Source organism: Sebastes fasciatus, chromosome 13 (assembly GCF_043250625.1).
Source record: "Sebastes fasciatus isolate fSebFas1 chromosome 13, fSebFas1.pri, whole genome shotgun sequence".
NCBI lineage: Eukaryota > Metazoa > Chordata > Actinopteri > Perciformes > Sebastidae > Sebastes > Sebastes fasciatus.
In genome coordinates this window covers 16079973-16368330 of record NC_133807.1, presented here as the reverse complement: position 1 = coordinate 16368330, position 288358 = coordinate 16079973, and the positions used below count along the sequence as shown (strand labels likewise).

Genomic DNA, 288358 nt, shown 5'->3' with positions numbered 1-288358 from the left:
ACTTATTTTTGCAACTAGAGGAGTCGCCCCCTGCAGGATATTAGAAAGAATGTAAGTCAGTGAGTAACTATGGTAACGGAGTGTGTTCAGAGTAACGTCCTCTCAACAGTTGGTTTTTAGAGTTAGCTGTGCTGAAATGAAAGACATGCCTTGTTGTAATCAAAGATAGAAGTAGTTTGTCCCTACTTTCCTGTAACTTCTACAATATTAGTATTTACTTGTGTTCATAAAAGAACATGGAAGAAAATCTGTATACTGGTATCTTGCAGGACATTTGCCTTCCTCAGAGGCCATCCTTACCGTAATAACATTACTTTAGGTGGCTGGCGTTACCACCGTTTTGCACTCCACTATTTCTTTCTCACAAATTTCTGACTTCATAATCTTGCAGGTGCTTTTCTTCTCGGAAAGTTCCAACTTTAATTTCCGAAATTTTGAGTTTTTTATCATATTACCCCCCTCCCCTGGCTTTGAAATATTTTTTTTCACCTACATGGCCCTAATACACCGCTGTACGCCGTCGTACCAATGTCTGTGGAAGAGTTTCTATTTAATTTCACATGGATTTAATCATTTGACAATAAATAGTTCACCAACTGCTCTGTGCAAAGTGAAAGCGGATATAATGTTTGCTAATTAACTTTGTGATGAATGGTTATTCCAAAAAGCTAATTTAGTTTGATTTTATTTTTAAATTGGGCTCATGTTATTTGAACAGAGTCAGGAATTTATCGAAAAGCAACTCAACCTGGAGCAGTTGAGCTATTGAAATTGCATTAGCTTAATTTGCCTCTTCTTTATTTGAATTAGGTCGTCAGTGTTTCCTGACACTGTGATTTACTCGACAAACAGCAGTTTCAGTCTCAGCATGTGTAAACAAACACCTTTCTCTTCTTCTCTCTAAACTGCTCCTTTGAGGTTTCTGCTAAATTAAATATGTGTCTGCTGTTCTGAAGAACTTGCCGACTTTAAGTGGAAAAACTGTGGTGAGGACTGAAGTGGTGAAAATGCATAATGAATAAATCATAGACAAAATAATCATGCGATTTGTTCAATAAAAAACCTACACATTCATCACCTACATGCAGCAGCCCTAAAGTAAGTAATTAGTGTTTGTTTCTAAATGTCAAATGGGCCTATTACAGCTAGTCGCTGCTGGAGAAGTCATTATTTGGAGGACCTTGCAGAGCAATTAGCTCCTCAGAATTTAGTTACTTACTCTTCAGCATACTTGTGGATTAAAAACACAGCATCAGTGCACTTCATCTTCTCTGCTCTTGGTGTGGAAGTCAATGGCGAGATAGATAAGATAAAAACAGTGTAAAAGCACTTAACAAACTTTATGGATACAAGAATAACGATTGAGTTTGAAACAAGCAGCACATTTGAACCATAAGAGTCTGTGCTCCAGCCCTGCTGTAAGATCTTGTATAAAGAAAAGTTAAATTACATACATTTAGAAATGAGTATGTGGTAGAAGTGGCCCATTAAAGCATATGAACATAACTATTCAGACCCCTTCACTTATGTTGCACCCTTGTGCTAAAAAAATTTAAATCCATTTTTCCCCTTACTGATCTACACTCAATGCCCCATAAAGACAAGGCCAAAACAGGATTTTAGAAATATTTGCAAATTTATTAAAAAGAAAAAAACTGGATTATCACATTGACAGAAGCATTCAGACCCTTTGAGCTCAGGTGTCTCCAATTTCTTTGATCATCTTGAGAGGTTCACCGTGATTGGAGTCCACTTGTAGTCAGTTCAGTTGATTGACTTTGGAAAGGCCCACATGTCTATATAAGGTCTCACAGTGGAAGCGACAGCCTGCAGCGCTCACAGACAAAGCCAGGACTGCACTCCTCTCACTATGAAACTTCTCTGCTGGCTACCCACACTAGTTAACGGTCAAGTGCCGTTTTATGTGATGGCCAAGGTTAGCTAGTCCAACCAAATCACGTTTGATTAGATACGTTTATGTAACTGCCCCTGAGTTCAAGATGAGCCATCAGAAATATTTTGGTGTTTTACCGGAAGAGAAAGGAGAGGGATTTAGATATATAAATATGCAAAAATGATTCCACTTTGATAAAAAATAACACCCTGAAGAGGTCAACACTTGAGCAACACATGTAGTGTGAATAACACTTTTATTGTGAGGCCAGTGTGTTTTGGCTTGTGGCCCTAATCGGGGTCATCATAAAACACAGAACATTTAAAATAGGATGAGCATGAGAGAAAAACATTTTTAAAAGTTTTAAAAGCTAATGTGGCTTCCTGCCAATCATGATCTTAAAACATAGACTGTATATAAGAAGTGGACGTAGTCGCCGTGATGTCACTCATTGGTTTGTGGATTGCTATTTTGAAGCCTCAACTTCAGCATTTCGGCCGTCGCCGTCTTGTTTTTTTTTGCAACCAGATGTGACACGAGACGTGGCTAAGCACAACTGATACGATTTTCTTAGGTGACCAAAAATTTTACAATTAACTTTCATGAATTGAAAACACACTGAGAACTGAGTCTGTTGGTGCTTTTGGCATGCACCTTAAGATCCACTTTTATTCTCTGGCTTTTAATTGTGTTTAACAATTTTTTTCCGTCTTTATCTCTTTCCCTGTGTTTACATTATTTTTTAAACTTTGAATCTTGTTTTATTTCCACATCTATGCACATGTGTCTCTATGCTTGCATGTGTATGCACATATTATGTCTGTCCTTGTGAAGCACTTTGGTGCAAAACCTGTGGAGTAAACTTACACTTAAATGCTGTGTGGACTCATTGAATGTGTCTAAAAGCATACAAGTGAAGACAAAGAGAACCTGCAGTGAGAAACATAAAAGAACTTAAAGGTGCCCTGCGGAGGTTTTGACCAATGCTTTAATTATTTCACAAGTGGGTCCCCATTTTCTGTATTTTGCACACACCAATGCAAATGGTGACCTAATACTCATTCCTGCCAATGGTTTCCCACTATTCCACTCATCTACAGGTGGTGAAAACGTGCTGAGAAATGCAAGAATGTGTCCGCAAAGGAAGTGAAAAACAAGCAACTAAACATGGATGTAAACAATGCATGCAGAATTCAAACTTTAAACTGTCGTTGTAGCATGACATTGTGTGTAAAAAGAACTCGGAGGACGTATTTTGACAATTTGTTGTATTTTCTAAACCTGAATAAGTTGCCTCTCAGTGTCTCCCATCTCTCTTAACCAATCGCTCTGATGGCCTTCTGTGCCTGATTGGTATTCACCGGCAGTGCAGTCGGCGGCTTTCATTTCGTGTAAGTTCTGCTCTGCACCCCCTGATTCAAATGACTTTCAATCTCTTTGTTCTGGGCAGCGGTCCAGGCCAGAGGGCCAGAGAATGATGCATTGAGGTGGTTTATTAATGTGATATGCTGCACAACCACCGACGACGACATTCATATTTCTGCCCTGCCACCTCTGAGCCGATCGGCCAGAAGTACAAGATCACCCCAAGGTACTGCTTATGTCAGACCGCGCTGGTTCCTCCATAAATGCCACCAAATCATCTAGTGAAACACCATACATCACATCAAGGCCTGGGTTCTTGCCATAATTCTCACTCACTGTGATAGAAAGTCACTAATTGAAGCGTTTTTCGTTCGTCAAACGGATGATGACAATAGGAAGGTTCGGGGAACCTCATATGTCCAAAATGTCACATGGAAGAAGGCATGTTTGAAATTCACCCCATTGTTTAATAAGGCAGATGAACAGGATGTCAAACGACCCACTGCTTATTAAAGAAGTGTTACAGAAGAAAAATAACAAGCAGCGCGCTCGTTCTGAAGTAAGGGAAACTCTAATAAATGCAGAAACTCTGCACACTGGGTATACTAATACTATCGTTGAAAAACATCTTGTTAATGGCGGGTGTGAGTGGGAGAGCAACAAGCACAGGTGTTATCAATACTGTTCATTGTCAAACACATGCGTCATATTTATATTTATACAACTAGATCAAACGAAGAAGGCTGCCATAATGATCGGGCACGGACCAGATCCAGTTACTCTAAATTACTCTAAATAAGTTATTTATGTGGCCCCAAAATCACAATTTGTGTCTAAGGGTGTTCAGGATATAGATGCCCTCTGTCCTTTGACCCTTGATTTATATGAAGAAAAGCACCACAAAAAATGGGAGAATCTCAGCAAGAGCAACAGAGGAGGGATCCATCGTCCAGGACAGACATGACAATATGTACACATACAGTGTAGTCCAAACTAACAATGGTAAAATGACAAAATAATGAAGTAAATAGTAGGTCTGTCCTCGACTAAAGACATTCTTAGTTGACTAACGCTCATAAGATTTTGTTGACTTAACGATTAATTGATTTAATGGCGTTTCTCCACAAAGAATCAAACAAAAGCACCACTTTAAATCTTGTGTTTACCAGAGATGTGCTCAGAAGATTCTTGGAAATGAGTCATTCAACATTAAAAAAAGCATAAAAAATGACTAATCGACTAAAAAGTAAACTAATCCGTTAAGAGGGCACAGCCCTATTAAATAGAGAAACCTATAAATAATATGGATCCAGGAAGACATTATCAGTAAGCATTGATAGGACCTGGAACATAAAAACCTCTGTGCTATGAAGGCCTGGAAAGACAACACGTCCTCATCCCAACTCGCTTTGTCAAACCCCTTGGGGTCACTTTAGGATTAGGCAACAAAACCACTATACAGTAGTGGGAAAGAACTACATGGTTGGGCTTAAAACTACTATGTTTGTACGATGAAAATGACACTGAACGTTGTGAACATGTGCTCGTGACGCAGGGGACATAAACAGCGGTCTCCTGGATGAAAGCCTTGTGTTTGTTGGACCCATCCACCTCCCCTTCAACCCGCCCGGTGTGTCTCTTATTGCTCTTTAAACTATATCAATCACACTCTCGGTGCACTTTATTGGAGCATTTACTGTTGTTGTGGATGGGTTTAGATTAGAGTTAATAGAAAACCCACGACGCGTTTCATACCGGCACTAAAGGGTGCCGTGTGCGGCAGTACCGAACGCCAGTACCGGCCATGACAAAGCCTCCTTATTTAACACCCTGGGAATGACAACGATGCTTTCTTTTTAAAGGCCTATTCATACTTTCCATGTCGGCCAGGGTCTGCTTTGGTCTGTGTGACATAAATGTTGCCGTCTGCCCGTGTCTGCACGGACACTATGTGGACCTCCACGAGCAACCCAAAATTTGTGAACGCGCAGACTGTACGCATAGCAAGTGCGCTGACTGCACATGCTCTAGTTTGGTTCCACACTCCAGTTCAGTCTTCTAGCCGGTTTGCCAAGAAAAAGAGGTAGAAGATAAAGTGGATGCTTGTTTTTGAAGGGCGAGAAGCTCTTCCATTTCACACATTTATATAATTCATCTTAAAATGAATTTAAAATGACAGCCAATGGCATTGAATTCCTGGCAAACAATGTTATGGAGCATTACCGCTACCAACTGGAATGACTTGTGGATCGGGAAATGCAGGTGCGTGAAACGTCAGACCGACGCAGCCCCTCAATTGTTTTATGAATGAAACCGTGCGGCGTCCGCGTGACCAGTACAAGTCCACAGCTGTCTGAGGACACGTAACGTATGTCCGAGGCTTAACCCTAACCATGATCTTTCCTCAACTTTAATTAAGTTTTAGCTTAGTTTAAGCTTCAGTTATCTAAACGGCAAATCAGAAAATAGTCATATGAATAATTTTGTAAAAGTCAAATGTGTTTTGGAAGGCACTGACAAACATGTAGCCCTACTGATGGGGGTACTTGATTTGAAAAATTGGTCATAGGTGTCATTTTGAATGACAATGACAGATGACGTGTTTTGACTGTCGCAAGAGAATAATAAAAACTTGAGAAAAAATAGACATATTTGCAGTACAAACATTGTTTCCTTCTTCCGTTATGACCCCTCATAATTATCCACCTAACCCCAGAAAGGGACTCCTTGCTGTAAAGTGCTGAGGTACATAGTTAAATGGCACAATGTGTTGCCATCAGATTGCTGAAACTTGAACAGCAACTTCTCCTGAAAGGTGTCTCACAGTTGGATCAGTCTGCTGGTTTGTGCCAGTTTCGACATCAGGAGACATGAGGAGGTGGTTAACAGCAGCAGCGGAGGCCATTAGTGGGCTGTAGATGTTCAATTAGCAGAGAGATTCACACAGGTGCTGCTGATCACGATGTCCAAGGTGGAACGAGGTCCAGGGCATCTGTCGACTCCAGCAGCCTCTGCCAGGGAAGCTGCGTGTGGACATCTGTTCATCACGGAGCTCCAAATGAACAATATCTCCTTCCCACTTAACACGAACGGCGGGCACTCGGAGCGCTCCTCCTGACGCTGCCTCTAATCACTGTGACTCAATGTTTTATTATCTGCCATGTTTCTCTTTTCTAGCTGCACATCTGCAGCCCCACACACACACACCCACACCAATGACACCAGAATGAAGGCACCAGGCAGTGCAACCCCCAGATAGAACTGGGCTAGAGTACAGTATGTGGCTGCGAGTGTGATCCTCAGCGGAGGAAACCTAGATACACCAGTGATAACCTGTATATCAAGCTCTCAATCTGCCATGCGCTGAAGGGGGGAAAATAAATAGCCTTCATCTCAGTGAAAGTGTGCTCTCCTAGTCTGCAAAGTGGTAAATCTTGCCCATTGTGAAAGTGGGACACTCTGAAGCACAGAGGGAAAAGAGACGACGATGGCGACAAGGGCACTGGAGCAGGACCACTGCGAGGGAGGAGAGAGAGAGAGAGAGAGAGAGAGGTTCCCTCCCTGCGTACCTACCATTACGTGTCACTTACATTATCTGTATTATTCACATTCTCCCCTGGGACATCCCGCTTGGACGACCTTCCCCTCGCGATGCCGCGCTGAGATTACATGTTGACAAAGCAATCAATGAGAACTGGCCCAAATCTGCAAATGTCATTTGTGTCCTCTCAGAGTTGGAGGTTTTCTCTTCGTGCCCTCATCCTGAAAGGAGCCGGTCATCCAGACCGATTCAGAAGTGTCCCATAATTATAGACTTGTCAGTACTGATTTTCATCAACAACTGTGCATGTGATGATCCGGCAGGAATGTTAATGAGTCCTCAATTGGAGTTAATCAGCTGCAGGCGCCGCAGTGGCCGCCTCAGCATTCCCCCATGGTCCTCTGCGCGGCTGTCAAATGTACACTCCAGCGCCGGGCTTTCGGTGATGGGGCCAGTGGACGATAAGACGCTACACGACACGACTTCCCTGTTCTGTGGTCTACCCCTGGGTTTCATAAAAAAGAAAGTGCTTCCACAGCAAAACCTTTTTATTTTTTAGTCAAAGTTTATGTCCACTCGCCTCGCTACTCTTGACTCGGCGTACAATCCCTTCACTTAATTAGGAGAGCTATTTCTTCTTCAGACAGGCCTCCCAGAGGGTCACGGATTCAAAGAAATTCTTCAGCTAATGGGAGCTGGTGAGCACTTTGTTCATTTTAATGCGCCTCGGCTGGGAAATCTTTTGACACTTGGTGAAGGGGGCTCTCTAACAGAAAGGTCTGAGAATGTGAAAAGTCCACGGCACAGCATGGCAATGTAACCGAAACAGTCAACCTTAAAAGTCACTCCTTTCTGCAGGACAGTATGTTACCGTAATTAATTATGTGTGTGCGTGTGCATTTGTGTGTGTGTGTGTGTGTGGTGAAAGAAGCTCAGCTGTAAATGTCATGTGATTATGGCGTCGGAGACGTCTGACTCCGGAGATGGTGCAGAGGTGACCGGGAGTTTAGTCTCTCCATGACTCCTCTCTTGTTCTTTTATTCTTTTATTGCACTGATTAATTAACCTCTGAATCATCTACTGAAACACAGCGGTGGAAGGTAGATCATTTAATTTAATAAAGTGCCCAAGTCAAGACAAATTTATTTTTATAAACCCCAAATCACAAAATTGCCTCAAATGGCTTTACAAGTACATCGTAGACACCCTCTCTCCTTAGACCCCTTGATATAGTGACATGTAATGGTGGAATGTAACTAAGTACATTTACTCAAGTACTGTACTTAAGTACAATTTTGAGGTACTGTTACTTGATTTGAGTATTTTCATTTTATGCTACTTACTACTTCCACTACATCTCAAGGGTAAACATTTTTACTTTTTACTCCACTACATTTATTTGGCAACTTTAGTTACAAGTTACTTTGCAGATTTAGATTATTAATACAAAATAATCACATTAAGGAGATGAACACATTAATGCATCAATAATTATAATCCAATAATATAATATATATTATTCTGAAATGGGCCATTTTGCATGAGTTCTTTTACTTTTAGTACTTTAATTATATTTTGATACTTGTAATTTTACATGAGTACAATTTTAAATGCAGTTACTTGTAACTGAGTATTTTTACATTTTAGTATTGCTACTTTCACTTAAGATCTGAGTACTTCTTCCACCACTGATGACATTACAATATGGAGAAACAGAATGACCAAATTAGGTAAATAAGTAATACTTAAATACAGGTATTTGTACTCTGTTGTTCTCTCTCTTTTAACTCTGTTTTTGGTCTCCACCACCTCCTTTGGGAAATATCTGTCTCTTTAGCTGCTGAATGCTCCACTATGTTCACCAGCTAGTCTCTAACTGTGTCTGTCTGCTGTTTGCTGCTGAGCAGGTAGAGTACGGTGGCTTTTTAAGGGTTTTTACACTAAAAACAGCTCTCTGCTGCGGCTGGAAACAACGCTACTGAGAGCAGTGAGAGTGAACCAGAACAGTAAAGCTACGCGCCGAAAAACCAAAACAATGGGCTGAAAGAAGCTGAGAAGAACTTCAGAGTTAGGTGATTATTATATGTGGGTTTGTCACTATGATCAACCCCTTTCACGTCATTGAATCCATTATTAATATACAAAATATTGATTAGTGCAGCTTTAAGTGAAATTTTAAATGCACAGTATTACCTGCAACATAGTATTTTCACATAGTATTTATATTTGACTTGAGTAAAAGATCCATTCCTACTATCTTTGCATTACATGAACAACTAAATGAACGTGACCTCATTGGGAACCTCTTCCAGGTGCCAGTGTGAGTGCCAGCATGATGCAGTATAAAACCCAGTTTAACACAGCGCCTCTTTAACCTGCCCCGACCTGTATATTTGTGAGAGCCATCAAAATACCCAACTCAATTCACCTCCTCTCATCACAGCCTGACAGACATAAACAAGTTTGTGGCATTTAAAACAGAAACATCACAGAGTCACAAATCAGCTTGCCTGTGTTTGACATTAATCAGTGAAGCAATTTAATTACCTTGTGGAAACGTACAGACTCAAACACAGCCCGCTCCTTGTCTAATCATAAAGCTAAAAAACTGCTTCTCTGCTCTCTTGGTTGTAGAAATTCCTTTGAAAATCTTAACTCGGTTTAATCATCAGGCTCAGCCGTTGTTCCACTAATGACTAGCACAGTGTGTGTTTGACGCGGCGGCACCGGATCGGCAGCAGCTGACTGCACACGGAGCCCCTATGCCAGCGGTACTGACAGTGAATTCTAAGTAGGACACCAGGGCTGCAAGAACAAGCTCCTCAAAGCTAGTGGAGCTGCTTTTTTTTTTTTTTTGGTTTAACTTCTTCTGCCGGCTCAGAGCGGGGATGAAGGGAGGGCAAGCAATGAATCACAATCCACAGTTTGTCCTTCACCTAATTTCTCCCCACCACTGATGTGTGATTTAACCTGTTGCACACACACATACACACACATCCTCAAGGATATAAAATGTGTGCACTGTGCTTTTTCTGCTGGAGGTTTATTGTTGAAGTGCACATTATTTTTTTACACATTAGAAGAATAATGAAAAGAAAATCCAGAGCAGCTTTACAGGCTTCCTACTGTAGATTCCCAGCGGGGGTTTCTGTCTGCAGTGGATTTTAAAGGGTTGGTTCACCCACATTACAACAAAGAAAACACTTTGCTTCTACTTCTCTCATAATGGTATCTAGCAATGCAGACAGTTTTGCTTTTATTCTCTCACACAACTCGTGCAGTATAATCCAAGTCTCATTTCTCCAGTTGTATGCTCACTGCTGTCGCCTCACAGCAAGAGGGTCGTAGGTTCAAATCTGGTTTGGGGGCCCTTCTGTGTGAAGTTTGCATGTTCTCCCCGTGTTAGCGTAGGTTTTCTATAGTTTCCTCCCACAGTCCAAAGACATGCAGGTTAGGTTAATTGTTGACTCTGATTTGCCCGTATAGGTGTGAATGTGAGCGTGAATGGTTGTCTGTCTCTATGTGTCAGCCCTGTGACAGTGTGACGACCTGTCCAGGGTGTACCCCGCCTTCACCTAATGTCAGCTAGTATCGGCTCCAGCCTCCCCGCGACCCCAAATGGGATAAGCGGTTACAGATAATGAATGAATGGATGCTCACTGCTACCCAAACGCATGCATCTTCACTAAAACCTTACTATTTAAAGCACTTTGGAAGAGTAGCCCGCCTGCGCAAGTGTAAGATTGTTTTTGCGTAATTGTTTTAAATAGTAAGGTTTTAGCAAAGATGCACGCACTACAGACGTTTTTATGTACACAGGCTTGTACCTTCAACTCAGTATACTAGCCTACTGTGTATTTATACTGAGATACATTAGTTTCATGCTAATTCAAGCCACAGAAGTGCTACAATTGTGAATTACATAGCATTAATAGGACTTTTACTGCCACGAGGGAAGCTCTATACTGTGTAACTCTTCTTGGTTTGTAGACGTGGGTTGTAGCAGCAGTCACATTGAGAGGATCTGGTTCAAAATTGATGACATTGTCAATAATGTTCTTTTAGAGTCTAAAGCTCAGGCACAGCGGATCTGTCTTTAAAAGCACAATATGAGATTTTATGCCGCTATGAGTCCCTAAATCAGAAGTATAACAACAGACGCATGGTGATGTGGTGAAGCAGCGTGGGATCATGGGAGTTGTTGTCTTCATGTCAGTCATCTTCTCCCAGTTAGGAATCCTTTAGTGTTCATTGTTCAGGAGGGATTTTACCTCAGAGGTCTACTCCTCTCCAAAACAGACAGACTGATTAAACCTGGTAAAAACACTGAATAAAGCAGTATTTTCACTGATAACTTCAGATCCAGAAAGCCGATGACTAAAATCCTTCATCCGGTTAAAATATAGAGTTAAAAACCACCTAAAAAGTGTATTTAAATGTATAAAACTGGATAAAAAGTCAATTTATGACAGACAACTACAACCCTGACGCAGGCTCAAAGAGGATATGACAGCCATTGACAGGCGACCAAATGAAACGCACCGTTACTTTGATTTTACCTTGATTTCTCAGGTTTAATGGGATAATGTCAGTATACAACTCAACAAAATATATAACAGTCTAGTCATTTTTAGACATTGTAATGCAAAAATGTTACATATGATACCTTTAAGGAGATAAGATGACTGAACTGACTGAAACCACTGTGAGTATTTCTGGATTTTGGGATATTGGTTCAACTTCTAGCATGGTTAAAAAGCATTTATTTAAGGTGAGATAAATTAATCTTGGATCAACAGCTCCACCAGCTAATACTATATTGTGATGATTTTATCAAATGAGGTGAAGAAACAACTTTTCCCTTAAATAATAAGGCTTTTGTCTGTCACCTGTGAGAGCAGTTCTATGTTACAGAAAAAGTGGGCAGGTCTGGTGTGTGAATATAAGTAAGTACACGTAGAAAAGAGAGTGGCTTTATCGTCATTTTCCACATTTGCACTTTCTATGGCTGAAAGCTCCGCCAGTTGGCAGCTGTCCCTTTCAGCCTCAGACATAATCATCCCCGGCTGAATTTGAGGCCTCAATCAAAGAGCCTCATGCACGTCGTGCGCCGTCAGAGGAGCACTATACGAGACAGATCTACATGAAACACCTGGGGACAGTCATTACAGCCCCGCCGCCTATCAGACGCCGAATCCAAGAAATACCCCCAAGAGGAGAGAGTGGCCCCGCTCGAGGCTCCGCTGAGGCTGCAGATTGCAGGAAGAAGGGACGATGGCAGACGGGAGTGATTGATGGTTTCTTGATTTTTTTTCTATTGTCTGTGTTGAATTTTTGGGGAAGAGACAGAATCTTCACTTTGTTCACAGCAAAATAACGCACTTTCAAGGGGAACTCCACCGATTTTACACTTCAAAGTATGTTCACAGGTGTTGGGGAGTACTTCTGCATATGTGGGCAAAAGTTGCCGGTTGTTGCTCCAGAGGGAGCTACACATAATCTGATAATTGTGTCACTTGAGTCAGCATTTGCTCAAGACTACAAGTTTGTTCTGCACAAGGTAAATGAAATCATTCAAAACAGGCCTTTCAAAGTTAACGTGATAATAACGTGTTCGTTAATAATAAAATTTGTTTCAACGCCACTCATTTCATTAAAGCATTTTATGCAAGTTGCTAGAGTGAAGATACTGGTATATGAAACTAGAAAGGAATCCATTGGTACCAACCATGTCATACTAGCTTGTCTCGAAGGAGGCTATATAACGCTCAAAGGGATCCTTTGACCTCTGACCTCAAGCTATGTGAATGAAAATGGGTCCCACAAGTCTCCCCTTTACAGACATGCCCACTTTATGATAATCACATGCAGTTTGGGGCAAGTCATAGTCAAGTCAGCACACTGACACACTGACAGCTGTTGTTACCTGTTGGGCTGCAGTTTGCCATGTTATGATTTGAGCATATTTTGTATGCTAAATGCAGTACCTGTGAGGGTCTCTGGACAATATCTGTCATTGTTTTGTGTTGTTAATTGATTTACAGTAATAAATATTTACATACATTTACATAAAGCATCATATTTGCCCATTGCCATATTATTAAGAGTATTAAATACTTGACAAATCTCCCTTTAAGGTACATTTTGAACAGATACAAAAATTGTGATTTATCGCGATTAACTATGGACAATCATGCGATAAATCGTGATTAAATATTTTTATCGATTGAAAGCCCTATTCAAAACACAAACTACTTGTGTTCATATGCCTATATTGCTTAATGCGACACTAATTACATTCATGGTATCGCCTAATGCTACTTAGATGTTTTGGCTGACTGCCGCATAATATTCTCAATATGATGAAAAACATTCAAGTCCTTCTAACATTTGATCATCTGGTCAGTTATAGTTGGCTTATGTAGTCTATGTAAACTTGGCACCATAAACAGAGGTTGCATACTCTTCGAAACGAGCCACAATTTAACCATAGGCGTGCAAACGTGCACATGCGTCATACTGTAGGTGCGCTACCATGTGATATTTCACTGTTGTCAGCGTTGCATTTTGTGATTTTTATCCCATTGTATTACTTTTAAATACATCGTCTCGTGGATTTATCTCTCCTATGATATCAGCATAATGTTATAAAGCTGTCAGTCATGTCCAGAGGATCCTCCAGTTAATGGAGGAGAGGTGTGTTTGCCAGCTGGCTGTCACAGGTGCCACTTAAGTAGTCAAAGCTCGGAAATATGTCGAAGACATCTACTGACAGATTGTTTTTTGTGAGTTTTTGCAGTCTCTGATGCCTCACTGAAGCCTAATGCAGCCACCTTAAATTTCTTATTTGGGTCAAATTGACCTAATAATTTGTCATATTTAAAATCTCGATCTCCCTTGGAAATTAAGACGAGAGATGGTTTTAAAAATCAACTAGACTGTGTCCTGCCTTTCCATTACAACCACTCCAACATGTGCCCATTAGAGCTGATAAAGTTGTTGGTGTCCCTGCAGCCGGAGTGAGCCAGCAGGAGGAAGTTGGTTTTTCCACCTGACAGTCACCTGAATGAGTGTGTATCCTGATAAACACTGAGGTTAGGCTGAGTTACAGCAGTAGGGTTAAATAAGACGTTTCCTTCTAGTCTGAAATCAAAGCGGGGAAACACAGTCTGACTTTCAATTAACATTCTCGTGCCCTCCCTATCACTCCACATTTGCATCACGGTGCTCACCTCGCCGGCGCCGGCCGCACACATATACTTGTTTACGAGGAAGGAAATTGGCAACTGAAGTGTGACTTGACTTTGCGGAGGACATCCTGTTGGGGGAATGATCAACATACCGTATCAGCCATCACTCCAAAAAAACAACCTCCACCTGCTCCCCACTGAGGCCTGGGGCATGGCAGATGTCACAGCCGACAGAGAGGGTTCACTCAGGGGTTAAAATGAAGAGAAGGACTCTGGGAACACGGTCACATATGTTGCTGAAAGTACGCTCTGAGATTACACGACAGTTTGAGTTTTAGTGTCGGGTCAGTGTGCCCAAAATAAGAGCAGTGTGACTAAAATCATCTGTGTCTGTATTTTTATTTAGCTCAAGCTGAACTGAATGGCCTCTAAACTAAAAGATCCGAAAGCCTTTAGGTCTGGAACAAATTATTATTTTCATTATCCATTAATCTGACAATTATTTTCTCAATTTATTGATTAAAATGTCAGAAAATACCAAGTATTCAAATCCAAATCCAAGGATTTTGGTTCTACTCTGCTTCTGAACAACATACTCTACAACCTACCTTTTTGATCAGATTCAAAATCTCATCATGGACCAAAAGTGTTGGCTAGTTTCACTTTGACCTGATGGTGGCATTTGTCATCACATCAGGGCAGCACCAAAATCAGTAGGAATCATCCTTTGGGGACCATGAATTTCCAAAGCAAATTTCACGGCAATGTTCCTTGTAGTTGACAAGATATTGGTGCTCTGGACAGACTGACCAACCAACATCACCAACCTTATCGTCATTGATTTATTGAGTTCACTTTAGTCATTAATTACACTTAAAAGAGTATTTTCCCCCGCTCCTCTCCACCCGACTGGCAGGTTGAGACTCGTGTCATTAAGATTAACAAACCATCCCAGCTAATACTAACCTCCTACTGCGAGATTACACACAGAATGCCAAAGGTACACTCCCTGGTTTTGTTATAGCACCTCATAGTGCACACAGATTTCCTTCCAGCTCACCGTTGATGTTTTAAAACTCATCATAGGTTGAATTTGGGGAAGACTATAACTAAATCTGCAGGTGAGTCTGTAAAGTGTCTCTGCCTAAAAAAAGTTATCTCCCAAAGACACGGGGGGAATGTGGTTCCAATTTTCTAGTCTGATTTTTGTTAAGGTTCAAAACAAACCATCAATTTCGGGAAAAATTGCGTCATAGCGTTTCATTTCTTGGCTGCAGAGACATATAGATGATTACAAAACAAAGTCCTATGTCAGAGCCCTGCAAGGCATTAAAGGTAGTAATTACCAAACTGAGGGAAAACAACTGGATAACCTAATTGTCTATTGATCCTGTATGTTCTGCTGTGAACAGATTTAGCATCGCCAGGGGCACAATGTGCAATAGGACCAGCTAGCAGTCTGTGGTTACATGCAGTAAACGCAATATCATATTTGCTGTGTGTCTCAGTCGCACTGAATCCAAATAAATCCGCTGAAAAAACTCCCAATAAAATGGTCTCGTCTGTCCCTCGCTTTCACATAATGAGCTGTGTTTTCCCTCCAAATACAGATGCAACACACTCTAGTATCAGCAGGACTTTGATGTGATGGCCGTAATTTCAAAAAGAACATTCTTCTTTTTCTGGTTTTCAGAAGATGAAACATAAGCCCGGCTATTTATGCTCCATTATTTAATGATGCATGAGACTCGTCCAGAAGAAACAACATTTGTCTTGGCTGCAACCGTCTTTCAGTATCCGCTATTGATCTAAATCCTCGTCCCAGCCTTTGGAGGAGATCGGTGTATACTTACCAAACAGGCTGGCTTTGTTTACAAATCAGATTGATCACTGGGTTTCTTTTTCTGCTCCGAACAGAAGGCAGCCTCTGAATGTGAAACACTGAGGGAAGACACGTAGCTCAGCAATATTTGCCCCTTTTTTCCTGACCTAAACAGGAGCCGGTGACGCAGATTGATTTTGTTTTGTTGTGAGTCTGCGTGATAAGCAGAGGGAAAATAATGAGCATTGTCTCATTAATGGATAGAGAATGCATTATGGGTCATACATTTCAAATGAATTATGCATAAGGAATAAACAGCCACTGTGGCAGCTGGCTATATATCATCAGAGAGGCCAAATAATTTCGTAGCGAATGTTTGATCGCGTCTTTCTGCACCTGAATGATACTTAGTGACACTTCATTGGAAATGCATTGCTGCAAAGTGTGAAGGTGGACTTGTTTGCCTTGTATTGGAGTGTAGAAGGCCTCCTGTAATGAGCAAACATTTTGTCACCACAATATTACAACTGTTTCCATAACAACCTATAACAGCGGAGGATTGCCTTTTACAGCTTCAATCATTATTCAACCCCTTTCTTCTCCTTTCCTTTTAATAAAAGCACTACAGTGTCTTTCATCGCCTGTAAAAGAGGTTTTTGATGTAGTGACATATTTAACATAAAGAGAGATTAGAAGATTTGAAGCCAGTGATTAATATTTATTTTTTTATCATGCCATTCATGTGGATTAAAACTCAAAAAGACATGCCGGCACCGCCCACCACTGTGACTGCAAGATGTAAAAGTCGCCCAGCAGCTATGGTGCAATGTGAAATGGAAAGTTACTTTCTGCTGAGCGGAGGATTAGGGTCTAAAGCAGATACAATTTTTCCATTGGAGGGCAAAAACTGAAACGTAATGGTGGGCCAGGGGCCAAAAGCGAACACCTATTGTATTTTATTGTATTGTTCAGATGCAAAATGGTACTGGGATCCCAAGTTCCCCTAATTGAAATGCCTTCTGTCTGTGTGCCACTCCATTTTTTCTTACTTCACTTCCTCCCAGTGTGTGCAAAGTATTGTGCCTTTTAAAGGACTAGTTCACCCCAAAACAATATAAATTGTATATAGTTCTCACCTCCCTAGACTCTCTATGGCCCCTGAGAAAGTTTGGCGAATGGCGTTAAGGAGTTACCTTGCACGGCAGCTGGATTCACATGATGTTACAAGATCACAAAAGAGTCACGGGATCACATATCACACGAAAATCCATCTTGTCAGGCTTCAGGTGATGTGTTTGTGTCCAGAAAGCCAGATCACAGACCAACCAACATCCTGTGAGGAGCTACTGGCAGCTACGGGCATGGTTTAGGTGTGTGACGTGACTTGGAGAGCTGGCGACTCTTCGTTCTAAACAACAATGGCGGCTGCTGAAGAGGATAGCGTAGCTGCTATAGCATCAGTTATAGCAGAACTGGAGAGGATTTCTTCATTGAAAGAAGAGTAAAGAATGGCACTGAAGGCTCTTCTTGATGGAAAAGATGTTTTTCGCTCCTCTACTTACTCTGCAAGAGTTTGATTGACAGATGGTTCATCCAATAGCCTGCCAAGTATTTTTTTAAAGTGCCTGCCCGTTTCCAAATGATTTCAATGACGGCTTCTCAGATGGTTCTGTGTAACAATCCGTCTGGTGGGTCAGGTTAGTTAAGGAGAGCGGAGCATCCAAAATATTAAACAAACAAAAGACAGTAAAAAAAATTTATAAAACGTCTGAAAAAACGTTATGAAAATTCCTGTACAGCATTATCCAAGTGTCTTGTATCCATCTGTGGGCTCATAGAAATTCAAACACAATTTGTGATAAAATATTGCTTTAAAAAAAAAAGCATTTCCCATGATAAAATTGTTTTTCATGCATGAGCACAACAAATTCCTTCATGGTAGGATAATACAAAATGCTCTGTTGAATGGAAAACAACATACTAAGAATTAAGTCCTACTATTTTGGGCAGAGTTGCCGACTTTAAGGCTTTTGTTTGCTTTCAGAATCTTACACCAAACATGAGGGAACTACAACGCCACTCCTTGATGATAAATATGATGCGTAGGTTTATGTACAGTAGCCTTCCTCTGTGCGCTGAACAATAGGGCCTATATGAACGTCAGGCCTTATCTCCACATTTCAGCTCACAAACATTACAGAGAGAACAAAAGCTATGGCTTTAATTGGCAGAAGCACACACAAACAGACAATTAAGAATTGATGCTAGATTGAAAAACACTGGGTGATAAAAAACAAATTAAAAAAAAAGTAATCTTCCATTAAGTGTGAATATTCTCCTTACAATTTGCCAGTTTGACCAAAGTGTTGGATGGTCAGACTGTCTATTCATTGGCCCTAGTGGGACATGCTGTGAAATATTAATGCTATACCTGCAATTAATATGCAGAAAAAGTTTCTCTTGTAAGGATTACAAGGAAGGAGTTCATCAAACAATACACTTGTTTCTGTCGGTCCAATAAAGGTTCACCCAGCTGCTCCAAACTATCTGGGCCTTTTACTGCTCAGTTAATTACCTTTCCTTGCACACAAAAAAAGACCATAATAGTCTGTGAAGCACCAGTGGCTGGGTTAAAGTCCATTTCTGAATGTGCCGAGGCTCAAACTGAGAGAAGCCTTCACAGGTTCTTATTGTGACGAGCTTTTGGTTTTATCTATATACTGAACACGGAGACAAAAGGACTGTCACAACTTTAACTAAGGGGGGTTTCAAATAAAACATATCTTGGTTTTCCTGTAGCAGCTGTTTCCTTGACACCTACTTGACCCAAATAAGATAAAGGGGACTGTTGAATAATAATTACTTCTTTTGGTTTTAGTCAATGCATTTAAATAGTAACTGAAATGCCCTTTTGCCAAGCAGTTTGGTGCAGACGTTCATGATCTCCAGAGGATGAATTTGAATTAGGGCTGTCAAAGTTAACGCAATATTAACGCGTTAATGCAAAGTTTTAAAGCTATAGTGAAGGTTCTGGCTTAATATAAAACTAGACAAAACCTAAAAAATCCATTGATACCAACCATGTCATAATGGCTTGTTGCGAAGGAGGTTAAATAACACTCCAAACTTATGCTAAATTTTGGCGAGGAAAAACTGGCATGGCCATTTTAAAAGGGGTCCCTTGATCGCTGATCTCAAGATATGTGAATGAAAATGGGTTCTATGGGTACCCACGAGTCTACCCTTTACAGACATGCCCACTTTATGATACTTTATAATAAATATATAAATATACTTTTGCATAAAGCAGCATATTTACCCACTCTCATGTTGATAAGAGTATTAAATACTGAAAAGAAAGAGGAAAGTCAAACTTAACTTGGTCAGTTAAACACGAACACATAACATAATTTAAGGGTGTAAAATGGGACACATAACGTCACTGTAACTCTTCATAATGTCACATATGGTTCCATACTAGATATTTTATCTTCCACAAAAGCAGAACTGGGTATGATGGCCAGCAGAAAACTGCAGCACTGCAGGAGATAATAACAAACTTAATGTGACACAATGTGATACAGACACATTGGAATGCAATATTCATACAAGCTGTAACTTAGATTGTGAAGCATAATCTCATCATCCCTGCAGAATTATAAAACTGTCATCCACTGATTATTTTTCAGACAGACAGTAGGTGAGTGTGTTGGTGCAGAGAGTGAGTTTCAGAGAGAAGCTCTTCAGCTCGCCAGGAGGAACGATGCTCATCACTGCTGGCCACACTTCTGCTTTCTGGACCAGAGAGCTTTAGTCCATCAAATCCTGTTTACAAGACATTTGAAGGACAGAGATAAGGGTTTACTCTTCTAGCCAAAAGAAGAAAAAGTGCTCTTAGGTGGATTTAAAAACGCTGAAAGTGTAACAAAATGAAATGTTTTATCATGGTTCCTGAGAACTTGTCAGAGACGCACAGCGTCGCCATATGAGCGATAATGGTGTAGGCTGTGATGTTGAGGAACGTGACTCGCGAGCACGGCTGTCGTTCTGTCATCCTCCACTCGACGCTCATTTGAAGAGAATTTGCATGAGAGATAACTAAACTGTAACCTGACCTGTCAGATGGTTTGTTTCCACAGAACCATCTGAGAAGCCATCATTGGAAACTGTTTGGATAAGGGCTGGCACTTTCAAAAAAATTCTTGACAGGTGATTGGATGAAGCATCTGTCAATCAAACTCTTGACGAAGCCAGTCGGGAGAAGAGCGAAAACATCAAGGAAAGCCTCCAGTGCCGTTCTTTGCTCTTCTTTCAAAGAAGAAATGCTCTCCAGTTCTGATATAACAACACTTTTGCATCCCCAACTCACATACTGACGCTTTGTCAGATCCCTCGGCGACACTTTTTCCATTGCAGTAAATATGTACTTAATGTTGTGAATTGAACAAAACCACTTAGTTAGGTTCAGGAAAAAAACAACATGGTTGGGCTTACAATTGCTATGTTTGTGAAGTGAAAATGTGACCTGATGTTGTGAGCAAGGGGCACGAACAAACAGCTGTTTGTAAAATGAGAGTGAAACGTAACACACAGGACATGAATGGCAGTCTCCTGAATGAAAGCCTCGAGTGTTTACTGTTGCCACAGATGGATTTCCATTGTAGTTAATGGAACGCCTGGTGCATCTCATACCACCGCAAACGGGTGCGTGGTGCGGAGGTATTGAACGCTGACTGTTCTGTGACAAAGCGTCAGTATTTGACACCCTGGGAATAAGAAAGGGCTGGATATAACTGATGCTATTGCAGCTACGCTTACCTCTTCAGGAGCCACCATTGAATGAACGAACAGTCTCAGACACACCAAAGCCAGGCCTGTAGCTGCCAGGAGCTCCTCACAGGACGCTGCTTGGTCCGTGATCTGGCTTGCCGGACACAAAGGCGTTACTTGAAGCCTGACGAGATAACATTTTCGTGTGATATCTCATCCTGTGATTTTCGCATGATCTTGTGATATCGCGAGAATCCAGCTGTCGTGCAAGATAAATTAAACTGCTGCATTTGGGTAGATTTTTAAAAGTCAAAAAGTTGTTTTAACACGTGTTTTGTAAAATTACACATTTGCGCCTATTTGTTCTCGTGGTTATGACTCGATAATTTTCCTCAAAACATGATCATTTTAAGCTTCTGGTACCATAGTTTCCCATCTGGCAACACTGGAGACGCATGTGCAGTTCATGTATGGCAACTATCTCAGAACCAAGGAGCACCACAGTTGTATGTATACTGCTGTATGTGTTCAAGTGTATCCCAGTTGTGCAGATGTCAATGTAAACATATCATCCTCACCGTCTTCCACTGACTGCATGAACCCCTTTCTGTGATATATTTTTTTTCTTGTTCCTGATGCCCGGAGATTGAGCGCTGATTGCCTGTCCCCTGCTGTCCTGCAGCATGGGAGTGATCTGCAGGCGTGAGGACAGCAGGCCATTATTCAGTCTTTAGATGTGCTGCTTCTTATCAGCGTGCAGGGTTGACTGAGGCAGCTGCTCTTGTCAACATGCCAGCACCCGAACGTCCTCCAGGGGGGACAGGGTTTGACGGGACCGCTCGACAAACCCCTCCAAAAAAAAAAAAAAGAAATACACAAACACACAATAACTCCCAGACGGCAAGTGTCGTCCTCTTGAAAGTGCACACATGTAACCCCCCCACCACCACCACCACCTCCCTCCACCCAACATCATCTCTCATCTCTCGCTCTCAGTGGGGGCCGATGTCAGCGTGGAGGGCGTGGAGGAGGTGTTTGACAGGTGACGGCTGCAGAATGAGGGTGACAATCTTTAGTCACTTCAAATAGAGAGAAGATGACTATCTAAAATGAAAACGCTTCCCGCCGTGTTTTCCCTTTCTGGTCATTTGCCAGGTTTGGATTAAAAAGATATGGGCTGTGATTCCAGAGGGTGTATTTACCCGCAGTGATTTACTCTGTCTGTTGTGATGTCCCGATGTCGCTTCTTAGTTTAAACCAACAACAGCAATCAAATAAGTTCTTATCAAGTGTGATAATAGTGAACGACCCAACAAGGTCAGGGCGTGGAAACCTGCATTCAACCCAAGAGAAAATGGAAGAACAAGAAGTGGAAACAATAATAGAAGTCAAGGTTTTATTGTCTCTCCATAGGGCTTCCTCTTTGCAGGTTGTTGTCTTCTCATATCGCCAAAGTTTTGCCGGAAGCAACATATTTAGGGATGTATTGGTGCAACAACAATTGTTGGGAACATACTCAACCTGTGGATCAATACAGAGAAGTGGATTGTGTTGCAGGAGCTTTTTGTTTTGTTTGTTTCTATGAACATTTTAACATGATTTTTTTTCTGTGTCTCTGGATCACCTTTGGAATCCTTTGGAACTGCTGACTACAGCTGCCGTCCTCCACAAAGGACGAGGTTATTAACATATAAATATAAACATTTCAGAGGATTCAAAGGGTGGGATTTCAGTGGAGTATTCCTTTAACAGCAATCTAACCTACAATATATGGATGTTTTTGGCGTCCACATCCTCTGATTGTGGAGCAAGATGACAAATCAGGTATTGGTGTTATTGTTGTTATTGGTATTACCATAATGTCATCATCATCATCATCATCATCATTATTAATATTATTATTCATTATATATATATATTTATATAAATTATATATATATATATAATATATTACTCATTTATTTTTATTTTTTTCTCTTGTTCCCCCTCTAAATATGTGTGTGTATGTTCACACACACACACACACACATTTGTCTTTCACTTTATAATATCTTTTGTTTTTTTAATATTTTTAATATTTCTGTTCTTTTGTAATCATTTTATCACACAATAATAAAAAAAAATAACAAAATAACTGTGATTTTCTTCAAAACTCTCCTCTGTCCACTAGTTGTGGAGAGACAGAGGGACGGACCAATATAGCTGATGTCCATCATCACTCTGGACTGAAGGCTAACGGGAGGTCAAGAAGAATTATCTTCCAATTTCTAGGTGGAAATCATTCTGGGAAAAAAAGATGAGGTCTGAAAGCGTCACCTGAGATCTCCTGACTGCAACAAAAACTTTTAATCACCTGCTTTCCACCACAGAGTTCTCATTGAAACGACTTCCAGATGATTTCCACATATTTAGCAAACTGGAAAAGACTAAACCAGCAGGCAGTTGTTCATAATGAATGTGATGATGATTGCAGATTAAGATTGAAAGACTCCACATTTGTTACTTAAATGTTCCAGTTATTTCTATGTATGCCAGCAGGTAACAAATGATATTCTGAATCTACCAACTGAGATTTTGCCTCATCCTTGTGATAAAATCAGCCTCTGAAATGTGTGTTCCAGGGAGAGAAATCGTAAGCAGCAAGAGACTATTTAGCCAAATATGACTTCCATCTTCCATCCACGACTTTCTAAATTTACTGTGTTTATAAAATCCTGTGGGTGAATTAAAGCTGCTGATAGCGAGGGGCACGCACACGCATCCGAGACTAAATTTCACATTTGGGATGTTTAATTAGCTTCATTCTCCTGCAATTAAGTCTTTTTCAGGGTAACGTGTTTTTTTTAATTGGCCCACTGTCAAACAAGAACTGTCATGTGAGGGGTTTTTCTACAGTTCAGGGATTTTAAAAACTGGAATCTGATGAAAATATCTTCTGGCTGGCTTGTATCTCATTTTAATAAAATATAAATAAACACCATGAAACCAACTGCATCAGTTTAACCCTGCAGGTGTAGTTTTACTTACTGCACTATAATCCCTCCATCACCTCCTGTTTTCTTTCTGTGGATTAATGTACTGTGGTCACATATTTATACAAACCTCAGTGTTTACTATTATGTTATGTTTTATAAGACAATTGGATAAAGAGGACAGTCTCTTATATGATATTAATGCATCAAACTTGTGCTGTAAAGTCTCAGAAAATCAGTGATATATAGCGTACCATAAAACGTTGCATAAAATAGCAGGTGTGTTAAACTCTGAGGCATTCACACTGTTTTGTGGTTTGTGAAAATCTCAACTGTGGCTTCTCATTTTCTTTTTCTCTCCTTTGGCAGGAGATCATAAATAAGGCAAGTCTGTGACACGCAGAGAAATGTAGGAAGTCAGAGATAAGCAGCAGAAACGGGTGAATGGTCTGAAATCCCTGCGAGAACACAGAGTGTCTGCTTCGTGAAGATGATGATGATGTTACTCAGGCGTTTATCACAGAGGTCTGTGGGACATTTCATCAAGGAAATAGATGGAAGAATCTCAGAGGAATAAAAGCTCTCAGTTGTTGGTCCCAAATACTTGTCTTTAACATTTCCTTGTTTACACAAATAGAGCTTGCTCCCCTTTTCCTCATCCTTCTCATTTTTTTCTCTCACACACAGCCAACATTTTAGCTTTGAATCAATTATGATGATGCAAGTTTTCCACCAGCATTGAAAACCTGAATTCACTGTCAGAAATCAAATTATTTCTGCTGCAACACCGCATGAAAACTGGATATTAATGTTTGTTTTTTTTACATCAGTTTCCAACGGTGTTCCATCCATTCATCATGTATAACAGTCTATCCTTGTGCTGGAGAGAAATATTCTGCTTCAATCCATAGTTGTTGGTTATTTGCAGTCAAAAACTGTTTATTCTCCTGCATTAACCTGGGGGATATTAACGGGGCGGTCTAAACAGCAAACAGCACCAAGAACAACAAGAAATCTGTAGTGGTGTTACGTGCTGTGCCGAGGCTTCGGAGCGTGTCGAGTAATCCAGGACGTTTTGTTGGGAGTGCATATCGAGGCTTGTATCGTTTTAGACCAATGACATCATTGAAGCCGAAACACAGTTGAGAAATTATACTATCATTTCCCTATAGTTACACAATAATTTGATAATTGATTAATTGGTTTGAGTCATTTTTCAAGAAAAAAAAAGTCAAAACTTTCTGAATTCCAGCTTCTTAAATGTGAATATGTATGGTTCCTTTACTCCTCTAAGACAGTAAACTGAATATATTTGAGTTGTGGACACTGATCCACAATTTTTCACCAAACAACTAATCGATTCATCGCCAAAATAATCGCCAATGAAAATAATCGAGATTATTTTTATGACCGTGCTCCACATGTAATCTGGGCTTTAATTATATTCAATGTGTTTAATATGTCTAGGCCTCTACATCTTTATATGTTTCAAAGGCTATGCAAAGCTGTCAGAGAATATGAAATATGTTGCTGTGGACATAAAAGCTTTGAGGAAAAAAAAACAAAAAAACATTTGTTATTATTTGATATAAGCAAAAGTTTTATGTTTTTTTTAAAAATTACGATTACTTGATTAATCGTTAATGTTACCAATGATCGACTAAAGGTACAGTGTGTAGGATTTGGTGACATCTATTGGTGTGGTAGCAGATTGCAACCAACTGAGCACCCCTCCACTCACTCCACTCCCTTTGCAAGACTGCCACGGTACCACAGTTTTGCACTCTGCAGTTTCACAAGCAATTTCACAGTTTCACAATTTCACAGTTTAATTTTTTTCCCCAGGTAAATCAGCTTGTAAAATGCACTAATACTAATAATCCAGAGTTATTTCCTTCCTCCGTTCATGTGAATGAGCCCCAGTCCAAGGCTGGACCGAGGGGTGGGAGGCGAGTCAATGTGCCATTATATTGCAAACACACAAATTGAATTCTCTAAAATCTATGAACTTCTTCCAGTCTGATATTAGTACGTCAGTATCAGAATATAAAACATTTATGATTAAGTCGGTACATTTTAACCTGTCCCTGGGAGACAAAGTAGTGCAGAGAACCTCCAGCCTCATCTGTCTGAAGTGCTTTAACAGAAACACCTTCGTCATCCTGAACCTTCACTCTCATCCACACATCATCAAATCGACTGCAGAGGCTCACTCTTAGTGGTTTTGACATTGTAATTTAAAACTTTTTGATATATGTATATGCTACTGTATGAGGGCGATTGTTTTTGATGACTCGCTGGGGATGTGGATGGAAACTTTTCTGAAACAATTGTAGAGTTTTCAATCAGCTTCCAGGGTGTAATAACTATAGTAGTATAATTTACTGTCCCCAGTCTAGATTAAATGTTGATCTTATATTAGGATTTGAATCCTATTTTTCCACTTGACTGCCTTTTTTCACTATTATATTGTGTATGACTTTATTACTTTGATTGATTTTGTATCTTTGGAATTCTTTGACTTTGTCCCTTGATAATATTTAGCATTTGTTGCTTTTGTGATACATTTCCTACGTATACAATATTTGTTTGCACAGTGCTGATTGTATTTTGCTTGGAGATCTGGTCCTGCAGCTGAGTCAGTGCGATACCTTGGTACCTGATGAAACATTATACTATTTAGGTGCTTAGGTACTTTGTCGACTAATTGATTAGTTGATTTAATCGACAGATCTGTGAAACTGAGTTTCTCCACAAACAAGCACACAAAAGCACCACTTTAAATCTTGTTTTTACCAGAGATGTGCTCATAAGTTTCTTGGAAATAAGTCATTCAGCATGGGAAAAACATAAAAAATGACTAATCAACTAAAGAAATCTTAGTCAATAAAAACAAAACGACCGTTTCGTCAACTAATCGACTACCTTCGAGCCCTACCTTCTAGTTTATATTATTTCCATTTTAACTTGTAATGTTGTAATTGTCTGATTTTACTTCATTGCAGTCCTGAAATGTTGTTTTATTCCTGTTTCAACCATGTAAAGCACGTTATCATTTTGTTTTGAAAGATGCTATATAAATTCAGTTTTTCTTATGATTATTTGGGTTTTAAAAAATTGTGACTAAATTTAAGTGACCAAAAGATAAATCAAATCATTTCGAAAATAATCTGCAGATAATCTGATAATGATTTATTTTATTTTATTGCTGCCCTAATTAGAAGACTAATACTAAAATTGGTATTTTTGAAGCATCTCATTGTTAATATTTCATGCTGGTAGATGAAATCTGACACAAACACAAAGAAAGATGGTTATGGTATAGATGGTTAGCGGTTTTGAAAAGCAGGGTGACTCAACTCATTTATTCAATTCATCATCTATTTTCATCTACTAAATGGTCAGGAAAAATATTGAAATACAAAAATGTTGTGCAATTAAAACATAGTGGCATGTTTCCAGGATGTACAGAGAAAAAAAAGCATAAAAATGACTAAAGAAATCTCAGCCCACTAAGAGAAAAAATGCAAGAGGGGGCAACCCTAGTATTTTTTTAAACATGTAATAAATTAAAAACCTTTAAAAGGAACCAATCTACGGTATTGCTTTTCAATGGGAAGCAGAAATCACTGAGTGTGTCTGCGAGGCAAAACAATATACATTTTTAATAGAAATTGAGTCCAGTAAAGACTGACTTTAGTTGTTTATTCAGCCGTGGTTAAGTGAATTGACAAAAGGTCAAAATTATTGGATAAAATCTTGATACAAACTGATTATTTTTTTGCATAAAACTATAACTTGTACAAAATAAATGGTTAACATAGACTTTTCTTTCCACTCCACCTACTTCAGCTTTAATCAATACTCATGTGACGTCAAACATTTTCATTTCGCTCTATGCATTACGGTCCTCTCCATCAGTGTATTTCACTGTGTTGACATGAATATTTACACACACTGAGGGTTGCATCGATCCTTTTTTTCCTCCAGCATTAGTCACCGCCAGCTCCTCTTAAGGTGACCGTGCAGAGTGCTTATGAACCATGTCATTCACCAGCTGCCCCCGTGTCATACATTCCTTTAGTCTGACACAAGTCAGGGCTTAAAATGGCAAGTACTCTTGTCAGAAAATCCAATCTAAAATTAAGCCCTGTTCAATCATACATAAGCCAAATTTCAAAGGAAGGCAGTTGAATAATGGAAGAAGATTTCCCCATGCAAGCTATTGTGTTTTACATCTGAGTTAACCCAGAAGCCATCTTTACTCCAACACTGTTCTATATACTGCAGCCTGCTGGAACATATAACTGTGTCTCTCCTTCATCCCAACATCGGTTTGTCAATTCACACAAACATGCTGCAGCTCAACAGCATTTCAAACAATCATTTACACTACAAGGGGGAGTGCTGGGGGCTGTTATTCCTCTTCTTTCTTTGCATTTTCACTTTTCCCATGACGGAGGAAGAAATATAACACTTAGGATGTCAATAATTCTTTACAGAACATTTTAAAAGGTATGTGTGTAGGGAGCAGTGTGCACAAGGGGGCTTTGAAAATCCTTTTCTCTCCTCTAAAAATACATTTTCCAAACCAAAGAGGGCTACATGAGGTATTAAAATATGCTTACATCGTATTGCAAGTCTCCCCTTCATGTCAAAAGCTGTAATGAACTGGCCGCACGGAGACTCAGACTTCAGTCAAATTAAATAAACATCAAACCGGCAATGTACAATCCTGACGAGCTTGATTAGACCCTCGATATGATAGAAAATTGTTTTTTTTTCCCTCATTGGGTTTGATCCTGAAACAAAAGCGCAACAAAAGTAACTTTATTAAAACACAAGTTATTTTATCTGTTCTATCAGTTCTGATAACGTGGCTTGTCTGAATGTACGTTTGTGCGCAATTGGACTTGTTTTCATGTATGTTGCAGCTTTTTGAAATCCCAGAAATTATGTTTGTGAGTAAGAATAAATACAAACATTCCTTTACAAATACTGACGCTTTGTCACGGCCGGCGACGTTCGATTATGTAGAAGATGCATGCATTCCATTAACTACAATGTAAACCCATCCGCATCAATATTAAACACTCAGAGGAAGTGTGCCGTGAGGGGAGGTGGATGAGTCCAATAACACAAGGCTTTCATCCAGGAGACCGCTGTTTGTGTCTCCTGTGCGTTAAGTTTCACTTTCACTTCACTATCAGCCGTTCTAGTTACGAAATTGAATCTATTTGATTCGTGTACATAGACACAAATTTCCCTTTTTTTCTTGACGCTCAGCCCGACTTTCAACAACGTATTTTTTATATGAATGCCCAGCAACACGTGACACACGTGTCAATTTCCGCTCCAGTCTTTTCAAAATAAAAGTACCTAGTTAGCTTCGGGAAAATATCGTGGTTTTGGTTAAAATAACTCCGGAAGTGCTGTAACTTAAGTACGAAAGTTACGTGACAAACAAATCAACTTGACTTCTGGTTTCACACGGGACACAAATACCAATCTCCTGGACGAAAATCCAGTATTTTTTTACCTTTCCGACCTTTTCTCCATGCGGCGTTTGCTGCTCTCTATATTTTCCCGTTCAAAATTACATCGATTACAAACAAATTGATTTCATGCTGACCATCACGGAAAAAAAATTTAAATTCTTGTACAAGAATCAATACATTAAATGTTGTGATTATTTCACGAACTGCTGTGCAACCGGGCTGCTTCATAACATCAAGTCACATTTTCACTGTAAAAACGTAGTAATTTTAAGCCCAACCATGTTGTTTTTTATCCTAAACCTAACTAAGTGGTTTTGTCGCCTAATCCTAATCAAGTATTATTAATTCACAACATTAAGTACGTGTTTAGTGCGACCGAAAAGTGACGACGATGGGTCTAACAAAGCCTCAGTATGTGACGTGTTGGTGCAACAGTGAGGCTCATTGATATGTTTTTAATGGAGCTCTATGGCACAGAAGAAGAAGATATATCAGGCTTTGATACACACACAATACTTGTAAGTGGATACATTCATTGTTGGTTTTGATCTTTTTACGGAATCTGTTAACAATAACAAAAAAATATAGAATTAAGTCAGCAAACAAAATTACCTTTTAAAGAAGTTAAAAGGTGCTTTAAGAGGGTGCAAGTTTATTTGGGTTGTGCAAGATGCCAGAAACTGTTCTGGTAAACACCCCTCACACACACACACACACATACACATACACACATCCAATGTACAGCAGGACACGTCTCTGGCTCTCCGGCTGGCGCTCTGACAGCAGCATCTGCGGGAATGTGAGCGCTGCAGTTGATGACACTCTGCTCTGAACTGTCACGGGAGCAGATGGTTTATCAATTCAAAGCAAAAGAGGGAAAAATAGAGAATCACGCTTCAGAAAAAGCAAACAAACAAACCACCGAGCGATCAAAGTATCACCGGCCTTTGGATCCCTTTCCTCTTTTTAAAAAATGCATGAAAGGAAGACGATGCTGTTGAAGTTTATACATACAGCAGTCTGGGAATCGCACTTGGAAAGGGAACCATGTGTAGAGGGCAAATGTTTTATTCTCTTTCAGATTGATATGGTTGAAATATTGCAATCCAGGCTATCTAGAGAGACACACTTTAGCTTTTTTGTATGCCGCATGGTGTTAGAAAGAGCAGTAATGGATGAGATATTGAACAATAAAATCCATATCGACTTTGCTGGGGATTTAATGGGATAAAATAACAAGCCTTGTCAATGTAAAAACACACAAATGAGTCCAAGTTAAGTGCTGAGTTCGAAAGTTGAGTTTGTTATATAGATGAGTTTCTCCCTGTGGATCAATGTTCAAAGGTTTAAACACCAACGACGGTGAAAGTATTCTGCCGGTCTGAATCTCGAGGCGGAACCGAAATGATAAATTCATTTCATGTGCCTCAATTTGCATCCTGAGTAATGAGTTTACAATCAGTCGGATCTAATGTGATATGTCTCTCATGGCGATGCAGATTTTCACGGCAAATTGAGTTTTCCACAAACTGCCAAAGAGACCGTGCGAAGACGGGAACGGGCCAATCTCGCTTTCAGAAATAATCTCTCACATTTCACATTTCACCCTGTGATTTGTGGAGGCCTGAGTTTATCAGTCAGGTACTAACAAGCGCAGCTAAAGTCCTTCTTAAAGGTCAGCCATCCATTGAGAGGTGTGGACTTTCTGAATAATTCATCTTCACTGTTATCCTTTGGAAATTGAGAGCAGCAAATCAATTCCACATGCATGGCGCCACTGTCCATATTTACCGCCTCCGCATCTTAGGCAACATTTACTCTCTAATTAGTAGATAATCAACAAGTATAATGGATTTTACAAGGTGGAGGAGTGTAGTGCGGCGGCAGAGCGAGAGTTTCTCAAGATAAATGGTCTCCAGGTGGTGAAGATACTTTTGATTCTAAGCAGTCTGTTTATGATAGCGTATATGACGTTGGCAACAAGGTCAAAGTCAGTGTAAACATGCCTGAACAGCTCTGTTCCTACACTACAAGGTGAAATGGTACCAAGCAGAGCTGTGTTTGAGTCTTTCGGGGATTTAGAGGTAAATCTTTCAGGTCTCAGAAGGTTGACTGTATCAGTGGTGCAGCAATTGTTTAGCTGGATTTCAACATTTTCCTTTCAAGGCTGCTTTTGCTCTGCAGATCCATCCTCCACGTACAACACCAACCATATCGAAGAATAACAACATCAATATTGGACAATGTTTGTTCTGTCCAAGTTTTTACAAATGTTCCTGCAGTATCTGCACATGAAACACGAGTATAGAACCCGTGAGAACTACGCTATTACACAGCCTCCGGGCCAAGACTTCCTTTTCCGTGCACTGCTCGTTGTTTATAGTCTGATTAGTAACTTGAGGTGCGAGACTGGAGTTTGGATTTGAGAGACGACGTGTACAACTGGATCGTTTCACAAGTAGCCAGTTTACAAGCTTATTTAAAGCAATAAAAAGCTAAATCATCATCAGACAATAGCCGTTGGGTTCCGCCCCTTTTGCTCTCCACATGGACGTGACTGGTCAATACTACTCAGTAAATGGAAACCAGAACACTTCTGATACCAAAATCTTGTCCCGTTGTCTACAGATTCTGCATATGTATCTGTTTATGGAGATTACGGTATAGTTAACGTTAGAGACAGATTTCGTCATCATAGGGTGTACGTGTAGGCTCTGTGCAGACGTCCACGTACTACCAATTTGTTGTGGCAGTAGATCACGCGGCCACCACGCTGCAAGTGGTAGCGTAGTGATCTACTGCTTCAAGCAGACGGTACAAACTACGCATCCGTGTTGTCCACGGTATGACAAAGGATTTATTGGTCATCTTAAACTTCGGTTATTACATTTCCGCAATGACGGTTGCATGGACAGGAGCTGACGTTGAATCGCGGTGAAGAAACTTTTGGATATTTTATACTCAGGTTTTAGGGTTTAGAGGTTTCTCCTTTCGGCAAACGGACATTCTCAAAGCTCCTCAAAGTTCTAGATTTTCTCCGCACATCCGCGTCTGCGTGGTTAGAAAAATTTGGATGTGCGTGGACGGGCGAATACCTGCTGCCCCCGTGAAGGGCCGTGTCTGATGGTGTGACGTCACTTTGGCCATGCGGACACTCACGACCCTCACTGATGCGACATGCATAAATCACGCTTTATATTGTTTCTAAATTGGAATTACTCTCACTTAAATTCATTGTTTGCTCTTGTACATTTTTCTTCTTACAGCTCTTGCAAAGACTGACCTCCATCTGAGGAGGTTTCTCCTCGCGATGGCAATGTCAGTCTGTCATCTCTATGAGCCTACCTACCGATCATATGTCTAATAACTAAACAGGTGTCTGTGCACCAAACACCAAACTGTTGTGTCGAGCACTTGATCTGATTCTCTTTATATATTCCTCAGCAAGCACTCCACCACAGGCTGAATTATTGAAAATAATGGACCTGTTTCCAGCATGTTGCACTATTGTTTCTTCTTCTTCTTTTGTTCTGAAACAACATTTGTATGGGAATGTACTTCTAGCGGAGTTATTGAACCGGAGGCAGGCTTTCTGTTTACCTCCAAGTACAAGTAAACATTACTTATTTAAAGATGGTTCCCCTGAGACACACACCAGATAGAAGGATGGTAGAGAGAGCTTGTAAATAACGTAAAGAGAGAGAGAGAGAGAGAGGTGCATCTTTGAACACATGAGTGTAAATACATGCAGAACAGACAGTGAACAAAAGTACTATTCATACAGAGTAAATACTGTGATGAATGGGGATTCATTCACATTATCAGTGCTTTTAAAAGACACAAAACCTGCAGTGAAGAAGAAGACTGCCAGCTGGTAAACATTGATGTGCTTTGCAAAATGAGGAAGTAAATGCATTCACCATGTTTGTTCGAGCTCAAAGAGACACACGATGTGTGACGTGATTAACACTGAATGAAATGTACCTTTTGTTTAGGGCACTTTTCACCTACTGAGAACCCAATAATGGAAATGTGATGATTTTTGTTTTTATGAAATCAAGATTTCAACTACACATATTGGTGGCTACGATGGAAAGTAAGCCAGTTGTTAGCCATGTCCCCCTCACCTTCAGTTATTACCTCAAAGTAATTATGCTTTACAAGCAGTAGCAAATCATTTGTGGACTTTTGTTGTCTCTCAAGCTACAAGCTCCACCTTCTCTGTGGAGGTTGTTGTGGCTTTATGCAGCTTGAGAGAAAGACTGCAGACCCTACTCAGGACTGAAGAAACATGTCTATAACACTTCACTTTACAGGTCCGCAAACGTCATGGTAATTAGGTGATAATTAGCAAGTAACCTATTTGAAATTTCTTTGAAATTACTGCCAAATTACCCCAATATTTACCTCAAAATGACTTTATTATAAACATTATTTAATAATCATATGCTAAACTAGCATATAATGGTTAAAATAGGGCCCTTAGGCTTGAAAAGCGGCTCTGCGCTTCTCTTCATAAGTTATTTGCTAATTATTATCTATTTATCAGCAGACATGGAAATAAAGCATATCAATTAACTTTGTATTCTTTTGCTGGAAATGTATTAAATAAATTACCAGCTGTTGGTAAATGGCGGAATATAATTATTAAACTGCAGCCTTTTTACTTCAAAGGGTCAGTTCAACAAAATATATTAACTTTAAAAGTCATAATTAAATAAACGTACATTGTTTCTTTATTTATGGTGTACTACGCTGTATTTCTTATTCATTTTATCTTTGTCTGGGCAAGTGTTGATGTTACTCTGCACATGCTCCAACCATCACCCCTCCATATAGATTCTAACATTTCCATTGTCAGCATTGTAAGTCAATAGAACATGAGCTCTGTTTGCTTATTAATATCCTATTTTTCGTTGCTGTATTTTATGACTATTTGTAGCTGAAGTGACCCATTTTCCTCCCAGCGATCATTAAAATTCATTAAACTTTCATCTGATCTGCCTCTAATTTAAGACACATGTGACAAATCACCTACCAGTGCTGCCATATAGGCGTCACTACATCCTCTCGAGACGTATGAAAATCTGCTTTTTGAAAACCCAGTTCTTCCATAGCAACCAGGCAGCCCGGCAGAGCCAATCACATCCCAGCCATCATCTTTTGGCCCTTGTGGGTGGCATTTTAAAGAGCCTGTCGTCACGGTGGAGGGAGAGGGATAATGGTGGGAGAGCACTCCTCCGTCGTGGCCTATGGCGAACGGAGCCGTGATGTACAGAGGAGTGTGAGCTCCCTGGTTACCTTGGGATGTCCTTGAAAAGACCGTTGATGTCATTTCCCGCCCACACAACATCAGTTCCCTTTAGCCTTCCTAGCCTTCATTCTTCCTGCAGAAATACACAGCAGCAAATGCACACAATGAACCCCCACACAGAGTGTACGAATACATCCTGTTGTTGAGGTTTTATACTGTGTCAAACCTACAAATACAAATCCTGAATTAAAATAATCAACAATAAAGAGTTTGTTGATGTATTCAGTTTTATCTGTCTGTCAGTTTGAAAGTAAAAAACCTGTCTGGTGTCATACAATGTTCGTATAGCTACGAAAAGTAATGCACTGTAATTCGTATATATCCCACAATATCAATTTGTGTGTAATTCATGTAATTGTGAACCAGGAAGTATAAATAGTGTCAAACGCCGTGTAGGGAGGAGGTCGGGATGGATGGAGACGGCTGTTCGTGTCCTGTGAGAAGTCAACGTTGATTTATTTGTCACGCAAGTTACGTACTTAAGTAACGGCACTTCCCGAATTATTCTAAGCCAAACCATGATCTTTTCCTAAACCTAACTAGTTGTGTTGCCTAATCCTAACCAAGTCGATCTTTTCCTAAAGCTAACGAAGAAGTTTTATTGCCTAAACCTAAGGAAGGAAGTTTTTCCTGTGAAGTAGGAAGTTTATTTTGAAAAGACTGTATGCATGTAACGAGCAGAAATTGACACGTGTTGCTGGACATTCGTAGGAAAACAAAACAAAAATGGAGGATTAACTTTTTCGTAAGATATCAAACGAACCGTTGTATGAGGAAATATTTAAAAAAAATACTTATATTTTAATGAAATTTTGTGGAAAGTCGGGCTATACAGGCCACAGAGGAACTGAAGTCTTTGGGGCAGATAAACATTTAAAATCTTTACTAAATGTGACTATTTGTCCTACAACTGGTTGCAAAACTATTCCATATAAAATCTATTCAATATAATTGATATAATAACCGCTGAAATTTTTGAACACATTGTGTTACTGAACTTAAATGACACTTTCATAAATCAAAATCAATTTCTGATTCTGCAAAATGTGACGGCATTAAGTGCTACTACAGCAACAAGATTTAAATAAAACTCTAATATTCTCAGACAGGAGTAAATAGTGTATATAGATGATAATATGCAAATGTTTTTAACATCTATCTATCTTTGAGTTAAAAGAAAGTAAAGTTTTTGGTATATCGCTCCTACGCTTCGATGGTGATGGCAAGAGTAGGACGCATGCCAGTATCTTTACTAAAGTGAATTAGTGATGAATCACCCTCATGCATGAATCATACATCAATAATGGCCTAATTTTATGAATCATCCATGATGATGAAGATATAGAAAAGTAGGAATGTGGAGCAAAAATAGCATATTTTCAGTATTTTATAGATCCCCAAAAATTTAACAAATCATGTTTTCAGGGGAGCTCATGAATTATTAAGAGGAACCAACCTCCCCTGTAGTCTACACACCCTGCATAAGTGTACACAGTAGAGTGTGCAGTGAACGCTGCCTTTTCCACGGAAATACAAACATAAGGACGTACAGATTACCAGGTTCAACTGCTTTATCTTTTGTTTTATGACAATGATTGTGACCCTATTTCCAAACACAATATCATCCCTGCTCTGATGACAGATATGATAACATGAAGTGTTTACAGTGTAGTGCGAGTATCACAAGGAAATACATGAACCCTAAAGAAATTAGGAACGTTATAAAAGAAAAGACGGAGCAAAGATTATGTATGTGCAATGCAGGAAGTAAATGTGTGAATAGGGAACAATAGACATGAAAAATGTAGCTGTGAGAATCATGAGAATGCAAAACAGTTAGAGAGTTAACTGGGAATTGTAAAGGTAAAGCTAGAGGGAAGATACTGGTATCATACCAACCATGTCATGCTAGCTTGTCGTGAAATAACCCGCCAAAATTAGGTGAGGAAAGTCCCTTGACCTCTGACCTCAAGATATGTGAATGAAAATAGGTTCTACCCACGAGTCTCCCCTTTACAGACATGCCCACTTTATGATAATTGCATGCAGTTTTAGTCAAGTCAGCACACTGACACACTGACAGCTGTTGTTGCCTGTTGGGCTGCAGTTTGCCATGTTATGATTTGAGCATATTCTTTATGCTAAATGCAGTACCTGTGAGGGTTTATGGACAATATTTGTCATTGTTTTGTGTTCTTAATTGATTTCCAATAATAAATATATTCATACATTTACATAAAGCAAGCATATTAGCCCACTCCCATGTTGAACAGAGTATTAAATACTTGACAAATCTCCCTTTAAGGTACATTTTGAACAGATACAAAATGTGTGATTATTTTGCGATTAATCACAATTCACTATGGACGATCATGCGATTAAATGTATTAATCGATTGACAGCCCTAATAAATATACGTAGGTACAGCTTGCTGAGATACATTATGGCTATATGTTTACAAAAATGACTAAATAAGTACAGATGTGTAGTGCTCCTGGAATTCATGCAATAGTATATATCGTAGCACATCATCAAGGCAATGAATTCATACATCATTGTATTATGTTAATAACTCTGTGGACAAATGTCAAAAGGTTTGAGATCAGTTTGTGTTGCTGAGTTATCCATGAACATTTTATTCTTAGGATGTAATTAATCCCAGAATAAATACTTTTTTTATTTAAACTGACTGTACGAGGACCATGCTGTGTAACCAGATCACAAAATGAAGGATAATTGATTAAACCAGTTTCCTTTCACCTCTGCTGATTGTGCCATTTACTTCTAAAGCAAATCACCAATCAGACGGTGTGATGTGGGTGTCGTGTTGCTTGAACTGATCACTTTGGTGTTTATTTTTCCTTCAGACTTTGAGCTTTATTTATCGTTATGCTGTCAGTTGAATTTTTTTTTTTCATGCAGTCTGGCATGTTTCCATATAATTAATTGCTTTACAACCACTGAGAGTTGAACGACGTCCGCTGGCAGCGGTTACTCTGCACAGTTATAGCAGAACTCCACTACAGTCCCTTCTTGTCCTCCTCTTCTTGTTCCCTCTTCCTCTGACAGCTCGCCTGATGAAGTTAACCTGAGAATCTAGGTAATAAATCAAGGCACCTTGGTTGTCCACTTGATAACACCTCATACTCAGCAATTATCTGCTGAATCAGATTGGTCACCGCAAGTCTAGGGAGCCATAAATCTGCGGCACCTTCTGATCCCTCCGATATATCCGAGGGAAATGAGCACGGCGACGAAGCTGCTGACTTGTCACTGTTTTTTTTTCTCCCTCGGGAGGGAACAAAGAGAGGTTAGAGAGAGCGGGAAATGTATGGAAATCATGTGAAATGTTAGACAGGGTAAACACGATGCACTAGGCTGCTGAATATGTTCTAAAATGAACAGATTAGAAAAGAAGCTCATTTTATGTCATCAGCCACAGTGGGAATTAAGCTTGATGACCTCCGAGAAACGCCTTTTGACACCTTCAGCAGCCTTAATTGAAACCAATTCCACTGCGACGCCGCTCACAATGGCAAATTGGTTTCACTTAGGAGCGCTGACAATTGTACCAAGGTGTTAACTGGGATGATATCTTTTACAAGTTGCTGGTGGAGTCAAATAATAGACCAAAACTAAAAAAAAATATCAGTTTCAGCGGGACAATCAAGCAGTTCTTCATCACAGCGACAGCTCGACCACGCTCTTTCATCCCCACCACGCCTGACTCATAACCTTCATTTGAATTGCAACTCACGGTGCGATTCATAGCCTTTAAGTATCAGTCCAGCGCGGGCAGACTGGAGTTGTTTTTTCTACTCGGTGACAAAGCACTCCCAGGCCCACCTCCTCTATTTCACCGCTGCATGCTTCAGCGGTGCAGTTAGAGGTGATAAATGATTTATTTTCCTCAGTGTTCACCACAGTTGCTCAACTTTGCCCGAGCTGTTTCCACTCATAACACTGTATGATTTATGTGGGAACATTCAATTCTCTAACTTTTCTTTAATGCTCTGCTGCGCGGACCGCAGTGGATGATACGATATAAATCCACGACTTCAGCTGCAACGAAACAAGGCAACAGTGAAATATATCGCACCTCCTGAATAATGCAACAACCCCTCTGGGGTCAATCTGACGAGCACTGCACCTTGATTTCAGATGGAGCCGCGCTGCATCCATCACGACAATCAGTTTGATTATTGAGGTATTAGGTTGCCATGGGGAGACGGATCGTTTCGCAACATTTCGGCAAAATTGGATGAGTGGATTGGGCTACGTTGTTATGACAAATCAAAGAATTAACAAGCAAAAAGTGTGGTGTGGATGATTAGAGTAATTTAGAAAATGGCAGAACAGCGAGGTGACGGGTTCACCACTAATCTACCAACAAAGGATTAATGCCATCTGCTGTATTTGCTTCACCTGTGGATTTTTTTTCAACCCAACCACCTCAGCTGAACTAGGGACAACAGACAATAATAATATGTGCAAACTTTCAGTTCGGTTCGTCAAGGGAGCGACCATTTATTCCAAATGGCAGAAAAGGCTCTGTTCTTTGATGGAGCTCTCCAATGTTTCCAAGCAGCAACGAGGATTATGCTGAAAAATCCCCAAACACACACAATATGCACACAGTGTATATCTCCAAGTACGTCAGTTCCGACCTGGCATTAGAATGCGTCTCCAGTGACCACTTGTGATGGGATCTCACTTCTCCGCTCTAGATGCAAATAAACCAACACATTCTCATCCCAACTTGTCACATACTGACGCTTTGTCAGACCCCTCGGCGTCACTTTTTGGATGCAGTAAACACATGGTTAACGTCGTGAATTGATAACACAGTCTCACGGCAGTTCGTGAAATAGTCACGAAATTGAATCTATGTGATTCGTGTACATAGACACGAATTTCCTTTTTTTTCGTGACGCTCAGCATGACTTTCAACAACATATTTTTCATGTTTTTTCCTATGAATATCCAGCAACACGTGGCACACGTGTCAATTTCCGCTCCAGTCTTTTCAAAATAAAACTACTTAGTTAGGTTTAGGTAAAGATCCTGTTTTGGGTTAAAATAACTCCGGAAGTGGCGTAACTTAAGTGCTGAAGTTACGTGACAAATAAATCAACTTTGACCTCTGGTTTTACACGGGACATGAACAGCGGCGTTTGCCGCTCTTTCTACTTCCCGGTTCACAATTACATAGATTACATACGATTTGAGTTCGTGCTGACCATCAGGAAAAAAATGTGACATTCTTGTCTATGTACATGAATCAATACATTAAATTTTCTGACTATTTCACGAACTGCTGTGCAACTGGGCTGAAATTAAACAAAAATACTTGCTTAGTTTTGGCAAGAAAGGGCTTAAAATTACTATGTTTTTACAGTGAAAATGTGACTGGTCTTTTGCTCTTTAAACTAGTGTTTAATATTGACATGGATGGGTTTACGTTGTAGTGTTTCATAGCGGTGTTAAATGTTGCCTTGTTCGTCCATATCGAACATTGACGGCCGTAACAAAGCGTCAGTATTTTACGCCCTGGGAATGAGAACGGGCTGGATAAACACATCAACAACATAATTTCTGTTAGCAAAGATTTTATTTGTTGTTTTTAACCAGGGAGACAGCAATACACTTTCCATGCCTGGTCTGCAGGAAATGAATAGAAGAAGAAATCAGAACAATACAGAGGCTATTTCTTGGTGTGTTCTTGGCAAACCAAATCGCCCAAGATGTTTCATAATCTTTCTATGGCCTTTTTTTAAATTTGTGTATAAAGCCATCGAACACTGAGTAGGTCCATCGAGCAGGCGGTCTACAATGTTATTTGGAAAACATTGAGAATTGCAGGGCTTGTGTTACATTCTCTTGAGTTTGCTCGTGCAATTGGTCTAAATCTGCAGCTAGACATATTTCAGTGTGGGCCGAATGTGTATTATGACCCTAGTCACATGTGAAACCAGTTGAAACCTTGCATTTATACACAACAAATTAATAATCAAGCACATTCTTTTGACCCAATTTGTAATAATGAGTCGATCAATTGTGCTGGAAACCGCTTTTCATGCAACAGTGAGATGCGTAGTAGTCCACGTTTTGTCTGTGTTCCAGTCTGGAGTCCATTAAACTGGTGTGCAGCTGAGACAAAGCAGCAGTCACCTCCGAGCGTTCCTCCTCCGTGTCAGCAGCACTCCCAACCAGACAGGACATCCTGCTGGAAGTTTCATCTTCCTCTCTGCGATACAGATTCTCTCTGATGCAGTCGGCGGCTCTTCGTCTCATTCCTGTGTTTTCGTCTGGACGGCTCAGATCTCGTTGCTGTCAGCATTGATGTTCTCTTTGGCCAGTCCGTCTCCTTATTATGCATGACCCTCCTCCCTGTTTGTCTGCACCTGCCCTTGCATCCTGCCCTCCGCTGTCAGTCACACAGGATAATCATATTCACACAGTGGAAATCACATTACATATTAACTGCCACTGTGGAAGGGTTCAGGGCAGCGGCTGGACGAGCCTAATGAATGCCTAACCATCAGAATGACAGTAATAATGGCATGAAAGGAGCGTCCCAAAATATCCCCAGCTCTCCTCCACCCGTCCTCCTCCTCCTCTTCCTGCTCCTCCTCTGGGCGACAGGTAACACACACTCATCTGTCTCACTGTCCCACAAGTAAACAGTCACAATAGTCACTGCAGAGTTGTTTCCACCGCTGATATGATGCTTATAATGCTGCAGATTGACCTTCACGATGAGAAGTCCTTTAACCTGATACGATTCCAGTTGATACAGCTTAAGGCAAGTTATATTTAGGACATTTTAAGAAGTTTTTTAAAACCACTCGGAATGAATTTAAAGGAGCAGTGTGTAGGATCTGGTGGTATCTAACGGTGAGGTTGTAGATTACAACTTCTCCCGTGTGCCAAGCGTGTTGGAGAGCAACGGTGGCCAACGGAAAAAATTAATGGCACTCTCTAGAGTCAGTTGTTGTAAGAGTAGCGTATAGGTCATTTTGAGTAAAGCCAGTGCCCAGAGTGTGTGTGTGTGTACGTGGGAAGTGAGTGGTGAAGCAAGAGAGAGAGAGCGGCAGCGACGGGAGCGAGTAATGTTATCGACTCCGGCCCAAGCCGTTCTGAGCTACTGTATAAACATGGGCGGACACCGTGGAGAGGACCAGCTCCCTATGTAGATATGAAGGACTCATTCTAAGGTAATGAAAACACAACAATTCTTATTTTCAGGTGATTATACACAAAAAAAAACACTCATTAGGGCTATCAATCGATTAAATATTTAATCGTGATTAATCGCATGATTGTCCGTAGTAAATCGCGATCGATTGCAAATTAATCGCACATTTTTTATCTTTTCAAAATGTACCTTAAAGGGAGATTTGTCAAGTATTTCATACTCTTATCAACATGGGATTGGACAAATATGCTGCTTTATGCAAATGTATTTATACATTTTGTCCCAAAGTTTCGAGACACTGGAACCGTCGCTTGCTCTCTCTCGCTTGACCACACTCGCTACACTCACAGTGTTCCACTGTCTTGATTCCCGTCGTGCAGAGTTTAATAAAGCCTTGTACATTGACATGAACCAGTTTCAGCCAGGCTGCGAAATCTTGGTTAAATTGCCAATTTTGTTGAATTTGCACTTCCCCATGTCGTCCAGGGTAGAGTGACAGCTAGCCAGCAGACAGTGGATCCTGAATAGGACATTGTGTTCCTCCAGTTTGCACTATTTTTAAACAATGTAATGTCCCAATTCCATTTAAACATAATTTTAAGATGTGGTGCATGCACAACCTAAAAATATATTTAATTTTCATTTTAAATGCTTGTTTTGATTGTGCTGTTGATTTATACTATTGTTTCACAACGTAGTGTATAAAGGAAATGGGGGAGATCTCAGAAAACAAAAAGAAAACATTTTGCTTTCCCATTGTGACATTTATTTTGCAGGTCACAATCTGTTTGTACTAACAGGAGATGATGCATGCACTGACAAGCATCAAACGGTATTAGCTTCATACTGTAAACTGTTTGGATTTGGGACACAGCATCTAACATCTAACACTGCTGGTCTGCTTCGACGCCTGTTAACTCCTGTTTCCTGGATTTTAACTGCTAATGTGAAAGCACCTTTATCAACAAGTCCTCGTACCTAAACAACAAAATAGGTCATTTGTGCCTTTAAAAAATACACGTCATATGAGCGTCATCTGATCTGCCACCTTTAAGGTGACGTGGTGTTTACTATATGAGGTGACTAAACAGCTTGGTTGAGGTGAGGAAATACTGTCATTGTTGACATTGAGCCGCGGTGACCTCCATCAAAGTCGTGCGCTTTGGTGGCCCGACCATCCAACCCGACCTCTTCCTCCCTGGAGATGTTTTTGCAATGGTATGACATCATTTGACTTCTGCCCTTGCTGCATAGAGAGGACAGCTGTTACACTCGCGACTGCAAGAGGTCACTTGTCAGGGAAACGTAGAAAACTGTATCGCCTTTATGAAGTATTTTGTCAGAAACTTCTATCGAATGAAAATTGCTGAATCCAACAGTGTTTAATACTGACATCTTAAAAGTCGTTGCTGGATTTTGGTCGAAAACCAAAGTGTCACTAGGGTGCAGATCCGTTAAGTCAAAAGGTCTTGGGTGTGTGCAGACGTGACGAGCGGAGGGACGTCTGAAGTGTGATGGGGGTCAACGTGATAACTAAAGCAAAGCTCACATCACCCAGACGACTTAAAGCAGAGTGAATATTCATTAAATTCTCCACAATAAGAGAGAATTTAATCTGCCAATTTAATTATGAGGCCGGCGCTCAGGAAGGCTCTGGTCTAGATTCTGTATCCCCGGGAGATTCGCCCTCTATCCCCGACTCCCACGATGAGACAGAGAGAGAAAGAGAGATAGAGAAAGAGAGAGCAGCCATTTGACCAGCTACGAAGGGAGACCTGGCCACGCTGCACATACCGGAGGAAGAATAATGAGTGAAGGATGAGAGGAGAAGGAATGCAGCTCCGCAGCAGCGTGACCATTACTCCTCTGCATGGCCTATTATAGAGAGAAAACAAGCAATATCCCCACACCACAAATTAGGACACCAGAGAAACGGGGAGTTATTGAGGATGGGAAATGATATTCCTGCGCGGGATGCAGTGTCAGTAATAGCTTTCAAATAGACTTTTTACAACACGGTTTCCCAGCTCCTCTCGACTTCTTGCTCTATAATATGGAGTGAGTGTTTGTACAATGAGAGGCGAGGCTGGCTCTGCAGCAGGCCAAAAGGGACTGAAGTACAGAGCCGTCTCTGATTTGAGAATATGTAAACACATGTAGCGGCAGCAGACTGCCGTGTTAAGTCTCCTGCAAATAAACGCAACGTAAGTACAAGAAGAAGCAATTTCACGACTTAGTGAAGTTCTTTAAATGCATCTTTAGCATAAAGTCCATAAGCTGAGCGGTATGATGATACAGTATTATGCATATTAGACTGCTCCGGGTTGTGACCACAGTGCGAGACACAAAAGTTACTGTGAGGAAACATAAAAGTAGTTCAGCAGAAAAGAAATCCCAGCGTGACCCTTCAGGGGCTCCGTAGGGATCAGATAAACGCTACAACAGCTCGGTCTCTATGATTAAATGTGTTGGAAACCGCTGGAGCTGCTTTTCTCTCTGTCTCAAGTGACGGGAGGACGACGGCTAATTTCAGTGTTTAGCTTTAGCTGTCATTATCACTGCAGACAGACCCTGCAGAGGACTGACGTAGGAGTAAAAAGATTGCAAATGCATATATACCTTTTCAACATCTGGCTAGAATGAGTCTCAAACAAGGAATCTGATTTCAGTCCAGCTCTAATGCTTCTTGGATGTATTAACACTGAGTTTTATTGGGATCGGGTGCACCCAAATCACATGAAGCCTAAATGAAGCCTCTGCAGGCAGCGCGGAACAGTTTGATATAAAGACACTGTGTCGCAGCATCACGTCACTGCATCTATTATGATCTTTTTGAATGACTTTTTAGTGTCTGATATGTACTGGGTCAGACTGCTGAACATATTGAGTGCTTGTGAATCCCTGGGTCGTGTCGAGAAGGGAACCTGCAAATTAGGGAAACTCTCGTGAGATGGTTATGGTTAGGCATTGACCTTGAATAGTTTTGGTTCGGATAGGTCGTCGAGCAGCGAGTCTCACGAGAGTTTTTGCACATTTAAGGTCAGATTTTGCAACTTGCGGGTTACCTTCTAGACACGACCGAACCCCTGACTTTTCCCACTCTTTCACTCGCTGTTATAGGGTACTGCTCACGCTGCCTGCTACGGCGATGGCAGCACTAGCTGTCGAGTGTCATGGAGAAACTGACGCCATATTTTGCAGTAAAGTATCAAAACTCTAAAGGTTTGATACATATACATGTGTCAACTCGAAGTAACCCATTCTGGGAAAAGAGTCGGTCTGCACATCACTAGCATCCAGCCCTCAAATCCTTAGTAGGAGTACTGTATAAAGCCTGAAATCTCTGTCTGTCTGTCCTTTGCATATACTTTGGCATATACACTACACTACATCTATACACTTGGTGGGTGTATTGCTGGGCACCCAAGGGAGTGCAGTGTTGAATTTGGTGCAATAAGGAAACGTGACGTGTTCAATAGCCTGAAGGGGGCGGGGCTTCAGGGCTCCGCGGACGGATTCGTGGATCGATAGCAGACTGTAACGTGAAAGTGAAACACGGGACACGAGCAGCGGCCTTCTGGATGAAAGCCTTGTGTTTGTTGGACTCATCCACCTCTTCTCCCACCCGTCCTTAGTGTGTCTTTTCCCTCTTTAAACTACGTCACCACAGCGCTTTTCTACGAGCGTTTCCTGTTGCCGTGGATGGGTTTACATTGTAGTTAATGGAATGCCCGATGCATCTCATATTGGATTTGACGCCCAGGGAATGACAACGGACTGCTGGGCCCAGTCAGTACAAATTCATGCTGTGCAGCCAAACTTTGTTCAAACACACAGAACTACATGTTAAATTCTCGTGGAGATCTCAAAGTTTCCAATGATTGATGGAATGGTGCAGCCATGAAAACAGTCCAAAAGTACATTTCGGTTTAAATATTTTTCCACATGTATCTTCACCTCCAGACCAAACGTATCTTAGTGCCACATAACTAACTGCATGGGGGTGCTTTTCCCCTTCTTTCTTCCTCTTCTGTTTGAACTCAGCTGCAATTTATCTTGAATGTGTCTGTCATATTCAGCCTCCAGTGCACATCCAGGCTTCCTGTGCTTTGAGACAGTTCTGTGATTACTCTGGACAGGCAATACTCGCCGTGTGCCGAGCTGCTGATTGTGAGAGGCGAGAAGAAGACATTTGCAGCTGAGGTGATTTACTTCAGTTGTCTGAGGATTTCTGTGGAAGTTGTTCTCTCACTCTCTCATCCTGATTTAAGCGCTCTGCAGGAGCCCAATCAGTGATTATAATCAAGGGCCCTATACAGCAAAACACATGGCATTATATTGTATACACACTGTCATTACACCTACAGCATCAAGCTGTGGAGATGTGATGCTCATTGCATTCCAGCAAACTTTGTTCTTATAGTCTCACCGCTCGTGCGGCGAAACAAGTTTGACTCCAGAGGCAAGTTGCATCGAGTAAATGTATTTATAGACCACATTTAAAATGACCAAAGCCAATCATGTTTTGCGTCTTTTCGCACGACAAGCGCACTCACATCCATCGTGGAGCACATATAACGTTTTTTCAGGCACATCCGTGGCGACTTTTTTGAATGCAGCAAGCACACCAACAGTCATGTGACAAGAATCAACCAATCGGCTCCACAGGACTTGCTTCACCCTCTCCGTCCAAGGATGCCACAACATCCGGTTGAAAGGTCAGACAAACCGAAGATGGATGAGCAGCTGATTATACTTGTTCAGGGATACCAGTAGCTGTACCACCTGTCAAGTTCTTCATATTTTGACACCAACAGAAGGAACAACGCCTGGAGATACATCAGCTCAGAACTCGGGATAACTGTTGATACGCTGTTTTTACATTAACGTTACTAGTTGCTTTGTCACAGCAGGCGTGACAGGTGCGCAACCTCAAAAGCACCTTGAATAAAAGGATGAAAGCAGTGTTTTCCACACATTTTTAGATCCCAAAGAGTCAAAATGCTCTGTGAGGCTGTTCTTAGGCACAGTGGTGCTTTAGTTAAATGCTAACATCAGCACGCTAAAATGCAGGTGCAACCATTTTCACCATCTCAGTTCAACGTTAAAGTCAAGCTTTGAAGCAAATAATAGTTTAAGTCATTTATTGAGCAGAAATGCCAGACATCTCTGATTCCAGCTTCTAAAATACTGCTTTTCTCTAAATTCAATATACTGTGTGGGCTATTGGTCAGACAAAACAAGAAAGTTGAAAATGTCACCTTGGGCTCTGGGCTCTACTGATGGATCAATAAAATACATAATCAAGACATTAATTGGTGGTAAAACCCACTGAAAATAAGCGATAGACTCTTTTCCCATTGCCAGTCAACGTATCCTCATACAATAGTTTGTGTGATCATCTTACGAAAAGTTGTTCCATATTTTTTGTGCATTTTTCCTACGAATCTCCAGCATCAATTTCTGCTCCAGTCTTTTTAAAACAAACTTTCATCTTCATTAGCTTTAGGCAACAAAACCACTTAGTTAGGTTTAGGCAAGATTGTAGTTAAGTTACGCCACATCGGAAGTGCCGTGATTTAAGTACGGAAGTTACGTGACAAATAAATCAACGTTGACTTCTGGTTTCACACGGGACACCAACATCGGTCTCCTGGGGGAAAGTCCTGTGTTTTTTGACCCACCCATCCACTCCGACCTCCTCCCTACGCTGCGTTTGCAGCTGTTTATATGTCCTCGTTCACAATTACGTGGATTACATACGAATTGATTACGTGGGATATATACAAATTACAGTGCATTTACTTTTCGGAAATGTAGCTACGTCAGTGTTTGAGACCTGCCTCTGCCAGTGGCCTTTCGTTTTTTTTTCCTGCTGTGTCACATTTGGCGTTACAAACGTGACAGAAAACAAGGTTAGTAAACAGTGAAAATGTAATGGTCTGTTACTTATTCCGTCTCTCTTCAAACTCGGTGCTGGTTAATTTGGAGAGATGTTCGACCGCTGCTTGGAAGGAGACGAATGGAATTTCAACACGCATCATAGCATCACGCCGGAAAAGGGGCGAAAATTAGCGCGTCAACCCGGGTGTCATGTTTCCATCACTGATCGGAGCTGGAGCTGATAAATACCCGTGACTACTGCAGAGTCATTTGTCCGGGAATGAATGCAGATTGTAACCCACTGAAGAGCCAGATGTTAGTGGGTGTTAGTGGGTTTAATGTCCAGTGGGAAAGGCACTCTAGTTTGGTTTAAACCAGGACCCACATTTAGTTGTAATTCCATGCAAACTTGTTGTGCAAAAGCATCAAAATCAATGATGAATAACTTGTCGAAATAAATGATTTAATCTTCTTCTTTCAGTGTGAGTGGCTGGAGCATTAAGAGATTCAGAACGTGTCTATTTCAGCTCATTTTCAGTCTTTACCAAACCTAAGCAGGGCAGCAGAGGAGCTAACGAGAGAAAAGGAGTTCAGATCCCTCGACGCTAATGCTTCAAACTCTGAGCTAATCAGCATTAAAACAGCACCACTACTGTTGTGTCTCCAAGCTACTGTCTCATGATGTATTTTTTTTCCTGTTGTCGGTGGAAGGTTTAGACTACAGTCCAGTTTACTGCTGTGACTTCACATTTAAAGATCTTATCCAGGGTTACTCACACAGTTGTATAAATAGAACAACTGCAGCTATGTAGGCCTACTGGAGGGAAATTAATGTGTGCACTCGGACAAGCTCAGGTCCCCCAGGTCTCCCTCCACACTGTGGAAATCACCAGAGATGAGTCATAATAAAAGAAACTATATCAGTTCTACAGTTGTTCGGATTTCATGCTGATTAGAGAAGCCAACAGGATGACCAACAGGGATTACACAGGTAAATCTCTCCCTGCTGTTTGTCTAACTCAGTTTTTAACAGCAGGAGACGGATTTGTGTTGCAGCTGCAAACAACGTACCAAAAGAAGATCAGCAGAGCGACGAACGACTGATCATTTCTCTCTCTCTTCTCCGCCCAGTGTCCATCTCATCTCCCTTTTCTGCTTTTATTCTGTTTGGCGAATGTGTGATGCATCGCTTCAGGGGCAGCGAGGCCAACAACAACAACATCTTGGAGTGTAGCAGCATCGAGGGTCTACGATTTGATTTGGATTGTGAGGCAATGAGGCAAAACGATCATATTTACTCTGCGGGCGGTGCATGGAGGAAACGGGAGGATTTTAATCAAATGCAATGAAACTGTGTTTTTTATAGCCTCTGGTCAGGAAAGAACAAATATTTAGAGAAGTGAAATACAACCAACTTACTGTATGGAATATCAATACTCTGTATTCTGCATAAACCTGCTCCTTCCGTACATAAGACTAAAAAGTCAAATTTTTGTTGTTTTGACCACTGATCCAATTTCATTAAAGGAACAGTGTAGAACATTTCAAATGGAATATAATATCCATAACTATGTTTTCTTTGGTGTATAATCACCTGAAACTAAGAATTGTTGTGTTTTCGTTAGCTTACAGTGAGCCCTTCATATCTACAAAGGGAGTAGGTCCTCTTCACGGAGTCCACCATGTTGCTCCACCATGTTTCTACAGTAGCCCAGAATGGACAAACCAAACACTGGCTTTAGAGAGAGCCTTTCACATTTTTACGTTACCTGAAGGCCAACATAGTTCTCCAATATGCTTGTGAAACTGTGGTAACGTGAGCCAGATAGCAAAATCGTGGTACTGCCAGCCGCCGTCTGAGTTCCGTTGCTCCTAAAGTAGTGTTATTACGGTAAGGATGACCTCTGAGCGAGGCCAACGGCGTTACCACGGTTTTGAAAAGGGAGGAGAGAGCAGATGGTTACAGTTGGTTTCAATCTGCAACCACACCACTAGATGTCACCAAACCCTACACACTGTCCCTTTAAAATAGACTTTGAATATAATTCCAAAAGTCGAATTATACTAAAAGCTGAGCTGTTGATTTTATCTCCGACTGATGATAAAAACTGACATTTCTGGGAAAAAAACAATCCCATTTTCCCAGCACACTGAATAGATCTGTCTACCAGATATCCAAAGACCACTTGAATACCTCAAATATGTAATCATAATTGGTGATTTTGTTTTCAGGTGTCAAAGGTGGTGTACTTATTATAATAATGGCAACTGACTTTGCATTTACACCTGGTATTGCTAAAGATTCCTGTCATCTCGATCTTGCCCTACACAATGTATTATTTTGTGTCTGGCTTTTGAACGGGCAGCTTGAAAAGCAGGAGGAGGCAGCTGATCTTTAACTTGATCTGAACTCAGATTTAGGAAACATTATTGTTGAAAAGTTGAAACACCCTGTGTTGAAACAACAAGTGACATGACTGACATAATACAAGAAGCAGTCAACTCTGTATTAGTAAATAATGGACTATATGAACAACAACAACAAAAAAACTCTAGCCAATCATAATGACATTTTCAACATGTCCAACTTCAAAATTCAATCAGGCTACATGTCAGGAAAACAAATGTTTTTCACCGCCAACAAAAATAAAACTTTTTCTTTTTTATCTACCTTTAACAAGTTTATTTGAGATGAGATGGAGTTGATGAAAGTCCATCCATCCATCCATCTTCAACCGCTTATCCGGGATCGGGTCGCGGGGGCAACAGCTCCAGCAGGGGACCCCAAACTTCCCTTTCCCGGGCCACATTAACCAGCTCTGACTGGGGGATCCCGAGGCGTTCCCAGGCCAGAGTAGAGATATAATCTCTCCATCTAGTCCTGGGTCTTCCCCGTGGTCTCCTCCCAGCTGGTCGTGCCTGGAACACCTCCCAAGGGAGGCGCCCAGGAGGCATCCTTGCTAGATGCCCGAACCACCTCAACTGGCTCCTTTCGACGCAAAGGAGCAAGGACTCTACTCCGAGTCCCTCACGGATGACTGAGCTTCTTACCCTATCTCTAAGGGAGACGCCAGCCACCCTCCTGAGGAAACCCATTTCGGCCGCTTGCACCCGCGACCTCGTTCTTTCGGTCATGACCCAACCCTCATGACCATAGGTGAGAGTAGGAACGAAGATTGAACGGTAGATCGAGAGCTTTGCCTTCCGGCTCAGCTCTCTTTTCGTCACAACGGTGCGGTAAAGCGAATGCAATACCGCCCCTGCTGCTCCGATTCTCCGACCAATCTCACGTTCCATTGTCCCCTCACTCGCGAACAAGACCCCGAGATACTTAAACTCCTTCACTTGGGGTAAGGACTCATTCCCTACCCGGAGTAGGCAAACCACCGGTTTCCTGCTGAGAACCATGGCCTCAGATTTAGAGGTGCTGATTCTCATCCCGACTGCGTCACACTCGGCTGCGAACCGATCCAGTGAGTGCTGGAGGTCGCAGACCGATGATGCCAACAGGACCACATCATCTGCAAAAAGCAGCGATGAGATCCTCAGCACACCGATCTGCAAACCCTCCTCCACCCGACTACGCCTCGATATCCTGTCCATGAATATCACGAACAGGATTGGTGACAAAGCGCAGCCCTGGCGGAGGCCAACCCCCACCGGAAACGAGTCCGACTTATTGCCGAGGATCCGAACACAGCTCTCGCTTTGGGCGTACAGGGATTGGATGGCCCTGAGAAGTGCCCCCCTCACCCCATACTCCCGCAGCACCCCCCACAGTATCTCCCGGGGGACCCGGTCATATGCCTTCTCCAAGTCCACAAAACACATGTAGACTGGATGGGCATACTCCCAGGCCCCCTCCAGGATCCTTGCGAGAGTGAAAAGCTGGTCCGTTGTTCCACGGCCAGGACGGAATCCGCATTGTTCCTCTTCGATCTGAGGTTCGACTATCGGCCGAACCCTCCTTTCCAGCACCTTGGAGTAGACTTTACCAGGGAGGCTGAGCAGTGTGATACCCCTGTAATTGGCACACACTCTCTGGTCCCCCTTTTTGAAAAGGGGAACCACCACCCCGGTCTGCCACTCCTTAGGCACTGTCACCGACTTCCACGCGGTGTTGAAGAGACGTGTCATCCAAGACAGCCCCTCCCCACCCAGAGCCTTCAGCATTTCTGGGCGGATCTCATCAACCCCCGGGGCTTTGCCACTGTGGAGTTGTTTGACTACCTCAGTGACTTCCACCAGGGTAATTGATGATGGTCCCCCATCAGCTTCCAGCTCTGCCTCTACCATAGAGGGCGTATTGGTCGGATTCAGAAGTTCCTCAAAGTGCTCCTTCCACTGCCCGATTACCTCCTCAGTTGAGGTCAACAGTGTCCCATCCTTACTGTACACAGCTTGGATGGTTCCCCGTTTCCCCCTCCTAAGGTGCCGGATGGTTTTCCAGAAGCACTTTGGTGCCGACCGAAAGTCCTTCTCCATGGCTGCTCCGAACTCCTCCCACACCCGCTGCTTTGCCTCCGTCACGGCAGTGGCTGCTGCTCTTCGGGCCCGTCGGTACCCTGCAACTGCCTCCGGAGACCTCCGAGATAACATATCCCGGAAGGCCTCCTTCTTCAGTCGGACGGCTTCCCTGACCACCGGTGTCCACCACGGTGTTCGAGGATTGCCGCCCCTTGAGGCACCTAAGACCTTAAAACCACAGCTCACCGCCGCAGCTTCAGCAATGGAAGCTTTGAACATCGTCCACTCGGGTTCAATGTTCAATCAGTTGACAGCTCCGCCCCTCTCTTCACCCGAGTGTCCAAAACATGCGGCCTCAGATCAGATGATACGATTACAAAATCGATCATCGACCTTCGGCCTAGGGTGCTCTGGTACCACGTACACTTATGAGCATCCTTATGTTCGAACATGGTGTTCGTTATGGACAATCCATGACTAGCACAGAAGTCCAACAACAAACGACCACTCGGGTTTAGATCAGGGAGGCCGTTCCTCCCAATCACGCCACTCCAGGTGTCTCCATCGTTGCCCACGTGCGCGTTGAAGTCTCCCAGGAGAACTATGGAGTCCCCTACTGGAGCCCCATACAGGACTCCATTCAGGGTCTCCAAGAAGGCCGAATACTCCGAACTGCTGTTTGGTGCATACGCACAAACAACAGTCAGAGTTTTCCCCCCCATAACCCGAAGGCGTAGGGAGGCGACCCTCTCGTCCACCGGGGTAAACTCCAACGTAGCGGCACTCAGCCGGGGATTTGTGAGTATCCCCACACCCGCCCGGCGCCTCACACCATGGGCAACTCCAGAGAAGAATAGAGTCCAACCCCTATCCAAGAGTACGGTTCCAGAACCGAGGCTGTGCGTAGAGGTAAGCCCTACCAGATCCAACTGGTAGCGCTCCACCTCCCGCACAAGCTCCGGCTCCTTCCCCCACAGAGAGGTGACGTTCCACGTCCCCAGAGCCAGCCTCTGCCGCCCGGGTCCAGTCCGTCGAGGTCCCTGGCCTTCACTGCCACCCGTGTGGCAGCGCACCCGACCCAAGCGGTTCTTCCTGCAGGTGGTGAGCCCACAGGATGGAGAGGAGGGGGTGCCACGTTCCTTTTTCGGGGTATCCCCGGCCGGGCTCCGTGGCAAGCCCGGCCACCAGACGCTCGTTGACGGGCCCTCCGTCTGGGCCTGGCTCCAGACGTGGGCCCCGGGCTTCCTCCGGGCCGGGTAACTCCTCCTCTGCCTCGTGTCGTCATTGGGTTTTTTGTGAACCATTCTTAGTCCGGCCCCTCACCTAAGACCAATTTGCCATGGGAGACCCTACCAGGAGCACGAGGCTCCAGACAACACAGCCCTCAGGGTCATAGGGACACACAAACCTCTCCACCACGTTAAGGTGATGGTTCCCGGAGATTTGAGTATACGGATGTTTTTTGTCTAAAGCTCCAGCACCTCAGCTACAATATGTCTGACACAGGTGTTTTTAGTTTTTTTATTTAACCACATGTTCTTTGTGGAGGAGAACATCAGCAAATACAGCAACAACCCAGACAGGACATGATTCACAGATGTAAGCAGATGTTGGGCAGTGATTTCAATCCAATTCAAAATACCTTATTCATCCCTCAAGGGGGGAATTTGAGGCAAGCGAGAAGTACACATAGCCATTTCATTTACACACAGAAAACAAAAGACCATCTAAAAAAACACTAATGTGGCAATGACAGAGTTTTTTGCTTCTTTGAGGACTTGTTCAGTATTAGGAATTAGTTAATACGTGATGATAACATCCTGTTCTCACTCCCAACTTGTCAAATACCGACGCTTGGTCAGTGGCCCTCAGCGTCTGATACTGACGTACCGACGCACCCTTTAGCGTCTGTATGAGGCGCACCAGGCTTTCAACTAACTCCAATGTAAACCCATCCGCATCATTATTAGACGCTCAGAGCAACTGACACAGTAGTGAAAGTCCGACGGGACAAATAAACACAGACTTTCACCCAGGAGATTGCTGTTCGGGTCCCATGTCAAAAAGTCAACGTTGAGTTTTTTTACCTTAGTTTTGTTACGTAACTTACATACTGAAGTACGCCAGTTACATAACAAACATACTTATTTTTACCAGATCTTTCCATAAACCTAACAAAGTAGTTTTGTTGCGTAAGAAAACCTTAAAAAACTAAGTAAACCCACGTTGGAAGGTTTTTGTTAAAAGACACTTCATGTAACGAGGAGAAACTGTACATACAGGGGTGGCACAAGTTTATTTTGAAAAGACACTAACGAGCGGAAAGTGACACGCCAACACGTTATCATCCCAACTCGTCACATACCGCCCCTCGGCGTCACTTAAGGTTTAGGCAACAAAACCACTATAGTTAGGTTTAGGAAAAAACGACATGGTTGAGCTTTAAACTACTACGTTTGTACAGTGAAAACGAATGTTGTGAACACGGGACATGAACGAACAGCTGATTGTAACGTGAAAGTGAAACTTAACGCAGGGGACACGAACAGCGGTCTACTGGATGAAAGCCTTGTGTTTGTTGGACCCATCCACCCCCCCTGCCACCCAATGTGTTTCTTTTTACTCTTTAAACTATGTCCCCACATTTCCGATGCACTTCCTCTGAGCGTTTACTGTTGCCGCAGATGGACCGCGGCAGTAAGACACGCCCACAGCCGTGACAAAGCTTCGGTATTTGACACCCTGGGAATGAGAACAGGCTGGACACACCTGTCCAAAACTGATGCTAGAGGGGTACCTATAGAGGGTCATAGTTTGAAGTGTAGGGCCACTGACCAAGCGACGGTGTTTGGCGAGTTGTAAGTGAGAACGTGTTGCCTCTACAGGCATGGGTTAAAGATGGGTTTGCTGTGTGAGCAGAACCGTAACATATGGCATACTCCTGCAGGTACACATTCGCCTGCATCCCGTTTACTATACACTGAGCGTACATTTCCAAGGAAACCCGGTGGCAGGTGTTTCTTTCTGGTGGTGTTTTTCAGCTGCTGTGTTTACTGCACTCAGCATATTTCCTCAGAGTCTCTTTGACGGTATATATTCTAGTCTGTGTAGGTTGTCTCCTGCTCCGCTGTGTTGCAAACTGAGAGTAAAGTTAATATAGGTAGCTTTGTTCCATGGTTCTGGCCATTTTCCCATCCAAACAGCGAAGACAAGTGCAAACAAGCAGTTTGTCTCTGGGCTTAAACAAAACTATACTCAGGTCAAAGAAGATGTGAAAAAGCTGCAAAAAGCTGCATAAAACAACAGCTTGTTTGCTCCCACTGGTCGCTACAGAAGCAGCGCCGTCCTCCGAGCTTTCAGGACTGGTATCTCTTTATATGCCTGAAAATAGTTTGAGGAGGAGAAAATGTTTTACAGGTTTTACTTCTAGGAAGAGAGAGAAGAGCCTGAGTCATCAAATTGCGGCTGCAGCAAATATTTTTTTCAATAATGTGACATGAGATTAAATGTGCTCCTCTGTCTGTATTCAGAAAATTGGGATGGTTTGTCTAAATCCTTTAAAGCTCAGAGTCTCTTACAACCACAGTTTCTGAGCTCTACATAATCTTGCAGTTGTGGTTCTTGTGCTGCATTTGAACAACTTGAGCAGCTGACCTAGAAAGACGCTAAAACCTGGAGGTTTCTTCAGATTTTTCTGATCTGGTGCAGTCGGATGTTGTCAATCACACAAACCAGTCATGGCAGTGTTGCTACTGCTGTGTTTACAATGAAACATGAACTCTCAGTAAGCAACTAACAACGTAATGGTGGTATAAGTGAACACCTTCATGCATCGATGATTTATATGCAAATCAAGGTGACCTCTGCTCCTTATTTTGAGTTTTATCCCATCTCCAGTAGGAAATGGCGTCCTGAGAAGCAGGAGTAAATTTGATTCTCTTTCATATGTTGCACAATAATCCCTCACAGAAAAATAAATTCACTTTGAAGACCACATATCCATCAAATATTAAGATAGATTCTCTCATGAATAAGAGCTTGAAAGGCAAACTGGCAAAGACAACAACACCATTTGTTCTGTGTCTTGTGAGAACAGACAATCCAGTTATTTCTGCTGAATTCACCTTTTAAAAAAAGGGATATTTTTTGTCCCTTACTTTAAATCTTTAAGTCTCCGCACCTATTTTCACTTATTTTTCTTTTCAGGATTGTGTGGGAGTTTACACAGATTGTCTCCCTTCTTTTCTTCTCTCTGCTTTTTTATTCTACTCGTGTCAAAAATGGTTTTGCTAATCTGATAGATGGAAACATTCGTACACCAACAAATAGGCCTGTTTGGGAAGCCAGCATTACAGATGTGACACAGGAAAAAAATGAATGAATGACTGAAGGTTACGGTACCAGATTGACCCTCTCAACATCGAATTGCATACAAGAATAAAGTGCTGAATTTTATTAATTACAAGCTCAATAGCACTAATATAAATAAATAAATCACTGATATAAATGAAATATGGATAGTTACGTAGCCTACAATTCAACAACCTCATGTGAACAACATAGCCGACACTGTCATCACAAACAGACACAGAGCACAGGCAGCACCTTTAGGGTTTATCCTTTTTGCTCAAGGGCACTTCTTGGATAGGTGTAATACCCAGCCTCCCTCCAGCTACAAGCCCACATCTGGAATACAGCTGCCAGTCAGAGCCAGGGACCAATCAGTCCTTCTTCAGCCCATCCTGCACCACCAGGAGGATTAGAGCCGAATCAACAAATGTATAATTAAAGAGCCCAGAGGTGTTCATGTATAATGATGTAAAGCATACACACACTATAGTGTACTTACACATTCAAAAATCCCCTCTGAATAAAAGCTGCCGTGTGTCGCTCTGCTGCAGTAAAAGTTTTTGCAACATATAGTCAATTTAAAAACCAAGGACACAGCCAGGGATTTATGGAAAGGCTGAGATTGTATCACCGCACTGTACGATGATAATAAGCCTCCACCAATTCATCACCACAGCCGGGAAAGACCTTACCTCAGCTAAAGTCTCCTCAATAGAAAACATACATTTCTGATTCTTGCTCTTGATAAATGAAAACTTCCCCGGCTCAGAAAACACTCGGCTTCCCCCGTGGATTTGTGTCTCTTTTCAGAAACATTTGACTGAGTTCATTCATTTGTACTGTAAACTGACATTTCTCATTCAGCAAGACACAAACAGCAACCTATGCTAAAAAAAAAAACGAGATGTGAATGCTGTTATCAGGGATTTGTCTTCATGTCAACGCGGTTCTGCTAAAAGAAGGGGGTTGAAAAGTTGTCTGTCCCCACTTTAAAGAGTCTTTAAAAGGTCTGTAGTTTAATCCTACACAAAGAATTGCAGCTGATAAATTGTTTTTTTATTAAAAAGTAGATCAAAAAAAGTATTTTACAAAGTAAAGAACCTTCTCGAACACATTATTAGGCTCTTTATGTCATATCTTCTTCAAAATATGGCTAAATACTCAGTCCTCAGTATCTAATATTTACCATTTACCAATGTTGATCATAAGTGAATCATGGGCCAGTTAGAAGAAAATGAAAAACATGAAAAATATGTTTTCAAAGCGTTTTTTTAAACCCTTTCATGCTTCAGTTTTCACACTTGTCATGTGAAAACATTGATACATTAAATCCCTGTAGTAATCTCTTTTTGTCTGACAACAAAACCGAATCACAGCCTTTATTGTGAAACGGTGTGTCGGATCAGATTTGCAAAAAGCACTCCAAACAGCTCCGCAATGAAACATATAATAAATGTGTGAATATTGAGGACATTTTTTGGCATATCTGTTCTTTAATGTCCTGTCGGAGGAACGGGGACAAGGTCTTTATTATCTTCTTAAATCAACCTCTCACACTGTTAAAGAAGATAAGGCAAATCCATCTTTGTCTGCCTACCTTCCCCCGAGGGGGATGTGTTTATCTCCTCACTGCATCTCCGCACAGAAACCACAGCGGAGCGTGATTATCCTTTTCTTTTTCTGCTCAGCAGTAAAGAAGTGTTGTCACCCCCTTTTTGCTCACTTCACTGCTGATTAGCATTTGTGGAAGAGTTCTTCCTTCTGGAGAGAAGAAGTCGAAGATCACAGCCCTCTTGTTTCCGAAAGGTGGGAATGTTACTCTAACTTATAGCACAAGGACGCAGTGTGATGAAGCGTGGGTTTTCCTTCTTATCACAGGTGTGAAGTAGCATCAAGAGGCGAGGGAGGGGAGCCTTCCTCTGAAGCATGAATGCAGCAGGACTGCAGGGAAATCAAAGCTGCGGAGGTGGAAGCTGAAGGCTAGTGGGCTCGAAAACGCTGAGATTTGATACGAAGAGATGTGAAGTGTTGGAATAACTGAGCTCCTTAACAATGTGCAGAAGGAAGGGTGTGTTACATGAGCACGATGGCACCATAGATGTATATATACCTAGATACCACATTGGCCGCTTCAGCCCGTTTAGCACATTTCTCAACCTATATCAATGAGTAGTTTTTATATTCAAGGATTTATGATCTATGTGGAGTAGGAAAAGAAAGTTTGTGTTCAGTTACTTAAAATCTCGATACTTGGCTATAATCGCTGCTAGACACTCAAATGAGTGTATATCAACGTACATAGCTTAACATTACATGAACTGAATCACTTACGTGGTGGAAAATAATTCATTTTGCATATTAAGTATACAGACGGACAGCAGAGAAGTATATTATACTAGCAGTATACTACTACCCTGGTTTGAGACGTTTCTGTGGATGTTTTAATACATGATGAATGATCACATTTCATGAAGTCAGGCAAAAACCTTACATCTCCAATTCTACGGAATTTAATAATTGAAAGATTACAGGCTCGTCTGTGGACTAAAATAAATGTGTAACCCCTGATACAACACCCTTTATAATGCCACAAATGCAGCATCATCCAACTAAAGCAAAGAAGGTTTTCCTACTTCCAGCTCGTCAGCTTTAAAGGCTGAATTATGTTGAATTTGCTAAAAGAAACGGTCTGATGTGTCATGTGAAACACATCTTAAACTATAGTTGAAGTTACTCTTTGATGACGTAGTCCGAAGTAAACAAGGTTCATTTCAAGCACCTGTAGTCCTCGTTAGTGAGAGCTCATATATCAGTGGACTGAGGCTGAAACAGTGAAACCAGACAGTAAAGAAAGACTCATTTAATTTGCACGTGTGAAACTTATGATTTTATCATAATGAATGAGTGGGTTGAAGCTTTGTGTTGCTGTGGTGGGAGATGCCTTCATGTCTCTAGTGACACACCTGCTAACAAGCGTCTCTACATGCTCCTCACTGTTTACCATAAGGGATGTTTTCATGTGTAGTTTCTTTGGTAAAATGGCCCCGACGACATTTTTACAGTCGTCTCTTTCTGCTGATTCTCGTCTCAGTTTTCCCTGTTGATCTGTTCAACTGATCACCAACAGCAGATTTAGTTTATTTTAATAATACAATGGAAAAGAAAGAGAAAATACCTCCCAAATGTCTCATTGTTGTTGTTAAGAACCCAAAACTCAGGTGTTTCCTAATGAGAACAACAGAAAACAATTCAGCTATTTATCAAGTTAATAACGCACAATGACAGAGCAGACACTATTAAGAACACATTGATAAATTTGTCTGAGTGTGCAGTTAGGTAAACATTTATGGCCAAAACTCTCACTTAAAAAGTTTCCCAGTCATGGTGGGAGATAGGTGGGGATCTTAAGCTTGGTGACATGTAATTACCTGCATGTGATCTTCCAGTCATGTTTCTTTTTGTTTATATTTGGCGTCGTGCACCTGGAATGCTTGGAAACCAGAGGAAATCTCAAATGGGAAAAATCCGACCTCCTAGTTGTCTGGAATACAGCAATACTTTTCAATGACGTAGTCCTGACTAAACAAGATTAATTCCAACCACCCGTTAGTCCTCGTTAGTGAGAGTTTGTGGGCAGTATGCTGCTCGAAGAAACTGAAACAAAAGACAGAAAATCTGTAATTTCTTGAAATAACAAAAGTAAAACCAGAAAATCATCTTAATTTTTTTTTTTTTAGTCGTCTCAGAACTCAATAAGCATTACTTGTCTGGTTGTTGGTCTTGAATAAAATGATGCAAATAATCCAGGTGTTTCCTTAATCTGAATTTAAATCAGCCTCACTGTGGGTTTAATTTAAGCCGTCGTTTCACAAAGATTTGACTATAACTTAGACCTAAGTAATAGTGATAGATGTCTAATTCATTCATTCATTCATTGCACAAAGCTTTGACTATCTTAATAAGGACTAATTTGCTATGATTTCTGGGTAAATTAAAACTAAAAAGCATGGCTGACTGAGAAACTGCTGAGTGTACCTGGGGGTAGGGTGGCTAACGTTTCTGGTCTAAAACAAGTCTTTATTTTTGTGAAAGTGTCAAACTTGCATTAGACTAAATTACTAAAAATTAAAACTGGCCTGTATAGACAAGTCTAAAAGATCTTTGTACAATCTTTGTGTTACTTTAGGAAATCTGTTCTTAATTCATGACCAGGATAAATGTGGTAAACCTTTTCCACCTGTCTCAGTCACCTGACTCCCTCATACACCTGCTCACCTGTTCCTCATTCTCTAATTACTCCTCAGAGTATTTATACCAGCTCATCTCCACCTGCTCTCTTTTGTTTGCCGGAACTTACTGGCTGTGACAAAAAACGATTCTACCAACACGTATTGTGTTGTTTATTTGACTCAATCCCACATATATAAATAATACACTGTCCTGCTGCCTCAAATACTCACTAGAGCACCACATGTGGATTAATCTGCTGCTGAAAATAGTCCCCAACAAATGCACTAATTCCTCCTGTTTGAAAAACTACATTGACCAGCTGTTTTAGGAAATTACTGAGCCTTTTTAAAAACAATTAAACTTTATTTTGGTGAGACAGTTTCAGCAGTTTTTCAGCGCAACCATTGAGTTTATAGAGCTGAGAGACCGGCAGGGTGGAGAACATATTGAGAGACAAACTAACACATTGTTGTCTTCTCTTGGAATTTATTGACTTAAAGAAAAACTATGGAATAACACCTGTCTCAAATTAATCAACTCCTTCTTCACGACAGACATCTTGTCTTGTCATAGCAGGAACAGTACAGGCGGAACTGATAATATTTCCATTTAGCTGTGCCAGAAAGCCAGCATGCACAAAAACGGGACCTTATCTCCAAACGGACTTCAGCCATCATGATTGTAATTAATTCCACCTGTGCTTTTCCTGCTGCGAGAGTCAACATGTCTTTTGTTGTGCAGCCGTAGCCTCTGTTTTCTCTCCGTTGTTCCTTCAGGATGGACAAGACTGACATCTCCTCTGTTCAGAGAGCAGATTGACTGAATGTTTTTTAATCTACCATTGTTCTGCTCCTGTCTGATTTCAGTTCACTCACACACACGTCCACAATGCTCCAGCTAATTGCTGCACGCCAGCAGGCAGTCAGGTGTTGGCAGCTGTGTGCAGCGATGTCTTCATCCAGGGTTTACAAAGCACAGCAAGATTTGCAACAAAATGCATCTTCGTACATCGTTTGTGTTACATTCACCCGTAGTTTCTATAGGCTGTAACAAAAGCTATAGTTGAGTTGTTCCACCACAGCGGTCGACTCGTGTTTCCTCCAGTTCATCTCAAAAGCCAGCAGGGTGTGAAGACGTTGTCACACATGAAGCTCCAACCTTCACACATTACTCTCATCCTCTTGATTCCTCACTGATTCTCCAGCATGGACACTTTCTCTCTGGGCTTAATGCACATTTCTTGTCTTGCTGTCTCTGTCTTCTATGTTCTCCTGACAACTTTACCCCAGTTACTGCTCGTCTTTACCAGTGTGCGTTGTTGTTAGAGTTGATTCTCAGGATCAGAATGTGTGTGTGCTCTGTCTTTACTATGCAATTAAAAGTTTGACATGTACAGTTCGTATGATCAACGGTGTTTCTGAACAGCTGGAGGTTTGACCCCTTGTTAGGTGCAGGTGGGTTGTATAGGATTGGAAGGGAGAGATGACTGAAGCATAAGTTAAGATATAAAATGAAAATAAAGCACAATCTTTAATGTTAACTATACCATAATCTCCATAAACAGAGATTCATATGCAGAATCTGTAGGCTACGGGATAAGATTTTGGTATCAGAAGTGTTCTGGGTTCTGTTTGTAGTCCGATATTGACCAATCACGTCCATGTGGAGAGCAAAAGAGGGGGAACGCATTGGCTGAATGCAATCTGGGAACCAGCAGACTATCGTTTGATGATGATGTAGCTTTTTATTGGTTTAAAATTAGCTTGTAAACTGGCTACTTGTGAAATGATCCAGTCGTACCCGTCTTCTCTCAACTCCAACTCCAGTCTTGGGTCTCAAGTTGCTCATCGGACTGTGAACAATGAGCAAAGGAAGTCTTGGACCGGATATCAGCTGGCTACACCGGAAGCCCAGAAATATAGCCCCTTGCCACCAGAGGCTTATCTGTCATCAGACCGATAAACAAACATTTGGAACAGTTTTCAGGTTATTAAAAAAATCCATAATACATATACATGAATACATAATATGCTACGACAGCAACAAATGAGGTTTGTTCAGTTGGGCTGCAAGGGGCACCTTAAGTGACAAATAAATGCCTAGAAGTTTATTCAATGGGATTAAAATGATTGTTTGAGTTACTGAGCACCATTTCAGATTCTTATCAACAGATTCAGGGGCATAATTGAAAGGGAAATGTGGAAATCAATAACTGCTGAGTTGCTGCAAAAACAAAGACATTATAGGAATGAGTCACCGTGGGCTGATTCAGGCTTATTTCACAACACATTTAATTAATTAGTACACGACTGACTGATTGGCTGCAGCAGGAAGTCAATTAATTCACAGACATCGATGCAGGATGCTCATTAATGTACCAATGTTTCAATAAATACAATATAGAAAGAGCAGAGAGATTATTTCCTATGTATGTATGATTTTGTTGTTTGTTTTCAGTTAGAGCACCTAAAAACAGAATGAAAAGGTAACATGTGACTTCAATGGATGATATCAGGAACCACTAAAATAAAAGTTTGACTTAACGAGGGATGTAAAATATAATGATCACTTAGTATATGCTGTTAATGATTCCTGTCCCGACAGAAGAGGCCTCTTCTCTTCCATCTGCAGGGGACAAGTGGTCGCTGATGGTTCTGCAATTATGCTGAAGGAGTCAAAAGTATGTTGTTCAAATTAAAAGTTCCCATGCTGTTTTTGTATCATATAGGACACTTGAAACATAAAGCAGTACCTTGCCTTCCGGTCACCTCTGTGGAAATGTACCAACTTGTTCTCTTCCCAACTCGTCACATACCACCGCTTTGTAGTGTCCCTTGACATTAGGTTAGAAAAGAACTACATGGTTGTGCTTAAAACTACTACGTTTCTACAGAGAAAATGACACCGAACGTTGTGAACACAGGACATGAATAGCGGTCTCCTGGATGAAAGCCTTTTGTTTGTTGGAGCCATGTGTGCCTTTACGCTCTTAAACCCTCTGAGAGCTGCCGACCGACTTTACTGTCTTTCAGAGGCTGTAGCAGGTTCAGGAAGGATGGAAAGGAAAGAGGCCAAATAGCGCTCCAAACTTGTGCTAAATTTTGGCCAGGAAAAAACTGTGGTCCATAAACAGTCTTGGAATTACACAAATTGGGTGTCACTGTAAAGCTGAGACTCTGAGGATCCAATGAGCCCAACTGTATTCCTGTGTGATGACGTTAGTCCCCATAGTAGCCATTTCATTGTAGTAAAAGCATTTTTGAAACTTGACCTCACTGTATAAAATGACCTATGGTGACCTCTAGGATAATCACAGCCTCATGAAACTTTACAGCCACAAACTAAAGACCTTCATTCAGAGGATGGATGACTTTCCTAGGTAGATTGACAATAAGGGGGTTTCTGAGCAGTTTCCTGAACAGAATTGTTCGCCATCCAAACGCCGAAAAATGCAATTTTTGCTGAAATCTCCAAATGTCAAAAGTTTTTGATACCAAATCAAACCCCCTTAAAAAGACAAAAATGGGTCTATTGTGGGTCTCAGAGGGTTAAACTACGTCACCACACTCACAGCGCACTTTCTCGGAGCATTTGCTGTTGCTGCGGATGGGTTTACATTGTAGTTAATGGAAAGCCTGGTACTTTTCATACCGACGCTAAAGGGTGTCTTGTGCGGCGGCATCTTAGCGCCGACGGTCGTGACAAAGCCTCGGTATTGACGCCCTGGGAATGAGAACGGGCTGGATGTACAGCATGAAGTTGTTACATCTTCATCTTTGTAATTTTCCATCTGTATTCCCCACAGAATAAACCACAAACCACATCTGTGTCAGTCACAAACACGAAACTGTGAGATTCTGGAGCAGCAGCTACGATGTTTTCATTAATGAACAAAGTGTCTAAAAATGAGAAGCTTGACCCAAAAAGAAGCTGCTTTATAATCCTCAGCGTGAGTGATATTCTGAGGAGAATCCACACATCACATACAAACTCTCATGGGAGCTTTATTTTTAAGAAGTGAAGAATAATGCATGTCTAGCATCTTTTTACTGTCTCACTTCCTTAATCCTCAGCGAGTCTTTATCCGGATGTCAAAACAACAAACAAACAAGAAAAATCAATGTTAGTTTATCCAGCTCGCCGTGTAGAAACAAAGATTCTCAATGCTGCCTCCTCTTCTTTCTGTCTCCAGCAGGTGTGATTTGTGCTTGTGAATATCAGAACAGCTGATTGTTTTCTTTCCTCAGGCAGGGGAGGATCTTTACTTTATTCACATGGAGGGCCAGGTGAGTGCCTGTCAGTGCTTTCTGAGCCTCCTGAGGTTTCTCTTCAGACAGTGTGTTAATGGCGAGCAGCCATGCTGGGGGGGGTAGAGAGGCCAACCCGGGCTGAACTACATGGAATATTAATGCCTTGTGTCGCACCGCCTCTTCTTTCCTTGAAGCTGCTTTAGAAAAAGACAGCCATTGTCACAGTATTCTGAGAGTTATTAAAGGTTTGACTTTGGATGTTTGACGTCAGTTTCGTAGCAGATGGATAAAGGCGTCTGGATGAAGATCCAGATGTGAGGTGGCAGCTGACGGACAGGAGTCCCGGTCAGATCTCCTGCCCACAATTACCGACCTGTCCGTGTGACAGTGCTGCCGGCAAGGACTGTGACCTCCAATCTGAGAGGCTCAGGGCCCCGGTGCCTCCCTTTCTTATTTATTTATTTATTTCTACACAAGTCCCCTCAGATTACCTCACACTTTGATTCCTGCCAGAGCAGAACGGGGCTGCTGCTCTCTGAATCAGCAGCCAGGCAGAAAATGTGAGGAGAGGCGAGCGGGGCTGCATAATTGACTTTGGATTGAAGCGGAGGATTCAGGTGGAGGAGGTGTATCTGATCGGTCTGTCTCCCTTTATTCCACACCTGATAAACAGTGACAAACATGAATAACGCAGCTGCCACTTAGTTTGATGATGTTATAATTTATCCGCAGTTATTTTTGGGTAGTCGGTCTCAGGACTTAGACGGTGGATCCAAAGATGGCAGCAAAGTTTTCTTTTTTTTTTAATAGCCTTAATTTAAAAAAAGAATCCCTGGAGGAGCTAACCCATATTCACAAATATCTGCAATAGAAGAAACAATACAAAGTAGAAAAGATAATTCACCATCACGGGGCCGATTCACCCATATTACACAAAGTCATCACATCTAGTGATGTCCAGGTTTTGCAGTATCTGCCTCCACCCATTTCAATATACATTTAATTGGTGGGGCCGCAGAGGTGTTGGGCTACATGTACAAGCTAATCTTCAAACTACACTTAAAGCAGAAGTAGGCGATATTGGAGCATATATGATTAAAAAAAGTTATTTTTATAAAACGGTCGCTATATCGTGGCAGTAGTAAAACAGATAACCTGAAAAAAATCATGTGCCTCTGTGTCCTCCGGTGCTCCTAACAGCATCTGCAAGATTTCACTTACCGGAGGAAAACAAGCAGTCAGAGCTGATCTGAGGTCTGCTGTCCATCTGCTGTCTATGAGAGCCGTCTGTCAATCACTCGCGAACTCCGACCAAATGGTCAAACTAGGCCAAATATGAATCAATATTATGTTACGTTAATGCCTATTTCTCGCCTCAAATGTTTTCAGAATCATCTTGTAGTGCACAGTTTAGCTGTAAAATGAGAAAGTTTGTGACGCCGCCGTCATTATGAAATCTGTTGAAGGAACGCCAAGTACCGGTCACATGACTGGAGCACAGCCAATAGGATCATCTCTCAATGAAATGACCTGTGATTAATCAAAGTCTCCCGTCAGGGGCTAGATTTTCTAAAGCCTGTAAACAGAGCCATGAGGAGGTGCAGAAGTCTAGTGATCTCTCAGAACACTTGAATTACAAGATGATGAAAGGTTATTATGGATTTTTTGCCCAATGATGCCAAAAATGTACTGCCTACTGCCACTTTAATCAACATTGTTACTGACTGAATCAATAGCTTTTAGCAGTGGAGCTCAGCTGTGATATAGAGATATAGAGACCGTCAAATCCACAGAAACAATCATGATGTAACAACAGGTGGTTGATGAGCCATTAAACTTATGACATTAACAGGAGCAGGGCCACGCCTCTAATCACCTGTGAAGCCTACTTTTACCTGATCAACACATCCTGACCTGTTTTTTTTGGGGGGGGAGGTGGATGGGTCCAACAACACAAGGCTTTCATCCAGGAGACCACTGTTTGTGTCCCGTGCGTTACCATTCACTTTCACATTTCACCTCTTCACTCTACAAACGCAGTCATTTTAAGCCCAAACATGTTGTTTTTTTCCTAAACCTATCTAAGTGGTTTTTGAGTCAGTGGAATTACAGTTGAGTTCGACCAAAGCACACTTGGTGATTGTTGGAAAGAGCAACGACGACGGTTTAGGTGAGTTTTATCTTGTTTCTGTCCAGTTTGAATGAAGTGTTTTACGATGCTCCGCTTCATACAGCTGATCTCAACATAAACAAAACTACACGTGGATGATGGCGCAAGCTGAACGGAGAGGGGGGGGCGGAGATCTGCGCTCTTTGAGTGCCATTCTAGTTTGATTTATTGATCAAAATGTAACAATGCTTATGTAAAAATCTAATAAAATACAAAAAAAATAATCTTAACATCTGAGTCAAACAGTTAAATTGTGACAAACTCTCCATCACAATTCACAGATCCACATCTATAGGTTCAACTTTCACTCAACACTTTCAGTTTTACCTCCAAAATAAAGCGGTCTGAAGTCTGACTGCTTGTGTTTCTTGTCACGTTAGTTTTATCGAGGCCACCATATTATTCCCAGAACTCAGCAATTACTTTGGTGGGTACAATGTTAGCATAACTAATAGAAATGATGGCCCAAAACTACAACGAATAAAGCCCTACATTACAGTATAATAAACCTGGATTATGCTTCAAGTCTTTGCATGCTTGACCCCAAAAATCCAATCAGTCAGACAGACCGGTGAGTTGTGCTCTCAAATACGAAGCCTCAGGTGGTTTTCTAAATTCTAGCATGATGAATACATTTGAATAGTGCCGTTTGCGGTGGTCCTTTGCTGGTTAAGTGATGATTAGCTATCAATCCACCATTCTGACTCCGCAAACCTATTTCTGCCCCCTTCCTGCTTATCATTCATGCCTCCTCTGTGCAGAAGAGAGGCGGCCTCGGTGGCAGCAAAGGCCCCTAAATGGACTCCAATGCATCTTCATCTCACTGCTTCACACTCCAGAAAATAGGCTAATCGTCGCCCCACCGCTCAACCCACTAATCTCCAAAAACTCACATTTACTGCAGAATTCTGGCACCTGTCTTATCTGGGGAGAGAGAGAGAGAGGGGGATCCTCTCAGTGTAGAAGTTACCTTTGGCCTTGAATTTAGAGTAGAACCGGCGTTAGTGCAAGAGAAGTGCTGGGAAACAACAAGGCAGAGGTGAGTGTTTTCTCCGAGGGCTGCTTCTTCTTCTCTAATTGAAAGGTCAGACCCCGAAATCAAAGTTCATTCCCGCCTACAGACACATACTGTACGTGTCATATGTCAAAAATAAAAAGGCTACATAAACCAGCCACGTGTAAGATGCTCTAACAATCCCCGTACTGAGCGACTGAGCCAATATCTTCAATATCTCCTAATAGTTTTAACAGTTACACCCACCTGACCCCGCTAATGGCTCAAACCCTCATTGTCGCTGTGAACAGAGGAGATTCCTGCAGCCACCGCTCCCTCAAGTGGCAATAAGAAGTCACTCCTCATGAGCAATATTACCATGTTGGCTCATTTTCTTTTTCCTTTTAGGCCGAGCTGGTTGACGGGAGCTCTGGTGGCTCACTGAAGCCCCCATGTGGCCTGAATCAATGGTGTCACTGACTGACTGAGGTCTCCGGTCTCGACTGCAGCTCAGAGATAAGAAATGATCCATTACATGAATGAACACACATTCTGGAAAAGCCCAGTAAGGGGTCAAACTAAAAAAAATCACGTTTCACTGCAACACCAGCAGTTTAGATATTAGGAGCTTTTGTTTGAAATAAATATGCCATTTTCTTCCTTTGTATAAATGTGAAAGAAACTTTACTTGAGGAGCAGCTAATTTCAACAAAAAAGAAATGAGTGTTTAAGAGCAACATGAACAAACATATAGGATTACAAATAGAGATGTGAGGCTGATATTTATTGTCATAATCACCAATAAACTACCAGCCAGTGCTGTAGTCAAGACCACTTAAACCGAGACCAAGTCATCAAGTCAAGTCAAACTTCATTTATATACAGTAGCTCGTTTAAAAACTAGGGATGCACCGATACCGATAGTGGATCGGATATCGGGCCGATACTGACTCAAATAGCTGGATCAGGTATCAGTGACAATAGGTCCGATCTATTCAATTTAGTTCTACGTTTATATTCCATATACATTATATACTGGGATTTGAATTCCTGTTTGAGTTTTGACAATTTTTTTGCAAGACTTTGAGGGGTTGAGAGTGAGTCAAGACCGAACCGGTGTGAGTCCCACACTGCAAATCATAGGAGCCAAACCAAATGAAGATTCCTCTTCATTCACCTCTTTTATCAACATATATATACAACAATTAACAGCTAGTGATATCCCCTTGTGGTCTTGACCGGTGACCTTGAACTTTCTGCCTACTGATCTCAGACACAGAGTCTCTAGCTTCTTTTAAATCTCGTCTTTCTTTCAGAAATGTTTGATGTACATTTATATTTATACAGTTTTTATTCCAGTTTATCTGATCTTATTAATGTTATTGTCTTTACTTCTTCTGTGCTCAAGTCCTCAGGCCTTAATCTCATTTTATCTGCCTTGTTTGATTTTCTTTTCTTTTGTGAAGCACTTTGCAACATTCAGTAAAGTGCTATAAATAACGTTTATTATTATTATTATCATTATAAGGCAGAGTAAAAATGAGGTTGATTCCAAGACAAGACCTTCAAAAGGTGTTCTTGAGACGGGTCTGGAGTACTACAACCCTGCTACCAGCTATGATACTGTAGGTCTATACTGTACAGGACACATCTCCCATCAACCTGAGTCAGCAGGAACACCTGAACCCCCCCTGCTGTGAGCGAGAGTGGAACTATATGGAAAGATAAAGGATCTTCAGAGTTATTACAGTCCATCCTAGACAATAAACTTTTAAACTTTTGAGAGTAACACTGACATGGTGCACAGGAAAAGCCAGCAGCGTCTCTTTTTTTGGTCTCAGGAAAAGTCTCTTAGTTTGACAGGACCCTGATGTTTTATCCATCTTTTATTGAGTCCCTGCTCTCTTTTATCTGCTGCTATCAATCTCTAACACAAAAATGTACTCAATAAGAGCAAAATAACCGGCACTGTACGGGAAACTCTGCAGGATCTTTACAACAAATTGATTTATAAGAAAGCCATCCTGTCTGACAGTTTCAGATCTGGATCCCTCTTCCGTCTTCCACCATCGCTAAAACCAATAAATTCATTAAAAAAACTCTCCTTTATACCCTCTGTCATCTCCCTCCTAAACTCTAGAGGAAAAGGTGTTTTATTTATTGTTTTTATCAGGGCTGTCAATCGATGAAAATATTCAATCACGATTAATCACATGATTCTCCATAGTTAATCACAATTAATCGCATATTTTTTATCTGTTCAAAATGTACCTTAAAGGGAGATATGTCAAGTATTTAATACTCTTATCAACATGGGAGTAGGCAAATATGCTGCCTTATGCAAATGTATGTATATATTTATTATTGGAAATCAATTAACAACACAAAACAATGACACATATTGTCCAGAAACCCTCACAGGTACTGCATTTAACATAATAAATATGCTCAAATCATAACATGGCAAACTGCAGCCCAACAGGCAACAACAGCTGTCAGTGTGTCAGTGTGCTGACTTGACTATGACTTGCCCCAAACTGCATGTGATTATCATAAAGTGGACATGTCTGTAAAGGGGAGACTCGTGGGTACCCATAGAACCCATTTTCAATCACATATATTGGGGTCAGAGGTCAAGGAACCCCTTTGAAAATGGCCATGACAGTTTTTCCTCACTAAAATCTAGCGTAAGTTTGGAGCATTATTTAGCCTCCTTCACGACAAGCTAGAATGAATGGTTGGTACCAATGGATTCATTAGGTTTTATAGTTTCATATGATACCATTATCTTCAATCTAGCTACAACCTAAAAATTACCCTAGTCCTAGTTTTCATATATTTTTAATTCAGTATTTTTACTGCGTATGTTTTTTTGGCGTTGTATTTAAATGTATCCTGAGGGGGGCAAGTCTGGACCAAACTTTATGGAAATCTGTCCAATAGTAGATCACCTTGTCTTGTAGAGCTACTCAACTATTAAAATAATCACCAATTATTTTGATAATCAATAATCAGTTTGAGTAATTTTTAAGAATAAAAGTCTAAATCCTCTGATTCCAGCTTCTTAAATGTGAATATTTTCTGGTTTCTTTACTCTATGATAATAAACTGAATATCTTTGAGTTGTGGACAAGACATTTGAGGACGGCATCTTGGGCTTTGGGAAACACTGATCCACATTTTTCACCATTTTCTGACATTTTATAGACCAAACAACTAATCGATCAATCAAGGAAATAATCAACAATGAAAATAACCGTTAGTTGCAGCCCTAATGTCTTAAAAATATTTATTACACGGCTGTGTTGAATACTCGATTCTGATTGGTCAATCACGGCATTCTGTAATTTCTTTATAACAGACCGTTGCTATGTATAACAGACCGTTGCTATGCGCGCAGTTCTGATGTCGGACTCTGGCGGACCGGTTTTGTGTCAAAATATTGATTTCTTCAGTAAGTAGCCGTGTAATAAGCGGGATAATGTACAGCTAGCAGGTTATTGTTGTGAAAGAATAGAAGACGTCTGGGGTTCTTTCACAATAATGACCGGCTCGCTGTTCATTATCCCTTACTTAAATCTATTAAAATAATTAATGGTGTTAAATAAAATCAGAATTTAAAATCCATTCAATTAAAAATATGTGGAACATGACAGCTGGTGTTGATAGAGCTTTATGTGTTTATGAAAAATGTTGTGAACCACTGATTCGCACGTCTAGTGACTGATCTGTAAACTACAGACTGTGTGGCATCACTTTATTCTGTTTAATGAAAAAGCAAAACGGAGATTCACAGCTCATCTTTGCACACTGCGATGCAGGAAATATACATTGCCGTTTCTTCAATGAAACCACACGAGCCAAATAAAAATCTCTAACTCATTTAAATAAAAACAACTCAGGATGCTCGCAGTTAAAGTCTGTTTGTTTGTCAGTCAGGCTTCAGCTGGTTTTCAGCCTCTTCGTCTCCACATCGTGCGTCTTCGCCTCCTCCTGGTCTCTTTTGGCTGCTCGGCCCATGTCGGGCGTCGTCTGCTCGCTGTTCAGCTCAGAGCTGCTTCCTCTCGGATTCCTCAGCTCTCTCCTCTCCCGTCTCTCCTCCATCTCGCCGATCTCCTCGGCGAAGAGGGTTTTAAGTGCGGGAATGAGCCTGGGGAGGATTTTAAAGTCCCCAAAGCGAATCTGAGCAGAGAGGAAATGGAGAAAATGGTCAACCAACTTATTTTTTATAACTCCTAAAAAGAGTGAAGCTCATAAATACTGTCTTGCAACTAACATGTGTTCAGCCTTTCATTTAAAAAGGAAGGAATCTTTATGTACTTCTGGAATCAGCAACTAAACCAATATAAAGCTGTTCATGCAGACGTACTGCCTGCAGTCTCATATTAACACTCTTCTTGTCTGAGTTTCTTTCAAAGTGAGGCTCAAAACTTTTCTGGTTGCCACTTCCTTTTATTAAATCATATTTAGACTTATAGTTTTCATTAATTTCCACCTGCCTCGGTAGAACAGTTAATTCATGCCCCCTGCTGGCCATTTCTCGTCCCTTATCTCCTCCTAACTTCAACTCAGGATTGTTTCGTCAAATTAAAGTACTGTATATTCTTTTGGATGATTTGCATTGTACAGTACGCTAGTTTATTCTTACATAAATACATTTACAGATCAGAAATCTGAATATTGGATAAAGCCTGGTTCAAAATTCTGGTTTAATTTTGTTGACACATTCAAATCAAAGTTACAGAAGATATCTGTTTTTATCACTCCCATAATTCAAAAAACAGACATAAAAAAAAAACATTTTGTCATGTTTTTAAGAATAAAATGTGAAATAAATTAAGCTATGAATGATATATGAAAAAACTCCTCTGTAAAAACCTTAAAAATATAGACGGGAATGAAACGGCCTTTAAAGATATGTAGGTGAATAGGGTAAAAAGAAAATGTTAATTAATAGATATCACCATGAAACTTCCCCAGTTGATTACGAACTTAATTATTTTCAGAGGTTTTATATTTAAATATGCAAATGAGGTATTATCTAATGCTAACTTTAGATGAATTTAGGAGAAATCTACAGACACAAAAAGACAAAGTAGTAAAATAAACGCCTAAATGTGTATTTTGGATATTTTCTTTCCACTAGTCTAAAAGAAGAAGTGTTATGGAAGCCCATAATCTCAAAAATGACCAGAGCATGATATGTTGATTTAAATTCACTATCATTTACACTTGGCAAGTTTCCAGATTCAGATCAGGAATTATTTGATTAAAGAATCAGTGAAAGAAGAATAATAATCTCACCATCTGAAAGCAACTTTTGATATTTCACAGTTTGATACTGGTGCCACACTCACATTACATTCTCTAATAAAAGCCATGTAGATAAATCTAAAGTAGAACCACTGAAAAACTTTGTTCAAATGCATTCAGATGCAATCGTATAGGAGCAGAAAAAGAAGTTAATTCAATGCAGCAGCAGATAGCTGTCAAGTTCCGGTGATATACATCGAATCAGCGGCGGTGAAGATAACATCGTTGTTCTACAGATACTTACTCTCATGTGGTCGAATGATATCCCCACTCTGTCGGTGAAGTCTTCACTGAAGAGAGGGATCTTGGCGTAACGCTGGCTGAAGTGGTTCAGCATGATGAAGTCGGCGTTCATCCTCATGCCGATACCGATGGCCTGGGAGGTCGTGCTGTCAGAAAAAACATGAAGCATAAAGTCAGAGATTCACTGCTTTCTCTCTGAAGAGGGAAACATTTGTTTTCTATGGACATAAAAGATGTTTTTTGTGAAGACAGACTCTCACTCTGTCACCATAAAAAAGGTGCAAAAATCAATGTCAATATCTGTGGAGAGTAAAGAAATTTAACAATGCACTCAGAAATAAGTGCAACTTCAAAGTGCATTTCTTTTCGTTGTCTGATAGAACTTTAACTGCCACCTTTTTTACTTTTATTAATTTTCATAAACTGCATTAAAGCAGTTTGTTTTATTTTTCCCCCACCTATGTCTTTTCTCTACCGCTTCCTCCTCCAGCCCGTCTTCCAGCGTGGCCTCGTGGATCAGTAAGGTTGCATTCTTCCCTGCAAACCAAAAAGAAAAAAAGTGGAATCAGAGGCCTGAAGCACTTCCAGCCTCTTCCCTTCCCACAGGAAATCAATCAGGTAGTCGGCGTAATCAAGAACCGCCACGCCCTGTTTGTCCGCTGAGCCGAGCCATCTATAATGAACAGGCGTGGGATACTCTCGCTGTCTCTGGGAGGCTCTGCTTGGACAGAATCCAGTCAAGCAATTTAAGAAGAGCCAATGAAGTGTGATCCCTCAGGAACCTTTAGAAAGAGGCTGCCAGCTACGAGAGTGATCGAGAGCATTAAGAACACAGCTGATACATTATTCAGATACAGTTAGATGACCTTATATGAAGCTCTGAGAGCGTACGCTCAATTTGCTCTTACATACAGTACGTCCTTGTAGACACACTTGTTAATCACACTGAATGGTACCATACTGTACTAACCAGTGTTCACGAACGCATCGCAGGGCATGGTGTCGCCAGAGAACGCCAGCTTCCAGCCGGACTGGTGAGTGATGCTGCAGGCGTAGGCGTTCTTACAGTGACGCACCATGCATGTCTGGAACTGAGACACAAACAAAAATAATAAGTATATTTAAAAAAACAAACAAATGTGAAGCCATTATTAATATTAGGGCTGTCAAACTTAATGTGATAATAACATGTTAACGCAAATTGTGATTTTTAGGTTGTAGCGGGCTCAGTTTTAAAGCTAGAGTGAAGATTGCTTGACGAGAAGGAGGCTTAATAACTCTACTGTAAAAACTTACTCTAAATTGTGGGAGGAAAAACTGGCATGGCCATTTTCAAAAGGGTCCCTTGACCTCTGACCTCAAGATATGTGAATGAAAATGGGCTCTATGGGTACCCACGACTCTCCCCTTTACAGATATGTCCACTTTATGATAATCACATGCAGTTTGGGGAAAGTCATAGTCAAGTCAACACACTGACACACTGACAGCTGTTATTGTCTGTTGGGCTTGCCATGTGATGATTTGAGCATATTTGTTATGCTAAATGCAGTACCTGTGAAGGTTTCTGAACAATATTCGTCATTGTTTTGTGTTGTTAATTGATTTCCATTAACAAATATATAAATACATTTGCATAAAGCAGCATATTTGCCCACTCCCATCTTGATAAGAATATTAAATACTTGACAAATCTCCCTTTAGGGTACATTTTGAACAGATAAAAAATAATTTGCGATTAAGCACGATTTACTATTTTAATTGAATGACAGCCCTAATTAATATTGAAGGATGTGATATTAAAACACCTTTTCCAGATCATTCTTCTTCAGCAGCGCTTGGATGAAGGACTTTGTCCTCTGCTTGGGCTCCTCAGCACCGTCAACCAGGACTTTGTTAGGGATGAGGCTGAAACACAAAACCCATGATATTAAACACATCGAGCCACAAAAATAAAAAAAATATACAGCCACGTTAGCGACCCAGTGAGTCTGTAATGCTCACGACTAACTTAGCTATTAAAAGGAAAAAATGGTGTTGGCTCAATTAAAGGATTTATCTCCGTACTAGGGGTGGGCGATATGGCCCTAAACTCATATCACGATATTTCAGGGTACTTCTGCGATGATAATATTCTTGACGATATGACAAAATACGGAAAATATATTTTATTATTAATTGCAACAAAATAAGCATGAACGCCTTCAAGTATTTAGTGAGTTGTTTGTTTTATAGGAGGTGCAGGGAGGAGAGTTGGTTGGTGTCGAAAGCTGCCTCCAGATCAGCTAATAGCAGAATTTAATAGCCATGTTTCCACCAGTAGAGGGCACTCGCTATGCATATTTATAACACAATATGTAGAATTGAAATAATTTGCACTTATGGATGTGAATCCATCAACATGTTTTTGGGGTTTAGTTACTTTTTAAGACGTCTCTATGTTCACATACTTGATATGGTTGAGGATCTCCTCGCAGTAATCGTGGTACTGGCTGAGCCAAGTCATGATCTGGGACGGAGCCACCAAGGAGATGGGGCTGAATGGCTTCCCTAACGTTGTCTAATGAGACACAAAACATTTACGAATAATTATGAGTCATTTTCAAACATTAAATGACCAAAAAGGAAACAATCTTTTCCTTTCCATACCAGCGCTCTTTCCCTCTGATACAGCAACATCAGCAGCCCCTAAGACAAAACAGAGGAGGTTATTCTGAAGCAGCTCACTTTACACTGAAAATTATTTCATGTATTAAACCACAACATGGCTCTCATGAACAACTGCTTACTGTGTGGTGGTCAGCGTGCATGTGAGAGATGAAGACAGTGGAGATCTTGGACAGAGCGTCGTCCACGGCGTCCCCGTAGTGTCTGCAGAGCTGACCGAAGGTTCCTTCTCCACAGTCCAACAGCATCGACTGACTCGGGCTACATGCAGACAAACGGAGGACGGACATCATTACTGGACAAAGGCTTCATTCACCAACTGTGAATAAGAATTGCTTTTTTCTTAAAACCCACACAGAGATTCTGACGTTCACCATTGTTTCCTGTTGAGGGATTTGTTCTTGGGTCAGAAAAGAATCTACACACACTCAAGAGCAGATTTAAGCACATTTGAGCGCTGACATAATTTGCAAAATAACTAGTTATTGCATTTTCTTCAATTTAAAGTTGTATAATATAGGATTTAAATTAATTAATATTTCTATCAATTATATTTTTCTAATAATTTCATTTTATACAAAGCATTATGGTCTTTTAAAATAAATAAATATTAGCACTTCAACACCGAACGAGTAATAGTATCCCATGCATCTTTTTTTATTATTTTATATCCATTACTGACACTACTAAATGTGACCGCTCGTTTGGCATTCACTTCCTGCAGAAGTACCTCCACTTCTTAACTAATGAAGGTTTTGTAACGTTTAGGAGTCCGACAGTGCTCCACCCTCTTTAGACTTTTATTTTGGGCATTCTTATTCTCTCAACTTTCCTTTCCAATTTCTGTGTGCACACGGCCCTGCAGTCTCATGCACCTTTATGTAGACTGGCAGGGTGATTAGGGTTAGGATCAACTAGCACACACTTTCAGCTCACAAGGACAATGGGATTCATCATTATAAGAACACAGGTACGAACAATTCTGTGGTTTAAGAACACGACATGAATCAGACGTTGACTTTTCTTACGGACCTTTCTCAAGAATAAATTTAAGAAAAAAACTTTTTTTTGACCGAAGTATTTCCAGGTGCAGTCCAACTTTATACACATCTCTATAGTATAACCTGAGATCCGTACCTCATATTAACTAAAGTGCCACTGACGTTTCTGATCTTCATTGGAAGAGCTGATCCGGTTCCCAAGAAAACCACCTCTGGGTGTTTTTCTCCGTTCCCTGCAGTGGAAAAGAGAACCGTATTTCTACAATGACTTCTTTCACATCACTGAAGGACCATCCACTTAAAAGTAAGAAACATTTTGTTGGGCTATAAACGATAAAAAAACATCCCTCTGGGGTTTAGAGGGGAGAAACTCACCAGAAAGCTCTGCAGCAGCGTCAGTGGAGCAAATCTTCCTGCACTCTTCCAGAAAGTTTGGGACCTCAGACGCCTCTTTCACAAACTCCTCTGTGTTGCAGGAGGGGATGGCATCTCTAACGAAGGAGATACAGAGTCAAGAAGACACACACCACTGCCTGCAACAACACTGGCGGGGGGATTCTTTTCGCATCTGACCTTGATGCGCCTCTACAGAACTTGACAGAAAACGGCGAAGAAAAAAACACTGACACTTGTAAGACGAGGTTGAAAAAGAAGAAAGAAGAAGCGGGCAGGCCGAGTGCAATGGTCCATTCCAGATTGTTTTCTGTGACAAGGCAGCGCTCCGAGCTGCAGAGTAATGTCGGCTAAATTGGGGGGATTGAAGGACAGACTAACCTTTGCCACTCCATTACGGGTCTGAGCTGGAACTTGAGCAGACACTCGGCTCTGACGTTGGGGACGTGCAGGGCAGCCTGAGCCTCCTGGGAATAAAGAAACAAGCTTTTACGGCCCACACTTGATTTATCACTTTGTGAACTCTGCTTTAAAAGCCATTGTTACTAAGAGCCACTGCAGTCAATACTGTCATAAAAAAAACAGTACATAAAAACATAATGGAGCAAATGTGAATGATTATAAAATAACTCATAGTATAATATATGATATTATGTGCGTAAAATGACAGCAGATTTTGCTGAGGATATAAGCTACATACCAAAAATGTGAAATAAATGATCACTGCGATTAACTCTACTGATTATTTGCCAAATAATGTCATGATAAAATGTTAGGAAATTGTGACAAATGCCCGTTAGAGTCCATGTTGACGTTTACAAATATCTTGTTTTTGGTTAACCAACAGTCCAAAACCCAAAGACATTTATTAATAGAGCTGCAACAATTAATCTACTAATTGATTAGTCGATTGACAGAAAAACAATCGCCAACTATTTTGATAATCTATCAATCGTTAAAGTCATTTTTCACGCAAAAATGGCAGAAAATGCTGTTTTCAGCCTCTATGGAGTTTTCCTGCTATTTCATATTAAACTGAATAATCTTTGGACAAAACAAGACATTGAAAGACATCACCTTGGACACTTCTCACTATTTACCTTGGACATTTTCTAGACCAAACAACTAATCTATTAATCTAGAAAATAATTGGCAATTGATAATTAATCAATAATGAAAACAATCATTAGTTGCAGCCTTATTTCTTTACAAAAGGTATGAAACAGAAAAAAAGCAGTAAATCCAAACAATGGAGAAGCTGAATGTTGTTAAATGACAAACAATCGAGGATGATAATTGTTGTCAATTGACGAATCAAATAATTGACAATGAGTTTCAGCTTTAAGAATTAGAAACTTATCCCTAATTGTGCAGTACATAAAGAATGAGGTGGACATAATAGGAAGAAATCTGCAGAGAATTTACAGTTTATGTCCCCTAGAGCAGTGTTTGGTTCATAAACCTTTCTTTTCTATCATTTAGTAAAATGACTAAGTGACATATTTTATGGATATTTCATATTATATTCAATGCATAACAATAACAGTACAAAACAACTGATAAACTGCACAATTAACCCAAATAGTGAACACAATAACTACAGGAAGTTTGTGTAAAACGAGCGATTTGGATGAATTTGGAGCAGATTATTTCCTGTGATTATTAGAGATTTGAATTAAAGAGATGAGTTTTCCGGTTATTTTAGGAACTTTTAACACAATTATCTGTCTATTATATTATGTATTGTTTTTATTTTTAACAATCATACAGGCTTAATAGGCTTCTTTTTTGAATAATTCTGTGTTATTTTCTCCCCGACGATTGGCCATTGTTTTATTAGCTCTTTGGTTGTTTTAACTGAGTACTTTTCTAATGCAGGACGAGGCTGTTTAGCAGAAGGAAGGCTCTTGTGTTCAGGCCTTCACCGTGCCCTTATCCTGTTTATATCTTAAATAATCATCCAAACTTTAAAAATAACTATTTCATTTAGTTTTCATCACAGAAATGAATGAAATGCTGAGATATAGGCCAACTGTTGTCTTACACCCCTTAAAATCAAAAAACCCTGTCGACCCCCCGTGAAGCTTTGGCGACCCCTAGTGGGGGTCAGAAACAGTGATTTAATTTTAACCTGTACAAACAGACTCCTCACCTTTTTAAATATATTGAATTTACAGAAATAAAAAATGGTTTTGTGGTACCTTTGTTGTGTAAGACTTGAGTTGTGGGAAGATGTTTGGGTGAATCATGTTCAGCTGAGCTTGAATCTTGTGACTTCTGACGTTGTGGACCGTAGAGACTTGTTCATTCAGGATCAGGTGTTCTGTTGTGGACGGAAACCTGCAGAAACACACAGAAAACTCTCAGCTTAACTGAATGTTAAAAAAAGCAGGAATCTCTATGGATTCTGGTTTCAAAAGTGAGAGAAAACAAACCTCTCCATCCATTTTTTGTATTGATCGGATGTCAGAACAGCCTCTGGAGTCATGTGGACCACTAGCGCAGCAGAGTCCTCTGTCCCTCCTGTCTGGTATCTACAGGGGACGATACACGCAATTTAAATACCGTATGTTTTATTTCAGATAAATAAACAAGTATTAATGAGTTCTTAAAATGTACATCACAGATAATCAAACCTTCTCAGCTGCCGATTGGTGCAAATAGCGTCGACAAAGTCCTCAGACGGACACTCGACGATAATAAAGACTGGTCCTGGGTCAGTGGGAGTACAAACCTGCTCCGGCCGGATCTATAAGACAGAGAGAAATCCAGTTCAGAGCTGCAGCCTGATAAAAGGAGGTTCATATCAAGAAGAGGCGTCTTTATACGGCACCTCTTTGCCTTCGTATGTGACACTTCTCCCGTCCTTCAAAGCGCCGATGAGTGGACCGATGGCTGCTGTGCCTCTGTGGGAAAAAGGTTTCATGATTAGAGTTTCTGAACTGCAGCTTTATAACAAGATATTTAAAATGATGAAACTAATTAATGTAGTGCTGAAAGAAGCACATGCTGGTTCCAGCTTCTCCCATGTAAGATTATCCTGCTTTTTCTGTTTTATCTCATTGTAAATTTTATATTTTCGGGGTTTTAATCCGTCACTTTGGGCTCTGGGATTTCACCTTGGGCTGAAGAAGTTTATTTTAAAATGATGAACGTGTCTTCCTACATCAAAGGTTTAACTTAGATTTGAATATTTGTACTTTCTATAACTCTCAGACATTGAAAACATTGAACATATTTTTTTCTCTTGTAGATAAACTTTTGGGATGCTTTTCAATATTGGATAAATTATAATGATCAAATCATTCCGAATAGAACATTTGAAAATATAAAGTTTGGTCTCCAACTGGAGGACAAGAAAACAGAGTTTGGGAATAATAACTTAATTATTTTGGCAAAATATTTTCTTAATAACAATTCCTATATTTGTTACATATCTAAACAAGATAATACTATACAAGAAATATGAAATGTTTAAAAATTCAAAGAGCCCTATATCTTTATAAATAAAATAAATATAAATATAATAAGATATAAATATCTATGTACATTTATTCCTGATTGACTACTTGTTTTTGACCACTTGTTTTTTTTTTCATTATTATTTATTTTTGTCTTGTAATTTCCTTTTTATTATTGTTGTTATTGTTATCGCTCGCTCGGTTGTTCTATTATTGTGAACTGTATTCTATTGAATATGACATGTGCCTCTTTGAAAAAAATATTAGTAAAAACTCTGGGCTCTGGGACATTGTGATTTTATGAACTAATTGATAAATCAGTTAAACAAACAAAGTGATAACCAATACCCAAGTTTCAGTTACATGGTGAGAACATAAGGCAATAATAATAATAATATACAATAAAGAATACTATAATATAACTAAACTATAATAATAATAACAAAACTAATACAACTAACAATAACTAGACATTGTGCACAGCTGTATGAATCAGAGTCAGTTCAAGGGCTTTGCATTGACAGTTTGAGTCAATCAATGAAATCAGTGAAAATGCACCATGTCAGATTGTATATTATCCTTTCTAACAGAACAACTGGCCCATTTGTATTAAAACTCCACTCACACAGGCAAACCGAGCTCCTTGGCTTGAGCCACTAAGAAGTTCCCTTTCTTTGGGTGAAGCTGTAAAAGTAAAGAAGAAGATGTCAGACACAAAGTTCCTTCATGGTGAACATCACATACAGGATGACAACATGTCTACAGTCTCCTACCTTACATATGAAGGAAACCACCAGAGAGGTATCTCTAGTTGCTGTTCGTCTCTCGCCTACAAGATATTAAAAACAAACATCACTCGTTGTGTCACTGAAAACACATCGATATCTGAATGCAGTCCCTTCATTTCCACTCTGCATTGCATTGCGGGACACTCAACATTTAAGTGATTTTAGACTTATCATTTAGACCTCAGTTTGACTTTTTCTTTTTAGCAACTATTGGATGGAAATTTGGTTCAAACGTTCATGTTTCCCCTCAGGATGAATTGTTATAACTTTGAAGGTTGAAAATGATTCTGTGAACTCTTCAAACTACCAGATCATTTTCACAAAACCGTGATTAAGACCAAGCTTCAGGATTTGTCCTGGACTCACCTGGACTGCCTGGATCGTCTCTCCTGGGAGAGGGAGGACTACGAGAGGGGCTACTGTTCCTGCCCGATCTGGGGGAGAGCTTTCTGCTGTCTCCCCTCAACTGGGCTGTGAGTGAAAACACAAAAAGAGTCAGCTGTCAACCAAAAACACTGGAAGAAGTCTAAGTGAAAATCAAGAGCATGAATATTTGAACTCACCAAATATTGGCACTTGATAAACTGTCATGGTATTGTCTGTGTACGTCTCTTCAGTGTACGGTCGAACCGCTAGGAGTACATGACACAGTAAAACGTCACACAATGCTGATATCACACAGAAATAATAACGCTAATTCAGTTCAGTACATTCAACGTACACAGCTTGATCTCTTCCAGTGGTCCAGAAAATGACTTGATGGCGTTCAGATAATTCTCCTTTGATTAAAAAAGGGCAGAGAAGAAGAAGAAGAAGAGACAGTAGATGTGAAGTGAATACATTCTGCAGACATTCAAACAGTGAAGACTGTATGATTGAGACTCTCACCAGCTGCGGAGGTCCAGAGAGGACACACTCTGGGACACCAGTGTCCTTCAACGTTAATATCATCCCTGCAGAGGAAACAACACAAGACAATGCTCAAACACTCTTGAGGGAAATATCTGCCTCTTTAGCTGCTAAATGCTCCACTGTGTTCACCAGCTAGTCTCAAACTGTGTCTGTTTGCTTTTGAGCAGGTAGAGTACGATGGCTTTTAGAGCTTTGTTGCTGAAAACAGCTGCCTGCTACGGCCGAAAAAACAACGATATGAGAGCGCTGAGAGTGAACCAGAACAGTAAAGGTGTGTGTCAGACAGCTAAACACTGAATCTCCGTAGAGCCGAGGGGAGCTGCAGTTCCCAGGTTATCACTGACCTGATAAACCTCCCACATTCTCCCAGCTCAGTCTGGTCAGGAAGATGTTGTCCAATCGAGCAGCTTTCAGTCTTGTCAGAGGAAAACACAAGAATATGAATTATCTCAGTCATCAGAATAACTACGATGATAAAACAACACGTGTTCAAACCAGCTTACTTGTGTTCCTGCATGAGTCTCTGTGTTCCTTCACCACAGTTGAACAGGTATCTGCAGCAAAGAGGAGGGAAGTTATAGTCAGGGCTGTGAACAAACAACTATGTGACAATACTGCTGTTGGATAACATGTGGTGTCATTCTGGTCCTTTGTAGGCTGCATGATATCTTCAGGTTTAGTTATAATATTATGTCTATGTTTAATAGACATAATAATAAATGGTCAGGTTGGAAAGAAGTCTCCAAACTACAGCTGCTTTGAGGGCCCAAACATTCATATCTGTGTTGTTGCATATAATGTAACTGTGCCTACACTGGGTAGATAATGTGAAAACTCTAAACTAAATTGTTTATAACTTTTTAATTTGGCTAAACCTCATTTAACTGAGAACACCTGACATCATCTTGAAGACACAAAGGTTTAACTCCATCAATTTACTACTGAGCAGTTGTTCAGTGTCTCTCTGAAAATGAGCCATGATGAGGTGCAGAAGTCGAGTTTTCTCTCCCAACACTTTAATTACAATATGCTGAAAGGTTATTATGGGATTTTTGCCCAATGATGCCAAACAATATACTGCCTACTTAAGCTTTAAGAGACCACATCTTACTATATTGTTAATGTTCTAATAATGGTGCCACTTTATGCCATCCTTTCTTTAAAAGACAGTACTTTAATGTCCCCTGCAACACTTTGTACCTCAAATACTTGTGTCACATGTGATTTTCAAAGTAAAAGCCTGAGCTACTGAAACTCATTACATAATATTATATTATTAATAATGGTGCCACTTTATGCCATCCTTTCTTTAAAAGACAGAACTTTTGCAACACTTTGTACCTCAAATAGTTGTGTAACATGTGATTTTAGGAGGTGTACACAGCCCTTTTTTTCAAAAATAAAAGCCTGTGAGCTACTGAAACTCATCACATATTTGTGTACTGAATATATACATGTATTTATACCATACCTGTTGTACTCTGAGAAGACATAGAGTGACGCAGCGTTGTCTCTGCTGCCAGCACCGACCACCTGCAGGTACACAGTGGACGGTCCGTGGACGTCCCGTTTGTTTCTGCTCTCTTTGGTCTTCACCCTCCGCAGAGGCTCCTTATGTTTAGCTTTCCTCAACCCCAGCTGCTGCCTCATCTCCGGGTTATTAGTAGTATTAGTAGCCATAGTTCGGAAAAACTGGGAAACAGTCCGGTGGAGAGGATAATCACAGCTTGTTGTGAGAGCCGCAGGAGCAGCAGAGAGAGATCTGCCTTTAATAACCAGCAGGGTGAAGGACCTGAGCTTCAAATGGACCCTATTCATACTAAAATACGCCACTATAATTACAATAACCAGCGCCGATTAATCAGTTAAAGCTCGTTTATACATTTCCACACGCTTTTTTAAAAGAATGAATTACCTAAAAGTAGCTGGAGTGTACATTCAGCAGGACTTTAGAGGTTGAGGTTGACACATGTGACACTTCTATTCCGGCATCTAATGATGACGTCGACGAACACTCGTCTCTCATTGGTGGGTAGAACTATTTAAGAGGTCTGTGGACCAATCACAGCGGCGCTTTGAGAGAGGGAGGCGGGGATAGAACTACCTCTACTAAGCCTGGGTACAGATTGTGCTGTTATCAGCAAGTCTTTTTCCTATCTTCTACAGGGAATTTATGTCTATGCATCAATAAAATATAATTAATTTCATAATTTTTTTTATAATAAAAGTTGAAATTAAATGAAAAAATTTATTTTCAAACCTTTTTGATTTACATCCCCGGTCAGAGTGTGCATCTATTTAAAGAGACTGTTTGTAACTTTTTACATGTATAAATCTACCGGGTCGGTTTCCCATGCGCGCTCGCACGCATATGCGAGTGGCTACGCTGTTCAGACTCCAACACAAACTACACGGGAGCACCAAAACCTCAAAGTTATATCTAGTGAAGCCCGTCTTGCAAAACAGTGTGGGCCGCGGTCGTAGTACGCAGGGGAGACCGTAGCTTTGGTCTCCAGGGCCGGAGTCTCTGCTGTACTCTGCTCCTCTGCCTGCTTGCCTTCACTCACACACCGCGCTCGTTCTCGCTCCACCTCACGTTCATGTGCGCACACTACACACTGCAGAAGAGTTAGTAGCTCTGAGAATATCTAGTGAATGTACAGTGGACGTTTGTGCAGAAATAACTGCTGCAGCTCCTCCAGACCAACAGAGGTTCTCCGTGTGTTGTGAAGTGACGGGGCTCCGCAGCAAGAAACGTTTTCGTCTCCGACCACGGCTGGAGGGAGACACCGGTACTCGGTCGGAGACGATAACGTTTCCTTTCCTGCTTCAGCCCCCGAGGCTGAAGCAGGAAAGCCATCACTAGGGTCAGCATTGATTCATGGAGAGACCTCCGTCTGGTCAGCTAACATTACTGCCAAGCAGGTGAAATATAGAGTGATATTGTGGTTTTAGCTGACGTGTGTCGCCTCACTGTTTTGAGCGATGCTCGTTCAGGTATATGTAGAGCGAGCAAGCGCGAGCCCGACGCTGACTTTCGTTACAAACAGTCCCTTTAACAATATATGCAAAAATATGAATATATTTTTTATTATTATTTTATAACAAAATACAGTTATCTTTTCTTCCTGTGAAACAAAATATGACGTCGGCTTGCGTAAGCCAATAATATACTAATATGACATCCATCCTTTGGGAGTTTGCTATGTTAAATGTGTGGATTACCTCAGTTAAGGTGGAAGAAGTACTCAGGTATTGTACTTAAGTAAAAGTAGCAATAATACAGTGTAAACAGTAGTCCTCAATTCAAACTCTTACTTAAGTAAAAGTTTAAAAGTATTACCATCAAAATATACATAAAGTACCAAAAGTAAAAGTACTCATTATTCAGAATAATATGTATTATTGGATTATAAAAATGTATGCATTATTATATTCATCACTTTAATGTTGCAGCTGATAAAGGTGGAGCTAATTTGAATCACTTCATATCACGCTGGGTAGCTTAATCTATAATAATAAATCATCATTTATTAGTTTTATTTTGTATTAATAATCTGAATCTACAAAGGTGTATTTAAGGTGCAATGAGCCACGTGACAATAATGTAAGTGTCCACATACTTTTGGCCTAGTACACACTTCTTTATCCCTCTGGCTGTGTAGTAACACACTGAGTCATCAGAAATTTAGTCAAATGCTTTGTCATACAGCAGCCCAGAGTTTATCAAATTAATAAGACTGAATATGTATTTTTTTCTTTACTTATTGTTCTAGATGGAATAACCAGATGTGCATCAGGACCACACGCAGCATCAGATTAAGAATACACAGATATAAAAACCCCAATATACTTATGTTCAACCCATCCAAAGAAAAGAGAAGACACATTTCCTTTCTCCCTCTTTATTCATATATCAGCATATAGTCCACTGCACAGTGAGGACAGCAGCCACTCAGACTGGACTGCAGGTCTAACATGATTCTGACCACCGACACGTTTTAACTGCTTTATACCCAGAGAAGCAAAGTTCCATTAAGATACCAAACACAATGCTTTCAGTTACGTACATGGAAGAGGTGGGACAATTCACAAAGAGCATGATTCCAGTATGTTGAAGAATCTCCAAATCAAATACTCCACATGATTTTGGTTCTATAAATACAAGTTATTTTTTTTTTTTTTTTCTTAAATCACTGTACTAACCACTGAGATGTGTCCTCATTAAGATGAGTCAAGACCATATGATTTGATTGCTTCAGCTGCTATTATACTTACATGACGTCGTGCGTCTGTGTGTGTGTGTTTTGTGAACAAGAGAGAAACAGAAGTGTTGATATATTATACAGACATGACTGAAATGAACACCACTTTTATTGCAGATGGTGTTTTTTTTTTTCTTTTTAGGCTTTACAATTCTCTTTTTTTAACACTGCAATAAGGGGACCAAGCAAATTTACACAAGGATTTCTTTTGTTTACTTTGTTGTCTTTTTTTTTCTTTATGCATTTATTGTTGCAGACTGGTGTATATTTAATGGATGTATTCCTGTCTTGTCCCGCTATCAGTCCATATACATCGGTGAGCTGGGAGACGCCGGCATCTGATCCATGAGCCTGCACACGTAACTAGCGACATCGACTGAGCGCTCCTCGTACATCTGAATGAACGGATCTTTCTGGAGTGGACAAAAGAAAAAAGTCGAGTTATACGTCAATACAAACGTGTACGTTCACTAAAAGTGCTTGTTTTTGCCGCTTACAGGCTCAGATTGTTATTATAAGTGTCTGACAACTTTATGAAAAAGGACCCTCAAGAGAAATAAAACCTTTTTCTTATCTTTCTCCTGATCCGGTCTGTTTGTTATTGTGTCCTTGTCCCGCTCAAGGAGAAGCTTCGTTGTGAAATCTGAATATCTGTATACTCTGGCTCAAGTAAATACGGGTGGCCATCGAATTCAAAGACCTCATCCTCATTGCGAAAATCATCTAAATATTCAGCCATGACACTGAAAGTCTTTTAGATAACACTAAGCTACGCTTTCTGTACTCCAACACAACAAACTCTCACGTTTCCACCATGGGTGTGTTCCACTACTCCACCGTTGTCTTCCGGCAACACGTCACCTCGCCGGATTTCAGAACGAGACTTCTCCTTGAGAAGGACTCTTTCCATAATGTCAGACACTTATAATAACAATCAGAGCCTTCCATGGCAAAAACAAGCACTTTTAGTGGATGTCTACAGAGCTCCCTCTCAATACTAGACCAATTTCAGAAATTGTGGTCCCGATTAGTCCCTTAGACACAGGCTGAAAAATACCAAAGTTTAAAACATTTAAAGCCTTCATTTGGTACTTTATGAGTGTAAACAGAGTGGCCAGTAGCCTTCATGATGAACTCACCAGTAGCTCTTTGTACTTTGGCCTTTTGGACTCGTCCTTTGTAAGGCTTGAGAAAGGATGAAAAGTAAAGTGTTAAAAGGAGATGGATGCAGTTCAACCATTTTTCCACCAGGGGGACAGAAGAGCAAGCAGCATCTGAACACCTCTACTACAGCCAACTACTAACAGGTTTGATTTCAAGACATTAGAGCATCCTAAACATTTAACACCGTCTTTTTCCATTTTTTATAACTGTAACATATTGCTGATGCGTTCCCAGCAGTGTTTCCTTACCACACGTTGACAAAGGAGATGAATTTGGGAGAGAAGCGCCTCTCCTCCGAGTTGCTGAGCTGCGGCGGGTCTCCTCTCACCACCTGGGTCAACTGGTCAAACACACTGTTCCACTTTGGGTAGGGGAACCTCCCAGTGGCCAGCTCATACTGAAACACAGACGAGAACAGGATCAGGGCAAACTGGTGTTTTAAAACTACAAATCAGGTGTGAAATAACATCAGAAGGAAATAAATACACCTTTTCCAAAGTCAAATTCAAGCACCTTTCAAGGTGCATTTTCAAGCTTTTCCAGCACCTTACAGCTGTGGTAAATGACATACAGTGCATACTGTATAGAAAGTACACTGATTATTTCACTTCTTCATCTCATCTTATTGTGCTATAAACAACCAAAATTATGTTTCGTGACAAATTAAAAGGAAAACACGACAACGTTTTATGTTTCAAAAGGAGTCGGCGGTTTGTAAGTAGACTTGGCATCCTATAATAACCTGACAGAGCCAGTAGAAAACAATCAATCACTAGACAAATAACTGAAAATGTGCAGTGGGTAGGCAGTCAATCAGCTTCTTGAGCCTTTTTCAATAAACTCGCTAGAAAATATTGTGCAAATCAGAACAAATCAACTGCAGTTGACGTAGTAAGAGCCCTTCATCTCCTTTCAGCAGTGTTTTGCAGTAGAGGAAATAAAGACCACCTCCACTAACATCATAAAAGAATAATATAAAAACATTAACCTTCTGGGGAAAAAGAGCAGAGCTGCTATTTCTCACAGTTAATGCATAAATTATTCATTCATCACTGAATGTGTAGTGTCCCACTTTCATGGGAGAAACTGTGTGATGTCCAACTGTATTTATTAAAGCATACACGATGGGTACAAAAATCACATACTATGAAATGTAAATACTGAATAATAGGACTTCGATGCTTTTTATTAACTTGGTATAATTTCTATTATGTGTGAGACTCACCAGTGTGATCCCCAAACTCCAGACGTCTGAGCGGACGTCGTAGCCTTGCCTGGACGCGCTGGGGTCTATTCGCTCTGGCTGAGAATCAAACAGGAAACAGATTCAAATTTGACTTTAGTAAAGATAGCTTTTTTACATATCTTGAAAACCCATGTGTGCTTTCTGGTGACCAGGATGATACAGTTTGTGCAGGAAAGAGAAGAAATTTCAGGAAATATATTACCACCAAAATGTTTTTGTGGCAAAAAGATGCTTTAAATCAAGTCAGGAAAGTACATTATTACTGAAATGGAGCTTCAGAAAGCGCTTCCGTTTCAGTTTTTCAGTTAAACTTTGTGCTCTACTGATACACACATTAGTGGGATAAGACGAGAACAATTGAAAAATATGCTCACAAGAACATTTGATACCAAGAAAGTAGAAGTAATATTTGAATGAATAGGCCTATAAATCTCCAGTCACTCTACATCACATTATGACTCATCTAAAATGTCACATAAACATCGACCGTCAAACACCCACAGTGAGCACACACAGGACCCCCACTGACTGACTTTTACACCCCTGCACAACTGTACACTTTAAAAACAGCCACTTTAATAACATATTTTTATATATTCTTATATTGTTTCATATTTTATTGTGAATTTTAACTTTATTTTATATTACCTCTTTATACTTTTGCACTGTTTATAGTTATGCACCAAGTCAAATTCTTCATATGAGCAAACGTAATTGGCAATAAACCGTTTCCGATTCTGATTTACTAACTATTTTACTGTCGTACACAATAACATTACTGCAGGACTTATAAACCAGAGTATTATAGATGTAATAAATAAGGATAATGATTAATGAGATTGCCGTGCTTCGGCTCCAGTCTTGAAGGGCTGCTATAAGTTTTACTAACCACCAGATGTCACTGTGCGTGTTGAAATCTTCTCAGCATTAAAACAGAAAGAAAGCTCCTCAAGGCTTCATCTGCCATCACTAGAATACTCTTTAACACTTTACACAGTACAAAGCTGCATGTGAACAACTTGTGTGAATCTTTCACGATCTCACAATTCAATTCAGAATCGATTCTATATTCAGTACATGGTGGTGCTGATTTCAGGATCTCCTCCAGTCCGCTGCGCGCTAATAAAGGCGATGTGTGTGTATAAGATTATGGAGTTTATATATTTGAAAAGGTTTTATCAACTAATTGCGATAATGTAAACACACAAAGGCATTTATTCATGCTAAACCTGCACAAATAAACACTTTTTACTAAAAAGTGTTTTGTATTTCTCAGTGACTTCAAGAATAACAACTTTAAATTATATAAAAAATAAAAATGTTACATGGATAAAATTGTACTCAATAACACTGTAAATCTGGTGTTTTGTGTGAGTTTTAAACAAGTAAGACAATAATGCTTGAAACAACTTTGACTTGGTGCGTAGGATTACTGTCCATCAGTGGCAATATCTAGGTTCTCAATTTTTAGAAGCTGTGAATCGATTCAGAATTAAAGCTGCAACTATTAATTGATTAGTTGTCAACTATTTAATTAATCGCGAACTATTTTGATAATCGATTAATCGGTTTGAGTAATTTTTTAAGAAAAAACAAATCAAAATTCTCTGATTGCAGCTTCTTAAATGTGAATATTTTCTGGTTTCTTTACTCCTCTGTGACAGTAAACTGAATATCTCTGAGTTGTGAACAAAACAAGACATTTGACGATTTGGGAAACACTAGTCGACATTTTTCACCATTGACATTTTATAGACCAAACAACTAATCGATTAATCAAGAAAATAATGGACAGATTAATCGACAATGAAAATAATTGTTAGTCTTAGCCCTATTCAGAATCTTAGAAGATAAGAATCTTGATTCTTACACTAACTGATTTTACTACTTATCATGCATAAGAGGAGTTTTATGATGTGAAAAGTGTTTAATTATAAAGCCCATGTGGGAACCTAAAATGTTTTTTTTTAGTTCCAGACTGGTTAATAAGAAGAAAACAGGTGTTCGTGCCCAAACTGGGTCAAAACAAAGCCACTGCTCGACAAACTCGCCCCTGAGAATACCAAGACAGCTCATCACCTCTGGACATGTTTTCACCTGCACAACAAGATGCCATCAGCTCTCCAGCTCATACATGAGCAGCATGATCCCTCAATGCTGCATCACAAGATCACTTCTATCATTCACAACCTTCCCCTCCTGTTCAAACCACAGAGAAGACGTTGTGATGAAGTGTGTCCGAGCCTCTGCTGTGCAGAGAGGAGGAAGCACCTCGCTGGCCCATTTACAGGCCTGATTTAGATGCTGATGTCACCCAGCAGAGTGGGACAGTCTGTGCTGCTGCAGCAACGATGGGTTTTATTATGGAGCAGCAGCTGAGTGCTGCAGAGAGCCCGCGCACATCTGCCAAGTACACTGCAAGTGTTTAGTCTCCACGAGCAAATACATTAGAGAGGAAACATTTAATCATCAATTAATATATTTGTAAGTTCCAGCTTCTCCAATGTGAGGATTTCTGTCTCTTATCATTACAAACTGAATTTTTTTTTTTTTTTTTTAATGCTGTTAAAACTAAATAATCACCTAGAAGGTGACGCTTTGGGTTCTGGATGCTCTGATGAGCATTTGTCTTCATTTTATAGACTAAATAATAAATTTTTTACTCAAAATAATGAAAATAATTCTTAGTTGCAGCCCTAAACTGCCAAATATTATCATAACCATGACTAGAGCTGCAACGATTAGTTGACTAGTCGATTGACAGAAAAATAATCCCCAACTATTTTGATAATGGAATAATTGCTCGAGCAATATTTCATGCAAAAATGTCAGAAAATGCTGTTTTCAGCCTCTCAAATATGGAGATTTCCTGCTCTTCTCTGTTTTATATCATATTAAAGTGCAAATCTTTCGGTTTTGGACAGAACAAGACATTTTAAAAGACATCATCATGGACTTTGAGACTCTAAACGTTTAATCGATTTATCTAGAAAATAGTCGGTAGATTAATCGATAGTGAAATGAATCGTTGGTTGAAGCCCTTATAGCCAAATATCATCATAACCATGACCACCAAGAGTTGTGAATAAAAGCTACTGATTCTGTAAAATCTAAATTCCTCATGCATCCAACTAAGGCTGTCCTCGACCAAAGAAATCCTTAGTCGACTAACACTCATACGATTTTGTCGTCTGATCGATTAGTTGATTTAATCGATAGATTTGTGAAACTGAGTTTCTCCACAAAGAATCACACAAAAGTACCACTTTAAATCTTGTGTTTACCAGAGATGTGCTCATAAGTTTCTTAGAAATAAGTCATTCAGCATGAAAAAAGCATAAAAAGCGACTGATCGAGTAAAGAAATCTTAGTCGACTAAGACAAAAATGACCAATTAGTTGACTAATCGATGACGAGGGAGCAGCCCTACTTCCAACACGTGAATGTTGCCCGAGGTAAAGAGCACGTCGTCTACGTTCGTAGCCACATATCCAAACAATAAGTCAGGCTCCCCCAGCTCTTCTGAGGTCAGTTTTTCTACGTCATTAAACCTGCTGCAACCAGCAGCGCCGTGATCGAACACCTGGAGAGAAACAAGAAACTGGAGCTGAGATTCCTGCAGTCTGAGCTCACAGCTGTGGGAAGCTCCACGTCATGAATGAAGCTCCTGGCCTCGGCCTTTCACTGGCCAGTGTGTGTGTGTGTGTGTTTGTGTGTGTGTGAGGTGGTGTCGCTGGGTCGTGATAGTGCCTAACCAAATTTAGAATGGAAACTGCTGTGGAGAGACCGGGAGGGGGCTGAGAGGAGGAAGGGGGGATGTAACCCCACGACAGAAAATAACCTGGAGTGATGACGCCACGCTGAGATCACCTCACTGAACCGCCAGACATTTGCTGCTCTTCAATTATGCACTCGTGTATTTACACACAACAAACACACACAGAGGATGCTCACCAAAAACATGGTCTCATTAACAAGCAGTAGAGATTAGTGAGAACAAAACGATCATTTAATTAGCATTCAGCTTCTAAAATGTAAAGATTTGCTGCTTTCCATCATTTTAAATAATTGTAATTGAATATCTTTGGATGTTAGTCAAAACAGGAAATTGTGATGACATTTAATCAACTAATTTATTGATACTTGTCTTTTTATTAAAGGGGGAACATTCCTAAAATGTCAAAGAAAATAACCCTGATGATGTCAGAGTGATGTCATCAGGGTTATGTCACTTCAGGCTTGGACATTTCCAATTTCTTTTAAACAGAAAACCTGAGTTATAAACTTACATTACTCATTACGTACTATATATTTAATTTATTATTGAGGTTTATATTTTAGCCCTATATTTTAACTTGCACTATTTTACGTCTTAGATTCTCATTTTGATTTAACTTGTGTTATTTTCCTGTTTTATACGCATATTTAATGAGCCGAGTGGACTTGATGTCCCTTTTCTAACAGGTCTTAGTCAAGGATGACTCATCAGGATCTATCTATCAAAATATAACTGCTGTCTGGTGTCAGCAGACGAGTCAGACGCCCTGATTCATATCCCTATCCTATTTGTTGCAGAAGGAACATTTAAGAGAGTCTCACTGTCCCTTTGCACTACGAGATCTTTAAGATCAGTTCCACAATTGAGTTTTTTTGTTTTCGTTTTAGTCCTGTTGGTGTAAACACAAAGTCTTACAATCTACCACACACTTTTTGATTGATTTCAGCATCTCAGCTCTTATCTCTCATGACGTCCACTACACCAACAGCTCGGTGTTACTTACTGCCATGTACGGTCTGCAGCCGGCATCTCTGGTTTTGGCGATGGAGTCCACCAGCTGACCGCTGATGCCAAAGTCACACAGCTTTATGTTGCCGTTCCTGTCCAGGAGGATGTTTGACGGCTTAATGTCTGATGGGAGGGTGAAGGGAAACGGGTGGTTACACAGACGCCCCCAGAAGGTTGTACATAATTAGGATGATAAGATTAAGCATCGTCTTACCTCTGTGTATTATTTTCAAGTTTTCTTTTAAGTGGTTAAGTGCCTTCACAGTCTGCAAAACACAGAGATGGTTTAGCAGCAGGAGTCGAAAATTAGGCTTTGTTATTTTTGTAAAGTGGGACGCAAGAACTTACAGCTAATGTTATTTTCCCTAATATTTCCTCTGGAATCACGTCGTCTAATGAGCAGTATACAAATTTGTAAAATTTGTCTAACGAGGTAGCCATAAGTTCCATACAAATCCAACAGTCGCCCTGAAACACAAAGAAGTCAATCATGAGTTAAGAGAAATTAAAATATATCCATTTATTCCTGAGAATACTGAATGTGAGTGAATGTCACCTCTCTGAACAGAGCACCATAAAACTGCACGATGTAAGGACAGTCACTACTCCTCATGACCACGTCCAGGTCCATCAGCAGCTGCTTCTGCTCCTTCTCATCAACCGTTGACCGAATTCTCTGCGAAACGAATACACAGTACAATCAAACACATGAAATCTGCACCTGGATGTCTACATATCACAAAAAGGTAAATCACCTTGACCGCCATGATCTGGTTACTCGGCTTGTGCACCATCTTGTTGACGGAGCCGTAGGCCCCTCGGCCGATCTCGCCCAGATCCTTGAGATCCTCGGCGGTGAAATCCCAGTGCTGCTCCGGGGAGATCTTCAACTTCCCTGATGACTCGATACTGTGTGTTCGCAGCCTCTCTCTGCCACAAACCACAAGTGAGTGTAAAGTGACACAGACTAAATGTAGTAACCCTGGATTTATCTGACAACAGACGAAGGTTTTTTACTCACATGTGCGGGTTTTGAAAGGGCGGCCCGGCCGTGTTCAGTGTGAATCTAGTCGTGGGTTTGATCGGAGGGTTGGCAAAGTTCAGCTTCAGAGCTTTGCGTTTACCTGAACGGGAGAAAAGAAGAAACGGTAACGTGATAAGATCTTAAAGGAAGCAGCACATGTTGAGGATTGAGACCAAAAGCAAACTCGGCCCACGTGAAAGGTCAGAATGTTAAACACAAACCATAAAATGAGATAACAGAGGGAGTGAGGAGACGAGAAATAAAGTCATACAAATTTACTCAAATCCTTTGAGTCATGCTTTCCATAAAACAAGTGGCAACTTCTGCATCACCATATATGGATATTTTACTACATTAATTCCAAATTGGTTGTCATAGTTCCAAGAATATACTCACCTATGAGCCTGGGATAAATCTGGTGATTTCTTTATGTTTTACTATTGTTAACAAATCCCATAAAAAGACCAAAACCAACCCTGAAGGTAAAGCTGCAACGACTAATCGATTAGTTGTCAAATATTAAATTAATCGCAAACCATTTTGATGATTAATTAGAGTATTTTCTTTCTTTTAAGAGAAAAAAAGTCAAAATTCTCTGATTCCAGCTTCTTAAATGTGAATATTTTCTGGTTTCTTTACTCCTCTACGACAGTAAACTGAATATCTTTGAGTTGTGAATATCTTTTGAGTCCAGTGACACCTCACTGTGTCACTGGGTGACACGTTCCTTCATCACCATGAACACACACTGTAGTTTATTATGGCTCAATCCAACATACACCGTCCTGCTGCCACTAATACTCACTAGAGCACCACATGTGGATTAATCCGCTGCTGAAAATAGTCACCAACAAATGCACTATTTCCTCCTGTTTGATTCCTAAAAATAGTCTCAGTAATTTCCTAAAACAGCTGTTCACTGTAGTTTTGTTATCAAATTATAAATTTGTGGGGTGTTTTTTATTTTATTTCAGTCGGTTTTCAACTTTTATAACCCAAATACACATATAAAAGATATTAAAAACAATAAGTAATTACTTTTTAATAGTGACAAACCAAAGCAACTTTATGTTGACTGAAAAGGTGTAGGCTTATTACACTTAACCTTTTTATATTCATTATTTTGTACACTTCTCATGACATTTATACACTGAAAATGAAAGAAACAAAATATACATATATTAAATATACCCCAAAAGTCCCAAACAAAAGTTCATATACACATTAGTGTTCATACCTGTTTCACATTTGATAATCATCTTATTTTTAAATATTTTCTAAATCAATTTAGTGTATTTCACATTTTCATTGTCCAAACTATTCCACAAATGAATAATAATACATTTAGATTTATGTCTTCAGTAGGAACCGGTGGGTCACAGAGAGACAAACACATCAGTAGTTTTGGTCTTTTTATGGGATTTATAAGAAAAATGTAGAATAACACCTCTAACATGTATTGCTACTATACTTTATATTACTCACCATTTCTAGAATTAAAATCTGCTGTTCTTTACTTTTTTAATACTTACTATATAACCTGCTCTCTGATTTGCAATATGATGATTATGACAGTTCATCTCAGTGTATAAGTTGTCAAATCGCCCAAACCTGTCTTATACTGGTGTCACCTGTTCAGCAGCATCCTAATTCAGCTCATCATCAGTGTGCCGCTCTAAAGATTTCAGTACAACTAAAATAAAACCAGTTTCTTACAGTCATATATCTGAATATTTGATGCAGAAACAGAAACGTTACGTAGCATGCTGCCAAAATCCCAAACACCCACATTCACAGAGCACACACACCAACCCACACAAGGACATAACATAAAGAGAAAACACTAATATGTGACATGCTCCTCAAGGCCAACTGCTTTGATTTCACCTTGAATCGTAGGACAGCGCTCCACGCTCGCTCCACCCAAAATACCACAAGCCTGAATTCCAATCAGCACGAATGCGAAAACATCACTTGAAACTGTGGAGTGTGTGTACCTTGTCTCGACAAGCAAGTGCTATGCTGAGGTGCACCCATGCCAATAAAAAAAAAAAAAAAAAAAAAAGACAAACCGGTTGAAGGTAATGTGACAACACCACAGGCACTACTTTTGCTTGTTAGTTGCACTCTGAAAACCAGTGAGGTAGAGCTTCCATTATAGGAATTAATTGGGGGATTTTATTAATTAATTAATGAGAACAGGGTGTTTCTTTAGTTGGGAGGACTCTTCTATCACACTGAGGAAGGACAGACGGGTGAATTCAGTTCAGAGGATCTTTAAATATCAATGGAAGCTCTGAATTTTAGGCTTGTGCCGATGAGAACAAATACAACTTACCTGCTATTGTTTTTGACAAGAAGTTGCTTAATCAGCAGGACACTAAACTGCACTTTTTAGGCAGCATATTAAAGGATAACTGCAGTATTTTTCAAACTGTTTCAACCATGTGTCTAACTGACTAATAGGGACAACAATTTCTGAAATCGGTCCAGTATTGAGGGATAACGCTGTAACCGGCAGCGGCTAAACGAGCTGCGAGGGCAAGTGAGCAGCGTCAATGTCATTAAAGGTGTTTGTTCCTACCACTGGCAGGCTCGGATTGTTATTCTGACAACATTAGGGAAAGGACCCTAAAGAGATATACTGAAATTGGTCGAGTATTGAGGGAGAGCGCTGTAGACGGTAGCTTCACAGGCTGCAACATGGTGCGATTGGGGCAAGCTGGCATAAATCCACACTGCTACGTTTTCGACGATCTCGGTCCAGAGCTTGTTAGGGCCGTTTCAGAATTAATCTCCGTTCATATACTACCACCATGACTATTCACATAAACTGGGCGTGCGCATGCCGGTGTAAACAGGAAGCAGCGCTGGACACGGGAATTGATGCAAAGCGTGCAAATATTAGTTTGCCTCTTGTGCATGGAGGCAATAGTAGCATTTTAAAATGCAGAATTGAACTGCACAACAGCTGCTAGCATAGACAACAAGGTCAGCAACGCTTCCTTATCCATGTTGAAACTAACCGCTGGTGGTTAAAGGTTTATGTAATAGGGTCGTGACGAATCAGGTAAGGACACGTCATGGCAGATAAGACCCAATCAAGAAGCGAATGTGAGTGTCTGCGTCATCGTTTTCAAAAGGTCTGTCCAGTTCAGACTAAATCGCAACTCCGGAGTTTTAAAATAATTAAAACGCCCTTGGCAGCTTAGCAGCTGCTGGTTGCAGCACTCGCCCTCTATACTGGATCAATTTCAGAAATTGCTGTCCCCATTAGTCAGTTAGACATGTAGAAATAGGGTCCAGGTTGAAAAATGCTGAAGTTACCCTTTAATTCTGCAGTAGGTAGTTGATGTGAAAAACATATTGATGTATTAAACCTCTTTGTAAAACTAATTAAAAAATCCATAAATGCAGGTGTGCGACAAGCTGCAGCTTTATCCCGTTATCATTGAAAGCACTGATCTATTAGCTACCGGCACAAGCCTACTTGAACCCATCAGAAGTCTTGACTTGGATTAGTTGAGAACAGCAGGACAGACTCCCCCATACCAGACTGTCAGGCGGAAACAAAGGGATGAGAACTGTTGGTGCTGAAGCAAAAGAGGTTTGGCTTACTTGGGGGAGCTCCAGACAGGTTTATCTGAAACCCTAGAGGTGAGAAGACAGCTTTTATTTTCTTCATATTTCACCTTCACTTTGCCAGCTTGTTAGCTGCTTTGTTAGTTAGACCTAATGTTACCGCCCTCTTCCAAAAATCACCTCCTGCTGCAATAAAAAAAAAAAGGCGTCCGTTTCACCCAACAAACAGGAATCCTGCAGTTTCAGGGTCGACAAATAATCACAGAAATTGGCCTTGCTTTGCTAACATGTCAAGCATATCTATCACAGGTCAAATGCATCATCTGGAATGCATTAGCATGCATTTATGAAACAACTACGAGCACTTGGTGAGGTATGTTGTGTGTCAGTCAGAGTAACAGCAAATGAGGGCAAAAATGAACTGCAGATGAAACAAAAAATAAAAAGGATCTAAAAGTGAGTTATGAATTACCATCATGAAAAAACACATTACAGTTTATTAAACATTTTCTTGGGACAGCTCACCATCATTCAGCATCATGTCAGGAGTTAGGAATCATTAGTTAGCAGCAGTAAGGTAAAAGGCGAAATGTGGTCAGGGAAATGTGAATAAAAGCACAGGATTACACAACAGGGCTAAGTACCAGATACCTGATAAACTGTGATTATAGAATCAAATACATCAAAGCCTATACTGTTAGGATTAATTAAAGTAGCGTCTCCTTCTTTATAAAGAGGGGATATCAAATAAATCAACATGCAGCTCAGTTATAAGTCTAATTGTATTGATTAATTAAACCATCAGGTGAAAGTTAAATCAAGAAACAAATCAACCAAAGTGCTACTATATAAATTATATTTAACATCAACATTCAGGACTGAACTAGTAGCTACAAACTTGATCAGATCTGTGGTTATTGTTTTCATGTATTTTGCTTGCATCATCTTGTATTAAGACTGAGCACTTTAATTGGATTACTACTCAAACTGCTTATTCTGCTCTATGAAGTCAATGGAGTGTGTAGCTACCTGTTTCACTCTGACATCTCCAGCAGGTGTTGGACTCTGAAAGTTAAAATGAGACATTGTTTTATAGAGAAATACAGCATTGTAAAGAGCATTTGGTTCAGTTGTGTATAGGGAATGAAGAGACTGGTTTAGATATTTCTGTAGACAAGCCCTTTAAAAGCAGAGCAGCTTCAGGTTTCACTGAAGCATATACATGTACTCAGTGCATGATAATGTTGTAAAAGAATGGATGGAAGCACATTCAACTTTACAATCAATTCAATTTGGTTTTCCATATTGCCATCTACATACATCCAACTTAACATGACATTGCATAATTTCTTAAATGATGAGGCTATTTCGATAAATTCGGCATATTTAACACTAACATAGGTTGTCATTTCCAAAGAAGTGCAATGCACTGTATTTGTGTGGAAGACACATGAAGCCTAATTTAGGGATAACATACGTCATTCAAGATTTAAGAGTTGCCATTTGCACCTAAAATAAGTCCATTGGAATTCTGAGCAGTTAACACCGAGTCAGCTTTCAGAAAAGATAAAATGTAGAAAAGGGCACAAGGTAATTACAGTACAAAATGAGTAGCACATTCAACTCAACACAATAAATAAATGAATTATTAAAATATAAAACGCCCTCAGTGTAGTAAATAAATAAACTAAACTACCCTCTGCATAGGAACAATACTATGATAATGAATGTCAAGGGAGCTGCAATTCAAATGCATGATGACACACTGATTACATATATGCCGAATTGTACAACTTTACTGTTTGTAAGATTTAGAAAAGAAAAAAATCACAATTGGCTTTTATAACATATGTAGATATAGTCGCGAATTTATAATTGTCCATTTTGTAAACGGAGTTTGGTAGAGATTTTCGAGCAGAATATATAATGTGACTGCAAAAATGTCAAAAATGGTTTAAAAAGGATGTTAAATGCATTTCATATGGAATAAGAAAATAATGCATTTGAAGCCTATATTTAGGAATAACATACGTCATGAATGTCAAGGGAGATGCAATTCAAATGCATGATGACACACTGATTATATATATGCCGAATTGTACAACTTTACTGTTTGTATGATTTAAAATAGGACAAAATTACAATTTGCTTCTATAACATATGTAGATGTAGTCGTGAATTTATAATTGTACATTTTTTGAATGGAGTCTGGCGAGATTTTTTGCAAAATGTCAAAAATGGTAACAAGGATGTTAAATGCATTTCATATGGAATAAGAAAATAAATCCTATTAATGACAATCAGTGCTTTTTCTCTTAGGTAAAATGCTGGTATAATATGTTTTTCAGTCAATGATGACACACTGATTACATATATGCCGAATTGTACAACTTTACTGTTAAATGTCAAAATGGTAACAAAGATGCATTTCATATGGAAAAAGAAAATAATGCATGTTCCTATTAATACCAATCAGTGCTTTTTCTCTAAGGTAAAATGCTGGTATAATCTGTTTTCCAGTGCTGGGAGTAGCCTGAGCCTCCCACGGCTAGCCCTGCTAACATTAACCTTCACTGCAGCAGAATGAGAAGCACATCTCTTTCTCTTCACTCACCCTGCATGCTGCTCATCGTAGTGATGTGCTGAGTCTGGGTCTGGTGGTGGAGGTGTGGTGCAGATCCTGCGTTGTTGCTGCTGCTGCTGCTGCTGCTGTTGTGGCTGCTCGATGTTGTTGAGTTGTTAGGGCTGTGAGTCGCCATTGTTGTGTGTTTGAATTCCATCAGCAGCAACCGGAGCTGCAATGCAGATAGATAGAAACACGGAGAGAGCAGCTTCACCCTTCACTCCCTGCTGCCACGGCAACTACTGACTCACTGACGGGGACTTCAGGGCGGAAAACACGACGGTAGATTAGTTTAAAATACGTTAAATTACTCAGGTTTTAAACGTTAAGAGCGTTAAATGTAGTAAGGGTTAACAAAAACACAAACAGCCAGCTAGGCTAGGCTAACTAAGCTGTGCTAGCAGGACTAGCCGAGAAGCTTTAAGACCCGCAATCAGCTGACCAAGTGACACTGACATGTCAACACCCACAGCGGCTCCACAGCTAACCACAAGCTAACAGCAGGTAGCCAGGACGAAGCAGGATGTGACGTTGGATTTGTTTCAAAATAAAAGGGCAAGTCAAGGCAGCTTTATTTGTAGAGCACATTTCAGCAATTTAAAGTGCATTACATAAACATTCAAGAGCATTGCGACAGCGTGCAAAAGAACATTAAGACATAATCAAAACAGTTATAAAAACATTAAAGATGAGAAAATAAAAACAATAGTAGATAGTAGAAAAGACTCAAGATTTAACAATTTATACATTCTAAAGCTGAACCAGGTTGATGACAAACATCAAGAGTGAGTGGAAAATTCACAAGTGAGAAAGCCCCGTTGTTTTTCAGGACATCTGTGATGGAGACAATTGGGCCTTCCTCATGGAGTGTAGGGCTTTCTCTCTCATGTGCTTCTCCAGGTCATCTAAGCTGTCATCTACTTCACTGTCTGATTCCTAAACGAAAAACAGCATGAAACACACGCCTCTCAACTTGCCACCTTTCTTGACTCTCCATCCTCCATAGATAGATAGTAACTTTATTGATCCCGAGGGAAATTCAAGTTTCCAGCATCACAGTTCCATAATGCAAAACATGTTAGTAAAAAGGTAGTCAAATAATTAATTTAAATGACCTTATATACTGCTGTGTATAATCATATATATTATTTTTTGATTATATTTTGTATTAACTATCTGAATCTGCAAAGTAACTAATGTAAGGAAGTAAATAGTACAATATTTCCCTCTGAAATGTAAGGCAAGGCAAGGCAAGGCAGCTTTATTTGTAGAGCACATTTCAACAACAGGGCAATTTAAAGTGCTTTACATAAACATTCAAGAGCATTGCGACAAAGTGCAAAAGAACATTAAGGCAAGGCAGCTTTATTTGTAGAGCACATTTCAACAACAGGGCAATTCAAAGTGCTTTACAGAAACATTCAAGAACATTGCGACAAAATGCAAAAGAACATTAAGAAATAATTAAAACAGTTATAAAAACATTAAAACATTAAAACATTAAAGATTAGAAAATAAAAACAAGCTAAAAATAAAAGCTAGGATAGAAGCTAAAATTGCATAAAACTCAAAAGAGTAAAAGTTATAGTGCAGTGTCAGAATAAAAGGCACCCGCAAACAGGAACGTTTTAAGCTTTGTTTTAAAAGAAGTGAGAGTTGGAGCGGTCCTGCAGGTTTCTGGGAGCTTGTTCCAGATATTTGGTGCATAAAAACTGAATGCTGCTTCTGCATGTTTAGTTCTGACTCTGGGGACACTAAGCAGACCTGATCCAGATGACCTGAGAGGTCTGGATGGTTCATAACACAGCAGAAGATCAGAAATGTATTTTGGCCCTAAACCATTTAGTGCTTTGTAAACCAGCAGCAGTATTTTGAAATCAATTCTCTGAGAGACAGGCAGCCAGTGTAGAGACTTCAGAACTGGACTGATGTGATCCACTTTCTTGGTCTTAGTGAGGACTGTAGCAGCAGCGTTCTGAATCAGCTGCAGCTGTCTGATCGATTTTTTAAGACATAATTAAAACAGTTATAAAAACATTAAAGATTAGAAAATAAAAACAAGCTAAAAATAAAGATAGATAGATAGATAGTTACTTTATTGATCCCGAGGGAAATTCAAGTTTCCAGCATCACAGTTCCATAATGCAAAACATGTTAGTAAAAAGGTAGTAAAATAATTAATTAATTTAAATGACCTTATATACTGCTGTGTATAATCATATATATTATTTTTTGATTATGTTTTGTATTAACTATCTGAATCTGCAAAGTAACTACTAACTAATGTAGGGAGGGAAATAGTACAATATTTCCCTCTGAAATGTAAGGCAAGGCAAGGCAGCTTTATTTGTTGGATGATGGCTAAGCGGTCATCCATGATGGAGAATGACTCCCACCCCATGCAGGACACCATCTCAGCACTGGAGAGCTCCTTCAGCGACAGGCTGCTCCACCCAAAGTGTGTGAAGGAGCACTATCGAAGGTCCTTCCTTCCTGCAGCTGTCAGACTCCACAACCAGCACTGCTCCCAGTAGACCACATACACACCAAAAACTGACATTAACCTGATATTTTCAGGTGGAATTTCATTTTATTCTCACTGTGCAATATCATTTTCCACTTGTGCAATTTTGTTAATAGTCTGTTTATTGACAATACTGTATATACTGCTCCTATTTTTATACTTCCTTCTATTTAAATGGTTCATATTTTGTTACACTTTGTTTAGCTCTTTTTTTTTTACTGTGTTAGCTGATGCATCTTGTTTTTTGCACTATCCCCTTTGCTGCTGTACACTGCAAATGTCCCCACTGCGGGACTAATACAGGACTATCTTATCTTATCTTATCTTATCTTATCTTATCTTATCTTATCTTATACTGCTGTGTATAATCATATATATTATTTGTTGATTATATTTTGGATTAACTATCTGAATCTGCAAAGTAACTACTAACTAATGTTGTCAAATAAATGTAGGGAAGTAAATAGTACAATATTTCCCTCTGAAATGTAGTCGAGTAGAAGTATTAAGTAGCATGAAATGGAAGTACTCGAGCATAGTACAAGTACCTCAAAATTGTACTTATAGTAGCCTACTTGAGTAAATGTACTTTGTTTCATTCCACCACTGATCATATTTACTACACAAAGGCAATTCAAAGTGCTTTACATATTTAAAGCAAGATAAAAGAGCACACATTGCATTAGATAAAAACAAATAAAAGCATAAGTTAAAAGAAAAAAATTAAAAGGATACTAAAAACAATCAAAAGACAGTAAAGTGCAGCATTTGATCAATTAAAAAAAGCGTCTGAGAACAGTTTGGTCTTGAGTCTAGATTTTAAAGTGGCCACTGTTGGTGCATCTTTGATCTCATCTGGAAGTTTGTTCCACAGTTGAGCAGCGCAGCAGCTAAAAAAAATTAATAAAGAAGAAGGGAAAAAAATATAATAAAAAAAAACATTTCTCACGTTTAGGACTATAATGATTGTCCGATAACCATTTTTATTACAAGCCATGAACAAAACTTTAATTGACAGTTAATAATGATTTTATTTTGTAGGGGAATATCGGAAATCAAGTGTCTGTCTTGTGGGTACCTTGACGTCACTGCGGTCTTGGATCATGTATGCTCGATTTGCTGTACGGGACATCCAGGCCAGAAAACCATCCAAGATTTAATCCAACGTAGTTAAATAAAACAGACCGGTAGGGGTCTTTTTGTCATATGAGAAGATACTTATGTTAGAGGACATATAAAAACACAATATTACGACTATAGGACTGTATCCCTGGGTGTAGTACTGACAGTTATACAACCTATAATTACACAAATAAAAGAACATCCACCTAAAATGATCGTCTGTGGGCTTTTACTGTAGATCACGTATACAAGGAGGTGTATGGTGTCATATTTTGCTTATTTGGGAGTTATAGACATTAAACAATTTGTGAATTGTGGTTAAATGTCTAAGCATGCAGGTAAACACGCAGAAGTCGAGATAATATCAAACGAACCCCTCACAGTGTTATCACACCAGAAGGACTGGGTCAGCGCGTTTGATTTCTAATACCTTTACATCCCGTAGGCCCGGGCGGGGAAGTGAAAGGTTACAAACAACAATGGTGGAAGTTTCATGTCTTTCTGTCATTTGGAGAGTCTGCAACTTTTGCATGTGTTTATTCTTCTCTCTTGCAACATATGTACAGGTGAGTGGTTTAATTTATCATACAAGTCTTTATGTATATCCTCTTAAATCATGATAATTAACCAGAAATGTATCTACTTTAGATCAATGATCCAGATGCAGGATTATGGATGGTATTACATTACAATTATTTTGCATATATTATTTTTGTCTTTTTTGTGATTTTGTTATATTTACACTATGTTTCTGTTGCAGGTTGGTTATGCTGTTCCTGCGGTTCTGTGTGCATTTATTGGCTTTAAACCCCATGTGACAGGTAGACAGACTAGTTTGGTTCTGTTGTGGTAGTTTTTTTAGTAGATGCATGAAATCCTTAATTAATGGCCTAGAACTCTGTTACTTTCTGAGAGTATCCAGTTTGTACTTTCCTGTGTTTTCCACACTGAAAGCTCTGCTTGAATGTGACAGGTAGACAGATTAGTTTGGATCTGTTGTGGTATTTTTTTTAGTAGATGCTTTATCTTTAATTTAGAATGAAATCCTTAATAAATGACCTTGAACCCTGTTACTTTCTGAGAGTATCCAGTTTGTACTTTCCTGTTTTCCACACTTTTTTTCAGTGCTGATAGCACCATCAAGTGGCTTTATCTTGACTGTACAGCTTAACCTCTAAAACATCAGTGCCAGAAACTGTAGAGCTGATTTGTACATTGATTTGTTCTTTTGCAGAGACTTTGTCCTGGAGGCGTGTTGCTCATCTCCATTTGATGGTTTCCAGCGCTCTTGTTGCCGTGTTGGGATGGAGACTTTATAAAGAGAGAATCACAGAGATCTTCCAACAGGAGGAGGGCAGGTAGACAAGTTGTCTTACTGTTGGACTGTTTGTGTGTGTTTGGATATGCATGTTCATACAGATTTGTATGTGTGCATAAGAATATATACAACTTTCTTTTTCTGATTCGAGATCTCACTATTACACTTATAACAGTTAAATCATGATGAATTGGGGTTTATAAACCCAGTACAGACATAAATAATGAATTTAATCAATACAAATAAATTATATATATATATATATATTAAACTGCCCATAAAATCCAGGTAAATAATAAATTAATAACGTGCAATTAATTATTTTTTTTCCTCCTTTAGAGAATTTTCGGGCCTCATGTTGACGGTTGTTTGGCTTCTCCTGTGTCGCCACTCTGGAAGGTAAAATTAAGACGTAACCAGATATATTTTTTATTGAAATTAAACTGATCTAATGCACTTCTGTAAAATGTTTTATTTCTATTATGTGTTCTTTCCTAATCTTTACTCCACTCTTCACTGTCAGGGCTCCAGTCGGGATGCTCAGAGTCTCAACAGCTGTTGCCATCACAGTCTTCCCCTTTGTGGCCTGGCTTTACTACTACATCAATAAGGAGCTGAGATCAAACTGGCCTTCACATTGTAAAAATGCTATTTAGATCAACTTCCTGCCTCTTTTTTGGCTGATTACGTATTCCTTTTGTTATGTTCTTTGACTGAAAATCCTGGACCAAGAATGCTGCTTAAAGGGGCTGTTTGTAACTTCTTACACGTATAAATCAATCCGGGTCGGTGTCCCATGCGCACTCGCGTGTGGCTACGTTGTTCAGACTCAGACTCCAACACAAACTACACAGAAGCACCAAAACCGCAAAGTTATATCTAGTGAAGTCCGTCTTGCAAAACAGTGTTGGCCGCGGTCGTAGTACGCGGGGGAAACCGTAGCCTTGGTCTCCAGGGCCGGAGTCTCTGCTGTACTCTGCTACGCCGCTCCTCTGCCTGCCTATAGTATCTAGCAAATGTACAGTGGACGTTTGTGCAGAAGTAAATGCTGCAGACCAACAGAGGTTTTCCGTGTCTTGTAAAGTGACGGGGCTCCGCACCGGGTGCCGGTGTCTCCTCTGTTCCCTCCGGCTGCGGTCGGGAGGCTGAAGCAGGAAAAGTCAACACCGGGTTCAGCATTGATTCATGGAGAGACCTTCGTCTGGTCAGCTAACATTACTGCCAAGCAGGTGAAATATAGAGTGATATTGTGGTTTTAGCTGACGTGTGTCGCCTCACTGTTTTGAGCGATGCTCGTTCATGTCTATGTAGAGCGAGCACAAGCGCGAACCCGACGCTGACTTTCGTTGATTTAACGGCCACAGGTGTCGCTGTTAACAATCTGATTCTTACAAACAGTCCCTTTAAGTGAATAACATTTATCACCCAATGTTTACATACAAACTGTGTCGTTAAATTCAATTTATTTTTGTTGTATTTTATTTTTTATAATTTTGTATCAAAGTCTATAAGAGCCATGTTTGTTTGTTTTTTAGTCAAATGAAGTATAATATAAAAAGAAAGTGAATCACAAAAGTTTAATTTGTTGTATTTTTTATCATGATTTCCCGCCCTCCAGAGGGCAGCAGAGAGCACATGTGACTGAAAAGAGGACAGAGGAAGATGTAACGTACGTCACCTCCTGTGTTTAATAACAGATACCTGACACTGATCTGAGAGCAGCCTTTTAGTTGTTAATCCTCCATTTTAACATGCATTTTAACACCAACATGAATGTGCAGATCTGACGCCAGAACAGCAGATTGTATGCGTTATATTTCTCCTTCGCTAGTTGTCACGTTTTGTAAACTTTACACCGCTTCCTGCAGCGGTTCTAGTCAAGGTCCAGACATGATGGCTCTGAGTGCTTTATACCACAGCCAACAGGGATGCAGGTTGTTTCACAGTAACCTTAAACTCTTACAAACATGTACCCAGACTGTCAGACTCGCACACAGTGTCTCACGGAGAGAAACCGGACTGTCACCGAGGAGAGATCACTGCTTCCCGGTAGGTCAAAGATGTCTTTTTCAATAGCAGGTGTAACAACCAGACTCCATTCAGGAATCTGGCAAATTAACGTCCGCATCACTGGCGAGTTCGCAGCTACGCTTCCTGGTTAAAATGAGAAAGAGTGTCGAGATATTACACAAAACATGTCTTAAAGCTCTCAAAATACGAGCTAAAATAGCTGTCTGGATTGACAAAAAAACTTAAAGGTCCCATATTATAAAAAAAGTGAGATTTTCAAGTGTTTTATATTATAAAGCAGGCTAAAGAACTATATAAATACTGTGACAGTATCAAAACACTCAATCCACAGGGAAATAATTACAGCCCGTATTCAGAAACTCTGCATTTGAAACAAGCCGTCCGGATTTCTGTCCATTCGTGATGTCACGAATATACAATATTTAGACCCTTTACGCAGATTTAAATGTAAACATTCTAAATGTGTCCCAGTTTATTTCCTGGTTGCAGTTTATGTGAATGTCATCAGCTGACAGGAGGTACACATGGACCCAAGCTGTTGCCTAGCAACGCAATTCTGATGCAATTCCGTGGCAATTCCGTTCAAATGCGCTAAAACGGAGCGTTTCAGACAGAGGTTAAATACAGGTATATTCAATCAAGACAGTATGAGGAAAATAAAGGATTTTTTGAACATTACAGCATGTAAACATGTTCTAGTAGAAACACAAAATACAAGTATGAACCTGAAAATGAGCACGATATGGGACCTTTAATAATTTAGAAAACATCTCCAGTTACGCCACCTGTCTCCCATCATGTAACTGAGAAAATTAGTAAATATTTGAATGTTTTTGAGTTTTATAATTAGCCACTAAAGGCTTAGATATGAAGGATTTTTAACATGTAGCTTTTTCCTGGGATATGTGCAATAACATATGCTGATCACTCTGTCCAATTATAATCTGATGCTGTGCAATAATTATATAATATATTATATATAATATATAATATATAATACAATAATATATTATATATATATACATATTTTTAATATTTATATTGCACTCTCTTTTTTTTTATTCGCAGCTAAAATGCGACTTCCCTAAGCACTTAAATCAAAAGAGTGTCGAGATATTAGACAAACATGTCTTTAAATAGTAGCTGAAATAGCTGTCTGGATTGAATAAACACTTAATAATTTAGAAAACATCTCCAGTTACGCCACCTGTCTCCTACATGTAACACCACGTTAAATTAGTAAATATTTGAATGGAGTTTGGCATAGATGTTTTTGAGTTTTATAATTAGCCACTAAAGGCTTTGATATGAAAGCTTTTTAACATGTAGCTTTTTCCTGGGATATGTGCAATAATATGTTGATCACTCTGTGCAATTATTATCTGATGCTGTGCAATAATTATATAATTATCTGACTGACACTTTGTGCAATAATCTGGCAAAACTGTCATCTCATCAATATACATATTGTATTTTTATATTTTATATTATATTATCTTTTATATTTTTTAATATTCATATTGCCCTATCTCTTTTTTTTAATTATTATTGTATTATCTTTTCATTAGCACCTATGGGAATGTCACAATCTAATTTCGTTGCACTACACAATGACAATAAAGGGCTTGAATCTTGAATCTTGAATCTTGAATCTTGAACAGGTGAATCAGTGGTACACCTGCAGAGCAGCTCAACAGCTGTATCAACACTCCTCCAGGACATTTTCCTCCATACCTCCACCACCTTCATCAGGGGGCAAGAAGAATAAGAAGTCTGGGGTGAGTGGCAAACAACCCATCGATGTGACATGACTACATTAACTGACTAATAATGAGTTGTGTTTTATGGCGCAAATAGAGTATTCACGTGTCATTACAAAGTTTGGAAAAGTTTTAAGGCATTGTCCAATTTAAAGGCTGCAAGTTACTAGACACATTATTATTTGTCATGATGCAGTAACTTCTTTATGTTGTACAGTAACTCTTTGGTGCCTGGATGTTATGAGGTTTTTTTTGCTAAATAAAACAAGAAAATGTAAAATCAGTGGCATATTAACCCTACAACACCATTAGCCTCATATTTGATACACGAGTTTCTGAGACCTCTACATCATCAAAAAGATCAATAATTACCTGAACAAACGGTGGCCTCACCAGAGAGTTCTACAAAAATATGTTTTTAATATTATATTAGTTGTATCAACGTCTGCACATTTATTGCCTGTGATGTAAATGATTTGATGTATTTTGTGTTTATTGTTTTTATTGTGCTGTGAGACAAAAATAAATGTCTAATTAATGTATTTCTTTTTTTTTTTTAATAAATTTTTTTTGCATTTTTACCAGAGAATTAGACCTGAAAAAACCTGTATGAGACTATATTGATTGTACGAGCGTTTTTGCAAATGTTTCATGTTGTTTGCAATAAATATGTCATAAGTAGACCAGTTAGAAATGGTCGGCCATTATTCAAAAGGTGGAAGGTTTGATCCCCAGCTCCCCCGTCCACATGTCGACGTGTCTTTGAGCAAGAAACTGAACCCTGAACTGATTCTGATTCGTGCATGTGGAGGTAAAACGTAAGCCTCTTAAAGCGACTTACATTTAGACAACACTGACATCATCAAATGGAAAGGTGAAGCTTTATAAACACTTCCATAGTAGAGTATAGAGAGTGTCTTTGCATTGTTTTTAGTTTTTCTAAACCCTCCACCACACCACACAGTCAGGTTTCTCTCTGACTACAGAGAGAATATTTACAGTTTATTCTAACACCTTGAATAAGCTCATTATGATCTCTCTTTTCACAGAAAATGATCAGAGTTTGTTAGAGAGGAGAATCTCTGAACATCTGCTTCAGGCAGTCTGGGAAGAACAGAGCATACAGATTGATTACCAGAGTTTAGCATATATAAACCCAAGAAGCCGTTTACTTGACATGAAAAGATTCCTCTATGATTTAGTTTTCTCATTGTCTCCTCTTTAAAGCCTGTGACATGGAAGTCTTTAGCAATAACTTTTGCTATTGGAGGCACTCTGCTCGGAGGGATGAAATATTTAAAGAAAGAAAAGGAAGAATGTAAGTATTTTACCACTTTAATATACAGTGCACATTAATTTTCTTTAGGTGTTTAAAATCCATTTTGCCACTTCCCCATCCACGGCAGTACATTACTTTGCTCCCGTGCTGGTACTCCTGTCTGTTTCTCTAAACTCCATCTACTGTAGGTAATACACTGACTATGGAGAAGTACCTCATACGACTCCACTTCCGGAAGACCCAACCTATCCCTTTTAATATGTAAAACAAGTTAATAAATGATTGGTTTAGGACCAAGCTCATTTTGATGTTAAATCGAGTGATGAAGATGCTGACAAATAATGAGCCTTGGTCTAAATCTTAAATTGTGAACTGTTGAACTTTGCAGTGATTGAAAAGGAGCGGACCAAATCGATCGGCCGACCGGCGCTGGGCGGTCCGTTCTCGCTCATCGATCACAACAACAAACCCGCCAAGAGCGAGGACTATCTCGGCCAGTGGGTCCTCCTCTATTTTGGGTTTACTCACTGCCCCGACATCTGCCCGGATGAAATAGAGAAGATGATTGAAGTGGTGGATGAAATAGGTATTAAAAACGGTTTTCATCAAGAATTATGTTACACAATAGAGATTTAATGTCTGGTATCCTTATTTTTCCTCAAACATCATGTTCTTGCTTTGTTTGCCACAGATAAAATAAAGTCTCTTCCAAACCTGACGCCTATCCTCATCACCATTGATCCTGACAGGGACACAGTAGAGGCCATGGCTGCATACGTGAAAGGTACAGAAACACATTTTCTGTTTTGTATATATGGAGGAAGTGATGGTTCAAAAATAAGGGGAATTGAGATCCCCATGTTTTCTGGGAATCCTTGCAAAAATCTACATTCTTTTCCTGAGAAAAATACCTGTTTGTGTGCTAAAGACTATCATATGTACTGAAGCAAAGACACCTTCTCCAAACCTCATTAACACCGTTATGCAACTGTGGTTAAATGCTACAGTCCAACTGTAAAATACTGTTGTTACAGTAGTAAAACTGGATCATATTTTCAGCTACAACAGGTTTCTTCTGATTACTTTTCACGCAAAAATAACAGCTTACAGTCCAGCACTCTGACAAAATTGTCTTCAGAGTAAGTGTGAACGACGCAAAGTGCACAATCTGTAAAACGCAGGTGGTTTATTTCACCCCACCATCCCCAAATCAAACAGCAGATGGAGCATCAAGTGCAGAAGATTTCCCAAAAGTTAAAACTATAAATGTCCGGTAACGATGCCTGAAAACGGCAGCAGAAATCTCTGCATGTGATGGACTGTTCCTCTTTGCTGCTGCACGCATTAATGACCTCAGATCAGCACTATAGAAGTGAGGATCAGATTTTTTTTAAGAAGCATCAAACAACTTGGCATTTACATGTTTCCACCTCAAAGATGGAGCATTTTTAAGAAGAAGAATTGCTGTCATATTAAAAATATTGAACATAATCTGATGTCTATGATAAAGTAGAATAAACATCATTTTGTGATTCATTATTTGCATTTCAAATACAAAACACCATTAGGTCTAATTATCCTCAAACATGTCTTTTGTCTAATGAATCTTGATTATTTAACCACAGGTCAAACAACACTATTTATCTGTACATTTACTTTATCATCTATATTAACACATGAATAGATAACTCGCTTTTTACTGTGTAAAGTCTGATAGATACATTATTTATATTTCAGAGTTTTCCCCGAAGCTGATTGGTCTGACGGGACCAACGGCTCAGATTGAGCAGGTTTCCAGAGCCTACAGAGTCTATTACAGTCAGGGACCAAAGGACGAAGACAACGACTACATCGTGAGTTATAACTCTGTTATTACTACATGTCCTAACAATGCAAGGATAATAAATAAAATATCTTTGTCCACGAAGTCTGATTTCCACCGCTTGTTGTCTTCAGGTCGATCACACCATCATCATGTACCTCGTCGGACCCGACGGAGAGTTTGCGGAGTATTTTGGACAAAACAAAAGAAGTGTGGAGATCAGCAACACAATAGCATCACACATGAGGAAGTATAAGAAGGCAAAGTGAACAGCAGCCCATTAAACACCACTCTGGACTAACAGAGTCTTTCTCCAGGTGTTAACTTAAATCACTACTGCCAGCGTTAGGCTTTATATTGGCAACCCTGTATTTATTTTGAACCTTCTGATGTACAAAGTTAACGTGTCTGCAGTAACATTCCTTTCACTGAGTGGTGTGCCGAGGAAAACAGGTCTGATGTCTGATACTGTTTTCTGTAATACTGTTCATTCTGCTGCCGAATGGACATCATTTGGAAAAGCTTGCAACAAGTGCCTCCTGCTTGATAAAGTGTGAACACATCAGCTCCAATGAGCTCAATATCTGATGCAAAGAATGAGGAAATAATGTGGTTTGATTTTGTGATAAAAATACCAAATACAACTATGGGTTGGATTTTTTTGTGATAGGCAATACGTTGTTTTATAGTTTTTGCAATATAAATATTTTTAAAAATTTGGTACCATTACGTCCAAATGCTTTATTGAGAAACCATTGATCAGGAGTAAGTGAAAGTCTACAGCATGTGTAGGATTTGAAAATGTGACTCTGGAGACTCCCAGTGGTCGTACAGTAGAGGAGAAGACACGACAGCACGCTGCACCAGTTTTCACCAGGATTGTTTCATTTTTCTAAAAACGTATAATAATTTGACTGATATTTGGTATCACTGTATGTCTAATGCATTATAAAAATACTTATAGTGCATTGTAATCTGCTTATTATTAATACATACGTATGTTTATAATGCATTATAGACATTGGATTGCTACCAAACTTTTATCTTTGGAGACATAGTACTGACAGCATGTTGCAGAATAAGACCTAGGAAGAGCAATTTTTGAAGAATGTTTGTGTTATTGCTGTAAATCAGGAAACAAAAGATTGTTAGTGTATATATATATATTAAAAAAATAAACACTTCAATGAAAGGAAACAAGCTAGAGTCACGAGGGTCTGAACCTTTTTCATTGGGAGGCAGCTGTTGAAACTGTTCAGACACAGGTATCTATAGATAGATTACGTTATTAATCCCAATGCAAAATTGGGATTAATATATGCCGGGGAAACTGTTACATGGGCAAGACGTCTAATTAGCCAAACATCACAAGAGATATGGAAAATTAAAGTCCGTAGGCAGATATTTGGTGCCCTAAAACTATAACTTCAGTTTATTAACACTGAGTTGCAGCAGGACGACCTGAACATGATGATATTAAATGTACATTATAGTGTTTAACCCTCATATTGCCACTGAAACTTCCAAAGTGTCCATATTTAAGAGTTTATCAGTAGTTTCTCCATCAATTAAGGATCAAATATCCAAAACATATAATCCTGTGTGTTCACATTTTGAGAGAAATAAGGCTGGTGGAAACATTTTGATGTTAGTTAAAGAATGACATTATCAACTCTAGCTTTCTAATTAGGCAGATTCAATTTTGGATTTCTTGTATTTTCCATCTTCAACAAAATACATGGGAAGATTTCCACCAAGAGCAGCATGTTTCAGGGACTGACAGTGATGAAATGTTTTCTCTTTATCATTTTGTGATGATTTATACACTAACTTCTCGTGTTCCTGCAAAAATCTCCTCCTGATGGACTGAATATTTAATTAAAAATGCTGCTCTTTTAAACTCATTAGTGTTGTCAGGAAGAGTAATTTCTCTCAGACAGAGGTTAACCACTGATTGATAATATCATTAAAAACCACACTGTTTGCTGGATGAGGCTGACGACTTCCAGTAATAGTTTAATGGAAAAAAAAATGTATGCTATCATATTAATATTTAAGAGCTATGTTCAGAGCAACATTACATTTATTCTAATCTGAACTTGCCACCAGCCAGTATTGATTTATTAATATCTTTTCTGGCTGCACACCTGTCGTGTTCCTGCTTTAGAAATCGGATTAGAAAAGCAAACACAGCAGTTGTTCAGCTCTCAGCGGCCAGACACCGCCGACGCCGTCACATGGAGCGCTCAAAATGGAACTAATTGATTTCTGGATTGATATGGGGCTTTTTTAAACCCCATCAGTGTCTCTCCAGAGACTTTATCCTGTTTGTTTCAAAAGCATTTCACTGGAAAAAGGCCCGTTTCAGACCAGATAAATACATTAAAGCAGCTGAAACACATTTTAAATTCAGATTAGTTCTTGACTTTGTGATCCTAAAAGTTAGATTCAGATTCCTTTATGGTCCAGTAGATTTGCATAAAATGGAAATACAATACTTGCTTCTATTACAGTATGTTCACATGCAACTAGTTTACAACAGTGACTTAAATGTACTGCCCTAATAGAGAAGAAAGGTAAAGACATACAAAGCACAACCAGCTCCCGTTAATTTTTTCTATTTCTATTTTATTGTCAATGGAAGCACATCACACACACCTCTCAGTCACAGCTTTGTTTTACCTGTGAACATAAACTGCAACAGCAGTGAGAGCAAGAAGTAAACTGCATTTGGATTGACGGCGCCATTGATCTGCGAGGCCTCCAGGCTCCACTGACGTCTCCCACAATCAGCCCCGCTCGTTGGCCGATCAATAGTGCTGTCAATCCAAATGTAGTTTAGTTCTCGCTTTCATGGTTGTTGCAGTAGTAGGTTCATAGATGACACAGATCGGTGAAGAAGCTGGATTTAAAGCTTCAGTAGGCGGTATATTTTTAGCATCATTGGGCAAAAAAGCCATAATAACCTTTTCAGCATATTGTAATTCAAGTGTTCAAAGATAGTGTAACATGTAAATGTTTGTAAATTTTTTTGTACATTTTTAAAATGCTTCTGTTTCGTGATTCAAAGAAACCTGACATGACTAGAAGTTTTCCATCTTTTTGTTTGTGTTTTTGAAACTTTATCCTGTCTGTGGTTTGCAGTAGCTTTACCCCCTAGGCCAGCCCTTGTCTCTCCCGTTGACCCCCTAATCCTGTGCAGATGCACCCATCGTCAGATCTATTTTCCCCGCAGGGTGAGGCGTCGGCCCCTCTCCCAAACTACCAGCTGATGAGGGATTTTCTCCCTGCTTCTTCTCTTTCTTGTCCCCTGACCCTTGAATTCACATCTCGTGGCCTCCTCGCTGTCAAACGTCCACAGAAACATTTGTTGTCGTGTCGAGTTGTGACAGAGGGGTCGGCGTACTGTAAGTCTGCCTTACCCGGGCCGCGCTCGTATACCCAGAGCCAATTATAATCGCAGCTGTTGCCAGACCTTCAAGTGACATTAAGAGGCTATTAAATCAGCACCAATTAGGCTCTCTGTGATGCACTGCCAGACAAAATGCCCATCTCTTTCCCCACTAGAATACCACATCCTTTCCTCTGCTCTGAGGAGGAATTGAAAAAGTTTTTTAAGTGCAAAAACAAATAATACTTGACTTCTTTAGTTTGTTTCAATGTAGCTGTTGTGAAAAGTGATTTTTAAGTGAAAGAACAAGCAACAGTGAATTAAAGTACATATGAATACATGCCAAATAACTAACAGAGGAAGGGCGCAGACATCAGTACTGAAGGAATGTGTGGATTAGGGCTGCGATTATTTTCATTGTTGATTAATCTGTAGATTATTTTCTTGATTAATCGATCAGTTGTTTGGTCTATAAAATATCATAACATGGTGAAAAATATGGATCGGTGTTTCCCAAAGCCCAAGATGACGTCTTCAAATGTCTTGTTTTGTCCACAACTCAAAGATATTCAGTTTACTATCATAAAGAAACCAGAAAAAAACACATTTAAGAAGCTGGAATCAGAGAATTTTGACTTTAAAAAAAAGAATAGTTGATTAATCGATTCTCAAAATAGTTGGCAATTAATTTAATAGTTGACAACTAATCGATTAATTGTTGCAGCTCTAGTGTGGATGGTCTGCATGGATGTTCAAGATAAATAAATCTTCCCGAAACGTTAGGCCATAAATGCAAAGGTGTTGGGGAAATGGGGTTTCCGAAGCTATTCGATCATCTGACAAGCTGTTCTGAAGAAGCATACTGGCAGCTTTAGACTCTCTTTCTGCTAAAAGCCAACATCTTTACACTTCACGCCGTTTTTTTTAATTCATAAAAATGTTCGGCCACAAAGGGAAGGCAGCACACAAAAGAACCAATCACAAATATGAGTCCTCAAGCAGACTTTACAGACATTATTATGTATCAAAAACTAAAGACAAACGCCATCAGAAAGCTCTTTAACAGAGCCAGGCGTCCGTCTGGAATGTGCTAAATGTCGCCCGGCTGCCCCCAACACAAAACCCAAACAGTCGTGTGTAATCAGCTCGGCTCTCCCGACAGCCAATGCCAGAATTTCAGCGATGCCCTAACAGACCTAATCTTCCCTGATCCCAGAAAATGAGTCCTGCCATGTTGGGACTGTAAGCCCTCTAAGCTGGCGTCCTTAGAAATTCATTGCTTTTTAATGGACAGCCTGAAGGGTTACAATTGAAACCATTTAAAAAGTGACACAATACAGCTATACATAGACAGTTCCAAATGCAAAATGGACATACTTGACTTTTTCAAGGTGGAGTAGAAGCCAGATTTCCAAATATAGGAGAACAAGGCGCCATGAAACAGGCCCGAGCATGGCTTATAAAAGCTGGTAAAGACTTGTTGGGGGGTGAGGATGTCTGTGCTGTTCTTCTGAATCGACAGTAAAGAGCAGGAATCTTCTTTTTGGTCTGCAGCGCTCTGGTAAGTACGACGCCGCTTCTAATTTCCTTAATTCTGTCCAACATGTGTTCAGTTTGAATTATTTCTCAGTGCATTTTGTTTGTCCCCTTCATGCAGCTAGTTAAAATGAGCGATGTCGAGATGGAAATATATGGGGTGGCTGCCCCATACCTCCGCAAATCGGAGCGGGAGAGAATCGCAGCTCAAAACATGCCGTTTGATGCCAAAACAGCCATCTTTGTGCCTGATCCGAGGCAGGAGTATGTGAAGGGGAAAATCAGGAGCCAAGACGGCTTCAATGTCACCGTGGAGACTGAGAATGGAAAGGTAAAGAAGTCAGGGACACATTTGTAAGCATTTACTTAAATTCTCGTATCTCGTATGTTTTTAATCTGACATTCAATTCCTTCTTCAGATGGTCACAGTGCACCTGGACGACATCCGCCCCATGAACCCTCCTAAGTTTGACAAGCTGGAGGACATGGCCATGCTGACACACCTGCACGAACCAGCTGTGCTCTTTAACCTCAAGGAGCGCTACGCCGCCTGGATGATCTACGTAAGTATTAAGATTTTACGTGGAAATTACACCTCACGTTGTTCAGCTGGATTCATAATTTCTTTTTTCGTGATGGTTTTCCTCTTCTCATTTATTCTCAGACCTACTCTGGGCTCTTCTGTGTGACTGTGAACCCCTATAAGTGGCTTCCAGTCTACAACCCGGAGGTGGTGGCCGGGTACCGGGGGAAGAAACGGCAGGAGGCCCCCCCACACATCTTCTCCATCTCTGACAGCGCTTACCAGTACATGCTCACAGGTCCAGTCTCACCATTAATACCAGTAAAACCAGTTGGTTCAGTTTTATTCATGTGCACTTTGTAATGATAGAATATCCTCAGAAGAAAACTTAAAAGTTCTCAATCAGCTTCTTACAATGACTGATGGGCTTTTACATGAAGACAATATTTAACAGTCTTTGTTATTATTTCACACAAGATTTCTGCATTTGTGTTTTTTTATGAAGAGATTTATTAAGGTGAGACACCCCAGGCAAAAATATGTCTTTTCATGCACTGGTCGATTTTTAGATTTTGGGCAATTTTGCTTCCATATCGTGTCTTCTTTCAGACTAGTGGAAAGAAAACATCCAAAATACACATTTAGGTGTTTATTTTACTACTTTGTCTATTTGTGTCTGTAGATCTCTCCTAAATTCACCGAAAGATACCATTAGATAATGCTTCATTTGCATATTTAAACATACAATTTCAGAAAACTTGTAATAAAAAAAAGAATTGTCTTAATGTAAATAATCAACTGAGGAAGTTTCATGGTGATATCTATTAGTTTAAAGAAAATGACCTTGTTCACATGTAGCGTCTTTCCAGTTTCATTCCTATCTATACTCTGGAGGTTTTTACAGAGGGGTTTGTTCGTGTATCATTCATAGCCTGATTTATACAACATTAGATATTTATTTTTTTTATGGCTGTTGACAGTTTTTCCTGATTTATGGAGTGACAGATATTCCCTCTATAAAAACCTTTGACTTTAATGTGTCAACAAAATGAAACAAGAGTTTTGAGCCTGGCTTTTTCCAATGTTCACATTTCTGTTCTGGAAATATATGCAAATTAGCACATATTTAATAAGAGAATGCCTCATTTGCATATTTAAACATTAATTTTCAGAAAATTTGTTTTAAAAAAACCCAATTGTCTTAATATAAGTAATCATCTGGTGATATCTATTAGATAGAATTTGTGCCCTATACACCTTAAACTCTTTATGGTAACTTTAGGATGTTTCTCTTTGATCTTTGATGCTTAATTATTCATGACAGTATTAGTAATAGTATCATTTAAGATTTGAAGTATTGAATTAGACTACAGTAATATTAACTATTGTAACTAAAACGTGACTAAATCTAATTCAAATTTTCATCATAAGGAAACTGAAGGCACAACTATCAAGGTGCTTAATGAAAGTTTCCTGTAAAGATGTCACATTATAGTACGACTTGACAAAAACATTAAAATAGAACAAAGAGACAAACATAAAACCAGACTAAGTTTGGCAAAAATTAGACCAACTTGATGACATTACTAGAATGTGACTAAAACTAAATCAAAGTTTTATTAAAAAACAAAATCAAAGATACAGTTGAACTATGTTGACCCGGTTTCTTTCCCTTCAACAGATCGAGAGAACCAGTCTATCCTGATCACGTAAGTGTGACTTTATGAGCTTTTAAACAAAAATTCCTCCACACACTGTAACTTCCCATCACTCATCTCATGCCGTTCTTCTGTCAGTGGAGAATCTGGTGCCGGGAAGACGGTCAACACAAAGAGGGTCATCCAGTATTTTGCAACTATTGCATCATTGGGAGACGTGAGCAAGAAAGAGCAGCTTCCCAGCAAGATGAAGGTTCAGTCCGACTTATCTCACATTCTGACAATGTATTGATTAGATATGAATGAATGAATTCATTTACTGATGCTTTGAGTTCACAGGGGAATCTGGAGGATCAAATCATCCAGGCCAACCCTCTGCTGGAAGCTTTCGGGAACGCCAAGACTGTGAGGAACGACAACTCCTCTCGATTTGTAGGTTCATCCTTGACTCGTATGGAGTTACTGGAGGATCAAGACAGTTTTATCTTTTCCATAATAATACAGAATGATTTATTGTTGATTATATTTTGTGTATTTTGTAATCTGAATCTGCAACTTGAAAGGATAAGTATTTGAATAATTATAGTGGAGTAAAAAGTACAATATAGTAAGTAATGTACAAGTACCTCAAAATTGTATTTGAGTAGTTGAGTACTTGCTTACTTTCCACCTCTGGTTCTCAGTCTCCAAATATCAGAGCAACTGTCAGTTGTAATATATTGAAACTTTTGTGTCAAACTTAAATAATAATTTAATAACTTTTCCAGGGAAAATTCATCCGCATCCACTTTGGAACAAAGGGGAAGTTGGCATCAGCTGATATTGAAACGTGTAAGTTTGCTTACATCCGTGTCATTGATATTCCACTGGAATACAGTATTTATATATATTATATATATATATATATAATATATATATAAATATATATATATTATATATATATATCATATTATATTATATTATATTATATTATATTATATTATATTATATTATTATAATATATTATATTTATAAATATATATATAAATAAATTAATATATATATATATATATATATATATATATAATCTCTGTTTGTACTTATATTTATTTCATTTAGACCTTTTGGAAAAATCCAGAGTGACGTTCCAGCTGCTGGCAGAGAGGAGCTATCACATCTTCTATCAGATCTTGTCAAACAAGAAGCCTGATTTAATCGGTAAATGCACGTTTAACTGGTTGTGAATCTGATGCTGCTCTTCCACAGCTACTGTAGCTGCTGACCTGCTGCGGAGAGAAATCAATACTTTTAGTATCTCATTTCAGAAATGATGCTGATAACCACCAACCCATACGACTACCCTTTTATCAGCCAGGGTGAAATCACTGTGCTGAGCATCAACGACACCGAGGAGCTGATGGCCACCGATGTGAGTGCTCCTCGGTCAAATATAGATCTATAATATATATATATGCAGAAACATGAAACAAAGGCTGGGCAATGTGTTGAAATCACAAAATCGTTAATCAATCAAGTTATTGTCCCAGAGGCATGCAATGCATCAGACAAGACTTTTAAACTCTGGACAGCAACATGTTAAAACCATAACAGGATATCATCATATAGTATCATAAGGATCAAATTTCACTAAAAGTTGATAAATGACAGTATTGTTTTATGGTCAGGGGTGAATTTGATATATTAGATACAACTTTATGAGGAGTGAGATGCCAGATTTAGCTTGTATCTGTTGTACCAGTGGTTCTCAAACTTTTCTTCAATAATTTATCCCCTTTTCAGCAAAGTACCCCCTAACCAGCACCAAACATTTATGGTAGAGAAAAAGTTGACATTTTACAGCAGTTAACGATTGCATTAAAAATAAAAATATTGAATATAAAATGTGGTTTATAGAACTTACATTTACATTTTTTATTGAACTTATTGTAGTATAATTGTTTTAGGAATAATGCATGACTGATATTTCATAAGTTAATCTTTTTAAAACATCTTGTGTACCCAAAGTACCCCTTGGGAGACTAGTAGTTGCAGCTGGTATATACATTACACTTAAATATGTACAGTATGTGGTCATATCTTATTATTATTTATTATTATGAATATTGTTAACATTTTTCAATTGCATTTATTTATAGTTTTTCAGATCACCAACCCTTTGTACTTAATATACTCATTATTATTAGTAGTAGTAGTATCTTTAATATAATTTCAGATGGAGAGAGGGTTTGTCGATACTTTCAGTAGTGTTTGGGGTGCACAGGTCTTGATCATTTTGCAATAATGACCCACTTACTGTATATTATCTCGCTTATAACATAGCTACTTATTAAAGAAATCAATAATTTGACACAAAATATTGATTTAGAAATGATTTTATTGATTTAAAAATAATTGTATTATTATAAAAAAAAAGTCCTGTAGCTGTGTACGGAGATCAGAACTACATGTAACGTATAATAAATACATATAATGTGGAATTAGAAAAAAAAATCGAGACTTAACAACACTAATCACAAAGCTTCAACATGTGTGTCTGTTCCTCAGAGGGCCATCGACATCCTGGGGTTCAACTCGGAGGAAAAGGTCGGCATCTACAAGCTGACTGGCGCTGCGATGCATTATGGGAACATGAAGTTCAAACAGAAGCAACGGGAGGAGCAGGCAGAGCCTGATGGCACCGAGGGTGAGATGTCTGAGCTAAACTTAGACCAAATTAGACTTCAGTATGGCAACATCACAGCTTTACAACATACACATTTTAAGCTGCTTCACGTGTGTGGTTTCTGCCCACAGTGGCAGATAAAGTGGCCTACCTGATGGGTCTGAACTCCGCTGATCTGCTGAAAGCGCTGTGTTATCCCCGAGTGAAGGTTGGGAATGAGTATGTCACCAAAGGTCAGACTCCTCAGCAGGTACAGTCTGTTTCTACATCTGAAAATGTTCAATCTCAATATAAATTGAATTACAAGATTATGTTTGATTATAGGCAGTGGTGGGATGTAACTAAGTACATTTACTCAAGTACTGTACTTAACTTTAATGTCCTCATTAAGAAAAAAGCAATGGAAACATTTCTCTTTGCATTTTTTATGTCCTTGGGGCAATAATAACAGAAATCAATGTTAACAGACCCCACAGTTTTTAATATAGGCCTCTACCAAACAGTTGAAATGTTGCTTCATGGTAAATGTAAAATACAAACCGTGTACTGTTGTTATGTTTACCAACATATTTCAATTTGTTACCATGGAATTAGTAGTATTACCAGTACTAGTATTATTTCCATGTATTAATTCCAGATATTTACCATATTTACAGAAGGATATTGTGAAATTATCCCAGAAATGGTGAAAAACCACACTGATATAATTTGTTTTATCAAATATTCAATGAAATAACTTTAAATATATAATATTAACAAATGATATTAACAGCAGTTAATGTTCAATAAGTTTTCTTATTTCATAAAAATTGTAAATTTATCATCTTAAAATTACAAATTTTACCGCTAAATGACAATTCAGTTGTTTGGTAGAGCATGTTTTTAGACGGTAAAAAAATCATACTTATCAAATTATAAGTACAATTTATTTTTACTTTTACTTTTTTAAAATTAATTAAGTAGCATGTTGAAAATTATAGAAAAAATATGTATTGCTGTGGATTAAACTGTATACAAAAGAGTTAAAATTAGAACAACGTTAAACATGTATAGCAAGAAATGCAACATACGCAACTATCCCTCTAAGTGAGGTTTGAATGCAGGACTTTTACTTGTAGTGGAGTGTTTTCACATTAGTGTGGCATTAGTACTTTTACGACAGTAAATGATCTGAATACTTCGTCCCCCACTGATTGAAGGTGAACAATGCAATGGGCGCCCTCTCTAAGGCCGTGTATGAGAAGCTGTTCCTGTGGATGGTCACGAGGATCAACCAGCAGCTCGACACCAAACTTCCAAGACAGCATTTTATTGGCGTCCTGGATATCGCAGGGTTTGAGATTTTCGAGGTAAACGGGATTCACACCTATAATAAATAAAACAAATCTTTCTAAAAAAATCTCTATATAAATGTAATCGCTGTTGTTTAATCCAGATGAACAGCCTGGAGCAGCTGTGCATCAACTTTACAAACGAGAAGCTGCAACAGTTTTTCAACCACCACATGTTTGTGTTGGAGCAAGAGGAATACAAGAAGGAAGGGATCGCATGGGAGTTCATTGACTTCGGCATGGACTTGGCAGCCTGCATTGAGCTCATTGAAAAGGTGCATCATCTTTTTATGAACACAGATATTTACGTCAGCAGTAGACGCACGTATTCCAACACTAATCAGCTTTCTTTCCTGCAGCCGATGGGTATATTTTCTATTCTCGAAGAGGAGTGCATGTTTCCGAAGGCGACAGACGGCTCCTTCAAGAACAAGCTGTACGACCAACATCTGGGAAAGAACAGCATCTTCCAGAAGCCCAAGCCCTGCAAAGGAAAGGTCGAAGCCCACTTCTCACTCATGCATTATGCCGGCACCGTAGACTACAACATCAGCGGCTGGCTGGAGAAGAACAAAGACCCGCTCAATGACACCGTGGTGCAGCTTTACCAGAAAGCTTCCCTGAAGCTGCTCTCTCAGCTCTTTGCCACATATTCCACTGCTGACGGTCAGTTCACCTTTAATGACACATTATAATGAGATTATGAATTCAACCATAGAGTTTACTACATAGGTTGTTTGTTCTCATGTTTCTGTATCTGCAGATGGAAGTAAGAGAAGTGCCAAGAAAAAGGGATCTTCTTTCCAGACGGTTTCTGCACTTTTCAGGGTAATAATCAATAATTAGATCATAATTGATGCATTATTTTCAGTGTGGTAAGATGGTATGAGTTACTCTAGTTGTATTAAGGCAGGGACCGAGCATACCCCACCTACACCCAGATAATGTTGAAGAGACCAGAGCATTTTTGCAAATTTTATTATTGCATTAATTTGGATAATTTTCCATTATTAGACAATTCATTTGAAATTGTGTATTCATGTAAAAACAGTTCCCAGAGTTTGTCTACATGAAAAGCAGGTTTCTAAGAGTTTTCTCTACACCGCCAAGAATGAATTCTGATAGGAAAATATTTATTATTATTAGTATTTCTTCACTTTTCTTGGCCTAAATCAAGGAATTTAAATTTAAAAGTTTTAAAAATATTTATCTGCCTTTTAACATCCAACCATATGTAAATTTAAGTTGTGTACACTATAAATATAAACTGACTTCAAGCTCAGAAATACAGATGACACGACCTCTGTCTCAGCGGTTACGGATAATGGATGGAAGGCTGGATGGATGGATCTCAAGAAATCATATTCTGTTCATCTTCTGCAGGAAAACCTGAATAAACTGATGTCCAACCTCCGGTCCACAAATCCACACTTTGTCAGATGCCTTATCCCGAATGAAACCAAGACACCAGGTAAGAAGAAATCATATTCATTCTAAAGTAAAAGAGAGCAGATTGATACTACTCTCAGACGTCTTTGCCTTAAACAAAGGAGATATAACGTGTTAATCAGTGAGCTTTAGAGGCGCTTGTAGGTGGATTTTGTTACCTTAGTTACAGAGCCAGGCTAGCTGTTTCCCCTTGTTTCCAGTCTTTATGCTAAGCTAAGCTAACGAGCTGCTGACTCCAGCTACATATTCACCATACAGATGTGAAAGTAGTATTGATTTCTAACTCTTGTAAAGAAAGCCAATATGCACGTAATCCCCAAAATGTTAAATTATTCCTTTAAGATGCATAGAAGGATGTAAAACCAAACTAAAAGGGGCGGTGGGGCATTTAAAACAGACAAAACTAGAAGGGCACTCAGAGAGCGCAGACTTCCACCAAGGCCGTTTCCATAAGTGAAAAAATGATGTGTGTATCCACCCCGTGATTCGGATCTGCTCCAATCACGCTACACCCTTCAACCAAGTTTCATGAGAATCTGTAATCCTGCTGAAAAACAAACAAACCGAAAACATAATGTCCTTGGCGGAGGTAATGAACAAGATTGTAGTTACCTTAACTTTAGCTAAACATGTGTTGAACTATTCCTTTAACCCAACATGTATATTCATCGTAGGGTCCATGGATCACCATCTGGTCCTTCACCAGCTGCGCTGTAATGGTGTGCTGGAAGGGATCCGGATCTGCAGGAAGGGATTCCCCAGCAGGATCCTCTATGGAGATTTCAAGCAGAGGTAACACACCACACACTGTTCAGTACAGTACTGAGGTACTTGTACTTTACTTGAGTATTTCCATGTTATGTTATAAAACGGTCGCTATATCCTGACAGTAGTGCATGAAACAGGTAACCTGAAAAAAATCATGTGCCTCTGTGTCCAAGAACGCCAAGTTCTGGGCACATGACCGGAGCACAGCCAATAGGAACGCTCTCTCTCTCTCTGAAATGACCTGTAATTGGTCAAAGTCTCCCGTCACGGGCTAGATTTTCTGAAGCCTGAAAACAGAGCCATGAGGAGGTGCAGGAGTCTAGTTATCGCTCAGAACACTTGAATTACAATATGCTGAAAGGTTATTATGGAATTTTTGCCCACTGATGCCAAAAATATACTCCCTACTGCCACTTTAAATTGGGCCCACATTGACAAACTACAACATCAAAATACTCTTACCTGTATTTGTTAGTGATAAAAACAGAATAATGTAATATTCTCTAATAACGTAACACTGTGAAAGGAGACATTCTGCATAATGAGTACTTTTGACACTTTAAGTACATTTTGCTGATAACACTTCTGTACTTCTCTGTACTATTTCTTTGAAGTCAGGACTTTTACTTGCAATGAAGTCATTTTAGACTGTGGTATTTCTACTTTTACTTGAGTAAAAGATCTGAGATCATGACAAAACACACAAACTGACCTCCGTTTGAACCTCATCTCTCTCTGTTTGACAGGTACAGGATTCTGAACGCCAGTGCGATCCCGGAGGGGCAGTTTATTGACAGCAAGAAGGCTTCAGAGAAGCTGCTCTCCTCCATTGATGTGGACCACGCTCAGTATAGATTTGGATACACAAAGGTATGTTTATCACAAACATCTGACATTGTTTTATTTCTGTTTATGTGTACTTATTGTTACAGACAGTAACAGCCACTTCCAATATGGTATCTCACTGAGTCCAGCTACTTACAGTAAAACAGTAAAAATATATGAATTAATTCATCAGCTCCTAAACCACCTTAAAGAATTGTATCAGTCTGACCTTTAGTGGACTTTTTATCTAACTAATGGCTGGATTTTGGCACCTTCTACATTTATAGTGTCAATTTCATTCTAAAAGAATCAGGAAAAAAATTTCCCAAATGATCTTAAATTAATTTCCATTTAAATGTTGTGTCTTGACAACATGCAGGTGTTTTTCAAAGCGGGCCTTCTCGGTATCCTGGAGGAGATGAGGGATGAACGGCTGGCTGTGCTGATGACTCGTCTCCAGGCCGTTTCCAGGGGTTACGTCACCAGGCTGCGGCTCAAGGAGATGATGAAGAAAAGGTCCACTGACAAATCGAGTTCTTTCATATACTTGTGACTTTAGTTTGATGAAATGTGGAATTCAGGGAATAACATGAAAGCACAGTATGTATTTTTAGCCGTGTTAGCAGCTAGGAATGGCAATGGCGGTCGGTCCACCACTTCTGTCCAGACTGAAATATCTCAACAACTATTCAATGGATTGTCATGAAATTTTGTACAGATATTCATGTTCTCAAGAGGATGGATGCGACTGACTTTCGTGATCATCTGACTTTTCCTCTAGTGCCATCCGCAGGTCATTTCTTTGGTTTATAACCAAATACTTAATGACATTCCCATCAGCCTCAGCTCTACTTTGTGTTAACTGATCAGCATTAGAAACCTCATTCAGTCATTCATCACAGTCACAGTTGAGTTCTCTCTTTAGGCTTTTAAAAAAAGTCTTTATTGTTTTGCTTTTTCGCTCCATAGAGAGTCCATTTTCATCATCCAGTACAACATACGCTCCTTCATGAATGTGAAGAACTGGCCTTGGATGAGGCTCTACTTCAAGATAAAGCCTCTGTTACGAAGCGCGGAGGCCGAGAAAGAGATGCAGAACATGAAAGAGGAGTTTGCACGACTCAAAGAGGAGTTTGCAAAGTCTGAGGCCAGGAGGAAGGAGCTGGAGGAGAAAATGGTCATGCTCGTCCAGGAGAAGAACGACCTTTACCTTCAAATCCAAGCAGTATGTAAACAACAAAGTGGTCTGTTTGTATTGATTTCATTCTGTCAGATAAAGAGATCAGGAGAACAAAATACCATTTTTCTGTTTCTGAAATACAGCAACTACATAATCAATAGTAATGTAAGATAAGAGGAAGTGTCATTGATCTCTGCTGTCCAACACAGCCAGGAGCAAAATTAATAACAACACAAAACAGTTTAAAAAGAATGAAATTAACAAGAAGAATAACCATCATCCCACTTTTACTGCATTGTTATAATGCCCCATTGTGCCCCTGCTCCTCAGGAGAGGGAGAACCTGTGCGATGCCGAGGAGCGGTGCGAGGGCTTGATAAAGAGCAAGATCCACCTGGAGGCCAAAGCCAAAGAGTTCTCCGAGAGGTTGGAGGAAGAGGAGGAGATCAATGCCGAAATCGCCACGAAGAAGAGGAAGCTGGAGGACGAATGTTCGGAGCTCAAAAGAGACATCGACGACCTGGAACTCACCATCGTCAAAGTGGAGAAGGAGAAATACGCCACAGAAAATAAGGTACCTTTGATGATTTCATCCCTTTTGAACAGGTTTTAGTTAAAGCAGCGGTGAAGGAAGTATCAAGCTCCGTTACTTAAGTAAACTGTAAAAATACTCCACTACAAGTAGAAGTCCTGCATTCAAAACCTGCTTATTAAATGCTCCTCAGGTTAAGAACTTGGTAGAGGAGCTCACTACTCTTGAGGAGAAATTGCTGAAGGCTTCGAAGGAGATCAGAGGTTTGCAGGAGGTGCACCAGCGGACGTTAGATGACCTCCAGGCCGAGGAGGATAAAGGGAACTCTCTGACGAAGACCAAAATCAAACTGGAGCAACAGGTTGATGACGTAAGTCTGGACAACAAAATAATCCTCTTTTAATGGCATAATGTCCCTGGTTTGGTGTCCTTGTTTTTACTGGGTGACGTACTGGTTGAACGTCTCTTGCAGCTGGAGGGCTCACTGGAGCAGGAGAAGAAGGTGAATGCAGACTTGGAGAGATCCAGAAGAAAACTGGAGGGGGATCTGAAGCTGTCCCTGGAAACCATCATGGACCTGGAGAATGAGAGACAGCAAATGGAAGAGAGACTGAAAAAGTGAGTTGTTTGATGACTCAGTCCTGCATACTGTAGGCTATATCCTAAAACACAAAGTGAATACAGTTAAGTTTAATAATTACCGACGAAGATTTATGTATGTGAGGGTGATACACTTGCTTTCTGTCTGAGAGTTAGATTGATCCACCTACACAACTAGCATCCAGTTAAACACGTTTTAAACACAACTTGACTGGGTGGCGTAGGCATACAACCGTGGTGCAGTAATTCTAGTTTGATCTGTACAAAAAAAAGAAAGTAAAAACATCAATGCTCCATTTTATGGGGGGTTTACGTGCCGAACTCTCCAGTGGTTGCCTGATAACCTCACGGTCATAACAAGACGTCAGCAAATAGTCTGGCACGTAACCCCCTTAAAACGTTTTTTGTAAGGATCAAACAAAGAGGATATAACAGTTTAACAGTCTAACAGTTTGGGAAATATGCTTATTCGCTTTCTTGTGGACTAGTTCCAATGAAACTAGTCCACAAGAAAGAGAATAAGCATATTTCCCAAACTGTTAGACTATACCTTTAAACTTATTTGTGAAAAAAACACTAAAAACCTGCATTTTCAGCAATTTAATAGTAAAAAAGCAGATTACATTTTTTTCTGTGCTGAATAAACTTTTCAGAAAGGACTTTGAAATCAGCAGCCTGCAGTGCAAAGTCGATGACGAGCAAGTTCTTAACACTCAACTGCAAAAGAAGATTAAAGAGCTTCAGGTATGACTTATAACATTAGTAGACTTATTTCAATACATGTCTTTATCATCCTATGAACCCACTTTTTTAATCCAATTTGACGGTAGGCTCGCACTGAAGAGCTAGAAGAGGAAATCGAGACTGAGCGATCGGCTCGAGCCAAAGTGGAGAAGCAGAGGTGTGATCTGTCCAGAGAGCTGGACGAGATCAGCGAGAGGCTGGAGGAGGCCGGAGGAGCCACCGCCGCTCAGGCCGAGATGAACAAGAAGCGTGATTCCGAGTTTCATAGGCTGCGTCGTGACCTGGAAGAGTCCACCCTGCAGCATGAATCCATCGCCGCGACTCTACGCAAGAAACAGGCCGACAGCGTCGCCGAACTCAGCGATCAGATAGACAACCTTCAAAGGGTCAAGCAGAAACTGGAGAAAGAGAAAAGTGAGCTGAAGATGGAAATCGATGACATGGTGAGCAACACGGAGAGTGTTCTGAAAAGCAAGGTAAGTGACTGTCTGCAGAGAAGCACGATGTTTTCTTATCTTATCTTTTGCACGCGATAACCGCTCGTGCTCAATGTTTCAGGCTAATCTGGAGAAACTGTGCAGGAGCTTTGAAGACCAAATGAATGAATATAAAACCAAAGCAGATGAAGCTCAGAGGTCTCTGAGTGATTACACGACACTCAGTGCTCGTCAGCAAACAGAAAATGGTACGTTTCTAAATGTGAAATTATCAAAATGAGCGATTAAGATGGAGAGATAAGTTAGTTTGTGTCCTCTTTATCCTGAACAGGTGAGCTAACACGCCTGCTGGAGGAGAAAGAGATCACTCTGTCCCAGCTGAGCAGAGCCAAAACTGCAGGGATTCAACAAATCGAAGAGTTGAAGAGACTTTTGGACGAGGAAATGAAGGTCTGAAGGACACAATTACGTCTGATATACAGTCTGTTACAGCCACAACAATGATTTAAACCTGCAGTGCAGGGAAGTTGGCAAAGAAGCAGCTTGAAATTTGTGATGTCAAACGAAACTCCGTGTGTCCTTCCGTCCGTCCGTTCGTTCGCATGTCACACGTTCGTTTCCGGAGCAGAACTCGAAAAGTCTTCTTCTTTGCTTTTGTCGGCGCATACAAACAAGCGTCTAACCTGTGACATTATTGTGTGTTGCGTTCGTTGCCAGCGTACTTGCATGCTACCAAACGAAACGGGGAACCGCTTGTAAAATCATTGTTATAACATTAATAACTCCACCTTTAACTACATCTCACTAAAGCAGTAATTAATTCAGGCATTGCACCACTCTTGTATTTTTCAGACAAAAAGCGCCCTAGCTCACGGTTTGCAGTCATCTCGCCATGACTGTGAGCTGCTGAGAGAGCAGTACGAGGAGGAGCAGGAGGCCAAAGCTGAGCTGCAGCGCTGCCTTTTCAAAGCCAACAGTGAGGTGATTCAGTGGAGAACTAAATACGAGACGGACGCCATCCAACGCACCGAAGAGCTCGAAGAGGCCAAGTAAGAACTGCACAGCTTATCTTTCTTAGTCACTCACTGCTGATGGGTTTCTTCCTCTTTAACACAATTTCTGTTTGGTTCACAGGAAGAGGCTGGCCCAGAGGCTGCAGGAGTCTGAGGAAATGACAGAGGCAGCAAATGTCAAATGTGCATCTCTGGAGAAAACCAAGCAGCGTCTGCAGGCGGAGGTGGAGGATCTCATGGTTGAGCTGGAAAGGTCAAATGCAGCCAATGCCAGCTTGGACAAGAAACAGAGGAACTTTGACAAGGTTGGTTTGTTTCTCTTCAGAAACATTTGCATCTTGTTGAGGCTGCATTGGTTACACATTTCCTCCTCTATTAGGTTCTGGCTGAATGGAAACAAAAAAATGAGGAGAGTCAATCAGATCTGGAAGTGTCCCAGAGAGAGTCTAGAGTGCTCAGTACCGAACTCTTCAAGCTGAAAAATTCATACGAAGAGGCTCTGGATCATCTGGAGACCATGAAAAGAGAGAATAAAAACCTTCAGCGTGGGTTCTGCTGCAAACACGTCATCCATATTTGGTGGTGTTTGTTTTTGACCCAAGAAGATAATGTTTTTCTTTACGTTTTCAGAGGAGATTACAGAAATCACAGAGCAAGTCGGACAATCTGTTAAAACTATCCATGAGCTGGAGAAAGCTGCAAAGCAAGCTGAGCAGGAGAAGAGAGACACCCAGGCAGCTCTTGAGGAAGTTGAGGTTTGTCTTTGGAACGACATTATGCGGACATTTTCATTAAAATAATCTCAATCAAGTGTTTGTTTTCTCTCCGTAGTCTTCCCTGGAGCACGAGGAGGCCAAAATCCTGCACCTTCAACTGGAGCTGAATCAGATCAAGTCAGAAGTGGACAGAAAGGTGGCTGAGAAAGACGAAGAAATCGACCAGCTCAAGAGGAATCACCAAAGGACCGTGGACACACTGCAGAACACTTTAGACGCCGAGACGCGCAGCAGAAACGACGCCGTCCGAACGAAGAAAAAGATGGAGGGAGATCTGAACGAGATGGAGATCCAACTGGGTCACGCCAACCGCCAGGCGGCCGAGGCCACCAAACAAATGAGGAACCTGCAGGCTCAGTTGAAGGTTTGTTAATTGCTTGTTTGCTCATAGAAGTGTTCACATGAAGTGTTAGACCGATATATTTAAAGCTCCAAGCCGTTGCCTTCTGTCCCAGGATGCCCAGGTACATCTGGATGAAGCGCTCCACACTCAGGAGGACTTTAGGGAACAGCTAGCGATCACAGAGCGCCGCAACAACCTGATGATGGCCGAGAACGAGGAGATCAGAGCGGCGCTGGAGCAATCTGAGAGAAGTCGCAGGCTGGCCGAGCAGGAAGTGATCGACGTCAGTGAGAGGATTCAACTCCTGCACTCTCAGGTTAGGAGACAATATATAGGTTTATATCATCCTGGTTTATATAATTATTAAATAATGTTTATAATAAAGTTATTTTTTTATACATTTTGAGGGTAAATATTAAGGTAATTTGGCATTAATTCCAAAGAAATTTCAAATAGGTTACTTGCTAATTATCACCTAATTACCGTGAAATTTGCGGACCTGTAAAATGAAGTGTGATCGAACTTGTCTGTGGATCTAAACCACTCACAATTTGAATCAAGGTGTGATGTCTAAATGTTATCTAATGATCAGAACTCCAGCCTCCTCAACACTAAAAAGAAGATGGAGTCTGATTTAGCCCAGCTGCAGTCAGAGATGGAGGACACCGTCCAGGAGGCGAGGAACGCCGATGAGAAGGCCAAAAAAGCCATCATGGATGTAAGTCTCCTGCCTTTCATCCAATTCACTGCAGAGTCGTTTCAACGAGGCCGTGCAGATTAATTTTCACAGTGAGTTCACATTTGCATACAGGCTGCCATGATGGCCGAGGAGCTAAAGAAAGAGCAGGACACCAGCGCTCATCTGGAGAGGATGAAGAAGAACCTGGAGGTGTCGGTGAAAGACCTGCAGCAGCGTCTGGATGAAGCCGAGCAGATGGCTCTGAAGGGAGGAAAGAAAGAGCTACAGAAACTGGAAAACAGGGTATTAATCAAACTGGGACAAAACCATTCTGTGGAGAGAAAAATCAAATGAAAAGTGATTTAAACTAAAACTGTATTTTTAAGGTGCGTGAGCTGGAAAATGAATTGGATTCTGAACAGAAACGCAGCAGCGAGGCCATGAAAGGTGTGCGCAAATATGAGAGGAGAATTAAAGAGCTCACTTATCAGGTAAAAGGTTTATGCTGTTATATAACTGAGTTTCTTGAATATGCAAAATGAGATGTGAGAGTGACATCTTGAATGTTTTAGGGTGAGGAAGAGAAGAAGAGCGTGGCAAGACTTCAGGATTTGGTCAACAAACTGCAGCTGAAATTGAAAGTCTATAAGCGTCAGTGTGAGGAGGCGGTGAGTCAAAATACATGAATACTGTGTGAAATGTTTGCTTTATGTGTACCTTTCTTATATTGTTTTCTGTGACACTTCAGGAGGAACAAACCAACGTCAATTTGGCTAAAGCTCGGAAGGTGCAACATGAACTGGAGGAAGCCGAGGAACGAGCCGACATCGCAGAATCCCAGTTGAATAAATTACGAGCAAAGAGCCGTGATGTTGTCGGTAAAGCGGAATAGAAATCTGCACCGGTACAATCGACTCGGTCAGCTTTGTGACGATGCATTTTTCAGCCCACCCAATGGGATTTAAAATGGTTTATTTAGTTTAAGAAGTAGAATTTTCGTACCCTACAGTATAAAGGAACACTTAGCATTTCAATTTATCTGAAAAAATAAAAATCAAATTCGCAGAAACATGTTTTTCTTTGGACAGTAATGGTCAGTTTCAACACTAAAATCATGGTAAAAATGTAACAAACTGACTTTCCACTAAGCAAGAATGTCATATAGGCAGCTGATGTGATACGCTAAACAGTGACCACCCACTTTTTTAACGGCTGCGGTTCAGGAAGTGAATTTCCCATTCATTTACTCCATTGACGTTTCAGAAAATCCTTATACAAAGAGTTATGGAACAAAGACAACCAGCTACGAGATGAATAGCGACCATAAAACATTTGATTCGGAGCAAAAAAAACAAACATTGGAAAAAAAGGCGAAGGTACAAGACTGTGTACATCATTATTTTAAGAGTGAAGGAACTACTAATCCCATAAACCATTGCGAATGGCGACTCACCACCTCTAGAAACTCCCGAAAAACATTTAAGCTTACCATTGCCGATCTAAAATGAAGACCGATTCAGCAACTGCACGCCTTATTTCTCACCTCAGATGTTTTTGGAAACACATTTCGGTGAACTATTTTCGTAATGTAAGAGAAAATTTCCAAATGAGCTGCCATGTTGGTCCGGTTTGAAATCCGGGACACCACGGAGCAGCGCATACGAGCGCGTACACTCCGGTCACGGGTGCTGTACACAATTCCATGGTAACGGCGAGCTCCACCAATCAGATACATCGCTGTTACACTTGTTTGTGTTGTTGATTGTGGGTCGTGTAGTACTTCTCTCCATGACATCGCGAATAAAACATGTTTTTCTTAAAGCTAGGTTGCTATCATACGGACTTGTTGCTTCTACAGGAGCATACAGTATATCATCGAATCACAATCTCGTAGCTCATGATTAGTCTACCTTGGATGGTCATGACATTATGGCTAATAATCAAATCCTCATTCAGAATATGAACGGGATTTTCACTTCCAGAACCTCAATGTTGAGCTCTATTACATTAAAAGGGACAGTTGCATTATGGGAAATGTAGGATCCAGTGTTTTGGGATGTTGCCCCATACTAGCAACTAATAGTCTGCATAATGGCGTCCTCTGCTGCTATGATTTTGACTTTTCAGTCAAACAATTCAGTTGGTTGCAATCTGCAACCGCACCACTAGATGCCACTAATTCCTACGTACTGGGATCTCCAAAGTCATTTGGATTCATTCTCTCAGGAACGTGAATGTCTGAACCAAATTTCATGCCAATCCATCCAATAGTTGTTGAGATATTTCAGTCTGGACTGACTTGCCTAGACTGACTAGTCAGATTGTTAAATCAATATGTACAGAACAGAGTTTCTTACGTACATTATATACAGCATCTGGTCGCCATTCTGTGTTGTTAATCCTGGGATCAGTCAGGACCGAGCAAAGTAAACAGTGTCAGCTCGACATGAGCAAGGAATAGTGTCTACTCTGCAGTTATTTGTGCACCGACCTGAACTAAAACCCCAAAGACCTTTCTGAAAGTCATTGTGCAGTCAAGCACTGTGAAATGTATCTGAACTGGGGGAAATTAATAATATTAATAAATGAATACTCGCCAAAACACTATCACATAACATATTTAATCAATAAAAGAAAAAAAGCTGTTACATCACAGTTGTTTGTGTTAACAAGAAAGAGACAAATTAATATTCAGTTTGGAGTATTTGTTCATTATTAGTCTGTAAATAAATTACCCACCACTAGTCTTGTTACCTGCAATAAAAATAGATCGCCAAAAGATGGAGACACTTTATCCACGTTTAACATTACTTCTTAAGTATTGTTTAGTCTCTTGAACCAATAAAAACATAAAATCTTTTATTTGTTAACCTGCATTTATATCCTGAATCCTGTTGTTTATCAACTAACAACAAAAAGGGAAAGCAGAGATATTTGAGATTGTACAATTTGAGAAACTGAAATGTGTGATCTCTGATATGATTGCTAATAAAATACATAGTTGCTTAACAGTAGTTATAACATTTTTAGATATGCGGTTAGTTAGTAATAAGAATACAGACACAACCTGGTCACAATTGCTAAAATGAAGAAAAATTAGTGCATTAAACCAGCATGGTTACACTCACATGCTACTACCATACTGTTCCTTTTAACAAAAAACTGAAGCACACAGCTGACAATGACAATTTGCTCATTTACACTGCCGTGACCCACCAATTCAGCTGTAAAAATCACATTAGCATCGGCTCACAGCTTCAGCTGAAAACCAAAAGAGGAGATAAAAACTCAGATAAGGACAGGCCTGACATTTAGGCATTGTATAAAAGCCTGTGAGTTAAAATGGACCACGTCAAAATCCTCCTTTTTCACTCCTGTCATCGGTGCAGTAATCAGCAGCAGCTGGTATGTTCATGACATTTGTAGAAATCCCTGTGAAGCAGGGTTAGAGTTACTGTGGTGCATGTGTGACTTTCAGCAGGGGAGGCTTATGTACGAGTGCTGAAGGTAACCTCCAAGTGAAGAGAGAGTACAAAGAGGAGGACGGGTGGTAGTTGAGGAGCTGACAGGTTGTTGCTTGCACTAACAGGACACTAAGTGAACAGGAAGGGACAGACACACACAGTCCACCACTTCCACAACATTTTCAAAGACTGTAGGGTTATTCACTCACACTGGAGAGGCTTGTTTTGGTTGCAAAAATATTCAAATTAGGAAATTACAGATTTCTAGTTGGTAAAAGAAACATAAAAGGCACACATGAGGTTAATTACTGATATAAATGGGATTTTAAGCTTTGATTTTGTTGCTCGGTGGGATTTCTTGTTGTCTACATACACTCTGCTTTACTTCTGGTTATTAAGAGATTTGATGTATTTTCAAGATAACAACCTGCTGTTCACACTTGCTCCCCATAATAAAATGAGAGCTCAAGTTACAGACGCTCTCCCATGCTTATTTTAAATGTGGTTACAAAGCTGCCGTCATGTGTTTCTACACATGCACACACCGGAGGCCCTCATGTGTTAACTTGTAAACAAAGCAGACAAACCAGGCAACTTCCCTCAAGGTGGCTGGCTATCACTAACCTTGGCATGAGATACATGGCATGAGATATGTTGCAGACAAATGAGTTATGGTTTTAATAACAATTACAATTTGAATCCAAAAGCAACAGAGTAAAGTAGCATTTGTATTACATTAATGTATGTGCCACCTTGTCCAAAAATATTGAAAATCTTCTTTCTCTAATATCAAGTTCAGTGTCTGCATAGATTACTTTAACTGGTGGTGTGCCACAGGGTTCGATTCTTGGCCCATTACTGTTCTCTGTGTACAAGTTCATACAAAGCATCTGTATTCATCTTTTTGTTATCTAATCATTATGTTGATGATGCACCACTATTTCTATATAATTTAAATAATACTATAAAAACTATATATTATAATTACTTATTATAATATCATATTATAATTAATACTATAATTTAAATGCTATGACTGAAGGTAAAAGCAAATATTCTTAGTGCAATAAAACAATAAATAGAAGTGGATTAAGCTGGAGAACTGGTTTGGGAAGTCTCCAGTAGTTGAATTAAGTTAACAGCTATGATAATTTGTAGGACAAACCTGACAGATTTTACAAGACATTTAAGACTACAATTTGAAGAATGGAATAAATGAGACCATTTAAAACAGTTCTGGGAAAATCATTGCAATCATTGCATGTTTTCTTTGTGGCAATTTTGTTTTTCATGAAAAATCGAGAAATTCCATAGGCAGGCTTTGTATTTGTTTACATTTATTACCTCATTTGTTATATTTTTCAGTATAGTTATTCAGTTATTGGGTGATACCACTGGATAACAGAGATTATGTTGATTTAGGGGATATAAAACACTTGGTGATACCATACAACCACTACTAAAATAGCAAAAAAACAATGACATACAAACTAAGGCTGTCACAATGTCGGATTTTCACTACACGATTATCGTGGCGAAAAGAACGATAATGATATTATCGTGATGTCTATCGAAAATTTGAAAACAAATAAATAATGTTATCCGTCTGTAACTTTGTTTATTGTGCCCTTTGTCTCTTTTATGGGAAATGAATTACACTCAAAATACAAGTGTATTGAGGAGAGAGAGTCTGGAACCATAGCTGTACAAAAGCGTGATTTAAGAGGTGCTGGATTATTTACACAATATTATCATGTGTGTATTATTAACATAATATCAATATTTCATTTTTTTATACATCACGGTTATTGTCACTACCGGTATATTGCGACCCCTAATACAAAAAGTGTTCTATGGCAAGCTCCAAAGGGTTAAAAGCCTTCACTTATATTTTCAATATTTTCTCTTTTTTATGCCTCCTTGACAGCTGTGACAGCTATGTTTTCAGGTTGTTCTTCCATCTGTCTGTACGTGTATGTACGTCCGTCCAGGACATTTTTGTGAGCATGAGATCTCAGGAACACTTTAAGGGAATTTCTTCAAACTTGGCACAAATTTCCACTTGGACTCAAAGATGAACTGATTAGGTTTTGGTGATCAAAGGTCACTGTGACCTTACATCCGTCCCATTCTCGTAATATCTCAGGAACGGCTTGAGTGAATTTCTACAAATTTGGCACAGACGTCCACATGGATTCGAGGATGACCTGATTTGCTCAAAGGTCAAGGTCACTATGACCTCAAAAAACATGTCATATTTTGGCCATAACTCACAAATTCATATCCTAAATATTGCAATTTCACACAGTTATCTAAAATGATGAAGTGATGGCATTTTGGACAGACATGGATGTAAACTGCAACTTGACTGTTTGGCAAAGGCATATAACCATGAGGCAGTAATTCTAGTTTAAATACTGTAATGGCATTTACTGCTTCAGCAGCCTAAATACCCAAATGAAACTATTCAACTTTCACAGCAGCACAAGCAGTCTTTTTTAAATCATTGACTAAACTTTACAAATCTAGTCTACCGATTGGCTGAATGCAGGTGTACTGTTTATGATATGTGCAGCGTCCACCTGTAGAATGTCAAGCTTCCTTCCAGATCAAGCATTACATGTACTTAACCTTGAGAACCTTTGAATTGAATTATTTATAATTGGACAGTAATAGATAGGACACATATTCAACATATGTAAGCGTTGTAGAATAACATCTTAAATACAAATTCAGTAGAGTCCCCCGATAAGAAACAATCTGATTTGTGCATTAGACAAAAAGTTCATTTTCTCATGGCACATTCCAAAATGTCTGAAATGTAATCCGGTTAATCCGAGCAAGGTGCCTTAGAGGAGAATGAGCAGGTGGTCCTGGATGAACATGAAGGTCATGATGCATCATGGAGACATTAAGTTACGTATAGTTTCTACCCATAAATACACACAATGGCAAATTTCTATCTCTAAATCAATGTTATCACACGAAACACAGCAGCTCATTATGCATTAAACATGTAGCCCCGCTGAGGAGCAACACAAACGTTCAGTAGCTAATGACAGTATGGAAGGCATGTAAAAATAGTGCTTGAGGATCATCACCTGTGGCTGCTGACATGTTCCTATTACCACTAGAAGATCCTGTGCCATATTTAAGTTAAGAGCAGAGATCAATAATGCGACTTGATTGACATTTGCCAAGTTTGGAGCATCCGGTTTGCTTCAGCAGCACATTCGTCATGATAAAAGGAGCCTCAGCCTCCCGCTGGTGTTCACTTAGTGTCCTGCTGCACTGACTATTGGCATCGTCCATCATTTTCCCCTCTGAAATCTGTCAACATTGGTGGGTTTGATTCAATTCTACTGGGGTGTGTAAACCCGGTAAGTAAGATACAAATTAGATTACAAATATTTTTGAAATGTTTAATTAATTGCCCGTACTCACTTTCTTGCTTTTGTTACCTTCAGATATCAACATGAGCAGTGATGCCGAGATGGCCCACTATGGGCCAGCAGCCATCTTTCTCCGCAAACCTGAGAAGGAGAGAGTCGAGGCTCAGAACCGACCGTTTGATGCCAGAACAGCCTGCTTTGTGCCCGATGCCAAGGAACTGTACATCAAAGGTCTCATCCAGAGCAAAGAAGGTGGCCAAGTCACCGTGAAGACTGAAGCTGATGAGGTAAATATGTCTGTATACAACTCAATTACTACGCAATAAATAATGTATCATTCAAAACAAGAAAATCATATTGTACAGAAATGGAACCAGTGGCTGCCTCGAAGGTGGGGAAAAAACACTATAGCAAAGGAACAGTGTGCAGGATTTCGGGGATCTAGTAGCAAAAGTGGAATATAATATTCATAACTATGTTTTCACTAGTGTATAATCACATGAAACTAAGAATCATAGCTGTGTTTCCATTCAATTGTCAAGCAAATTTTAAGCAAAAAAGAAATGTGAATTAGGCGCGTTCCCATCAACTGGTTTGGAGCAAATTAACTCAGTTTGTCGGCTACTGCGTAGTTTGGTCAGAAGATGGAGCTATAGGCTGCATGGCTGTAATCTGCCAGTAAACAGATTAGAAGAAGTAGAAGTTGAGATAGAAAAGTGGAAAGATGTTTCAGGAATTTGTTTCAATTGGGCAAGTTGTAATTATTCTTTCATGTTAGCTACTATATGCTTAGTTTCATACGGTCCGGAAACGAAGACAAGCATTCGCATTTTATGGATATATATATAATATATATATATATATATATTATATATATATATCAAATAAAGGCAAAAAGATAAAAAAAAAAAAGTGTAATGGAAACACGGCTTTTGTGTTTTCTTTAGCTTAGAATGAGCCCTTCATATCTACAGGCAGAGGGTCCTCTTCACGGAGTCCGCCATGTTGCTCCGCCATGTATCTACAGTAGCTCAGAACTCTAGAGAGCTTTTAGCATTTTTACGTTACCTGAAGGCCACCGTAGTTCTCCGAATAAGGATGGCCTCTAAGCGAGGCGAACGGCGTTTTGTGCTTGGTAGCTCAATTTACCGTGGTCTTGGAAAGGGAGGAGTGAGTGGAGAGGTATTCAGTTGGTTGCAATCTGCAACCACACCACTAGATGCTGCCAAATACTACACACTGCACCTTTAAAACTGGTTAGTGTAACATAAAGAATATATGTTTTGTGATAAATGGGCCATAACATGCAAAAAACACCAGTATTTGGTCCTTACAAAAATCCCAATTTTATACATTTTTAATGTTAAATTTTATATTCTAGTTTATTCTCATATGCTATTTTTCTTTCTTTGTTGATGAATCCTGTTCATTCTGCAGCAAGAAAATCCTATTTTCTGCAGTCGATATCATTTCATCTTCTCTTCTCACTTTATATTCCAGACTGTAACAGTCAAGGAGGAAGATTGCCATCCTATGAATCCCCCAAAGTACGACAAAATTGAGGACATGGCCATGATGACCCACCTCAATGAGCCCTCTGTGCTGTTTAACCTCAAAGATCGTTATGCAGTGTGGATGATTTATGTACGTAATTAGAGGGACATTTTCACCTCTCTATTTGAGCCTCACTCTCTTACCTGACACACTGTATATTGTCATCTGCAGACCTACTCCGGGCTCTTCTGTGTCACTGTAAACCCCTACAAGTGGCTGCCGGTGTACGACCCAAAGGTGGTGGCGGCCTACAGAGGGAAGAAGCGCATGGAGGCACCGCCACATATTTTCTCCGTCTCTGATAATGCATATCAAAATATGCTAACAGGTAAGAAAGAGTGAGGAGCATTGAGACTTTGACATCGAAGGTCAACATCTGCCCGTGTTTAAACAAACCAGACATATCGGTACTAAATGTGAATATTTTGTGTTTGTAGCATCCCATTGCTCACAATAACAGGGCCTTTAAGCCACTTTGTCACATTAACCTAATGCATCACTTCATCGAGACAAAACTGTCACTGAAGTTGATCTTTAATCATCAACAGATCGTGAAAACCAGTCTGTCCTGATCACGTGAGTCATGCCGCATATTAGTAAAAATGTGTCTTACAATTCAGTCAGTAACAAATGTACAGTTTTTTGATTCTGTGTTCACAGTGGAGAATCTGGTGCAGGGAAAACCGTCAACACCAAGCGTGTCATCCAGTACTTTGCGACAATCGCAGTGGCTGGTGGCGACAAGAAAGAGCAGTCATCTAGTAAAATACAGGTAATCCCTCAACAATATATAAGCCTGAAAAAAATCACAAAACTACAATTGGATTGTGATGAAGCTGGCTGTGTTTTCCAGGGGACGCTGGAAGATCAAATCATTTCAGCGAACCCTTTGCTGGAGGCCTTTGGGAATGCTAAGACTGTGAGGAATGACAACTCTTCACGATTTGTAAGTATGAGCCAGTTGGTCCAGCGGTCCAAGGACTGCAACCTTGTCTTATTCTTTAAAAATTTCCCAAATCTTGATTAGAAAGTATCATGGTTTCTTGTGCAATTTCACAGAGGATTTTATATTTCATAGGGTAAATTCATCAGAATTCACTTTGGAACGACAGGAAAACTGGCTTCTGCTGATATTGAAACCTGTGAGTTTGATTTTCCACATTGTTCATTATATGTATACTTACAACCAGGCGGCAACCTCCAGTTCTGAAAAGTGAAGCCAATGCTGAAGTGCCTTAAACTTGCAGAAGTCAGATTGTATAGAAGTCTCAATCTTTGGTTTTAAGTCTTCTTCAATACAGCATGATGTTCATTTAGTAAATTATGGTCCCATTTAGAGTCAAATAGACCATAAAGCAGGGGATGCTTTAGGACATTGTTTCCCAACCTGGGGTCCCGGCCACCCTTTGGGGGGTCCCAAAGATCTCAGGTGGTGCGCCAGGATTTGTCTGCTCTCAGGGTTGTCCAAATTAGATTTGCACAGGTATAGCTAAAATCATGATAACACACTTGCTAGATAATTTATACAACAGTCTGTATATAAAACTATTTAAAAAGATATATTTTTTTTGCTATTAAGTAGGCCACATTCTGTTTAAACTCTGTATTTGTGCACAGATGCATATAAAGATCAGGCTACACTAATATTATTAGTATTATACCATTTGTAGAATTAGATTCCAGTAACATTTCCAATAACCCCAGGTCCAAAAGTCAAAATTTATTGAAAAAAGATTCACAACATGTTTTTATCTCACGAAATGTTCTGCTTCAATCCATATTTTTTGGCGTTTAGCCTTTCAAAAACTGGGTGGTCTAGCAGCAATCTAACAACACCATAAATTACATTTATTTAACCACATAACAAAAAATCTATTTCACCTGTAACAATATTATTGTAAATTAAGTTGTTCCAAAAAAAATAATTTCCTAGATACAAGTGGGGGGGGGCTTCAAGTAAAATAGGTTGGGAAACACTGCTTTTGGGCGTGGCTATCTTCGATTGATAGGTCGCTACCACGGCATTTTCCTGTCTGGGATTTGTCCGTATTTTCATCTTTCAACTTTAACCCTTTCACAGTGTGTTTTTAGTTAATGAAAGTTAATTGTAACATTTTGGTCGCCTAAAAATGTTTTATTCAGCGTTCGGTTGTACTTAGCTCCACCCTCTCGTGTCACTTCTGGTTGCAAAAAAACAAGATGGCGACGGCCAAAATGCAGAACTCGTGGCTTCAAAACCGCAGTCCACAAACCAATGGGTGACGTCACAGTGACTACGTCCACTTCTTATATAAAGTCTATGAATACAACTGACAATCATCATTTAATATACGATCCAATGTAGATTTGCTGGAGAAGTCGAGAGTGACGTTCCAGTTGTCTGAAGAGAGGAGCTACCACATCTTCTATCAGATAATGACTGGCCACAAATCAGAGCTTATAGGTATGCTGAGAACATTATATCTTTATCAGATTAAGATAATTTGAAGAATAAATAAATAAAATTAGTTTTTGTTTCTCTCTTCAGGAATGCTTCTCATAACAACAAACCCATATGACTTCCCCATGATCAGTCAGGGGCAGATCACTGTGGCCAGCATCGACGACAAAGAAGAGCTGTTGGCCACTGATGTGAGCTACTGAGCTACTTCTTTATCAGTTTCAGCGGCATACACATGGATTTTATTGCTTTCCACTAACTTTAAATTTAATGTAACAGAATGCCACTGATATCTTGGGCTTCACCAACGAAGAGAAAATGTCCATCTACAAGCTGACCGGCGCTGTGCTGCATTACGGGAACATGAAGTTCAAGCAGAAGCAGCGGGAGGAGCAGGCGGAGCCCGATGGCACCGAGGGTGACGCTTCTCGCTTTAGTCTTTTTGTTATCAATGAAAACATGCTGACGATATTAATGTGGTGTTTATCTCTCAGTGGCAGACAAAGTGGCTTTCCTCATGGCTCTGAACTCTGCTGACTTGTTGAAAGCCCTCTGCTACCCCAGAGTGAAAGTGGGGAATGAATACGTCACCAAGGGCCAGACAGTCCCTCAGGTACTGTGACTGCTCCAAGACTTAACCTGTTTGCATAAAAAAATATATACATTTTTGTGTTAGTGATTCTTCAAAATCTCCTGATCAGATCACCAATGCAGTTGGTGCTCTGGCCAAGTCCGTCTATGAGAAGATGTTCTTATGGATGGTTATACGAATCAACGAGATGCTGGACACGAAGCAGCCGAGGCAGTTCTTCATCGGGGTGTTGGACATCGCTGGATTTGAAATATTTGATGTGAGTTTGGACACTTAAGCTCTGGTCAGTTGATGGTGATGATTCTCAGTTTTGTGTTGATATGAGTTAATTCTTCTATTTAGTACAACAGCATGGAGCAACTCTGCATTAATTTCACCAACGAGAAGCTGCAACAGTTTTTCAACCACCACATGTTTGTTTTGGAGCAAGAGGAATACAAGAAAGAGGGGATTGACTGGGAGTTCATTGACTTCGGTATGGACTTGGCAGCCTGCATTGAGCTCATTGAAAAGGTAGGATTACTCTACTGCACATCAGGATGTATTTTATGTAATTTCAGGCACCTTATATAATGTATGATACATTCAACAGCCAATGGGCATCTTCTCCATCCTTGAAGAGGAGTGTATGTTCCCCAAATCCTCAGACACTTCTTTTAAGAACAAACTCTATGACCAGCATCTTGGAAAAAACAATGCTTTCCAAAAGCCAAAGGTGGTCAAAGGGAAGCCGGAGGCTCACTTCACTCTGATGCACTACGCCGGCACTGTGAACTACAACATCACCGGCTGGCTGGAGAAGAACAAAGACCCTCTGAATGAGTCTGTGGTGCAGCTTTACCAGAAGTCATCAATGAAACTGCTGTCTTTCTTGTATGCTTCATTTTCTGGTGATGAAGCAGGTACTACAAAGCTTTGGGATAATTATAAGACCCTTCTATTACCTACTGGGCTTCATACGTTGGCAAATACCAAATAATTCTTCTGTCTGTTTGTAGAGTCGGGCGGAGACGCTGGTGGCAAAGGTGCAAAGAAAGGAGCGAAGAAGAAGGGCGGCTCGTTTCAGACTGTGTCTGCTGTTTTCAGGGTACAGAAGTGATAATATTCTGTTTTAGATTTGACTGTCTTGTCCTGCAAAGATCTAATGACGATTGATCTCCTACAGGAAAATCTCGGAAAACTAATGACCAACTTGAGGGGCACCCATCCTCACTTTGTGCGTTGCCTGATTCCAAATGAGATTAAAACACCAGGTACAAATTTAAGAGAAAAACTGCTTATCTCCAGTGGAAAACTCTGTCCAGGTCAAACTGATCACTATAAGCGGATAAACTGCATTCAGGAATGATTCTGTCCCAAGCTTTCTGATTCATATAAGCGGTTGATCACTATAAGTGGTTTCCACTGTACATAGGCCCTTATTGATGCAAATTAAGATTAAGAATATGATGTTGAAATATGCCGTAACACTTCATTTTACAGGTCTGCAAATTTCATGGTAATTAGGTGATAATTAGCAAGTAACCTATTTGGATTTTTTGGGGAATTAGCCCAATATTTACCTCAAAATTTATTGAAAATTACTTTATTATAAACATTATTTAATAATTACCGTATATGCTGAAATAGCATATCATTGTTAAAATAGGGCCCTTAGGCTTGAGAAGCGGCTGCTCTACATCGGAGGTGGAAAACCAAAATTAATAGAAGACACTTCTGATCAGGCACAAATCTCACCATTGTGTGACTTATTGTCTGCACGAATGTAACCTGATAGCTAATGTAATGATTCATTGAGTGTTTTAAGAAATATTTGCTAATAAATTAAATGTATTATTATATTATTAAATGTATTAAATACATTATTGGGAAATAGCGTAATATAATTATTAAATAATGTTTATAATAAAGTAATTTTGAGGTAAATATTGGGATAATTTGGCAGTAAATCCAAATAAATTTCAAACAGGTTACTTGCTAATCATCACCTAATTACCATGAAATTTGCGGACCTGTAAAATGAAGTGTTACCAAATATGCTCCTAGTGTCTGTTGTCAATCAGTTCATGTTGACTTCACTGTAGGCATCATGGACAATCACCTGGTCATCCACCAGCTGCGCTGTAACGGCGTGCTGGAGGGCATCAGGATCTGCACGAAGGGATTCCCCAGCAGGATTATTTACGCTGACTTCAAGCAGAGGTCAGCATTGATTCCTACCTGAAAGAACAACATAAAGATCACTAATACTAAGTTCTTCCAGTTTGTGATAATCTATCTTTATCTAAATTTGAACAGGTACAAGATCCTGAACACCAGTGCCATCCCTGAGGGACAGTTCATCGATGGAAAGACAGCTGCTGAGAAGGTTCTTGGATCGATTGATCTTGATCACACTCAGTACAGATTTGGGGCCACAAAGGTATGTGTTCAAATAAGGCCTCATAAGGTTACCTTCTTAAAGCTTTTGGAAACACTGCGTATAGACTTTAGCCTTTTAGAAGCAATGCATTGATTACTTTTAATGCAGGATTACTACACCATATTGTTTCAGGTCTTCTTCAAAGCTGGCTTACTCGGCACTCTGGAGGAGCTGCGAGATGAAAAACTGGTTTCTCTCGTGACCCAGACTCAAGCATTGTGTCTTGGTTATCTCATGAGAAAAGAAATCTCCAAATTAACAGCTCAAAAGTAAGATCAACACCAAGAATTCTCCTCTACAACGATAGAAACTAAACTAATACCACTAAAATATGTTACTGCATATCTTACAGAGACTGCATCTGGATTCTGCAGTATAACCTGCGCTCGTTCATGAGTGTGAAGCACTGGCCGTGGATGAAGCTGTTCTTTAAAATAAAGCCACTTCTAAAAAGCGCAGAGACCGGAAAGGAGATGGCGACCATGAAAGAGGACTTTGTCAAAGGTAAAGAGGATCTGGTAAAGTCAGAGTCCAAGAGGAAGGAACTTGAAGAGAAAATGGTTTCTCTTTTGCAGGAGAAAAATAACCTCCTTCTGCAAGTACAATCTGTGAGTGTCATCGCAAATAAAAGCCACTGATCGCAGTCAAGTCATCCAAACGATCATACGTTAGTGTCGTTCTCTCCGTGTTGTTTTCTTCTTAGGACTCAGAAAATCTTTGCGATGCAGAGGAGAAATGTGAAAGCTTGATCAAGAGCAAAATCCAGCTGGAGGCCAGACTCAAAGAGGTGACCGAGAGGCTGGAGGACGAGGAGGATATGAACGCTGAGCTGACCGCCAAGAAGCGGAAGCTGGAAGACGAATGCTCTGAGGTTAAAAAAGACCTCGATGACCTGGAGATAACTCTGGATAAAGTGGAGAAGGAGAAACATGCCACAGAAAACAAGGTTTGTGATTTAGCCCGTACTGTTTGGTTGGTACCTCCATGTATCTCCTTCTTAATGGAGCAGGGTATCTCAAAAACAACTGCAATTTGGTTGTGGTCAGTTTGCCCATTGGCCAACAAACAACAGATGGGTTTCTGGACAGACAGACAGAGCCACTATGTGGCCTTTTATAAAACTCTTCTCTTTTTTGCTAACAACCTCTAGATCACATCCCATTTCTGGCAGATCTTTCCCTATTTGGATTTGAATGTTTTCATCCAATCCTCGTTTAATTTGGCTCATTTCATATTTTTAATTTTTTTTACAATTAATCCTTCCTGATCAAGGTCGGTATTCTCCAAAAATAATATGTTTTCATCATATTGTGAGTTATAACTTGTGTCAATTTTTATTTTATAATGAATCCTTGTACCAAGCCCTATTTCTTCCAGATCAGGATTAATATTCTCCAACAAAGACATTCAATGGAATTTGGTCCCATTTTTTCCCAATTTTGAATGAAACATATTTTTCTAACACTCCAATTAATGGTGAAAAGTCGTATTTCGTTTGTTTTTCAATAATTGATGCTTGTTCCAAGCCCTAATATTTCCTGATCAGACTTGGTATTCTCCAGTCTTGGGAGAACTGTGCTCTCAGAGTGTTTTCTAGTTGTGCTTCATGTTTTTGTTCATAATGAATGTGTAATAATGTGTACTACCTATCGCAGGTTAAAAACCTAATGGAGGAGCTGGCCGCTCAGGATGAAAACATCGGCAAACTGACCAAAGAGACGAGAGCCCTTCAGGAGGCTCATCACCGGGCTCTGGATGATCTTCAGGTTGAGGAAGACAAAGTCAACACTCTGACCAAAGCCAAGGCGAAGCTGGAACAGCAAGTGGATGATGTGAGTCGCTGTTGACAAAAATACATCCTGGTGTTACTTGACATCTTAATTAACTTTCTGCAATTTGCTGTCAAGCTGGAGGGTTCACTGGAGCAAGAAAAGAAGATCCGCATGGACCTGGAGAGAGCCAAGAGGAAGCTGGAGGGGGATCTGAAACTAGCTCAAGAATCCCTGATGGACCTGGAAAATGACAAACAACAATCTGAGGAGAAGATTAAGAAGTATAGCACTGATCAGGGAAAGCGTGTATGATGAGGATAATATAGTAATAAACTGACATCTTGTATCTTCTTGTCCTTGCAGGAAAGAATTCGAGAACAACCAGCTGCTCAGCAAAATTACAGACGAGCAAATGATTAATAACCAGCTTCAGAAGAAGATGAAGGAGCTCAATGTAATAAAACTAACATTAAAGTCAGACTTATATAACAACCCTCATGGTATGCTTACTGTATTTTTGTTTGTTTTAAGGCTCATATTGAAGAGCTAGAGGAAGAGGTCGAGGCTGAGCGAGCCGTCCGGGCGAGGATCGAGAAGCAGAGGTGTGATCTGTCCAGGGAGCTGGAGGAGATCAGCGAGAGGCTGGAGGAGGCCGGAGGAGCCACCTCCGCTCAGATTGTGATGAACAAGAAACGCGAAGCCGAAATCCTCAAACTGCGGCGCGACCTTGAGGAGTCCACGCTGCACCACGAGGCCACGACCGCCGCGCTGCGCAAGAAGCAGGCGGACAGCATGGCCGAGCTGGGAGATCAGATCGACAACCTCCAGAGAATCAAACAGAAACTGGAAAAGGAAAAGAGTGAGATGAGGATGGAGATCGATGATTTGTCCGGTAATATGGTAACAATTGCAAAAACTAAGGTGAGATTTTTTTAAATTTGGGATATTAGCAGAACAAATGAATGCAGAACTGACTTAGCTTTTACAAACTTTCAGGTTCATCTGGAGAAGACGTGTCGCTCACTTGAAGATCAGCTTATGGAGCTAAAGACCAAGAGTGATGAAAACATGCGACAAATTTATGATCTCACCAATCAGAGGGCTCGTTTTCAAACTGAGAATGGTAATTATGTCCCTCCTCTTGTTAAAATTCATAAAGTTAGAGTTTTAAAAAGGGATGGAGGAAGTATTTCGATCCTCTACTAAAGTAAAAGTACTAATACCACACTGTGAAAATACTCTGTTACAAGTAAAAGTCCTGCATTGACAATGTTACTTCAGTAAAAGTATGTAAGTGTAATCAGGAAAATGTAGTTATTGTATTAAAACTTTGACTATATTCTACTATTCCATCATTAGATTATTATTATTATTACTAATGCATTAAAGTAGAAGTACCTCAAATTTGTACTCAAGTACAGTACTTGAGTAAACGTAATTAGTTACTTTCCACCAGTGTTTTTATTTGAAACATATTTTCTTGTTTGACTTGCCGTAGCTGTATATTCTCGACAAATAGAAGAGAGAGAGAGTCTCATCTCCCAGCTGACGAGAGGAAAACATGGATTCACGACGCAGATTGACGAGTTAAAGAGACGGATCGAGGAGGAAACGAAGGTACTCGAAGGTTTGAAAACACTGTTGTGCTTTATTTGGCTTTATATCTTCATGATGTTTTTTATTGTCTGTCCTCCTCCACAGGCTAAAAATGCCTTGGCCCACAGTTTACAGTCGGCCAATCATGACTGTGATCTCCTACGGGAGCAGTTTGAGGAGGAGCAGGAGGCCAAAGCTGAGCTGCAGCGCAGTTTGTCCAAAGCCAACAGCGAGGTCGCTCTGTGGAGGAACAAATATGAGACTGATGCCATCCAACGCACCGAGGAGCTGGAGGAAGCAAAGTAATCATATACACGGAGATTAAATCAATGCATCAGTCTAATGTTGGCTTTAATATTAGACATCAGACAGGCCCTGATGTGTTAAAGAGTAAAAGAGTGCACATTATATTTCATCATTTATTTTGATTAAAGGAACAGTGTGTAGGTTCTGGCGGTATCTATCGGTGAGGTAGCAGATTACAACGTCTCCCGTGTGCCAAGTAGAATTGCTACGGTGGTCGACGTGAAAACGGCCCTCTCTGGAGTCAGTTGTTGTAAGAGTAGAGTGCTTTGATTGTGTGTACTCGGGAAGTGAGTGGTGAAGCAAGAGAGAGAGAGCGGAGGCGACGAAAGCCTTCCAAAACCATCGATATCTGTCTATGTCTATATATCTGTTGTATTCTAACACTCACTTTATTTTTAGTCCCTTAAAGGAACAGTGTGTAACATTTAGGAGGATCTATTGGTAGAAATGGAATATAATATTAATAAGTATGTTTTCTTTATCGTATAATCACCTGAAAATAAGAATCGTTGTGTTTATTATTACCTTAGAATGAGCTGTTTATATCTACGTAGGGAGCGGGTCCTCTTCACGGAGCCGGCCGCCATGTTTCTAAAGTAGCCCAGAACGGACAAACCAAACACTGGCTCTAGAGAGGGACATTCACGTATTCACGTCGGCCACCGTAGTTTTTCTACATGCTTGGCACACAGGAGAAGTTTCAGCTGGTTGCAATCTGAAACCTCAACACTAATTGACGCCAGATCCTACACACTGCACATTTAACAAATGGCGCCTTGATAACATTTTAATAATAGTGGTTTAATTTTTGACAGAAAAAAACTCGCCCAGCGTCTTCAAGAGGCTGAAGAACAAATCGAAGCAGTGAATTCAAAGTGTGCCTCGCTGGAGAAAACAAAACAGAGACTTCAGAATGAGATGGAGGATCTCATGGTGGACGTGGAAAAATCCTACAGCTTAGCCGCCACCCTCGACAAGAAGCAGATGAGCTTTGACAAGGTATTGTGCTTAATACCACATAGATTTGTATATATTACATCAGTAAATATGACGAGATATAATGTTTGAATGAATTCAGATTCTTGTCGAGTGGAAGCAGAAGTACCAGGAGTCTCAGGCTGAGCTTGAAAGCGTTCAGAAAGAGTCTCGATCTCTGAGCACTGAGCTTTTCAAACTGAAGAACTCCTACGAAGAAACGCTGGATCGTTGGGAGACGATGAAAAGGGAAAATAAAAACCTGCAACGTAAGTGAAATCTCATTTTGAGGAAACAACAGTTTGTGAAAAACATTTTTAAATCAGTGATTGGTTTTCAGAGGAGATCTCAGACCTGACGGAACAACTCGGGGAGAGCGGGAAGACGATTCATGAGCTGGAGAAGTTCAAGAAGCAGGTGGAGACGGAAAAATATGACATGAAAACGTCTCTGGAAGAAGCTGAGGTACAACTGATAACAAACATAGCCATCAAATATGTCTTTGGCATTGGTGTAAGTAACCACTGATGTTTTTAAAGGCCTCCCTTGAACAAGAGGAGTCCAAGATCCTGCGTGCGCAGATGGAGCTGAACCAAGTGAAGGCTGAAGTCGACAGAAAAGTGGTGGAGAAAGACGAGGAGATCGACCAGCTGAAGAGGAACAACCAGAGAGTGATGGAGTCCATGCAGGCTACTCTGGACGCCGAGATACGCAGCAGGAACGACGCGCTGACAGTGAAGAAGAAGATGGAGGGCGACCTGAATGAGATGGAGGTCCAGCTGAGTCACGCTAACAGGCAGGCAGCCGAGTCCCAGAAACAACTGAGGAACATCCAGGGGCAACTCAAGGTACAACAACACTGAGTTAAAGTGAGAATATGTAAACTAAAATTCCGGCCAGATCTTGCACATTGCACCTTTAACATACAGTATATTTAGTGAGTATACGGCAGTGGTGATATTGATGTGTTTTATTTTCTTATTATTTATAGTGGTTTTGCTTTGTGGAATTTGTTATTATTATTATTATTATAATTATTATTATTATTATTATTTGTATTTGTTAAAAGAAATAATAGCAAAAAATAATAATAATAATAAATAAGTAAATAAATAATGTATATGTTAAAACCCGTCCCTATTCCCCTCCCCCATTAAATAAACAATTGAAACAAACAATAGAAAAATTTAAAATAATTATGGAATCAGGTGTACTTAAGGAATACTTACGTATTGATTTCACATGTTTTTTATCATGAATTTTAAAGGCATTTTTATGTAATGATTTGAGTGGTTTAAGGCTAAACTAACTAATGTATTGAAGTAGAAAGTGGCATGAGAAGAAAATACTCAAGTAGAGGACCGTAAAGCACTTGAGTAAATTAACTTTGTTACTTTCATCCACTGCAATGGATAAATACATTTTTAGGACGCCCAAATCCACCTGGAGGACTCCGTCAGAGGGCAGGATGATATGAAGGAGCAGGTCGCTGTGATGGAGCGGAGGACGGCGTTGATGCAGGTGGAGGTTGAAGAACTGCGAGCCATCGTGGAACAGGCAGAGCGGAGCTGCAAAACGTCTGAACAGGAACTGGTTGATGCCAGCGAGCGTGCAGGACTTCTACATTCTCAGGTAGGTTGTTTACAAGTGTCAAACTTATCAAACAAACCTCTTTTTATCTGTAGAAGTCACACCTCTTGTTATCTTTGGCAGAATACCAGTCTCCTACACACCAAAAAGAAGCTCGAGGCGGATGTTATTCAGCTTCACTCTGAGATAGTGGAAGCCGTTCAAGAGTCCAGGAACGCAGAGGAGAAGGCCAAGAAAGCCATCACTGAGGTAAGGAGCTCTTACAGGGATCTTGTTGTGGTTATAACACAGACTTTATGGAATTAAAAAAAAACTGTTGTGGCCCCTCTAGGCCGCCATGATGACTGAAGAGCTGAGGAAAGAGCAGGACACAAGCGCTCACCTGGAGAGGATGAGGAAGAACCTGGAGGTGACGGTGAAAGACCTGCAGCACCGATTAGACGAGGCTGAGAACTTGGCCATGAAGGGCGGAAAGAAGCAGCTTCAGAAACTGGAGGCTAGAGTATGTTTCTACTTCCACATTACATAATAATAATAATAATAATAATAATAATAATAATAATAATAATAATAGAAAATGTTTTTACATTCGTTATCTGCACCAAATTAGACATAAGGCTAGACAGTAATGATCATATCAGGGAATATCCAGGATTTCTCCAAGGACAGATTGAGCTAAATTTAAAGACAGTCAAACGTATGACTTCTGAGTTATGTAAGTCATTTTTCTGATATAAGCAGCTCAACAAAAATCCTAATTAAAATCCCGGAGACTCACTGTGACATTAAAATGATCCTGGATTGTGCTCTTCAGGTCCGTGAGCTGGAAATCCAGCTGGAAGTGGAGCAGAAACGCTCGACGGAGGCCATCCAAGGAGTCCGTAAATATGAGAGGAAAGTCAAAGAGCTCAGCTATCAGGTAAAGCTACAACAACTTGTTTTTTGTTGGTAATTAATTGAACCTTTGAACATTTCAGCACCATATTGTTGTTGTAAAAATGATCCAGAAGTTTTTCTTGACTTCTTTCAGTCTGAGGAAGACAAGAAAAACAACATTCGACTGCAGGATTTGGTCGACAAGCTCCAGATCAAAATGAAGTCCTACAAACAACACGCCGAAGAAACTGTGAGTGAACCTCACATATCTATTGATCAGTAATGTGTCAGATTCAAGGTACTTGTACTTTACACGCGTATCTCCATTTTCTGCTATATTATACTTCTATTCCACTACATCTCAGAGCTAAATATTGTACGTTTTACAACATACACGTTAATGCAGCAGTAATATTAATCCAGAAACATCATATATAATAGCAAAACACTGACAGGGAACATTTTACTGCAACTTCAGTACATTTTGCTGATAATACTTACAATACTTATGCAGGACTTGTACCTGTAGTGGAGTATTTTCACAGTGTAGTACTTAAGTAAAGGATCTGAGTACTTCCTCCACCTCTGACCGATACATTCAACATGATTCATTTCCAGGAGGAGCAGTCTAACATGCAAATAGCCAGATTCAGGAAGGCTCAGCACGAGCTGGAGGAGGCTGAAGAGAGAGCTGACGTGGCCGAATCTCTGGCCAATAAGATGCGAGCAAAGAGCCGAGAAATTGGGACAAAGGTACTGAGTGTCTTTTATTTTATATGTACACTAAATATACTAATATTTAGCTAATGTCCTTATTGTCTGTATGACTGGAACTCAGCAGCCAGTTAGACTGTCATCAGGTCATTAAGTGGGCGTTATGAGTGGTTATCAGCCTCATAGATGTGGGTCAGTAGGGCCTTGCTACACCCACTAGTAGGTTTTATCATGTATTCACATGGTAGATCACCGAAAGAAAGAATAAAAGAAGATGACAGCGACCTCTAGCGACTGTAGTAATTATGACAGGAGCAGAAACTGGGGTTTGTCAGCACACTGACAGCTGTTGTTGCCTGTTGGGCTTGAGTTTGCCATGTTATGATTTGAGCATACTGTATTTGTTATGCTAAATGCAGTACCTGTGAGCGTTTCTAGACAATATTTTGTTTTGTGTAGTTAATTGATTTCCAATAATAAATATATACATACATTTGCATAAAGCAGTATATTTGCCCACTCCCATGTTGATAAGAGTATTAAGTACTTGACAAATCTCCCTTGAAGGTACAATTTGAACAGATACAAAAATGTGTGATTAATTCTGCGATTAATTGCGATTAAATATTTTATTCGATTGACAGCCCTAATAAATATACACTGTTTTTGTATCATTCGCAGGCACAAGAAGGACAGGGCGAGTTGCTGAATGTTGGACTTTAACTCTCTGAACACCAGCAGAGGCAAACGTGCATGGCAGAAATGTTTGAGAGCAATTATATAAAGTAGTTTACCATATTAATTTCATAACGTATTAACTCATCAAATTGTTTTACTAAAATAAATTAGCGATCATCCTTAATATAAATACACACTGTCATATATGTATACTGTACAGTATATATGTAAGGGATAATGTACAGCAAGCCGGTCCACCCTTCCGCTTCTCTCATCGCCCTGAAGGGTTTTCTTTCACAACAATGACTCGCTAGCTGTACATTATCACGCTTATTACACAGCTACTTACTTAAAAAAATAAATAATTCGACACAAAAGCGATCCGCCAGAGTCCGACATCAGAGCTGCGCCCATAGCAACAGTCTGCTATACATAGTACGGGCGGTTATATAGAACTTACACATTCATGCAGAAATAAGCTGAATATTGTCTTTGACTCCTCCAACATGTTTTGAGGGTCTTACAAATGCTATTTTGGTGGATAAAGCAGACTGAGGTGATTGGTGGCCGGACACCGACGGCCAGACAACCTTTAAAAGTGGATTTGCAGAGGATTGATTATATTCCTTTTTGAGGATTATTGCAGGCAGCTGGTGCGGAAATAAAGGCTGAGTGGGATACAGTTGTTTTAACAATGAGACTGTGGCGACGCTCCAAAGGAAACAGAGGTGCATTGTTATTCATGTGTGAGGTTGCCCGTGATCTTTAGTGTCGACCAATCACAGCTCACAGTGAATACTCCTGTCAGGCTAACATTTCGACTGAAGCTTTTGTTGGAGGTTACCGAGTCCTGTAGCTGTAATGTCACAGCAAGGTGAGCTAAGGGACGGGGTTTTAACAAAGCGTCTGCAGAATTTAGGCTTCACTTTGATTGCACAGTTGATATCAGCAAACATTTCTTCCATCAGAGTTCCTTTGAACTCGTGCCACCTCGTTTTTCCTTCCTGAAAATGCTTATAAAAATCATGAAACACCAAGGAACATATAAACCTTTTAAACCACATAAAACTTGATCATGTGTGGATGTTACAACAAGGATTTTCATTTAGGGAGAGCTTGAAGGTTATAGGAAATGAGAAGAGAAGGCTGGGAAGTCTTGATTCAGTGAGTTTTGCAATTTTTCTGAAGTGGTGAATAAAAAGTTAATTATTTAAATTACTGAAGGGATCCTATTAATTTAATTTTTGTCTCTTGTTATTTAATTATTTAATAAAAAATGTCCTTTTGTTTCAATGTTTGTTGCAATAAACATGTGTTTAAATGTTTATTTTTTCTCTTTTTGTGAGGTTATATTGTCATGTCATATTGCAACCGATTATCACTTCCAACTTCTCAAATACCTCCATTTGGTAAGTACCCCTCGGCATCGGAAACCGACGCACGGAGGCACCCTTTAGCAACAGTATGTGACGTACCAGGCTTTCCACTAACTCCAATGTAAACCCACCCGCGGTGTTATTCGACGGTCGAAGCAAGTGACGTAGTATTAATAGTGTGTTGAGACATTTAGCTCAAAACCAAACAAGTCAACCTCATGGTTACACTAGAAGAAAAGTCAGAGGATCACCGAAATCAGCAGCTTTTATCGACTGGGATCATGAATGCTTTGCACAGAATTTCATGGGAATCTATCTAATAGTTGTTTAGATATTTCAGTCTGAAACAAAGTTGTAAAAGTGGTGCTGACTGGCATTGCCATCCTTAGAGCCATGCTAATGCTGGTAATAGGCTCAAATTAGAAGAAAATTAATAATAATAATGTTAATTTGATTAAATCTGAATGTATAGTGCAGTAAAGATATTAAACATGAATCCATTGTAGGCAATTAACTGGAACACAAAGATTCAAACACACCATACTGTTCTACGCTGCTGTATTGTGTTTTCCTGATACACCAGAGAGGAATGAACTCTGACCCTCATCAGTCACTCTAAATGCTGAATACATTCTTCTATTGACAGTGCACCGAAAGCAAAAAGATGCTTGAGGGTGATACATTATGTACTATTTATAATACACTAGAGTACTGTTGTATTTTGAGACCCTCAGGCGGCTTCAGCAGGGAAATAGAGCAGTGAAATAAACATGCAACTCATAATGAAGTATTATCAAAGTACTTTAATTTCCATTGAAGACAAGAGAGATCACTCAGAGATCTTTTTTGTCATAATGAGTTAAACTAAATCTTGTATGTTGTTGTTTCCCTCGTCTCCTTTTAGTCTTTTGAAGATAAGTTATTCATTTTTGATCTTGTCTAGGATTTTTGTTTTTGCTTTCCAGTGAGACATCCAACTGCTTTTGATCTAAAATGAAAAATGAACAGTGTAACAAAAACAACCTAGTTTTATAGACTTTTTTTTATTTAGAACTGCTTTGTGCAGCGATGACAGACAATGATGTTTTCATTAATTTATTAAAACCTTTTAATTCTGTGAGAAAAACTGAGACAACCAGGCATAAATATGTATAGCCTCCACTCTCTGTTGTGAAGACTTTATAGACTAATCATTAACAGATTATTAATTTAATGATGACTTAATTGTTTGTACTGTCGGTCTGAACACAGCCTGAGTGAATTTAGTGGCTTTGCAAGGCTCCTCAGCCCCAAAAATAATTTTTAAATTTAGCTAACATTTAGCTAGTCAGATCTTTTATTTTTGTCCTCCTGACTGTGTGTTATTCGGAGAGGATGTTACCTGGTCGGGAACAGGCTTTCTTCAGAGGAGCATCTTTCTGAGAGGATTAACTACCAAACATGAAAGCAGGACAACACTGTGAAATATGGCTAAACAAGGCATACAGAAAGGGGAAATGAGCAGTTTAACGGCACCTTGAGGAGAACAGGTAACCTTTATGAGCCCAGTTGGATTATGTTGGATAAAGTACAGTAACTGCTAACTTGTGTGATATTTTCTGGTTTTGCATCTGTCCAAACTAATAACATTTGTTTTTTCCCCTCCATTTTTCTCCACTTAAAAACGCCACTGAACTCCTACTATAACACAGTGTTTATAAAACATGTATTTATGTATTTATTTATGATTTATAATGGGAATACTATTACTTGCCATTGACAGTTGAGTTATTTTTAAGCAGTTCGTTTTGTTTTTGAGTGATTTAATTGTCATAAATGGTAGTTAAACATTCATAAATTCTCAAAACAGATTTAGTAATCAGATAGATAGATAGATAGATAGATAGATAGATAGATAGATAGATAGATAGATAGATAGATAGATAGATAGTAACTTTATTGATCCTGAGGGAAATTCAAGTTTCCAGCATCACAGTTCCATAGTGCAAAACCTGTTAGTAAAAAGGCTGTAAAAAAAGTTAGTAGTGCAAATTACAAAGTACAAAACAAAATATACCAGATATAAAAATACAAGGAGATGAAGAAAACTGTTAAAACTGAATATATTGCAGGGTAACAGCTGTGATACAGGACTATTAAAAAAGTGAATATAGTGCAGAAGAGATTGTTAAAAATGACTATAGTGCAGGGTAACTCCAGGCCTATAACAATTAAATTGCTGTAATGCTGTGACTCTTAACAAATCTTTCCAAAAATCTATTTTTATTTAAGTACATGACGTAGATTTTCAGATTTGTATTCTATTTGGGGGCAGCAAACTACTTTTGAATCTATAACAAATGGGTTTTTGAGGCCCTATTTCAAAATTTGGCGAAATGTGGAGACTGTGACCGATGTAATAACATTTTAATAAGTACATTTTGAGATTGCTATACCAAATTGGGGCACAATAACAAAATCATGGAGTGTATCTCAAAGCTTTAAAGGTCCCATATTACAAAAAAAGTGAGATTTTCATGTTTTTTTTAATTATAAAGCAGGTTTAAGTCCTATATAAATACTATGAAAGTATCGAAACACTCAAACTCTGCATTTGAAACAAGCCGTCAGGATTTCTGCTCATTTGTGATGTCACAAATATACAATAATTAGACCCTTTACACAGATTTAAACGTAAACATTCTAAATGTGTCCCAGTTTATTTCCTGGTTGCAGTGTATGTGAATGTCATCAGCTGACAGGAAGTACACATGGACCCAAGCTGTTGCCTAGCAACGCAATTCTGTTGCAATTCCGTCGCAATTCCGTCGAAATGCGCTAAAACGGAGCGTTTCAGACAGAGGGTAAATACAGGCATATTCAGGCCAACAGTATGAAGAAAATAACGTCTTTTTTTTAACATTACACCATGTAAACATGTTCTAGTAGAAAGACAAAATACAAGTATGAACCTGAAAATGAGCATGATATGGGACCTTTAATAACATACGTTTTTTTCTTTTTTCTTTTTTTTAGCTTGTTTTTAACTATGTGACTGCCATAAATTGCAGCTAACTGTTGTTGTACATTGGAAAGTAACCTGTTAGTCATAAATCTTATTATGATCCCAAAAGGCCCAGCAGTGTAATCACAAGTGGCTTCATTCTCCTGAGAGAGACAGACCTCATCTGTTTGAACTGCATGAATATGACCAGACTGTCACTCACTATATTCAGAGTCAATTGGATTTAACAGAAGAAACCAGCAGTGAAGACAGAAAAGTCCTTGTTGTGTCCGTGTACATCACAGCTCAGTCTGACAGTGTCCTCTTTTGTGTTTCTGACACAGAGCGAGGACCACTGGACATTTCTGCTCAACAAAGACTCATAGAAAATGTCTTGATCAAAACCAAAGCATGCCTCTCTGCCAGGCCTTTTTATTTTTTAACAAGTGGAAAAAGAACTTGAAAGATATTCAGTGTGTCTCCATTCACTCGGAGCTGCAAACCCTGAAGGCTTTGGATCATTACAGAAATGACATCTAATAATCCCCTTTGTCTCTTCATTCATATTTCCAGTGGGGAGTTGACAGATACAGTTCTGCAGCACGACAGCGTAGCAGAATGGTAAGAACTTCTTTTAATTCCCTTAAATGCTATTTAAAGAAGTGTTTGCATCTATGTTAAGTAGAACAATTTAGCCACTACTCCAATAGACGTATCCTCTTATATTCCAATGTGAGACTTTGCATTTAGTTTGCGTCTTCACCAGTAAATGAAGCAGACATACAGTATAAAAGGATGTTTACAATCCCTCTCTTTTTAAACGCTTTTCTGCTTCATGTAGTAATCAATTTACAGTAGAGAACTTCAAATCTCATCCAACATCGCTCCAGAAGTTATTAGTGAACAACACATTTTGCTTTATTCACGACTAAAGTTTGAACACGAAGACCCTGGATGTGAAATTGTTGTTGAGTTGTTAGCTCCCAAAAAACTCTCTTAACTGATGCAGAAATAACAAATAACTGTTAGAGGTCTGGTGTGCGCTGAGATATGAATCTCTAAAACTGTTTGTGCTGCACTTCTAACTCTTTGGAAGAATAAGTTGTGTGGGAGTAAATAAACGTTAAAACTATTCAGATATGCAGTGGTGGAAGAAGTATTTAGATCCTTTACTTCAGTAAAAGTGTGTTTCAGCACAATTTACTTTAAGTAGGAAAGTAAACGTACTCATTGTGCAGTAAAATGTTCCCTATCAGTGTTTTACTTTTATATCTGATGTTTCTGGATTAATATCACTGAAAGTACAATGTAAAGTACAAGTGCCTAGAAATTGTCCTTAAGTACCGCACTTGAGTGAATATATGTAATGAATATATGTTAGCATGCTTTCTGTACCAAACATCCGGCTACAAAGTGCAGTACAAAATTAAAACAAAATTATTTCTATTCTATTGCCATCATTTTTATTTTCTCTACCGAAATGTCCTGTGTTGAACAATAAAAAAATATTATAAATATGCATACTATTAAAACTATTTACTTACTTATTTATTCATTAAACTTTTATGCCCGGCCGCTTTCATAAAATTCTGTTTATGTCACACTACTAGCACTACTAGCTACTGGCTGATAGCCGGTTGTTTGGGAACAGAGATGTTAATACATCCACCACAGTACAGGCCATACAGACCATGGGGGTATTATACGATAATAAAAGTGTTGAATTAGAGCCAATATTTCCATTATTACAGCTGCATACAGCTAGCAGGAAGCTGGCAGAACCGGATATGTCATATTAGCGTGCAGGGCGGTGTAGTCCCGTGGGTCTGATGCACGTTTTTACAACTTTATGGACATAATTATTTAAATGAGAGCTATTTTAGTGGACTATCGTACTGTGAAGTTGATTTACCTAAAAAAAAAATTTGCCTGATTTACAGGCGTCTCTATACATTCATGGCAATGGACTCATTGGTGTTTTCAGTCCAAAATGGCAGCAGCGCTACCGCAGCGCCATTTAGCGGCTGTTGTCAAAAAAGCACCAGAGTTTCGCCTGTTTGCTTCTATACTCTTTGCTGTGCCTAAGTACCTCGCAGAGACGCTAGCATGGCTGTAGACTCTTATATCCCTTTTCTATAAAATGTAGCATCATCTTCGTCACACACTGCGACTGTCAAAGTATTTCAAACAGTTAACTTTAAGATGCTAAAAGCTCATCAGAACAGCCTCTAATTTACATACTCACCAAAGCTCTGCACCCCTCTGAGGAACAAAAACCAACCTGCCAGCAGGCTGAGTAATGTGCTGCTATATGCTCATTTAGCCTCTGAGAGAATAAAGGCCTCGTTACTGTTTCCATGCCCTCTGCTTTATTTCTTTTATCAGCATCCTGTGTGGAGTGACTGTACATTCCTCTATAAGCCTTCTTCTTGTGTTTTTTTATAATTGCTGCTGTTTGAAACTCTCAGCAGCTGCCTCGGGACACAGAAACAAACCATGTGAAAAATTGTGCTTTTGTCGTATCTAAAATTACACATAGAGGCGGTTCCTTTTTTATATCTTAAGATTGCCTATACAGTTCAGATTCCAGAGTAGATTTATGATAATGAAACACTTTTTTTGCGATGAGATGCCCTATTTTTAGCTTATTTTTCCCCATATTCTCTGTCTCATATCATTGCTTTTCTACAGTACAAAAACAAACATTTTTCCCTCTTGTATATAATGGACCTCTGTGAAGTGTTAGAAATGATATAACCTTGTGAATGCAGACATGGACAAAAAGCATAAAAATGTAAACATCAGCTTTTCTCCTGAACCACCACGAGAAGCTTGAGGTTCATTAATCTCATTTTCCAGGTAGAAAGGAATCTCGGTGCTTTCTTTCTCTCCCTGTCAGACCTCATGAAAAAGCTCAGTAATGCAGCGAGAGGCATCCTCCTCCTGACACATCCTGTCTTCTCAGTTTATTCCTATTCAGAGAGAAGTGAGCTAACAGGAGTGGAGTGGATATCCTGGTTTCAGGGTTACATTGAGAGCAGCACCCGAGAGGATTGTGGGATTTGGCAGTGATATCTTACAGATCTGTGTTTTAAAAAAAAAAAAAAGAGTTTCCATAAAAGCTCAGATACCATTCAGCTGCATTTCTCCTTGCAAGCCAGAGGACATGTGAAATCTCATGATAGTAGGTTATCTTTAAACCTTTGGTTCATTCAGTCATAATGTGGGAATTCTTTGATTTTGCTTTGCCAGTGAAAAAAATGTAGTATGGATGCTTCTTAGTAAATTCAAGTCTGCTATAAATGATATTCAGATGAAACTCCTCTGCTTTAGTTATTTAGTTTATGTCCATTGTACCGATACAGGAACTAGTTTGACATTCATAGTGCAGTGGAAAATAAAGACGAGGAGGATTACACCAGTGATGCGTGTTTGCATCCTGTCTGAGCGGAACCAACAACACTCATATTTTGTAGAGATAGAGAGACCGTCGATGCACTCAGAGCAGACAGGTTTGGCGATTGGAGCAGAGAATAAATTATTATTATTATTGTAAAATTAGTCTAAAATTAGTCTTAAAATTAATCTTAAATTTAATTCAGAGTGGCATTAAAAAAGTCTTAAATCTAATGTGCCTTAAATTGTAAGAGCCCTTAATTAATTAATTGTTTAAAATCTCCGAAAAAAAACATGATAAATGGCCATCAGAAGTTTATAAGCTCCCGAAAGGTCACAGTTTGAGTTTTGTAGCTGTGATTATGACTGTAGCCATGCTGCTGATATTAGCATTTAACTAAGTATTCTATTAGGAATAGTGAGGTGTTTTTAAAGCAATTACAAATGACCCATTTTGTAGGGGTGTACATCGATTTGGATCAATATATCAATTCAATGATCAATGATCCATTCATATCAGCAATGCAAAGTGATAACATCGCTATATATTGTCATCTTTAAGATACGCATTTATTTTGAAATTCACTCTTTATATATATTTTTTTTAATTTAAAAGCATAGATTGTTTTTCATTTAAATGTCTGGAATAGCCCAGTAGTCAAATCATATTATACTTACTTCTGTAAATGTAACTGATGTGTGTGTTAGATATTGTCTCATATCGATCGCAGGCCACCAAGTTGAATCGAATCGAAATCATATCGTGGCAGACTTTGTGATTTACACACCTACCATTTTGTCACTTAGTTATGAAGACTTGTCAACGATAGGGAAGTAAAACATAATCCTGCCAGCATCTTTCTAATGCAACACAAGCACTAAATGAATGTTAATTCTTACACTATAGGTTGCACATTTGATTCCCAGTTATGGTGTGGATCATAAAATAAGATGGGTTGCCCTGACACTACATGTGTCACTGTGAGCTGCCAGTAAAGGATGTCACTTATCTTTTCTGTGCAGCTAAAATACTGCAGCAGCTGAAGCTTTCTGCAAACTTTAATGTTACACATCAATCGGCTTTATCCACCCACTCTGCCCTGTTGCCCATGCAAGCATAAAGAACACGATACGACTCCTTTATCATCCTGCTAATAATCTGCCCATTTATATATCTGTTGGATCACATACACCCAACTCCCCTCAGATGTCTGATTGGACTGCACCGTCCTGAAGTTCAGCAGACAGATCTGAGCAGGCCACGCACCGCTGCGTCTGTAAATGAACAGCCAGTCAGCGATCGCTGCAGATGAAAAGCGGCTTTTTCCCTTGTACAGCAGCACACTGCAGTCATTTCTGGCCCAGTATACGATGTGTGTGTGTGTGTGGAGCCTCCTGGGGGCTGCTGATAAGGTGGAGGAGCATTTATCATTATTTATCCATTTAGTGGATCATATTTCACCATATGAATAACACCATTATTCAGAGAAATGCTGAAAAGCAAAATGGGGATTTGATGATAATAACTTTACTTATTGAAGAGGCTGTTATGACTCCAGCATTTACATTACTGTATATGCAAGCTTGTGGAAATGCATAAACTTTAATGAAGCAACATCACGTTATAGGCTTTCTTACTCAATGTTCCCTTACTCAGGATGAACCAAAGCATCCATTTTCACCGCCCTCGGGATCCTCAATAGTTATTATTCAGCAATATACCAGAATGCTGTTCTTCATTTATGGCTACAGCTGCTGATGTCCTGGTTTATGAATTAAATTAGAGCAGATTGTTCTCAAACAACCTAACTTTCTGCAGCCTCCGGGAAATCGTTATAGCACTTAATGACTTGATTGTGACTGAGGCTGATGACTGAGGAGACAATCCTGTTAATTACAATTATTGTGTAATTATTAGTTAGACAATATGTGCATGACTCCAGCTACTTATTTAGTAATTAAGTAGCTGGAGTCATGCTCTGTGGAGCTCCTCATTTTAAAGGGTGTTACAATAAAATGCAAACCCAAACACAACAATAGCATCAATTTCAGGGCCAGTTTGTGAGATTGCATAATATTAATGACACGATGTTCTTGTTCTTGTAGATTTCAAGGCCCAGTTTGAATAATTTCTGATAATATTTTACAGGAAGGAAACACAAGGAAATGTTAATGTTCAAGTTCTTTATTGTCCTATAACACACAATAATTACAATGAAACAGTCGTTGGCAGTCAAATTCTTCCTCCAACAATGTTCATATTAATAGATTATTATATAGATTTAATTCGAACATGTAACAAATAATAAGAAAACAAAATGAGAATAACCAATAAAATGAACAGTAAACATGTCCAGCAAATTCTAAATAAACTAAATAAATAGGCCAATATTATATGTTCGAAAAGGAATAGGCAGAAGTAAACACTCATAAGGTCCTACCCCTTTCTGTAACTTCGATAACGTAAATAAGGAACTTAATGTGTATCACATACACTCAAAAATAATCATCTTGATATGTAAAAAAACAACAAAAAAAAACATCAACAACGACCGAATGAATATGTTTACAAAAAGAAGAGAAAATCACTTTCCAAAATTTTCAAAATTCAAATCTAAGACATAAAGACATAAAATAGTGCAGGAATTAATAAAATATAAAATAAAACAGGTGTACAGTAATAGTAGTATGCACATAACTATATAGTATATACTGCGATGCAGCGGTTCCCAACCTGGGGTCAAAATTAGATTTGCTCATGTCTAACTAAAATCATAATCACACATTTACGGGATAATTTATACAAGAGTCTGTTTATAAAATATCTAAGAAGATATACTTATTTGCTACTTAGTAGCAAATTCTAACGAAATATTCTGCTTCATTCCATATTTGTTGGTGTTTAGCCTTTCAAAATCAACATTTTTCACTGCGGTCAAAAACATATTTGCTCCCGCTTGACGCACACAAAGGGAGGCCGACACCTGTATTAAAGGGGCAGTGTAGCAGCAATCTAACAACACCTTAAATTATATTTATTTAACCACTATATAACCACTATAACAAAAAAATCTATTTTGTCTCTAATGCTTTTATAGTAAATTCATTAAGTCGTCATTCATTAAAAATATCATTATGTATCTGCATTCGCTTGGTGAATCTGTCAAGATGTACAGTATATTCTTTAAAGAAAGTTGATTTAATGAAAAAAAAATGACTTATTCATTTAATACACTGAATCACTTTATTCAAATTGAGGATTTTGTTTGAGGATTTGTTTTTTAGGGCGATGACATCGTGGGGCTCAGCTTTCCTTAGATATAAGCTGGGGAGGCTTCAAAGAAAATAGGTTGGGAACCGCTGCTGTGATGAATAAACGGGTAGTAAAATATATATACTAAGATGTAAACAGGTTGTAAACAGTAACCAGGTGGAGCCAATGCAGTAGAACATGTATGTACAGTACCAGTAAGTATAGTATAATTATAGCAGTAGTATATAAAGTAGTAACATTTAAAGTGGTGGTGAAATAAGTGTTTGTTTCTGACAGAAACCAGCGGTCGTGAACTCTGCTGCAGCCAGAGAGGAGACTGACAGCTGCCCTCTTCCCCCAGGATGGAGGAGCTACACATCACCTGAGGGACTCCGGTACTACGTCAACAGCTGCAGTAAAGGTGAGAGCAGCCACGCCTGAAAACAGGTTTTAGAAGGGCTTGAAGGGAAAATAGCATTTTGATGCTAAAACATACCTACTTGACCAAAATGTGCATGTTCAGATTTGAATACATAAGGAGCACCACTGGGAAGCTACAGAATGATATAAAAAACTAAATTAAAAAAAAAAAATGGACCTGCCCTTTAAATGTAGATAATGTTAGATATTACAAAATAAAAATATTGCAAATAAGGTTTCCCCTGCAAAACAAAAGAGTGGGAAGTTAACATGTGACATGCGTTACTCTCAGTTGTTTGCCAGTGTTGTGATATAAACTTTGTTCTTTGTCCTTTGAGACACATTTGTAGAATGAAAACTGCACTCGGTCAGACACAGAAGTCAATAGCCATGTACTGAACTGATTATCACCTCCTCTTGTGTTTTAGTTTACTTATCAAGTCATCCAGCTCTCACTGCCTCAACACTGTGAACTATGAGGACTCATTATCATTCCTCCCCATCAGCGAGTCTCAGCAGTCCATTCATGTGGACCGGCCGATTCGATCCACTTTAATCTGATTATCTTAAACGTGTTCCACAGCCAGTATCTCAGCACTGAGATCTGTGGATTCAGTGGTGGGGGGATATTTGTCTTCTGCTCTAATACACTGCTACCTAATAAGAGACTGAAGAGTTATTTTAATATAGAGGCTAGAAGGCAGGCGACCTTTCACAAACATCTGCTTCGGTGTGTGTGTGTGTGTGTGTGTGTGTGTGTGTGTGTGTGTGTGTTTTACACCTCATTTGGGAATTAATCCAGGCGGATAAGACAGACTCCCACGGGACAGACGAAAAGGCTGCATCAACAACATCTCTGGCAGTGATTGCACTTTGGCTCGCAGCACACACACACACACACACACACACACACACACACACACACACACACACACTGAGCAGGAAGAAACAAAACACCCAAAAGCTATTTTTACGTTCAGCACCCATATGCTGCAGCAGTCACTTTTTATTTTGTTACAGTTTGTTGTTGTTTCGTGTCTGAATATAGAGCTTCAAAAGGCTGCTACTGAGTGTGTGTGTGTGTGTGTGTGTGTGTGTGTGTGTGTGTGTGTGTGTGTGTGTGTGTGTGTGTCGTAGAGATGCCAACAGTGTTTATTAGAAAGCTGCTTGTTGTTTTTCGTCTGTCATTTAATCGAGGAGGTGCACAAATGAGGATGAGTTGAAGTCATTCCACTTAATCCCTTTGGGGTTGAAAATATGACAGATGGGAATTGGAACAACGAGAAAGAATTGCAAAAGGGGAACTGAAGCTTAAAAACATGTGATTGTTTATGAAGAAAGAAGAAATTATACAAACTAAACTATACTTTACAATCATTCATAAGATATAATAAGAGAAGATAAGATAAGAAAAGCCTTTATTGATCTCCAGAGGGGAAATTCGGAAATAGAAAAACAGATAAATAGAGAAAGTAAAAAATAAATAGAGGTACTGTATATTTATAAATCCAGCAAAAGAAAGTGAGGTATTTCACATATTAATGCTCATCATATATTCAGTGACTGTGTTTCTTAATTAAAATGTGCACATTACAGTAACAAATCCATGATTCTTGGCTTTCAGCTTTCCATCCACTCACACATTTAGACATTTGTGTTAAAGATCCACACAGTGACACAGATTCACCTGCAGCCGTCGCAGCGTAAAGGACTTCCTGCTCTGCTAAGTGGAATGATTCCTCATTACTTGGTGTGATAGACGGCTAAAATACAGGAGCTGGAAATCATTCTTTTTTTTTACCCAAAAGGTTCACTTGTACATAGATGGACGAGAATGAAGGAAATAAAGTTTACCTTGACTTTACCTGCCATGCTGGCACAGCAAGGTTAAACACTTTTTGTTTTTACTTTTACTGAATTATATTTAAAAGGGTTTGAGGGACGTTTTAGGATTTCCTGGGAGAAGATTATTGATACTATTTTAAATTTAGTGTGTGTATGTAAATTTCGATCGCAGTATTTCAATCAGAAACAGCTTTGCATTTTTGCACTGCAGTTTGCAGTGATGCATTTATCGATCCATCAGTTAGAAATAAACAGGAAACAGTAACTCAACGAGGGATGCACCGATACCGGATTGGATATCAGGCCGATACGGACTCAAACAGCTGGATTGGATATCGGTGACAATGTGGCCAATCTATTAAATACAATTCTATGTTTATATACTATAAATATTATATACTGAAATCATATCATTGTTGGACCAAGCTTATCAAAAGTTGCATAAAGCTTGTTGATATATCATTACATTTTGAAGATATTGACCAATGGATTTCAAAAGGGGCGTGGCTCAACACATAAACAGACTTAAGTCAACAACCATTTGGCCCATCATCTCGAAACTTGCAAGATATGTCCACAACCTTGAGCGAAAAAAGGTTTGAACACGTGAACTGCCGCTTGCAGCTGTAATTTACTTTTTGTTTACAAAGATAGGAAACCAATGTTTAAGTGAAGCCTGATGTTTCCTTACACATGATAGAATGCCTCACATCCACACAGTGAGACATACAGCTTGTTAATGGTGAAACCATTAATCATGTGTCAGTATATCTATGCAGGATGTATTATAACAATGAGAGGGAAATGGGAATTTGAAAAAAATAAAATGTATTAATTAGCTGTGTACATAATGTGCTACTTTGGTCAATATTCATATTAGCAAGCGCATCCTGTAGGTTGTGCAGAGAAATATCAATGTGCAGAAGGAGCTGATGTTTTTCAGCTGTCATCCTTCCTGTTGTTTGTATCGTTCCAGAAACAACATGGCGACGTCCCTCCTTGTCAGCCGAGGCCCCGCAGAGACCGCTGGCACAACAGAACGCCTCACCATATGGTAAAACTGAGCCGTTATCTTCTCAGCCACCCGGTTTATGACACAATTTCTACTAACACGTAGAAAACAAAACAGCACAAGAGGCATAAACACTGAAGACAAGACGTTGCAGGAATGAGAAGGAGAGTTTTATAGAGGTTTAGAGGTTAGGAATGACAAAGATAGAGAGCTGATGATAACTATAATATCTGTATTCATTTGTTAAATTGCTCTTTCCATGAAGATTGTTTCCATTTGGAGCCACAGGTCATAACTTAAACCAGATTCCTTCAGATGAGCAGTTTAACTGACACAATACAAGTAATCACACTGTGTTTCCGTTGTACTTAGTCACATTTTCCCAAAAGGTTTGTACAAAACCTTTGACAAATCCCTCTGCTGTGTCCTACATTATCACAAACCTTGCTACTGCAGGAAATCCTACATTTTCTTAATGACTGGCTTATTATGTTTCATCGCTGCCAGCATCCTCGCTAACGACATCTTAGCAGAGAGCAGATGGTTTTCTTCTTTCTGCTGGCATGTGGCCTAAACACACTTAGAGGGAAAACGAGTCAGCTGCAGGGGAGTTTGTCAGCATTCAAGCAGACAAGTGTGATCCTCCTTAGAGAGCAAGAAGTTTAATGAAGGCCAGGTTTAGAGCTGAGCAGCCTGGACGTCTCCTCCAACCTCCAGACAGGAAACTGGGGATTTGACCGGCTGGTTTCAGAGACCGAGAAATAGTGAGGCAGCATTCAAGAGGAGGTAGATGAGATAAGACTGAGTTGTTGAACACGTGCCAGAGCATCACAGGTATATGCGCATTCATGAACACATGTACAAATATGCACAAATACTCAAAAGTATTACAAACAATACAGATCTGCTAGTTAGCTTTTGTTTGCATGAAGCAAGAAAAAAAAAAACATCCTCATTAATAGCTTTACAATATTTTCCAAGACTCATCTTGAACTCCTACCTTAGCATTAAGACTGGAAACAGCTAGCCTGGCTGCCTCCAAAAGCTCAAAAATACATCAACCATCACATCTAATTAACATATTATATCTTGTTTGTTAATTTGTACACAAATGGGTATATAGACGACAATATTGTATTTTAATCAGGAGTTATGTCTTGTAACTAGAGATGTCAAGAGAACTGATACTTTGATACCAAGTCGATACCATAATTCTGAAAACATGGTGGTACTAGTTTCTCTACAGTACCGCAGGTGCTGGGGGGTGGCTCGAGACTAATGGTGTCCCATCGTCCTGGGGTTGATAGAAAATGTCCCTGATAATGCTACATTGTGAACAACAAACTGTTGAAATCGGCGGGAGGAGAGCTAGTTAACGTTAACAGCTAACCTACGGAGGTTGTATTGAGTTACATTATGATGCATTCAAGCTCTATTCAGTATTCAAATTAAATTTATTTTTATATATCGTCAAATCATAACCAAAGTTATCTCAAGACTTTTTTTCATTATAGAGCAGGTTTAGACCGTACTCTATAATTTAGAGACCCAACAAGAGATCCCCCATAAGCATGCATTGATATGCGACAGTGGCAAGAAAAAAAACCGAGTAGAAACCTTGGGCAGAACCCGGCTCAGTGCGGAGAGCCATTTGCCATAACTAAATGTAAACTTGGTGAAACAACTTGAGTTGTATTATCAAGGATTAATAATAAATTTGCAAATACCAGTATGCAAACGGTAATAAATGAGTGAATGTTGAAGCACATGGGATTTTTTTTTTCGTTTTTTTTTTTTTTCTTTGTTTCTGTTTTTTACCGTGGTATTGAATTGGTATCGAGAATCGTGGCATTTCACTGGTATTGGTATCGACTACTAAATTTCTAGTCTCGTGACATACTTAGTTTTAACTGTTACACAGTTCAGTTGTTATGCTTAGCTACTTAACCACATCCTGTTTCCAGGTCTGTCCTTAATGCACCAACACGAGAGAGGCATCAATCTTCTCATCTAACTATCAGGGGGGGGAAGAGAATTACCATACTGCCACCAATGTTAAAGTATTTCTTTAATTGTTAAGGATCGGGCCACAAGCAAGTCACACATTTCTGTGAAGATTAATATTTTTCTCCATTTTCATGATAAAGCTAACGACAAAGCACAACTGATATCACATAGTGTTCATAGGTGAAACATTACATCTGTTTGTGATGGATCCCTGCTCTCTTTTGTGCAAATGTGACTTACTGTTTTTCACGTGTCAGGGACATGTTAAATTTTACTGGGCAACTAACAGAGGTCAACAAAGTTCGTAGATTTCTTAATGCCCCTTTAAGCAAAATGACCGTTGTTGTTATTTTTAGAGTCAGCATGGTTTTTCTGGTGCTGCTCTGACCAGCGTCCGCGGCTGTGATGCGTGTCCTCGGGGGTCACACTCTGCCGGGCTCACGTGTTTACCTTCAGCTGGAGATGGGACCATTTGATATGCAACGAGCAGACAGCTCATGAATCACAGGCAATGAAGAACCATTAAGGGCCTAAAGGATGAAACCAAGGATGTTACTACAGAGCTGTGAACCCCCCCCCAGGGCCCGGCTCATTAATGTCATTCCTCCAACATGTGGATATACTGTATGTGGATCTGGGAAGAAGACGTACTCAGTGCAAACTGGAAAATTGGCCTTAAATCGCCTGTAAATGTCACAAAAGCTGCATAAAATAGTCTGATTTGTTCTCCCTGACACCAAAGCAATGACTGCCGGCTCTGAAAAAATCAAACCACAGCTTGGACTCACCAATATAAGAATGTCACACATCAATATCCTCAGTAAAATGTGACCTTTTCACTGTAATTGAGTCGCCTCTCAAATTGTCGATTCTTTGCTTCCCACCTGTTCATTTATGTGAAGTTATTGTACAAAAGTAAGACTCAGTAATGTGTGTGTTCATAATCTGTTTTGTCCTCAGGCAACGGATGCCACAGCAGCACAAAGACCAGTCAGCCTACGGAGGTCGCTGATGTTGCTCTGAGGAAGCCCACCATGAACAAACAGGTAAGCCACATGAGACTTAAGCAGTAGGAATCGTCAGCTCTGTTTGCACAAAAAGGGGTTCAGACTGTCTTCAGTATGAGGCTTCACATATTGAAGAAGCTGTTATACAGTGTTTGTTTCCCTTTATGGTTTTTATGTGCTGAAAGTTGATTAATTGATTTGGTCATCGTCTAACAAATCCTTCAAATTAAACGACAAAATCCGTTTGAAATACGATCATGGTCATGCTTTTAAAAAAAACAATGTAGACAGTGGGTTTCAAAATGGGAAACGAACACTAGATAACGGTGTTAAAATCTGATGTTTTGTTGATCCATCCATCCATCTCAACTTCCTCCCTTTGTCGCTCTATTTTAACGTCACCTGACTTCCTCCTTTTCTCTCGTCTCGAATGTAAACACGTTGTTTTTGGGATTTGCTTAAAGGACTGATGCCGTCGTTCTTCTTGGGAAAAAATTAATCAACAACAACTTTGTTAATCTAGTGATCAGTATTTTTCAACTTGGACCATGTTTAAGTGTCTAAGTGACCAATGGGGACAACACTTTTTGAAACTGGCCCAGTATTGAGGGAAAACCCTGCAGCTGCCAGCTGCTAAACGGGCTGCAATGTAATTGCTCGGGGCAACTCCTCACCGTCATTGTACGTCTACTAAAAATGGTTGTTTTGCAACTGACAGATTCAGATTGTTATTATAAGTGTCTGACAACATTATGGAAAGGACCCTACAGAGAAATAAAACCTTTTTCTTTACTGTTCGCTTGATCCGGTCTGTTTGTTGTTGTGTGTCTCGTTCGGAGAAGTCTCGTTCTGAAATCTCATCCACATCGTCGAAATCATCTAAATATTCAGCCATGACATCAAAAAATATTTTAGATAATACTAAGCTACGCTTTCTGTACTCCAACACAACAAACTCTGATAACTCCGGCACTCCTCTCTCCACTCTCACTCATGTTCCAACGTTGTCTTCCGGCAACAAGTCATGACACAATAACAAACAGAAAGCGAAAGGTAAGAAAAACGTTTTATTTCTCTGTAGGGTCCTTTCCATGTCGTTGTGAGACACTTATAAAAACAACCTGAGCCTGTAAGTGACAACAACAAGCACTTTAGTGGAAGTACATTGATGGTGAGGAATTGTAAAAGAGAGAGAGCAAAAACATGGAAAAATTGGGTCCAGTTTGAAAAATACCAAAATTACCCTTTAACGTCAGTATCAAGCAAAAATGCTGAATATTTCCAGTTTCCAGCTTCTCAAATTTGAAGACTCGCTGCTTGTCTCTGTTTCTAAATTGTTGTAAATTGATTATCTGGTCAGACATAACAATCTGAAGACGTCACCTTGGTCTCTGGGAATTTGGAATTGATTTTTCACAATATTTTATAAACGATAATTTGAAAGAATAATTGATAGCTTAAGCAGTTTGCTGCCCACTTTCAAAATCGAATCTAAGTGCAAAAAATTAAAATCCACACTTGGTGCTTTCTCCCACGTAAACAACGCTTTCACTTCTCTGATGTCAGTATTTCCATGATCTAAATCTGCCGCGCTCTGTCCACTGCAAGCAGGGCCGCTTCCGCCGCTCGGATGGACCCGGGCCAACATCGATTACATGCCAACCCACGTGACTAATTACGAGTCAGATGAGGGCACACCGAGTCATAATCACACAGGAGAGTATAGATGGACAGACACTTTGTGCCATATGGGCAGCAGAGATTTGGACTCTCACTTGTCAGAGTTTGTCAGTTGTGGAAAGGAGGCCAGCCAAGACAGTAGAAGCTCACGCAGGGAGCACCGGGGCCACGGATCCCGAAAACCTGGACTGCGATTGTGGCGGTCAGAGCCGCCATGTTCTGTGCAGCGAAGGTGAGAACGTGGTTGTTGTGCACGTTCGTGGAGGTTTGTTCTGGCTGTGATGGTGTTGGATGTTGTGAAAAAGCTGCAAGCGATCATGTGTGCCGTCGTAGCCGCTCCGCTCTGCACGCAGCTTGTTTTTTTGAAGCCTCGGGTGAAGCGCTGTCATATGAAAGAGATGATAACGATGTAGCTGCCGCCGTCTTGCACGCACATACTTACTCTAAACATGAACGTCACATTGTGCACATATAAATGATCACATGTTTTGTGCAATATGTTGACACACAGTCCCTGAATATGTCTCCTCAGCACACTTTTATAACCCCTTCGATCTTAAACACACACAATCACAGAGGCTTCATCTCATTGGCTGCCTGTTTTCCCTCCTCTCTTTCTCTCTCTCTCTCTATCTCTCTCTCTCTGTCTCTCCTCCCCCCCCCTCCTCCGCCAGTTTCCCTCCCAATCGTAATTAGTCATTTTAAAGATCATCATTCAACCATTTCCATCAAACCAACCCCCACCTCCAGCACCATCACCTCCACCACTGCTGCTCCCTCCTCCCACACTATCTGCCTCTCTGGGGAGGGAGGTGTGGCAGGGATCATGTAAATAAACCCCTCTCCTCTTCTTCCTCCTCCTCCTCCTCTTACTATTTCTTTCTTCATGCTTTTGCTTCCCTTTACGCTCCAGCATCTCCACCCATGAGCCGGCTCAGTGGTCTCTCTCTCTGCATGGACATCATTGGGTGAGGAGTGGAGGTGAGGCTGGGTGGGGGTAGCATCCATCTCCTTTGCAGCCCTTCAACCTTAAAACTCGTGTGACAGCAGCTTAACCGGAGGCTAGACTTCGTCACACTCCCACTGCTGCCACCACCACCGATTCCCCCCTACAACTCCCCCTCCTCACCCCTAACGCTACCTTACCCATCGCTACACCCTCCTCCCCCCCCATTTGCAACGCGACTCCTCTCCACTCACTCCGTAGCCGGTGAGACTGAAGGCAGCCTCGGTGCGTGAAGGGAAAGAGAGAGAGAGAGGAGAGAGTGAGGCTTTCCCAGAATAGAGAAGCAGGAGGAGGTGAGAGGGATGATGATGGAAGCCAGCTTTGACACTGAGGAGAGTTTTGACGATCCGTCCTGTCTCACCCCGCAGCCCCCCGGCTCTGTTTCGCCGGCCAGGAGGCAGATCAAGGAGGTCAAGGAGACCAAGATCACCGTGAGTACCCAGAACTTAAACCTCTTCTTCCTCTTCTTCTTCTTCTTCTTCATCCGCCTCTGCTGTCTCTCCATCTCCATCTCCATCTCCATCCTCTGAGTTCATCTTTTTACTATTATTATTACTATTACTGTTGTCTTCAAGCTCAAAGCATAATGCATCATGGGTTTCTCGTGGAGTAACGTGGGGTTCCCTGCATATATCGGATACCACATTAGTCTGAATGAAGAGGAGTCGTGTGCTCATTTCTGTCTCACTGACTGACTGACTGACTGACTGACTGGCCACGATCCATGATATCGATTTAATGCCTGTCAGAGGTGAATTAATGCTCTCCGCTCACGACACTCAAATGCGTGTCTTCGCTTCACCATATTCAAATGTTGAGCAAAAAAGTACGGAGCTGATCTGGAGACCGCTGTTGGTATTTTTAGAATCGCTTCTGTCTGACTGATAAAGATCTGGAGTGTTTTTCTCATCGAGTTGTTGCTCAGTGTGATACTGAATCCCCCCTTGTTCTTACTCCGAGGGCTCTGCATGTAATCTGCAGGGCAGTGCAGGTCACACAGCAGCATTTGGGAAGTGAACACTTTGTGCGCTAGACTATGAGGGACTCCCACTTTTGCTTATTTGGGCTGTAAAGTCCTCCATATCAGCCTTCGATATGAAGCTCATTAAAGAACCCAGGAGGAATTAAATGTGCTCTTCACCAAGTGAATTTATCTTAAGATGCCCAGACAGAAACTGTGGTTATGTAATCTGTTTTAATGATGAGTGTGGGAGGGGGTGAGGCGAACGTATGGCGATGAGGGTGAGGGGAAGACAGACAGACAGAAGTGGTTTTGTGTCTCGCAGGGTCTTGATTTTGCGCTCGGTGGGCTTGCTGGCCTGCTGCAGCCACGGGAGCTGTCAGTCTGGCTATTGTGAAGAAAAAAAAAAACACCAGACCTGCGTGAGATGCAGCAAGTCCAGTTTCCATGGTGACAAAAGCAATAGCACTGATTAATGGGTGTTGAAATGGAAAACACTGGCATAGGAGAAGAGGAGGGGGAAGCCATTCAGAGATTCACTGAAGACATACTGTTAGAAAAAATATGATTTTCCTTCTCTGTCTGTGCAGGGCCTCATAGATCTATTGTTCATGAGCATCCAGTCAAATTCTCATGTAGAGTTGAGGCATTTTTAAACACAATTTCACATCTCAATTAGCTCCCAATGAACAGATTGCAGAGAAATGTTCATTTCTGAAAAATACAGCCAGTAAATGGGAGGAACTATTCGATGTTCAGTGCATGAATATTAAAAATCTCTGCTGCAGTTCATGAAGATGAAATAAATATAAAATACAGGAGGTGCTAATGATTGAAACTGTAGCAGTGGCTGGATGACGTCAGTCCACAAAGGTGTCTTTCTGCTCGCCACGGTGCACCTCGCATTACACAACCCTCCACAGTTGTCATGGAGACGCACACATCCATGACTGTTGTTGGCAAAATGGACCCTCGCAGGACGCCGAGGCTTCAACACATCAGATAGGAGACACACTGTGACCTTGTTTTCACCTTCAGGGAGTGTGAGCAATCACAGCAAATGCATTGCATTTTTTTCAGCTTATTAAACGTTGATTCACGTGCAGTTTGACTTGTTGCTATGATGCGTATGTTTGGCGTGGGGGGGGGAGAACAGAAGCTCTTTTAGAGTGTCATCTGGCCTCGTTGGCGGGACTCGGACGGGGCTTTTTGATTGGTCTTTGAAAAGGAGAAGGAAGGAATGGAGGAAGAATAGAGTCTGAGATTGTTTTGTTGTATGAAGGTGTGTGTGTGGAGGTGGGGGGTGGTCTTTTACAGCAAAAGTACTTTGTCGCCTAGCAACAGCAGCAGAGCATCCTACAGTCACATTTGCTGAAATATTCTCAGAAATGGATGTGAGAGAGAGGAAGTGTTTCAGTCGTTTGTTCGACAGCCAAACAAATTATTTTTTACGTCTCTCGTGGGAGATTTCTTCTTCCACTGTGTCATGATTTTTTTTTCTGTATTCAGCAAAGCAAAAAAATAAATAAATAAGTAAAAGCATTAAATGTGTAATGAATCAACCATTGCCTTGAGCTTGGATACAAACCCCCCATGAGAGTGAATGTGGATGAATGCTGAGTGGGGACAAAATGTCCCAATTCACTCAACAGATCTGCACTCCTATATGTTGCTTGCTGCTTTTGTTTTGCACTAAACGGTAACATTGACTACGTTTACATGCACAAAATATTTTGGGTTTTGCCTTTATTCTGATAAAGACAATATTCCTTCTAAGCTGTTGTCATGGCTGAAGAGAATGTATTAGAGCTGTCAATCGATAAAATATTTAATTGCGATTAATGGCATAATTGTCCATAGTTGATCACGATTAAATCACAAATTAATCAAACTTTTTTCTGTTCAAAATGTACCTTAGAGGGAGATTTGTATAGTATAGTATTTAATACTCTTATCAACATGGGGATGGGCAAAAGTGCTTGATTAATGCAAATGTATGTATATTTTATTATTGGAAATCAATTAACAACACAAAACAATGACAAATATTGTCCAGAAACCCTCACAGGTACTGCATTTAGCATAAAAAATATTCTCAAATCATAACATGGCAAACTGCAGCCCAACAGGCAACAACAGCTGTCAGTGTGTCAGTGTGCTGACTTGACTATGACTTGCCCCAAACTGCATGTGGTTATCATAAAGTGGGCATATCTGTAAAGGGGAGACTCATGGGTACCCATAGAACCCGTTTTCATTCACATATCTTGAGGTCAGAGGTCACAGGACCCCTCTGAAAATTGGCATGCCAGTTTTAACTCGCCAAAATGTAGTGTAATTTTAAAGCGTTATTTAACCTCCTTCGTGAGCTAGCATGACATTCTAGCTCTTTAGGTTTCTAGTTTCATATAATGCCAATATCTTAACTCTAACTTTAAAACTGAACCAGCTACAACCTAAAAATCACAAGTTGTGTTAATGTGTTAAATGCCATGCTAGTTTTTCCTCACCAAAATTTAGCGTAACTTTGGAGCGTTATTTAGCCTCCTTCGCGTTAATGTGGTATTATCGCGTTAACTTTGACAGCCCGAAAAAAATAATATTCCATTATTATTCCCATTTACCTACAGCTGTGCATACTCTGATTAATGTAAAACGCTGTTTTTTCTGACGGCCCATTATTCCGAAATCCAAATAGTCAGAAAAATTTCCCATTAGACTAAAAGCCCATCCGACAGCCCGTTATCCCGAAAGCAAACACCCATTATTCCGAAGACCCGTTGCTCCGAAAATGCCCACTCTCCGTACAACAAACAGAAGCACATGACTAAATATTATGCAGAATGACATCATCGGACATTCACGTTTTTTTTCTTACTGGCAAAGGCATGACCCACCACACCACCTCTTATTACTCGTTGGTTGTCTTCGTTGGTTAGATTGGTTAGATTTAGGCATGAGGAGTGAGATTAGTTAGGTTTAGGTTAAGAATATCAGGTTAAGCCAACCAGAGGCAGAGCAGGGCGGGTCGAGCTTTCGCCATGGTAGGGAAAAAAATATCACGTCCGGGACAATCCGATGACGCTATTTTGCTTAATAATTAGCCAATTGCATCTGTTTGCTGAGAGTTTTTAGCCTATTTTCAGAGTGATGGGCGTTTGGAACTTGGGCTGGGTGTTACGATACCGGTACCAATACCAGTACCCTTAATGTGATATCAATACCAATAGAGTACTTCATTGGATATCTTTTTTTCTACTTAATTGATACCCATCATGTGAATCGAAGCATTCACTTGCATAAAATGCCAACACCACCGCATTGATTATAATCAAACGCCACAAGCGTGTAGTATAGCCATACCACTGTAGGTAGAGGCCAATCACAATCGCCAGTCACATTAAATCGAAGAATGCCTTTGGTGATTGACTGCGAGCAAAAACATACAAATAGTCATTCTTTTCTAGATCTGGGTACAAAAAAGATCGAATGCAGGTATTATTTGACTGGAGAAGTTTCGACACTACTTGGTACTGGGTTATTTCGGTGGAAACCTTAAAGGTATCGAGTACCGATACCCAGCCCTTTACAAAACAATGGGCATTTGTTTTCGGGATAACAGGCTGTCGGACAATTCGGCTTTCGGTCCAATGGGACATTTTCCGGACCATGACGTACATCCTATGGCTTCGTCCTTTAAATAAGTTAAATTTTCCTCCTTTCATAATGTTTAAATGTAGATGTGTTTCTCCTTCCAACCAGATGTGTGGGCTTTTCTTTTGGGCATGCATCTCTACTCAAGCCTTGTAAACTGTTGGCTAGTTGGTTTGAGTACAACGCACAGCACTTACTGTATCGTGTGTGTCGCAAACTGACGTAAAAAAAAAAATTGAGACGCATATTCTGAATGTGCTGTTTACAGTATATGTCCAAAGAATGCTCCTAAATCCTGAATAACAGACATATCCCACATGTCTTAATCTGAAAATGCTCCATTCAGAATAAGGCCTAATTTAGATTATCCAAATGGAATATGCTGTTTACATGACCCGTATCAAATTCACCATATTGTCATATTCGTAGTAGTAGTAGTGGAATATTAGTGTGCGTGTGAACGTAGTCATTCAAGGATGAAATATGGCGATACAGCCTGCTGCAACATCCCAAATCCAACAGCTGGACTTGATTTATTTCATGCTGGGTAATAAAGGTAATCTATATTAATATTTTATTCCCGAACCCCCGAGCACCTCACTAAGCAGCCATAAAAGAGAAGTAAGTTAGCCAGACAGCCTTCTTTTAGATAAATGGTCTCATTTTCTGCTGGATGTGAGAGGCAGATAAACAACAGTCATGATAGATGTGGAGCCAGTGTAATGGAAAATCTGCTGCCCATGACAATCAGTATGATCTCTGAGGCAGAAAATGAACAAAGTGACTGGTCGGCACACAGAGTAAATCACACTGTTGTTCCTTTAGATTGTGAAGTGTTACTGTGAGTTAATGCGCTTCTTGTTCATGCATGTTTCAGCTGTTTTCTGTCGTATCGGTACGCCCGCTTGGCAAGTAGCCATATCAGTATTTCCTCTGGACTTTTAGTGATTATGTAACAGAGAAAGAGTATTACTCATCTGTTTTTTGAAGTTGTTTATTGGAAGCTGTTCAGATCTAGTGCTACGGTGGCAGCGCAGAGAATGAAGAGGTCAATGTCAAGTGTTTATTGGAAGTTGAGCTTTTTTTCTAAGCTCAATATTTGCTCAAATATTTGTTTTATACTCTAAAGCTGCAGAGTTTTATGCAAAACTGCACTCAACGTATCATCATGGATCACACAATGAGGCTGCAACAGAGAAGAGCGTCTCAGAGATAGAGATATTGAACGTTAAAGTAATATTTCTAAAAATAAATCAGGTGTGTGTGCAATGTGAAAGAAGTCTCAGAGCTTCAAGAGAACTATCACTACACAGCTATTTGCCTTCTCCAGCTACACATTGACTAGTTGAGTTCAACCACTTTCATCAACTCCAACATGTAAAATTGTAGGCAGCCATTTCCATCAAAAAAGCTCTGATAAGCTGATTGTACCGTACGCTACCTGCCCAGCACCAAACAACACACAGAAAAAGTGAGTAACTATTAAAAGAGAGTAAATTTTGGTTAGATAAGGACAGAAACATGAGCCAATATGTCATAACTGTGTGTTTTGTTTCTGTCCCTCTGAATAAGTTTTGCTTCACAAATCAATATTTTTATATTAATGAAAAAACAGTTACATTCCCTACTACAAATGAATGCTAATGTTACTCCATGTCGTTTTGCTAACATGTTAGCAATATTAACTTTATGAGGTGATAATAAAACTAGAAAATGCATTTCCTACTGAAAATGCGTGTGAATGCTGACATCTGAAATTAATTGTAAAGCATTGCTGAAAATACAGAAATTTGAAATGACTTGCCTAAAAATGTTAAAGCTCAAATGCATTGCACTGCCCTGCTGAAAACCCTAGAAGTTGAAATGTACAACTGGCAGAGTTGGAAGCTGAACTAAGAAAGAAACTAAGAGCTGAAAAACATTGCTAGAAAAGCTGGATGCTAAACTGTAATACTGTCAAAAGTGGTAAATTTGAAGTGAATTTCCTGAATAGGCAGAAAGAAGAAATGCTTTATATGAATATCAGAAAGATGAACTGCATTGCTAAACAGAGAAAGAGAGAGTATTACAGGAGTTTAGCTCCAGTTGAAAGGGCAAGAAGGTATTAACTGCATTTATTTGTGCCAAATTGTCTAGTAATTTTGAGTTTTTTGTGTATTTGATAACTTTCTGGAAGAAATGCTAACAAAGTTTAACGCTAATGTATTTATTCTGCCTTCTGTTTGTGTAATATTTGTTTAGCTCTTGTTGGTTGATGAAGTGAATGGAAAACAGAAAGGCTTGTATTATTTTAACTGGGATGCTACAGGCTCAATCAGACTTTACACAGACTTTGTACTAGGGAGTCCTTTTAATGTTCAGTCCGAACAATGTGGAGATTTGCTTTCTCACATACAGCTCCTCTGGTTAATGTCTAGATAAGTTCAGGGTTGTAGTGCATGTGAGAAAGGGGCTTTACATCCATCAGGTGGACACAAACATGGCTTCAAATGACTGATCATGATCGCCAGATTTGACTTTTATCAGGCCATTAAATAGGGGTTATCAGTCGCTATAAGCAGCATAGGTGTGGGTCATTAGGGGCCTACTACGCCTACTACGTTGGTTAAGTGAAAGTGAAACTTAAAAGCAACACGTTCTAACATGTTGTGAAACTGAATGAAACCTTACGTTTTGAACAAAAACAAAAAGGCTTCCTTAGGTTTAGGCAACAAAAACACTTAGGTTGGTGCAAAAAAAAAAAAAATTGGCTTAAAATAACTATGTTTCAAATGTGAAAGTGAAACTTAAGGCTTGTTAAAACAGAGACAACTACACATTGTTGGTTTCACAAGGGATGCAAACTCCAGTCTCCTGGGTGAAAGCTCTATGTTTTGTATCCTGTCTATCGCCACCGACCTCCACCCTATCTGGAGTTTCACAGTGTCTACACTACAGCGCCTGACTTCCACTTCTGCTTCTGTCATAATTACTACGGTCGCTGCCATGTCCTTTTATACCTTTTTTGTGATCTACCATGTGAATAGTTGATAAAACCTACTGGTGGGTGTAGTAGGCTCCTACAGAAAAGCCCTCGTGGGCCAAAGCGAGTCATATGACCTCTTATTTGGATTGTAATAACTACACCAAACCTGCCTCTCTCTTCTTCAGCCTCTTGCTTCCCCTTCGGTATTCTTTGTAAAGCATCACACACGACACAAGCTGGTAAACATTTACTGGCACCATGGTGTTCAAATTATTCCTGTCACACCTTTTTTATTGGGAAGTTAAAAGAACGAAGGCGTTCATTTGAGCCAGCTGGTGAACGCTCTATGTTTGTCTTCAGTCGGTATGACAGCAGTACAGTGGTGAGCTCATGCAGTAAACACTGTGACTCAGTGTGTTTTTGTATGTTTGTGGATGAAGCATCCTGTCTGGATGCCCATGTAGTTTGCAGCAGCGGTTGACATGGCACAGAGGCTATCTTGCGGTGCCAGGAGGGAGGGCTCACAGATGGTGAACATTACATAATTGCAGCCCCAAGAGTAATTGAAGACGCTGTGGACCATGGAGTCTGTATTCAGGCTGAGTGCTGGGTGTGTTTATCTGCAATGCCACATATTCCCAAGTGTATAAAGTTAATTTATTCATTCTGTAGTACAAAAGTTTCTCTGTATTTTGGAGTGGACATGGTTGTCTCTCTCTCTCTCCCCCTGAAGGGCCGCGGGTCACCTTCTGGATGGCCAACATTTGTATGTTTACTCACGCCTGACCTTTTTCCTCTCATCTGCACGATCCAGATGCAGTGGTGGAAGATGCACTTTACTGAAGTAAAGCACCAATACCATGATGTATAATTAAGAACTTTGCTTCAAGTGAATGTCATTCATCTTTCTTTTTTGATTTTTAGTGAAATATTGGATAATTTGATCTCTTTGGGATTCAAACAGTTATTTAAATAAAACCACCCGAACAGTTTAGTCCCATCAACAACTCATACCAGCCTGATCTCACCAAATGGCATATGAATAACACACACATTTCTTATTCATAAGGACCAGTGTGTAACATTTCAGGGTATCTATTGGCAGAAATGTAATATAATATTAATGTATGAAAAGTATGTTTTCTTTAGTGTATAATCACGTGAAAATAAGATGTGTTGTGTTTTCCTTAGCTTCGAATGAGCCGTTTATATCTACATAGGGAGCGGGTCCTCTCTTCATGGAGTCTGCCATGTTGCACCGCCATGTTTCTACAGTAGCCCAGAACGGACAAACCAAACATTGTTAACTCTTCCTGCTTGGACTGGAGTCACTCCCGACGCCGCCGCTCTCCCTCTCTTGCTTCACCACTCACTTCCCATGTACACATACACTCAAAGCACTCTACTCTTACAACAACTGGCTCTAGAGAGGGCCATTCACATCGGTCACCTTAGCTCCCCAACACGCACACGTGAGAAGTTGTAATCTGCAACCTCACCACTAGATACTGCTAGATCCTACACACTGTTCCTTTAAGTAATTTCACGTGTTATTATTAAGTATTTTTTGCTTTTCGCGTGTCATCTCATGTCTTCGCAATATTAGATGCTCAGAGCCAAGGGCACAAGAAGTCAGGTGATGTAGTATAAAGATCGAAAAAGTCCCCTTAGGGAGGAGGACGGAGTGGACAGGTGGGTCAAACGCTCACACGACTTTCACCCAGGAGACAGCTGTTCGTGTCCCGTGTGAAACCAAAAGTCAACCGTTGACTTATATACATAGACTACTTAACATAACAAACAGCGTTAATTTAACCCAAGCCATAATCTTTTCCTAAACCTAAACATGTAGTTTTGTTTGATTTCACGTTAACCACATGTTTAAAACTGAGACAGTGTGTACGTACTGTATATGACGAGTTGGGAATGAGAGCAGGGCGTTAAATGACACGAGAAAAGCTTAAAATGTGTAGACATGACACACGGCATGTCCTTAAAAGTGACGTTATATTTATACGCCTTCCCATGAGATCACGTTGCTCATTTGATCTTTAACAAGTTGTATCTTATAAGCGAATTATATGTTTTTGTTTTTTTTAACTAGTAACTATATCTATTAAATAAATGTAGTTTAGTTAATAGTACAATATTTGCCTCTGAGATGTAGTCGAGTAAAGTATAAAGTAGCAGAAAATAGAAATGCTCATACTAAGTACAAGTACCTCAAAATTGAACTTAAGTAGAGTACCCTAGTAAAAGTTACTTTTCCACCACTGTCCAGATGAAACCCAGGTCTGTCAGCTCACTCTCTTAAAGAAATCATTTCACCTCCACTCCTCTTGTCTTCTTCTGACTCCTCACAGATCTGTCATTTGTTTCATTTCTCAGTTAGGTCATTGTTATCTCATATCTGTATTTCTTGCTTCAGATCAACTGTGTGACTTTCCCTCTGCCTGGAGAAAGTCCGGAGCAGCAGCTCCTGAAGCCCAACGAATGGAGCTACTGCGACTACTTCTGGGTGAGTTCTGCTGAAACACAGGAACTACAGTATAACTATGATAGAACTGTGATATTTGGTGATGATGAGTGCCCACTTCATATAGAGACCTGGCAAAAGCAGTATACGGTATATAGTCACCGTCTTCTAAAGCCTGGATAACATGGAGGCACTGTAGTGTATCTAACAGTGCATACAGTAGACCTTCAATTGGCTGGGCCAGTATATTCGCCTATGTATTAGGGCTGTGTATTGACAGGAATCAGGCGATACAATACTGATCATGTTACAGTGGTTACGATTCAATATATTGTGATATATTGTGATTTTTCTAATCTAATTTTGGAAAACTGTCATAGTATAAAGAACACACCACCATATGCAATCGTTTTATCGTCTAATCGTCTTGCAATCGTTTTATGCAAATAGTTTCATATGATATCAGTATCTTCACTCTAGCTTTAAAACTGAGCCCGCTACAACCTAAAAATCACAAGTTGCATTAATGTGTTAAATAAATTAGTGGCGTTAAAACAAATTTGCGTTAACGTGTTATTATTGCGTTAATTTTGACGGCCTTATAAAAAAAATCAATCATTTGCTATCAGCCTCAAAAAATGTAACTGAAACTGTTTTGTTTTGCAATGTTTCTTAATTATTAATCCAAGACTTTGCCGTTTTCACTTTTATTATATACACTGTATGTGTTTGGTCCAACCACCAACCAGAGAAGCTCCAGAAGGTTCCTGTCGACACATTTTGTTGAAGAAACTTTTGCTGTAAAGTGCAGTTAAAAGCCTCTAATGCTTACATTAAATTATGTGTCTAAAAATGGTTGTGTGAATAGAAAGCAAATGGATCCGCTCTCCTTCTCGTTTAACAAAAGGCACAATTGGCTTTCATGTTGGAGTAGGCGGATCACAGGTGGAAGACTTATCGACCGGCTTCTCTGCAAACACAGTGATCATCCTGCTTCAAATGTCTCCCCAGAGGCTGCTGTAATTTTCAGTTTCCATACATTTCCATACTAAATTAGATTTGTATCGGAAAACCCTTCAGCCCGCATAATTGACTGAAACCCGACGCCTGTTTCCTCCTCCGCTGTTTGCTGGTTGCTGTTTGGCTGCTTGTTTGCGGCCTGTCGTGTTGTGATGTTTTGTGCGTCCGCTGACCTGCTGTGTGAAATAAATCTAGCACCTCTGTTCCACATCACTCCTGTCACAAGCAAGACAAAGTGCTGCACATCCCCGCACCCACAAGCACACACATAAAACACATCCAGCCATCAGTGATTGACGCACGCACACCAACGCATGTCCTCCGTGACATACACAAGAGTGAGTCACACATTCAGAGCACATTCTCACAAACCCCTACACACTCTCAAACATACACAACAAAAGAGTCGTTACTGGACGCTCTGTCCGTGAAGTCATAGCTGTGGTTGTTTATTGGTCCACTGCTGTTTTTGAATGATGCTCTCCTCCTCCTCTTCCTCCTCCTCCTCCTCCTCCTCCTCCTCAGACCGACAAGAAAGACCCCCAGGGGACCACCTCTGTGGCGGGCTTCGAGGTCCTTCTGCAGAAGCAGGTGAAGGGCAAACACATGCAGAAGGAGATGTCGGAGTTTATCCACGAGAGGTAACTGTTTCATTTCAGATCAGACCGTTATAAAAAACAAAACAGAGACAGCAGCGGTTTTAATTAATTAATAAACACACTATAAATAGTGTCAGACACTGGGGGAGCCAGAGAAGCTCCTTTATTAGAGTAGAAGTTGGTTACTTGAAACAAGCTCAGCTAAAATAAAAATGTTTTAACTTGGAAGACTGGTAAGCTCTTAAGGTGACATTTCTCTTTTAGACACCTTTACAGGTTATAAACAGTGATGACCTACGTAAGTGTGCGCACGCAGTTTGGCAACGGAAGTATGGCGCAGTGCAATAGCTTGTCAAGCTATGCAAGGGCATGCTTTTAGTGAGTCGGTAGAATACATTAGCAAGTGGCCCAATATTGAGTGGCCAGATATATATACACGTATTTGGTCGGGAAATGTAGCGTGTAGCGTTACACCAGCGAAAAATTACAAGCATACATGTCACTAGATGCTTACCGCTACGTTATCTGTGGTCATGTACAGAACGTCAAATACCACGGCAGACTCAGAGGTTTCAGTTTATTGATTTTTAAAATAGGGGGCTACAAAAATTGAGGGAGAGGGGGCGACATGCAGCAAATTACATCGGCTGTAAAAGGGTTTATTGTCAACAAAATCAATGAAAACGCCAAAACCAACAATGAATGTATCTACTAACAAGTATTGTGTGTGTACCAAAGCCTGATATATCTTCTTCCTCTGTGCCATCGAGCTCCATTGTTGTCCAAAATTGATTAAAAACACATCAATGAGCAACACTAGCCGTGTTTCCATTTAATTGTCAAGTGAATTTTAAGCAAACCATTCAAATGTCGCAAAATAAAAAATGTGAATTTGATGTGTTTCCATCAACTGGTTTTGAGCGAATAAACTCGGCGACAGCGTAGTTTAGAAGTTTGCGCTATAGGCTACGCATGGCTGTAATCTGCCAGTAAACAGAGTAGTAGAAGAAGTAGAGGTTGACTTGGTCATTTAACTATCTATGAGAGAAAAATGGAGAGAGGTCTTCAGGAATTTGTTTCAATTGGGCAGGTTGTAATTGTTCCTTTATGTCAGCTAGTATTGGCACATTTCATGCTGTCCTGAGATGAAGACAATATAAATATATATCTGGGACGATGCCGACAGCAGGTTGACAGCCTGTTTGATAACAACTACAGTGAGCAGCTGTTTTAGGAAATTACTACGATTTTTTAATTAAAGTATATATATTTTTAGTTGCTTTTATAGATGTATGTCTTGTATGAGACAGACGAACACATTGTTGGTTTTTGGTCTTTTCATGGGATTTACTAACAGTAACAAAACCTTCTTCTTTTTCAATGGATTTCAGTCCAGTTTTGCCATTTCTGTTAAATATTCAACACAGCTACATTGTTCATCATGGTCAGAAAAATCGATTGACGCACTTTCTTAGTGTTCAATAGAGCTGTCAGTGTTTTATCTCCGTGTGTTATCACTATCAGTATTTGTCTGTGTTCTTTTGTCCTTGTGGTAACACTTGGAAACTTTGAAATACTTCTGTCTTCATTTGTTTTTTTGGGGGAAAACATCACACATGTCAAGTAATACGGCAGGCAATTATAGTAATGACACCATCACTAAATACATTAGTGACATTACATTACATACTCAAGAACTATTTTGTATCAGTATTTTTGTTTTATCTTACTTTAACTGTCATATAAATGTAGTGCAGTAAAAGTACTAGTTACTTTGCATGTTCAGATTTTGCATACATTATATACAGTATAATGGTCTTAAAAAATATGATGCATTTTTTTTTAATAGATTTTAACTACCCAACACTATATAAAGTGAAAATTTGAATGCAGGACTGTCTTTTTTACACTGTGGTATTACAGCTTTTACTGAAATGTATTTATTTATTATTATTTTCCTTCCCTTATTAGTATTGTTTATTTATTATTTATTATTTTTATTTTTATTTCCTTATTATTTTATTTTTGTATTATTATTTATTTATTAAACTATTTATAAATTATAAATAAACAACATCCCTAAGCTGTGTATATGGTGTGTATGAAATCACCTCAAAGAAGGAATACTGAAAATGTTTTTATTGTGCTTTACACACAAATGACAAATTACCAATTTATAAAGGATCTGTAGGGATCCAAGCTTTTGTCTTACAGCTGTAATTAAAGCTTGCACCCAGTAATTAAAGGGGCTTTAGATCTCAGCCGAGCATAAAGGAAATGCATAGATTATTTAGCTCCCACTGAATCTGAAACAGGATGTCAATAAACAGCATGAATAATTGGGAGTTTCGTTAAAACTTTTACATCCGATCTCACGTCTCTCTATATAATTAGCTCCGTCTAATTGTACAAAAGCTCTGTTCACATGCTGGTCCGAGTCGTGGGAAGTTAATGAGGATTCTTCTGTTTCAAGAGGCCACCGTCTCCCAAATCCCTCAGTTAGACTTGTATTCAGCGCTGACCTTTCTGTGTTGTTTCGCTGTGTTGCTCGGTGCTGCTGAGTATCCGAACATTAAGTCAAAGAATGGGCCTTGTGACCTTCTTTAGGTGACAGATTTATTTAGGTGAGGATGGTGAATGTGAGACCGGTGCAGGAAGTGAATGTCACACAAAGTACAATGGTGTTATTGACGTACAGGGGTCACGGCTGGCCTTTGCAGCAAATTGTAGTAGAAGTTTGTGTCAGTTGTGCTGCAGTGCACCCCTGAAATGATCTGTGTTAAAGCATTTTTACCACCTCACTAAAGCAGTTTCTGTCCTCCCTTGAGCCAGGCAGCACAGCTCTTCACATCTTTCACATCGTGGTCTTTGTGTTTCAGGATAAAGATTGAAGAAGAATATGCCAAGAACCTCTCCAAGCTGTCTCTGAGCCCCCTGGCAGCACAGGAGGAAGGGTGAGTGCAGTAAACAGAAGCTGCCAGAGCAAACGCAGCTCTGCACAACAGTACATAGGTTTAGTAATTACAGAACCGGGTCTAAAAATAGGAGTTTTTAAAATAGACTCGGATGTTTTTTCATGTTTGTCTGTCAGCAAAAAAACATCGAAATCTTTGAGCAGATCTCAGCAGACAGAAAAGAGTCTTGGCTCGAGAAACAGTGGATGCTGTTTTCTTTCCAGCTCTGGAAATTCCTCGATTACACAACATTTCTGTTTCGGCTGTAAAAATGAAACTAAATGGAAACACAAATCCAAGTCCCGATTGTCACATTTGCAGGGTCAGACAATCAGAAAGGTTGTAAACAAGCCAACAGGTTAATCACATTTATCTGATTATCTGCAGAGAAAATGAAGGTGGACTGTAAGTTACAATCCGAACTGTGCTTTGTAAACATTCATCACAATTTACAGCCTGACTTTTCAAAATAAAGTGGCACTGATCTGAAAAAACTGTCAGCTTGATTAAAGCTTGATTGTCTGACTGCTCATGTTTGTTTAAAAATTCAGCAATTACTTTGGTGAGTTAGGCTACATCCACATTAATACATTTTTGTTTTGAAACGTATAACATTTGCTACGTTTATGCCTAGCATCCACACTACTACGGCGTTTTCAAACCCCTAAAACGGAGATGTTTGAAAACGCTGTTGACCACATTTTAGCGACAAAAAAATGTCATGGCCATTTTCAAAGGGGTCCCTTGACCTCTGACCTCAAGATATGTGAATGAAAACTCTGAGATGAACAAAGTGAAAACTGTGTCTTATTAGATAAAACAGATGTTGACAAACTGCATAATTTGCAGTGGAATTTTTTTTTTTTTAAATCACAATAAGATCATATCGTGACTTAAGTATCGCAATAATCTCGTATCGTGGGGCCTCTGGTGATTCCCACCCCTAATGACTACATTATTTTGTGGGGTTATAGGTTACATTAGAAATTGTGTCGTATTTCTTTTATTTGTTTGCCTTCAATGTTTTCTCAGGACTCTTGGAGAAGCTTGGACTCAGCTGAAGAAGAGTCTTCATGATGAGGCTGAGGTTCACTTAAAGTTCTCCAACAAGGTAATTCATATCTGCTGTTGGAAATGAATGCATTTACTGTAGAATCTCATGTAGATCTGAAAATCACTCATTAATGGACTGACAGAAATATTAATATGCAACTATTTGGATAATTGATTAATTGTTTCGATCTAGAGGTGCAAAGATTGACCGATTAGTTGTCAACTATTAAATTAATTGGCAACTTTGTGTCATATTTTAAGAAAAAAAGTAAAAATCCTCTGATTCTAGCTTCTTAAATGGGAATATTTTCTGGTTTCTTTACTCCGCTATGACAGTAAACTGAATATCTTTGAGTTGTGGACAAAATAAGACATTTGAGGACGTCTTCTTAGGCTTTGGGAAGCACTGATCAATATATTTAACCATTTTCTGTATTTTATAGACCAAACAACTAATCGATTATTATCAATAATCAACAGATTAATCGACAATGAAAATAATTGTTAGTTGCAGCCCTATTTCTGTCATTTTCAAGCAAAAATTAATGAAAAAAACTCACTTAAATTTGTGCTTATTTTTTTTCTATCATATATGATAGTAAACTAATAATCGTTGGGTTTCTCATTGATGGTTATGGATAGATAAACCAAGAAATGTGAAGAATCCACCTTCAGCTCTGGTATATTATAACAGTCTTTAGCCGAATTTAGCTGTAAAAAAGAAAGTAGCTAATGCCTTATAGCTTTCTCTAAATCACAGTCGGTGCTGCCTCTGGTGTGCAGGTTTCTGCACCTTCAGGTCAAGTGTTTAATGTTTTCAATCAACTGAAGTAATGGATACTCGATCTGACCACATCCTGAGGTGACGGGGCGTGTTTACCTCGACCTTGTCGGCGCCGACCGTAGAAAATGACCTGTCCGCGGTCCGATTAGCAGCGATGCAGAAACCGCACTCTGGCCTCGGATGCAGCCTTAAATAACACAGAGGCGGCCTCGGAGCTCTTTCACGGCCCTCTGTTGTCTAATTAATTAGCTCAGCGTTGTGACGAGCCCCCACCAAGGGCCATGCAGCCTCCTCCCCGCTCCACCAGCGCTCCGATACTCCATGCTTCATTATGAGGCGGGTGAGGGGAAGGTAATGCGTGGTCAGGCAGGGAATGAGAAGTCTTATCAAGCCTGCAGAAGCTCTGGCTCATTTTCTAATAAGCTACATTTCATCTATATCTCGCAACCTTGGCATTTCACTAGATTAGCATTCTGTGTGGAGAGCTGCTGACGAGCACTTTGTAGCTTATTGAAGTGTCATAAAAAAAATACTTTTTCATATTATTGAACAATAATATGAAAATAAGTGTTCGCTGGGAGAAATAGAAGCTGGGACTAAAAGTGTAATCGACTCCCTTTATGGCGATGGATGTGACTTTGTAGAACAGGAAACAGGCTTTATTTAGCAGTGAGTCCGGAGAAGCTGTACTTCATCATGGTTTTAATTAAGTAAAATGTGTCAGGAGATGTATAGATTTTAGAGAAAGGTATTTATGGCAGTGAGGTTCAAAACAAGGTAAATGTGAATAATAATTAAATAATTGTAAACAAATAATTTAAAATCATTGTTCTGCCAAATTAGTTTATGAGTAAAGGACTTCACACACCGAATAATTTTTGGAACAAGGTTGATTTACTGAGCTTTCGCACCGTGAATAAAGGCATCAGCCAATCACGTTGTGCGGAACTTGTTGAGTTATGCCTATACAGTATTTATGAAACAATAACACAGAGGTCCAAACCAAGATGGCAACCTGTATTACACCTTTCACCCTTGACAAAGGCAGCGCAGACCAGATCCACTCCAGTTCTTACCTTTCACAATAAAAGCCCTAGACATATAATATTCGCAGGCGAGTATTTTGCATTTTCGTGTCGTTTATTTGTCACACCCCTGGAGTGTAAAGGCCTTAATACCTCAGGAGTGTATTTGTAAATGTACAGTAGTAGTAGTAGTAGTAATTTCAGTAGGTATTGTATGTTGTCAAACTAATCAAAAGTGAATATGTAGACAATGTTATGCCGGTGTGTAGCCTCTAGTGTTTTACCTGAGCTGAACTACAGATTGTACTCATAGATTTTACTTTCCATAACTTGGTGCACATGTGCTACATAACCTAGGATATCATATACTGTATAGTCATGACACAACAAAACAATGCAAAACACAGTGCATACAACGGGAGGGAGGTTTTTTTCATAGGAAGAATAAGTGAATTACAGCTGAGTGTCTTGTTTTCACAGCTCCACACTGAGGTTGAAAAACCTCTGCTGACGTTCAGGAACGACAACTTCAAGAAGGACCTGAAAAAGTACGACCATCACATCGCCGACCTCAGGAAGCAGCTGGCGAGTCGCTACGCAAGTGTGGAGAAGGTACCGAGTCTGACATAGCCTACCAGTAGATTATTAAGTTATAGGTCAGATGCAGCGTACCGTTCATTTGTACAGTATTTGAACATATGAAACCGTCATTCCTAACAGGCCAAAGTCTCCCTCCAAACATCGATACTCTAGTTTAGAAGTCTAGAAGATACACAGCAGTGTTTGGCTACCTCAGAAAGTTACATAAAAAAGAGCTTCAGTAACTCCTACACTTGCTTCCCACCTGCTACAATCATTTTATGAATGCATTCCCTCTACACACACACAAAACCTTTTTGGTTTATACTTTCATTTTTGAGCATTTTCTGCATGTTGCGATGGGTAGCATTATTAAGTGTCTGCACTACCAGAAATAAGACGAGACGAGGTGGAAGGAAGAAGGACGATATCCTTCTGCATGTCTTTGTTAATGCACCAGCAGTTCCACCTCAGCCAAGAATTAAAACATGTTTATAATATTTTGGCTTTTTGACAGATGTACGGTGCTTCTATTTAGGTGTTCTTAAATATATATAACAAAGTAGACACTTGTTGTGGAGTCCTTACACATAAGGAAGGCCACACTGTATTTTAGCAAACCTTGCAAGCTTTCTGTTCCTGTACTTGTACGTCATACAGCAAACAGTATGCAGTTTTAAAATGATAACGCTGACACATTTACTCTTGAAATTATGAATAACTTTTGAAACAATAGGTCCTTGATTGAGGCAGAACAGGCTTCTCATCTCTAGCCAGCAGCCGTCGATTTTGTCGGCTGAAATGACATCTGTTGCTGGTAGATTTGATCAGCTTTGAGCTGGTTTAAAATGCTGTCAACCACCTGTCCCGGTTTTAAAAGGAGAACCCTGTAAAAAGATCCTAAATATGCACTTGATACATGATGCGTGTCACTGAGGCTAAAACTCTGTGAGTTGGTCTCCAACTGGATTTTTTTAATGTTTTCAGCTGATTCTATTTTAACACTAGAAGCCTGTAAAATGATGTTGAAATACATCATGTATGTGATGGCTACATACATGATGTCATGCTACAGGCCAATGCAAAAAGTCAGTATTGATGATCCAAGTATAAGACGCATAGAAATACAGAATAAGCATAGTTCTTGTATTACAGTGTTTAGTTAATTAGTTGTAGTATTATAAGTATGGTAAGATGTCAGACTGTTATTAACCCTGTGTGGCTGCTTAGTTCACATACTGCTTCGTATTTTCAAATAGTTTGTAACCCTAACCCATGTTTAACATCACGAGAGAATGAAGGTATAGAGGACTAACTGATGTGTTTAACACTATCTCAGGTAACGTAGGCTGAGGTTAATCAGTGTGTGAGTGTAAATTAATCCAACAATAGTCGCTAACATTAACCTTCTAAACTCTGATAGCTTCGAAGACCAGCTTCCAGTCTGTGGGGAAATGCTACAAAGTGGATGTGCCAACTTTTTATTTTATTTTAGCATAACCCCACAAACTAATGTAGCTAGTTAACCTAATGATGTGCTGACTCTTGGCCTTGGAGTTAACACTCGGTTGCTATTGTAGATAGTTAGCCAGACATGCTAACTATTCAAGTTTACGTTACAGCGGACAAACACACTGTTTGTGCCCAGCTAGGTTTAGCGAACGGTCAATTGTGTTGCATGTTGTCAAATATTGTGTGTCTGTGATTGAATGCTCATTACTAGTGCTTTTCTAAACCGTTTTCTAAAAAGTGTTTGTTTGAAAAATCGGACAATGCACATTAATTAACATAAGCCATCACGTAAATGTGCCAGATTTAGTCATACAGGCTAATTTTCATCAGTTGATGGCATTAAAGAAAACATACAAGAGCACATAAGTACAGTTAAAAACACATAAATGTATATATTTGAGACCTGCTTAAATTATTGTCAATGTTTAATGTAGTTTGGTGTGAGTTTTCACAGCATCTGCAACTTGCATCAGTTTCTATTTTCTTCAAATGCAAGTTTGTCATGTTTTTCATTCAACGTTTACAGCCCACACCTGAAGTTTATAGCGATTATAAAAAGTGATTTCCAGCCAAAAACTAACTTTTGGCTCCATCTCTGCTCCGCTGCATTAAGTGACCTCATCAGTTTGACTCCATCCCACATTTTCTTTCAGTTGTCTCTTGAATCTTGGCATCACTGTTACTGAATGTTTACACTAACACTATTACATTATGAGCTTCGGAGAGGTAAAGAATAAGAGGAAAGACTCAGTGATATGAATTAAGAAAAGATTAAAGGATGAGACCAGGATCAGAGTGCAAACGTCAACACGAAAAGGCCGTAATGACTCCTGTGATAGATGTACAGTACAGTAAATCTGAGGATTATACTGAATGACTCATTGTGTTCACACATCCCGCTAAACGTGTGTGAATGTGTGTGTGCGCGACGCAGGCCCGTAAAGCCCTGGCAGACAGGCAGAAAGATCTGGAGGTGAAGACCCAGCAGTTGGAGATCAAACTCAGCAACAAGACGGAGGAGGACATCAAGAAGGCCCGGAGGAAATCCACACAAGCAGGTCAGATCTCACAGAGCTTTAAATACAAGACAGTCACTGCAGCCATGTTTGTGTCACCATGTCACTAAATAACTGCACCAAGACACATGAAAAGCTCTCTAGGTTTAAACTAAATCTCAAGGTTTTAAAACACAAGGAAACAGATATTAACAGATCTTTTTCCTTGTACTTTTAAAACCTTGAGTTTCAGTTTAAACCTAGAGTTTTTCCATGTGTCCATTGTTTTTGCATAAAGTAAGCATATTTGCCCACTCCCATGTTGATAAGAGTACTTGACAAATCTCCCTTTAAGGTACATTATGAACAGATAAAAAATGTGGGATTAATTAGCGATTAATCACGATTAAATATTTTAAGCGATTGACAGCCTTAGTTTGGTCATATGTCATTCATAACCTGATTTATAGAACATTTCATTCATAAAAACATAGTAAAATTTATTTTTTCATGGTTGTTGTCAGTATTTTCTGATTTATGGAGGGATACAAACCGATTATTCTCTGTAAAAACCTTTGACTGTAATGTGTAAAAAAAAATGAAACAAGCATATTGAACCTGGCTTTATCCAGTGTTCAGATTTCTGTGCTGGAAACGTATGCAAATTAGCACAAATTTGATAAGATAATGCCTCATTTGCATATTTACACATACGATTACAGAAAACTTGTAATACAAAAAAAAATATTCTTAATGTAAGTAATGAACTGGGCGAGTTTCTTGGTGATATCTATTAGTTAATTTTGTTAAGCTATTCACATGAGGTGTCTCCTCTTAATTAGTTTACATTTTAGAAACTAGGACAAGCGCAGCAAAAGACCGACATCCTACCTCTGTGTTTTACATTTTAATAAGAAAGAAGACGAGTTCATGTTGTAATTGTTCTGCTCAGGCTTCAGCAGAGAGAAAAGCACTGCAGGACTTACTCCACTCAGTAGATTAGTCACAGTCCACGGCACTAATCAAAAGTGCTCATAGTTACAGTTAAATGATGTCAGCGATGTGTTGTTGATCAACACCGCCGCCTAAAGGTCAAATGTCATTACGGCTCACTGCACTTGCTGCCAGACAGATATGTTTTTAACTTCACTGGGTTAATATCAATAAGCTTCAGTCATGTTTTACTATCTGACACTTCTTTATGTTTTAGGATATAGAGAAATAACTGAAAGAATGACTTCTGATTTCAATTTGAGAGAGAGAGACATGATAGAAGTGAAAGACGTACTCAGATCCTTTACTGAATTAAAACAGTTTACTTCAAATCGAATGTGGAGCAGTTCAGCTTTTTAGCATTGATTTAAAAATAGTAGTTGTCAAACAAAATGTGAGATCTGTTTCATGTTTGTCCCAGAAATGTGCAGCGTTGTGGACACAGGGAGTCAAAATGAAAAATGTTAGTTTCGTTTTTATTTAATATAAGACCCCGTTTAGCACGTTTGTTGTAAAACAATCCTAATATATTAGAATATAACTGTCTTTATAGCTTAATTTATGCTGTAAAAACAGCCATGATAATAATAACAGGTTCATTTCCACATTAAATGATTAATCTTTGAATCATTGAGGAGTGAATTGTGAGCGCCCTCTGCTGGTCCTTACAGGTTTTGCTCTACCACAGATTAAACCACTAATAATAACAGACATGCAGAGTTGGAAAAAAAGATGTTTTAAAAAGTTTGGAGAAAAATAAATAACCTTGTAAATGCTGATTGTTGTTTCCTTGTTGACCTTTGACCTCTCTCTGTATTCTCCAGGAGACGACCTGATGCGCTGCGTGGATCTGTACAACCAAACCCAGTGCAAGTGGTTTGAAGAAATGGTCACCACCAGCATGGTAAGAGAAGATTAGTCCTAAAGTTAACTTTAACAGCACTGTTTCTCCAGGTTTTCTTAATGACTATCGCTTATAAAAAATAATTCTGAACTGACATAGAAAAAAAATTTGTGCAAAAAAAAATATTTTTTGTGTCTCTTGGCTGTAAAATCTGGTTAATAACAATGGATTTTCTTCTGCTCTGTATCTGCGAATGATGTTGAAAGAACTTTTTTTGCAGCACTTTACCTCCCAAATGTGTGTATCTGGATTTCTGTTGTTGGACAGTTTGTTCTTGATATAACAGGGAATTGACCCTAAAAATAAGTAACAATGCTACAGTATATAGGATAACATACTGTGTATTTATTCACCTATAAATGACTTATTGGCAAAAAAGAAATATATATATTTGTTCATGAATATTCCATATAACCACTGTATATATAATATTTTCATATTTTCCCAATAAGAGAATGTGTAATATAATATCCAGCTTTATACTTAATGACATTCACTATTTTAAGACAATCGTACAGTATATATAATAACATAACAAGGAAATATATCATATCTCCTTATAACATATATATATGTGTCTATGTATATGTATATGTATATATATACAGTATATATATATATATATATATATATATATATATATATATATATACATATACATACCATTTTCCTACATATACTATTTTTCAGTGCATTGTGATAATCTTCATATTGTATCACCTTCATCAGACGTGCAGCTGTGTTACAACTTTAATACTTTTCTACGTATGGGGATTTAACAAGGTGATAGGAAAAGAGAGAATATTTATTAAGAGAAAAAAATGTTTTTGCTATTATTATTATTATTTGTACACATACAGCAGTCGGGTCAAATAATGAGGAAGTAAAACCAATGTCAACAAAACACAAGGGTTGACAGTATTTCTCTGTTAATGACGATAAACTTTTGTCTTCTTCTTCAGGAGCTGGAGAAACTGGAGGTTGATCGGATCGAGTGGATTCAGCAGCATTTATGCCAGTACACCACTCTGCGGCACGAAACGGACATGTTCAATCAGAGTGTGAGTTTGAGCTCCTTTCTCCTGCATTTATTTCTGACTATGTACTGTGCCGATACTGACGGGGATATCAAACTGATGCCTGAAAACAGCCGTTTAAACATACACTTGATTTTTGTTTAGATTTGAGGTTATTTGCATTTCTCTAGTCCCCACTTGGACATCACAGCTTACCCCAATTTTGGGAGCAAACCATTATTAGACGTACCAGTGATTGCAACTGGCTTTGACATGATGTGCGTGCCACTTCGTGTGAGCGTAAATGTTTTGACAGATCAAGCCCTAAAGTCAGTGTTTCCACCGTCAGCCTTTCATGCGACACACTCGCTGTCATCACTCTGCGCCTCAGAGTATCCCACCCAGACACTCTTCTCATTTAGGAGGTTAAGAGTAAACCCTGTGAATCTAACAAGACGTTACAGTAGTCTGTCAGTACTGTGGGAATAACAAGTAATAACTCTCTGCCAGAAAGTGAATAAGTGTATTTCCCAGATAGTTTTATGGGCTCATGTGTCTGGTAATGTGTCTGTAGATGGTGGAGCCGGTCGACCAGCTGCTACAGAACGTGGATCCAGCCAAAGACAGAGAGCTGTGGGTGAGGGAGAACAACACCGGCGATGTCCGACCCGTAGATATGGACATATAGAGCATCCTGACCTGGGATCAGCCATTCTGTCGTCAGTATTACAACACATCCACAGAGTCCCAGAACACTTCTGATAACACTGATCCAGGGACAGTGCATGTTCAGACTACCGAGGTCTGCTCATCCTCTCTCTGACTGGAATAACAGGAGGAAAGATTCATTCTTAACACAGTCAGGAAACAGTAATGGATCAAAGTACCAGCATGTTCCTTCTAAATTTAACCCTATCATAATCAACATTAGCTTATTGAATGCCATTTAACATATTCTGCTGTTTACCTGTTGTGTAAAGTTGACACTATTAGAAAAATTATATGTATTTTGAATCGTTTAGTTTAGCTTCAATCTACACTTTTCACTGTTTGAGTGAACCAAACAAAAAAAAAAAAAGTCTGATTATTGATATTACCTTTATTTTAGATACGGATATTGAAGCATATTGAGATCTTAGACTGAATATGATATATTTTCATATTTTGCTGGTTCATTTTGGTGGAAATGCATGTTTTGAATATCTTGCTTTTTCTGTATATGGAGAGCTGCACAATTTGTGGAACAATGATGGTTGTTTTTTGGTATAGTTCATTGAATTTACACAAGGTATTTACATCTAGTAAGTTACAGAATTAAGGAGCTTTCTCACACACAAAAAAAAACAAGTGTACAGCATTAATAGCCAGTAACCTCAATTGTTTAAAAAAGCCACATACACATACAGTGTTTAGGAATGTGATTTTGACTATGCTCGTCACAAGTCAAAACACGCGGTCGGTCGGGTTTAGGCCAGGGTCTATTTTGGATCAGTCCAGAGGAAAAAGGTGGTCCAAGTTACACTGAAACACCTTTTAGTGCCTGACGGTTATATACCTGGAATGTCCTTGACATATTCTACTCTACTGCATCAGTGTACATTTGTACATACAGGCTAGATGTATTTTGCTGTCCGATGTGTAACAGGCCCAAATGATCTTTGAGGCTGACGAGGTGTTTGTACTGTACAATGTTGTTTGTTTTATTTTTGGTAAATGTACAGAGAATATCTTTACGATGGTGGTTGAAAGCAGAAAGCAGAATTCAACAAATTAAACAGAGAGTTCAAAGTCCCGTCCCTTCTGGTGGACCCTATGGGACCTTATTTTGGAAAAAATATGAACGGTAGTCAACGGCGAGAGACAAAACATTTTTGATCCCATTTGAATTCTGCCATGAATCATTTTAAAACATAATTTTGCAAGTCAAGAAAGTCACTGTTTGTCAAAGGTTTGTCGTAGTATCATTTCGTTTGGTGTGAAACCGCTTAGTGAACTACATCTCTCGTCTCGCACAATATACGTCACCAACACTAGCTAGCAAGCTAACTTAGCTATGACCACGCACAAATGAGACGTTATCTGACCTGATGTGTTTTATCCAGCGACTCCTGGTCTTTTTATCTGCCGGGAAGAGAAAGAACCAGCGAGACCCGTTGCTGGTGTGAGTTCATCCCAGTAGGAAACACACAGACATCGTAGCTTCAGAGAGAGAGACGTCACTACGACACTTTTAGGTGTGGCGTCTTTCTAATTGCATATTTTCACAGTCTGATATTTCAACAGTTTTACAACAAACTGAGACTTTCTTGACTTGCAAAATTATCTTTTAAATTGACAAACATCATATGTGTGATTCATTACGCAATTCAAGCAGGATCAAAACAAATTTTGTCTCTCGTCGTTGACTACCGTTCATATTTCTTCTGAAAAAGGTCTCATGGTGGTCCACCAGAAGGGGCGGGACTTCACCTCTTTATACTCCAGGCCAGGACATTATTGATCTATTCCAGCTGACTCATCCCAGTTGCCCAAATGAATTTGATCAGAGACTGCATGAACAGTATGTGTCTGTGTTTACATGTATGTGTCTGTCTTTGTCTACATTTTGTTGTGGTCTATTTGCTCTGGATTTATTTGGATTATTACCTTTCTGTGGCCGTCTTTTTTAAACTTCTCAAAAGCACGAAGCCAATCAAATAAAGATACAAGTCGTAATCCTAATCCAGCTGCCGGGCACAAGAAAAGAATTGCTATAAAAAAATATATATATAAATGAATAAATGCTTACCTGCCTTATCAGCATCATTGATAATGCGTAAAGTGCATTACATTATTTTTGTGCTAAATGAAGTCATCTTTGTTTCAGACTTTGCTTTAAACCCAAACGGCTTCATGCGCAGGTTTAAATAGCATATCTGTTGTAGAGGTTTTATCAGTGTGTGTCAATGTTGTGCACTAAATGTAACAAGTTATTATGTTCCAACTAAATGTTCAACAGTTTCATGATGACGTAACGGTTGAGTTTTACTGACCTTCTGTGATTAACATTTTCATAACGTGCATTCAAATCCGATGTTCCCGATGTTTTACGAATGTTTGATCATAGGTGACCTCTGTCCAGACGGTGTACTGTGGAATGCAGTGTCCAAAATAAATCTCCTCTTTGAAAATTTAATATCACGGTGCGCTATTATGTAACTGTATTGGGAGGTAGCTCATGGTTTTCATGGTTTAATCAGCTGAAACGTTTGATCTTTAGGTCATTTTAGATGATGCAAAGCCAACCTTCCCTTCAGCAAAGAACTATATTTCTGATGAAGAAGCTTGACTTTATGGGATCAGATTCTATACTTAAATTTGTTCGACGCAACTATTTAGCCTCTATAACTACTGCAAAGAAAAATTACCTTCTTCTTGTTCCTCTCTCCCTGCACCAAATAATTTACGTACAGTCCCTTAAAACAGTGTTTCTCAAAGTGGGGTCCGGGGCACTTTGCCAGGGGGTCCGCAAAATATTTGCTATAAATTATAAAACTGGGCTCTATCATCAAAAAGTTCATAGTTATGCACAGATGGAGACCATTTGCATCAATAAAACAAGCGTTGTGTCCATTGCTCCCAATCACATTAGCTTTGGGCCAATAGAAACTCTGATATGATTGTGACACATCACGTCAATCTGTCATGAAACAGTCACGTCACTCAGGGTGCAACGAACCGTTCCTGCTGCTTAGCTTATTAACCAGCTAGCTAGCTGGTGAGCATGGAGAAATATTTGAGTCGGTCAATATTCCCAAGTGATGCTAAGACCAAACTAGCTAAATTGAAGAAATATGACGACAGTTATATCGAGTTTGGTTTTATTGAGAACAGCGTCAAAAGACTAAAATGCGTCACGTATCTTCAGGTGCTAGCGAACGAAGCCATGAAGCCAACCAAGCTAAAGTGACATCTGATTACAAAGTGGTACTAACATGATTTTAAATTTAAATGTGTATCTGTTTATCACTATCAAACAGGTCCGAAGGATATTTAGGTTGAACATTTTTAGAATACAAATAGTTCCTATGACATCTAAGAGTATAAATGGTAGTAACCATACACTTGATCGGTGTTGATCGTGTTAGGGGTCGTTGGCCCCAAAACGTTTGAGGACCCCTGACTTAAAAGTCCGTTTTGCAAATGTTTAATGAAGGACATTCATTCAACACGTTCGTAGGCCTCAATGGATGCACATGAGGCATTAGAAAACTCAAATACCTTTAAGTAAAAATAGTGATTTCAAAAATAATTCTAAAAAAATTAGGTAATCAAAGTAAGCACAGGAGTTTTCTTCTATCCTTGTCATTGATTAGCAACCCATCTATGTGGTAGAAGGCCAATGTGCATGTTGTCATTGCATATTCTATGCTTAAAACACAATCTTTTGCACATCCATTATCACTTATAGTTTCCTTAAGAATATTTATAACTAAACAAAAATGCTATCCAGCAAGGTATTCTTCACAGCGCCGAGCCCACATTATCCTAACTAGACACTCGAGTAAGGAGGTTGTTTGTCTCAGTTGACCTTCAACTCGTAAGAGGATAGAGTGATACAGGCGGATTGTTAACCTGAGCCTAATTCCTCTCATAAGGAGCTCTCTTGCCATCAACCTAATGAATGAATCCAAGTGCGAACAAACATTGTTGGTTTGCTGCCAGACGTGAGAGAGTAAATTGGCTTTCAAGAAAGGGCTGGCATGCAAACACAGATGGGGTCGCGGCAGGAGGCAGGGGTCCCGATTTAACGCCGTATGGATGTTGAATCAGGATACAGAAGCTTATTCTGCCTTACAAATTTAGAGAGCAGTAAATACAGAAACAGTTGGGTTAACACTTTGCTGAAGTGTTTAACAGATATATAGAAAATGGTATGACTTTTATGCTGATTATTACCCCTGCTAGGGAGATTATGTTTTCGGTTCGGTTTGTTTGTTGTTGTTTTGTTTGTCTGTTAGTAGGATTACAGAAAAACTACTAGCCCGATTTTCATGACACTTGGTAGAAGGGTGTAGCATGGGCCAATGAAGAACCCATTAAATTCTGGAGTAGATCCAAATCACGAGGCAGATGCACAAATTATTTTTCACTTTCGTTAACATAGCGAGATAGGGTATGGTGGAGGTCTGCGCTCTACGACTGCCCTTCTAATTAATTAGTGTCATTGTCTTTACATAAAACCTAAAAAACAATCTAAAGGATGCAGCGAAACCACTATTTACAAACAAAATGTGTTCTTTGTTTCTTTTTCAGTTATCTCTCTCTTGACCATTTTAGCTTACAAGCTAATGTGCATGTTTAATTCAACATAACAAATATGATTTAAATGTAGTTTAATCACATGAACTCAGGTGAATTCCACTCAAATCAGAGGCTGCAGAGACGGCAGTTTTTATTAACCTGTTAGCTTGGCTAGTTGGCGTTTAGCCGGACTAGTTTATCTGGTGTTACTTGTTTCTTCAGCTTTATTGTCCATTTGAGCCAATTCATTTATAAATTAATCTTTAATACAAAATGCGTGATTTAAAGGTATCTTAGCCACATGAAACCTCATGAATTTCACTCGAGTCAGAGGCTGCAGAGACGGCGGCTACTGCTACCCTGACTAGCTAGGCCATTTAGCGTTTAGCCGGACTAGTTTATCTGGTGTTACTTCTTTTTCTCTTGATTATAATTTAAGATTTAGCCGTTGGCTAATGTATGTGGTATAACAAACTCAGTTACTATGATGTTGTTTTTTAATTAACAGGAAAAAGGAATAAGGCTGTAAGATACTGGTGACTGGTGCAGTCACTGCAGTTTGCCTGTTTCCTGGATCTTATTACCTTTATTCCAAAAAACGTATACACTCAATGCTATAATATTGGAATTGCTATGGTAAGGTAGCTGCATCCTGGTCAATTTTGACCAAATAGCCTTTGTAGGTAACCTATAGCTACTGCGTTTTGGCTTTGTAGGGCAGTATAATACAGATCCACAGCGTAACTGCACAAGTTTCAAACTCAGGTCTTTAATTGCCATTTCAAGAGTTCCCCAGCTTTTGTTTTTTCTTGTATGAAATGCAATTATTTAATTGTTTTCTGGGTACGAAGACAAAAAAGCAACACGTTTTGGACCAAAAAATAAATAAATTAATAAAATAGAAAAAGAGAGAGACGTGGGTCAAAGCGGACAAGCAGCCAGATCATGTTAGAATGTAAACAGAAAAATAAAAGTCTTAAAATCACAGAAAGGGGTTTATAGCCAATATATTATTGCTTCTTCTCTTTCAGCTTGTCTTTAATTTTCTGAGGCTCATCATATTGTATCAACCGCAGGATGTCCTTGTTGTCCATCACACCCTGAATGAATTCTCCCTCTGAGATTTTATCTGTGAAAGAATGAAAAACAGCACAAATAGAACAGCGTCAACACATGTGAGTGTTTGTGAAGGTACAGAAAAAAGCTTTAAAGCAGATGTTTAAAGGAGTAAATTGTGAGTTACCGTTGTCCTTCTTCCCGAAGAATTCCCAGACTTTTTCTGCCCTCTTCTCCGGCGTGTTTTCATCCTCGGGGAGGTTCTTCTGGTCGTCAGTAGGAATCATGTTGAATATTGACTGCATGAGAGTAATTCATTAATTTAACTTATATAATATAAAAGAATATAAAGAATACTTTACAATGGATTCAGTTAGTGCCGAAAAAATAAACAAAATGAGTCATTCATCAAGCATTTGCTGGTTCCAGCTTCTCAAATATGACAACATTCTGCTTTTCTTTGTTTTTTAACACTTTAAATTGAATATTTTGGGGTTTGGGGCTGTTTGTCTGTCTAAAAGAGCAATTTAAAATGGGGAAATTATGATGCCAATTTACACCATTACACGATAATTCAAGAAAATAACTGTAGTCAATTCTGGTTATTATTCTGCTTATCAGGATTTAAAACCATGTAACTAAGTCTACAACATTATGGACTGATTAATCATTTACAATATCTTTTGTTTCCATTACAGACCTCTTTGAGGGAATAAAGGCTAAATAGCAATACATAATTACGGAACAATGTACCATTTTTTCAATGTTTATCCCTGTTAAAGGCTTTTGGAAAGACACTGAATGGAAGTCAGGGATAAAGGAAATGCATAATCTATCAAATACTTTAGGATGTTATATACTGTTTTCTGCACCATCATGATGAAAGAAGAAGGTATAAGTACCCTAACAATCTCTAGGATTTCATTTTTGCTGATGGTTCCGTTCCCGTCCACGTCGTACAGGGCAAAGGCCCACTCCAGCTTCTGCAGAGTCTTTCCTCCGGATGTGAGGTGCAGAGCGACAATGTACTCCTTAAAGTCCAAAGTGCCATCTGCGTTGGTGTCAAAACTCCTGAACACGTGCCGTGCGTACTCTGTGGGGTCTGCGTTTGGGAAGAAGCTGGCGTAGATGCCTTCAAACTGCTGCTTGCTGATCTTCCCACCAGGACACTCCTTCAGGAAGGACTGGTACCAGGTGCAGAGTTCGGACTCTGAATATTTCGTGTTGGATTTCAGTTCGTCCAGCAGCTCCTTCGACAAAGCGCTGCTCTTAGTATTCCCCATCCTGCAGACTGACTTTCACAAAGGTGAAACTTCTTCTTGTCTCTCTGCCCTCCTGTGTTTGGGGTGAAAACGTCAGCGGCGCTCGTTCGAGTCACTCTGCCTCATATTCACCCTGGCGGTCCCTCAAGGTGCCAAATGGGATTATGGTCATCATTACCTAAATCCAGACAGCTCTCTTGAAGATTAAGGGGATAACCACGTCACACCACTATGACACCTTTTGAAAACACAGTTAAATACTGGAGGTATAAGCAGAGGATTAAACGCAACAGGTGGCTAACACTTTAAAGGTCAACATCTGGGAAACCTTATATGCCTTTTGCAGCGTTAGTGCTTAAACTGCAATCCCATCTGCCATCCCTGGGCTTAATAACTCTCTGTGATATTGAGTTACATCAGACTACACATAAAACATGATTGGTAATACAAGCATCAATCTAGATTTTACCTTTTCATTTATCCACTACTCTACTTCTTATCCATCCACCAACATTTTCCAGGATATTTTATTTAATTTTTAAATATTGTTGTTTGTTTAAACGCCGTCCGTGAATGCTGTCCATTGTTTTACTGACTTTATTTTGATATTTGTCTCATTACACCAGAATATTATCAACTTTGCATATATCTGTACTGTGTAACATTTATGTTATGCGCTGAAACATATGTAAGGGATAATGTACAGCGAGCCGGTCATTGTTGTGAAAGAATCCCCGACAGGGCGATGCTGCACCCCGACGATGTTGTGATTCTTTCACAACAACGACCGGCTCGCTGTACATTATCCCGCTTATTACACGGCTACTTACTGAAGAAATCAATATTTTAAACAGTCCGCCAGAGTCCGGCATCTGAACTGCGCGCATAGCATCGGTCTGTTATACATAGCAACGGTCTGCCAGACAGAAATTACAGACCGTAGAACGCTGTGATTGATCAATCAGAATCGAGTATTTAACACAGCCGTGTAATAAATAAAAATATTGCACAGATTAAATATCACATTATTAAAAGTTATTTATGAGCTAATATTCAGAGGTCACGGTATAAAGTAACGTCATCTCAAAGAAAATTATATTTTCCGCTGATTCATACTTCATAAACTTTGTAAAGAAACATATTTACCTGTTATGCAATAATTAAAAACTATGCAAGAATTATAATGTAATTTGTGAAGAATATACAGATTTTAAAGAATTAAAACTGTATAAAAGCTGTTAGAATTAAGGTCCCCGTCTGATAGGGTTAACAATCACTGATAATATTTGATCTGTTTTTGACCTAAAATGAAAGGCAATTAAATTTCAACAAAACATCACATAATGTCATCAATTGCTATGTAGAAAAGGATAAACACACTTTAAGAGTATCTAGGTGTTAATATGATGAATGATGTTTACTTTAAGTGTAAATTTTGAATACACATGAACTGAATTAAAAGCATTTGTAAAAGGAAAAACGCACAACAAATTATTGCTGAATTTAGGATGATTATTGTCACACAACTGTTTTTTATTTTTACCATAAATAAAACATTGTTGGGTAACTCAATAACTGAGATACTTTCTGAATCCAAAAGTGTTCCCAATGATCTATTCTGGGTACTGATCTGTTTACCTTATACATAAATTATATTGTATCACACCAAGTTGCTGGTAGGGTCCATCTCTATGCCGATGACATAATATTCTCAAACTACAAGCCTATCTATTGAACAACTGCAGCTTACTCTTATTACGATTACGTATGTTTGTGAGTATTTTCTTTTATCACTGCGACCTACTACAGCTTTATTTAAGACTGTCAAAGTTAACGCTATAACGCGTTTACACAAATTTGTTTTAACGCCACTAATTTATTTAACACATTAACGCAACTTATGATTTTTAGGTTGTAGCGGGCTCAGTTTTAAAGCTAGAGTGAAGATACTGATATCACATGAAACTAGAAAACCCGATGAATTCATTGGTACCAACCATGTCATACTAGCTTGTCGCGAAGGAAGTTAGTTAAATAACGCTCCAAACCTAGGCTAAATTTTGGCAAGGAAAACTGTCATGGCCATTTTCAAAGGGGTCCCTTGACCTCTGAACTCAAGACACGAGTCTCCCCTTTACAGACATGCCCACTTTATGATAATCACATGCAGTTTAGGGGCAAGTCATAGTCAAGTCAGCACACTGACACACTGACAGCTGTTGTTGTCTGTTGGGCTGCAGTTTGCCATGTTATGATTTGAGGATATATTTTTTTATGCTAAATGCAGTACCTGTGAGGGTTTCTGGACAATATTTGTCATTGTTTTGTGTTGTTAAATTATTTCCAATAATAAATGTATACATATATTTGCATAAATCAGGCATATTTGCCCACTCCCAAGTTGAACTGAGTATTAACACTTGACAAATCTCCCTTTAAGGTACATTTTGAACAGATAAAAAAATTGAGATTAATCGCGATTAACTGTTTTAATCGATTGACAGCCCTAGTTTCAATGCTACTTCCCTTTTTTTTGTCTGTTTGTTGGTTTTATTTGTTTTATTGTTTGTTTGTACGATGAACACTTGTAAAATAGGGCTTCTGTTCCTAAATGTGTTGTACATTAACACTATACTCACTACTTATACACACTAACAGGGTGGGGAGGTATTCAGACGACGGCCGGACGCTGGGGGTCGTGGTGAATCCCTGCGTGGTGTGGGCTGCTCCTCCATAGTAAAGGGGATGAGATTATGTTTGTCACCTGTGTAATAGTCTCAGGCCAGATTATAAAACCATCTGCTGCAGTGGTGCCAAAACCCAATTTCACAGCGAGTGAAGGCAATTAATGAACTGGGATGAGTGGGATGTGTAATGGCAGAGTGTTGGTAATCCATTAGTACCACTCCACACCTCCACCGCTGATGCTTTTAGATTTACTACTTAAAGTATTCAGGATAAAGGTGAGAAGAAAACGGGAAAACACGAGAATCAAGCTGATTTTGGGCCCGATTCTTCCCTCCTGACAATCGTCAGAAAAGCCCTGATTTTTCACAGTTCCAAAGATTATATTTCCAGATATTCCTGTGGTGTGAGGTCTGTTAAGAGTGTTTTTTACATCCCCCGATCGGCTCGGAAGTCCATCCTGGCCGCACCGATTTCAAATCGTAAATATTAAACATGTTCAATATTTATGATCGGATATCCTGTTGTGCGTGGGGAACCCCGAGGACAGCCGATGACGCAGTCACGTGGGAAAAAACGATAGCCAATTGAGAACCAAGATGACTGAAAAAGCAAGGACAACGATTTTTTTAGTTGGGACTCTTGTTCATGAATGAATCTGTTAGTGTGTGGTGTTGCTGTTTTGGCCAGATTGTTGCTCACCACACACTATAGGAACAAAACTTACATTTATCATAACATGTCGTTATGTGTGGGGTCTCTCACATTTTCAACATCTGTTAAGATTTGAAAACTCTTTCAGTGTGGGCCAGCCTTTAGCTGTGTGTGAGACAGATGTTGTGACTGGCTTGTAAAGGATCTATGATCGTCAGTTGTTGTTTTTTCAACTGGTGAATGGATATTGGTCTTATTTTCTATGTTGAAACATCTATCTGAAACTGAAACCTATATCTACCTTTTAAAAAAAAAGATTATGAAGCCAAATCATTCTTTAGTCTTTCAAATATCATCATCATGACATTTAGATCTTGTTATAAAATGCACAGAATGCCGAGCGTCTCTGTCTCAGGAGAAAAGGCTCACATCTGTCAGTCGTAAACTCTCATATTACAGCTTTTACTCCCCCTGGCAGGTATTTATTATGTAAGAAAGGGATGAGTCCAGGAAATATTCACTGTACAACAGGCTTACTGCTTCATCAAGTGTAACGCTGGGACTTATTCTTCCCGTGTTTACATTTTGAGTACACAGAAGCTAATGTTCATAATAATCTCTTTGTGTTCAGGGGAATTACTCAGTGAGACGCTGGCTGCGACTCAAAGCACAGCTCTCAAGTTTAAAGATGAATTTACCTCACAATGAATCAACATTATTATGGATGCAAATACTTTTCTTGCAAAGAGTGCTAAGAGTCAAAAGGCTTTTCTCTTTGTTCACACACATCAGACCTTCATACACATTTCTGAATTGCTTAATTGTTTTCTGGTAGCTAGTTTGAACAGATACACAACAAGAAAAAGATATTTTCTGTCTTAATTGACCAAAAGGGATATTCAGAATATATTCTATACGTGTATAAGTTTAGTTAAAGACTTGCCACACAGCAGTTTATTTATACTGTAGAACACCAAAACAATTGCTATTAGTTCCTTGGTGGGATATTATTTTACGTGGCCTTAAGATATATAACTCAGGACCATAGTGGACCAATGCTGGGGTTGTTATGTATAAAACATGGTCAGAGTACATGGTTCTCAACTAGAGGACTTAAATCAGTAATCCTGGAGTCTGTATCTCTTTAAGCTTTGCTGTTTTAGTTTTTTTTTTACCTTTTTATTCAGTGTATTTTGGATTTATCTCAGAAATCATGACACGGTTGCTGTGATTGAGGAAATATTCAAGTTTTATTTCCAGTTTCCAGGTTTATTATAGTATTTTACAAATAAATGTGAAAAAAATTCTGCTAGGAGGTCAGTCCACCTCTTTCGTTCAGACTGAAATATCTTGAGAACTATTCGATGGATTGCCATGAAAAACTGAAGCCAATGCAGAAGTGTCTTAAACTTGCATTCTTTCCAGTAGCCAGCAGGGGGCGACTCCTCTGGTTGCAAAAAGAAGTCTGATTGTATAGAAGTCTATGAGAAAATGATCCTACTTCTCACTTGATTTATTACCTCAGTAAACATTATAAATATGAGTTTATGATCTCAATCGCTAGTTTCAAGTCTTCTTCAATACAGCATGATGCTCATTTAGCAAATTATGGTCCCATTTAGAGTCAAATAGACCATAAAACAGGGTATGCTTTAGGGTGTGGCTACCTTGTGATTGACAGGTCGCTACCGCGGCGTTGTCCGATCTGGGAGTTGTCTGCGTTTTTGCCGTACAACTTTAACCCTTTCACAGTGTGTTTTCAGTTCATGACAGTTAATTGTAACATTTTGGTCGCCTAAAAAAGACTTATTCAGCATTTGGTTGTACTTAGCTCCACCCTTTCGTGTCACTTCTGGTTGCAAAAAAAACAAGATGACGACGGCCAAAATGGCAAAAAAAACCCGCAGTCCACAAACCAATGGGAGACGTCACGTTGACGTCTTATATACAGTCGATTGGTTCATGACCAAATATCTGCAAAACTAATGACATTCCCATCAGCCTCATCTTTACTTTGTGTTAAGTGCTAAACTAAGATGGCAAATATTTTACCTGCTTTACATCAGCCTGGTAGCGTAGGCTAGTCATTGTAGGGCATGTTAGCATGCCTATTTAACTTGCCAAGGTTGGGAACTACTGTCTTAATGCCTCTTAGTGTCATCAGATCATTTATCTGCTTGTCCATTTTAATCTCAGACATCACCATCTGATGTTGGCAAGACTCGAATTTTGCATCTCAACACTGCATTTCAGCTTTTAAAATGACATTCATATCCATGCAGTAAATTACAGCTCAAACCAAAGGTGACACGTTTGTTACTGAAAGTCTGAGCTGCAGAATCTCATGACAAGTTTAATGGAGTGATGGAAAATCATCGAGGAAGAAAAGACAATCTGTCTACTTACTTTGTATGAATCAGAGTAAAGGCAGCAGATGTTTTCTCCTAACATCTGTCATCTCCTTCACATAATTCTGTAAGTGATTTGTCTTCGTTTGCGCGGCGTATCCCACATCAGCAGGCTATTAGACATGAAGAGATTTGTCCTGCATGCACACACACATTATGAATGGAGTTTCACATGAAACTGTACACATTATGTCACGGATCAGCGACTGTAAAACAGGCACTCGATCTTACGTCCGTGGCTGCAATTGCTGCGAGATGCGCTTCGACGTGAAATGCATGAAAAATCAGGGGAAACTTGTCCCAGATTTTAATCTAAGCTCATGGTAATCTCTTTTTTATTATGCTCAAAGAAAGTCTGGAATATAATTTGCCATTTTGTAATGGATAATATTGCAGGAGAAGATTTGTAGAAGGGGAGGAGCGAGGATGGGTTTGGACGAGCAGCAAAGAGTGAAAGAGTTTAAATGAAGCAAAGAAAAGCAAAGAGTGCCATGGGTTTCTATTGTTTCTGTGGAAGTGGAGAGAATGAATCCTTTAATCGAGGTGGTGCTGCACCATTAGATACGGCGGAGGGATGCACCGAAATCTCACCCAAAGAGCCCCAACAAGATTATGAAGATTTGATATATCTGCTGGGAGGCGTAACACGGTGGCTACATATCGAAAGCCAGGATTAGTTGCCTTTTCATTTCATCTCCTCTGGCCTGGCCTCGACCATGAGGCTAGAGCGCGGGCGGCGGGCTTCTCTGGCGATCACCCTCAACTTTGTGGCGTTTGCTTTTGCCTTATCAGCGGTGACCACCAGCTACTGGTGTGAGGGGACCAGGAAGGTGCCCAAACCCTTCTGCACAGGACCGCCGCTGAAGGTGAAGCAGTGGTTCTGCATCCGCTTCAACAGCTCCAACATCAACGACACCCGGTTGGTCCAGTACATCTTTGAGAGCGGAGAGGAGAAGTTTCTTTTGAGGAAGTTCCACACAGGAATATTTTTCTCCTGTGAGCAGGCCGCCGACATGAACGGTAAGTCTGACGATGACCCTTCAGCTTCAGCTAGGTGTTCAAAAACAGGAAGTCATGGTGGAGGAAGCAAAAATCAAACTCTTTTGTCAATCTACAGGTTCAACACTTCCCCTCTATTCCTTGGTGAATACACTGAACATGCTTTATTTACCACAACATAACTTTATTTATACACTATGTAGATACAAAGAGATGCTTTCTCACAGTATCTCATTTATGTTTGTAGACCATAGAAGATGTCAGATAAATGTAGTGGAGTAGGTACAATATTTCATTCATAAGTGTAGAGTAGAAATATAACAATTGCTCTCCCATGCTGCAATATTACACTCCATACTGAAAGTATTGCCTCAGACGACAGTAGGTCATCCTGCAAAGAAAACTGCAAGAAAATAAAAGTTAAGACAGTTTCATAATGCTCACAGCTCTTTAAGTTTAAAACATGCCTCGATGAGCATCTTTCCTGTTTTAGAAAGTTGCTTTAATAACCAGCTCAGTTGCACAGCTGTTCGTGAAATAATCACGAATTTGAATGTATTGATTCGTGTGCATAGACACAAATGTTAAATTTTTTTCGTGATGGTCAGCACAAAATCAATTCGTATGCAATCCACGTAATTGTGAACCGAGAAGTATAAAGCGCAGCAAACGTCACGTAGGGAGGATGTCGGGGTGGATGGGTGGGTCAAAAAACACAAGATTTTCACACAGGAGACTGCTTTTAATGTCATTTTTTATTTATTTGTCACGTAACTTCCGCACTTAAGTTATGGCACTTCCAGAGTTATTTTAACCCGAACCACGAAACCTAACTAAGTAGTTTTGTTGCCTAAGCCTAACCAAGTCGATCTTTTCCTAAGCCTAACTGAGTAGTTTTATTTTGAAAAGACTGGAGTGGAAATTGACACGTGCGTCAATGACATTTGTAGGAAAAAGCATGAAAAATACGTATGAAAAATACACGTTGAAAGTCGTGCTGAGCGTCACGAAAAAAAGGGGAAATTCGTGTCTATGTACAAGAATTAAATAGACTAAATTAAATGAGTAGCGTTGCAATAACTGTTCCATCAGGAGAGGGCCGTAAAACTGATGATTGGAGTGTTGCTTCAAGCCTGAAAAGTTGGTTTCAAATTTTTCTTGAAAACATTAGATGCTCATGACTAAATAAGCAACATCCTAGGTTTTGAAAAATACTTTGTTAGTTATCATTTATTAAGAGTTTAACACTCAAAAACTTGATTCAAATGTTGGTTAATCCTAATTGGATCATAATATGTGACATCAGCCTTTTTCCAACAGGGCCCCGCCCACTTTAAATCAATGAGAAGAGCATCAGAAATCTACAAAACAGAAAGAAATCTAGAGAAATCGCCCAAAACTGTTCAGGATATCATTGCTCATATAAAGAAGCGGATTGAGAAAATATGTTTTCAGGGCCTTTAAGTTTCCTCTGAGCTGCTGATGTGCATTTACAGTAAGGAAATCACTTAACACAACAGGCAACTGCAAGAGCTAAAAAAGACTGTGTCATTTTGAGGAACATACAAGTGAACATGTGTACAGTATCTCACGAAGTGTAATTATTATCGGTATGCAGAAAATACAACTACCTTACTCATACTCATCACACTGTGTATTTGTAAGATTTTGTTTTTAACATTGCTAGCAGAGGTCCTGTGGGTCAGAACCGGATTAAAACCATTTCTCTTAGCATTGCATGCAAGCCACATCTGGTTTCATAAGCTCTGGTAATAAGGCTGAGTATAGAATAAGTTTGTATAAGGATTTGCATGCAATTTAGAGAAACATTGTTTAATCTAAACTTAGAAATAAGGGTTCTTCCTGAAGGGCTGAGGTTCTACCCAGAAACATTTGCTTCTCAAGAACCCTTTTTGGAGAAAGGGTTCGTCAAGGGTTCTTTGTAGTACTATGGAGTATTAGGGCCGTAGTTAAAAAACAAACAAGCTAAAGATTTCAAGAATTAGGTCGTAATATTTCAAGGAAAAAAGTCATAATATTTTGAGAAAAGAAGTGATAATATTTTCGGAAAAAAGTCATAACTTTTCAAGAAAATGAGTCATAATATTTAATAATACTGAGTAATACTTTCCAGAAATAAAAGTTGAGAAAAGTTTTAATATTTTGTAGAAAAAATAATTATATTTCCAGAAACAAAACGTCATAATGTTTCTGCAAAAATGTCATAATGTTTACAGAAAGTCAAAATATTTTCAGAAAAAAATTACTTTGAGAGGAAAATGTTGCATGTAATACTTAGATAAGGTTGATTAGATTACGTGTGCATGTTTTAACATTTCTTGACCATACCACATCCTACAGTTACTATTTTTACCTGTAAAAGATTTGTGTAACTTTATCAGTTTTTACACTCGCAATTAATTAATTTCAATTAACTGTTAACATAAACAAGAGTCTCTTAGTCAGCGCACAGCAGGTCAGCTGAATATCCCCAAAATTTGAGATTTGTCAACAGACAAGCATACAGTTCAACTTTTATAAGAAATAAAGTTTCCAATAAATGAATAATGCATGGATATTTATTTAGGTTTCATTCGATCAAGGAAAGTCCCTTTTTCTCTATAATTAGTACGAAATTACATTGTTACATTGTCTCTTCAAGGGAACTTCATACGAAATTGTTAGGAAATAACAGACCTGTAAAATACTGGAAGTGTCAGTTATTTCTACAACATTAATTTTACTGTCTTTTTTTTTCTTCTCATCACAGGGTTTAACTGTCGAGACTTCTCAGAGATTGCGCCAGAACATGAAAGAGGTAAAATTATGAAAAGTTTGACATTTTTAACAATGAGTGAATGTTTTGTTTGAACGTTTGAAAGTTTTGAGAGAAAATTGTATGATGCATACCTGAACACTGGAAACATTATTACAGTAAGAAGGACATGTTACAGCACAAGCTACCTAAATTTCTATTCTTCTTTTTAGTATCAACCACTTATCAAATAAACAACTTTATCAACAGTAGAATATTTGCCCATGACAAATTTCTAAAATGATGATTGAGAGGTAAAACTCACGTCTACATTTTTGGCTCAGTAACAACCAGTCCGTAAACTCCGGGTCTGAGAAGCGAAGCTTGATGCTAAGGAAAATGTAATTGTACTTCCAGTTAGTGAGTCCAGCAAAGCCTCAGCATCCTCCCAGTCCACTAATGTCCATACTGTGACAAAGTGGGGATGAGTTAAACAAACAATTTCAATTGGTGGACATAACATGAATTATGTAAGGGATAATGCCCAACAAGGTGTCCATTATCAGGAATTAATAGACGACGTGGAGGCCTGCGCAGAGGATGTTTGCCTGCGTGAAGTCCTTTTAATTCCTGATTATGGACACCTCGAAGGGCATTATCCCGCTTATACCATGGTCACTTACCAAACAAAAAATGAAGACCATTAATTTATATTTTCATGCGTTTTGCAGCCAAAATCTAAAGTTTTTCCACAATGCAATCATTCCGTTTCCCTGGCAACCCTGAGGGTTTGCCAATACCTGGAAAAATCATTACCATCCCATAATGGTTCTTATGCAATGGAGGCGTTGTTCTCTACTCCAGTAAATAGGACGAACCTTAGCTATGACTTGGCAACGGGAGATATTTCAAGTCCGCTCAGGCGATAGAACCCTTTGGCTCAGCTACGAGACAAAAACCTAACATTATACTTGCAAGATTCAACGTCAATCACATTCGTATGGGTGAAAAACAGTAAATATAATTTGAACGTATGTTTAACAACAAGTCTAGCTGCGCATCAGATGGTTCTGGCTTCCACGTCGTCCATTAATTCCTGATAATGGACACCTTGTTGGGCATTATCCTTTACTTAATGGATGCCCTGCAGCCAATCAGACCATGGTATAAGGATTGTTACATTATCCGGTAAAGTCCTGTGTTTCTATGTTAACATATCATTAAAAGAAAAAGTTGAGAATGAATTGAATACATTTCACGAAACAAACACATATCCAAAAAAAAAGGAACCTACACCTGTACTGTGAGTTATCACCTTTCCAAGCATGCTATGAACAACTAGCATCAACAGCTGCTGCCCTGATTTTATAAATCTGTGCGGTCCCAGAGGATCAGATCCAGATCTCCAGACCTAAAAGGAGCAGACCTGTTGTGCCCACATGACTTCAGATGAGTGGGATTATTCATCAGGGACAGGGTATTATGAGGACAACACAACTCAATCCTCCCTCCCTCTGTTTCCTGTGTTTCCAGGGGTCCTATGGTTGTGTATCGTGGCTGAGAGTCTGTACCTTACCCTGCTCTGCACAGGCGGGGCTCTGATGATCCTGGAGCAGTGCCCCTGCTTCAGTATCATGAACAAACTGAAGCTCAGTGCCTTCGCTGCCATGTGCACTGCCCTGTCAGGTAACGCTGCTGTTTTCTTTTCCATCACTGTCATCCAACAGATGAGTTGTAACAGCAGGTGTGATGTTGGCGTGGGTGTTTCTACTTGTTTTGAATGACAGCAGCTGATGCCGACCTCCATCTGCCGAGATAAAACTGCTACACAGAGACATCCCACAGCGGATCTGACTGGAGTTACAGTAATACAAACACTGCTTGTTGGCTTGCTGAATGTCCAAATGTTGACTAGTTGTTGACTAGTCGTACTATTCTTCAGGTATCTAATAGCCCCTTCAGGTCATGGAAGGTCCCATAACAGGCTGTTCTCATACACCGTTTGTAGGTATGAAAAGTAATGCACTGTAATCGATCAATTCATATGTAACCCATGTAAAAAAAAACACCGGGCTTTCACCCACAAAGCGGGACATTGATTTATTTGTCATGTAACTTCCGTACTTAAGTTACGCTACTTCCAAAGTTAGTTTAACCCAAACCACAATCTTTTCCCAAAGTAGTTTTGTTGCCTAAACCAAACCAAGTTGTTTCCTGTGAAGATGGAAGTTTATTTTGAAAAGACTTTATGCATGTAACGAGTGGAAAAAGTGACACATGTTGCTGGACAGAGGCCAGCATTTCACAGTTGCATCAATATTGATGCAACTGTGAAATACTGTGCAACAAACAAGCCTCAACTCTGGTATTTTCCATAAATTCCCCAAACTAAATACTGCAGTTAGGTAGTAAAGAAGAACGTCTGCGTGTTAAAGTGTCATGCTTTATTTTATTCTAAGAAATCTGTTGTATAAAAATTCACCTTATTTAACATTTATTAAGTTTTTTAACACACTATAGTGTATAGTTGTACGCAGATATGAGAACATTTTAAGTATTCATAAAGACAAAAATCTCATATACAGTATACTGTATATACATATGTGTATATACATATATATATATACACATATGTATATACATATATATATATATTAGAGTGTATATATAAATATTAGGGCTGTCAGAGTTAACGCAATAATAATGCGTTAACGCAAATTTGTTTAAATGCCACTTATTTCTTTGACGCATTTACACAACTTGCAATTTTTTGTTGTAGCAGACTTTTAAAGCTAAAGTGAAGATACTGGCATCATGTCGCAAAGGAGGCTAAATAACGCTACAAAGTTACACTAAATTTTGGCGAGGAAAAACTGGCATGGCCATTTTCAAAGGGGTCCCTTGACCTCTGACCTCAAGATATGTGAATGAAAATGGGTTCTTCCCATTGATTTCCAAGAATAAATATATACATACATTTGCATGGAGCTGCATATTTGTCCACTCCCATGTTGATAAGAGTATTACATACTTGATAAATCTCCCTTTAAGGTACATTTTGGACAGATAAAAAAATGTGTGATTAATTTGCGATTAACTATGGACAATCATGGAAGAAAACATCTTACTAAAGATTAGAAAAATATTGTTTCACTATATTGTCATTCATTGTCTGTTTATACACTGATGGATGCACACAAGAGGAATTGTAGTTGTTGACATAAATAAACACTTATATCTGCTACATTATGGTGTGTTATAAACCATTTATTAAATATGCTTATACTGCTTATAAATGCTAAATAGTGAGTGCTGTAAAGTGTTGACAAAATGTACTTTAGGTGAAGATAACGTTGCTGTAAATGAGAAAGAAAAGGAGCAGGGCAGCAGGTCAGGCTGGTTGACGAACACACAGAGCAGCGTACTGCGTCCACTCACTACCTCGGAGGATTTGCTGGTTTGTGGACTAATCCGATTGGAGCCGGGGCAGCGGTTTTGGGCTGTGCCAAGACCTGCCCAGAGGAGCTCCCTCCCGCCCCCCTCTACTCCCCCCATCCCCTGACTCCCATCCCCCCCTGTTGTTACGAGTTAATCCCAAGAAAAGCAGCTGTGGAGAGGCAGACTGCTGGATGAGAGAGGGCCAGGAGATAACAGCGAGGCCAGTTCACCTCAACCATTTGATTATATCACACCCCAGTACAATACAGTTTTACTGTCAGTAAATATTTGTTCCATAAAGATCTCTCTTAAGGTTTATTTGCAAGATAACTTTAACCATTTGTAACAAATTACACATAACCGTCTAAAATCGACACTTTAAAAAAACATGAATTCAGTGTGGTGAAATCAACACAAGTTAAGTTTGTTAGTTTTCAGTCAATCATTTTAAAATTATTAGCACACTGGTGAACATAGTGGAGCATTTAGCAGCTAAAGAAAGAGATATTTCCCTCTGGATTTGGTGGTGGAGACCAAAAACAGAGCAAAAAGAGAGAGAATAATGTATTAACATTCATCAGGTGGAAAAAAACACAAAGACTTCTAATGGGTGTGGAAATAAGCAACTGTTTGCTAACATGTTAACATGTTCAATACACACTGGTTTGCTCTTGTTCTCAGGCCTTTGTGGGATGGTGGCCCACATGATGTTTACCACCATATTCCAGCTAGCGGTCGCTATGGGACCAGAAGACTGGAGGCCCAAGACCTGGGACTACAGCTGGTCTTATATGTAAGCACTTCTATATTGACTGAATAATGCAGTTTAAAGTCAAACTGAAATTAGAATTTCTTTTCCTAAAATCTCGATTTTATATGTCATTGTACTGATAAGTTAAACATCAGAGCAATTTTTCACCGTAGAAACATCAAGTTAATGTCCTGCTGCAACACGCAGTAGCCTAAGCTATTTGAGACAGTTCTCATAAATGTTTGTGTGTGGTCCCAGCTTTGAGAAATTTAAAGTAGGCTGTGTGAACTGATCAGTACTGAGACTTTTGACTTGAGTTTACTATAGCCAGCAATAGTGACCAAAAAAAATTAAGAGAAATTAAAAGACTGTAAACTAGCTGTGTCCGAAATGACTCCCCTGTTCACTCACTACTCTCTATATACTGTAATAGACACATAGTTTACAAAAGAGCAGTAAATTGACATTTCGTACACTCATAAATCATTGTCATTTTGCATTACCACTGTAGACCAGTGTGGGTCACGCAATGGAAATTTTCACATCTATGAATTGAGTCAAGCAGATAGTAATGTAGTTACTTCTTTAGTTGACACAAAAAGATAAAACCTTTGGGTCCAAAAAACATACAAAACAAAGAAAAAATATATACACAATAAACCCATTAGTAAAAATAAAGAAATGGTTTAAAGGTAATACGACCAACTCCACAAAATCCCATCAGTCAATCTAAAGGCACTTGGTGCTCCAATAACGCAAGGCAAGCGTACATGCCATGGATACTATTCTTCCCTACCCATTGTGGGATTGTTGAGGGCACAATATAGTGGATAAAATCATACACTCATAGTGTATTTTATGGCAGAGAAAATGAAAGTATGTAATGTAAATGTAACATACTATATAGTAAATAGGAAGTGCTTTTGGACACAGTACCTGTTTCCACTAATTTGTCCAAAAACAGCTTTATCCTCTTTTGAAAATCATGCACAATAGCTGCAGTGTCATTTTAGTTTCTATTTCCTTACAAAAAAAGTGTGGGAAATTGAATTTTCAGCTTGACTTTACAGTTTCAATTTTGAAGGTCTCTGTTTCGTTCTCTTTGGCGGCACCTACTGTATGGCGATAAGTGTAAACTGCAAGTGTGTTTTTGGATCTCACTTCCCAGAGATCGCCACTTGGGATTTTTCCTGGGAATGTCACCGCAGACACCCAGTTTGTAATACCGCCAAATACAAGGGCTTTCATCAGTGGGTCATATAGGCTCAATCACCATTGATTTTACCTCCGATAGATAGTGACTTAACAGACATTTATTTAAATGAAAACCTTCGAGATTATTTCTGTAACTAAACAAAAATGTAGAAAAAGACATGTTAATTCTGCTAATTGGTAAGTTTGGTTGAGTTCTGCAGCAGTGTGACTTTAACGCTGTTTTTGAACCTCTTTTCAGCTTAGCGTGGGGCTCTTTTGGCACCTGCATGGGCTCTGCAGTGACGGCGCTCAACAGGTACACAAAGACCATCGTAGAGTTTAAATACAAGCGGCGGAACATCGAGAAGAGCCTGATGATCAAGCAGAAGATGTTGGAGCAGGACCTCCCCGAGCAGATGTGGGACATGTACCTGACCGCTGACGCCGAGGCACAGCTAGAACTGCCGGTCAACGGCCACAAACCCTCCACAGGAACAACATATGTGGTGGAAATGGACCATGAACCAGAACCACAAGGAGAGGCATATTGCTAAAAATGGAGTCCCCGCCCCCGTGTCCCACTGGAACAGTTTTCGGGGCTGATTTCCTGGACCCAGATTGACTCTTGTTCCTGGATTTAAATTCCTAATACAGGAGCTATATTTGTTTGTTTTGTTGCCACACATTGAATGTGTGTCTGGGAGGCCAGAGCCCAGATTCTTCTTCCGGAATTAATGTAACATGGTCGGCTTTGACACGACACGCATTTCATCAAATCTTTCCATGTGGGAGGAAGGGAAGAGGGCTGCAATTTCAACGTCTTCACACTAATCTGTGACAAGCTGCATGATGTGCAGGCTGCTGCTGCTGCTGCACAGATCCTTTATATTATGTCTCATGTTGTCATCTTTTGCTGAATTGGCCTTTTTTAACTCAAGTTGCATGAAAATGTTACTCGTGTTGCTTTCTGGGATAAGGCTTGGTCACCTACCTCACCTAGTGAGATCATTACTGTACTATACCATCATGGAAGGAATACTGAATGGGCCTACTGGGCACAGGCAAAGGGGCCCAAAACGGGTTGCCCAAGGGGTTAAGGGACTGTTAACATTTCTTGTTGGAACGTCAATCAAATGACTACAGATTGACACAAAACAACTAAAGAGACATAAAAATACCACAAAGACACACAAAACAATCAGAAAGGGGTGTGAAGCCACCACAAAAACACCCTAAATGACCAAAGACAGATGCAAAATGACCACAAAGACACACAAAACAAGCACAAAGACCAAAAAAAACAAGCACAAAGAGACAAAACAACATCTAAGAGACAAATGACCACAAAGACACACAGAATGACCACAAAGAGAGACACAAAACCACCACGAAGATACACAAAACAACCACAAAGACACAAAGAGACTCAAAACAACCACAAAGACACACATTATGACCACAGAGAAATACAGGGCAACCACAAAGACACAAAAAACAATCACAAAGACACACATTATGACCACAAAGACACAAAAAACAACCACAAAGATACACAAAACAACCACAGACACAAAGATACACAAAACAACCACACAAATAAACAAAACAACCCTAACGACACACATAATGACCACAAATATACACAAAACCACCACAAAGATACACATAACCGATACACAAAACAACCATAAAGACACAAAGATACAAACAAACATACAAAACCACCACAAAGATACACAAAACAACCGTAAAGAGACACAAAACCACTAGAAATGATGCAGCTGCGGCTGTTCTAAGTCTCTTCAGTCTGGGGGTTTTGCTCCTATATGTAGGAGGGGTGGGAGGCCTTTTTTCATTGTCTCATAATCCGTCCATGTGTACCATAAATCATCGGAGGAGAGAGATTATTCTTGTCAACAAAAAGTACATCTTCTCTGTGTCTGGAGCCGACAACACTGTGAGTATTATAATCATGACTGTTATTCAGGAGCAGATGGTACGAGCTGATGTCTGCTGTGCTCGGTTCATCATACAGCTCATATGGAGCTGAGAGGATCAGCCGCCGCTTGTTGCTATATGGATGATCTCCACTTGGCAGGCAAATTTACAGTGTGTGCATATGAAACGACGTGTGCAAATATGCTTGAGAAATGGCGTTAAAAAGCTTTTTTCACACTTTTGATGGTGCACAATATATTAATAAAATGCATGCATGTGTTGGATTTTTGAAAGTCACTAATTTTCAGTTTTTATCCATGCTTTAATACTGTAATTGATTGTTTAAAAGACTTTATATCCAATTTTAAACCACACATTTGCATTTAAATCGACTCACTTCCCTTGAAACAGCTGCTGTTGCTTTTTGATGGGTTCTTATGGATGTTGAACATTTTCTAATTTGAGATATAAATCCAACATTGACAGTAATAGACCAAAAAAGAAGTGATGGGACACATCTATAATGGAGTAAGACTGACATCTATTGGAACAAAAGTATATGATCTTATGAGCAACTAGGGAAGGATTGCTTATATTTTTAGCACAACACAGAAATGCATTTCTGTATCATTTGATCATAGAGTACACCTGTTATTGACGATGTTAAATAAAATATGATAAATACTTCTCAACTGAGCAAAACAACTCCGCCAAATTAAATTAAACCCTTGATTATTGTTCACTCATGTCTGTTAAATCTTCTTCTAAATCTTATCATTTGTTCTTCCTGAAAGGCAACAGATGTCTCCCCCGCAGCCGACCAGACGCTGTGAGTTATTTATTTCTGCTGCTGTAAGTAATCTAAAAGTAAATTAATCTCATTACGTGGCGAGGATTCAAGATGCTGCATTCACCTAACATCATTTCATCTTAGATTCTCATAGGGAGGTCGCAGCTAAAGGAAAATTAGTTTCTTATGAAATGGGTGTTATTTTTGCAGTATTTTGCCCTCAGTTATGATATCATCTTATGACGCAGCAATTATATATATATTTATTTGTATATATATATATATAGTTGTCTTTATTGGCTATCAACACAACACCGATATCAATATACTCAGAGAAGAAATGATTTAATTGTCAACAAACACATCTTAAAAAGACAAAGTTTTGTTGTTTTTTTGTGGGCAGACATTATCAATATCCAAACATTATGGCTTGATAAACATGTCTTGTCCCAACATTTAATAATTAATAAACATTACTAAAAAATAAAAACAGACAGATTAGACACAAGATTAAAAAAGTGCAATCTAATAATTTAAAAATAATAATAATAATAAGATCAACTTACTTATTTCAGTCTGACAAAAAAGAAACTTCATCTGCAAACCGTACTTTCTTTCAGGAGATTTTGAGTAACTTTACTCATATTTAACATGAATTAAATGTATGTCTCTTTAACATATTATGAATTATACTGTGCCTAACTTTAATGGGTTTAATCACGTCTTACGTCTTACATCCTCCATTAGACCTCCGTAGCGCTGTACAGTAAGATACATGAGGTTGTGGTTGATTTGAGGTAGCATTAGGCTGTACCAGACAAAGTAGTCAAGTGATGACAAGTTCTTTATAAAGTTGTAGCGGGTTGTCATCGATGTATTTCTTTATATACCAACAGGAGATATGAGCCTTGAGGTTTTCTTCAACCAGGAAGTCCATGGCAGCCTGTAAAAGGAGCATTAAACACATTAAATACAGCCTTTCAAAGCCGACTGATGCCTGAAAAGTTCTACTAACCTGTGACAGCAGTGCAGCAACACCTTGGCCCCTAAATGTCTCTGGTACATAGGTTGAGATCAGATCCAGCTCCTTCTCTCCAGTGAATTTGTAGAGCAGCACCGCACAGTCATGGTCACCTGTGGACAGAGAACACAAAGGACTTCACACCAATTATACTGGGATCCCAATAACCAAACTCTTTAGGGAAGCACAGACAACAAGGGACCCCAATTTAACTTAATTTACTCTTCAACTGTTTGAATTATTTAAGTATTTATTGAATTAACTTGTGTTTTTTTTAACTGAGCAAACAATTACCACCTCTTTTGTTTGATTGAAATGGGGTGAGATGGAAGTTAAATTATGTATGATATCCCAAAAAGCCTTTTGCTAACCCTAGATCAGGGGTCTGCAACCTGCGGCTTCGGAGCCACATGCGGCTCTTTAGCCCCTCTCCAGTGGCTCCCTGAGGATTTTTAAAAACATTTTTGGAAATGAATAACTGTTTTTTGTTTACATTTTCATTTATCATTGTTGTAGGTCTATGGTACGATGGTACGACGGAGTATTAGGGCCACATTGAGGAAAATAAATAAATCTGAGATTTCGATAATGAAGTCATAATATTACGAGAATAAAGTCATAATATTATAAAGTAGTAATTTTACACGTTATTTTCTTTTATTCTGGTCAAGTTATGACTTTATTCTCGTAATATTACGACTTTATTCTGTAAATCTCTGATTTTTTCCCCCTCAATGTGGCCCTACTCACAGTACATTTGCACTTGGGCCCTCACTGCATTAGACTTATATACTATATACTTAGACTATAAACTGTGTTACCTTCATCACAATGATCAAATGTTTTGAGGCTCCAGACAGATTGTTGTTGTTTTTTGCCTAAAATGGCTCTTTTGATAGTAAAGGTTGCTGACCTCTGCCCTAGATTAACCATTTGATTGACATTTTGAACAACACCAAACTCTCTTAAAAAAATAGCTAGATTTAAGAGGCCCCCACTTGCCTGCGTCTACTGCGCTACTGTGGACAACTAAGCCAAAATGTACCTAAAATATGTTACTTTTGCTGATAGTATGTATGCCGAACTATTTGGCGGATAGAAACAAATCATATAAAGTAAAAATCATTCATATAATCTGAGCAACGTGTGCCCTTTGGTCAAAGTCACATAAATTCATAGATTTTTACATGGAGTCTCGGAAAGTTTTCTCTCCTTAAAAAAACGACACTCAATACATGAGCAAAATTCAAATAAACATTTGTAGAGAAATAGCTGTATATTTTCATAATCCATCGCACAGGTTTGTGTATTTCAGCCAGGGCCGCGACTGGACGCCGGGCTCTCTTTAAGGATCTCCCCCGGCTCCGGAGCGTCATTCCCGGCTCTCTCTGCTTACCAGCCCCGCTGCCCGGAGCGACGGTGAAGCGCCGGTTCTGTCGGTCGTGTTGCACCGTCAAACTGCAGCCGGAGCTCAACGCACTGAAGGCGGCCGGATGAGGCTTCAGTCGGAGAGTTACCGCAGTGAGTTTGGAAAATATGTTATAGGCCATTTATACATGAAAAAGACACGTAATACTGAGCAGCAGGTAGTAGTAGTAGTAGTAGTTGTACAGAGTGACCACTAGAGGAAGCCACATGCTCACAAGACAATCATTAACTTCTCCATGACCTTTTTGACCTCTACACTAAACAAAGGTTACATCATTTTAAAATTTTAACATTTAGTTGCACAAATTGTTTTGTATGTTTTCACAATTTATACACCTAGATTTTGACATTTTTTTTAATTTTTATAATGATTTTCTAGAAAATGTTCTAGAAAAAGCTACCAATAATAATAATTTGGTATTAATTAGAGGTGAAATAGCAAAAGTATTCAATCATTATCCTTCCAAAAATATAAAAAAATTAAACTACAAGCATAACCAAGTCAGTGTTTTAATCAGTGCACAGCAAGGACATGAAAAAATGTGATGTGAACAGATATGGACATTAACATTTTCTAATAATAAATGAATATTTACTAGAGTTAAAATTCATATAAAAAAAAGAAAAGAAAATCATGGATCTGTAAAATAAATTATTAAAGTTTTTCTTTCAGCACGTGTAGTCCTGGTGCCAGCATTATATATATATATATATATATATATATATATATATATATATTAACTGAAAAATAGAAATAGATAATAAAAATAAATAAATGACTAAGGCTTACACAAAAATACTTTTATTTTATTATCTTATTTTTTATTTGTATCCTAAATCCAAAAATACAAGAACAGATACGTTTTATTTATAATTAAATGTTTTTATCTAAATTCTGATGATCATTTTATGTATGTTAACATGTAAAATATACATTACTTATATGTTTTCATAATTTATACACCTAGATTTTGACATAGGCTTTTTTGAATTTTTTAATAATTTCCTTGAATTTCCTCTAAATGTTCTAGAAAGATCTACTAATAATAATTTGGTATTAATTACAGGTGAAATAGCAAAAGTATTCAATCATTACTCTTCCAAAAATATTTTAAGGTCATGAAATAATGTGAAATTTGACAAAACAGATATGGACAGTAACATTTTCTAATAATAAATAACTATTTACTAGGGTTTAAATTGAGCTTTTCTTTATATATATAAAGTAAAGTATGGACCTGTGACCACGTGTGGTCCTGGTGCCAGCAATAAAAATTTATTTTAACATAAAAATAGAAATAGATGATAAAAAATAAATAATAAAATTGATTAAAAGAAAAAAAAATCACTCTTATATAACAGGCTTACACATAAATACTTTTATTTGTATTCTAAATCCACACATACAAGAACAAACACAACATTTTCTCTATAATCTACTATTTTTATGTAAATTCCACACCCTGATGATGATCATTTTATGAACGTTATCAAGTAAATATATATAGAAAATGATTCTTTCTTATGGAGAGACTGTGGAAAATCAACATATAACTTTACATATGAAGTGTCAGCTTGTTCTTTGCAGGCCAAATGCTCTGTAGACATTTTTCTTTTTTTTTAAAGAATCTACATTTTACGTAATTAACAAGTTTAGTTTAAGACCGTGTTTCTGTCATACCTTTAAGACCCACATGGTTTAAATTCAGTCTGGGGGTTCACAAAAGATTTAATGGGAGATCAGGACAAACAACAGATATCAATATTTTTTCTAGATTGAGTGTCTGGATGAAATGGTGATAAAACATGTCATAAATATCCTCAATGATTAAAGAGTACGGCTGCATGCTGTAAACCAGCAGCACTACATGTCCTCAGAGGCAGCGGCGTTCTTCACTCCTGCCGCCATCACAGCGAAGAACACATTAGGGAAGAAGGATCTGGTGTAGAGGGCCACCTTAGGGAGCGAGGGAGCAATCACCACCTCTTTCCTCTTGTTGCTTAAAGTCTTCACGATCTCATTCGCTGCCTCGTCTGGAGGAACGCCGAGAGGTTTCTTTGTGTACAACACTGCAGGGAGACACAATGATACAGTTGTTATTCTTTAAAGTTATCTGAAAACATACTCTAATTAAACATAGCCAAAGTTTACATGTTATATATCCTCATTTTATATATTTGTTGTATACCTGTGGCGGAATATATTTTCATTACAATATTATATTTACAGAAGTGTACTTAAAAATTTCCTTTATACTGCTACATTTCAGAGGGAAATATTGTTCTTTTTACTATAATACATTTATTTGACAGCTATTGTTACTTTGAAGATAAAGATTTTATACGTAAAACATATGCTCAGTTTATAAAATATGCAGTTATATTGATGCTGCTACATCAGTACTAATAATCGATTATTCGATCTATTGATCTATTTAAGATAAATATAACACTTTGGGGCAATAATGAGTACTTTTGATACCTTAAGTACATTTTGCTGGTAATAATTGTGTACTTTTACTTGAGTAAGATTTTGAATGCAGGAATGTTTGGAGTATTTTTTCATTGTGGTATTACGACTTTTAAGTGTGAGGGCTTTTACTTTAATGAGATTTTTTTTTTTTTAAATAAAAATTAACAGAACACCTTTGTATACAGATACAATTGAAAATACATTTGAATTATTTTGCATTGTTTTATTGTTTTATTATTATTTTTTTTACATATTTCCTTTATGTGTTTTTTCTTCCCGATAAGGATGGGTAATAAACAAAATGTTGTCTTAATCCGATACCAAGTAGGGCAAAAATCAACTATTGCAGAATATCCACGATATACACATAATGTCAACCTGAATATTAGAGGTCATAAAACTGGGTTTTAAGCTCAGAACTGGTATAGTAGATGAAGGAGTCACCGTTCCATTTCAGTTAATCAGTTAATTAAATAACCAGAATGTAATTGGCTCACAGTAAATGTAGGGCCTCTGGGGCCCCTGATGGTCTGGGATTGATAATGCAGGACGTAGTACAGAATGAGAAACATATAGTACATTGTGTAAATTTTGCCCGTGTGGGCTTCAGTAAAAGGTCACATGATCACCAATAATTCATCCTCTGGGGTCCATAAATATCCTCAGAATAGGAATCGAATCTGTCCTTTAATTTGTCAAAGACCTAAGTGTTTTTAAAGAGTAAAACTGAATCCTGATGATGTTGCTCTACTGGAGGGTAAAATCAATCAGAATCATCCTCTAGATTTGTTTCTCTGCAATAGTACTGGTTGAATTTCTTTTTCCTCTGATTTTACTCACATGACCAGATGGATTTGGAGGCGTCTGTGTTTTCAGATGACGCAGAGCGACTGATGAAGGTGTGGTTGATGGTGCTGACGGAGATGCCGTACTCCTCCACTTCAGCTCTCAGGCAGTCAAAGAAGGCCTGAACAGCATGTTTGGAGGCTGCATCTGAAAAAATACACAAAGTGAAACACGGTATTTTAAACTACAGCCATGTACACCCCATTGTTACTTCTACTTCATGTTGAAGTATTGATATAAATATTGCAAACACATAAGATTATCACTGAGAACATTATGAGTTTTTAATTAACATTATAAGCTCTGCATGTGCTATTGGGACAGTTTTACTGGGTTTGTTTTGATTTCTCTCTCTCTTTCTCTTTGTCCAACAAACAGAGGACTTTTAACCAGTTCGAGACCAGTGTTTTATTTTGTAAGTTACATTAGGGACGTTTATGACGCATTTTGTGTACTTATGTTACATTGTTTCCGTACGTATTCTTCTTATTTTGAGCCCAAACATGATGTGTTTCCTAAACCTAATAAGTGGTTTTGTTGCCTAAACTGCAGACGTCACCATAGTTTTTGTTGCGTGGCGTAAAAATGTGAGCGAAAAAATGCGTTACAGTATCTGTATGCCTTTCTGTGAGATTGGGTTGAATGTTTACCATGTTCACTATCTTAGTTAAGCTTGGATAGCAGGCTAATGTTTGCTATTTATCACTAAACAAAAATTATTAGTTTTGCAGGTATTTGGTCATAAACCAAAGTGTTGGACACATTTAAATGCTGACCTGATGGTGGCGCTAGATGAAAAGTCAGAGGATCACCAAAGTGATTACAATCAATCCTGAGGGGAACATGAATGTGTGTGCCAAATTTCATGGCAACCAGGCGGCAACCTCCAGGTCTGAAAAGTGAAGCCAATGCTGAAGTGCCTTAAACTTCATTCAATGACCCTACTTCTCACTTGATTTATTACCTCAGTAAACATTGTAAACATGAGTTTATGGTCTCAATCGCTAGTTTCAAGTCTTCTTCAATACAGCATGATGTTCATTTAGTAAATTATGGTCCCATTTAGAGTCAAATAGACCATAAGGCAGAGGATGCTTTAGGACGTGGCTACCTTGTGATTGACAGGTCGCTACCACGGTGTTGTCTGGTCTGGGAGTTTAACAATTTACTATTATTTAAAGGATTTAGTGAGCAGTAATTATACCAAAGTATCAGACTTCTTGAGAGAATGGTAGACTACTGTTAATAATTGATTTATGTACATTAGCACATCAAATAAGAGTTAAAAATGTCCTGAGTATTTCCCCTCTGAACTCACATGCGGTGCGAAAAGGCACAGCCAGTTTCCCCTGGATGCTGTTGACCAGGAGCAGGTGACCGGTCCTCCTGGAGATCATGGAGGGCAGCAAACCTGAAACAGAAATGTTTGAACACGCTGCAAAGCAACAACACTCTCATAATCTCTTTTACAGACTGAAATGTGTTTCCACCGTCTACCTTTGGCCAGTGTCGTCGGTCCAAAGTAGTTGTTGTCCATCAGTAACTTGTCCATCTCCAGAGACAAACTCTGTGCAGGTGCTTTGACCTTCATGCTGCTGTTAAGAATGACGATGTCCAGGCAGCCGTAACACTCCAGGATCTCCGAGATCACATCTGGCATGCTGTCCAAGTCTCCGAAATCCAGCAGCACCAGTTTAGAGGGAAACGTCTGAGAAACAGCGATAATGAGGAGGTACATTTGCTCAAGTGAGGTACTTAACTTCCATCCATTTTATGCTACTTTATACTTCTAATCCACTACATCATATATGTCAGCTGTAGTTACTTTTCAGATTCAGATTTTGCATAAACAAAAAATATGTGAGTTTATAAAATACAAAACATTTTTAGAGAATAAACCAGTGGTTTCCAATCTATTTGACTTATGACTGAATAAATCAGTCTAGTTTGAGATGTGTATGAGTTGTTATCAGTACCACCAAAGAGACATTAACTGTATTTAAATAACAGTTTGTGTACCAAAGAAGACAAATTATCCAACATTTCACAACAAACAGCAAAGATTAGGGAAAAGTCCAAAAATGTTAGGTAAATTTGTGCGTCACAACTTAGTTTTCGAATCATCTCATGACCCCTCAGATTTATCTGGTGACCCTTTGGAGGGGCCCGACCCCTAGGTTGGGAACCACTGAAATAAACTAGCTAACTGTATATAAAGTAGTTAAAACCAGCTCCACCTCTGTGGAGGACAGAACCTGCCAAAATAAAAAATAAATAATCGAAATTTAAAAAAATAAATGACTATAAACAATAAATTAATTAATATGCCATTAAATGTACCAAAATAATCTTAAAAATAAATGTGAGCATTAATTAATTGATACAGTGTAACATAAATTGATATTTCTGTTTTAATTTTCTCCTTGTGTTTATTTACCTTTGTATTAATTCCCTTATTTATCTAGCCCTCTATTTAATTTTAATCTATCTATCTATCTATCTATCTATCTATCTATCTATCTATCTATTTTTATGCATTTATTTATTTTGCATTTATTATTTATTGATTATTTTTATTTTATTTATTATTTTATTTGGGCAGGTTTTGTCCTCCATACACCTGGAGCAGCCACAAAATGCTGCTCTAACATTGATGCATCAGTATTAACAATCTAATAATAAAATATATAATAATATATCAGTCACGGGGGACATTTTACAGCAGATACTGCTGATATTTTACTTTATTCTATTCGATTTTATCTCTTTTTAAGGTGTATTGGTGTTGGATGTGTTGTTTAAGCAACTGGATGCCTAAATTTCCTTCGGGATCAATAAAGTATCTATCTGTCTAAATGCAGGACTTCTACTTCTAATTGAATATTTTAGTATATAACAGTCTGCTTCCTGTTTCAGTGCTGGTATATTTACCACAGTGGGGTCGGAGGCGTTTGCTAAATCATCAGCAAGTTCTTCCAGTTTCTCCCAACTCTTCCCACAGAGGATCAGCCTCGCTCCTCCTTTGTGAAACACACCTGCACATTCTGCATTGATAAATAATATCAAAATACTGTAAAATCAGTTGGATAACCAGAATCTTTTGCAGAGCAATTTCTTATTTGTTAAAACATTGTTACCTTTTCCAAGCCCAGATAAAGCGTCGGTTATGACCACCACTTTATTGCGTACTGATGTTTTGGACAACAGACCCATAATCACACCATAGAAGTAGAAAAATCCAGCTGTCAGCACGATTACAAATGGCACCAGGAGAACAGTGGTGGTCCATACTGGGTCCATCTCCTGGACGATATCCTGAAAAAGTATTTTTCTATTAAATATGCAGAAATAAAGCAAGAGCATATATATTTTCGGAATTGCTCACACAAATTATTAAATGAATAGTTCGACATTTTGGGAAAATACGCTTATTCACTTTCTGGCAGGAAGTTAAATATAAGCCAGAAGCATTTTAGCTTAGCTTAGCACAAATACTGGAAACAGAGGCAAACAGCTAGCCTGCACATAACTCCCCGCAAAATGACCAATAGATGTTTTTTACTTCTGTTTTTGTACAAATGAAACAAACGAGATACAACATGTTTTAAGTTTTCAGCTTTAAAGGTCCTGGGAGGTGGATTTTGTAACCTTCAGACAGAGCCAGGCTAACTGTTTCCCTCTGTTTCCAGTCTTTGTGCTAAGCTACGCTAACTGACTGCTGACTGCAGCTTCATTAAAACAGACATGAAAGTGGTGTCAATCTTTTAGTCTAAATCTTGGGACAAAAGCAAATAAGCGTATAAGCGTTAGCTAACACGTTTTTGTTGCAAGTATGTTCAGTGATTTAAACATACTTTTAGATGGAAAATTATTTTTCTGATGATGCAGATGAGAAGATATGGGATGTCATGTCATGACATGATTTACATGAAAAAGGAGCGTTTCATACCCAAAAGCTCTCCGGCTTCGTAATATTGGAATCCATCTCACCTGCTACAACCATTTTTAAATCTAACTATTCTTACAACTCTGAAATAAAAACAGAGAAGACATCTTTTTAACCAAGTTCTTACATTAGTCATCAAAACAAAGAACAAATGATAAATACCACATCATTAATGTCTCTATATGTGACTTGTGCCTACTGCGTATACATGGAAAGTGCTTCATGAGGTAAAATCACATTCCAAATCTTAAAACATTATGAAGCAGACTTTACAAGCATTGAAATCTTAATTTACATCCTAGTTTCAATTTCATGAATTGTGAATATGATTATATCTCATACAAGGATGGATTACTTTGGGGCGGCTTTGGCTCAGAGGGTAGAGCAGGTCAATCGTAAAGGTCGGAGGTTCGTTTCCCCGGCTACTCTAGTCACATGCCGATGTGTCCTTGAGCAAGACACTTAACCCCAAATTGCTCCCGAAGGCTTAACCATCGGTGTGTGAATGAGTATTTAGATTAGATCCTGATGGGCAAAGTTGGCATCAGTGTATGTGTGTGAATGGGTGAATGCTGACATGTAGTGTAAAGCGCTTTGAGTGGTCGGGAGACTAGATAAGCGCTATACAAATGCAAGTACATTTACCATTCCCATTTACCATTACTCAACAGGGCCTACTGGGCACAGACCCAGAGGTCAGGGAGGCCCTGGGCCAGAGCCTCTATTTGAAGTAACTGCTAACATTTTTTTGTTGGAAAAGAGAGACAAAACAACCACAAAGAGATATAAAACAACCACAAAAAAAGACACAAAACAACTAAAAAGACAAACAGAACAAACACAAAAAGATGCAAAATGATCACAAAGAGACACAAAACAACCACAAACAGATAAAAAACAACCACAAAGAGAAAACAACCACAAAAAAAGACACAAAATGACCACAAATAAAGACAGAAAACAAACACAAAAAGAAGCAAAACAACCCAAAAGAGAAACAAAGCAGCCACAAAGAGACGCAAATTAACCACAAAGAGAAACTAGACAACTACAGAGACACAAACAACCAGAAAGAGACACAAAACAACCACAAAGACAAACAAAACAACCATAAAAAGTTACAAAACAACCACAAACAGATATAAAACAACCACAAAGAGAAAAAAACAACAACAAAAAGACACGAAATGACTACAAAGAAAAAAAAAAAGGGAAACAAAACAACCGAAAAAGAGAAACAAGGCAACTACAAAGAGACACAAAACAACCACAAAAAGATACAATACAACCACAAAGAGAAACAAACACAAATCTTTGGGATTGTTGCTCCCCTTTAACATGTCTGTGTCCAGGAGCTCATTGGCTCACAATCTGTCCATGAATCGAATTTTAGTGTATCTTTGATAATCAGCTTGGAGAGACGATCTGTCCTTCACATTAAGTGTAATATGGCCAGTTTTTGTCATCAGATGATAAAGTCCAGCACTCACATGTTCAACGGGGACTATGACGATAACCTTTTGGTTTAGGTTTACCACCAGCTGTTTGTCTAAATATAAACCGCCCTAGAAATAGATACTGTACCTCTCACAAAGACGCAATGCAACAGAGAACTATAGCCACAGTTATTCCACAACAGAGTCAAGAGATGAATAAACAATCAAAATCTGAACAGGAAAAACTAAGCTTTTTATTCTATGCAGCAGCTGTTGTGCAGAATTAACATCCTCTAGTTAGTTCACAAAGTGTCTTGGCACAAGTAACAGAGATTAAAGAGAGCTGGTCGTGTCTAACTGACCTCGATTCTGCGAGAAATGAATTAGCAGCCAACACTTACTGGCTCTCAGGCCTCTGCAGGTGTTCTGGACACGGGGTGGTTTTTATTCCTCTCCTGAGGAGCTGCACGCCTCAGCAGCTCATTCACAGCACAGAGCTCCTCCAACATGACAGCCTGCCTCGCTGCCAGAGCAATACTCTGGGATTTGAGCTCTTTTAATAGCAGCACAGCTGAGTCAGTTATTTTCAGTGTATGTTGTCGACATGTTATGTTTAGAGTGAGAGGAGAGGGGGGCTGCTGGGTAAGAGAGGTGTTTCCATTGGCTTCTTTTAGGCGACATTTGTGATATACTACTGTACAGTTGCAAAGATTAATTATACATGAGCACATAGTCATATAGACATAGTGCAAAACTGATTTAAGAATAAAAGAAAGCTGTATCAGTCATGCATTTTAAATGGAGCTGCAGTATAGAGGGAGCAGTGGTGTTGAGAGGTCTTCAGGGTGAGAGACTAAAGTCAAGTCAAGTTTATTTATATAGCACATTTCATGTCAGGCGTAGACTCAATGTGCTTCAAAATAAAAAGCAAAAATAAAATTAGGCAAAGATCATGTATGACAAAAACATATAAGATAAGAAGGTATTACACTTTTTAATACTAGTTACTTGTAATTTACAGATTCAGATTGTCAATTCTAAATATTATCAACAAATAAAACATGATATATTATTATAGATTAAGCTACACAGCAGTATATGAAGAATTCAAAATTACCTCCACCTTAATCAGCTGCCTGCAACATTAAAGTGATACTAGATATTACTATTAATCAATATTAATTAACTGCTATTAATCTATCAATGATTAACCTCCAATAATATATATTATTCTGAAATGGTTCATTCTGCATAATGAATACTTTTACTTTTTGTACTGTGAGTATATTTTGATGCTAACATTTTCTTAAACTAAAAACCCTGGTACTATGGAGGACAGTATGGAGGACGGAACCTGCCAAGAATAAATCAATAAATGACTCAATAAATTAATAAATATGCCAATAAATGTAGCAAAAATAATATTAAAAATAAATGTAGCCCTTGATTAAAGGGACTGTTTGTAACTGTTTACACATATAAATCTACCGGGTCGGTTTCCCATGCGCGTTCGCATATGCGCGCTCGCGTGTGGCTACGCTGTTCAGACAAGACTCGAACACAAACTACACGGAAGCACCAAGTTATATCTAGTGAAGCCCGTCTTGCAAAACAGTGTTGGCCGCGGTCGTAGTACGCGGGGGAGACCATAGCTTTGGTCTCCAGGGCCGGAGTCTCTGCTGTACTCTGCTCCTCTGCCTGCTTGCCTTCCCTCACACACCGTGCGTTCTCGCTCTACCTCACGTTCATGCGCGCACACTACACACTGCAGAAGACTTCGTAGCTCTGAGAATATCTAGTGGACATTTGTGCAGTAATAAATGCTGCAGCTCCTCCAGACCAACAGAAGTTTTCCGTGTCTTGTGAAGTGACGGGGCTCCGCAGCGAGTTACGTTATCGTCTCCGACCGGTTGCCGGTGTCTCCCTCCCCCCGCGGTCGGAGACGATAACGCTCCTAGGAAAAGCCAACACTAGGATCAGCAGTGATTCATGGAGAGACCTTCGTCTGGTCAGCTAACATTACTGCCAAGCAGCTGAAATATAGAGTGGTATTGTGGTTTTAGCTGACGTGTGTCGCCTCACTGTTTTGAGCGATGCTCGTTCATGTCTATGTAGAGCGAGCACAAGCGCGAGCCAGACGCTGACTTTCGTTGACTTAACGGCCACAGGTGTCGCTGTTAACAAGCATTTCTGAAAGTTACAAACAGTCCCTTTAATGACATATTTATTTATTTATTTATCAAGTCATTTATTAATTTATTGATTTATTTTTTAATTTTGGCAGGTTTCGTCCTCCATAACCATACTGAGTGGTTTTATTGTGAAGGTTTCATCCGGACGTGTTGCCTCTTTATTTTGACACTGGGGAGATTTCTCTGGTGTTTTGCTGCACTGACTCTCAGCTGGCTGGTTGGTTCATCTTTCAACCCTCAAGACGAGACAGACCTGCTGTACTTTACTCACCCAGACAGCCGCTATAATGTCTGATTTCGAGGAATTTGAGAAGCAGCTGAGCGAGAACCGTCAGGGTGAGTATGAACAAGTATTATCAGTCTGTCTGCTCTACAAGCTAGCCATTAACATTAGCCCTACTCATCATTTTATGAATGAATTTCTCCACCTGACAGCAACTTCAGCGCGTAGTTTTCCCCAATATGACTCAGCTAATTAATGTCAGCTTAATTAACATTTATCATAATCTTATACTCATCCTATAGCCACTATACAGCCTCTCTAAACCTCACTACATCTCTGAACGCAGTCTGGGTGCCTGCTGAGAGAACAGAGAACTCACCTGTCGTTCTACTGGGAGAGACAGCTGGATGCCAAACTCCATTCAAATTATTACACATTTAACATTGTTATGCTCACCTGCAGAGATACATACAGGTAAAATGAGTTACTGTGATATTTTCTGAATTATTGTGATGTGCTTTTCAATTTGGCTTTCATTATTAATTGTTGCAACACATTATTAATCAAATTAATACAAAATCTCACAACTCATTTGTGTTAGTCTCCTTACAACTACAAAGCAGCAATAATAATAACAATGATAATGATAATAATAATGATAATAATTATAATAAAAATAATAATGATAATAATTATAATAATAATGATAATAATTATAATGATAATTCTTATTATTATTATTATAACAATGATAATAATAATAATGATAATAATAATAATAATAGTAATAATGCTGATAATAATTATTATAATGATAATAATAATAATGATAATAATAATATTAATGATAATAATTATAATGATAATTATTATTATTATAACAATGATAATGATAATAATAATAATAATGATGATGATGATAATAATATTAATAATGATAATAACAATGATAATAATAATAGTAATAATGATGATAATAATGACAATTATAATAATAATAATAATGATAATTATCATTATAATAATAATGATAATTATAATAATAATAATAATGATGATACTAATAATAATAACAATGACAATGATAATAATAATATTTTTAATAATAATAACAACAATAATAATAATAATAATAATGATAATAATTATAATTATAATGATGATAATAATAATAATAATGTTTATCAACAACATCATCTCCATCATAACTTTGACTTGTGTAGTACACCTAAAATACAAAACAAAGTTCCACAATGCTTCACAATCATGAGAAAACACTGAGTACATAAATACAAATCATGTAGAGCTGAATTTATTAGTCGATTAATTGATTAGTCAATCGTCAGAAAAGTAATTGGCAACTAATGTATAATACATTTAGACTTTTTTTTTAGCAAAAATGCCAAACATTCCCCAGTTCCATTTTCTCCAATGTGGATCCTGCTTTTATTTGTTTTATGTTTGTTTTATGACATTTTAAAGTCCAAACAATTAATTTATTAATCAAGAACATAAATATTTGAATAACTGATAATGGATAGTTCCATCTTCTCCAATGGGGGGATCCTGCTTTTATTTGTTTTATGTGATAAAAACAAAACCTGAATACAGTATATTTGGCTTTTTGGACTGTTAGTTGGATAAAACAAAGCATTTGAAAATAGAAAATTATGATCTGAATTTTTCACAATTTTCTGACATTTCAAAGTCCAAACAATTAATATATGATTGAGAAAATACTTGTTAGACTAACTAATAATGGAAATAAATAATAATCTCAAGTACAGTGAGGTTTGAAGTACTGTAACAGAAAACACAAAGAAGGTTCCCAGACACAAAGAAAGAAAGAAAGAAAGAAAGAAAAAGAAACATACCACATCTAAAACTGGACATTTATTCAGCACGGAGCTACCGGGTGGATCAGATCTACCTCTTATCGATTTGTTAAAAGGTCTTAAGTCATGTTCTACCTGACGTTCCTCTTTTGCCAAGAACAAACACATTAAACTGTCAGATTTCTCAAAGAAATATGATGCAGCGGTCTGTCTATGCCACAGTGGAGACTGGAGGGAAGCATGTTAATAATATAGAGAGGAGACTTGTGCACTTTGTATTTTATAGTGACACTTTGTTTTACCTGGTGCGATAACTGTTTTTAGAAAAATGTAATTACCTGCAGTTAGTGCCATGAAATAAGGCCAGGTACAGTAAATATTAGGATTCATTTCAAGGTAATTTCAGTAATTACAATAAGAATCAGATACATTAGTTAAATATTTACTAATATGGCAAACTCAAGCCCAACAGGCAACAACAGCTATCAGTGTGTCAGTGTGCTGACTTGACTATGATTTGCACCAAACTGCATGTGATTATCATAAAGTGGGCATGTCTGTAAAGGGGAGACTCGTGGGTACCCATAGAACCCACTTTCATTCACATATCTTGAAGTCAGAGGTCAAGGGACCCCTTTGAAAATGGCCATGACAGTTTTTCCTTGCCAAAATTTAGTGTAAGTTTGGAGCGTTAATTTAACCTCCTTTGCGACAAGCCAGTCTGACTTCTTAGGTTTTCTAGGTTCATGTGATTCCAGTATCTTCACTCTAGCTTGCCACTGCAACCTAAAAATCTTAAGTTGCGTTAATGCGTTAAAGAAATTAGTAGCGTTAAAACGAATTTGCGCTGACGCGTTATCATTGCGTTAATTTTGACAGACCTAAATAATGCATAACATTTTTTATAAAATGTCTCTGTCAATCGATTCATCAGTTGATCATTTCAGCTCTTTTACATCCAGTATTATTTATGAATGTGTAGTATTTAATGGCAGACATACTGTATAGTAATTATTGCTTGCTGCTGCACAGAGAGAGAAAGAGAAAGACACAAAAAGAGGAGTCGCAGTGGATCTCCCGGCCGAGGCGACAAGCATCGCAGCTGGAGCAAAGACCGAGGGAGTCGCAGCCGAGAGAAGAGAAGCCGAAGCAGAGACCGGAAGAGTCGGGACCGCCGGAGCTCCTCGCGGGACCACAAGAAGCACAGGTCAGTGGGTGAACGCTGCTGCTGCAGATTTTTATTGTGAAAATACACCTGTGTGTGATGGGTCCATCCCATAGTTTCACTGTGTAAATATAATGCTTGAGTTTTTATTCTGTCGTCTCGCTGCAGCCGCTCTCCGAGGCGAATAAGGAAGAAAAGAACCTGCAAATATTGGGATGTGCCTCCTTCTGGCTTTGAACAGATCACACCAATGCAATATAAAGCTATGCAAGGTACTTATCATGTTCTCTTTTTGCTTGTTTAGTCCCCGAGTCAGACTTCTTCAGACCTACACTTGCTGAGCTTGTATCCAGACCACAACAAGCCTGTAGTTCTGCTTCCAAAAGGGGATCAAATTCACCAAAAACATCCAAACACATACTTCCTCGTGGATCCAAATCTGAACACACGGACACGATACACATATTTTTAGATTCAGTGTGACTTCCAGAGGATATCATAGAAAAAAGCCCACCCTGCCTTTAAAACATCAGAACTTGCCTGAGAATAATAATGTTTTTAAGTTTTCTTCTATATCACAGTAATCCAGTGATAGTCGCCTCTACATCCATTGGTACTGTACACTCCAAAGAGGAACTGCTAATAGCTAATTCTGCATACTTTAAATGGTGCCTCAATGGTCTCCTGTATTAGAGCACTGTGGATAATGTTGCAAATCAATGCGGCTCTATGGAAACAATTGATTTTTAAATGATTCCTGAATCAATGTGATGACGTTTTTTCATTTATCAGATCTCTAATCCTCTGGATTAGCTACAATCAGGCCGTCCTGTCTGGTTATATCTGTTCCTCTCTCCTCAGCGGCCGGGCAGATTCCAACAATAGCTCTGTTGGCAACTTCCACCACCACCGGATTGGCTGCAGCTCCAACACAAGTGCCCATCGTTGGCAGTCAGATGACGAGACAAGCCAGACGCCTCTACGTTGGAAATATTCCCTTTGGAGTAACTGAAGTAAAGTCTCTCTCGTTACTCTTTTATATTATATAATATTATATATATTATATTTCTACCAAACACTGATGTGTTTGTGTTGTCTCCAGCCATGCTGTTTGTTGTCTTCCTCCTCAGGAGTCCATGGCGGAGTTCTTCAACGCTCAGATGAGGCTGGCGGGACTTTCACAAGCCCCAAGCAACCCGGTACTGGCTGTGCAGATTAATCAGGATAAAAACTTTGCTTTCCTAGAGGTGCGTGCTCTAATGTATGTTATTATATTATATATATAAATTAGGGCTGCCAATCGATTAAAATATTTAATCGCGATTATTCGCAAATTAGTTAGTTTTTACAGGGATTTTATTATATTTTATTCATTATTTAATTTCACTAATACAACACACAACCACAACTTGTCATTTGTACACTTTGTTTCTTGTAAAAGTCATCTGAAAAACAGATTAGATTCAGATTTACATTTTTTTTTAGCTTTTTATCACAAAGCAGTTGGGGCAATAGGAGGACAGTACAAAATAAACTCAAGAGATAACAGATGTCAGACATTCAAACATTGCTGTTGGGACAGCAGACGTCTTAAAATGATTCCTCTCCAGTTTCGGTCCGTAGACGAGACGACGCAGGCGATGGCCTTCGATGGAATCATTTTTCAGGGTCAATCACTGAAGATTAGACGACCTCACGACTATCGGCCTTTACCTGGTATCTCAGAGCAGCCCGCTATCCACGTCCCAGGTTTGTTACTGAGTAATATTATGATAGTTTGGATGTTTTTCAGTGGGGTTGTATGAGGTATTTCTCTATAATTAGTGTATTACCTACACTGAGAAACACCACAACTATCCCTTTAAGTAATGACATATCCTATTATATGATATAATAAATGTTTTCTTTCCTTGTTTTGTTCTCTGCAGGCGTCGTCTCCACAGTCGTTCCCGATTCCCCCCACAAACTGTTTATAGGAGGCCTGCCGAACTACCTTAATGATGACCAGGTATTTAACTGAAAACAGACTGAACAGGTGCACTCATGTTACCTCATTTTTCTCTCACTTGCTGAGGTTTTTTGTCCCACTTTAAACATGCACAAAATATATTTTACATTTCTTTATGACATGAAAATGTCAAAAACTGTGTTGTGGCAGAGAGAAAACACAAGTCTGAATGTTTATCAGAGCCAGAAACAGAACGAGACCCCAGAGCATAAATACAAAAAGACAAAAAATATCAATTTAACACAATATATGAAAAATAAAGATAGGTTCATATTTAATGACTTGTAATTATGAATATATATGTTAAAGTATTCACAATAGACAACCTCTACAGAGCATTAGCTTTATATATATTTTTTCAAAACGATCTGATATTAAACAAACATTAATCGTATCATGTCATAAATCATATATCAATCTCATAAAAAGGCTTTTTGTGACTTTTACCTTTCTCATGTTAAGCATTCTATTAAGGAAAGGTAAGCAAAGTCCAGTATATTTATGTACGAGGCTGATAAACTATTTATTTCTGTGTGATATTCAGGCCTGAATGTTGCTCCTGATTCATTTAAGTCAATATTGTCAAAGAAAAAGTCCACCTTAAGAAAAGAGGATGTTTTATTTTGAAAAGAGTGGCTATCACACATCCTATAGTTTAGTAGCTGTACGATTAGTTGATTAAATGATGAGTTGACCTAAATTAATTGACACCATGATAATTGATCACTGAGCTGAAAGAAAATTAGATTCATTGTTTAAATTAATTTCTGATTTGATAATAAACTTTAGTATCTTGAAATTTTGGTTTGACAAAATAAGAAATATGAATATCTTCGGGGGTAGGAAATTAAAGAGTATTTTTCTCCAATAACTTACATTTTAGGGACCAAACAATTAATCGATTGATTAAAAAAAAGAAAGATTAACTATACCACTTATGGAAGCAAAGTTGACAAATATGTTTTGCTTCTAGCTTCTCAAACATGAGTCACAATTATTAAAAAAATTAAAAATCTAAGTGATCAGTATCAAGATTATTTATGTTAAAAACAATAAATAAAATACAGAATGTTGTGATATTGACCAAAACTTAATTATAATTTTTTTTAAATTCCCAAATATCTAAATTTCAGTATCAGCCTCAAAAGACCAGTATCGGTCGGGCTATACCTGCAGTCCTACTTTGCACCTGCTGTTAACAGGCAAGGCACGTTTATTTGTATAGCACACTTCAGCAATCGAGAAACACATTCTAAAAGATAAAATAAGATCCACAAATCCAGAAAAACTCCACAAATGAGTGAATTTTGGATTAATCATAACTAAAAGTATAAATATATGGGTGGACTTTTTCTTTGACAATATCGAACGTTATAGTTAATATTTCAGTGTAATACTATGAAGAGTTTCACAGCTCCATCTTTACTCTCAGGTGAGCAGATGGTGTAAACTTTCTCTGTTACACAGTTAATTTAACTCTAAACTGTCCATTCTGTCTCATTTACTCTAACTAGCTTACAGAGCACATGTAGCCTGATGTATACGACGGCATATTAGAGCCATTGTAGGTTTAAAAAAAATAAAATATTATGGAGCCGGGGAGGGGTGTAATATTCAGAGAAAAAACTCTGATATTCTCTACAATTTAAAGTTGTAAATTTATGAGAAAAAACTCAAATGTTCTCTGAGATTATGAAGTCACAAATTTACGAGAAAAAGTGTGTTTTTTTGTCAAGGAACCACATCGTTTCACTTTGCACGGTTGGATCAACTTCATCACACCACAGACCCCACCGTTAAACACTGCGGTAACGTTGAGCCGCCGAGAGCAAAATATATGAATTATATTAGTATTAGGAAAACACAGAAAGAACATGAAAGAAAACATGTATATGTATCTTTTAGGATCTTTTAGGAACACAGGACATCGGAAACAGCAATCTTTAGGATTTATCTGCTAAACAAGTCGTTCCCAACCTATTTTCCTTGAAGTCCCCCCTACTTGTATGTGAAAATGTTGTTTTTGAAAGGCTAAACACCAACAAATATTGATTGAAGCAGAATATTTTTTTAGATAAAAACATGTTTTGAATTTTTGAAATGATTACGTCTATCTTATTTCAATAAATGTTGACTTTTGGACTTTTCATCGCTCCAGCCACAGTTTTGCACTCTGCTCACGTTACCGCAGTGTTTAATGGTGGTCTCTGTGGTGTGATGAGGTTGATCCAACCTTGCAAAGTGAAGCGATGTGGTTCCTTGAAAAAAAAAAAAAAAAAAAAACTAACATTTTTTTCTCGTAAATGTATTACTTTATATTCTCAGATAATATTTGAGTATTTTTCTTGTAATTTTACAATTTATCTCTTAAAGTTTGAGTTTTTTTCTCAGAGTATTACCCTCCTCCCCCGGCTCCATAATTATGATTTTTTTTTTTAAATTACAAAGGCCCTAATACGCCGTCATAGATGTATATTATTCACTGACTTATTTTATTTCTTAATACTTGCAGTCACTTGCCACTGCGTTGATACTCACGGCTCTTTCATTTTTGTTCCCCCACTTTGTCCCCAGCTAGGGGCCTGTAAGATCGTTAAGTCTGCGCTCATAATTTGTTCAGTAGTACTCATCTACTGCTGCCATGCCAACATGTAACACAAGGCAAGTAAGACATTCTGGTCCTCACACGGATTCACCGCCAGGCTCCCTTACTGGCTACTTTCTGTCTCCCATCATGCTTTTGGAGCGCGTTTAGGACCCGGGGATTTTAGGGCTTAAGGCCTGATCATTAAGAATTGAGGATGTTGTTGTTGTTGATGGTGGTGGTGTTTTTGTGGGGGAGGGAGGGGGAGGGAGGGGGGTGCATTCAGCTGTTAATGTAAAGGTAAGAAAACGTCCAACTGATGTGATGTAATTTGCCTGTAGCTGGCAATATACAATAAAAGTCAAAATCTCAATTTCTCTTTTATTTCACCGCTCAGCTCGTCGTGAGAAAAAATACTTCCAGCTTTGAATATGTGACTATTATTATAACTCTTTCAACATATTTATGGCTATGCCTCAATAATACTTCTCAGGAAGTTATGTTATTGTTCCCTCAGATCCACATCATCAGCGTCTTCCCTAAAACCCTCAAAAGACATTAACTTTTTTATGCAGTGTTCTCTTCTTTCTTCTTTTTATAGCAATGCAAAATATAAAAACAACCAAAGCAAAGTCTTTTTAACTGCATACATTTTGTTTCCAGTAATCAAGTATTAATGAAATAGACTGTGATGTGATGATTTTAAGTGTCACTCTGTAGGTTTCTGCATGTCCAATGTGAATTATCAGTCTCATGTCTGACTCTTCTTTGCAGGTAAAGGAGCTCTTGACATCGTTTGGTCCTCTCAAAGCATTCAATCTAGTGAAAGACAGTGCCACGTCACTGTCAAAAGGTTACGCCTTTTGCGAATACGTAGACGTCAGCGCCACTGATCAGGTACTGGTGCGATCAGGTGTTGAGATAAGCTGTATTGTTTGATGTGCTACTTTGAGGTGTTGTGTGTTTTCTCTGGCAGGCAGTTGCTGGGCTCAATGGGATGCAACTGGGCGACAAAAAGCTGATAGTCCAAAGGGCGAGTGTAGGAGCTAAAAACGCCAATCCTGTGAGTCCTTTTACCTTTTACCTTCCTTGAAGATCACAGAAGGAAAAGCACAGGTGTGACAGTGAACCAGCATCCACAACAGGGAATAACTAGGGATGTCACGATACCAGAAAATTGATTCCAATATCTGATTTTTTAAATTGTATTATTTGTACCTGTATTTTTCCTACTGTTACATGTCAAAATGTCTGCTGTTAAAAAGGCCTTCCAGTATAAAACTGTAAACAAACAAGAGAATCTCTGCAGTTTCTACACTTCAACAATGTGAAGACTCACAGTGGCAGATGGTGGGAGTGAAAGGTCAACGGAAACATTACTTCCAGCATGTGCAGCTCTGCAGGAGAGCCACAGATTCAGTAACAGGCAGAGGGAGGAGGACAGGAAGCAGCAGGCTTTATGGGAGATATATTTGTTATATGACTGTGGCTGAGAGTCTGGATCTTATTTGTAAAAACCAAACCAAAGCTGATGCGTACAACTCTTCCTCCACCCCCAGACCTCCATCATAGAAACCCCGGTGACGCTGCAAGTCCCCGGGCTTCAGAGGCTGCAGAACTCTGCCCTGCCCACGGAGGTGCTGTGCCTTCTCAACATGGTGATGCCCGAGGAGCTGGTGGACGACGAGGACTACGAGGAGATCCTGGAAGACATCCGCGAGGAGTGCTGCAAGTACGGCAGCGTCCGCTCCATCGAGATCCCCCGACCCGTCGACGGTGTGGAAGTCCCCGGCTGTGGAAAGGTAAAAGTTCAGACTTATTATCTCCACAAAACACAGTACATTATACACTATCGAGCTTCACAAAGCCAGTTTTTGCTTGTTTCATTCTCTCATACTCTTTTCAAAGTAAAGGAGTTCTGCTCTCATCTTCATACCGTTCAGGACCTGACTGACTGTTTTTCTCTCCAGATCTTTGTGGAGTATGTTTCTGCTGCAGACTGTCAGAAAGCCATGCAAGCTCTCACCGGCCGCAAGTTTGCCAACAGAGTGGTGGTCACCAAATACTACGATCCAGACATGTATCACAGACACGAGTTTTGAAAGCACAGACAAGTTTTCTCTCAACTCCTCTGAATGTCGTGAACGCGTCCAAGAAAAAAGACTTGTTTTATTACATCTTCTACTTAACAAACTGGACTGCAGTGTGTGTTCCTTCACTGAATATCTAACTCCCAGCTTTAGCTTTAACACCCACAGTGAACTGATCTCATTCTCAATTTATAAAATACTGTAGTATCCATTCCATTTGTAATAGAATGAATGTGACATGTATTACCTAAACTAATACTGCCTGACAATGCCAGAGTAGTTGTCTTATCCAGTATGCACTATATGAGAAAAAAAAAACAGTCAAATGTTTAGATTTCCCTCCTGAGCACAAACATTCATTTCTCTGTTTTTAGATTTGAGAAGCCATCATAAATGTTTATTGTGGGGCTATGAGAGAAAAAAAGGGTTTATTTAGTCATAAAGTATTATTTTGTTCTATACATCACCTATTAATGTTCCTTAAACATATACGATGCTATTACCTGCACTGCTTAAATAGACCAAATGCCGATTTTTTTTTTTTTTTTTGTCAGAACGGCCTCAAAGGTTATTTTGTAAATATGAAATATTAAAGTAATAATCTCAAGGACACACAATGGTGATTGAGCCTATGGCCCACTGACGAAAGCCCTTGCATTTGCAGTATTACGAACTGGGTGTCTGCGGCGGATAGCCAGGAAAAAATCTTAAGCGGCGCTCTCTGTGAAGCGAGATCCAAAAACACACCTGCAATTTCCGCTTATCACCATAGGTGCCGCCAAAGAGAACGAAACAAAGATTTTCAAGATTGAACTCTAACATCTAAAAGATAAGAAATATATTAAACCGGCCATGCACACTGGAAGCAACTTCAATTAGAAATGTTCTAATTTATTGAAAATGATCAAACACTGGGACTGTTAACTGTTTGTTAAGCCCCTCCCCTGGAACAGTGATTGTCCAATCATAGCTTAGCAACCGTAACTAGGGCTGTAATAAGAAGGCTTTTAAGGCACGGTCACACATGAGTAAAATTAACATTCTCCTCCCATTCACTTCCATTCTACGCGAGCAAATGGGTGAAAAAACAGTGGCTTCCGGTTGCGAAGCAAATTGGTATCTTTGCATCTTCGCACCTTTGCATCTTCACATATTAGCATTTTCGCATTCGCATGGAGCTGTATAGCATTTCTCCGCTGTGGGGAAGCTATAGTCCTGGATGCTATCAGGCTAACTTTATAGCAGCTCTGTTCTGCTTTTTATTGGATTTGAGGACATTCGAGCTACCGAAGCCAACATTACCTGAGATAACGTTACGTTTACATAACACATCAGTTAATCCTCATCCTAAAAGTAAAGTTTGAAAAATAATAACAAGCAAGTAATTTAAACAGCCAAACAATAATAGTCTGATTTAGCATTTTCCCTTATCATACTTGTATTTCTACGACTAACAAAACCACACTGTTTCTTTATTTCCATGTCTTCCACATGGATCATCAACTGATGATGGTGCTAACTATTTAGCTTCGGGCCTGTTAGCTTTAGCCTAATTTTTTAGCAAAATATCATGTATAAGTGTGCATTGAAAACCACTTTTGAGAATTTCTCATTTTGAAAGAAGTCAGCGGGAAACAAAAAAGAGTCACTCATGCTGATTTCAACCAATTCATGGAGTAGTAGGGCTAACATTAGCTTAATTAGCTGGCTTGCAAGCTTCAGCTGATAAAATCTTCCAAAAATAGATGGGCACCGGCTATAAATGAGAAGCGTTTTTGTCTTCCTCTGTCTTAAATCAAGGACCCATTGTTTCAAGAAATTACAATTTCGGTGGAAATCTGCCAGCGTTAGTTTAACAGACATAGCAACAGTAACTAAGGAGGCAGGGCTTAATGAACGATCAATTGTGTCCGTCTAACCAGCAATAGTCGACAATTTGTTGTCAAAATCAGAGTTATAAAATCAAATCCGTTTTCATGCTATCATTTAAAGGGACTGTTTGTAAGAATCAGAAATGCTTGTTAACAGCAACACCTGTGGCCGTTAAGTCAACGAAAGTCAGCGTCGGGCTCGCGCTTGCTCGCTCTACATAGACATGAATGAGCATCGCTCAAAACAGTGAGGCGACACACGTCAGCTAAAACCACAATATCACTCTATATTTCAGCTGCTTGGCAGTAATGTTAGCTGACCAGATGAAGGTCTCTCCATGAATCACTGCTGATCCTAGTGTTGGCTTTTCCTGCTTCAGACTCCCGACCGCGGCCGGAGGGAAAGGGAGACACCGGCACCCGGTCAGAGACGATAACATAACTCGCTGCGGAGCCCCATCACTTAACAAGACCCGGAAAACCTCTGTTGGTCTGGAGGAGCTGCAGCATTTATTTCTGCACAAATGTCCACTGTACATTCACTAGATATTCTCAGAGCTAAACTAACTCTTCTGCAGTGTGTAGTGTGAGCGTGTAGCGAAATAGCGAGAACGCGCGTGGTGTTTGAGTGAAGGCAAGCAGACAGGCACAGGAGCAGAGTACAGCAGAGACTCCGGCCCTGGAGACAAAAGCTACGGTCTCCCCCGCGGCCTCCGACCGCGGCCAACACTGTTTTGCAAGACGGGCTTCACCAGATAGAACTTTGCGGTTTTGGTGCTTCCGTGTAGTTTGTGTTGGAGTCTTGTCTGAACAGCGTAGCCACACGAGAGCGCGCGCATATATGCGAGCGTGCATGGGACACCGACCCGGGTGATTCATAAGTGTAAGAAGTTACAAACAGTCCTTTTAAAAGATAAAGCGGATATGCACATGATAAGAAATGCACCTTTAAGTTTTGTAGATAGCAAACTTGATATTTTTTAAGCTTTATTCTTTGTGTGATCTGTTGGAGAAAATGTATTATATGAAAGCATTCATTTATTATGAAATAGTGCAGGCACAAAAATCCAAACAAATCTGTCCGGCTTTGGGATGGGTGGAAAATATGCATTTAAACGCCGCCTGATTTGCTCATACAGCAAACAATCTGTTCTGTTTCAAATTGTATTTTAGTGTAATAAGTGGGACATATCAACTGATAATAAGCAGCCACTGTATTTTATATGTTTTTTGGATGGCCAAAAAATTTTAAACATTTTTAGTTTGTACAATCCCTGCCACTGCCATTGCCTTGAATAAATGCTTGCATCCACTGTCAGTCTGTCTGTGTGGGAATCCTTTTTTCTATGTTATAAAGACATGGGTTGGTTATAAATGATAATACAGATATTTAATATTTATTTTACTAACTGTTTTCAGAGGTTAGTTTGTGTTGTTTCTGTCTATAGACATGTGTTGTTGTGTTTAGAAACATGGAGTGTTTACCGCCCTCCAGTGGTCACAGTGAACACTATATTTAACCCATTGCTTAACACACACATATCAGTATAATTATTTTATACATATATTTATATGTATAAAATTATTTTTATCATATAATTGAAAGTACGTGACAAATAACAACAGTGACATCAGTACTGGTAAAAATAAAAAAAATGTTTAAATTACAATTTTCTGGTGTGGACTATCAAATGTCAAGATAGACATAGTCCCTTCACTTCCGGTTAATACTTTCAAAATAAATAGTCAATACAAACTGATGTAGAGATGTCTGTTTCAAACTTCTCCAAAGATGCTATCAAACAAAACCTCCTTTTCAAAAAATATGACATGACCTTGATTATTAATTTCTCTTTCTGTGGATCTGATGGTGAAACAACCTTAGACTTGTTGTGTGACTTGTTGTCTCATGTACTGTTATTTTTCTTGCCACATGTATTCATGTAACATTTCTGTTCATCATTATTATATAAAGATATGCTGTTTTTATGAGGTGTGGAACAGAAACAGCATTATATTACAGATCTTTGAATTGTCTTGTTGTTGTTTTTTGTTTTACAGTTTTACACTAAAAAATAATAATTAATTAATAAAAAAATAAAAAAAACATCATGCAGCATAAGGTAGCTAACTGGAGAAACTGTTTAGATTGTTTAGATTCACTGGATATGACAGGGAGTCTAGCTCTCAATTTTACTTAATTTGTTATTTTTAGCTGTTTTATATTCATAAATCAAAGCAAATCAATCTTTTTTTGAGCTGATTATCTTTGTCAAACAATAAATTTAATCTACGCCTGAATGTACTGACAACATGCTACTCATGTGAGCTTTACAAGGTTTTTTATTTTTTATTATTTTATTTACTGCTGTACTATAATATGTATTATGTTATACTATATTACTACTTTTCACTTAATATTACATGTCATATCCCATACCATATTATTCTTTTTGTTTGTGGTGCTGGGAGTAGATCCCCTCCAATATGTACTTTTTCAAAAAAATGACCTGCTCCCGCACACACTTTTCTCTGCTTTATTAGTCAACGTTTCGGTCAACAAGGACCTTCATCAGGACAAATTAAAAATAATATAAAATAATATTATGTACTGTCATATTTCTATATTAATACAGACAAACACTAAGTATATTACTATTATATATTATTCTGATCCACGCTGTTGTAGTAGATGGTATCATATTACTTTAACATACAATGCTATAATCTGCAGACTTTGCTGCTACTAATCACACTACTAATCACACTTCACTTTTTTTATTTCTATTCATGTCTAATTAATTATTTTCAAATTTTCTCTATTTATCTGTACTTGTTTCTGTCCTTGTGCTGCTGCAACACCTGAATTACACCTGTGGATCAATAAAAGATGATCTAAAGATGATCTTATCTTATTCTTATATATGTATATATATATATATTTTTTTGTATTTTTTTTTTGTATATATATATATTATATATATAAATATATTTATGGTTTGTATATATATATTATAACTATATATATATGTATATATATATATATTGTTGGTAACTTGCTATATATATAGTTTTTTATATCTTATTTATGATTTGTTGATGGTTTTATTTTGTAGGTTGAGACAGGATGTTGTTGGTGATACCGCGTCACTTGACGAGCCCATGACGACAGAGAGTCACCAGCTGTGTGTGTTTGACAGATGTTGGTTGAGGATCAGCCGCCTCATTCAAAGCGGAGTACCGGAGCAGGCAGAGTGTTTGGGCTGTTGTCGGGATTACTAACCGGAGCAGAGGAGCAGAGGAGCAGAGGACTACAACATGTCGGGAGAAAAGGCGACGAGTCCCTGCAACAAATTCCAAGCCAACATCTTTAATAAAAGCAAATGTCAAAACTGCTTCAAGTCCCGAGAGCTGCATCTGTTGACCGACCATGACATGGAGCAGGTAACCTTAAACTACTACTACTATTATTATCATTATCATCATTAACCACCAGGGCGTTCTTCAATTAACGTTAAACTACACTTTTATCCATTTAATGTGACAGTTGGTTAATTAACTCAAACAGTAAAGTAGTTTTACTTTAAAGATATTAACTGTTAATTGAAAAATAAACGTCTGCATCTTTTTGTAACTCATATTCGACGTATAACGTCATAATCCCAGCCAACATGGTTATGTGGGCCCCACATGGGTTAGGCTGGGGGTACCTGGGTACCAAGTGGGTATGGGCCCAAAATGGGCATCTTATCTGGGGCCCAGTTGGATCAACTAAGTTGGTCCCATGTGGGTTCTAGTTGGGTCACTAATGGGAAATTAGTGCATGGGCTCAGAATGGGCAACACAAACACAAAAACTAAGTTGGTCCCAAATGGGCTCCCCATGTGGGTCCTAGTTGGGTCACTACTGGGAAATTAGTGCATTAGGCCAACATGGAAACTGGACAAACCCACTTACAATCCATATTTCTGGCCATGTAGTCCCCATGTAGTTCTCACATAGAACTTAAACCTGAGGCTGAGATGGGTTTTGGTTTATTTTGCCCAGATTGGGCCCATAAAACACCCAGTGTTCTCCTGCATGAAACCCACAAGGGCAATTGACATAGGGCCATTATGGAACCCATGGACAATCCCATATAGGGCCCATTTTTCAGCCCATTTACTACCCACATGGGCCCCACACACAAATGTTGGCTGGGAAATGACCACATGTTAGCTTGTTTTCAATTAGCTAACGTTAGCAACATCCGGTGCTCCTATCGGTATCTGCAAGATTTCACAGACCGGAGGAAAACAAGCAGTAAGAGCTGATCTGAGGTCTGCTGTCTATGAGAGCCGTCTGTCAATCGCTTGCGAACTCCGACCAAACGGTCAAACTAGGCAGCGCTGATCAAATATGAATCAATATTCTGTTACTGTAGTGCCTATTTCTCTCCTCAAATGTTTTCAGAAACATCTTGTAGTGCACTGTTTAGCTGTAAAATAAGAAAGTTTGTGACGCTGATTGTAAAATCTGATGAAGGAACGCCAAGTTCCGGTCAAATGCCCGGAGCACAGCCAATAGGAACGCTCTCTCATTGCAATGACCTGTGATTTAAGCCTGAAAACAGAGCCATGAGGAGGAGCAGAAGTCTAGTTACCTCTCAGAACACTTGAATTACAATATGCTGAAAGGTTATTATGGAATTTTTGCCCAATGATGTCAAAAATGTACTGCCTACTGCTACTTTAAACTACACTTTTACTGAGTTATTGTGACTGTTCATATTAATACATTTAAAGAGTTAGGTATTTTTACTCTAAAATTACTCATGAAAATGAAACTGACACAGTTTATTATGTCAAGAAAGCACATTATTGTGACTCATTCTCAACATAACGTTAGTTGTCACTCCTTTTTGTTACATTATTAGCATCCTAAAATGACCTGGATGTTAGCTAGTTTTCCCTGAAGAATTTATTTTTCAATAGCGTCAAATCATAACAGAAGTTATGGAGGACATTTGCATATAGAGCAGCTCTAGACCATACTCACTCAAGACCAAACAAGAGATCCCCCATGAGCATGCACGAGCATGAACCAGGCTCTGGGTGGATCGGGCGGCCATCTGCCTCGACTGAATCAGAAAGAAATCTGTAAAGAATAAAAGAAGCGTTTGAAACTGTGGAATCAGAAAATATTTGTTTTTTACTGGATATATGAGAAATAAGTTATCAAATATCTAAATGATGTCTCGATCCACTTATTGGTGCAGCAGAACAGACAAGTCATTTATTTACTTTGTGCTCACAAAAAGTGTCAATAATCCCCTTGGTTCACTGCCTTTGAAAACATTGTTCCTGCAGATCTGTCATGTGGAGGTGATGCAAGCAGACGGTCATGACGGCTTCCTACATGCCTCACATTGTTAAAATATGTTATTGCTCTCAGTCCCCCTGCCTGGATTCACTGTGCCCTGTAATTTCGGTGCTGTTGCTCAACCTGCAAACACTACACATGGCATTACTCTGATTCAAGTCAACTACTCACAGAGATAAAGCTGTTGTGGAGCAACTTTTGACTGTTTTACAACATGTTGTAAAATACTACTACTGTGTGCATAGTACTTCAGCAATGTGTACGTGCAAATAGACAGAGCTTCTGGACAAGGATTTTGTGTAGAGCTGAACCGATTAGGTGATTAAATGATGAGTCAATCGCATGGAACTAAATTACAACTATTTTGATAATCAATTAAGCATTGGAGTAATTTTTAAAGCAAAAAGGCAAAACATTCTCGCCATCAAGCTTCTCAAATGTGAGAATTTGCTGCTTTCTTTATCTTATATAACAGTGAAATCAATGTCTTTTAGGTTTGGGGTGTTTGGTTGGACAAAACAAGCAATTTGAAGATGTCACCTTGGCTTAGGGGAATTTTGATCTTGAGAAATCTTCAGACATTTTCTGACATTTAATAGACCAAACAAAAACAATTGGCAGATTAATCAATAATGAAAATAATCATAATTTTCAGCCTGCAAACCACATAGCCGATCAAGAAGATGCTTCATTTTGCTCGTATACAGCTTTTATTTTGGTGGTCCACCCAGTCAGTGCAATGGCACTGTATGTGAATACAGCTCGCCGCCGGGTGATGTTATGAACCCAGACACGACGGCGTTTGTTTTTCTGACATATCTGGGACTTCCACAACATGTACAAAGCAGCAACAGTGGTTATTTCTTCCATGGTTGATGGCGGAAAGAAAAGTTTGTGGTATCTATGGAGACAAGCTCCTTCTCCTCTCCAGCGCTTCTGGCGCAAATGAATACCCAAATGAAACCGGCGGTGCAACTCACGCGAGTAAAGCTCTTGGTCTGAACACATCATCAGAGGCCGAATGCTAACTACTCCACTTTCCTCCATCACTTACAGGCAAAACCCATCTATGCAGGCTGGCTGTGTTTGGCTCCTGTGGGGACAGATTTTGACAACCCGATGCAGAGGTCAAGGGTAGGACATAATGAAACTGAGCTCACACACATTTATTTTCTAGTTCTTTATTGTGACTTTCCTCAAGATAAATGGCTCTGTGGTGATGTTGTGTTTTGTGTTTCTTAACATCAGAAATGGCAGCGTCGCTTTTTCATCCTGTATGAAGACGGCAGCCTGAGCTTCGCCCTGGATGAACTGGTAAGAAACTGCTCATTGAATTTTAACAAAAATATACAGTATATAAGATAGCAGCGTACAGTAAAGCATGTTCTATATATCCGCATTTACAGTATGTTGGGATCAAGCAGGCATCTTTAGGCCAGATGTTGTGTGCAGAACCACAGCAGATGATTTCGGGCTTAGCCTGTCCTCTAATGCACACATCCCCCTCTCTCTGTGATCCCCTCAAATCTCTTTCATTGCACACTTAACACCACAAACTGCTCTCTGTTTAACTGTCAGTCATCTGCGTTCTGGTGATCAGTCCTTTCAGTAAGCCAGATTTCTTAACTAGCTCTCCTCTGATTCCCATCCAGCCGAGCACGTTGCCACAGGGGACGGTGAACATGAATCTGTGTACAGATATCACCGATGCAGAGCCCAGGACGAGCCAGAGAAACGCACTCTGCATCGTCACGCCAGAGCAGGAAATATTCATCCGTGGCGACAATAAAGAGATCATTAATGGGTCAGTATAAACCTGTAGAGAAATTACAGGAGCAGGAAGGTTTCCCTGTAACTAACGTCTTGTCTCTGCTGTTTCTATCTTTGTTTACTAGGTGGAGTGAACAGCTCGCCGTCTATCTACGGACTAACAAGCAGAATCAGAAGAAGAAACGCAAAGTGGAACCTGTTGCCACCCAGGTAGCAAAGCAAACACCCATCAAATGCTTCAGTTAAGCACACATTGTGTTTTTCCTGCCTGCTGTCGGGCCAAATGATTACTCACGGTCTGATTGCCATTTAATTCAATACAGATATTCACAGTCCTCAGAGGATCAATCATGGTGTTTTTGCTGACACCCTAACCTTTCATCTTGGACGCACATAAATGTCTGAACCAAATTTCATGGCAATCCATCCAATAGTTCAAAAATAAAAAAATATTGCCACTTATTTTTCTGTTCATCAGTTAATCGATTAATTGATTAATTGATTAATTGATTAATTGATTAATTGATGAATCATTTCAGCTCTAAATTGAAAATCTTTTGTTTTTGGACTGTTGGTCGGATAAAATAAGATATCACATCAAATTAAGATGGGATTTTTTCACAAATTTTTTATATTTTATAACCTAAAGTTTAAATTAAACATACATGAATAAAAAATAAAAACATGTTACTGAATTTTTTTATTTGTTTTTCTAACAAAACATTAGGAACCCAGTCCAGCAAAGATGGCTGCAACCGATCCAAGTTATCCGTCCTCTCAGAACGCTGCGGAGTCCAGCTGTGGTTGGTGGCAGGAAGACCAGCAGCAGGTCAGGGGACCGGGTGAAACCGCCATGTGGACTGTCCCAGACTCAGTCCCCCCGGGCCCGGAGAAGACCCCTGCAGGTCTAGCAGAAGCAAAACATACACACACACACACACACACACACACACATATACATCCAGGCTTTTTTGTCCGTCGGCCAATCACAGCCACTTCCTGTCATCTCTCTAACTGTCCTAACGTCCTGCAGATGTTCTCACACTTCCAGCTTAGTATTTATACATTTCATTTAACCCTTGTTTAACCAGGCATGTTGACCCAGTACTGACTTGTAATCATGGGAACGGGCTGGAGGAGTTTTAGCAGGAAGTTACATAAACTCAGATGGGACAGACAGAAACAGGAAAACGTGCGTCTCTAATCTTCAGGCATCATAAAAGCCAAACATGATCCATAAAAGACCTCTTAAACACGTCTAATAGGCTTGATGATTAGCACAGCATAGGACAGGTATTCCTCCTTACTGGACCTCTGTGCTGCGACAGAGTGGACAGCAGCACCCATCTGGCGTCAGACTTATTGCAGGGTCTGGAAAGGTCCTGTAATAAAGGTCTGGATTAACTCCTGCTGACTGTGCCCATAGGCTGCTTCATTAGAGCGATGGAGGTTGTACAGGAGGGACCCTCTGAGAACCGAACAGGGAGGCTGTCTAATGAATGAGGGTTCCCTCTTGTCACTGGATTCCTGGACCATCATGTCTGTTTTTTAGCAGCGTTGCAGTAGAAATTAAACAACTCACCCTTTTATACAAACCACATTAACCCTTTGAACTCTGCAATAGAAATAGTCTTACTGTGATGTCATTTCTAATTGTCTCCAGTATCCGAGGAAGCTCCTTCCTTTAAAATAGTTCTATGTAGCTAAAAATGGATAATTAATGTTTCGCTATCATCATCATTACATTATTAGCATCAATGGATGTTGAATTGCTTGATGGAAGCTAGCTTTGTTAAGATCGAATTGGTACAAATGTTAATTAGTTTGTCCCACTTGTTTCATCAAAGTCACATATAACGGTAAAATGATTTATGAATGTGACAAAATGTGAGTTGAATCGTACTTAAAACCGAATGCATAGCCACCGATTGGACTGACAATAACGGGACAATAAAGTTACTGTGCAAAAAATAAGTCAGCAGCTACTATGCGCCCCTGTTCTACGTAGACCAGTGATCTATGTGGTCGTTCCTGTCATGCTCTACAGGCTGCCTGCGGGAGGTCTGTTTTTAAAAGGCTTAACAAACATACAGTCAAATATTTACGTCATGGATCCATTCTGATTTATATCTGGATCCTCAAACGCAGAATGGCCAATCATGGCATAGCATAACTTCAGGTTCTTCCTTTATCTCAAGCAATTTCTTAAAGCGAGTTAAGTATTAGTGAGAAAACCTAAATATGAAAAAGTTGAAATTCATATTTACATTGAATCACGTGTCTCCTGCTCCTATATTTGTCAAGTCACGTCACCTCCTCTTCTTCAGTCCAGTTCAACCATCTTTTCTGTAGATTTGTATTCATAATTAGGTCATTGTTGTTAGTCTTTTCTTTGTGTTTGTGTGCAGCCTAAACAAAAATGATTAATTAGCTGTCATATGGAACAGAAAATGGGTTTGTGGTTCTGTCATTGTTTACCAAAGCAAATTTGAATATTAAAACACTTCAAACCAGTAAGTATTTTATCTTTTTATATAGAATAAATGGATTGAGCTGCTTTTCCTTTAACTTTAAGTTAATTTCCTGACTTTGTGAAAAGTACTGTATATCTTAACAGGGAGAACTCTGGATGTTTTGATCCACTGGCCTCAGTGTGAACCCTGACATAGTGTTGTGTAATTAAAATAAGAATGATTTCATCGCAGCCTGTTGGCCGCTGGCTGTTTAAAGGGCGTCAGTGTGGAATTAAACCAAACTGTGTTCCTTCAGTACATTTAACAGTCTAAAAACCCTTCCATGTTGTTTGCTATATCCAGGCAACACATCCAGCTACCTGTGCCCGGTCTCCTTGGACTTGGTGACCAGTGGAAACATCGACCGCGACAGTAACATCCAGCTGGCTGAGTCAAACAACAACCAAACATCAGCAGACAACAAGAACCACAGCCACGACAAAAGGTTAGAAATGAATTGGAGGTAGATTTCCAACCAGTTTTGATGATAATATATGTAAATAATTCTTCTATACGTTGTGTTTGGCAGCAACCTGGTGTTTATTTTCTTATGCACATGTATTCTGTTGCTAACAGCCGTTTAAAGTGCCTTGGCAGAGGAAAAGGGGGTAAATGTGCAAGCAATTAGCACAAAGGACATCCAATGCCTCTCTGCTTCCCCCCCAGTATAAAGCCAAACAGCCATCACACACCGCTAAACACCAGATCAAAGGCTCACGCTCTTACCCCTCTATTAGAGATCCGACTGCTGCATTTTTAAATTTAGCTTAAAGAAACCCTCCCAGTTTGTGCCCCAGCAGCATGTAAACTGGTCACGTGAGCAGCGTACATCGCATTTCTTCACTTGTTGCCTTTTTGGGAAACAAAAACACAAAATACTTAATGCCCCCAAATAAGGTCAGAAATTCCAAAACGCTGGTGTAACTGGATATCTGCAGCATTGTTTCTCAGGACCTTAATATTGACTGTCTGCCTGCCTGTCAGAGGAAGTAGACTTCAGCTGGAAGCTCCTTCTCAGGGCACAAAGCTGTCTGGACCCATCAGCAGGCACTAAAACATCATGCCGTAGTAAAGCTACTCTATTTAAAATGTACCGAATAAACTATTTATAGCGTTCAACACGTGACGCTACATGCTTTTACAGACTTAAATATTCTCAAAATAAGATTTTAAAGGTTATATCTCATTGAGACAGAGAAAACAAAAAACTCCCATCATTGTTATTTGATAATATTGCGACATTAATGTCTCCGTTTAGCGAAGAAGCTAACAAATATGCTAAAAAGAACAAGATTTTGAGTGACATCTTTGGATAACTATTATATGGATTGCTATGAAATTCGGTTCAGACATTCGTGTTCCGCTGAGGATGAATTGTAGTAACTTTGGTGATCTCTTCCTCTAGCGCCATCATCAGGTCCAAATTTTAGTTTGTGTAATTATGACCAAATTTGCACGGGCCAAGTATTGTCAGGGGACCTCATGTGATTTAGAAACACAGCTAACGTTCGCTGTTAGCTAATGGAAGGTGCCATTGATTTATATTATGATGCGTTCAGGCTCTATTCAGGATAAATGAGTTTTGGGCGAAAGGTAAATTCTAACATTATGATGTGTTCAAATGTAATCTTGTATGTGTAGTTTTTGGCGAGAAACTTGAATAAATCCAGTTGTTTGAAGTTGATGTTTTCACTTTAATAAAAAATAGATAATAGAGAGAGAATTATGACGTGTTTAACTTCCAACAAAAAACAAATGGTACCAAAGTAGTGGATGTTGAAGTACATGAGATTTATTGTTTTGCCGTTGTTTGTTACTGTGGTATCAAATTGGTATTGAGAATTGTGAAATTTCACTGGAATTAGTATTGACTACTCAATTTCTGGTATCGTGACAAAGTCTCCATGATGTGTAGCGAGATATTTTTATTTGATTTAACAATTAACGATACGATAAGATTATCAGAATTAGCCAATGGATTAACTAGCTCATTGTTTCGCCACTAGATTCAGATGCAGTTTATATATTTTTTTGTTTATGGAATTAAAAACAGTCCACAAAACCGTAGCTTGCTGCAAATACTGGAATGAAAACAAACTCGACAATCTTAAAAATACAAAGCAAACAAATCAACATGTTTAAAAACCCACTAAATTAGAATATTGTAATTGTTACCGTCACTCTTAGCATCAACACACACTCACACAAACTGACACTAACACTCCTTTTCATCACTTGACAGTTGTGTGTACATTATATCAGGTTACCTTCTCTACTTCCACACAAAACACCTCTGACACCAGTGGGAAGGATGTCAGCTCTTATTTAGTCTCTTAACAGCAACAATAACAGTGGTCGGTCTGGTGTCCTCTGGGCTCTTTTCTGCTGCACAGGTGCTGTTTGGAGTCTGTTATCAAGCTGTCATCCTCAGTTTTCATGCTGGTGGAAATGATGTCAGAACCCACCTGTGTGTTAGCGAGGTCAGGGAAGCCTCACGTACACTTTTTCACTCATTAGTTGTTCATGTTTTCCAGCCAAGGCAGTCCAACAGAGAGGCTGCTGGGATTGGAGGCCCCTGAGAAAGAGCTGGAAGAAGGAACAGCTGTTTCCAGAACGGGCAGGAGTGAAGCTCGCACCAACAAGCGAGAGGTAACTACACCAAGTACACGTTTAATACTACAATATACCTTAACCATCGACACTCGACACTCATTGTATCCAAGTTACTGGGAGTGTAAGACACCGGTCTCGTAGACGCACCTGTGGGGATCGCTGGCCGACTTATCAGGATTGAATTTAAGATTAAATAATATACAAAATTTGTATAAACCGGGTACTTTACCTTCAGAGCTGAGTCGCTCTACTCAGCCACGGCAGCTCCTGTTAGCATCATAGCTAGGCTACCTACTGTTAGCGTTTAGAAAGCAGTAGCCAATCAGAGGCAGAGTAGGGGCGGGTCTTCCCACAAGGCATACTGAGTAGGCGCGCCCGCACATGCGGAGAATGGGTCTGGCAGCTGGGACGGATCGGGTACTGAAAGGGAGTAGTCCAGTTCTTCCTGGAGGATTCTGAGGCCACGTAGGAAATCGTCACTGTCCGTTACATACATCATTTTCATATAATCCAAAAGGATTTTAAATAGTGTATTTAGCTTAAAGGGCAACTACACCCTCAAATTCTGCTGGAACCCTTCTTGGCTTCATCTTGTTCTTGTTCATTGTTGTTTTTCTACCGGTGCTTATCAGGCTTTCTGCATTGCCTCGGGCTGCCAGGTTAATACCGTTCGTCTCTTTCGAAGACTGTTTTGGTTTCTCGGACATTTTACGGTTCTTGGAAGGGCATCTTAAAGCCACTTGGCATGCTACAACTGGAGCGTATAATGCACCTCTCATTGAAAGATAAACAGTCTAACCCCTTTTTTTCTTTTCGGCAGAAATAACACCACATTCAGAAACGCAATATGTGAACTATACATGATTAAGGGACATTATTTAAAGTTTATTTCTTGTATTTTCTTTATTTTTACGCCCCCCCCCCCCCCCCCCCCCCCCCGATATAATGGTAGGGGAAACACTTGCCTATTTCGTCACAGTTAGGGAGGGGCCAGGGAATTTGGCTGAACCAAACTTTCACATCCAAACAGACACATACAGGCTAATTTAGAGCAGAAAAAAAATGTGTTTTTGTTGGAAAAATCTATGTGTACAGCACAAAAATAGCAAATTAAAGTAATTAAAGTAAATTTAGTTTTGGAGTTCCACTTTAAGACCAATAAAAGAGCTCCTTCTGCTCTTTTTGATTAAAAATCACCAAATTTGGACACACATGCTTTTCATTGGACAGCGACAATATGTAATCCCTCCAACGTGTTCTGGGTCTGTCACGGGATCTCCTCCCAAAATACCTTCACGGTTCGTCACCCAGGAGGCGTGTTTTTGTTTAACAACATACAGTAAATACTTTCAAATCACCAAAGCAGCATCTTCTAATAATTGTGCAAGTTTCTGCATGTTTCATAATTATTGTCGTCACTGTGAAACACACCAATTAACGTCATCCAGTGTATGTTAAAGGGGAACTACGCCCATTTTCAAAATTAATTTATGTTATTCCTACAGTATGGTTTAAGACAGTCCAAAAATGATTAGTAAACATGAACAACTCTCTCCTAAATCCAAAAACAAGAGTGCTAAAACTCAAACTTGTGATGTCATAGGGTATAACTTGTGGCGCTGCTCCATAGACAATGAACAGGGAGAGAATTTATTGCCTTTATTTGACAGAGATAGTCATGAAAGGGGGAGAGAGAGTGGATGATTTGCAGCAAATGGTGCGGAGGTTGAAGGAAGTTACCGCTTTTATTGTTGCAGTCTGAGTAAAGTGACGTCATATCAGTCCGGTATCCGTCACTAAAACAAACCACAGTCGGCCACAGTGAGCCGAAACGATAAAGTAGAAAACGGCGGAGGGTCCACGTGGATACGACCTGCACCCTCACATGTTAAATCCAAAGTGGTAAACACAACCCATTCAGTAAAGTATGGAAACACTTTGGGTTTCACACTTTGCAGGAAAAAGCAGAGCTAGACATCATGGCTAAAGCTGCATGTTAACTCTGTCATGGACAGGAAACGTTATCGTATTACGGCAACTTGTGGTCAAGCCAGCCGTCACTCGCATCTTGTCAAAGTTAGCGGAAGTATACACGTGTGACTATGTCCGGTTTTCAAAATAAGGTGTTAACAAGGTACTGTATATACAAAATACTGTACACACAGTATATGGAAATAAGATTGATGGATTATATTCACCAGAAGTACAAAACATTACTTAGTACAAACGTCCCTTGTGACTTAAAATGACAATACCACTAATTTGTGTGAGGGAAATTCTTTGATTTTTTTGGGTTGCTGGAAAAAATTCAATAAATAATGCCTGACTGATATATCTGACTTCAGGACAATACTTAAAAATCGCAAAACATATCGAATCGGCACCCAAGTTTCGTGATAGTATCGAATCAGGAGATGGGGGCATCGTCCCAGCCCTAGTACCTGACGTCATTTTATTATTTTAAACAGGGGAGAAAAGCATAAATATCCCTTATGACCATTATTGATGTAACTTTGGTAGTAAATAGTGTGTTCATTCACAGCACATTGTATGAACCTGATTAAGAAAATAGGTTTTCAGGGCCACATCATCAAACAATTAAAAGCCCATTTCCTTGCCATAAATAGGAATTGCTGACTAATCTCAAGGTGGGTTCGTCATGATCAAGACCAGTCACTGTTCCCAGCTGTACTCAGCCTGTCAAGCCCTGAGTACAGCCTGTACTGGGTTATACTGGTTTGAGGATGATTCACTCAACCAGGTGTTACTCAGAGAACAACGTCACTTTAACGATGAAGCTCTGACCTGATCAAACACTTGGCTGGACGAAGTCAATCTCTGTTTGCATCACTGAAACCAGTGGTTGTAAACATGAGGGGTCTGATTCATTCAAGTCTTCTGCACGTAACAACTCACACTCAGTTCATGCTGCAGAATGAAAAGCAGGTGATGAGAGTTTGGCACGAGACGCGTGGACGAGTGGAATCCTACCGTGTCGAGGCTTGTGAGTTTCCTCCCAAAATGTGTGAGAGTGGGTGCATGTGTCAGCAGGTGGGAGAGAGGCGGTGATTCATTCAGAGCTGCGTTTTGTTTGGGAACAGAACTGGTTTTGATGCCCCGAAGGCATTCAGCACGCCTCCTTTCAGTGTGTGTTGTAATCTGGGAGACAGCGTTCCTCTGGCAGACTTTTTCCAGGGATTCCTCAGACCTAAAACAAGATACAGTGTAATGTCGACTCCAAACTCACTTGACGGTCCGTATTTACTGAACCTGATGAACTAGCAAAGTCACGCCTCTTTTCTAAGAGCACATCTGTTTGTGAATGATAGTCACTGTGTGTTGTCAGGCTAGACCCTAGTGATTAAGGAGGTGAGCAGACGTTAACGGGTGCCTGTCTGTGTGTGACAGTTGACAAAACACAAACATGAAGCATAAACAATCCACATAAAGCTTAAAGGTTTCTAGTTAAACCACGTTTACTTCAGTAAGTCAGGCTTATTTTCAGGAAACTCTGTATAAGAAGAAAGACCTCTGCACTAGCAAATTAAGGCATCAACCAATCACGTTGTGCGGAACGGACATATTCAAAACGTACACTGTAGTGGTAGGAAAAAAATCAATTGCATGTATCGCGATTTTCTTTTTTTTACGATTTTGAAATCAATTTATTATTTTTATTGAATCTATATTTTTGACATTTCATTGACCAAACAATTAATCGATTAATCTAGAAAATAGTTTGCAGATTAATCAATAATGAAAATAATCATTAGTTGCAGCCCTAGTATATAACTTTATATCCCTATACAATTTAGTTTTCCTCTTTATTTATTCCTTTAGTGCTTTTTTTTCATATAATTTGTTCTATTTTATTACCTATTTTATTGTTTTGTTCTATTCTAATTTATATATTTGAATATCTGTCTAGATTTTCTATGTGTTTAATATGGGGCGGGCTACCGCTGCATTTCTTTGTGCAATCCTGTGTTGTATAATGACATTAAAGCTGAACCTTGAACCTTCATTAGTGGGTTAATCGGCTATCTTTGGGCTTAACTCTGTATAATTCGGAGAACAAAATCACTACTATAAACAACGCAAAAGAGAACATTTGGCAGCGAGTTCACACTCTGTCAGAAGTAGAGATGAACTCATGTCAGCCGTTAGCTCAGTTTGTTGCTGTGTTTGTTGTGATCGTGACATTGTGAGTTCACATTCTGAGTAAGTGATGTGAACTCTCTTTGTTTATTTAGTGTTGAGAATTAAAGATGTATGAAATGCAACTTACTATTAAATGACTCAGTTAATTAAAATGTACTGTAGTAAATAATAAGCTTTTTTTCCCCTCTAAGTTCTCCACCAGTTGGATTATGTTACTTGGTTTGTACAAGTTACATAACAGTGGCCATATGGTGTAAATATAGGGTAAATACCTTCAGATTATCCGTCTGCCACTTTCGGCATTTTAGTAACTTGTAGGACTCTCAATTGATTAAAATATTTAATCGCGATTATTCACATGATTATCCATTGTTAATTGGGATTAATCGCACATGAATCATACATTTTTTATCTGTTAAAAATGTACCTTAAAGGGATATTTGTCAAGTATTTAATACTCTTATGCAAATGTATGTATGTATATATTTATTATTGGAAATCAATTAACACAAAACAATGACAAATATTGTCCAGAAACCCTCACAGGTACTGCATTTAGCATAAAAAAATATGCTCAAATCATAACATGTCAAACTCAAGCCCAACAGGCAACAACAGCTGTCAGTGTGTCAGTGTTCTGACTTGACTATGACTTACCCCAAACATGTGATAATCATAAAGTGGGCATGTCTGTAAAGAGGAGACTCGTGGGTACCCATAGAACCCATTTTCATTCACATATCTTGAGGTCAGAGGTCAACGGACCCCTTTGAAAATGGCCATGACAGCTTTTCCTCGCCAAAATTTTGCATACGTTTGGAGCGTTATTTAACCTCCTTCACGGTTGGTGGTGGTTGGTACCAATGGATTCCTTAGATTTTTTAGTTTCATATGATACCAGGATCTTCACTCTTGCTTTAAAACTGAGCCCGCTACAACGAAATTAGTGGTGTTAAAACGAATTTGCTTTAACTTTGACAGCCCTAGTCAGAACCACTACACGATGGATTTTCGTGTGATCTCACGATCCCATGATTCTCACACGGTGTTGTGATATCGTGAGAATTCAGCTGCCATGCAAGGTTATGAGACACAGTTCATTTTCGTGATCATCCAGGATCACCAACGTTAGAAGAGTTAGGGCTCACTGCTGACCTAAAACATGATGCCAAAAGTTTTCTTGGGCTTTGTTTATGGCCGTGGTTTTGTTCGTGTTTGCTTTAATATTATATTAATTTAATATCTGCTGCTCGGTGCACACGAACATCACGGTTTTGTCTTTACTTTTCTGTTTTCTTCACAGTGAATCCATGTATACAGTGCTTGATTTTTCAAAGAATGAAGCAAAATAAGTTGGCTTTTATGAAACCGTTTAATCCTGGTTTAGTTTCTTAGGCTCGTTCACAATAAACGCTGCTTTCTTGATGTAGAAAACAAGTGTAAAAGTATGGTCACAGTACATTTATTTTGACACAGATGGTCGTCACTGTGGCAGCTCTTAATCTTTGATTAAACAGACAGGCTCATTCCAGAGGATTTGCCCTTTAAATACACTCAGCAGCACATTTTATCCCATGTGAGGATTTATGTGTCTTTGGGTGCATTTGTTTTGGTAGCCAGGAGAAGGTCAAAAGAGCCTGTCCGGAGTTCATTTCCAAGACAGCCTCCTCTTCCTCCCTCCCCCCTGCAGCTTTGTGAGGCTTCTTCACCAAACAGAGGACAGGCTCTGTCTGCAGCAGTCAGCGATTGTTTGGGAAGAAGAAGAAAAAAGAGATCAGTGCAGCCTGTGAGCGCTGTGTTCCTCCATGTGTTGTGTCCTTGGATAGTTGTCAATGTAAATGCCAGGAAAAGAAAAACACAAAGAATGTTCTGTAAGTGGTCATTTTTTCCCGTTGAAGTAGTTATGTAAGAGCGAAGAATGAATCTTTTCAAGTAAACAAAAAAAGAAACGTACCCTTGTTTCATTTAACGCTCTGTGATTCAGACTTGAAAGAGATACGTGCCGCTCTATCAGCCAGCATGAAACCTGATCACGAGAAGCACATTCAGTGCTTCTCGACTTGTACCATCATTTTTTAAACAAAAAGTATCAGGGATTATGCGCAGTCTGAAACCTTTTCATGCATTCCACATAGCCAAATGCAGTCATCCGTGTGCAGTTCAGTGGCGATGTGAGTAAGAGTTTAACAGGCAGTGTAGAAAAGCCTGTTGGGCTCCCCGTGGTGCTCTACAGCAGGCCTAATCCTCCCAGCTGACATCTCTGCCAAGGATCCAGACTATCGGTTACTCTGCTTGATGGAATGCAGGCCGCACACACAAACTGACACCGTCCGGATTTAGAAAACACCTCACGTCTTCAGATAAATAAAACAAATGTTAGTGATTTAAAGAGTTGTTGTCATTTGATTTTTTGACTCCACAGAAGCTCCAGTCATGTGGGGACAGCACCCAGCTCACCGCACCGCCACCCCAGAGAAGAGCCAAGTCTCTGGACCGCAGGACGTCCGACACCGTCATGACGGTGAGTCACAATATAATAAACTAAATTACTCGTGGCTGTAAATTAAAGCTGCATCAGGAGAGGTGAAATACAGTATAGATAAAAAAAAATATCACTGCCCCAATTGTGACCCCTAGAGGCAAAACAGCTTCTTACACTCTCACTATTTCAAGGCACTGACCAAAACTGTGTCTGTACCAGTGGTAGAGGAAGTATTCAGATCCTTTACTTCATTAAAAGTACTAATACCACACTGTACAAAATACTCTGTTATAAATAAGAGTCCTGCATTGAAAATGTTTCTGTAAGTATAATCAGGAAAATGTACTTAAAGTATTAAAAGACTGTTGTACTATTATATATTCTATCATTAGATTATTATTTCTCATGCATTAATGTAGAAGCAGGATTTCACTGTTGTAGTTAGTTGGAGCTCATTTTGAACTATTAACTAATGATTATTTTCATTATGGATTAATCTGCAGATTATTTTCTACATTAATTGATTATTTGGTTCGTAGAAAATAGTGAAAATAGTGAGAAATGTTCGTCACAATGACTCAGAGCCCAAAGTGACACCTTCACAATGTTTGTTTAGTCCAACTCTCAACATTATTACTAATACATTAACATTATTAAAAGCAGCAAATCTTCACATTTTGGGAAGCTGGAACCAAGCAATACCACAACGTAGAAATACTCCATTATAAGTCCTACAGTCAAATTGTTGCTTCAGTAAAAGTAGTAGAAGTATTATAAGCAAAATGTACTTAAATTAGGTGAGAGGTAAAGAGGTGAAGTTCATTTTAAGTACTTCATATTTTTTGGTTTAATCTATAACCACAAATTATAACTTTGAAGCTGATCATGTATTTTATGTGTAAGATGTTGATCTGCAAAGTAAGTAGGTCAAAAAAGTACAATATTTATGTCTGAAAAGTATAAAGAAGCATAGAATGCAAATACTCAAACAAGTATAAGTACTTTAAAATTTTACATGTGAATTATTTTCCTCCACTACTAAAAATGTTAACGAGTCCTCTACGTCCAAAGATGAAAGTCTCATATATTAACTACGAATAGAAACATAATATATACATTTCTCTTTACAAACATAACCTAACATCACCTAGATCACATGTGTTATTTAAATACAAAGTAATACAAATCAATACAACCTTTATTACTTAGTTAATACTTAATTTTCATACAATTTACTGTAATTAATGGCAAAAATGTTAACATTGTGTTTTCTTTACAGCCAGATTTATTAAACTTCAAAAAAGGCTGGATGGTCAAATTGGATGAAACTGAGCAGGTAAACCATTTTAAGAGTCCTAAATTAAACTTAAGTTCTTGATTTAAATTATTTCAATACATTTAGTTTTCTCATTGATTCATTTATCTTTTGCTTCCCTCTAGTGGAAGAAATATTGGTTTGTGCTGTCGACTGACAGTCTGAGGTACTACAAGGACTCAATAGCTGAGGAGGTATTTTGATATTAGTTTTTTATAATATAGAATACAAATACAAGAAGTGTTTAATTTAAGACGTTCAAATGTCTTTTGTTCTCCTCCCTTTAGGCTTCAGATCTTGAAGGAGAAATCGACCTGACAAAGTGTTATAATGTGTCCGAGTATCAGGTGCAGAGGAACTACGGCTTTCAGATTCACGTAAGAAAACTGTTCCTACACTAAACAGGCAAAAACTGTATCTTCTGACTTAACATGAAGTCAAGTTAAGTGTTTTTTGTTTTAGACCCCAAAGGGTGTCTACACGTTGTCGGCTATGACGTCAGGGATACGCAAGAACTGGATCCAGGCTCTGATGAAAAACGTACGTCCAGCTAACGCCCCTGATGTGGCCAGGTAAGGGTTAAATTATAGAGCTGCAACCGAGAAACAATTTGTTGTAAATGATTTAATTAGTCATCAACTATTTTGATAATTGATTAATCGATTTGAATCATTTTTTAAGAAAGAAAAGTATAAATTCTCTGATTCCAGCTTCTTAAATGTGAATATTTTCTGGTTTCTTTACTGGTTTCCTCTGCAATGTAGTGGAGTAGAAGTATAAAGTAGCAGAAAATGTATTTACTCAATTATACTACAGTACAGTACATGAGTAGATATCCTTTCCACCGCTGTATACTATATTTTCATGAACAACTGTCTTTTTATTGACTTAACTAGGGCTGCAACTGATGATTATTTTCATTATCAATTCATCTGTAACAGTCTATAAAATATTTATATTATATTTATTAATATACTTATAATATTAATATATCACATTTTAAACAAGCAATTGAATATCAAAATTGTTGGTGATTACACAACTAAATAATTAATTTCTCTACATTGTGATGTTTTCCTGTCCTCCATCTAAACATACCTACGTGTTGTCTACAGTTTACCTGGCCATCACGTTCCCTTCAGCCAACCCGAGGCCCTCCCTAAACCAGATGTGACTCAGGACTCTGCTGACGTCGCCACAGAGAGAGACCCTCACCCCAAACACAGGAGTGTGATGGAGAGACGGCGGGAGGGACGCTACAAAACCTTCGACTGGGCCGAGTTCAGGCCTCAGAACAAACGGCCTCTGGATCTTCAGAAAAGCAAAGCTCTGTGCTCGCTGGAGTTAGGAGACCTGGAGAGGAGGAAGAGGAGGGAGGAGAGGAGGAGGAGGTATGAGAGCATGCTGGGCTTCCCTCTGGGTTGGGAGGTGATTGGAGATAAAACAGTAGATGGCAGCGTCAGAGCACTGAGTCCAAAATCACAGCAGAAAATGGATGAAGAGATCGAAGACTACTGGAAGCAGGTGGAGAAGACGCTGTTCAGACTGGAGAGAAGCGTCCCGCTGTTTCCTGAAGCCAAAGAGTCTGTGGAGGTGGAGAAGCTGCTGGACGACTACAGGACGGGGGTGAGTGATAGGGATCGCTTGGATGTTTCTCAGTGTGGTTGTATGAGGTACTTCTCTATAGTCAGTGTATTACCTACAGTAGATGGAGTTTGTACCAGCACGGGAGCAACAGATTTGGGATGTGAGAAAGTATTATATATTAACTGGTTGTCTGTTGAAGGTGGAGGATCTGAAGGCTCAGCTGGCCGAGTCGGAGCATCACAGACTGGAGCTGGAGGCTCAGCTGAGTACAGCAGGATTTTATCAGCAGCAGGTCTGCCACATTTTGGACCTCAACTACTTTCTTTCCTCAGTCTTTGATACCTGTATGGTTGTTAATGTTACTTTATCTCTGTTGTGTTTTACCAGATGGATCCTCCACTAACTTCTGAGGCAGATATTTGCCCATCGGACACAAATGAAGAGCCATTAACCAGCAGCGCACAGATCCTGAAGGATGTGTGCAAAGAGATCTTACAACAGCAGAACATTATGAGCATGCAGGAGCAGCTCAGCTTTGAACCACCTTCATTAACCCCTCAGACGCCCAGCATCTGGCTGCATGACACAGAGGGCAACTACCAAGACCTGGAGGATTTGCTTCCTGAGACAGAAGAGACAACTTTATTATTATCACCTGCATCAGAGAGTGACGGACAAACTGTAGATTTAAACGTCGCAACAATCAACCACCAGAATCAGCTGGAAAGAGACGACTGTGAGCAGATTCCCAGCACAGAAACACAAATAAATAACAGTGAATTAATAATTCTGAAGACGCCTGCAGAGGGAGATGACGGCTCTCTGAGCTGCTGTGTGGAGCAACACATACCTCCGGACCAGGCGATGGTGAGGAGGCTTTCCCAAGAGGTGGAGCTGCTCACCAGCCAGAACGAGGCTCTCAACCAGCGCAACCAGGAGATGCTTAACCAGCTGACGGAGGCAGACCGCGAGATAGAGAGGCTGAAAGCGGAGCTCAGCAGCAGGTACACTGAACCCCATCACCTCCCTGAAGTGGAACAGCTGGGACAAACACGGGTGGAAGATCTGGAGAGGGAGCTGAGCTCCAGAGACCAGCAGCTCCTGGAGGCCCAGACTTTGATCACCTCCCTGGAGGAGAATCTGAGGGAGATGGAGGCGCTGCTGCAGCTGAACATCACAGAAGAAACAGGACAGGAGAATAAGGGATACCTGCTGCGATGTTTCGAGGCCACCGAGGCCAAGCTGACGGAGCTGGAGAGGCAGCTCGACCAATCAGAGCTGACCTGCAAGGAGCTCCAGACGCAGAACGCAGAGCTGAAGGAAGCTGAGAAACGTTACCGTCAAGCAGCTGCAGAGGCGGAGGCTGACATCGGGAGGCTAAAGTTGAAAGATGGAGAGAGCAACGGATGTGGTTCTGGTGAAGAAAGGATCCGGCAAGTGATAGACGGGATGGTCATGAGGTTGAAGGCTTTGGAGAAATTACTGGAGGTGATTGAGGAGTTGGATTTTGGTTTGAGGAAGGTAGAAGAGCCTACAGTGGAGAGTCAGTTGAAGTGGGAGGAAGAGTTTTGGAGTTTGCTTCTCGACAAACTAAAGGTCAATCCCTCCGAGCTCAATGAGGAGAAACCTGTAGAAGAGCTGCTTAGTGAGGTGACAGAACGTATGATGGTGGAGAAACGAATGCTGCTTTTAGGGCAGCGTCTACTTTCTGAAACATGCACAGATGAAGGGAGGGAAGGTTTGAAAGATCTGGATATTATTTGGAATAATGCAAGTGAGACAGAAACCAAAAAGACAGATGAGAGCAGGATATTTGATTGTAGCAACCAGCTGTATGAGATGGAACATTTTAGAGGCGTCACACAGATGAAAATATCTGTTCTAATCCACCTCGCCTCGTCTGTCGGCACCTCAGCTCACGAAAAAAAACTGCAGCTGATGGCTGACTTTCACTTTTCTGAGCATCCCATGTCTGGTTTCCTTCACTCTGCAGCAACTGAAGCGTTACACTGCTGTCAGTTAAGCAGGCTTCAGTCAAAATACGAGCGGCAACTTGAGGAAACCAAACAGACTTCTTCTCTCATCTGCAGCAACTGTGTCAATTTGATGGAAGAAAACAGGGAGCTGAGAGCAAGATTGTCAGACATAGAAGAACAACAGTCATCGACGTTGGGCGATAAGATGGACAGGTGTTGCCAGACAGAAGAGACTTATCCACAGGACACAGATATTGAGTTACAGGTAGCAGATGAAAGTAGTGCAGGTGAAATTGAGGAAAAAGAGGAGTTGTTTGAGTGCCTGGAAATCCCACTTCCATGTGTTGAAGGTCAATTGGGAGTCCAGGAGATAGCAGATGAAAACATGGAGAAAAGTAATGCAGATCTTTTGGGTTTGGAGACGGAGCAAGTTGTAGAGCTAAGAAGAAGAGTGGAGGAGCTGGAGGAGCAGCTGGCCGTCATGGAGGAGGTGATGAAAGAAGAGCTTGATGGGAAAATGAGTTCTGTTCAGACGCAACATGAGAAGGAGATGGAAAAGCTGAAGGTGAGTAGAGCTGTCAATCAATAGTATTAAATACTCTTATCAACATTATGTAGCACACTGAAGGTTGTAAGTATGTGACTCATGTGATCGTCTCCTTCCAGACAACGTGTGAGTGCGGCTTTGCCTCCATGGAGGAGTCTCACCTGAAGGTCGTGGAGGAGCTGCAGCGTCGACACCAACAGGAAGTGGAGCGCCTCCTGGTGGAGAGAGACAGACTGCTGGAGGAGGAGAGCGCTGCTACGGCAATCGGTGAGGAGACAACATATTTTATTTTGAAAATCTTTCTGCGAAGTATAAAACCTGTCGAGCTCTTAAAGGATTTTTCTTGAGGAACAATTTGAGTGTCCTGTTCTGAAATTTTAACCCTCATGTTCGGTTTTAGGTCAAATACAGCCTCTTTAACAGCTCAAAAAACATTCTGAACATTGTTTATCACTCTGATACTTTTCCATCAATTCCATAATAACCTTTCATCATATTGTAATTCAAGTGTTCTGAGAGATAACTAGACTTCTGCACCTCCATATTACTGTCACGATGTAGCGACCGTTTTATAAAAATGACTTTTTTTAATTATATTTGCTCCAATCTCGCCTACTTCAGCTTTAGTCTCATGAAATCTTCCCTTAATTCTTCTTTTCTCAGCAATCGTAGCCATCAAGAACGCTCACCGGCTGGAGCTGGAGAGGGAGGTGCAGAAGAGATGTCAGTCAGAGAGCAGCACAGGAAATGCACAGCTGGACGACGTATACAGAAAGCACAGGTATGTCAAGACCCGTTATCCAAACAAACTGAATATTTGGGCATCGTGTGGTGCAGCTTGTAACTGATTGCTGAGCCGCCGTTTGCAGGAAAAATGCACGTTACGTTCTAATGAAAAGTTGATGCTCATGTTGAATATCTGTGCGTCTGTGAAGCGAGGAGCTGGCTTCGTACCAGCGGGAGCTCGAGGTTTTGTCCCAGCAGTTCTCTCTGAAGTATCTGGAGAACGGACATCTGGTCCAGGCTCTGGATGCTGAGAGGAAGGCCTTGTGTCAGTGCCAGCAGGAAAACCAAGACCTGAGGACCAGAAACCAGGTGATACACACTCTTTAATACGTCATTTACATGTTCTTCTACACAGGTAGTACCAGAGGTGTGGACTCGAGTCAGACTCGCGACACAAATTTGATGACTTTTGACTCGACTTGACAAAATGAAAAAGATTTGCAACTTGACTTGGACTTTAACACTAAAGACTTGTTACTTCACTTGGACTGGAGCCTTTTGACTTTTGAATAATTGAAACCTTCCTCCCCAAGCCCAAAGATTAAAAATTATGTTATTTAAAAAGTGTGTGCATAAAGACGATCTGCCCGGTACCGGAGGTAACTCAGACAGCGTCAGAGATGTTGGGTTTATTTACTTTTTGAGATATCGTTTATTGATGTGTTTGGGAAGAGGATTCACTTGGGGGGGTTAGGGTTACTGAACTGAACTGAATCTTTTATTGTTTATTGCTGAATTCCTGAAAATTGTTATTTTTTTGTTGAACTTTGGAATCTTTATTTTTGGTGAATATTATTTGGACTTGAATTTGATTCTTACACTTAATTCCCCAGATCCACTTTATTTGAACCAATCTGACAGCAACCAATCAATTAACAGAAGAAAACCATGAAGAACTAATGTTACGTTACTGAGCGCCAGTTACTCTGTTGTTAAAATGGCATTACGTTTGGTGAAGAGCGCATTATGACTTGTTTAGGACTCGAAACTCAAAGGTTAGGACTTGGGACTTGCCTGTCCTGACTTGAGTGCAAAAAACTTGAGACTTTCTTGTGACTTGCAAAACAATGACTTGGTCCCACCTCTGGTTAGTACCCACAGATATCCAGCGTGTAAAAACTACTCTCCGTGTCGTCATTTAAAACCCTCATATGTTCTTTTTTTATATTATTACAGTATCTTTCAAGTTATTCTGAATATTTTCGTTTGTAGAAACATTAGACAATCCGGGTGGAAATTTGTGTATTTAAAAACAGTGTCGATAAGTAAGAAGCCTCATTGTTGTATTGTTTCTGACTTAAGGAGTTGAGCGGTCACCTTGCAGCAGAGATCACCAGACTTTGTTCTCTGGCGAAGCAGGACGCCCTGCCGCTCAGTCAGGGGATGGACGTGTACGAAATGGAGGTGAGTCTTCTTCAGAGTCTTCCCCTCGGCTTTTGGGGTGAACTCTCCCTTTTAAACTTATAACAGTATTTTCAAAGTGTGCTATTTCTACTTAAGCAAAGGATCTGAATACTTATTCTAACACAGATAATTGCAGAAATAAAGTTAAAATCTTCTTAACAAATGAACACTTTTAATTTTTATATGAGGAATATGATAATTGCCATTAGAGCAACATTAAGCCCAACTTCTCTGGAAAGGGAACAGAACAGAAATGTAATAATTTAGTGTAAATCCTCCAACATGATGATGTTTGTTTACTGAACCAGTCCAGAAATGTTTTGCTATGTCTTGTGTTCATTGTCAATAATTGCAATTACAACAGCTATAAAGATTGAAAGTGATCTGAATGGAGAGGTGGGATGCTTTCACTTTCTTTTATGGGCTTCAAGATTAGTTTACATGAAGTACTGAACACCATCAACCCTCTCACAATGGTCATATGTGTCGCTTAATTGTGGAGAACTTCTTTACCTCAACCTTTTCTGAAGATATGAAGCTGATTATTTGACGTTTTCATCTCAGATTACCCTGCGAGTGAAGGAGTCTGAGGTTCAGTGTCTGAAGCAGGAGATCACATCTCTGAGGGACGACCTGCAGTCAGCACAGAGGGTGAGAGTCACACCTGTACAGCAGCTGTAAAAATCAAAGCGAAGGAGTGAAGCTGACGTCTGTCACGTTACAGGACAAGAGGAACGCGACAAAGAAGTACAAGGACATGTACACCGAGCTGAGCATCACGAGGGCCAAAACAGAGAGAGAGATGGACGAGCTGAGAGAGAACCTGAGGCTGGCTCATCACGCTCTGGACCCGACTTCACCCTGAAAGCGTCTGTTTTTACAATAGCAACATTACATTTGTCTTCACTGTAACGTATAGTATTCTTCCAGCTTTACCGACACAAAATTGTATTTAAAACGTATTATTTAATAAATCTAGGAACTCTTCTACACAATCTCCCTTCACACTCCTTTGTGTTTTTGAAGATGTTTATATTGTCTGTCTGTTGTGTCTCAATTGTTAACCTTTTTGACACTTTATTATTTACTGTGATTCCTACTGCAATGGTCCTGTGAAACTGCAAGTTATTTTTTATATTTCCCAAATATTATCATAAAAAAGCGACGATGTTGTGCGTTATGTATATATTTTATCTTTACTGCCATTTTGTAAGTGTAATACTTTAACCTGGCGTGTGTATGTTGTTCTCACTCTGATATCCTCTGCTGTACGTGTCGTCGTTAAACTGGTATTAAACTAAGTATTGTTTTTTAATCAAATCATTTAAATTAAATACATTTTTAAACATTTCTTGCAGGTAACTTTGCTGGCAGATATACTCTGTCATACACAAACTGTAATTTATATTTGTTCACTGCAGTATTAAAGGTTTTATTAATTAAATGAAATTGGCAGATTAAACCTATACTGTGTTGTTGTCTCTGTGCGGTTTCCAGGTTGAAATTTGGGGCCAGCTTTTATTGAATTTTTTAAATTATAATAGTAAACTTTATACAGCACAATTCATGCTTAAAGTCCAACACAAAGTGCTTATCGTAACAGCAGATGATCATCACATTTATGATAAAACAAGGAAAATTAAAGTGTCAGTTTGTACATGAATGATAAAAACTCAGCTACAGTAATTTTATTTTTTGTATGTTGTGAAGATGCTGCAAAATAATAATCAGGCTATCTTTGACAGTATTTCAGCACTATTTCTGGAGGAAGAAGAGCGTCAATTTACTCTGAAAAAGAAAGTTATGTTCCGAGTGAATACTTCAAAATAAATGCCCTAATATTGTGGGGAAAAAATAATGAATGAAAAAAATAGACAAGAGAATAACAGAATAAGAACAAAGTAAGCAATAAACATCTATTTTGTAAACTTTAGTGTGGAGTACTGCTGTATGATATGGAGGACGGAACCTGCCAAAATCAGAAACAAATAAATTACTTGATGAATAAATAAATACGTTATTAAATGTAGCAAAAATAATATTAAAAATAAATGTAGCCATTAATTAATTGATAACATTTGACATAAATTGATAATTCTGTTTTAATTTGCTTCTTTACTTATTTATCTTATCTTATCTTTTATCTTTATTTTATTTTATTTTATTTTAATTTATTTGACATACCTTAACCACTTTTTAAAATTGTATTTATTTATTTATTTATCGAGTCATTTATTTATTTATTTTTGATTATGGCAGGTTCCATTTTCCACAGTCCGCTGGGTTGAGGGCCATATTTTGAACTTTTTTTATTTTATTCATTTATTTATTTTTCATTTTTCATTTTAATTTATTTTATTTTATTCTCCATATCTTAACCGCTTTTATTTATTTATTATTTTTATTTATTTATTTAGATATTTATTTATTCATTTTTGCCATATTTTAAAGTGCATTGCTTCCTGGGGGCTTTTACTCTGAAATCCCCCAGTGTTCTCTTCCGGTGTCATGCTGATTGTGTCGCTGTGACTTGACCACAGCAGAGACGATGGTCTCCATGATGACAACTTTAAAATACCAACAGTAGCCAGAAGGGTTGTAAACCGCCTCACAGCGAATCACTCAACAAAAAACATGTTCGTCTCTCTTTGTTATCGCGTCGAGTGTCGTCGGCTACATGTTGAGTTATCTTAGCGAGCTAAACGTTTAGCTAAGCCAGCTAGCATGCTGTCTCTGCTATTGTTTACATCCAGTCCTGGTGATGGGCCCGGAGAGGTGTGTTAGCTAACCCGGCTACCAGACCTGCTAGAGGGGATAGGAGTCCTCCTGAAGACCGCTCTGTCTCTGTCTGGACCGGGGGTCGGCCATCAGTACTGCTGCCACCTCAGGGGGTAAGACCACCAGCATTTATACACTTTAAAACACAGACTGTTGTTCACTTAATGTGAGTTAAATCTACTGTACATGTCATTATAAACAGGCAGGTTACATTTACCTTTTACATTACTCATGGAGTGGGCCTACCTGTTAATATGTCTTGTTAGAAAGCTCAGGTAAAGAGCCTGATTGTTAACAGCATCTTAATGAATAATATATAATATAAATAAATAAATGAATAAATAAATAAATGATTGTACACTTATTGTGAGTTAAATCTACTGTACATGTCTTTATAAACAGGCAGGTTACATTTACCTTTACATACAGGCCTACCTGTTAACATGTCTTGTTAGAAAGCTCAGGTAAAGATCCTGATTCTTAACAGCATATTAATGAATAATATATCATATAAATGAATAAATAAATAAATGATTGTACACTTATTGTGAGTTAAATCTACAGTATATAGTCATTATAAAACAGGCAGGTTACATTTACCTTTTACATTACTCATGGAGTGGGCCTACCTGTTAACATGTCTTGTTAGAAAGCTCAGGTAAAGAGCCTGATTCTTAACAGCATATTAATGGATAATATATATACAAATAAATAAATGAATAAATAAATACAATTTTAAAAAAGTGGTTAAAATATGGCAAGTAAAATTAAATTAAATTAAATTAAAAATAAATAAATAAAATAAGAAAAGTTCAAAATATGGCCCTCAACCCAGCTGACTGTGGACGTGGAGGACGGAATCCGCCAAAATAAATAAATAGATATCTCATTAAATGTAGCAAAAATAATATTAGAAATAAATGTAACCATTAATTAATTGATAAAATGTGACAAAAATTTATATTTCTGTTTTAATTTGTTTCTTTCTTTATTTATTTCCTTTGTATTAATTCCCTTATTTATTTACTCTTCTGTTTAATTTTCCCTTTTATTTATTTATATATATATATATATATATATATATATATATATATATATATTAATACATTTTTAAATGTATGTTTTTATTTTTGCATTTGTCTTTATTCATTTTATTTTTTTACTGGGAACTGAAGCTGTTATCTATCATCATTGTCATTTTACTTCGCAGAACACTGGAGTTGCCGGTGTTACGGTTTAACAGGCGACCCTGTTAACTGGCGACTTTCAGCCGAATGAGTCTGTGGTTGTCGTAGTTACGGCAGCTGTTGAAAGCAGGAAGAGAATACGTAGCTGTCCTCGTGAATGCCTCTTTCTTTAGTATTTCATTACAATGTTTAAACATACCGGATTCGTCTTTGGAGCTTTGGAGTCTTGTTTGTGGAAACGTGTCCGCTATATTCTGCTCGCGTTTGAAACGTTGCTTGTTATGATGAATATGTTGAAATCAGGAAGAGCAGCGTCGCTCTTCCTGTAAGCTAATAAAAGTTTCTAAATACACATATTCGTCTTTGGAGCTTGTTGTAGTAAACATGTGTCACGTAGAAGAACCTCATCCCTTTAAGAAAAAAAAATGAATAAAAATGTCAGGTTTTACGGGATTTGAACTCATACCAAAATCACAACTTGTGTGGCAGACGGAGGTTTCCTCCAATGCGCCACCAGCACTGGGATGCTCACAGGTGAATGTCATATTTATCTCAAATATCACACGCTAAGTAGTCGCTCTGAGACGCAGAAGGCAGCCAGATTAACTTGTGACCACACTGTCCGTGTACTTCAGACCATCTGATTTACAACACAAGTAAGTGTCTGTTTATGTTGTTGTTGTTGTATTCACGTGGAAACATTGAAGTTTGAAGATCTCGCATCAGCTGCACCATAAAGAAAATGTTTTCAAACCAAAAAGGCACTGGATTGAGAATTGACCCAGACAACAACACAGAAGTCAAACACTCAAGTTATTTTTATTCAGGAGAGGCCAACACATTTCACTTGTAGCCAATCAATCTGCACAACATATGACCCTCTCAAGGGGAAAACATACTATTTACACAAAGGGAGAAGAGGCAGAGAATATTGCAGGGCGTACATGATGTTATGTTCACAATATATGCATCCATTTTTGACATATGGATTGTCTATGTTATATTTTCATTATATCGTTACTCTGTACACACACACACACACACAACATCTATTGCACGTCTGTACATCCTGGTAGGGGGATCCCTCTGTTGCTCTTCCTGAGGTTTCTTACATTTGTTTCCCTGTTCAAAGGTTTTTTTCCTCATTCAATGACAGGGTCGTACTGTAAAGGACAGAGGGTGTCGGATCCTGTACAGATTGTAAAGCCCCCGGAGGCAAATTTGTAATTGGGCTATACAAATTGAATTGATTTGATCTCTGCTGAACCTTCTTAGTGACACTACTGATATTCTGCTCTGATTTGAGGGTGATGATTGAGCCCAGGAAGCAGATGTTTATGTATGTTTTCTATAACTGATGATCTTAACTTTTAAATTTAATAGCTACTAACATAAATATATAATTTATTTTAGAAAGAACCTGTGTTAAATGGCTGCTTTGTGAATATAAGATTAAATAGTAGCAGGATGTACAGACATGTGTATGTTGTGCAGATTGATTGGCTACAAGTGAAATGTGTTGGCCTCTCCTGAATAAAAATAACTTGAGTGTTTGACTTCTGTGTTGTTGTCTGGGTCAATTCTCAATCCAGTGCCTTTTTGGTTTGAAAACATTTTCTTTATGGTGCAGCTGATGCGAGATCTTCAAACTTCAATGTTTCCACGTGAATACAACAACAACAACATAAACAGACACTTACTTGTGTTGTAAATCAGATGGTCTGAAGTACACGGACAGTGTGGTCACAAGTTAATCTGGCTGCCTTCTGCGTCTCAGAGCGACTACTTAGCGTGTGATATTTGAGATAAATATGACATTCACCTGTGAGCACCCCAGTGCTGGTGGCGCATTGGAGGAAACCTCCGTCTGTCACACAAGCTGTGATTTTGGTATGAGTTCAAATCCCGTAAAACCTGACATTTTTATTCATTTTTTTTTTCTTAAAGGGATGAGGTTCTTCTACGTGACACATGTTTACTACAACAAGCTCCAAAGACGAATATGTGTATTTAGAAACTTGTATTAGCTTACAGGAAGAGCGACGCTGCTCTTCCTGATTTCAACATATTCATCATAACAAGCAACGTTTCAAACGCGAGCAGAATATAGCGGACACGTTTCCACAAACAAGACTCCAAAGCTCCAAAGACGAATCCGGTATGTTTAAATATTGTAATGAAATACTAAACAAAGAGGCATTCACGAGGACAGCTACGTATTCTCTTCCTGCTTTCAACAGCTGCCGTAACTACGACAACCACAGACTCATTCGGCTGAAAGTCGCCAGTTAACAGGGTCGCCTGTTAAACCGTAACACCGGTCTACCGCTGCCTCGATGGGTTATTCCTAGTTCACACTACACGACTTTAGCCCTGATTTTCCGCTCTCTGACATTTTTTTTGGAAATCCCTGACAAAAGCCCCAGATCAGAGGAAACATCGGCGCTCAAACTTCATGTGTGAACTGTTCAAAGAGCAAAGAGGCTCGCCGACGCCTCGCAGACACATTCCAGATATCTAGCATGATAAATATATGGACTGGTCGGGGACTCTGACCTCGAGCTAGAGTCAATGAGAGCACAAGACACGGGTTGAAGGGAAACCTAGAGGAGGAGGGGTCGCCTGTAACAATAGGAACTTACTGTATGTGTTGCATTTGCAACACGGAGCAAAGTTGTTGTTGCTCTTAGAGTAATAAATAGTATAGGCCAGCAACTCCTGTGTTCTGAGAGGTAAAATTACAGTCTGATGGCTTTGGTGAGAGCATAGATACAACAGGTTCAGTTCCCCGTCAGAAAGGGCTGTCTGACAGCGGTCGGAAGTGGTGAAAATATTATTAATATAGCGTACAGTTAAACTGATATAGATTCTTTTAGGTGTCTAAAATGTGTTTTGCTGCCACAACAGTACTTTGCTTTGCTCCCGTGATGGTTGTTTCTCCAAACTCCATCTACTGTAGGTAATACACTGACTATAGAGAAGTACCTCATACAACCTCACTGAGAAACACCACAGCTATCCCTTTAAAGCATTTTAAAGAAGTGGTAAGAAACAGGTATAAAATCTCAGTAATGTTAATTTGTGTTTGTTGCAGTGATGGAAGTGTCCCCTCAGGATCAATCTCTCATGGCGATGGACCTGTCAAAGGGCTACTCAGTCAACCCCCTGACCCGCAGCCACACTGAAGCCATGGACCTGGCAAAGAAGCCCGAGTGGTACCACAGACGCCCGCCGAGCTGCAGCACCGAGATCAGCTCCTCGTTCAGATCCAGAGCCTCGTCCTCATACAGCTCACATCCTGACCCGGGTGCACCTGTCCACTGCAGAGACATGGAGCAGGGCCCTGAGTCTTTAGGTGGCTACATGAATTCAACACTAGCTCCCGGGTTGGATCTGTACCGCGACAGCAACCTGTGGCATCCGGGTTTCTACGGGCCCGACCAAACTGGCAGTCCGGTTCTCGAAAGCAGCGGTGGAGAGGAGAGCGACAGCAACAGCGGCTCTGATGTTATTTTCCTTGTGTCCTCCGCTAAGGAGCCGCTCTTATGCAGTCCTTTCATCCAGGACAGCGTGAGGCACATCGTGGAGCCTCTGTCCCCCGCCGTGTCCTCACTGGATGAAGGGAGAGGCTGCTATCACCTACCTCAGCCTCTGAGCTCACCCAGTCCTGACAGCTCGTACTCAGAGGACTCGTCAGACAGCTCAGTGGACATTCCTGTACATCACACCAGACCCGTAGTCCTCCTGTCGGACCTAAGCGCTGTTTACGGCAACCCTGCTGAATATCCCGTAGATATTTCAAGCGATGACAGCGACGTTATCGAAGTTTCAGTCACAAACGAAAAGACGAAAACCTTTTCTTGCAAGAAGAGTGTTTCTTGTAAGAAGAGTGTGGCGAGAGAAACTCCTCCTCAGAGCGACGATGAAAAAGCTCCGCGTAGAAAAGTTCGACGCAGCCCCAGAATCAGGAAACCTGTGTCTGAAATTCCTCAATATACCTGCAGCGGGTCTCGGCACAGTTTGAGGAGACGAGCTAAAAACGACGCGGTGGGTATTTACAACGAAAATTGCGATTCAGATGACATGATGGAGTACGCGGTGAGGTTGTTCAGCTCGGGCGCAGACGAGTCGGCCTCGCAGCCAAACTTGTCACAAAGAGTGAGCAGTAATTCAGAGGAGTCTGACGAGGACGTTCGGACAGACAGGAAGTCACCGCAGAGAGAGTCGCATGAGCAGCAGCCTCGCTGCAAAAAAGTGTCGCCCGCGAAAAGCATCAATGGTAAACGAAAGAAGCCCCCCACCCTTCCTAAAACTAAAAGGTTAAGAACTAAACAGAACCAAAACTGCAGGGTCGCACCCGAGCAGCATGAAGGGAAAACAAACAAAAAAACTGTTGCAAGACGGAAGAAAAAAGCTCGCCAACACACCGGACCTGCTGCTCTGTTTTCTCCCAGAGAGCCAGAAATCAAGCTGAAATATACAAATTTAAAAGGGGAAAAAAAGAACAAAAAAGTGAGAAACTTTTGCCCTTTTGTTCACATGAAGAAGAGGATGTGCACTGTTGTGAACTATCAGGAGGACGAGGAGACAGTCAGGAGCAGCAGAGGACAGCAACAGAAAGCCACCAGGTCTCTGTCGGGGTTTGTCCCCAATACGTCCTGTTTCCAGTTGGGTCGCTTCAGCCCGGAGAGCAGTTGTCATGCGTCGCTGTTGTGCTGCCTGTGTGGTCAGACGGCCAACGCCGTGGGCCTCGGGGACCTTCACGGCCCGTATTACCCCACCAACCCGTCTCAGTACAAGAGTGAGCAGAAAGAGGAAGAACAATCAGTCGTCAGCAGACGTTCAGTAAATTCCTCCGATGGTTGTGACGGTCACGACTGCGTTGCTGTCAAAAGTTTGCTCAAGAGCGACGACCACTCTCTCCCAAAGGTACCGCTTCGTCTGGACGAGGGCTGGATCCACGAGGACTGCGGTATCTGGTCCACCGGCGTCTTCCTGGTCAGAGGGAAGCTGTACGGGTTAGAGGAGGCGGCCCGGGTCGCACAAGAAACAGTGAGTGACGTCTTAACTCTCTGTGGACTTGTATCATGATTATGTATGTGTGATCCTTTTAGAGCTGCAACAATCGATTAGTTGTCAACTAAGTTGACAACGCGTTATCGCGTTAACTATGACAGCCCTACTATTCTTTAATGAAACATTACACATTTAAGTTTTGTGTTACATGTGGAAAGAGTTCTGTCTGATCTAATGTTGCATTGAAAATCAATATTAATATTGTTTTGTGATAAAAGTGCTCTTTTTCTTTTCAGACATGTTCAGCGTGCCAACAAACGGGTGCAATAATGGGATGTTTCCAGAAGGGCTGTCCCAGAAATTATCACTACAAATGTGCCATTCAGTCAGGTACAGTGAGACACGTAGATAGTGTAGTAGATATGAGAAAGTATGTAAGCGCTTATCTTGTGGTTTTTGTGTTTGTTTCCTAAAATCTCCGCCTGCGTGTTTGAACTGTGAGCACGATGAGAGCTTGAGTCACTTTTCTTCGCGTGGGAAGGCTGTCGTTGTCACTCGGCCTGAGTCATCTTTAAGGATATAAAAGCTTATTTTTCTGTGTTTGTGTTTTTCAGGCTGTGTCTTAAAAGAGGACAACTTCTCCATTAGATGTCCAGAGCACAAGGTGAGTTTTAACCTTGTTAGTGAGAGCGTTTCAGTCTCTGTTGGTCCAAAGTCTTTGATTCAGTGAGGTGTGGGGAGCTGCAGGGCCTCTAGGGGTCACTAGTGTTTTCTGTGTTCTTTCTAAATACTTCATCCTGCATACTTACTGTATGAGGAGTGTGGTAAATGACATGTGAGTATGCAAATGTAGTGCAAGATCAAAACTTTGTTAAACAATTAAACAACAAAGTGAGATTTACTGCAAATTAATATTGATATTTGTAAAATAAAATATGTGTAATAGTGTCAAATCAAGTGAACTGTATAGAAACCACGTGTCCATTGTGGTCTGAGGTTTTGTTTTTATGGTCTTTGCTAGACCCCCTAAACATAAATACAGTACTATATACTGCCCTACCAAGACAACACACAACAACACAATTGGGTTAATACCAGAATCTGACTTCTTGTTTTTTATGGAAAATTATTCTGCCACAGAAATGTATAATAAAATAGCAAAAAAATAGCTATTAGTTAGATAGTAACTAGTTTTTAGCTCCACTTTGGACTAGTGGATTTCAGGTGATTTGCTGCAGCCTTTAAATCACATAATTAAATGTACTAAATGGTAAATTAATAAATATTAATAGTAGAGATACAGACAGACAGTAGCAGAACAGAGATACATTTAATTCCTATAAACTATAGACTGTAAATAATCAAAATGAAATGGCAATCAAATGTATTTAAATAAGCAAACTAGTTAAAATAGAGCACATCTGCTTGTAGATGCTGTGTTCTGCCTTTTCATTCGTAAAGATTATGCAACTGGAAAGTGCAGCATTTGCATTTTGTAGGTATCATGTAGGTTCAAATAATCAATCAGAATCTGTTTATCAGTTTGTCAGCTACGCTTTTGACTGAGCTGCTGTCTCAGTTGTCTCAAAATTATTTTTGGTGGGTTTATTTATATGTGTTTTATTATTTGTTTGTATCCAACAGAACAAACTGTTCACAAGTGTAGCCAGACAACGCAGGAGATGACGCGAAAGACATTTGGGGGCACTGGAGGTAAGTAATATATAAACTATTGTGGAGCTGCAACAATCAGTCGATTAGTCGATCGCAGAAAGTTAATCCGCAACTATTTTGATAATCGATTAATTGTTGGTGAGGGTTACAGCTTCTCAAATGTGAGACTTGGCTGTTGAAAAAACACCTGAACACGACACGTTGAGAGAAAAGCCCACAGGAAGAGCGCCGGGCTTTGAGGCAAATTTTCGTAGGTGGCAAACGGCGGTACTTCAACTTCTGTGTCCGTCACGTGATACCATTGGGCCCAAAAAGACTTTTTCCCATAGACTTACATTGGGAAAGAGACATCTGTTAGTAATATATATATATATTGTTAGCTGCAGTTCTACTCGTTTGTAATTGAAAAACTTAGAAATATATAAGAACAAAATCATCTTATGTCCAGAAATACATTTCTTCATCTTTCATGTCATTTTAATGTCATTTCTTTTCTCCAGAATGATCTCCTCAGGGTGCGACGTGATCTGCCTGATTTCACCTCGGCTGTTTTATAACACTAATTTTAACGTGAGCGTGTGTCAGTGGGAAAACTTTCTGGTAAGATTTCACTCAAAGACGGATCAACCAGGGGGCCACTTTTAGGGTTTTTATAAGATGTGTCTTTGTTTTGTTCAGTCTCTTTAACGCAGGCAGTTGGACTAGATGGTGTGTGTGTGTGTGTGTGTGTCTGTCTGTGTGTGTGTGTGTGTGTGTGTGTGTGTGTGTGTGTGTGTGTGTGTGTGTGTGTGTGTGTGTGTGTGTGTGTGTGTGTGTGTGTGTGTGTGAAAGGATATTTATTCCTCTTCTTAAAGATCCACACGGGGACTAGCCATGTCACAAATACAGTTTATTATTTGAACATAATAATTATATTAGAGTTTAATGAGCTTTATTGATTTGTTGTATAGAATATGACATCTTTATATCAGGCCTCTTCTTCTTTTCTTTCTACAGTTTTTTGTACTACTTTTTTTATTACTGTTCGTGCTTCAGTCATCACATAACAAACCTTTATTTATTTCCATAAAGCTGCATGCACAGTTGATGTTGCTACCATGCACTTTATCGGTTGTTATTTATGTCTATTTTTAGACTTTGTTCTTCCCTTTTTACTAATATTATTTAAATTCAATGTTAAGCTGCACTAAACAAGATTTATATATATATAAATATGGAATTCCTGTTTAAAGCTGAAGTAGGGCTCCTGTCGCCTCTTAACTGTGACCACAAACTGTACGTTCATCATATTTAGGCACATTTATTTCTGGTGTCAGGTTTGGATGCTTCTTTG

The 288358-nt window shown here is 39.3% G+C and overlaps 14 protein-coding genes across 24 annotated transcripts; 9 read left to right on the top strand and 5 right to left on the bottom strand.

Moving 5' to 3' along the window:
• Positions 1-71564: 71564 nt before the first annotated feature.
• On the bottom strand, positions 71565-84689 carry elac2 (elaC ribonuclease Z 2). Its single transcript, XM_074655841.1, has 24 exons — positions 84158-84689; positions 83190-83240; positions 83031-83101; positions 82663-82727; positions 82496-82553; positions 82338-82406; positions 82141-82245; positions 81760-81815; positions 81612-81670; positions 80359-80431; positions 80162-80274; positions 79961-80059; positions 79727-79865; positions 77907-77992; positions 77508-77623; positions 77269-77365; positions 76254-76392; positions 76114-76152; positions 75915-76024; positions 75273-75372; positions 74435-74555; positions 73923-74001; positions 73466-73610; positions 71565-72090 (listed from the first exon to the last, which is right to left on the bottom strand). The coding sequence occupies exons 1-24, from the start codon at positions 84502-84504 to the stop codon at positions 71851-71853; spliced, it is 2577 nt and encodes an 858-aa protein (XP_074511942.1). The 5' UTR covers positions 84505-84689; the 3' UTR covers positions 71565-71850.
• A 1886-nt stretch (positions 84690-86575) lies between these two features.
• map2k4a (mitogen-activated protein kinase kinase 4a) lies at positions 86576-101811 on the bottom strand. 4 transcript variants are annotated; one of them, XM_074655827.1, is made up of 13 exons: positions 101368-101673; positions 99783-99818; positions 98790-98822; positions 95169-95271; positions 94903-95077; positions 94704-94823; positions 94496-94615; positions 94362-94413; positions 94143-94270; positions 89341-89418; positions 88364-88512; positions 88091-88136; positions 86576-87364 (listed from the first exon to the last, which is right to left on the bottom strand). In XM_074655827.1, the coding sequence occupies exons 1-13, from the start codon at positions 101531-101533 to the stop codon at positions 87251-87253; spliced, it is 1320 nt and encodes a 439-aa protein (XP_074511928.1). In that variant the 5' UTR covers positions 101534-101673; the 3' UTR covers positions 86576-87250. The 4 variants fall into 4 exon arrangements, with proteins under 4 accessions (XP_074511928.1, XP_074511929.1, XP_074511930.1 ...); XM_074655828.1 differs by lacking the exon at positions 98790-98822 and having other exon boundaries at positions 101368-101811; XM_074655829.1 differs by lacking the exon at positions 98790-98822 and having other exon boundaries at positions 95169-95259; positions 101368-101810.
• Positions 101812-104967: 3156 nt separating this feature from the next.
• Positions 104968-107104, top strand: tmem220 (transmembrane protein 220). Of its 3 annotated transcripts, XM_074655847.1 has the most exons (7): positions 104968-105087; positions 105468-105588; positions 105671-105700; positions 105783-105843; positions 106257-106380; positions 106680-106739; positions 106864-107104. In XM_074655847.1, exons 2-7 carry the CDS (start codon positions 105502-105504, stop codon positions 106994-106996), a joined length of 495 nt encoding a protein of 164 aa, XP_074511948.1. In that variant the 5' UTR covers positions 104968-105087; positions 105468-105501; the 3' UTR covers positions 106997-107104. The 3 variants fall into 3 exon arrangements, with proteins under 3 accessions (XP_074511948.1, XP_074511949.1, XP_074511947.1); XM_074655846.1 differs by having other exon boundaries at positions 104998-105588; XM_074655848.1 differs by lacking the exon at positions 105671-105700 and having other exon boundaries at positions 104994-105588.
• A 913-nt stretch (positions 107105-108017) lies between these two features.
• On the top strand, positions 108018-114424 carry sco1 (synthesis of cytochrome C oxidase 1). Its single transcript, XM_074655825.1, has 7 exons — positions 108018-108389; positions 110033-110149; positions 111359-111449; positions 111799-111996; positions 112102-112194; positions 113148-113263; positions 113367-114424. The coding sequence occupies exons 1-7, from the start codon at positions 108114-108116 to the stop codon at positions 113499-113501; spliced, it is 1026 nt and encodes a 341-aa protein (XP_074511926.1). The 5' UTR covers positions 108018-108113; the 3' UTR covers positions 113502-114424.
• A 1306-nt stretch (positions 114425-115730) lies between these two features.
• Positions 115731-137617, top strand: LOC141780556 (myosin-4-like). The gene is made up of 38 exons (XM_074655826.1): positions 115731-118490; positions 118579-118722; positions 118824-118980; positions 120364-120391; positions 120479-120593; positions 120680-120772; positions 121108-121171; positions 121439-121537; positions 121645-121748; positions 122885-123023; positions 123134-123252; positions 124202-124351; positions 124438-124608; positions 124693-124999; positions 125097-125161; positions 125717-125804; positions 126457-126574; positions 127297-127420; positions 127755-127891; positions 128345-128600; positions 128886-129128; positions 129280-129456; positions 129559-129704; positions 130340-130430; positions 130517-130906; positions 130989-131115; positions 131199-131317; positions 131720-131916; positions 132002-132185; positions 132260-132425; positions 132511-132635; positions 132712-133020; positions 133112-133315; positions 133592-133717; positions 133811-133981; positions 134065-134169; positions 134251-134346; positions 134427-137617. Exons 1-38 carry the CDS (start codon positions 118275-118277, stop codon positions 134568-134570), a joined length of 5814 nt encoding a protein of 1937 aa, XP_074511927.1. The 5' UTR covers positions 115731-118274; the 3' UTR covers positions 134571-137617.
• A 3000-nt stretch (positions 137618-140617) lies between these two features.
• On the top strand, positions 140618-157478 carry LOC141780554 (myosin heavy chain, fast skeletal muscle-like). The gene is made up of 39 exons (XM_074655824.1): positions 140618-140821; positions 142035-142178; positions 142260-142416; positions 142637-142664; positions 142749-142860; positions 142942-143034; positions 143167-143230; positions 144433-144531; positions 144616-144719; positions 144808-144946; positions 145023-145141; positions 145230-145379; positions 145463-145633; positions 145713-146022; positions 146146-146207; positions 146286-146373; positions 147205-147322; positions 147419-147542; positions 147675-147811; positions 147895-148150; positions 148246-148488; positions 149198-149374; positions 149450-149595; positions 149678-149768; positions 149846-150235; positions 150311-150437; positions 150813-150931; positions 151016-151212; positions 152032-152215; positions 152295-152460; positions 152532-152656; positions 152731-153039; positions 153620-153823; positions 153905-154030; positions 154113-154283; positions 154596-154700; positions 154812-154907; positions 155276-155410; positions 156053-157478. Exons 1-39 carry the CDS (start codon positions 140618-140620, stop codon positions 156092-156094), a joined length of 5832 nt encoding a protein of 1943 aa, XP_074511925.1. The 3' UTR covers positions 156095-157478.
• A 3426-nt stretch (positions 157479-160904) lies between these two features.
• gas7a (growth arrest-specific 7a) lies at positions 160905-202697 on the top strand. 3 transcript variants are annotated; one of them, XM_074655842.1, is made up of 14 exons: positions 160905-161029; positions 167355-167478; positions 170299-170376; positions 173302-173387; positions 176403-176465; positions 186043-186132; positions 187636-187751; positions 190589-190663; positions 191696-191774; positions 194006-194137; positions 196551-196674; positions 198429-198508; positions 199471-199569; positions 200099-202697. In XM_074655842.1, exons 1-14 carry the CDS (start codon positions 161027-161029, stop codon positions 200210-200212), a joined length of 1263 nt encoding a protein of 420 aa, XP_074511943.1. In that variant the 5' UTR covers positions 160905-161026; the 3' UTR covers positions 200213-202697. The 3 variants fall into 3 exon arrangements, with proteins under 3 accessions (XP_074511943.1, XP_074511945.1, XP_074511944.1); XM_074655844.1 differs by lacking the exons at positions 160905-161029; positions 167355-167478; positions 170299-170376; positions 173302-173387 and adding an exon at positions 175045-175260; XM_074655843.1 differs by lacking the exons at positions 160905-161029; positions 167355-167478; positions 170299-170376; positions 173302-173387 and adding an exon at positions 175045-175260 and having other exon boundaries at positions 175942-176465.
• Positions 202698-205560: 2863 nt separating this feature from the next.
• On the bottom strand, positions 205561-207791 carry rcvrna (recoverin a). Its single transcript, XM_074655823.1, has 3 exons — positions 206766-207791; positions 206051-206162; positions 205561-205936 (listed from the first exon to the last, which is right to left on the bottom strand). The coding sequence occupies exons 1-3, from the start codon at positions 207144-207146 to the stop codon at positions 205818-205820; spliced, it is 612 nt and encodes a 203-aa protein (XP_074511924.1). The 5' UTR covers positions 207147-207791; the 3' UTR covers positions 205561-205817.
• Positions 207792-212757: 4966 nt separating this feature from the next.
• LOC141780550 (germ cell-specific gene 1-like protein) lies at positions 212758-223057 on the top strand. The gene is made up of 5 exons (XM_074655821.1): positions 212758-213892; positions 216642-216689; positions 218160-218312; positions 220746-220857; positions 222269-223057. Exons 1-5 carry the CDS (start codon positions 213589-213591, stop codon positions 222561-222563), a joined length of 912 nt encoding a protein of 303 aa, XP_074511922.1. The 5' UTR covers positions 212758-213588; the 3' UTR covers positions 222564-223057.
• A 2006-nt stretch (positions 223058-225063) lies between these two features.
• On the bottom strand, positions 225064-227400 carry LOC141780552 (protein NATD1-like). The gene is made up of 3 exons (XM_074655822.1): positions 227155-227400; positions 225753-225871; positions 225064-225680 (listed from the first exon to the last, which is right to left on the bottom strand). The coding sequence occupies exons 1-3, from the start codon at positions 227306-227308 to the stop codon at positions 225564-225566; spliced, it is 390 nt and encodes a 129-aa protein (XP_074511923.1). The 5' UTR covers positions 227309-227400; the 3' UTR covers positions 225064-225563.
• Positions 227401-228553: 1153 nt separating this feature from the next.
• Positions 228554-236432, bottom strand: dhrs7ca (dehydrogenase/reductase (SDR family) member 7Ca). Of its 2 annotated transcripts, XM_074657461.1 has the most exons (8): positions 236289-236426; positions 234455-234534; positions 233643-233820; positions 233437-233549; positions 232003-232213; positions 231824-231916; positions 230500-230652; positions 228554-229256 (listed from the first exon to the last, which is right to left on the bottom strand). In XM_074657461.1, the coding sequence occupies exons 2-8, from the start codon at positions 234506-234508 to the stop codon at positions 229051-229053; spliced, it is 1008 nt and encodes a 335-aa protein (XP_074513562.1). In that variant the 5' UTR covers positions 234509-234534; positions 236289-236426; the 3' UTR covers positions 228554-229050. The 2 variants fall into 2 exon arrangements, with proteins under 2 accessions (XP_074513562.1, XP_074513563.1); XM_074657462.1 differs by lacking the exon at positions 234455-234534 and having other exon boundaries at positions 236289-236432.
• Positions 236433-238175: 1743 nt separating this feature from the next.
• Positions 238176-248533, top strand: LOC141780549 (splicing factor U2AF 65 kDa subunit-like). 2 transcript variants are annotated; one of them, XM_074655819.1, is made up of 11 exons: positions 238176-238415; positions 241170-241344; positions 241471-241574; positions 242164-242315; positions 242433-242549; positions 242913-243051; positions 243231-243310; positions 246669-246791; positions 246871-246957; positions 247454-247696; positions 247865-248533. In XM_074655819.1, the coding sequence occupies exons 1-11, from the start codon at positions 238367-238369 to the stop codon at positions 247994-247996; spliced, it is 1401 nt and encodes a 466-aa protein (XP_074511920.1). In that variant the 5' UTR covers positions 238176-238366; the 3' UTR covers positions 247997-248533. The 2 variants fall into 2 exon arrangements, with proteins under 2 accessions (XP_074511920.1, XP_074511921.1); XM_074655820.1 differs by lacking the exon at positions 246871-246957 and having other exon boundaries at positions 238177-238415.
• A 4467-nt stretch (positions 248534-253000) lies between these two features.
• LOC141780548 (uncharacterized) lies at positions 253001-277833 on the top strand. 2 transcript variants are annotated; one of them, XM_074655817.1, is made up of 22 exons: positions 253001-253299; positions 256273-256350; positions 256465-256530; positions 256869-257020; positions 257112-257196; positions 257714-257891; positions 259803-259944; positions 262034-262148; positions 268696-268794; positions 270035-270091; positions 270196-270264; positions 270358-270447; positions 270533-270642; positions 271186-271696; positions 271857-271949; positions 272045-274198; positions 274300-274447; positions 274844-274961; positions 275116-275275; positions 276269-276370; positions 276935-277021; positions 277095-277833. In XM_074655817.1, exons 1-22 carry the CDS (start codon positions 253174-253176, stop codon positions 277233-277235), a joined length of 4881 nt encoding a protein of 1626 aa, XP_074511918.1. In that variant the 5' UTR covers positions 253001-253173; the 3' UTR covers positions 277236-277833. The 2 variants fall into 2 exon arrangements, with proteins under 2 accessions (XP_074511918.1, XP_074511919.1); XM_074655818.1 differs by lacking the exons at positions 253001-253299; positions 256273-256350; positions 256465-256530; ... (3 more) ...; positions 259803-259944; positions 262034-262148 and adding an exon at positions 268004-268144.
• A 1044-nt stretch (positions 277834-278877) lies between these two features.
• LOC141780547 (uncharacterized) lies at positions 278878-287799 on the top strand. The gene is made up of 6 exons (XM_074655816.1): positions 278878-279261; positions 283430-285387; positions 285648-285741; positions 285966-286015; positions 286996-287064; positions 287526-287799. Exons 2-5 carry the CDS (start codon positions 283432-283434, stop codon positions 287035-287037), a joined length of 2142 nt encoding a protein of 713 aa, XP_074511917.1. The 5' UTR covers positions 278878-279261; positions 283430-283431; the 3' UTR covers positions 287038-287064; positions 287526-287799.
• Positions 287800-288358: the final 559 nt, after the last annotated feature.

Excerpts from the sequence above, each read along its gene's own strand:
- LOC141780548 (XM_074655817.1), top strand. The coding sequence starts at position 253,174 with ATGTCGGGAGAAAAGGCGACGAGTCCCTGCAACAAATTCCAAGCCAAC. Across the intron at positions 257,892-259,802 it reads CCCGGAGAAGACCCCTGCAG|GCAACACATCCAGCTACCTG; the intron begins GTCTAGCAGAAG and ends TGCTATATCCAG. Across the intron at positions 277,022-277,094 it reads ACCTGCAGTCAGCACAGAGG|GACAAGAGGAACGCGACAAA; the intron begins GTGAGAGTCACA and ends GTCACGTTACAG.
- LOC141780547 (XM_074655816.1), top strand. The coding sequence starts at position 283,432 with ATGGAAGTGTCCCCTCAGGATCAATCTCTCATGGCGATGGACCTGTCA. Across the intron at positions 285,388-285,647 it reads CCCGGGTCGCACAAGAAACA|ACATGTTCAGCGTGCCAACA; the intron begins GTGAGTGACGTC and ends TTTTCTTTTCAG. Across the intron at positions 285,742-285,965 it reads CAAATGTGCCATTCAGTCAG|GCTGTGTCTTAAAAGAGGAC; the intron begins GTACAGTGAGAC and ends TGTGTTTTTCAG.
- gas7a (XM_074655842.1), top strand. Across the intron at positions 170,377-173,301 it reads ACAGAACGCCTCACCATATG|GCAACGGATGCCACAGCAGC; the intron begins GTAAAACTGAGC and ends TTTTGTCCTCAG. Across the intron at positions 191,775-194,005 it reads ACTTAAAGTTCTCCAACAAG|CTCCACACTGAGGTTGAAAA; the intron begins GTAATTCATATC and ends TTGTTTTCACAG.
- LOC141780552 (XM_074655822.1), bottom strand. The coding sequence starts at position 227,308 with ATGGCCTATAACATATTTTCCAAACTCACTGCGGTAACTCTCCGACTG. Across the intron at positions 225,872-227,154 it reads CGCTCCGGGCAGCGGGGCTG|GTGACCATGACTGTGCGGTG; the intron begins GTAAGCAGAGAG and ends CTCTGTCCACAG. Across the intron at positions 225,681-225,752 it reads TTGCTGCACTGCTGTCACAG|GCTGCCATGGACTTCCTGGT; the intron begins GTTAGTAGAACT and ends CTCCTTTTACAG.
- elac2 (XM_074655841.1), bottom strand. The coding sequence starts at position 84,504 with ATGAATAGGGTCCATTTGAAGCTCAGGTCCTTCACCCTGCTGGTTATT. Across the intron at positions 82,246-82,337 it reads TTATCAAGTGCCAATATTTG|CCCAGTTGAGGGGAGACAGC; the intron begins GTGAGTTCAAAT and ends TTTCACTCACAG. Across the intron at positions 80,432-81,611 it reads AAGGAGCTCGGTTTGCCTGT|AGGCACAGCAGCCATCGGTC; the intron begins GTGAGTGGAGTT and ends TTTTTCCCACAG.
- LOC141780556 (XM_074655826.1), top strand. The coding sequence starts at position 118,275 with ATGCAGCTAGTTAAAATGAGCGATGTCGAGATGGAAATATATGGGGTG. Across the intron at positions 127,892-128,344 it reads AAGGAGATGATGAAGAAAAG|AGAGTCCATTTTCATCATCC; the intron begins GTCCACTGACAA and ends TTCGCTCCATAG. Across the intron at positions 133,021-133,111 it reads ACCTGCAGGCTCAGTTGAAG|GATGCCCAGGTACATCTGGA; the intron begins GTTTGTTAATTG and ends CTTCTGTCCCAG.
- sco1 (XM_074655825.1), top strand. The coding sequence starts at position 108,114 with ATGTGCAGATCTGACGCCAGAACAGCAGATTGTATGCGTTATATTTCT. Across the intron at positions 108,390-110,032 it reads GGAGAGATCACTGCTTCCCG|GTGAATCAGTGGTACACCTG; the intron begins GTAGGTCAAAGA and ends AATCTTGAACAG. Across the intron at positions 112,195-113,147 it reads CATGGCTGCATACGTGAAAG|AGTTTTCCCCGAAGCTGATT; the intron begins GTACAGAAACAC and ends TTTATATTTCAG.
- dhrs7ca (XM_074657461.1), bottom strand. The coding sequence starts at position 234,508 with ATGGTTGTAGCAGGTGAGATGGATTCCAATATTACGAAGCCGGAGAGC. Across the intron at positions 233,550-233,642 it reads TTTATCTGGGCTTGGAAAAG|AATGTGCAGGTGTGTTTCAC; the intron begins GTAACAATGTTT and ends TTATCAATGCAG. Across the intron at positions 229,257-230,499 it reads CTCCAAATCCATCTGGTCAT|TGTTGTACACAAAGAAACCT; the intron begins GTGAGTAAAATC and ends GTCTCCCTGCAG.
- rcvrna (XM_074655823.1), bottom strand. The coding sequence starts at position 207,146 with ATGGGGAATACTAAGAGCAGCGCTTTGTCGAAGGAGCTGCTGGACGAA. Across the intron at positions 206,163-206,765 it reads AAATCCTAGAGATTGTTAGG|TCAATATTCAACATGATTCC; the intron begins GTACTTATACCT and ends ACTCTCATGCAG. Across the intron at positions 205,937-206,050 it reads CTTCGGGAAGAAGGACAACG|ATAAAATCTCAGAGGGAGAA; the intron begins GTAACTCACAAT and ends ATTCTTTCACAG.
- LOC141780550 (XM_074655821.1), top strand. The coding sequence starts at position 213,589 with ATGAGGCTAGAGCGCGGGCGGCGGGCTTCTCTGGCGATCACCCTCAAC. Across the intron at positions 213,893-216,641 it reads GCAGGCCGCCGACATGAACG|GGTTTAACTGTCGAGACTTC; the intron begins GTAAGTCTGACG and ends TTCTCATCACAG. Across the intron at positions 220,858-222,268 it reads GACTACAGCTGGTCTTATAT|CTTAGCGTGGGGCTCTTTTG; the intron begins GTAAGCACTTCT and ends ACCTCTTTTCAG.
- map2k4a (XM_074655827.1), bottom strand. The coding sequence starts at position 101,533 with ATGGAATTCAAACACACAACAATGGCGACTCACAGCCCTAACAACTCA. Across the intron at positions 94,271-94,361 it reads CTTGAAAATAATACACAGAG|ACATTAAGCCGTCAAACATC; the intron begins GTAAGACGATGC and ends CCCTCCCATCAG. Across the intron at positions 87,365-88,090 it reads CAAAGTACAAAGAGCTACTG|AAAGATCCGTTCATTCAGAT; the intron begins GTGAGTTCATCA and ends TGTCCACTCCAG.
- LOC141780554 (XM_074655824.1), top strand. The coding sequence starts at position 140,618 with ATGAGCAGTGATGCCGAGATGGCCCACTATGGGCCAGCAGCCATCTTT. Across the intron at positions 142,665-142,748 it reads AACCAGTCTGTCCTGATCAC|TGGAGAATCTGGTGCAGGGA; the intron begins GTGAGTCATGCC and ends CTGTGTTCACAG. Across the intron at positions 148,489-149,197 it reads AACATGCCACAGAAAACAAG|GTTAAAAACCTAATGGAGGA; the intron begins GTTTGTGATTTA and ends TACCTATCGCAG.
- tmem220 (XM_074655847.1), top strand. The coding sequence starts at position 105,502 with ATGGTGGAAGTTTCATGTCTTTCTGTCATTTGGAGAGTCTGCAACTTT. Across the intron at positions 105,589-105,670 it reads CTCTTGCAACATATGTACAG|ATCAATGATCCAGATGCAGG; the intron begins GTGAGTGGTTTA and ends TATCTACTTTAG. Across the intron at positions 106,381-106,679 it reads TTCCAACAGGAGGAGGGCAG|AGAATTTTCGGGCCTCATGT; the intron begins GTAGACAAGTTG and ends TTCCTCCTTTAG.
- LOC141780549 (XM_074655819.1), top strand. The coding sequence starts at position 238,367 with ATGTCTGATTTCGAGGAATTTGAGAAGCAGCTGAGCGAGAACCGTCAG. Across the intron at positions 241,345-241,470 it reads CGGGACCACAAGAAGCACAG|CCGCTCTCCGAGGCGAATAA; the intron begins GTCAGTGGGTGA and ends GTCTCGCTGCAG. Across the intron at positions 241,575-242,163 it reads GCAATATAAAGCTATGCAAG|CGGCCGGGCAGATTCCAACA; the intron begins GTACTTATCATG and ends CTCTCTCCTCAG.